This window comes from Acanthopagrus latus, chromosome 13, assembly GCF_904848185.1.
Source record: "Acanthopagrus latus isolate v.2019 chromosome 13, fAcaLat1.1, whole genome shotgun sequence".
NCBI lineage: Eukaryota > Metazoa > Chordata > Actinopteri > Spariformes > Sparidae > Acanthopagrus > Acanthopagrus latus.
Window position 1 is genome coordinate 23,575,686 of NC_051051.1, and position 279,009 is coordinate 23,854,694.

General features: G+C 41.4%; 5 protein-coding genes, 1 long non-coding RNA gene and 1 other non-coding gene across 11 annotated transcripts; 5 read left to right on the top strand and 2 right to left on the bottom strand.

Moving 5' to 3' along the window:
* Positions 1–10,323: 10,323 nt before the first annotated feature.
* On the top strand, positions 10,324–21,389 carry ube2b (ubiquitin-conjugating enzyme E2B (RAD6 homolog)). Its single transcript, XM_037119583.1, has 6 exons — positions 10,324–10,566; positions 14,760–14,840; positions 16,224–16,249; positions 18,167–18,256; positions 18,761–18,849; positions 19,352–21,389. The coding sequence occupies exons 1-6, from the start codon at positions 10,523–10,525 to the stop codon at positions 19,478–19,480; spliced, it is 459 nt and encodes a 152-aa protein (XP_036975478.1). The 5' UTR covers positions 10,324–10,522; the 3' UTR covers positions 19,481–21,389.
* A 697-nt stretch (positions 21,390–22,086) lies between these two features.
* Positions 22,087–24,322, bottom strand: cdkn2aipnl (CDKN2A interacting protein N-terminal like). Its single transcript, XM_037119585.1, has 3 exons — positions 24,038–24,322; positions 22,483–22,588; positions 22,087–22,383 (listed from the first exon to the last, which is right to left on the bottom strand). The coding sequence occupies exons 1-3, from the start codon at positions 24,247–24,249 to the stop codon at positions 22,375–22,377; spliced, it is 327 nt and encodes a 108-aa protein (XP_036975480.1). The 5' UTR covers positions 24,250–24,322; the 3' UTR covers positions 22,087–22,374.
* Positions 24,278–25,292, top strand: LOC119031247. Its single transcript, XR_005078555.1, has 2 exons — positions 24,278–24,420; positions 24,800–25,292. It is a non-coding gene; the product is annotated as an uncharacterized LOC119031247 (long non-coding RNA).
* A 10,515-nt stretch (positions 25,293–35,807) lies between these two features.
* jade2 (jade family PHD finger 2) lies at positions 35,808–222,940 on the top strand. Of its 3 annotated transcripts, XR_005078508.1 has the most exons (15): positions 35,808–36,970; positions 62,790–62,853; positions 68,114–68,199; positions 92,501–92,658; positions 132,641–132,789; positions 137,359–137,570; positions 138,889–139,056; positions 143,032–143,148; positions 149,484–149,984; positions 151,189–151,353; positions 186,725–186,842; positions 197,729–197,860; positions 212,056–212,201; positions 213,843–218,314; positions 218,391–222,940. XR_005078508.1 is itself a non-coding variant. In XM_037119163.1 (14 exons), the coding sequence occupies exons 2-14, from the start codon at positions 62,790–62,792 to the stop codon at positions 214,623–214,625; spliced, it is 2,799 nt and encodes a 932-aa protein (XP_036975058.1). In that variant the 5' UTR covers positions 35,808–36,970; the 3' UTR covers positions 214,626–222,940. The 3 variants fall into 3 exon arrangements, 2 of the variants coding, with proteins under 2 accessions (XP_036975058.1, XP_036975059.1); XM_037119163.1 differs by having other exon boundaries at positions 213,843–222,940; XM_037119164.1 differs by lacking the exon at positions 197,729–197,860 and having other exon boundaries at positions 213,843–222,940.
* Positions 222,941–234,732: 11,792 nt separating this feature from the next.
* Positions 234,733–234,814, top strand: trnas-gcu. The gene has a single exon. It is a non-coding gene; the product is annotated as a tRNA-Ser (tRNA).
* A 10,229-nt stretch (positions 234,815–245,043) lies between these two features.
* Positions 245,044–256,845, bottom strand: sar1b (secretion associated, Ras related GTPase 1B). Of its 2 annotated transcripts, none has more exons than XM_037118782.1 (7): positions 256,826–256,845; positions 253,263–253,338; positions 249,143–249,262; positions 248,835–248,900; positions 248,549–248,652; positions 247,954–248,085; positions 245,044–246,737 (listed from the first exon to the last, which is right to left on the bottom strand). In XM_037118782.1, the coding sequence occupies exons 2-7, from the start codon at positions 253,318–253,320 to the stop codon at positions 246,621–246,623; spliced, it is 597 nt and encodes a 198-aa protein (XP_036974677.1). In that variant the 5' UTR covers positions 253,321–253,338; positions 256,826–256,845; the 3' UTR covers positions 245,044–246,620. The 2 variants fall into 2 exon arrangements, with proteins under 2 accessions (XP_036974677.1, XP_036974676.1); XM_037118781.1 differs by lacking the exon at positions 256,826–256,845 and adding an exon at positions 256,268–256,448.
* Positions 256,846–256,963: 118 nt separating this feature from the next.
* sec24a (SEC24 homolog A, COPII coat complex component) lies at positions 256,964–277,038 on the top strand. Of its 2 annotated transcripts, XM_037118779.1 has the most exons (24): positions 256,964–257,319; positions 260,494–261,111; positions 263,678–263,842; positions 264,354–264,431; positions 265,282–265,344; positions 266,524–266,690; positions 267,173–267,360; positions 267,785–267,887; positions 268,518–268,644; positions 268,951–269,060; positions 269,219–269,331; positions 269,705–269,823; positions 269,986–270,041; positions 270,266–270,472; positions 270,805–270,928; positions 271,385–271,543; positions 271,944–272,117; positions 272,231–272,341; positions 273,765–273,940; positions 274,091–274,228; positions 274,512–274,616; positions 274,913–275,005; positions 275,206–275,309; positions 275,415–277,038. In XM_037118779.1, the coding sequence occupies exons 1-24, from the start codon at positions 257,259–257,261 to the stop codon at positions 275,527–275,529; spliced, it is 3,474 nt and encodes a 1,157-aa protein (XP_036974674.1). In that variant the 5' UTR covers positions 256,964–257,258; the 3' UTR covers positions 275,530–277,038. The 2 variants fall into 2 exon arrangements, with proteins under 2 accessions (XP_036974674.1, XP_036974675.1); XM_037118780.1 differs by lacking the exon at positions 264,354–264,431 and having other exon boundaries at positions 256,965–257,319.
* Positions 277,039–279,009: the final 1,971 nt, after the last annotated feature.

Consider the following 279,009-nt stretch of genomic DNA (forward strand, 5'->3'; position numbering starts at 1 on the left):
CAGAATACTGATCTCTTGCTGAAAAGTGCTCTTTTTTATCACTTGACACCATCACACATTGGGTCAAAAATGTAAAAATACCCTCAAAACAGTGTGATCACTTCAGCTACAGCCACAGCTTTCTTGCAGATTACAGTCATTCACTTTGTTGATCTGTTCAACATCATCAACTTTTGTTAAGCTTTAGAAGAAATCAAATCTATTTTCTTCCTGCGGCAATCGCAGAGCTCCACAGAGGATGTGTGTGTGCTGCGACGACACGTCCCTCAATACGTTCTTTATTAAAAAACAAATAATATGTGCCAGGCAGAAGCAGACGCTGCCGCACTGTGGTTATTTTCTGTTACACTGATTGAGCCTCTTCTGCAACAATAAGCCACGCAATCATCCACATATTCGAGAGTGCTCTGCTCGTAATTGAAAATCAATGTTCGCAGGTTCACAGTGAGAACAGCTTTGCTTTACATAGAACAGAAGCAAAGGCAGACTTGAATCTCAGATCAGGCATTTATTTATCTCTTTTCTATCTAAAAAAATCTATCCGTATCTTGATGCAGTTTTCCAAAACCGTCGGACTCATGATAAGCCTCCACTTCATCAGGTTTCAAGTGTCTAAAACAGTGACCCTGTAGCCTGTTTTAGATCATGACAAGCGACCTCTGGGTCGTTGTTTTCCACATTAACATTTCATCGATCAATGTGGAAGCGAGCTCATCCAGGCTCTGTGATTGTTGTGGCCCTGATGTCCCCAGTCAGCAGACCGGGCAGGCATCCAACCTGGCATCACCCCAGTGGCCCATTCATCCTCCTCATGTGACCGGCCTGCCTTTACCTTGTTTATTTGTGAGCTTTTTAGCTAAAATCTTATTGAAGGTTAACAATAAAGACAGGTGTCACATTTCTTGTGATGCACTACGTTTATCTGGTCTGTCTTGGATCTGATTTTAATTAGATGATGCACAGGGAGAACCTTTTAGATTCTTTTCTTTGGGATAAAAACGTCACACTGTGGCCATTTTCCTCCAAAGTCAGTGCGGGAATAACGTAACACTGCTGTGTTCCAGGTTTAAAGTTGCATTAATATTATTAATCTGACAAACTGTCTCCATTTCACAGCTTTAATTGATCACCAACTGAAAAGATAAAGGATAGTGAAAATCTGGAGGTACATTTGTCCATCTTTAAAGGTAAAACAACATATTTGATAACTTGTTAGCCGTTAGCATTTAATAACTTCCTAGCTAACATTACCGTTTGGTTACATGCTGTGTTTCTCATCCACGCCTCCTAAATTTGTGTGGATATTTCTGAATTAATTTACACCTTTCCTAATTATATCAAAACAGTAACTTTAGCTAGATTATGGTTGAACACTAACATTAGCTGTTGTCTAATTGAAGATAATCGGTTATCAGTCCTGTTGTTTTACCTTGATATATGATCTGATGTCCCTCCAGATTGGACTATCCATTTGCATTTATAGTTGCAAATCAATTAGGAAGCAGTGGAACGATAACCATTTGTCAGATTGCCTACATTTATACAACTTTCCTCCTAGAATGCAACAGTGCGACATCTGAACTCCCACCCCTGAGGAGGATGTCAGTGTGAATGTGGTGTATAGGGAACAGTTAAGTCCATTAATGCTAGAAAAAAAGACTACTTTTTATTTTCTTTCTTTGTATTCAAGCTAAACAGTGTCTTCCATACCTTTGCACAAAGTAAACAAAACTGAATCGTAGCTGGATCTAGGACAGCATGGATAAAATGCGTGTCCAAAGATTTATTTCTAGATATGGGAGTGATGACATGCCGACAACCACTTCATAAAGAGGTTGGAGACAATGGCAGGCAACACAATACAGCAGCTTAATCCAAAGTAACACAACTCTCAGCTGCACCGTGGCAGCACGGAGCCTCTGTGAGCTCCAACATGCCATTAAGGATCCACCAGGACACATGGCTCTTTTATCAGCACCAATTTATCACCGGGCCTCATTGTTGTTGCTGCTGCTATGCAGGTACCTCCTGCTGCTCCGGTTCAAAAATCTAAATTTAAAATCTCCGCGTGAGGGTTGGATAAAAGCCCTTTTAATGCCAGGCGAGCAGACGCGGACCGCATGTTTGATGGCGGTGCCAAGCTATCAGGATAAGATGGCTGAACCGTTCTGTAAACAGCGCTATCAGAGTGTTTGTCTGTGATGAGTTGTGTTGGATAGTTGGGATAGCTGAGGGGAGGAGGAGAGCAAAACCCTGACAGGAGTGAGACAGACTGACATTGTGCACCCCCTCCAAAAAAATAAAGTCAAACAGTGGTTGTGTAACAGTAGCTTATCAGGCGTAGATAACATTACATCATTACATTGTGATGTCACGTGAAGATTATCCTCTGCCTCACCTCGAGAAACTCCAAATAAAGGAAGACTGATACAGAGTAGATACACCGTGGTGGTTTGAGATACACATGAATGCATAATTGTCATACAGATAACATGAGTTTACATCACTTTTAAGAACTTATTGTATGTTGTTGCAGTCCTATGAATAACATAAATCAAGAGGGTAAAAAACATTATACACAATATATACTAGTAATTATGTTTTAATTCCTACCCTCATTATTTTCACTTTCATTGTTATTTTCTCCACATTATTCCTCCATTTTTCTCACCTTATTTGTCCTCTGGAGTTACTCAAACTGATGTTTTTACATGTCCGACTAAATATAGAGGTACAAATATAAATCCAGAAGGAAAAAAGGTAGAAAGAGAGGGAGCGACAACCTCTACCCCTCTCTCTCTCTCTATCTTCCTCTTTCCACCAATTAGCATCTAGTATTGTGTCTCCAGGATACGTGAAACCATGACAACAGCAGGTTACTGCTCCCAGCCCATCATATCTTGAGCTCCACCTGGTGTTGACAAAGAGGAAGTCCAGGCTGCTCTTCCTCAGTCACGCTGAGAACAAACCAAGGCACTTACAGCCCAAAACCCTGCAGTCTGAGTGGTTTGTTAAATGAAAGCTTAGCCACATTAGTAAGCGCTAATGAATCAAACACAAGGGCCTTTTTTTATGCAATACCTTATATGTATTTTTATGTACCTGAGTACAGCACCGGGCATCTCAGTCGTATCTGCGGCAACATAAGTCAGCTATTCTTAACAGGAAGTTTGGAAAATGTGATATTCTTTACAGGAAGTCTGTACATGTTTAGCCATGTTTGTGTGGCGACCAAAAAAGGTATTTTAAGCCAAGTTTTTTTGGTCCCTTAACCGAAACAGAGAATAAGCACAGCGTTGTCACAAGATAAAATTGAAAACTGAACCCATGTCAATCTTTTTCCTTAGCTGTGGTTTGCAGAAATATATACTGCCAACATTTATTCTGGTGATTGGGATCATTGCGACAAGATCTTGTCGAAAGCTCAAACTATTTTGTCAAATTAAGCCGAGAAGGAACTTTATAAATGAATGAACGATTCATCACATTAATGCAGATGGTCTGGGAGTTGGAGCTTTGGAAGCATCAAGTCAATACTGATGAGGAAAAGTAGAAATGTCTCCTGATCTGAACGCTCTCTCTCAGGCTCGATTCACATTAAATACATTTTAAATCATGGCTGCCTGAGCTCTGGTCCCCCTCTGCACATTTCAGTCACTTTCGTCCCTTCTGTATGTGAATGATGTGTATATGTGGTGATTTCAGAACATCTGAAGCTGTCGGCTGGGAAACATATTTTGTTTTGGAACAAAGGATCTCATTATGTCCTGTCCTATTTTTTTTTTTTGCCCTGCTCTTTTTATTTGTTTTTCAGTAAAGTGCCACCGTTTGCTCATTCTTTTTCCAGAGTGATTGAGAAGATGAAACCACCACATATCTTTGTGATGAGTCAGACAAACATTCCCATGTTCCTCGATGACAGTAATTACCCGACCGAGCCTTGAAGTGGAGAGCCCAGCATCTAGATTGAGGCCTGATAAAAAAAAAAGAAAGAAGAATAACAGGAGGCATGAAACTTTGTACCTGATTGTGTTTTATATTATTTTCATGTTATCATATGTTTCTCTCTGCCACCGAGGCAAATCCTTTATTTCAAATGCCTTACTAAAACACACTGTATGAACGTGTTGCTAAAAAGGCGCTGTTGTTGCATCAGTGATGAATAATGAGTTAAAAATCCTAATAAACGACAGTGCTACATTTGCATTTGTTTTTTTGTGCACAGTTACACATGTCCCTACATTGTAGAGATTATGAACAGCTCCTAACAGCAACACTATGAAATCTCTGAATGAAAATCTGTGAACTAGACGAGTCCATATTGTTTGTCTCTTCCTGTGGTCCTCCATGAGGCACAGTGTTTTGCACTGAGATTAAGACATTTTGCTCTACATTACCGAGAGATAAGCTCCATGATGATAAGACACTGAGTCTGCAGCCACAGCAGTGGCTTTTTCATGGGAGTTGTGCTATGAGGAAAAAATGCTAACACCAGCATGCTAACACGGTGATGGACAGGGTAACATGCTGATGTTAAGCAGGCATACTGTCACCATATTAGCCACGTGTTAAGTCAGCGATCATTAGTGGCACGCACGAAGCGCAGCTGAGGCTGATGGGAATGTCCACATAGCTGTTAATGGCAGTTAAAGGAAAAAAATGGGGGGCTCATCAAAGTTCTGTCTTGTTTTTGCTGTGAAATTTGCATTTCACAAGCACGACATTATGTCAGAGTTTGCTTGCATCTTTTGATCTACTCGACTCTTCCTACACAGGAATGAAATAAATGTGCAGAGTACTTTTCTGTTTATGCTCAGTCAATCACCCGGGAAAACGAAACACCAGCCTTCCCAAGCCAAAGCAATCCAATCAGCAGTTAGCTGAGCAGATCTGCAAAACCACAGATAAGTTCAAACGTATCTTTACATTTGTTGAGGTTGAATTTCCTATTTTTTCTCTTGTGACGGTGCTGCCCTTATGATCTTCTTGGGTTAACTCACAAAAACCACTTTGTTACGGGTTAGGAAAACATCATGGTTTGGCTTCAAACACAATGTTTCGGTCAAACTGGCTTTTCATGCCACAAAAACAGCCAAATAATTCCCTAGGTATCATGATCGGTATTTTGCTGCCACAAAAACAGATGCAAATCCCCAGGAGTTCTTACAAATATTCACTGGCCTGGCTTGAAATGTGGTTGGCTGTTTGGCAACCTTGGTGGTCCAAAGCCGACCCATGAAGGTTCATCTTCTTCTGTCCACCGTCTTTCAGTCTGAATCAAAATGTTAGACTATCGACCATCCACAGACCCATTCTGCAAGCACGAAAAATCCATTTCTTTAAACCAGAAATCAGCAGGAAAAAACACCCTTCTGTTGTGAACATTTTCACTCTCCCGCCATCCTATGATTCAATCTACATCTGTCCAGATCTGATAAAGGCATCATTTTAATCAATCTAAATTTTATCACCACCAGTGAAAGCCCCATTGCCCTTCACAGATCCTAAAATTTGACCGGGACACTCCAACCTGCCGCAGGCTTAACCGACTGCCCAAACACTCACCCAGTGTGTAATTTAATTACCACCCTCGCCCATGCAGATGTAACAAGACATCACAGGTCTAATGAGACAATTAGCCTGCACCATCTTAAAGCTTCGCTCCTCATTAGCGCTGATGGCTGTAGAACACGTTAATGGCTCCATCACGGACCCGCCCTAACACTCAGACTGGAGTCTTTCAGCCGTCTCCAGCAGGTTTCTGTGGAGACTAATGGATCGTTACGGTAAGACTGATGAGGGAGGTAAAAAGGCCTGAATGACCTCTACATCTACAGAACAAGAGGGAGAGAAAGGGAGGGAAGCATACATTCAGGCACAGTAAGGCTCAACAACTAACCTTGTGAATGCCAAAAAAGAAAACCACAATTTTTGACTGAAAAGTTACAGAGAAGATATGACGAAACAGTTCACTGAGTTAGTTGAAAACCAAGCCAACCTGTGCATGAAGAATACATATGATGAGTAAGGGAAAGCTCAACGTTTCTGTCATATGTCATCAAAATATTCAGTCTAAAAGTTTCTGATCTTTTACATTAGGCAAGTTTCTTTCCCACTTGTTGGATCATTTAGATCGTTTCATGAACGGTTTGCAGGTATATTATGAGAGGGAGAGATGAAGAGAAACAACACAGTCTCTCTCAGCGTGTTAGAGAGATAAAACAGTGCACCATTTCTCTGCCCTTTCTATTAAAAGCACCTGAGCTCAGCAGTGGTACTCTTTTCCTATTTTGGCTGGACACAGGCCTTTTGTTTAGCCTCTGACAGACAGACAGACAGACAGACAGACAGACAGACTGACAGACAGACAGACAGACAGACATGGGGTCACATTTTTCACCACAAAGCAGCCAGACTGAATATTCAGTCCGTTTCTTGGACCTCCCTGAATAAGCAGACTTTCACTGTTTCCCAGCTGATAAAATCAAGCTTCCTAATGGTGCCGAAACCCCATAAATAGACCTGTTCCCTCTGCTCCCAGAGCCGAGATAGTAACACATGATGTAAATGTGTTTTGCATTACATAAAGATCATGCTTTTCATTCCTGGCTCTTGGGGGAGCCAGAAAAGACTAACGCTGAGGCCGGGCCCTTTTGTCTATGTGTGACCTACATTCTCACAATAATGAAATGCCAACAGGGCGGTGTGTCTATTGTTAGACCACAGTCCGAACTGCAATGGGGGAAATGGTCAAGAGAACGATTAAGCTAGATTAAACAGAGAGATATGTTTGCTGGAGCTCTGAGTGGGATTTCACTGAAGCCCTGCAGTGGGACTGCTGCTCCAACTATCTCCATGTGTGAGTCAGAATACTGAGCTGCGTCATGTGATCCTGGTCTTGATCGATTTCTGCAACAATTTGTTACATTTAACAGTATAAGAAGACAATGAAGACACATAAAAGTCTCCTGTGACTTTACAAGATACTTGAGATGTTTGCAATGATGCGAGTCCTGCCAATGATCCTATAAAACACTGTGATCAAGCTGTATACATCATTTTATAAAGTTACATTCCCCTCTTTTTCTGCTCTTGGCATCGCATAAATTCAAATGCCAGATTTATGACAGAATATATTAAGGCAGTAACTCATGACTATTTAATGTTTAATCTGTAGATTATTTTGTTGAAGAGTAAAAACATCCATTACACAAATGTCATTACATTTTGTTCTGGGCCTTTATGATCAGGCCCCTGTACACACATTCTGACTCGCCTCTATCAATGCCAGCAAAATCTGAGAGCTCCACATGTTATCGCTGCTGTATGAACCAGAATTTAACCCACCAGGCAAGTCAATTAAAATACCCAGGAATTAATTAAAAAAGAACAAGAGACAGTAGGAGTTGTGGAGGGGAAATTAGATTAAATTAAACAAAAGTAAACAAAAGACAAGATGAGAAAGATAAACTGAGAAAGAAAAATAATTACAGAAAGAAGTGAGGAGGATGGTCGAGGGTAACTCTGAGGCTCGGATAATTCTAATACAACAAAAACAAGAGCATCACCAAGCAATTAAAAAACATGGCAAAAACATCCCACAGCACTGCCAGACAAATATTGTCTTTGTTTCTCCCTGACTGCCGGCTTAATCACTCTCACACAGTGTTGTGTTGACATGGGGCCTGTTGTATTTGCGGTATTGTCCTAATCATAGAGAAGTGTGTGAGCATGAAAGCAAGGACGGTTAAAGTTATCTCGTGTTATTCTGAATTTTCATGGACCACTGCTGTACAAACACACACAGACAAACACACACACACGTGCGCGCGCGCACACACACACACACACACACACACACACACACACACACACACACACACACACACACACACACACACAGGTTGTCTGTAATATCAACAACATATCATAACAACAAGTGTGACTAACAGGGGAAGCCACAAAAATATTTGACTCTCAGAACACCTCAAGAAGACGAGTTTTGTATTTGATGTTTGGGTTTATCATGATGTATTTTTCTCATAAATTCCATTAAGACTTCTGTTGTGCTCCTTTCTACTCTAATTGCTGGAAGCTTGTTCTAATTCAGTTCAAGGCACTATATTCTTTTTATTCACCACATTTATTTGATAACTTTAGATGCTTTACAGATTGCATGCTGCATTAGAAGTGAGGCATCAAATCCATATATCTTATCTGCAGTCAGATAAAAAAAGATTCTGATGATCATAAAAATGCTGAACATATCGGTCGACCGATGGAATGCGGTTTGCACACACATGTAAATATATGCATAATTTAGTGTCATGTGATAGAATGAATGCTGTCTCTGTCTTGGCCACTCCACCCCCCCATCCCTTGTTGTGTAACTCCAGTGAGAGGGTCGGATCACAGCATTACATACATGTTTACTTCAAGATAATATACAAGTTTTCAACAGACAACATTGATATGATATCATAAGAGTGTTCATAGATATGACCTACATGACATCTACCAATTGTTACAGACCTGGGATTTGTGTTTACAACAGTGGTGTTGCACTCAGAAACTGTTGGGGCTCCACATTGCCATATTTTTTTCCCCATTATGTTGCTTTAAGTACATTTATCACCAGGAAGCCTCAGGCTAAGAACTCGTTGAAGTAAACAGAGTAGTGCCACCAGTACTATGGTTGGGTAGATTATTCTAAACATATATAGTTGATACAGTTTTGATACAGTTACTAATTACTTCTTAAAAAATGTTGACAGCAATGTAATCCAACAAGCACCATATGAAAGTAATGTAACTTCCAATTTCTCTCTGTTACTTCTGGATTACTTCAATACCAAATGAAGACAATAGAGAATAAATATCAGTCAGAGGACTTTTATTCGGTCATAATAACAAGTGTGTATTCCGTAGAATACATACTTTTGTATTTGGTTTCGCTCAAGACCAGAGTGATGTTGTGTGTAACTAGTATATCAGTCTTTATTTTAAAAATTGTAATCCTGTTACTAATCCTCTTTTTTACTGAATGTATGTGCAATCTAATTACATCTTTCTTTTGTAACTTTGACAGAACACAGTTGTCTTTTTTTGTATCCTCATTACATAATCCCGTTACATGTATTAAGTTTCTCCCCAGGCCTGAATAAAACATTTGAGTATGTTACGCTTTGCTTCAAAGCACACACACACAGCTAACCCCAGGCTAGTAAAAGTGCAGTGTGAATTGTATAGTACTGGGGTTAGATTAATCCTGGGTGTGTGTGAAATATGTCCCAGGGTCAACTCTTAGTCTATAGAGTCTATAGTCTATAGAGCTAAAGATAGCCCTGTGTTTAGCCTTATTGTATGGGTGCATGGATGGGGGAACAAGGGGTGCTGAGGGAGCTGCGGCACCCCCTTATACGTGGCTATAACATAAGCTGAATGTACAGAAAGGCCCAAATAATTAAGAATTTGTCAGAAACAATGCTTTACAAAGTTTATAAAGTTTCCCCTAACTCAACGACTGACAAAATTGCGCAATATCATAAGGGAGTCCGGGGACCTTCTCTTCCTCTTCCTCTCCCTGCTGTTGTTGACTGTGGTTGATGTGGCAGCTTTGACCTACATTAGGTTGGTGTTCGAGTTTGCTGTCTGCAGTGGTGCAAAACCTTCTCACATTGTTGTAAATGTACCTGCTTGTGGTGGTTCATGTTATCCTGGACATTTAGATTTAATGCAAAAAAACAGGAATGTTGTGCACCATTTCCTATGACATGATTACATAGACTGACCCCTCCCTGGGCTCCTTTCACTTTTACAAAACTAATATATTAAAACACCACATCCTTTTTATTTTTGCTCAAGCATCACTTTGTACTTTATGTACTTTTTACAACACTGAGGGGATCTTTGAGTACAAGTTAGTTGTTCAGCTAGAGGAGACAGCTGGGGCCCTTTTTTTCTCAAAATGCATGGATAATAGCAGATGCAGATATTTACCATTGAACATAAGAGATATAGTAATGTCGTGCAGGGATATCATAGCCTGATAGACTTTAATAATTAAATGCCTCTAATAAGAGATGATGATGACAGGCTGCTGCATTTCTTTTGGCTCGCAGCACACGAATAGTGTTTAGTCAGATATTGTCCGGGCCGAAACAAAGTTAGACGTATCATCAACCTCACGCTGACAGAAATAGAGTTGGATCTGGTTAAAAAAAGGCGTTATAATTAACATTTTTACCACGACATCGCCTCTGACATAAAGGGGGCTGTACCTCCGTTTACCAGCGCTGTAAGCAACCGACGTCACCAGAGATAGCAGCTAGCTAGCCAGTTGTTTTGGAAGAAGAAGAAGAAGAAGAAGAAGAAGAAGAAGAAGAAGAAGAAGAAGAAGAAGAAGAAGGGAAAAAAAAGGGTTACAAGCGGAAGAAACCCCGGATTTGGTTTCGAATAGCCTTCGGTTTATGGTCCTGGTTTAGTTTTTTTTATTTTTTTATTTTTTAATACATTTCCAACAATGTCGACCCCGGCAAGGAGACGGCTTATGAGAGATTTTAAAAGGTACCGCAACGTTTTGGCAGTCATCTCCTCTGCTTGTGTGTATGTGTAGCTAGTAGCGTTAGCCGATGAAGCTGTCGGGCGCTAGCTTAGCTTAGCGTTAGCTGCTGGTGCAAAGAATACTGTAGTGAAGCCCGACTGGAGTTGTAGTGAATATAAGGTGTTCATTTATATGTTTTATATGTGCAATGATATCGATAGGATTGACAAGGGAATGTTTGTTTATTTTCAAATAAATTGGCGATGTTCGATGGGAGGACGTTGGTTTTATGCAGTGTTTTCTACCAAGGGAATAACGTTGGTATTTCCAGTTTTCCTGGGTAGTTTGTTTGTTTGGGTAGGTGCAACTTCGGCTAGCCGAGGTTAACTGAGCTGGAGGGTAAATAAAGCTTTTGTGCTGCCTTTGTCTTGCCTTCACTAGCCCTGACTAGAAAGCAAACGTGACAACATTTGTCCTAATTTCTCCTCACAGTCTGCAAGCTGTGGGTTTAAATGCTGCTTCTACAAGGGAGCTAAATGCACCCAACCGGCCAACATCATGGATTCAGATCCCCCCTGGTAGCAACGTGGCTCACAGGTGTTGCACAACTCCATGTGTGTGCTCTCAGGGGTGCTCCATGTCAATAATTAGGATGATTATATTAAAAAGAAAATCCCCATATCCTTCATGTGTAAGTGAATATTAACGTACTGTAGTTGTGAGAGCAAGAAGACTATGTCTGTGTCATCTGGGAGAAGCACACCTGGCATGGGGCTGCTGGTAATACCTGCTATCCCCAATCTGTTGCCATGCTCCATATGGCATCCTACAGTATGTGTGTGTGTCCGTTTGTGTGTCATTCACACACACCTGTCAGCGGAAAAAAAGATCCTAAGCTATTCAACTAAGAACAGCCGATGAAGCAGGGTAGATAAGGTGTCACCGTAACTCTACTCTGCTGTGCCAATCCCCCAGGTGGTAAACTGTAACACACCGAGGCGAGGAAAACACAATAGCACATTCCTGGATCAGCCTGTGTGTCCACGCCAAGGCTGACTGATTGAATTCAGCCTTGCGTGATATTGCCTAACCTCTCTGGTTTGATCTGTTAGTCAAATTATTTGTGCAATATGTGTCCTGAAACTGAGCTGCAACAGCAGGACCCCCTTTTGAAATATGCAATTTTGTTCATTTCATTTCAAATGAACCATCAGAATTGGTTGAGATCTTATTCAGTATCACAAGCGTCACTTTCGTTTCTTCTCTAAATGTATTTTTAGAAGTGATTGACATTGTGAAACCAGCAACCACCCATTTCACCACCTTCTGTTTCTGTTTTACAGCCCTGTTGCTCCTCCGTAATTTTTTTGTGAGGTTTTAGCTTTGATAAAGAGACAGTAGAGCTACATTCTCCAGAGCTTAAAACAGGCTTATCTCTGTTAACGTATTATCAGCATTCAGTGTTTATTTAGCATGTAGTATGTTTGTTATTCAGTAGCCCGTTATGTTTGATCCTACTAAACTAGATCATTTCTATAGGTGGGGTTTCCTCGACAACGCTGTCTTTGTTGTGTTATTAGTCAAAATTATTCCATTATCTATTAATCCGCCAATTGCTTTATTGATCAATGTATTGGTTGCTGTAAAATGTCTGTCTTTATTTTTTCCAAAAACCAAAGATACTGAGTTTATCAGGATAAAAAACGTAAAAACAGCAAATCCTCACGTTGGAGAAGAAAGTAAGAGAATTGTTGATAGTTTTCTTGAAATGATTAATCAAGTAATTGTTTGATTTTAACAAAAATGACCATCAGGCAATATCCCCCACAAGCCACATTATTCCACACAGATGGAGGGGGGAAAAATAAAATTGATTGCCATGTCTTTTATCCACTTCTTCTGCAGACTGTTCAGTCATCCCCACTTTCCAAGTACAATAAAATAAATGAACCATCAGTCTATCTAGAGGGGAAGTTGAGGGGAGCATCCTTCCACCAGCAGAGAGCTCAGGCAGATTACAGTAAATGAGGTTAATTGCAGTGGGTCTGTCTGCAGCTAGGGACACGGATCTACGCTCACACACAGACACGCAAATCAACCTACCTTGTTTTATAGCTGTAAGCTCTTGTTAAGTCAGCTTTTATACCAGTCATGGGATTGTAGGCCTAAAGTCTGTGGCGATTCTGGATTTCCGGATATCAGTGTGGGTGTAATCCTCTAGAAATGTGTTTTGTTGCCTACATATCAGTAGTTTCATAAACCAGGAAATGTGTGTCTCCGACGCTTAATTTGAAATGTTGACCTGCGACATTTCTGTCTTGTCATTTGTTTTTGTTGTGTGTTTGTTGCTAGGCAGTTGTTGTTGCCCTGCTGTTTGTGCCCTGCACTTCAGAGATCAGTTGTCAGTCAGATTCACTGGGCAGTTTTCTTTGTGGAGCTGAAGTTAATGATTGTTTTCATAAATTAAATATCAATGAGATCAAGTAACCTAATTTTTAAACATAGGTAGATTTATTGTGTAGTAGGTGAGGTATTCCTTATTGAAGCTTGTTTTACAAACGCAGGCAGTGAACAAACAAGATAGAAGTACTCATGCTCCAATAATCAGGACTGAAAAGAAATGGTGATAATGGAGAAAAACACTATTACTATTACTAATACTATTTTTCAGTTTCAGTGAGGCTCTTGGAAAAATATCCATGTCTTATGTCTGATCTGAAACTAGAGCATATTTAACTCCAACATAGAATATGAATATTATCCGTGTATGTATTTGATATTGAACTTTGTAAGTAGTCACCAAGGCCACTGGTTCCAGGTTCTCAGATGTCAGGATTTGCTGCTTTTCTGTTTTATACTGGTTATAAAAATTACTTCAGAAAGTAATTTGAAGACCTGCACCTCAGGCTCTGACCTTTTTTTCTTATTTTCTTAAATTACACTGAAGAAAATGTGAAAAATCATGATGTTGTGACATTTGTTGGGCTGTGTGCCAAACAAATTTATTACATCTGGAGGACAAGATTTCTAGGCCAGGACATCTCTGCAGCACTACAGCACTGCATTATAAAGCTATTTTCTTCAGCTTCTTGTGATTTGGTTATTGCACTTGGCCACATTGCAACTTTGACTGTACTTTGAATTATTGTGCAGCCATAAAAAAACACCAACTGATTAAGGGGGGAAAAAAAAAAGAAAATCAGCAGATCAATCAAAAATGACATGAATGATAGTCAGTTGCAGCCCTACTTGTTAGAATCATATCCACACATGAGTTTTTATGTTACATAAACAATTATTTTCTATTTCTTTGGATTTCCTATCATCGGGGTGTGACTTTCTCTCGGTGACATTTCTTCCTCTGTCCTGTGCTGCTGCTGCTGCTGCTGCCAACTACCCAGTTCTTCTTTTTTATTCCCAACACACCAGTGGTGCTGCTGCTGCTGCTGCAAATGTAAAACCCATCACCTCCTCTGCACCAGATTGTTTTTTTTTTTTTCTTGGAAAATAACTTCCACGAGAGCTTTCATGAACTGGGGTTCAGCTTGGTCATCAGTGTGATGGAGTGACAAAACAAACACGTATTAATGGATAAACATCAGGGTGTGTGGTTTAGTTCATCTTAACCATGACAACATTAGTCATAAGTCATTTCAGGTGAAGGTCGACGGAGGATAAGGCTCTTAGCCACTGCCAGGTCTTTGATGCTCTCCGGGGACACGGTCATGGTGCGGCAGTGCTTCAGATGAGTGTTAATTGTATAGCTTATGTTAACCGACATGTGACAGCAGGATGGGTAGTATGCAGTTGATCCTGCGAGCCTAGCTGTCGACTGAAGTCATGTTGATACAGCAGGTCGTGTTTTGACTGATAATTATCCTGCAGTCAAGGTGTTAATTAAAATCCTCACACTCTCGCCAATTCTTGCTTCTCCCTCCTCCTGTTTCTTTCTCCCCTGTCTGTTTTTGTTTCTGTTTCAATCCCCATTTAAGTCCCTCTTTCACCTTTTTAACGCCCCTTTGTTGATCTGTTTGCTTCTTCTTTTTCCTGCACATCTTTCCTTTTTGTTCTCATTTTTCTCTCTCCCCTTCTTCCTGCTTCCTATTCCTTTTGTGCACCTTCTGCATTCGTTTTGTCTCCTTCTTTCTGTCTGTCCTTCCACATCTCCCTCTGTTCTTCTCTTACATGTCTCTTTCTCTTTCTCTGTCTTATCCAGACTTCAAGAAGATCCTCCCACCGGTGTGAGTGGAGCACCGTCAGAGAACAACATCATGCTTTGGAACGCTGTTATTTTTGGGTGAGTCATGCTCTAAATTCAACTCCGCCCTGCTGTCTTTACTGTGCCACTGTGATTGTGTTGCACGGAGTCCCTCCAACCCACCCAGCCTCCCACCCCTTTGCAGTATTTAAATATTTCTGATTACAGCCCTGATTGTGGCACAGAACAGTCTGGAAAAGCAGCATGTAGAGACTCAGTGGGTGTTTGATGCTAGAACAGGCTGGGAGACGCTGTTGGGCGGAAGTTGGTGGGTCAAGTAAGGGCTGTAGTGACTGCTCTCAGAATCTCCTCAACTTTGTCCCTCAGTGCAGCCAGGATTCGTCTTCGCCACCGGAAGAACTAAGCAGATAACTTATGATGCTAGCAGTGGGATGATTCCTCTGTTTTTTTTTTTTATCACAGATTACAGAAGAATACACCCACCATAAATTGTATATCCTTACCTGAATGACTTGAACAATTCTGTCTAGCTCACTGTTGTACTGTCCTTCTCATTGATCCCCTGATTAATTTTGTGTTGCCTCAGGCTGTCTCCGTGGCTCTAGGCATCGTTTATACATTGTTTCCCCCACAAAAACAAGTTGTGTGTAAATACTACTGCTCCTAACTAGGAAAAAGAACACCAGGGAAATGAGGTTTTCCACCATTTATTTATCCTTTTCTGTGGAGGTGATTTAAGATTACTTATTTAAGAGAACAAATAGAGTTAAAATGGTGTGGTATGGTTTGGTGTAGTTTTATGTTTTATTTAAAGGTTTTAAGAGTAGTTTGAGCTGGTTAATATTGTGAATTGCACTTATACTGGACAGGATAATGGGGACATGAAGTTTCCATATGATCCCATGCCTACTTCAATCAATCAATGCCAGGATAAATGATAACATGGAAAATTTCACGAGGTCTTTTATCATCTTTTGAATTGTATAAACATGTTTGATGAATAAAAACAGTTTTTGCTATCCATTGGCATGCAATTTGAAATACAGTTGAAAGAAACATAGTCAGATAAGTCCAAGCACAACATATTAAAACATCAAGTATGCAAGCGTGACCAGAAGTAACAAGATCCAAACAAAAACAAACCAGAGCCTCACACTTTGGTTTAAAGTATACCAGACGTGGCATAGACTCACCAGTAGTTCCTCACCTAATTTGAAGTCAAAGGGGAAGCTGCCAAAAATGTAACGCGTCTCAGCAGCTGATTTAATTGGCCTCTTCACACAGACTGTATAAACTTGAAGGGCTGAGTAAATAAATGCAGTCTCTGGTGTCTGTGCAGAGCAGGTCCTTCATGGGTAGATGGTGATGGTTGTGTTTGTCCAGAAGCCAAGGCCTTATTGGTAGCAGTGGGGATGTTTAACATTTGGAAATAATTTTTTGCTCTCTCTCTGCCTTCTGCAGGCCTGTGGGAACACCATTTGAAGATGGTAAGTGCATTTTGATTTATCTGGTCCAAATAGTACAGCCTCAGTTGGAGCACGTTTCATTTGAGATCTGGATGTGATTGAACTTCCTCCTGCATTCTCATTATTGTAGAGTTGCATCATTCGGTCCACTTATAAGAGCCTTCTGGGCGGTGTGTGGTAGAAATATGACAAGGAGCCTGGTGACTTTCACATTCCCACACTTTTTATATAGATATTTTCAGAGAACTACTGTAGAGTTAAAATGGTTACAAATGGGATATCGCTTGGTGACTTGAGTTTGAAAAGGGTTTTGAATGATCTAGATTTAAGGCCTGGAGGTGTTTTTAATATAGTTGGGAGTTTTTATAATAATTTGACTTGTGCTCAACTTATGTGCACTTTGTAAGTATGTGGAATGAGTCATCTTTACAAGGTTATGGCCTCATGCACAAACACAATTTTAATGAAAGTGAGAATGAGTTTGAAGAGTTGCCATTCAGCTTTAAGGCTGTTCAAATTTATAATGGATGAACACTGGAAGAATCTTATTTTTTACCCAAAGCAATGTAATTTCTGTCATCATTACAACTGTTAACAAGGGTCTTACCAAAACATATTAATATGGCAGGTGTATTTAAGCACAAAATGATGTTCAAAGCAATATCCTCCAGTGTTATAGATTATGTTAGTGGGTGTTCAGACCATCATCATAACGGGCTGAGGTGGTGCAGGTGTGTTGCTTCAGGTATCAATAAGAAATGTAATGCAGTCCAGGAAGTAAACTGTGACTCAGAAACAAGTCTGGGAACTTGGAGTCTTTTTTAACACTTGAGGAAAAGCTTTGATACAGCATTTTAGAAAATGATCACAGTAGCAATTATCTTTCATTGTGTTGACGGTGTGATAAACAGTAGAAATACTGTATTCCTGTTACAGAGTAATCTACCAGGAATATGGGTTTGCATGTCCACAGTAGCCAGCAAACAGATCATGACACATCTAATGACGCTGTATATAAACACTGTATGTATAAAACTGTGAAAATTACTCTTCACAATTTCCCAGTTCCCGAAGTCATGACCTCTAATTGGGTTGTGGGCTCTTAGTTGTAAAAAAAGAAAAAAAGAAAAGAAAAGCGGCAAATCCTCACAACTACAAAGATGGAACTAGCAAATGTTTCACTTTTTTTGGACAGAAATTACCAGACAGTTATTCAAAATAGTTGGAAACTAATTTGCTGTTCATAAACAAAAAATAATGTATTTATTAATTGTTCTAATAAGCTCTAATAAAATAATTGACAATTCCTCCCTTCTTCACCTCATCTGCATCTGAACACCCTCAAAATTGCAGCTGCTCTTGAACCTCATAATCATTTCATCATTTCACACACAAAGACAGATTTCTTTATATTTGCTGATATTTAGATCAACTATGTACAAGTGAAAGTTATATGGACATGGCCAGCTGTATTCATTTAGTTTTCATTCAAAGCGCTTACAATGAATGAAAGTTTACTTACTGAGTAACTGAATAGCTGAACATTCACTCAGTTGTTTTCAGGTAGTATTAAACCTGCAGTTCTGCTGAATAATACATGCAGTATTAGAAGAAATGTGCACTTAAACACACCTTTTGTTCTCATATTCTGCCTTGGCTTGTGATTATGACTTAGGTCAGGCAAGAGAAGTGCTGACTCTGGGCTTATTGTTTTTTCTCTTGTTAGTCCTCTCCCTCCTTTACTCTCCTTTTAGCCTGCAGAGTCGACACCTCTGCCTCGGTGAAGGATTAGCTTCTTTTTCTAGTTGAGCCGGCTGTATTTTTAGTCACGTAATTGTTTCTCTCTTCTCTAACCCCCTCCACATCTGTATTCTCCTCACAACGTTACTTGTGCAAACCCCTCACGCACTCATTCCCTCTCCCTCTCTGTCTCTGCAGGAACATTTAAGCTTCTGATAGAGTTTTCAGAGGAGTACCCAAACAAGCCTCCCACAGTTCGGTTTGTCTCCAGAATGTTTCACCCTAATGGTAAGCGCTACAATAAACATCTGCCCTCACTTTGTTGATAACCGTCGTCTACCGTTTGCATCATTAAGTACAAAATGTTTGGGCTTTAGATGAAGTCCTTGTTGCACAGTTTGAGTTTCCATCATTTCAAAGCTTCAAGAACACATTTCCTCCTCAAACAGTTTCCACCTTAAATCAGTGGGGCTGGCTGTAAAGTCAAAATGAAGTGGATAATTTCCTCTGTGGGTTCGTTCAGCCAACTTGGTAGATTTACAACCAAAAAGTGTTCCATTTCAAGATGAGGACGGGAGCTAAAATAGGAGTGATATGGTCACATTTTTGAAGCCAGTTAAAAGCTGAGCTGCAGCATATTTGTATGAGTTGGAGGGACTGTTGGGAGAGACGTGTACAGGGAGTGGCAGTGAACAACAGTGTTTTTATTTTGGCAATATTGATGTAATAAGTGATGATTTTGATGACATAATGATGTCTGTAGACTGAATGTGTCCTCTCTCTGTTTCCCAGTTTACGCCGATGGCAGTATATGTTTAGACATCCTTCAGAACCGCTGGAGCCCCACATACGATGTGTCGTCCATACTCACCTCCATCCAGGTTGGTTAGATACAAGTACATAATACTTACTGTTTGGGCGTGAGGAGTATTACCTAGGGATCCCTAATATAGAGAATAATGTGCAAAACTGCCTTGTCTGTAATTTTAAGACGTAAAAATCCAACCACAAATTTCCCAAACAAGTCCTGTTATACTTTTGCCACAGAGCATCTGTTACTCGATATAAATTCGCTCAATTATTTACACTTGTCACGCATGCCATTTGCCATTTACATGGCACACATAAACATTTTTTCAATATTCCACCCCATTTGGAGAATCTGTCCATGTCCTTTAATGCCAATAATACGAGGCTTATATTCATGCAATAAATTACGGAAAGTGTGACCTGACTTCCATGAGCTGACATTTTTAGAGGATCTTGGGTATTCAGCAAATTGGCTTCACAGGCAGGGGGCAGCAAAAAAACCCCTAAAAGTGGTTTCAATCAACATTTTAATTATTGAAAACGCTGTTTTTTTTTCCATTTTTTTTCCCACAGTCGTTGCTGGACGAGCCAAACCCCAACAGCCCGGCCAACAGTCAGGCGGCACAGCTCTATCAGGAAAACAAGAGGGAGTACGAGAAGAGGGTGACAGCCATCGTGGAGCAGAGCTGGGTGGACGTCTGAGCTTCTTCTCGTCTCTATCTACTCCTTCCTCTCCATCGCCCTCTCTTCTTCATCATCCCAGTACTTCAGTCGCTCATTTTTACCTCATCAAGAAAAAAAAACAGCAACTATATCAGAAAAACTCAAGTGCCACCCTGAAAAAATGGAAGAATAAAACAACCAAACCAGAATGGACATTAACTTGCTTGCCAATACATTTTAAGGAAAACTGGGGAGGGGAAATCAATCTTATATTTGTGTTTCTTGTCCTTAATTTTACTTTTTTTTTATTGCATGATGTGAAATAAGTTATTGCTAACAGAATTTGTAATATATCTTTGTTGTTTGGCTGAATTGATGCTGTTAGTGTTTAGAGTTTTACAGATTTTCTTCCTTATTTTTTATTTTTTCTTTTCTTTCTTTTTTTTGGTAATGTATGCCGGTGTGCACACAACTTGGCTGTTTAGGAAAGGGCAGGTTAATGACCAAATCAGCAGATTTTCAATGTCATGGAAGAAGAGTCTGAACCGAGAAAGTGTCTTTCAGAGTTGATGAATTCTTCAAGTCAGCCACGGATTCAGCTCATAAAGAACAAAATCCCTGTTCTGTTCTGTTCCAGTATCCTCTGTTATTTTAAGAGACACTGTAGGTTTGAGCTCACAGACGTCACAGGCAGAAACAGCGCCAAGTCTCTCTCCCTTGCACTGATGAATCATGACTCCCTGGCTAGGCAGCTCCGGGCTTTTATTTTAATCATTTCTGCTGTGAGGTAGAAGATGAAGTTGGTGAGGGAGTGTTATGAGAAAGTAAATATTAACACTGGGATGGGAAAGGATGAACTCGACTGTGTGAATGAGGGAATCCTGGCTGAACCGAGGAGACGCTGCAGCCATATCAGTCTATCAGTCTGCATCTAATTTTCCTGCAGTCGGCTGAGAGAGACTCAGAGGTCCAGTAGTGTTTGTTTGCTTTGGAGGGTTCTTAACTTCGGGAAGTGAACAGGAAGCATCTAAGTAGCAGTCATGCTCGGATTCTCTAACTGCTAATGAAAGGTGCTCCAGCGCTTCCTCTCTTATCTCCCTTTTAGAATAGGGTACACTGGACCATCCCTTCTGAAAAGAAATGAGTTAAATCACCAGTCCTCCTTCTCATCTTTTTCACTGTTTATGCCTTAAGTGTATCAACAGTACTTGTAATACTTTATTATGGTTTACTCATGACGTATAAGGGACAGACGTGAAACTGAAGGTTGAAGACAGGATCAGTGCTGGTTTAAAAAAAAAAAAGATAGGTCATGTGAATATGTATGTATATATATATATATATATATATATATATATATATATATATATATATATATATATATATATATATATTACACCCCCCCCCCTTATAATACGCCTTCATCAGTTGTCACAGTTCACAATCTATGTTGCCTGTGATGTGCATGAGCGTCAGTGGTTTTGACCCTTCTCTTAAAATGACACAGTGGAAAAAAATGAGCAGAGGATAGAAGCTGGCGTGATGCATGTTCGTGTCTGACAGCAGCTGAAAGAGGATCGACAGAAAAACTGCAGCAGTTTGAACGGTGTGACGTCGGCTGTTTTTCCCAAAAGCTTAAGTTGTTTTCATGCCTGCGTTTGTCTCTTGTTTTATTTTGTATGTGACACCCAATTAAAAGACCACTTGAGTATAAAATCACGACTTTAACCCCGCCCATCTGAATAATCCACACACAAAAAAAGATGGTCATTATAAAATAAGAGTTCCTCTTTTCTGAGACAATAAAAGTCATATTGTGGCTAGTGACTTATTTCATCTTAATAAAGCAGAAGGGATATGTTATAAAATTTTGTGAATTAAACAAAAAAATGTATACTTATAACAATATGCTGTATAAACATAATAAAACACATTTTTCAGACTTTGAGACAGTATTTCTTGCTGTTGATTTGTTTCCTGCTACTGTTTTCCCAACATAATTTAGTATTTGTTATGCATAATATTAACATTTATTTTCTGTCATGGTGGGTGAAACTGTCAACAATTATTCAGAACAGCATGACATTTTTTCTAAGAATGAGCCAGTGATCTGTTTTAGTTTCCTTCTCTGGGGCTTTCCATCATCACATCACTGTTTCCAGTCCCCAAATAATTACAAGTGTCAGAAGTCAGAGAGGAAATAATTTATTGATGATTAATGCCTGGTCTGTGCCCGAAATTGGTGATAAAAGTTTGTTGTCCTTGAAAAGGAGACAATTCTGTCTGCAGGTGAAGTGTGAACTAAGATGCAAAACCAAACCCAAACTGGGGCAAAAAGAAAAATGTTTCACTTTTGTCACAGCCATTAATCAGACAGCTGGAAACTGTTGTGTGAGAGCTTTGAGATCCCACACGTCTACCTCTTTTGAAATCAATATCCCAGTTTTCACTACAATTACCATTTTCTTTAAACGTGTGGCGGTGACAAGAGAAAGGGTTTGCCCTTTATTGTTTGTTTACTGAGAAAATCTCTAAGAGCACAGAATCACAAGGATCTTAAGATCTTAATAAAAAGGCTAAACAAATTCCCATGAGAAGAAACTACACGTCCTTTATCGTGCTTCAGGCAGGAACGAGACACAGTGTCCTCTTTCATCTGGATTTATTAAAAAAAACTGTACGTAAAAGAAGGGGCACACTTTAAAAAATAACTCGAAACAACAACGTGGAGCTTCAACACTGACAAAAACATCTGTGCCGCCAAGAAACAGTCTTTCTCCTTTTGATAAAAGAAAAAGAAGATTTGACATCCATTACAAACAGTTCAGGACCAAAAGACGCGTTACAAGCACAGCCTGTATGTACATGACCGAGTCCCGCCTGTCTTACAACTTGATCCAACACAACCAGGACGGATGATACGACGGAGCCGGTCATCGACCCTGTGGTGGGGGGAGAGGAGAACAATTTTTGCTGTGAACGTATCTGTATGAGTCAAGTGTATGTAATGGAAACAAGGCTGTGTGCGTCCACAAGTGTACCTGTTGCTTCTTCATGATCTCATCTCTCGTCTTGAAAACCGGTGCGTCCACGACCTCGATGCCTTCTGCCATTTCCCTCACTTTCTCCAGGAGCTCCGTGCTATACCTGCCGCGAGCACAGAGAAATGTTTCATCAGTATAATCGACCCGCAGTTTCTAAAAGGGCACACTGAAAATCACAGGAGAATGTACTATTTTATAAAACTGATGATAGATTGCTGAACAGGTTATAGTCTTAGTAATCATTAAATTACTGTAGAGCTGAAGGGTTAACCCTAACCCTTTCTGATTGGTTGACAGAACCTGTCATGATGTCTGTAGCAGAAACACCAAATGTTCTCGATTTTCAGCTTCTCAGTTATTCAGATGTATTTTTGTTTCACATGATAATAAACTCAAGGACAAATGAAGCAATCTGAATCACCACCACGCTGTTACGAACTTTGAACTTTGAACAAGTACTGTTGAACTTTTATGAACATTTCCCACTAGTTCTCATATGTAATGGGGCAAATTGTTAATCAGTCAACAGATAAATTGATAATGTATTCACACCATAAAAAAGGAGGTACTTTTTAGGGTAATGATAAGGCAATGTACTAAACAATTTAGATTTAAGATTATGGTCTGGTTACCACTGACTAGATTTAATCATTCACGGACAACAATCTCATTCAAAATAATATACTTTGTGTAGATCTATCAGTGTTTCTGTATATGCTGGAAAACAAGTAGTAAGAAATGTCAGGACAGAACTGCAAAAACATGTTTCAGTGTTCATTCTTCCTAACCCATCCACCAGAGAGCAGTTCATTTTCAACCAGGAGACATTCTCATCTTTATATTGGTCTGAAATCTTTTAAAAAACATGAACTTACGGTGTAATTATCACTAATGTGTGTTGGTGGTATGCATTTAGGAAAATAACTGAAACTAGTTCCATAGATGTTCATTTGGGCGGGTAATAACACAACTATTCTGAAAATGTCTGTAGCTGCAACTTCTGTCAAACAGAGCCAATGTTATCAGAGTCTAAAACCCTCAAATGTCAGCACTGGTATGACAGATCATATATCAATCTGGCTCTGATTAAATAAACCTCAGCAGGCCACTGGTGTTCATGTTTTTTGGGGGGTGGAAACCAAAACAAACAGTTCAACTGGAGGCTTCAGGGACAACTGGTCTGTCGTGTAGCGGACACAGGGGGCAGCAGTGAGCCGGCGTGAGGGTGGAGAGGGACACGAAGAAGAGTCTACAGCCGAAAATATTCATGGACAAAAGCCCCCAAAAGAGGAGTTTTGAGCGTTATCAGAAGACAAATCAAACAATGTGTTCTGTGATTTCTTTAAATTAAAATTGAAACCGTTAACTTTAGCAGATATGTCTTCTTTTGGGGGTCCTGTAGTGAGCAGCTAGGCTAACAGGCTGTAAACATCCCGGTCAGAAGGAGTTTTAACGGCTGAGAGACATTTTTTGTCTCCACAAAAGCCTGTTCGATAAGTTCGTATTCGTGCTGGACCGTGACAACTGTGGAGAGGACGCTGTGTTTACGTACCGACAGCCGAGGAAGACGTTGTTCGCCCACACCATGGACAGGGCGAGCAGCTGGTCGAGCTGCGGCAGCTGGAAGTCGTTGATGTTCCGCAGGATGAACTCCCTCCGGGGCTCCCAGTGCTTCTCGCTCTCCCAGTAGCCTCGGTACGTCTCCACCTGGTCGGCCAGGGCTCGGTTTTGTTGGATAAAATCGTCCACGTCCAGGGTAGACATCTTGCTCCTCTCCGGCTGAAGTCAACAAAGGCAACTTCCTTTTTCTGCGAAGCGAGACTCGGAAGTCGTTTTTGAGGTTGGAGCGTTTTAAACAGCGCCACGCAGCGGTGGAACCGAGAACTACAGCTGACCGGAAATGCCCCCTGCACACCTTACTGGTTAATGCTGCGGGTAATACTTATTAAACACAGCTATGTCATCATATTAACACATTTCATTTAAAGATATATAACATAACATACTATTTGTGGAGAATTAATCGCCAAATGAAGCTGAAAAAATAGTCCCTCCCCTAAAAGAATACATTTTGACTTTTACTTATTTAGAAGTTTGGTACCTTTCATCTAAATTAGAGACTTTGGGTATACTATTCTTTTTAAGAGCACATGCAGTTCATTGAAAAATTATTCCAATAATATGACGGTCACTTCTTTACTTAAAGAAGTTATATGATGCAAATTTTTCAGGTTTTAAACAAAATTAGCGGGTTAAACACGGGTCGTTCTGCTCAAAATCATATATTGACCCCATTCCCTCCCATTTTCCCCAGGCAGCCCATCTGTGATTGTCACCTGAAGTGATTCAACAACAGACCCATTGTGGTCCACCGGATACTGACAACGTGCCATCACTTTGCACAGCAGAAATGAGCACGTTTACCAGTGTCTAACATTTAGATCAGAGCCAAGCAGAGCCGAGCAGAGCAGAGGTCTACTGCAGAGTCAAGTGAGCCGACTGTAAATGCCAAGTTTACATATTCCCATTGCACACAAAATCCTGATCTTAGTGGTTTTAAGTTGGATTTTTACCATTGGAAAATGGGTATTATTGGGGGGGGTTTAGTAAAATAGGCGTCTATACTTACTTATACTTACTCATATGGTGCATTGCCTGTGTCTTAAATGCACGCGCATTACTTAACAGTCTGGATCAATCAGAGGCAGATAGGGCGAGTCATGCCGAGCAGAAGTGTGATCCAAAATAACAACTGTTAGGTAATGATGCACGTGAGGCAGAAGTAAAGGCTCGATTCCAAACCAAGAGCAATGTTTTCTGTGTTCTTGATGTTATTTCAATTTTTAAATGTTATATGTAATTTTATAAAAATAAGTTTGGTGTATAGGGTCACATTCAGTTATTATGTATAAAGTTATGGGGAACTTCTGCAACAACATTTTGGTTAATTTAAGTGTGTATTGATCACGTATTATGAATAAAAGTAACTAATTTTAAATTCCACCTCCTGTAATTCATCACATGTAGTTATTTAATCTTTACACATCAGATTGGATTGGAAAATGTTTTATTGTCCACTAGGGGTAATTTGGTTTGCAACAGTGTCAACACAACCAGCACACATCATCGCAAAATAACACAATAAATGGAGGCGTGATACATTAACTTCTAGCATAAATAAATATTTAATGTCAATATTTAAAACATAATTATTTTGTGGGAGTGTGAGGTTGAAGCTAAATCTGGAGCTGAGCAACATCTCTCTGTCTCTGCACTTGACCAGCCTGCCGGGGATATGATCGGAGAAGAACGCTGGACTTTTAACCTCCAGTCTATGCAAAGAGGCTTATGAGCAGTCATTCAGGCTCACAGATATGCACAAACACACACGCAGACGTGGAGATGCACACAGCAGATTGGGGGATTTGGGTTTTTATTTTTTTCTTACATAAAGTCATTGATATGCAAAGGGCTTCCAGAGGAAAGGAAGCCAACATTAAGTGAGACACGCAGGCAGGCAGGCAGCAAGCAGGCAGGCAGGCAGGCAGGCAGCAAGCAGGCAGGCAGACAGGCAGGCAGGCAGCAAGCAGGCAGACAGGCAGCAAGCAGGCAGACAGGCAGCAAGCAGGCAGACAGGCAGGCAGGCAGCAAGCAGGCAGGCAGGCAGGCAGGCAGGCAGCAAGCAGGCAGGCAGGCAGGCAGGCAGACAGGCAGGCAGGCAGGCAGACAGGCAGGCAGGCAGCAAGCAGGCAGGCAGCAAGCAGGCAGGCAGGCAGACAGGCAGCAGGCAGGCAGGCAGTTCACAATTTGAACTGGAAATAAAGAAATCAAAAGTGTCAATACAAACTTGATTAAGATGTTTTTTTAAGGAAGTGAAAATGATTCATTTGTTTAGGCTGTGCGCTGATAAAAAGGTATGCAAACGGTGGAATGATAGACACACAATGGATTATGTTAACGCACTTGGTTTTAAATATAAAAAACAAACCTTAAGTCAGTTAATCGCTTCATAAAACCTCTCATGAAACACCTGAATTTTTATTTCACAGTGTTTGTAAAGTGACAGAGCTAAAGACTGACTGACTGACTGAGCAGGTTGGAACATGAGCCAAACATGCAGAGATGAAATAATGTCTGAGAAGATCCAGACAAGAGTTTTTTTTTTTCTTCTTTAACACGTAACCTGACACGTTCAGGGAAGTTTGAGAAAACTGACGAGGACTGATGAAAGGACTGTCTTACGCTCTGGAGCTTAAGAAGTGTAGTGAAGCCTGCAACTGGGTGCTAATTTAAGTTACTTAGTTTTTTCCATTGTGACTCAAAAAGAATCTGCGCGCTGGCTCGGTGAACCTGAACATGAACTAAAGGGGAAGCCGAAAGCAGAAGCCTTGTTGGAGACTGGAGCATCTTGATATGAAACATAACTCACTAATGAAATGACTTGTTTCTCACAGACGAGAGAATCCGTCTCAGCTTTTCAGACGTTTCTCGAGGTTAGCAACAAATTCCGATTTCAATTTGAAAAGGAAGGAAATAAAACCACTTTCTGTGCAATCAGTCAGACTGCAGCCTTGAGTGTTTCTGTTGGCTTTACTTTGAGATTGACTAAATTAAAAAATGGTGTTAGTTTACAATATCTCCCCCCCTGTCTTTTGAATGTTTCACACATGTTTCAACTCAGTCCTGTTTTCCATGGAGCTCTGAACGTTGTTATTCTATTTCCACGCAGTGTCAGTTTACTATAAGTGGTTTACAAAACTTCTTCCCAACAGGCTTTACTCCCCTGATTCCCTGGATCAAGTGTTTCACTAACACGCCGCAGAGACATGAACAAACTCAGTTAGGACGGGAACATGATGCCTTCTGAATCTTCTCCCTGCACACTGCACTTGATTCCACGCACACAACCACTGTGTACCGGACAACATAGTATTTTTCCATCCCAATATTCGAATACATGTTGGAAATTTAGGATTCTTTATATTTAATTTTGAGTTTTATGTCTTGACAGTACTGTGTGATTATGATGCGGTTAGGTTTCCGCTCAACAATCTTTTCGCTAAGGTTAGGTAAAGATTCTGTCACCACTAACATGGCTGGAAATTGTCCCCACGTCCCGTCAAAGATACCCAGTTTTAAAAATTTTTACCCATGTCTTACCAAAAATATGTTAAATGTTTATGCTGTGTCAAATGGTTTACCCTCGTTCAAAACATCCGGCGGTTTCATGCTCATGAATGTTGAAATGCCTTGAACGATGGTCCTTAGTTGAAACTATCCAGCGGTTTCATGCTTCAAACTGGTAAAACACTGTGTTGAACAGTGGTTCCTCATTTAAAACCAGTAAAACACTGTCGTGAGCACTGGCTTCTCATTAATAATATCCAGTGGTTTCATGCTTGAATGGCGTTCTCACACAGTGGCATCTCGTTGAAAATATGCTGTGGTCTTTTCTTTACAAATGTTAAAATTCCTTTTCCAACGGTGGGGTCTCCTGTGGTTTCACGCTTACTAGTGTTTAAACACAGTCCTGAACAGTGGTCTCTCCTTAAAAATATCCAGTGGTTTGATGCTAACGAACAGTGGTCGTTGGCATCCCGCTCGCTCTCACATGCTAAGGAAGCATTCTAACATTTCTAACATTTCTCTTGCTTTGCAGCCCTTCTCACCCAGCTGTCACACCTGGAAGTCAGCTCACACGCTCTTAATCCGAGCGTGATACGACACGTAATGTAGACTGAGCTGTTTTTTGTGAAAATGTTCTAACCAAGCTCCCTGTCATCTAAACCAGTTTCTAAAAGATGTGTGACCCTTAAAATGTTCTCTCCTCAGACTACTCTTGCCCTATGCATCAGTCCTTGAAAGACAAGAGACCACACAAGTAGGCGCACATAAAAACGCACTTTCACCTCCTCTCGTATTCCCATAAGAAAACTACCAGTGGCACTCCTGAGTATGTTATATTTTGGGCAGCTTCCAAGTCATACAAGTCACCGCTTTATTGAGTGAACTAACCCATTAAGTTTATGGCCTCGCTCTCCCCCCTCTCACTCAGCCTGAAATATACACTGATGCTGAAATAATACACTGCGCTCCAGCCAGCGCTGGCAGACAGCCGTTCTTGATGAGTCACCTAATGCATGCTTACTCAGGAGAAAACTATAATTGGGAAACACACAGACAACAGGTAGCCCTTTCAGCCAGAGTTCCTGGGGGAGTGCCAAAGCAAGAGGATTAACCCACTCTGTAAAGTGTCTGTGGATATCAAGGTTACTGCGAGGAGAATGGGACAGACATGAAAGAAGGTTGTTACAGATCATTATAAACCTGTTCAGGGGTGTAGGAGATAATGAGGTGTGTATATCAGGATATTGCAGGCTGTAAATCACTGAGTACACTGTCAGCCTTCAAATAGTTCCTTCAAAAGCTGACTCAGACTGTTCAATTTTATGCTTTAACACAGGGATGGTTACGTTTTTAGTTATTTTACCATTTTCCCCCAAAATGGGACAAACTCAGAGTCAATATTTGTTTATTTTTTCCTCCACACACATCTAAATGGTAGGTTGGATGATGTGCTTTGCTCAGAGAGACATCAGACAATTGACTTGATATTGACTGTATTGAATAAATATCCATTTGGACCCAAACTCTTGATGGGCCTCAAATTTGACAGACCAAATCTCAACTTTGCGTAGCTCATTGAGCTGATTGGTTGATCCGACATCCTGCTGGGACATTTTTTTAATTATTTTTTTTCTTATTGAGTTTGTTTGTACCTTTCAGCATAGCACAGCCACAAGTAATCTTCCTGCAGGACATATTAAATTGCTCTTGTAGCGCTGTAGCGTGGCTGACATAAAGTGCCTTTCTGAGGTGGAGGGTATGTCAGATTCTCAAATATTCAAAATGTTTGGCCCCCCCTTCGTAATAACTCTGCGGGCCCCCAAGGGGACGTGGACCCCCTCTTGAATACCCAGGTGTTACATCATACTTCCTGTTCCATACTCTCTGTTCTTCCTGTTTATGTTATTTCCTGATTGCAGCCACTGATGAAACACAAAACAACTCACGAGAGGGCTTTGTGTGCAAGAAAATCAGAAGAGACCTCTGTCTGAATGTGTTTAGGTGACTTTTATTTTGAACTCTAACTTTTAACCTTGCACCCCTTCGCTTTACACGGGACATCTCGACCACTTCAGCGAGACCAAGCATTGTGAAAATTGCTCAGAGGGAAATATAAAACTTCAGCTGCAAATTTCACAGCTTTATTTCCGCAGCTGTGACAGTGACATTTACGTAAATCCCATTGTTAAATAATGACTACACCCTACAGCTATTTCACTTGTGAGCTTGAGCATGTAGGAGGCAAAACTAACTCATTAGCCACCAAGGGACTGAGTATAACACAACAACTACTGTTAAAAACTGAATAAATTGAAAGGTCTGATATATATATATATATGTATATATATATATATATATTTATATGTAGAGAGAGAGAGGGTGAGCTCTGAAATGCATTGTAGTTTGGAGCAGGACTATCACCACTTGACATTGCATTGACTTTAGCTTCCCACAGAGGAGAGGTGCTTCAAAAGTTGAGGCTTGGGACCCGCGTGATAAATGTAGTCTGTCACCCTGGGACCCAGACTAATTAAAACTAGTGCTCTTGACATGTAGGGATGCCGGAGCAGCAGGGCCTGCCAGCTATTTCAGGTCCTGAATCCTGACCCACCGCTTTAAAAAAAAAATTAGGATATATACCGCTCTATTGGCCTAATTGCAGTTGACGTGGATATTGGGGCCATGATATGAAGCATGCATCTCCTCCAGCGCTCCCACTGCATGCTCGAGATGAATTCTATCATCTCCGTGTTCACATATTGATCTTATTTGTGGTGAAAATGCAACCTATGTCATGGAAAAATGGTGTAATGTTGGCTGATGCTGTGCGTGTGTGTGTGTGTGTGTGTGTGTGTGTGTGTGTGTGTGTGTGTGTGTGTGTGTGTGTGTGTGTGTGTGTGTGTGTCTTGTTGGTTGTGGGGATTGCGGTGGCGGGAGAGCAATCGTGATTGATATTACCAGTAAGTTACACTGACACATTTTGTAAAAGACTTTATGTCCCGTGAGTAACAAAAAGAAGAAGGAGAAGAAAGAGACAAAAAAATGTTTGAAGCTAATTATCTTGACTGGAATACTTCAGACCAAATAGACTCCAGAGTCCCAGGGTGGTGAAGGGAATTAAATGTGAAGGGAGGCACAAATTTCTTATTTGTCCTCTTTGTGCTTTTTTGACACGGTTCTGCCACTGCCACTGTCTTTAAATCAAATAAAAAAGGGCAGACACGCTTTGGAAAGCCATGTTACTGTGACATAGCATGCTACAAATAATGCACCACGGCACAGCCACTCAAGTAAACCTCATCCATATGCAGTGCAGTTTCTTGTTGTGGTATTGGTTTTTTTGTGAAAACTGGCACACAGCACACATGTACTGTCCCATATATGATCCTTAACTATCTGTACAACTGTAGACACAGTGACTGCATGACGGTCGACACACCCCTGAACCTTTTCCACAGAAGATGTTTCGACACAAAAAGAGTGGTGTAAATAATGAAATCAAAGATGGCTGAATTTCACTGAGCTGCTTTTGGTTTGTGCATGCCAGCTCGCTGCGATGGCAGAAGAAATATTGCAGCAATAGCAGAATGTACTGTAAATACTCCACTACAGCTAAAAGTCCTGCTGATGGTAGATAACCACCAATGTGTTGCAGAGGTATCGTAGGTAAATGTACATACATTTACATTTACATTTACATTTACATTTTGGGCTACTAAAATATTTGTAATCCATAGATACTAATTACTTTTCAGATTTTTAGTGTTGGCTACTTTCACTTAATAAATGATTTCATCACTTCTTCCACTACTGCCTAATAACTTCATACAGGTGACAAACTTTAGCAGTTAATTTAAGGCGAATGTTAAATATTATGTAGCTGTATTTATAACATCCTCTAACACAAATATAACCCCTGTCTCCCAGGATCTGATCTTAAATGAAGGGATGCTCTTCAGTGATGGCGGCCTCAGCACAGGAATAAACACAAATGGAGTGAGGGAGGTGTGAGACAACACTCAAAAATACTCCCGGAGAAATTACACGGCCAAGATTTTTGGATCTCTCTGGTATGTAAATTATATTTATGTTTACTTGCTTGTACGGAACAGAAAACAGTTATTAACCAGACGGTTTGCAGAGTGGATCATTCCTGCCTCGCAAAACAGAATCCATTTTTCTTTAAGTTTGGCAGAGATTATATTATTCAGAGACACTTTGTAAACATGCCGACCAAATCAGTTTAATTTAAGAAGGGACGGTACAAATGGATAACATGCATGGAAAGGAATTCATGAGAATGCCAGCGTAAGCCAAAAGGCTGTATTTGTTGTCCCCACCTGGCCGAGGTGTTGATAAGGCCTCCTGAAATACAAGAAAAGTAAAGAAGAGAACAAAACTAGAACAAAAAGCAGGGCACATGACAAGATTACACAGGGCATGCAGGTTGAAGACTGGAAAAAGACAGACGGATGATAAACTGGCTGATAGACAACGTGTTTGCTTTGACTTTGATTGCATAGCAATGCCTAATGATAATGTAAGACAAGAGAGAACTTTTTTAATCCCCGGTAATTCACACACCAGAGATTGTTCAAAAGACTTTACAGTACAACCAGTGACAACTGACGCCATCTAGTTTTCTTATAAACTTGACTTTCATGCTGTCTCGACTGCCACTGGGCTTAATTCTATGAGAATCATATTATATTGGTTATTAAAAGATACGTGTTAAGTTCCCTGCCCTCACCCAGAGACAGCTGGGATTGGCTCCAGCAAAAATCCCCACGACCCCAGAAAAGGGATAAAGTGGTTACAGACAATGGAATGGTGTTAAGTTCTCTAATCTTATTTATTTATTTTTTTCCCCAATTTGTTCATTCAGTTTCTGCAGACCTTACAAATACGTACAACAGTTTCACATTATGTCATTAATGTGTCTGCAGTGGAGTGAAAGAAAACCCCAACATGAATCCCACTGTCCCTCCCGACAGCCCATGTCAGATGTGGTCGTAAACAACTAAATAGTTACATAGCAACATATGCAACATAAGTGAATAAAAGTAAAGTAAGACAAAAAAGGAATGAATGAATGAATGAATAAGTAAATAAACAAATAAATAAATAAAATAAGAACAGAAGTTGGGGGGGGGGGGGGGTTCCTCTTTCTTTCCAACTTTTAAGGAGCCTCCTCAGCATCATCAGGACTATAAGCCAGCAGTGGGTCCCAAGTTTTATGGAATGCTGTCAAAGATCCCTACTGTGAAAAGCTTAACTTCTCTAACTGCAGACATTGTAAAATTTCGCATATCCAGCTGTCGTGAGTCGGGGGAGAAACATGTTTTCATTTGAGGAGAATAGTACGCCTGGCTGGTGAGCAGGGTGGTAAAGGCCATGACACGCTCTGTAGCATTGGGCGACTTTTTAGTCGGAGGGAGACCAAAATGAGCAGTCGGGGGGTTTAGTTCTAAATTTGTGCTGAGAGCCTCTTTGAGGGTTTGGAATATGTCGGACCAGAAGTTGGTCAGCCTCAGGCTCGTCCAGAACATGTGTGCATGATCGGCTGGGAACTGCTTTTGTGTGTTGCAGCCTCATTTGAAGGTACGCGAAAAAAGTGGCTATTGGGGAAGTTGTATTTCTCTGATAGAGATGCAAAGGACATGAAAACATCTTCATCATATAGATCATTAAGTGTTCTGAGGCCCTTATTTGACCATAAGCGAAAAGTAGGGTCAGAGCAGGGAGGGAGAAATGCTCTCTAATGTTAGTTTGATTTTCTGTTCCACCCTCTTGAACCTCTGACAGAGCAGGACAATAGGACCACACATTTTTCATAAAGATAAAACTGGAAACCTCTGTACAGAGCAATGTAGTCTAGTAAAAATAACCTTGTAATCTGAGTCTCACACTCAGATTGTTGTTGTTTACCCAAAGTTGTGGTAATTTTTTGACGCTATAGCTCGTGAGGGTGTTGCCTTGTGAACACAGTCCATTTCCTGTATCTGCTGGTAGCAGTGGAAGATTACTTATCAATACTAATGTTGTGGTTAATCATTTCACGATGTGTTACAAGTAGCACGCATGGGAAAGGCTCTGTAGCTGTAAACCCCACCCATCTGGTGCAGCCAGCAGATTAAACAAACTACAATTACAATTTGACCCAGATCTGGGTGGATCTGCTTCCTGAATAAACAATGTGTGCATCTCATCGGGCAGGAAATTGAATTACCTCACATTAAAAGCGACCATGGAGAGGGTCACAGGCTGTTTCCTCAGGGGGACACGCTGCCTACCTGTGTTGTGTGGAGGTGAGGGAGGGAGGGAGGGATGGAGGGGAGGACAAACTGAGGGATGCTGCTGTTGCATTTGAATGCGTGCCAGAGAAATCCCTCCTCTGTGTCCTTCACCGCCTCATTTCACTTTGTGCAAAACAGCATCACACCCTCTTTTCCTCCCTCTCTCTTCACTTTCTGACCGACACCTGATACAGCTGATATGAGCACTCGTGCACCTGACAGCCCTTGCCAGTGTCGAGTGGTTTTATGTGTGCATGCGCTTGCAGGTCTCTGCGTTTGATACGAGTAGAATCATCCCATTTGTTCAGCCGAGTGACCTTAATTTTTCTGCGCCTCCTGGCTCTGGTTCTGTGTGTATTGACCAGACGTTTCAGCTGCCAAAAAAAAAAAGAAAAAAAAAAAGCTGAGCGAAGCGGAATTAAAGCTGAGATGATCTGTTGTCTGTCACGCTGTAGATGCATGGGGGAAAAAAAAGGTGCACATACTCAATGAAATGTGGAGTTTTCCCGCGGAATGAAGACGGATTTGTTTGTGAAAACTGAAACGAGCTCACGCTGTGGAGAAAGCAGAAGAAAATGTAGTCGTGCTTGATAAAAGGCGGAGGACGGTGATTTAGAGACAGTGGATGGTAGTAGATTACGCATTGATCAAACACCCTCCACCCCTTTAAATATAGATTTTAGAGAAAATGTGAAGGAAGGTAATTTACTTGCCAGCCGTTCCCTTTGGATCGCTGCGAGCAAATCAATCACCGGTGGAGAGATATTATCACTTACAGTAAAGTGCAACTACAGGCCTTCACTTTGAACTGAGGCTCCAGCTGCCAATTATTTTGACAGCAGTTATCGGTGATGGTGAGAATTAAAGCGCTGCCTTTAGAACTAGACGGACGGATTGAGATTAAAATCGAAGTTCTATTAATTGGTAATTGTGGAGTCCAGTCACAGAAGACATAGAAAAGAAGGGAGGGTTGTTCCCCAGGGTTAGAGACCATCCAGGAGCTTTTGCTGCATCGGGTACAATTTGTCCATCATAAAAACTTTTGACCGATTCTTTAGACGTCTGTGGCTGAAGCTGAAAAGAATTCTAAAATTACAATGCAAAAATGAGATTTTGAACCCTGTAAGGATGCCACTTAATATGAATGTTAAAAAGATGTCAGAAGAGGTGAGAGGCTCTCCGCTGGAAGCCTTTTCAACGTCATCAAAAACACTGAACTGATGTCTTTTGGATATGTTTCTGCTCAGTGTTTACCCTTAAAAACAAGAGTCTTTAGACCAATAACTGCTCAAAAAACACTTTAATTGATAGTGTCAATTTAAGGGTAGGTTCACCCAAAAATGGAAATTCCCTCACTATTTACTCAAAGACATGTAATCATAATTATCAATGATTATAACAAAGTTCTGTTATTATTACTCCTGGTCCTAGTATGAAAGTTCTGTCTGTGGTTTGTCCAAGCGGTGTTGCCGTAGTACACTGCCTCTCTATTTCATTACTTTTAAACATATTAAAAAGTGGTGCTGGGTTAGGGCAGATTTACCACCCCGCCCCTGCTGACTCCATGGTTACGACCTTGCTCTCCATTTACTATCATACAGAGGTTTTTTTTTTCTTTTCCCCTGGAATAAGGTCACACCTGAAGGGGTTTAACTTCAGCTGAGTACATAATGACTGAATTAGGAATTTTTGGGTGAACTTATCCTTTAAGGTGACATATTTTTAGAAAACAGATTTTTCAAAATGTGTCCCGTTTATATGTTTTGTTTTTTTAATTTAACTGACTATTTTGGGGGCTAAAATATACATTCTTATAATATATAAAAGCTGCTGTTCTCTACATTACATGACAGGTTTCTCATTTCATTTCATTTTTTTGGAGGGGGGGATAATTTTTTTTTTAATATAAACATGATAATCACTTGGTCGAGATCAGTCGGCTTTTTAAATTGAATGTCCACTCTCAACATGTGAGAGCCTCCCTGGCAGAGAGCTGGCAGGTGAAGGTTCAATCCCAGTCCTCTCCTCTCCGAGGCGCAGTCATCTAGCGTTTCTCAGAGTAGGAAGTGCTGCCTGCGGTAACACTGAATTGAAAGTACGCCATAAATATGGCGCCAAAAGAGTTTTCAAGCTGGTGATAAGAGCTGATTTTTCTGTGTGTTGTCTGTTTCCTCTCCCTCTCTCGGCGGTGGTGGAGGGGGGAGAAGAGAAGAGGTTTGCCAGAGACGACCCGCCTGTGCGTTTTATGCAGAGCGGTGTGCACGTACACCGGGCAGAGGAGTGGAAGCGAGGCGAGGCGAGCAAGTGAAGACGAGGAGGACTCAGTGTTTTATTTTTGAAGGAGGGACGTTGCGAAACTGGATCGCAATCTTTTCTGACTCATCGTTTGGAAATAAAGCATCCTTTTCTCTCTCTCTCTTTTTCTTTCTTTCTTTTTTTTTTCTCTCTCTCTCCTCTCTTTCCTTCACCACCACCCCTCCTCCTCCTCCTCCTCCACCTCCTCCTCCTCCTCCACCTCCTCCGTCCCCTCCTCCTGTACCGCTGGCACCGGAGAGGAAAACACAGTCGGATTTTGACACCACGTTTGGGGGCTGCTTTTGCAAAATGCGACATGCTTTCCTGTGAGCGGTGTGTTGTGCGCACCTCGCAGCCTGCCACACCGTGAGCAGCAGCAGGACCAGCGGCGGCACCGCGGGGTTTGTTGTTGTTGACTTAGAAAGGCTGCAACTCCGTCTGGCTGCACACTTTTGGATTTTATTTCGGATTTGGACTCGGTGGCCGGTCTTTGCGGAGCTGACGCGCTGTCAACACGCACCGTGAGGGGAAAGGGAAGGGACGGGAAGGGAGGGGAAGGGACAGTCCTGTCACCCAACGTGGATCCACAGAGTCGGGGCTGTTTAGCAGCCGCTGCTAGGGGCACCGATTGGGCAAACTGAACTAGCGCTAAACCCTCCTGTGTGAAAACTACATGTGCCTGGCTCCCAATGATCTCCTAATCTCTGGGAATCGCCCGCCGTCCAGGACTGAGGACGTCTCTGCAACGGAAGCTGACTGCGATCAAGGTAAAAACAAAATATAAATATATACAAAAATACCGCTTATACGCAGATGGAAATGGTGAAATAAAAAAAATAAAAAAGTGGGAGTGTTGCAGGACATCTGAAGTTGCAAGTGCTACAGCAGAGCTAGGCTAGCCGCAGCTCCGGTCCGTACGCACTTTTTTGCAGCGGGCTTGTCAGTCACGGTCAGCCTGAGCGGTGCATGTGGGTCAAGGAGGGGGTACCGTGTTTCATGCGTCGCAGCGAGGACGAGGCAAGACAGATGACCCGGGTTCCCCGTGCACACGCAGAGAGGGTGACATAAACTTGTGCTGCGAACGTAAACGTGAACGCTCACACCCCCCCAACAAACCCCCCCATCATGGGAATCAAAGTGTGCGCGCCGAGCGGGCAGCTGGAGCGCGTCCAAGTGTGGTTCTGTCTGCGCGCAATTTGCATCCAATAGGGTCATTTTGCGTCGGTGTGGGGAGGGAGTGCGAGTTGCAACTTGCAGGGAGAGCTGGGACACACGCATGTATAGACACATAGAGGAAGATGAAGTTCAGGTTGTGTGTGTGTGTGTGTGTGAGATGCAGGTTGCTTCAGTAGAGAGAGGAAAGGGGAGGGGAGGGGAGGGGGGCGAGGGGAGCAGCGCTGGTTTTTAGGGAGGCTGAGCACGCAACCACACACATACACACATCAAGGAATTAGAGCAACTCCTCTCTGCCTCCTTCACCCTCCTCCTCCTCCTCCTCCTCCTCCTGCTGCTGCTCTCTGCTGTGCAGATCTAGCTGGCTTTAGATGAGGGGGGAGTGGCTGTTGTTTACCTCCTCAAAGTCAGAGCTGTTGTCTGTGTAGCTGGTGTGGATGAGTGTGGCTGGTGCATCCTCACCTGGAAAACAACAACACGCGAGGACTCGGACATGTGGATGCTGACACGGCGGGAGTTAACGGCGTGGAAGCGGGGCATTTATCTCCAGCACCTTTTCTTCATGATAGCTTGTAAAAGAATATGATGGTGATCATTAATGAATGGCGCAGTTCATCCAGATTGCTTTTTCTCTTTTAATTTTGTGATGGCACACGTGAAGCTGAACTGGCTCCAGCCTTGAATCAATTAAGCCGGGATCCTCTAGGGACTTGTTAAATGTTCCCAGTTGTGACAGCAACCCCCCCCCCCAACCAACACAAACACACACACACACACACACACACACACACACACACACACACACACACACACACACACACGGACATCAACATTGAAACACCAACAACTGTGTGTGCATATTCAAGCACAGATGCACGTACCATGCTTTTCGAACTCACTACAAATTCTTGCACACACACACACACACACACACACACACACACACACACACACACACACACACGCCTCCTCCTTCTGGAGATGAGTCATGGTGTGTGGGGGCATAACAACTCTCTCTCTATCCCTCTACCCCCCCTCTCTGTCTTTCACATCGTTCCTGATGCAGTGCTATCTTGTTTTCACTCATTCTCTCCCTCTCTCCCTCCCTCTCTCTCTCTCTCTCTCCCCCCTCCTCCTTCGAATCTCTCCTCTCTCGCCTAGAGACAGTGGTTGTTTACAAGGCAAGTGAACAGGGACAAGAGCTGTTTTCATTTTGCATCCGTCTCTCTGACAGCCCTCCAGCCAGTCGTCCATGTTTCATCCCTCATCCCTTCATCTCAGCCTTTCGGCTTTCCCTTCCCCTCTGTCCCATCCATCCACTGCTCTGTTTCTCCCCATCCATCCGTCCATCCATCCATCCATCCATCCATTCATCCATCACGCCATCACTCCCCTCATCACCCCCATCTTTCATGATTGTACTCTGTACTCTCTCTCATCATCTGACGTAGGCGCACGGCCAGGAGAGGATGTGTGTGTACATATCAACTCTGCCTGTACAGCCTGTCATGTGAAACTCGAGTACGCAGGCGCTTTTAAGCCTCACATGTGTACATACGCACACGTGTGTATGGGCGGGGGTGTAGCGTAGCGTGTGTGTATTTGTGTCTGCTGCGTTAAGCGCTGAGCCCTGATTGGCCAGGAAAGGGGGTAAGGACCCCCACGTGGTGCGCTGTATCGCATTAGCAGCTACGTAGTGAAGAGGAGGAGGAGGAGGAGGAGGAGGAGGGGTGTTGTTCATGAATGGACCGCTGACGTCACGCAAACTGTACCCTCAATTCCCCCTGCACATACGCACATGCGTGCCCCCCCCCACAGCACCAGTCCGGATATGCACATACATTTTTTACACACATCACTATGGAAAGGCTCCAGGGCAAATGTGTGTGTGTGTGTGAGTCAGAAATATGTGTCAGATAAGAAGGATGGGAACCAACTGAGCTGATGGATTTATATGTGTGTGTGTGTGTGTGTGTGTGTGTGTGTGTGTGTGTGTGTTGCTGCCTGCAGGCGGGTTGGCTAGCTGTCATGTCACCAGCTCTCTGCTGTGCTCTGCTCTGCTTACTAACTAACTAACCAGCATGTTGGTCACAGGGGAATTACTGGTAGCTGAGAAGGATTTGCGTGTGTGTGTGTGCATGCGCGTGTGTGTTCATGTTCTCACCGGTGTGTAGTTCCACGTGCTTCGATTCATCAGGCTGAGAATCGCCCAATTTTGGATTTCCAATATCATCAGAATTAAAAATTTCTGAACCAATTCATATTATGTTCTCCTCTCTTGAAAATATGGCAGAGTTAAGAAGAGGTAAAACACATATGAAACATTTTTAGGGTTAATGTCATTATGTAACATCTTATCTTTAGAATAACAGCTTTAGAGTCATTTGGATGGTCCAGTCTGTTGTAACAGGGTGAATGTCGTCTCTGTCTCAGCCACTCGGCCCTCATCACCTGTTTATGCACGATGTGACTACAGTGAGCGGGTGGGATGACAGCGTTAAATAACATCATTAGGATGTTTTGTGTTGTTACCTGGAATTTCTGTGGGAAAACTGCAGGGGGCGCCAGATCGCACAAAATGCTGATTTCCACATAATGTTGCTTTACTAGGTTACAGTATGTTCTGCTGTAATACATCACAAATTATTATATAAGATAAGATTTTTAATTACCTTTAAGCAATGTTGTAAAAAGCATCCAAGAGTGATACTTAAAGATGTAAAGTAAAGACATCGTAGGAGTAGTAAATGATAGTAAACGTACTTAAACCTGCCATAGTTCTCTGCCTCAACAAATCATTATGAAGTAAATGTTGTATCGTGCAGTGTGACAGATATAGAATAATGAAACCATCTGTGTTTACACTATCGCTGTCACTATACAGTTATGTCTGCCAGTTACCGTGCAGTCTCCCTTGGGGCAAAGGAAGGTTAGCTGGCGATGCCTTTATATTTTGGATTGATTGATTGAATAAACTCGCGTCAAGTCTTTTGTTGTCCTGTTGTTGTTCGTGACTCTCAGGAAAACAGATAGGATCCTGTTGTCTTTCTATCACTGATGTAAAGAAAATATAGTTGACAAAAAACCACAAATATATAAAATTACCTGCCAGAATGTTCAGGATCGATTCATGTCGACAGTTGTCAGTCTTTAAATCATCTGGTATTGGCTGATAAACATCAATAAAATCTTGTTTTTTGGCGTGTGTTAATTTGTTGTGGGATTGTTCTGGCTTCCTCACGTGCAGGCTGCGTCTTGTCTTACAAGGTTCGCAACAGTGTGTTGGATTAAAGGGCTGCAGGCATGTTTCTGTGCACTATCCTGTGTGTGTTTACTTTCAGTAGGTAACCCTGCTGTGGCCTAGAAGCTCATTAGTGAGTTCTTGAGCGTGTTTCTGTGCATGCTAACCTGCTGTTCAGTGGGCAGGAGATGACGTCAGGCTTCTGTTTTCATTCTTTCTCCCTTTTTTTCCCCTTTTTTTCCCTCTGCCACTGTGACTCAGCCTCATTAGTAATAAGGATAATTGCAAAGTCTGCACACCTGCACACATCACTGGTGAGGAGAGATGCGGTGCACATATTTCACAGAGGGATTTTGCAGGAGTAATTTGCAGCAGGAATGCGCTTCAGAAGTCTTCATCCCTGCAGAACCTCGCCGGCTGAATAAGAGCAGTGAACGTTCTGCTGCAGCAGATGGTTTTGTCAGATAAAATTAATGATCCGTTTTTAGTCACTGTGAAGTCTATGTTGTTACCACAAAGTTGACAGTGATATCATCACGGCATATCTCACCATTCGTTTGTTTCCTGATACCTTATTTATCTGTTTGTTTTCATTTCCCCTCAGTGAATGACACATTAACATCAGCAGTCATGTAAAGGTCTGTTATGTAAATGTATATTTTGTAGGAGTAGGAGGCATCCACAAATCACAAACCTGAAAAAAAAACTGGCTTCAGATTCTCCAATTTGGGGATTTTGGGTTTTCAACTGTTGGGAAGGAATTTGAAGATGTCACTTCTTCTGGTAAATTGGGGTGGCTGATTGTGACCATATTTTCTCTGTTCAAAGTTAGTTTTTGTATTGTAAATTTTGTTGCTAATGACATAAACAGCCACCATAGAGGGACTGTCTGTTGAAAATCTGTCTTCACTTTCCATCATTTTTAACACTTAATGTACCCGATCAGATTCCTCTTTAAGGACTGCGTTAGTTTGTCTCCCTGGCTCTTCTGTTAGCTTTAACGCACCTCTGCTGTATGTGTTGCTAATTTATTACCACCATTTTAAATGAATGCTCTCTGTTTTTACTGTCCCCTTTGCTACGGCCCCGGACTGCAGGATTCATTTCTGACAGTGTCTCAATTAGACATCACATTCATTTTTAACTTCCCTGATTGATGAGACAACTGCGCGTCGGATTCCACTTGGGTTTACTCGCCCCGGGCATACATTAACGTTGAGCCCTGATAGGTATGGAGAACCAGATGTCAGGTTGTCTAGTTAATGTCCACAGTGATGAACTGCATGGTAAGAAGTCACGACTGGCAGTGGCGTTTTCACTGGACACCTTCAACTGCCTCAGATATTTATCTGTGAATAATCTGCCTTTTTCAGCGCCGTCAGAAATGTTTATGTTTGTGTTCCAGCAGCATTTATCATTATTTGTTATCATCCAGTAGTTACTTTCTCCTTTTATTGTCCTAACCATCTGACTATGCTCTCTCTGTCTGCCAGCTACCTCCTACTCTTATTTAGAAAAAAAATAAATAAATAAAATAAAAAAGGCTGTAAGCACAGTGATTGACAGGCTGACAGATGCTGCCTGAGCTCCTGATGGGAAGAGTTTCAGGAGTTGGTGAGTGTATGTTTGGTGAGTAAACAACAGACAGAAACAGTATGTCAGACCTTCCTTCTTTCTGTTTGAACACCCGGTGATCCAAGATGGAAATAAGCTGTGTCATCCTCGAAAGATTTCATCCCTGCTTAATATATATTTAAAACCATCAAATATATCAAAATGAATAAAAGAAGCAGGGGAGCAGAGGTTCAGAGGGAACGCGGTTACATAATGTTACTTTTCATGCCTGGTAAATTGTGCTTTAGCTGAGTTTTGAGACCATAGAGACAAAGTTTGCAGATGGATAAGAAGTAGAGGATAATATGTGCGAAAGGTTAGAAAAGTGGATGAAAGATGGTGGGTGGGGGTGGTAGCTGAAGAGAGGGATAGAGGGTGACTGAGAAAGAAGACAAATGACAAGACAGGGGAAGGTGAAGCCAGCAGGGACAGAAGGTAGAGGAGAGGAGGAGATGTGCAGAGTGCAGGATGAAAGACGACAGGAGGAGAGGAGGGGTGGAGGTGGAGGGGTGGTGTAGGTAGATAAACAGGGAGGTGGTCGTCAGGGTCACTGGGAGTGAAGGGCAGAGTGTTCATCCTCCATCTCTGTCCTTTTCATCCCCGCTTCACTCCCTTCCAGGAGCTAATGAACTCCTGATGGCAGTGGAGCGATGGATCAATCCTCCATATCTCCCTGTGTTTCTTCCTCTCTCTTCCCCCTCCCTCCCTCCCTCCCTCCCACCTGTCCTCCCCTTTTGCACTCTCTCCTCCTGGCTTTTTGGCAGGGCCCCAGGCTCGCTGGCTCCGACCCACCTCCTTCATTGTTTGTCAGCAGATTTCAGGAGACGAAGAGGGAGGCTTAGTTAGAAAATTATTTGGACCTCAGCCTCTTCCTTCTTTTTTTTCTTCCATCTTTATTCATTTCTTCTCTCGCTCTCTCTCCCTCTTTTCTGTTTTCGCTCCCTCATTCCCGCTCCCATGATGCAGCGGCGGCAGCCGGAGCAGTGGCAGCATCAATAAATATTGTGTTAATGTTCTGGTGGCTGGAGCCAGCAAGGTGATAAAGGAAATCTATTTGATTTCTGTGGCTCGTTTGTTTGGCCCGACGCCTCCTCGGTTGGTGTGCACATGTGTGTGTCCATACTGTGTACCGATATACAGTGTATGTGTGTATATAGCTTAGTACACAGTTTCCTCCTTTAATTTCCTCTCCCTGACTCCACCTCACTCCCTTCTCTTTTCTTCACTTCTTCGCACCTTTTCATCCTCCTCAGTTTTTCCTTAAATTCCTGAAGTTGCTGATAGTTTTGTTGCTCACAATCCTTATTTTTTATGCTCAGCAATCAAAAGTACTCAACACATTGAGTGTCAGACGCTGTTAAATTATGGTCCTATTAATTTAGTTATTAAACAATGATAGCAAACACATTCATACTTGTTCGCTACACTTACTCTAGAGTTGTCAGCACGATAACCATGTCAGAAAATATTCCAGTTTACAGCTGCCCAAATATATTTTGTGACCCATTTTAGGATTTAGCCATTATCTTTTTTTATTAGGAGAACAACGCCATCTGCAATCAATTAACTAGTGGAAAATCTTCATCACTGTAAACCAGTTTCTCCAGCTGATCATTCATCTTTGAACAGCTTCCGTCTTTAAAGCAGTGCTGGTGTTACACCGTATTTGTTGTTTTCACTCTTGTCCATTTGTTTGTTGGTTAGTTTGTCGGCAGGATTTCACAAAAACTGCAGAGAAGATTTCCCATGAAATCTTGGCCCAGATAAGACCCCATTAACTTTTAGTGTGGATGTTGATAAAGGGACTAATTGTGAGAAAAAGTGTTTTTCAGCATCAATGCATCGATCCTGATGGAAAAGAAGCAGGCTAATTCAGGTGACTGGTATCTATAACTGAATACGATTTGATGCAGATCTCAGATCTGTTTATGATTGAGTAGTTATGGCTGTTTTTAGAGTGACACAGGGCTATTGAGTTTGATATTAGAAGGCTTGAATGAATTCTTGGGGTCTGTTGGGCCTTTTTGGATGTGTGCGCTCTACTGAGTGCCATTATAGTTGACAACTATAATTACATTGTACAGAATAAAGCTACTGTTGGGTGACAGAACTGATTTCCAGGTACTAATATCAGTCCAAAGATGAATGGTACCCAAGTTTATCACAACATTATTAGATCTCAGTACAAGCATGCTCATTGGTTCACTGACACTGATGAGATTTACTCCTTCTGTAGTTTGAAACTTGGTGCTGAAAGACATGTTTTTGGTGTTCTACTTTAATGCATTCCGATTGCTGCCGTGAAAATATCAAAGTTTGGTAACCAGCTCTAAAAGTACCTGTAGGGATGAATTTAAATGAACAAGATGTTTCATTTGGAAATAATCTTTGACATCTTTCAGTTTCCCTTAAGGACCGAGCTAGGTTCTTAGCGTCATTAGCATTCCTCATTTAGGCTTAAACCACGCTACAGCTAGCAGGGAGAATTTAATCTTTGTTTCTGTGTTATTTTACACTTCACTTAGGGTAGCTCTGGTCCCACTGAGAGTAATAGCACAAAACTAATTCACTTTACGGAGACAACAGTCTTCACTATTTGACATAAGGAACAAGCCTTCTTCCATCCAGCGACTCCCTGTGGAGTGTTCAGCGGGGGGGATCACAGGGGAGAGGGCTGATGGGAATGGTGATGGTGATATCGGCATCGGAGAGTGACTCATGACTGCTCTTAAGTGGCTCTGAGCCTTCCAGTCAGTCAGGAGATGTTGGTGTGTATGTGTGCTATCGAGTGAGGTCGTGAGCACAACATTAGAGCTGCAGCAAGAGAAGATAAGCACAGCTATATGCTGTGGTGTTAATCTGTGAGCTTCATCTTACTGGAGGTTTTGCACCTCAGGTTAGAAAATGTATCCAATCGAGGGTCCAGCAGTGATCAGCTTTTTTTTAGATATTGAATTCTTTTTTCTAAAACAATCTAATTTGGCCCACCCATTATTATCTTTAAAATTAATTAATCGAAGATAATTTTTTGATTGATTGATTGATTGTCTCTGAATTTGGGTCTGAAATGAACACCCGGCAGAGTGGGTAGTGTTTCTGTTTGGTGAGTAAATCTCAGAAAGCCAGCCACCACACTGGAGGTAACCAATCAGATAATGGTGTGGGCGGGACATTGAGCAAGACTGGAGAGTGATTTGCACAGATGAAAAGAAGCGGAACCATGAGAGCCAAGGTCACACATTTTTAAATTTGTTTAACCTTATGCTAACATGCCTGCAATGAGAATGCTCGCATACTGATGTTATCTAGGTATTGTGTTTACCATGTTCACCATGTTGATTTAGTGTGTTAGCATGCTAATGTTTGCTAATTAGCCCTAACTGCAAAGTACAGCTGAGGCTTATCATGTGCCAAGTACTGGAGAAGTTTAAACATTTAAAACCCGTTGATGGCACGAGATGAAAGGTCAGAGGATCCCCAGCAGTAGACGCCTGTACAAACTGTCATGGCAGTCTGCCAAATAGTTGCTGAAATATATCAGTCGGGAGCAGTGTGGTTGATCGACAGACCGCCAGACTTAAGTTGCCATCCATAGAGCCAACCCGCCAAGGGCTAAACAGAGAAAAGCATCAGCATGCAGTAGAGATAAATCCCAGACACGATCAATCAATCATCGAAATAGTTCACTATTCATTTGCTGTCCATAAACTGATCAGTCTAGTAGACACAGTAACAAATTTCAGGCTTAATGTTGCACCACAGCTGTGTGGAGGTAACAACACACCTCTACGATAGTCATAAACTACGCATGAAACAGAGGACAGTTTCCACTTGTCACCCGCTGTATGAAGATGCCATAGATAACTCCATGCTTGTCTAGATTATTAGCATTTTATTGTCAGACAAATCGCTGTTGGGAAATCATCTTGGCACACTGCAAGTGACACGTCTAAATAAGAGAACTGCATACAAAGCGTGTCCCCAAACAGCAGTGCTTCATCGAGACAACGCTCCGAAAAAAAAGTCTTCCTCTGAAAATGACAGGATGAAGGATGGATTTCTGCTCACTTTGTCGAGCTAGAGGAGTGTGTGCGTGTGTGTGTTTGTGTGTGTGTGTCTAGCTTTCATGTCTGACTGTGTGAGTAGGTTGCACTCTCTTCCTTTTTTTTCGGAACACCTGTTAGCATGGCCCTGATGAGGATGTTTGATGTGTGCGATGTGTGTCAAATGTGTTTTTTCCCCCTTTTCTTTTTTTTCTGAGACGCATCACGTGCATCTTTACGGTGTGTTCGTGCGTGCACGTCTGTGTTCATGTGTGCACGTGCGTTTGATGTTGAGGTAAATTCTGGATCCCCGACATCACACATTTTTACACACATGAATTCCAAGACACACACACACACACCCTGACATTTTCATTCTTTGAGCTCATTCATAATAGTTGCCCTATTTCCCCATCACTGTTCTCCCTCTCTTTCTCTCTGTCTCTGTCTCTGTCTCTCTCTCTCTCTCTCTCCCTTGCTCATCTATCTCTCTCTGTCTCTCTCTCTCTCTCTCCCTCACTCTCTCTGTTCTCTTTCTTGCTGTTTTCTCTCGCTAGTCTCTCAACCTTACTTTCTAAATCTTTGTGAGTCTTGTCTTTGGTGCTCTTTCTCTCTCTTTACCTGTCAAGCTCTGTCGGTGTGAACCTCTCTTTTTTTGCCTACCTTCTCTCCAGCGGCTCCGTCCAAAAATAGCTCTGCATATGTGTGTGTGTGTGTGTGGGAGATGGGTTAAGGAGGAGACTGAAGGAAAGAGAGTGAAAATAGACTTGGACTCGTTTGTGTGTGTGTCTGTCTATGTTGCAGTCTTCCCTGCATGCCTTCTAGCTGTTGCTGTCTTGGTCGTGCACAGCAAAGAAGTGCTCAACACACACACACACACACACACACACACACACACACACACACACACACACACACACACACACACACACACACACACACACACACGCTCTTCTGTCCATCCTTTTTCCAGCCTGCCTGTTATTTATTCCCCATGAAGAAGAGAACATATTAAGTGTCAGTGAGATGAGAACAAGCAGGGAGGGAAAGAGGAGGGAAGGGTGACAGGTGAGTACGGGAGTGAGGCAAAGGGTGATTGAGGGAGAGCTGTGGAAAAAAAATGACGGACGGATGACTGGAAGGTGTAGAGTAACATATCCCAAGAGTGTTAGTTCAAAACATGCAGGAGATGAAGTCACATTATCAACAGAGTGTGAAGCAACAACAGTGTTGATGTCTAGTTTAGTATAAGTTAGCATGCTAACCAGCTAGTCCGAGCCTGTCCTGTCTCTTAAAGACCACTTTATACCTCAAGCAGTGGTACTCTGACAGCCCCTGCAAACAAAATAAACTCAAGAAAGGAAATATTTTCACACCTATTTATGTCACTGAACAGTAAAATACAACCATACATCATCTGAATTCACATTCCCGGTGAGCTCAATTTCCTCATTAACTCATCTTAAACACACTTCATCCAAACTTTGAATTTACCCAAATTAAACTCACCAAAACAGTCTTGGTCTGTTTTTCGGAATAACCTCTCAGTCTCCTCAATTCACTGAGTACAATATGAAAATATTCCAGCACTGCACGCTGTTTTCACATGCTGCTGATGCCTGACTCTGTCTTGTTCCTCATTTCTTATCCTTTGACTCATAGTCTTGGTCGCAACGTCACCTCCGTACTGTACCCCACGTGTTCAGACTGGCCTCTGTTTGGCTCAGAGACTGGTTGACTCAGGCTGTTGCCTCATCATCTGAGGTCGAGACGCAGGCAAACTCCTATCAACTGATACGGCCACTAAATCTCCACAGCTAATTTAGCTGCTGGTTAACGGCAGCTACAGCCAAAGGTAGTTAGCAGGTCCAGTTTGGGAGCTACAATACATTTGAATTCTGGCCATTTCTCACAAATGTCACCTTTCAGATGCTGTGATAGAAAGAGATGATGAGGGAGGCAGTGCGAAGTTGAAGGTGATGGGAAAAGGGCAAGACAGAGAGAGGAAGAAGAGAAGAAAGTGCTGAAGGGCGAGCAGCTCTGCACATCCTGGTTTGGTTGTTGCCAAAGGCTTTTAAGACCTTTTTATTTTGTGGCTTTTTGTTCCCTTGGCAGGCTGGTTTTACTCAGTCCAATCAACACACACACACACACACACACACACACACACACACACACACACACACACACACACACACACAGGATCATAGTAGAAACACACACTGGTACACAAATGATTGCACACAGACACACGGATGCAGCGCTGCCTCTGAGAGATGCCTTGTTATGAAGCAATTTATATGCAAGGATTCTTTATCAAACTGACTGACCTCTGGCTCCTCAAGGAGCTCTGAGCAATGGCCAGTTGTGTGTGTCCGTATGTTTCTGTGTGTGTGTCACACACACGCTGCTTGGCGAAATGCTTCACTTCCACACATTGTTGTAGTTGATGCTTTTGACAGTTAGGTGTGTTTTAGTGTGCAAGCACGGCGCTGCTTCATCATCAGCACTGTTGATATCCAGTTTAAACGCTTGTTGTGCTTTTGTCATTAAAAACAAATATGTTATCTTCATCTGTGTGTGTGTGTGTGTGTGTGTCCAGATGTTCAAGCATTCACTTAATGTCCTGACAGCCAGACTGCTTACTCATCTCAAGAGAGTACTCTGTGTGTGTGTGTGTGCGCGTGTGTGTGTTGCCCGCTAGGCCTCTGCAGCTACAGTCTCTTAATAATAGATCACCATCATGGCAACTGTTGTAGTGTGCTGCTGACCTTAAGTGCTGCAAAGTGCTGAAAAAAGACACCAGACCACATCACCGTTTCTGCTGAGGTAACTGCACAGTCATCTGCACGGGGCTGACTGTGGCAGAGGAGAGACAGACAGAGAGACAGACAGCCAAGCAGAGGGGTGACATACTTGCAGACAGACAAACAGATGGCAGGCAAATGGGTAGATGGGCAGAAAGGCAAAGAGTCAAGCAGTCAGACAGACAGAAGGACAGATGGCAAGCTTACAGGCACACAGACGGATGGACAGAATGACAAATGGGACGCAGCCAGTCAGACGGATTTGGATGTTTGGAGACAGACAGAGAGACGGACAAAATGTCCAGCAAATTGTCTCTCACATTCAGAATAAAACAGTTTGTTATATTGGAGGATCTTTTTTATGTTTGGACAAACGTCTGTTTCATCACACTCTGCCGCTAATCGAGAAAACAGTCACGGTTTAATCTGCCGCTTAAACCGTCAGCTGATTAATAGATTGGTTAATCAGCAGGCACTTAATTGCTAACAATTTTGATAATAGGTAAAGTGGTTTACAAAGCTAAACGGCCAAACATTTGCTGCTTCCAGCTTCTTTAATATGAACATTTGCTACTTGCTTTATAATACCCTCGTCCGCACATCATCTTTTTGGCTTTGGACTGTTAGACGTTGTAAAGATCAAACAATGAATAGGTGAGTTGGAAAGATAATGTGTAAATAATCAACAAGAGAAACAATCATTTCTTCATCCTTCTGTTATCTGGTCGGGCTTTACTGGGAAGCGCTGTGTTATCATTAGTGACTTTCTCAGCAGCAGCAGCAGCAGCAGCAGCAGCAGCAGCAGCAGCAGCAGCAGCAGCAGCAGCAGGGTTGATTTAGAGCAAATATCAAAATAAATGGAATAACTAACAACAGAAGTGACACAATGGACTGATAATCTAAAGACATGAAAGGATTTCTGAGTCCCACTCTCCCAGAGTTTGATTGACAGATATGATCTGACTGTAGCGTTATACTTTTGAACACATTTATTCTTGCCATACGTAGACCGCATGCTGCTGTCAAGATGTTGGAAAATCAAACAAGGCTTTCTATGACACTTTCGTTTGCATTTTCATCTGCAGAGGCATCTGCTCACTTGGTGATGACGCTGGTGAAGTTTCAGTGGCTGCATAAACTCTTTCTTAGTGCTGTTTGTATCAACTTCCTCCAATACGACATGGTTTTGAAATCAAATTATTCAAAACTGGCATGAAACTAGCAGCCTCCAGTTCTGAAACTTCTACACGTCCAACCCTTCCTAGTGGTTAAGAGTGTGACGCCTGTGCTCGAATACAATGGGTGGAAGTGAAGGAAACAGCTCGACTGAAAAGGTCACCAGTCCATCACATCATTTTAGAAACTTGCACTGGATTACAGGCAGAACTGCACCCTGGAGGAGCCATGTCAAGGAAATGAACCCTGGACTTTCTTTTTAGATCTTAGATTTTTAGTAGCTCAAATGAAGGAAGGAATTGTTTTTTCTTTTGTTTAGTTTATTTAGATTCTCAGCGTCTAGTTATGTGCAATTTACGGATTCAAGGCAACACAAGTCAAGGGAAATCTTATTCAAGCTTATTCTGTCTGACTTTGAGATGGAGAAGAGCTCGGACATACTTTTAAACTGTTTTGGGATTAAACAGCGGATTTATCGCCACTCCTGTTTATCAGTGTGACTGCAGCAGTGATTGGTGGAGGTGACCTCCGTTGTCAGGTGTTGGTGTTCTGTAATGTTGACTGTCAACTGAGGTTAGAAGGGAAATCTACTTCATGCACTTTGCAAAGAGGAGAGGGGAAACAGAAGAGAGAGGATGTCAGTGTGAGTGCTGAGCTGAGTGAGAGTTTGACTTCAAACACACACCCTCTGTTTGTGCTGTTGCTCGCTGGCTTACTGCTAAATTATAGTACAAGTAATCCGGTATTGAGAGTTATGTGGTCCATCTTGCTTAGCTGGTACAGAACACCATTTGACAACCACCGCCGCTGTTGAAAATCTATCTGACATAGTCTCATTTTTCTGCTACCTTCTTCATCCTCTGATTCTGTCAAGGAAGTAAGCAACCAGCAGCCAAGTGAAATGCACTGTTACCTTGAGTGAATTAGCAGTAATGTGAGTGCAGTCCTCCACAAAAACATATAACAAAGGTCTAGTTGTTTTTAGATTTTTTTTTTTTAAATGCAGAATTCTTGAATATTATGTTTTTAGTCATAGTTGGCTGAGGGAGATTTTCAGGTGCAGATAACCGCAGCTTGACTAGCGTTATTCTCACCTGTTCAAACGAGCTAAACTAAAAGGTGGAAATGCTCCAGAGTGTGAATAAGCTGCTATAAACGTGCTGGGAGTGTGAGCACACCCTCGAACAGCCATGTATCAAGTATACACTATTAGTCTTTGAGCACTAACAGCTGTTCTCAGCCGACTTTTTCCTCCAACATTCAAACTGGGTTTCTGTGCTGAAGCGTACCCTACTTTAATAGCGCAGGTTGTGTTACAGATCTCGTGTGCTGCTAAAATAGCTGACACGTTATTTTCTTTCCCACCTGCAGTTTGGTGTCCAGATACGGCTGTTTTCCCAGGCCTGATCTGTTGCACGTTGCAGAGAATGGTCCCCTTTAAATGCTCAGTCAGACGTGGTGCTCTCGGCAGTGTCATAGTCAGCCAATTAATTAGCTCCCCAGGCGACTTGGCCTTCCCAGCATGCATTAGTCAACCTTCTCACTGTTTGTCTTATTGTAAATGTTTCGGGCTGACACTAAACTATGCACAGAAAATGTGGCTCACACCGGCTCATAGCAATAGAAATGAGAGCTGGAGGCGGCTGTCTAAGCCCAGTGAAACCTGTGCATTCTGGGCCACGTTTGAGATATTTGTGTTTTTATTGTTTGATATTTTGCAAGGATTTAGCTAATTTCTATTGCTGAAATGATGATGGTGGTATACTAAGAGAGAAATTTGTGTCTATTTAGGCTCTGGGCTCATGACGGATGGCCACTGTAGGTTATATAAATAAAGCACTGGTGGTTGTTTTTGTTTAGCTTCATTTCAACTATGTGATGCCAAATCTTTCTCTCTCGATCTAGATAAGTATTACATTGTGCTCACTGATAGCTGCTTACACAAGCTGGAGAAATATTCAACCAATCAGATTTTAGCAGTAGCTATAAAGAATGGTGATGCATCCTCTTACGTAGCTTGAATAATCATTGAATACTTGACTATGAAATAGCATTTTTGCTTAGAATACCCATCTCTAAAGTGTAGATGAGATTCTCTTGGTCTATTTTATAGTTCTTCAGTAGAACTCTCTCTTAGCATCCATCACTGTAGCTTCTGTGCAGATGTGCCACTCACCACTGATTGGTTATCACGATTGGCTGCCACGCCCCGTCAAGTAAAATGAAATCTCAATTCAGTGTGATTGTCAGGCTAGTCTCTGTGTTTCAGCATGACAGAAATGTCAGTCCTGATTGATACTGTTAATAATGCAAATTATAAAAAGCTATCCGGATTATATGTTTGTTGCCTGACTATGCCTCTTCTTTGGACTTTGTTCGTGTGTATAGATTATTCTTGATTGACATCAATCTTACCATGCTATTGGTTTTTCTCATTTGCCCTCATTAGGGCAGAACAGTTGACCCCATTATTATCCTTATTGCTACACAAAGTTTTGTGATGTGTCGTTCTCGGCACAGCTTTTAAGACCACTGGAAGTGTAATCAGCCAGAGTAATTGAAAACACCTGTGTAAGCATGTGAACCTTTAGAAGTAGACACTAATGAACTCTAGACTAGAGTAGGTTACATTTAACTAAGTAACCTTGATTAATCTGGACTAAATTAGGCCAGGCTGCTCTTTGAACACTGAGAGGAGAAGTGTTCTTGGCTGATTTTTTAGTATTTAACCTTCAGCAGAAGTAATAATTACCTTTGGACCAATCACACCAAATCCTGCTGATTCAGTTATTAGCCATGCTGTTGGCCATTTCCTCTGTTTTGTTTGTACATGTGAGTGTGTGTTTGTGTGTGTGTGTGTGTGTGTGTGTGTGTGTGAGTGCAGTGTCTGTCTGCCATTCATCTCCCCTTGGCTAATGTGAGCTATGCCTGAAAAGGAGGCCACAATCCAGTCACATAGCTCTTTAATGTATCGTAGCTTGGCCACAGGGCAGGCGAAAGCATGCCAACTACTGTCACATTGTGCACGGGTGTGTGTTTGTATGTGCTTTAATGTGTGCAGATGTTTGTAGTTTATACAACTTGTATTTGCTAAATGCTTCCGCCACCACAATCATGTAGACGATGTGTCCCAGGACGACAGGTTCCCCCATACTATTAGATGTGCTTATTAAGATTTAGTTTAAACTGTTTTTCCTGGTTTCTTTAAGACATGGAGTTCACATTCACAACATTGGCTTAGAATGTAAATGGATGTGTAAATTAGCAAAGCTAATTTTGTTTAATAAAGCATGGTGATTAGAGCAGGATGTAGGGAGCTTAATGTTTAAGGTGGTTCATATTAATAGTGTTACGTGCACATGTCTGCTTGTGTTCCAGTGTTCGGTGATTTATATAAACTGTGCGTTTGTGTTTTTTTTAATGTAATTTAGTTTATGTGGAACATTTCTGTTGGCCTCTTTAACTCTGTGTGCTCCCTGCTGTCTTTTTCCGGCTTGTTTGTCTGTCTTGGCATTATATTGTCTAACTGTCTGGATTTTTTTCCAGTCCACCTCTCATCTTTATGTCCTCATCCATCATTTCTCATATCACTCATTTTTCCTATTCCTTTTTTTCTCTCCTCACTCCCTTATTGATCTCTGAATCTCTGACTCTCCTCCTTCCTTGTCTCTGCTCCTTTCCAAACTTGATTTCTCCTCTCTTCTTTTAGCCAGGGGACCTATTTTTTTATTTGTCAGAAATGCTCAGCAAAACCAGAACCACATTATTTTCACAATATGGTTGTATTTTTTTTCTGTTTGATAGTGTTCTCTCCCTCGTACAACATGGTTTCATTGACTCTGACAGCTGGTTGCCTCCAGCTATTGTCGTGTTTCAACTCTGACAGAGAGCAGGTTTAGACACTGCTGGTACAGTATGGGATCAAATGCAACAAAAACCAATAGTATGATAAGGTGGTGTAATACATACACACTATACTGCAATGTTATACAGCAACACATTACAAGATATACAGTGTGATGCAAATAAAGATTGATGTCAGAGTTTCTCAATTCTTCAGCTTTCTTGTTTGGTCCAACTGACAGTCCATAACCCAACATATTAGATTTATTACATGGAAGACTGGCAGAAACAGCAAAACTCACACTGAAGAAGTTGGAAATAAAATTAATCATTGATTTTAAGGTGGTGTGTATGAGATCTCCAAAAATATCACAGTTTCATGATCACGGTGTAGAATATAACACAGTTACTCTTATTATCAGTTACAGTGGCCCTTAAAGGCAAATGTACACAGTATGATAATTATCAACTTTCATACCACCTTTAAAGAGGTATACAGCAGGAACCCTAATTGATTATCAAACATTTCGAGGAATGATTTTCTGTTGATCAATTTCCTGACACATTGAGGATTTTCCTGTTTGTTCCTTGTGTGTTTTTTCTGTTCCCCTTGGCTGGGGTGAACAAGTGTGACTGTAGAGTCTGACTGATGAATCAGTTGACCGATGTGATTGCCGTGTATGTCATCTGATATGCGGGGATATGAAAACTTTCTTTTTAGAAATTATAATGCACCTGAAAAGGTGCTTAGAATAATGACTAATGTTTCAATTCCCAGTTAGTTTATTGTCTCAGTGAAATGATCAAAAACAATCTATGTATAATATATTGATATCAAATTCGTATTTCTTGACATTGGCTTTGGCCCACAAAATGGAGCATTGGTTTGGCTCTGCAGGACTGCACTCTGAATCATGCACATGACAGTTAAAAGTGAATCACAAAGTTCCAAACTGTCATGCAACAAATCAGTCCACTCTTGCAGAATGATGTAGGAATCTTAACATCTTCACAATCCTGGCTTTCATGGTTTGTTGCATGAGTGGCTAATAACAAGTCAGACCCGTCCAATTATGTTTGACGTCAGTGCATCTCTTCCAACTCGCTCCTCAATGTACCAAACAAAAAACACATCACTGTTTAATGATGGAACAGAATTGAGTTTGTTACATTCTACCGTACGATTTCTGTTTATTTTTATGTTAGTACTGAATTTAGGATCTGGGAAAAGGACAACAGTTTGTGCAGAACACATCACTGTTTTATAACCAGACATTGTAAGCTGTGTAACGACAGTTTGTGATAACATGGGTGGGCTTGTTAAAGGAGATCAACAACACAAATATTTCATTTTGGATCCCCTGTTGAATGCATATATTAACCTGCCGTTTCTACACCAGTTACAGTGGCGCGATTGAAAGCTATTTCTGTAACAGTCATTGTTGTTGTTCTTTCGAATTAAACCAGCTGCTGCTGGGAGTGTAAGAGATATCACTTCCTGTTCTCTCAAGTGGAATCTTTCAGGAAGGAGCTACTTAACACCTGAGTGTTTTGAATAACAAATGTAGAAGATTTAATGAAGTCTTTTTAAGTCGAATTGCTCCTTCAGGCAGCAACAAAATCAAAGTCAGAAGTCAAATTAAAAATGGGTACCGTTTTTAAAAAAAAATGTGACTTGAAATATTTGAATTCTGGCTCTAGAGATAAAAGCACTCATTTCTTGTACCATCTGTTATAGCTGTTTGGCAAGACAGCAGGCTGACTGTTGCAGACTGTTTCTCTCTCTTTCTCTGTCTCTTCTTCTGTTTTTGTGTTCAGGAAGTAACCCAGTGCAGACCCAGAGTCTGGTTCACTGGACTGATTAAGATGAAGTCGTACATTGGAGAGTCTATCCCATCTCCCCCTCTCTCCTTCACCCACTCCATCCCTCCAGAGAACAAGTAATATCTCAATCTACTGTCTGGGCTCTGGTTCACTGGACTGATTGAGACAGGATTGTGTGTACTGCGTGAGAAAAAGGGAGACAGAGAGACATGCAGTAGACATGGAAACTAAAGATGAAAGAGTGGAAGGAAAAAGAGGGATATCAGGTGGAGACAGAGAAAGTGATGGAGAGATGGAGAAAATGGACTTGGAGACTGTTCTTGGCAGTTGCAGAGCTGTTAGGCTGCCTCGTGCTTTGGGTGATCCAGCTCCGACGTTGAAGGGAGAGGAATTTTAAGAAGATACAGTGACATTTCCAATTACCGCCAGTTCTTTCACTTTAACGGGTCAGCGGTTCCCTCCTCACATATGCATTCATAAATGCTGGGCTGCCACCAGAACAAGAGGTTAAAGAGACTTTCCTGTCAGCTTACAATCACAGGTTCAGCCCCCATGACAGCTACATGTGAACCCTTGATCCGATCATTAAAAATACTAGCAGCCAGTAAAGGCCTAAAATGCTACATAAAAAGTTAGCACAAGTCAAGTAAGAGTATTTTGCAAAAGTAATTCTGTAGCCCTTTTGGTGGACAAAATATGATACAGTGCCATCTAAGGTGCTCATATGGTAAATCAAACATGATAAAGGGCCATCTAGGGTCTATTTCCAGTGGATCAAAGGTTATGAAATGCCATCTAGGGTGCCCCAGTGGTAAATAAAACATGCTAAACTGCTCTCTTGTGTGCCCTTCTAGTTCCCTTTTTATGCATGTTGGTGCCCCACCACATACAGCTGGTGCCCTCTTTTCTTTTTCCGCCCCTGCCCCTCTAACAACCTGAGTCCACCACTGGTTGGTAGACTAAACAACATTCAGATGAAATTCGTCAGGGTGGCTGGTGATGGTTTCCTTCTCTGGTCAATACAGTGTGGAAAGTGGCTGCCCAATTTTCCCTTCAGAGTAGGCATAAAATCAAGTTTGGCCACTTCTTGAAAGTAGTGTTTTTATCATAACATCCGTACCAAAACCCAGTTTTCCAACTTAAACACTGAAAGTGGAACCAAAGTCAAAATTATTCTCCAACTGCTGCTGTAAGAAAAACACCAAATTATAGGGAGAATCACCGAAGGCTGTCCTCGCACAACAGGGAATACGTTTCTGGATGTTCGCACTTAGCCAAGCAACGGCTGGTTAGCATTGTCAGCAAACCAAATGAAAACCAAATGTCAGCAGCTAGCCACAAGCTCACTGATATGTCAGTGTGAAAACTTTTCCCCTCTCTTGTGAAGAGTCTGGTTGACTGGCTATAACTTTTTGTTCCAAGCTGAAGTGTCAACCATCTGTTAGATGCAAAACCTGTTGTGAAAGATTTTCAAGTGGCAGCAGCTAACTTGAGGCATTGCTGAGCAGAGAGGGGAGATGGTGAATAATCCACTTGAGGTAATTGTTTATGCCTAATGTGGTGAAAATAAACACTCAGTGTGCAAAAACCAAATGGATTTATCTTTTCATACTGCTTCGAAGAACTTGCACCTCATTTGTTAAGATTTTTAAAGCAAAAATGTAAGTAACTGATGGTCCGATCAGCCAATTTCAAATTCATGATATTTTAACTCTGTGTCTTTGAAGCCAAATGTACAGACATGATACATTTGTGTGTGGAGATTTAAAGGGATAGTTCAGGGTCAAAGACATACATGGGTAGACGCACACTTCCTTCTGGATGGTGACACAGTTGGTAGGTGTAGGTCATTAGAAATAAATAATAATGAAATAACAATCAGTAATAGTTTTTACATGAAACTGCTCACAACAAGTAAGTGGCCAACGGTTTCTGGAAATACATATTGCTGTTGAGTTTTCTAAATGTATTTTTTTTTGGCACTTGTGAGCACAACAAACTGACTGGCATCTATTTCCACTTTACTCAAGAGACGGCAGAAATCCTGCTGGCTGATATCCCCAAAATCCAACAACTCACTGATGATGACAGATGACAGGAACAGTATGCATTTTTGATTTTGTGGTTAACTCTACCTTTAAGGAATTCAGCTAACCTTTTGTTATATAGGTGGATTTTCTGCTGTGAAATGTCAAGACATCCTTGAAAATGGCCTTATGCACTTCCCTGTTGACTGTTGATGTATAAAATGTTCTGGGATCCTGAAACGCATTGTGCTTTTTTTTTGTCTTTGTTTTGATCTGGCACCTATTAAAGCTTTTTTGACATGCACAGTCTTCCATCTGTTTGCTTCCATTTTTTCCATGTAATTTGGGATTGCCCACTTTTTGTTGTAACTGCCTGTTCAGTATGATGTAATTTTGCTGTTTGTTATTAGCCAGGTGGGAGTAAGCAGCTTTACCTGGAATGATTTGGTGCTTTCTTGGAATACATTATGCTGCTAAATCTGTACTACGGACAGATGTGTGTTTTCCTCGATACACTTGGAGACAGCAGCTGCCTCTCCAACTGTCGGCAAGCAGTTCTATTAGGAAAGATTAATGGGTGTCTAGTTGTTAATTGAGCTAAGGTTGCTGCGTGGAAGTGTATAGCTTGATTTATGCCTTTGCGTTGAGTCTCCCTATGCTTGTATAGGCCCCGTGTAGCCTGACAGGCTCATCCTCAGATATGTAACTGCACGATGCAGCGTTGGAGACCACAAGGACTGTGAATCGTCCGCTTGGTGGTGTTGTATTTCTTCTCCACCGGTGCTTAGCAGTGGTGCTAATGGGGGACCATGACCTGTAGTTTCCCCACAAAACACACTGCTGCTCTTCTTATGTTATGCTTCTCATCATAGCTGCTTTTTGCTGTACGTCCAGGTGCAGCCTGCCCTGTGGACAACCAGCCCGTCCGCTCTCTTTAGCCTAGAGACACTTCATCAGCAAAGAGAGTCTATGATAAGGAGTAAAACTCAAGAGGAGCAGCGATGCGTTTACTGAGGAAACTACACTGCATTGCAAATTCTGCCTTGCAGTAACCAAGTCCTGTGTACAAGCTTGGTGTGTATCGAGGGGCAGTCCTCCCTGCGGACACTTGGTCGGTCAACTCTTCCTAGAGCAAACATGTCAGTGCACATATATAAATGCTCACATCTGCGTAGGTTTTACCATGGACCCTGTGTAGAGCCTTCATACTACCATAAATCGGCCTTAAGAGGGTACAAGACTAAAAGAGGGTAAAACTTTTACCCTTGAGCTTAAGTGGGACTGTTGCTAGCATGTCTTATCTCTCCAAACTATCAGTGTTTATAGCCTCTTACCTCATGAGAAATGCTTTTTTTATATATACATATATCTAAAGGTAACAAATCAAAGCCTTATGAGACACCTGAGTAAATATTTTCAGATGACCGGTTGGTTAAAAGTGTATTTATCCTTCGTGTTTGGTTAAGCCCATGCCACTTTTCCAAAAAATGCCCTGTCCTTGTAAATGCTTCAAGAAAACTTGTAAAGCGACTAAGACTAGTGTAATACACGCATCCTTGAAATTACTCAGTGTCACATATTTTCTGAGTGTTCACATTTTCCTCTGGGTGGTCAGAAAAAAATAATTAGCTGGCTGCTTTAAAAAAAAAAAAAAAAAAAAAGCTAGTACCCTGAGTGTGGTTTAAGTGGGTCGCCTGAGAGTTTAATAGGCGAGGGGAAACCCTGAGATGGATCCAAGCGTGCAGACTTGAAGTCAGACAGACGTAGCTGGAGGAAGTCAATGATGTACTTAACCACTCTCTTCAAAGGCAGGAAGACTAGGTTGTGCTAGACAGATGGGAAGAGGTGGAAAGATGGAGAGAGAGAAGCGTGAGGGGCTGTGGAAGTCAATAATGTACTTAACCTCACCCTGCAAGCTCCCTGTGTCCCTGCTGTTGTAAGGCAGGGGGTGATGGGGGAGGATAAAGAGGAAGATGGCAGGACTTGGAATGGAAATAGAGGCAAAGGAGGAGACGAAGAAGAAGCAGCGCTGTGTTTTTGTGTCAGCATAAATGTCAGAGTAGTTAAGTGTGTGCAGGGCAGGCGGGGAGGCTGGGGTACAGGAAGAGCCCCATATAAGAGGGAATAGCCCAGTTTTATGGCCACATAAATCTCCGCTCCCCACACTGAAGATTGTAACCCACCTCCTCCTCTTCTGGCGTTCCTGTCTCAGTCCAGCAGTATGCTAAAGCCTCCTTTTGACTTCTTGACTCTATCTGCCGCCGTCTTTTGCTTTACTTTTCTTTCGTTGAGACTCTCTTGACCCGTGCCCTCCTTTTTTCCTCTTAGGGGCACTCCTTATTTTCTTCCTTTTACCCGCAAGCAACAAGAGCAGGAGATGAAACATTTCTTCAGCCGGTCTTGATGATCTGTTTCTTCTCTTTGTCTCTTCACTTTAATCCTCGGCGGGGAGTTTTTTTAATCATAAATCTCAGACTTTGTTATAATAAGTTTGTTTAACCTTGAATCATAATGTCGCATCATATTAAAAAGATGACCATCAGATATCGTTTTCTTACCTGAGTCTTCTTCAGAGGCCCACCGTTACTTGACTTCACAAATTAACACGTGATGAAAGGAAAAGTGAGAAGGTGACAAATTGAAAGACACGTGAACAGAAAAGCTAGAACAGCTTCAGTGCTCCTCAGTACAATGTAGATCAACCAAGCCTGTGGCTCTGTACTGGTGGGAAGAACGCCCTCCGAACGCCTCCCGTAGGTGTTCAATTGGGTGGAGATCTGTTGACGGTAAAGGTCGTAGCTCGTGATTCACACCATTCAACGAGCCTTAAGCAGATATCTTTATCAGCATGTGTTTTGTTGTTGTCTGTATCTGTTCCGACAAAATCACAAGGTCAGGTTGAAGTAGTTACTCATGATGGTAAGTGCCATTATCTGTGCCTTCATCTGTCTCTGCTCCTAGCTTTCTCTTCAACTAAGAGAAGGGACTGAAGAAAATGTTAATTAATTTCAGTCAATATCGAATATTGCTGATAGTTTTGATGGTCTGTTGTTTGAAAGACGGACCAGGAGAGGCTGTCACGTGGTAATATTTCTTCATTCCCCTCCGTTGTGGACTGCCTGAGGGATCGTCTCTTGTGAAACTGACCTGATCTCTTTTATGAATAATGTCCTCACAGTCTGGTGTCTGTGCTCATTTTCTCGCTCCATGCTGTCTCTATCGCTGTGTCACATGTTGACGGTGCAGCTGATCAACACACCTGTTAAATGATTGGCTCGTAGCAAGCCCCGTCACTGAGAGATGTATTATGCTATTTACGAGGCTGGGGTGTATTCATTTTGTGGGTTAGGTTTCATAGCAGATTAAAGATTTAATGCATCTCAGTGAATCTATATTTTTTTTTTGCTATAGATGTCAAGTGTCTCATCGGTTGTAATCGTTTTACCGCCCACGCTGAAAGTCTTTCCCACTCTTTACAAACTAGCTTCTAACATCTAAGAACACCTTGTCCACACATCTGCTGGATAGTCAGATATTAATTCCCTTACTGATATTTTTTTTTCTCTTATGCTCTTCCTTTGCCATTGCTCCTCTTTCTCTGACAGTTTGTCATGTGTAACATCAGCCGTATTTACTCTAAACCTCTTTCTCTTGCCCCACTTTCTGAGCAGGAAAATGTGTTTAGACTTCCAGTGTCTGTCTGTGAAATACAGTGAATGTCCTGTAAGCATCCCCGCGTTGCGATCTCCGCTCTCTGCTTATATTTTCTTCTGTCCTCTCGAGATCTGAAGTGAGACTTATACTCTAAAGTAGTACCGTTGGAGTGTTTTGTGGCTGTTGAGAATTGAAGTGAAATTGCAAAAATATACAACACTTGTGGATTGGAAAACAATACACTTGTTGATCCTTGTGGAAAAATTGTGTAATTGTGGCTTCGTCTAAGTGTGTAGACTCAGCAGCAAGAGTTATGTGCTGTAAAGCAGTCATCTTACCACAGAAACACATACATCACTTGGGATGGAGACTCATTCATTCCAGATGAGAGGATCCATTTGGTGGATGCTTTGTGGCAGAAATACGGTGTAATGTTGTTGCAGTAGAGTTACATTGATGATTAATGTTATGTGATTAATTCTTGATCTTCATTTTTTTTACCTGCAAACTTTAAAGTTCAACAGGGTAACTTTTATGGGCTTTATCATGATATCTAATTCTAATAATGCTAAACCTCATTTGATAAACCATGCAGATAAAATTAAAGGTAATAAAAAGGGTGTCTTTGTTGCAGAAAATAACGTGTTAGCTCACTGTAGATCCCTGTGCATAAAACTTTGCTGATAGCTTCAATATTTTTTATTTGTTTATTCATTTTTTTACTGAGAAACACTGAAAAAAAGCCTCGTATGCTGCTTATGGCTTCAAAAACTGTCCTCACTTCAGTCGGATGAGAATATCTTGTGTTGTGTTTGGTGCCTCCAGCATTAAAGCAGATGCATGAAAGGGGACTTCCACAATAACTCTCAGTGAATACAGCAGTAATACAGGAGGAATTTACAGTCGAGACGCACAAGGACTCCCACTGTACGTGAAGAAACCGAACAACTGTGTCATTGTGAAGTTCCCGGCTAGTCCGCGGCGCTAATGTGTAACGGTGATCCAGTCAGTTTGTTCTGGCAGGCTGCCTGCTGGAGGCTCTGACAGATTGGTGCCATCAGCGCATTATTTCATTAACACTTGTGTTTTCGTGGTGAACATCTTCTCACTCGTCATTTTTCTCTCCCTCTTGCCCCCCTTTCCTCCCTCCCTCCCTCCCTCCCCCCCTGCCACCCCCCTGACAGATGGAGAGCGAAAAGAAGAGGAGAAAATACTCCACGAGCAGCAACGACTCAGACACCACCGACAGTAAGTTGAAGAGAGAGAGAGATTCAGGAGGAGAGGAGAGGGAGGGGGGAGTGTGTGTGTGTGTGTGTGTGTGTGTGTGTGTGTGTGTGTGTGTGTGTGTGTGTGTGTGTGTGTGTGTGTGTGTGTGTGTGTGTGTGTGTGTGAGAGAGAGGGTGTCAGGAAAGTGAGTTCCTGTGCTGCTGCTGCTCTACAGTGAGCGAGCTGCCTGGTTTTAGTCAACTCTCGCAGGGTATTTCTCATATTCACTCTCCATATAGATTATGTTCCTGTCTCACTGTCGTCCCTCCTCTACTCATTAAGACTCCCTCTTTTTGAACCACAGCCACAATACAGATAAGATTAGGTAGCACAAAAGACAGCAAGCATGATGGAATATGAGAGTACTGAAAGACTGTGCAGATGAGATTTACACTACATTAAACATCGTGGTGGGAAAAGGAGCACGAATAAACCTTAAATCTAGAATATTTGGTATTATATAAAACGTGCATCATAATTGCATTTGGCAGAAAGTTCCATCTGACTTCAGGAAACACCGTTGTTAGCCTGTTAGAGACGGTGTCATTGACATTAGCCTGTTGGAGAAGCTAAGACTGATTTTAGCCTGTTGGAGAAGCTCTCATCAGTGTTAGCCTGTTGCAGAGGCTAATCCTGATATTAGTCTGTTGGAGATTAGCCCGTCAGAGAAGCTAATGTTAACCTGATAGAGGAGCAAACACTGTTGTTAGCCTGATGGAAAAGCTAATACTGTTGTTAGCCTGTTGGAAAAGCTCATACTCAGATGGAGTTGCACAGGATAAAAAGAATGTTTTGAAAGATCACACTATGTCAAATTGTTTTGAGATCTCTTGATCTCAGACAAATCCCGCAGCTGACCTGCGCCTAGCTGAACTCTTGTTCACTTGCAGAGAGTGAATGGACCGTGCAGTTCATGAGCTGACTGCGTCACAGGCTGCTGCCTTAGTAAATCAGGAAGCTTATACAAACAGATGATGGCTCCAAATCTGTCCTGATGTGCTTTGGAAGCAATGCTTAGCACATGCAACATGTAGTTAATAGGCTCACTGATAAATGGATGCCTGATGTTGGGTGCATAGTTCGATAGATTGTCAGACACATTTCCCATGTCACAGGCTCAAACGGCCACTTAGACTAGATATAACCTCTGACTGTCTCATGGGCTGTATATATCTTTATATACAGTCTATGAGGCAGACGTCCATGAAGAGACGCGCTGTATGATGATAGGAACATCTGGCCAGTCTAACACATTACCTGCACTGGCAGCTGCTGCTGGAAAATCATTTCATAATAGTCTTTGGACACCAGCACAGTGTTACAAAAGCACGCTTGGCTCTCACAGCTGATTACTGACTACAAAATACACAGATGTAGTCACTGCTAGCGATTTTAATTTCATTTTAAATGTCATCCTTCATGGCTTTTGGCAGGTCGGCATGACTACTTTTTGGCATTTTGCAACAATAAGCAAATGCATTTGTTCGGCCGTTGCTCTGACACTGTGGGACAGATGATTAGATAAACAAACTGTTGGGAACCAGACAGGACCTGACTTTCGGTTTTGTGTCACTTCATCTCTTTCGAAGTGAAGAGGGTTGCAGATATTTTATTCATGCTAGGATAAAAATTGGACAAAAGCAGAGTGGCTTAATCAACTTTTAGAGTTTTGCATTTCTTTATTGAACAAACAAAAGTTACTCTCGAGGTTCCTGACCTAGACAGCCCAAAGTGAAACATCCCTCTCATAAAACATTTAACAAAACATTTTGATTTGGGATTTTGTTTAGTCTAAAATAGAAAGAACAGTGGTCATTTAGTGATTAAAAAAAAGAGAATGTTTTGGCACGGCTGTTGCATTTGTAAGTTAAAAAGAAATTCTCAAAATCATCTGCAGGATTTCATGGTGAGGAATTGGAGGTGAATTCTGGGTAATGCAGTGATTCAAACTTGAAAAAGCTCTTTTACTGCAGTGGGGCGGTGACCTTGTGCAGGTGGAACTGTGATGTGGTCACAGGTCTGCATGTCTTTAGTATTTTACAGCAGGTTTAACGGGCTGTTTTTCAGACCTGACTGAGCCACTTGCTGAAGGCCACACTGCCTGCTTTATAATTAGCTGTTAGCCGTTAGCTTCCCCTGGCCAGAGCCACACGGGCTCCAGCTGCATCTGTTGACATGAGGTTATCAGGTTTCTAATTGAAGGATGCCCATGATAATTTTGGCTGCCGTGTGCCAAGCGGGGCTTTTAATTAACACACGGCCATGATGGTAACCTCCAACTGCGCTGCAGCCCGCTTGGTTATCTGGCCACAGTGATGGAGTGGTGCAGCTGCCTCTTGTGGGGGGTGTGTGGATGTAACACACACACACACACACAAACACACACACAGCACACAGTCCCACTAAATATGTGTATGCAAACCGTACACACTTGCAAATAACACGGTACACCCAGAGTTTAGCCAGAGTATTTTATTTTTGACGGCCAATTTGGCTGTTAATATTACAGCCTATATGTGAACATCAATAAAACACAAAAATCACAGTTTGATCTGCTATGCGTACCTTCTGACTGTTCTGTCCACCTTTTCATACCTCAGTTGTGTGCGTGGTGCACCCGAGTTGTGACATTTTCAAGAGATGCGACTCTGCAACTTGTGCTGCAAACCTAGACAATATGTTAACTTTCATGTGTGGCCAAAATTCATCGCAAAAAGCCCCCATAACACAAGAGCAAGGCACACGGCAGGCTTAAAAACTTAAAATAATGAGCACAAATCAAACAGACATTTTATATCACATCTGTGCTGACAAGAGGTTTTTTTGTTGTTTGGACGTAGTTCTTGGACAAACTAGAAGTTCTCTGTCCCAGTCTGGCAGGTGGTATACTTTGACACCAGCACTCAGAGCAGCTGAGTGGAGGATTGATTTGAATGGCTGTCAGTTCACGCCATGTTTCCTGTCGTGCTGTGGAAATGACTGTATGTAATGATGAATCTATAAAAGTCTTTGAGAGATTGAGACACCGTGAGCACAGTGTGTGTGATGGTGGGCCAAAGTGTGGGTGTATGTGACTGTGAGGCTACATGTGTGGAAAATGCATGGGTGTCTTAGCAGCTGTATATGCAATGTATGTACGTGCGTGAGTTGTGTGTGTGTGTGTGTGTGTGTGTGTGTGTGTGTGTGTGTGTGTGTGTGTGTGTGTAGAGGGTGAGAGGGAGTCAGTAATTCTGAAGACAACCCTGACAGCAGTTCTGCCCTCGGCGCTGTTAGTTGTTCAGACGTCACGAGTAAAATTAGCACGGTGGCAGTACTTCAGTGGTGGCAAGGGAAATATGTTGAGTAGGAGGTAGCGCGCATGCACACACACACACACACACACACACACACACACACACACACACACACACACACACACACACACGTACTGTCACAGTCACAATGTGCTATATTACACAGTATCGGCGAATTTGTGTTTTCCATTATGTCAGTGTGATGTAATTTAATTGCCAACGTGATGCAATTTCTAATGACGGCGCAGAGATGCTATTCAGCTTGCGGCTACATAATATGGCACGGAGATCCTCGGAAACAAAAAGAAGAACAGCGAATATGAAATCACACGCGCACTCCTCTGTTCACATACGTGGGCAAACAGGCAAACACACACAGGGCTGCTGATTGAAGCGGTGGGTGGGATATTGGCTCCAGTGTCTGCTTAATTGCCATTAGGGCTGTGTATTAATGAGGTTGTAAAGGACCACAGTGGACTAAGTGCTTAACAAGATGCTATTTATACTGTCATTACTTATTAAACCTCTTAATAGATCATCATCACTCCGCTTCAATTAAAGGCCCGACTCGGTGTGGTAGTAGCGCGGCCACAGGCGTCGGAAAAGTCACCGTACATGTTTTTTTAGTTTGGCTCTTGTGTTTTTTAGTGATTTAGTGTTTAAATTGTCCCCATCAACAGTGTGAATTACAAAAGCCTTGAACTCCATCACATGCTCATTTTAAATCTCGCTAAGTAACTGATTCCCTGCTGGCCCGTAACGGCTCATGTTACAGCGTTTTTTTATTGTACTGGTATTGTAAACCGTCTCTACAGAACAAATGTCTCCGGTGGGACGAATGGAGTGGATTTAAAATGTATGCTGTGGACATGAAGTCTGACCTGCAATCAAACACCTTTTCCTTTTTTCCCCCGCTCCGTTGGAGATTAGCATTCACACTCCTGAATGCTCATTCTTGACAAATCAAACACAGATTAAGTCCGTAAGATGCTCTGCTGTCAGGATTTGATATCGAGGTGCACCGACTGCAATTTTCTTGGCCGATTAAAATGTTAAATTTTTTACAACTCTGACCTGCCGATTCTGTTATTGGTTTTAATGAAACACTGACCACTAAGATATATTATCAGTCATCTTGTCTCTTTTCGTCGGGATGTGTAAATCGGCGACTAAGACTTAAATTAACGTGAATAAACTTTCAAACATTACCTCGTCTGTGAACACGCCCGAGTCACATCAGATAAATACTCATCAGAAGTGGTGGTTGTTTAATGATTTGTATTATCCACATGTGAAGCAATCTTCTGTGTTTATTCAGGGTACTCTGGCAGTGTTTATCTCCCTGAAACAGATTACTTTATTATAAATTAGCTGTAAACTGACTTTAGCAAGCAACGGCACGCACCAGTTCAACCCTCACCAGAGGCACTCGCCCTCTCTACTTTTGCCCTCTCCTCTCTGTAACGTTACATTCATGAAGTAAGACATTTCCCCTCCAGCTCCAGTCAGCAGTCAGTTTTACAGTGTGTTAACACCCGGCAATGGAAGTCATCTCTGCGGATCGCTGCTGCAGGAGTGAAGATTAATCCGCTTTTTAATCCCACAAGTTAAAAAGTAATCTCTCCCCTCCTGTCGGTTAACACCTCCTGATCAGAGCACAATCTGATATGACTCTGGGTGTTTAATCTTCAGAGGGTCTCCATCCGACTCTCTACTGCACTGAACAACAACATATTGTATTGTGATTGTATTTAGGCTTTCTGAACAGGCCGTTGCTGGTCATGCTGAAAACTGCCCGGGTGGGATCCCTGGTCGTTCGATCGATGCATCTCTAATTTTATATAGTTTTAACTACAACTGTGTGACAAGGTTGAGATAAGACTGAAAAGTTTGTTGAATTGAATTACACTGGCCTTGTTTATTTTATTTATTTTTTTTATTTGCTGCAGGTCAGGTGACGTCGTGGTCCAGGTCATCCAAGAATACTGGCACCAGCAGCACATGGGTCCGCCACCAGCACAAGAAACCATCAGAGGTGAGTCAGTGTGGCAGTTTGGTTCAGTCAACCAGACATGTACAGTACACAGAAATGTGTTTAATGGAACACAGTCTCTGTTTGGCCATTACAAGCTTACAGTTTTGCTTCAGTTCACTGCGGTCTGGTATTTGTTGTGGCTTTGCTGAATTGTCATAAATGGTCAGATTCCAGCATTGTGTCTGGTTGTTGAGGGTTGCTGAACACTGGCATGATGTGCAGCTTTTATGATTCAGTGGCTAATCTAAACCAGATTAGCAACCGAAACGCAGGGCTGTGTATGGTTTTGGACAAGCTCAGATTGCAGAACTGCTACTGGGTCGTTTCCTGTACAGAGCAGATTGATGTTGTGCAACAGCCTACAAAACCCTGTGCACCACAACACATGGGGAAAAAAAAAGCAATATCATTGTTCTGTCAAAGCAAACTGTTACGGCTGTGTGTGTGTGAGAGTGTTGTGAGAATCCTCTACTGGGGACAATTAAAAGTGACAAGATGTAGGTATTCACCAGGGCAAATTAGATGAATAGAGAGCATTTGTGGCCTCACACAAGTGTCCTTCCTAGATTTAAGATCGTGAAAGCTCTGTTACAGTCACTGCAGCAATATATCCGCTCTTAACTGGAGCAAACACTTCGGTCCAAAGTAAATACAGCCATCTCCGTCACCACAGCTAAATCAACCAGGCGCATGGATGGCACACAGATTGGTTGGCTAAAATACCAGGTTGGAACATCCATATGGTCATGATGAACAACCCCAAGGGCTCTGAAATGACCACCCTGGGGAAGAAACTGGCATAAACCAGTTGGAAAATGGTGCACTATACCAGTTGTGGCGATGCTTTGCCCGCCACAATCACACATTCCTCCCACTCTGTCAGTGAAGTGGGTTCAAATCTGTTTAAGGAGAACTCTTCTCTTGCTGCTTGAAGAGTTTCGCTCCAAAAATAACCCAATGCCATTTGGAATGAATTACTTCTCATGTTCTTCTCATGGAAAATTGTGTTTTTCTTTTTTTTTTTAATAAAGAACGGGAGGTAACAGCCTCTGATGGCACTTGAAAAATTCTGAAAATGTTCAATGAAGCACTTGAATCAAAAAGTCTTTTGCAAAATGAATTAATACCATTTCAGAGGGTAATTTGTTCTCGCCTCTGTCATGATTCCTCCCTATCCTTCTTCTGAAAAGCCAGTCAAAAACCATCTGAAGTTTAAGAGCACAAATGTTTCTCTTTTTGGAACTTTGGAAAGGAGAATGAACAGAGCAAAATGGCATGCGTGCCCCCGAACCGCCCTGAAGTACAAGTCATCAGCAGAGCATCTGTCATGCCTGTGCATTTGAAGCTTCCTCCCCCTCAGCTCCAACCCGTTTAACCACAGGCTGTTGGAAGGTCCTGTCAGCAATCAGTCTCTCAGTAATTACTACTGTAGCTCTCTGCTCTGACCGGGGCTTCAGCTGAAGAGCCAAGGGCCACGTTCCCTTTCATAACGCTGCGTCCTCGCCTCGCCTTGCTCCGGGGCACCCTGCTCTTTTTGCAAAGGGGGATGTTTTTCAGTAATCTTTCTGCTTTTATCGATAGCAGTGAGCGACAGGAAAGGTTGAACAAGGAAAAAGTGTGGGTGATATCTGACAGGTTCAGTGCAGAGTTTTGTCAAGTGAGGAATGTTTCAAGTGCATCTGAACTGTCAGAAAGGCTGAAAAGGCATTTGTCTTATATATTGACAGATCTCCCTGTTTTTGGTTTGTAGTTTTTAGCTACTTGCTCTTTTCAGGGTTTGCTCACTTGTTGATTCTGTCGTCCATATTATTCAGTTTTTTGCCCTCCAGCCCCTGATGGGGGAATGACTTTTCATTTAAATGGTGTCTTTGTGTTTAGATGAATGATGATAAATTCAAACATTACTGCTTGAAGGGTTTGGATATTAGCTATTAGCTTTTTGAGAGTGCAAGCCGATGATGTAACTTTGTGTAGTCATTTCATTAGGGAAGTTCATCTCCACTTCATCAACATTATCTGTCTTGTAAATTAAGAGATTGGAGCTTTGCGACAGTTTCACTTTTTGTCATAGTCGGCTTAAGTTTGTGACGAACAAAGAGTGATGTTAGTTCAAATGTGCAGCAACATGAATGCCTTCGAGGACAGACTGTGCATGCTTTGCTATTTTCATACAAGACTTAACATTGAGACTACAAACACGTCCAAAAGACACAGAATTCTTGGGAAGAAGCAGTGAGATATTACAGGCTTAGATTCTAACAGGTGTTTTTTGCCTCTAGATATGCTGGGGAAAATGTTATGTGACCTGCGTCATTTAAACACCTCAGACAGCACGTGCAGTTTGTTTGTTGATTGGGTATTGTGACAAAGTAACTGTCCTTCAGCTTTTGATCAAAGGACTTCCTCAGAAACAACTGGTTGCACGTCAACACTTCAACCAGAAGTGTCTGTAATTGCTGCTGGTGTCCTGAGGCGACAGCAACAACCTGAAGTGGGATTTACAGGTCAGAGGTCATGGCCTTGTTTTAAGCTGGGGCACACATTTGAGGTCATGTTGCTCTCTCTCTCTTGTTAGGAAGTGCTGGAACTTTCCCTTTTTGTTGCTTGTGGCGGCCGCTGTAAACAGGCACAACCACCAACTGTAATAAAGGATCGTGATGTGACTATCATGCACATTTATTTTGGATGTGAGTGAAAAAAAAATAACATTTTTAATACTATTTTCATCAGATAAACATAGCTTTTTGCCGGATGCACTGTGATGGGGTAATGTGTCTGTTTGTGTCTATGCAAGGCTAATAACTGTAATATAAGCTGATGTTTTTAGCGGATGTAGCCTGCAGCTGACAGCTCTGGTTGCTTGATAATAGTAATTCTGTTGAGAAATCTGAAGTTATCAACTTTCCTTTACAATGTTATGATTTTGCAGAGAATCCAACTGGGTTGCAGCCATTTAGAATAGCTAAATAGCTGATGGTTTTACTTACTGATGTCATAAAAAGGCATCATTATTACATTGAGACAGTATGAAAACTCCCCTCAGCGCATTTAACTACTGTTCAGCTTTGCAGAGAGCATTGCCACACATACCTGCCAAGCATCTGAAATCTTTTGGTTTGTCCAACCAACTTAAAAAAATAAAAAATAAAAAATCTGTAAAGACAATGCGCAGAAGCCTTGTCACAAACAGAAAACAGTCTGGAAAGGGCTCACCACAGCAGCCGAGAGTGGAGTGGTGGAGTGAAGTCTCAGCTTTTTGGGAGGAGTGAGCTTGACGCAGACTGTTGTCCCTTTGACCTGACTCATTAAAAAGATGTAATGACTTTCTGTTTATCTAAGCTGTAGATACATCAGGATCATAAAGATGAGAGAAACAGCTACCAACACCAAATGTCACATTAACATATGGCATGTGGTGAGAATTTCTGTAAGCAGATGATGCTGATCAGCCCTATGACATAACTGCATCTGGTTTTTCATGTCGCTGATGGACTGGGTCGCCGTGTCTTCACCCACACACATTCACCTTTTTTTTTTTTTATTTGTGGTTTAACACAGACGTGTATTTGATTTGAAACGACATGAATGTTTGACAGCGATAGAAGCAGGACATCACCCAAACAAAGTGCTTTTTAAAATGATGAGGAAAAACAGAACGACAACACAAGGTCGAGAAAGGGTGATATTTTTAGGCAGTGAAGAATCCTCATCAGTGCATCCCTACTGGGAAGAAAATTGAACAGTGGCTACAAAATGCGGACACGTTTATGGAATGAGACTCACCCTTGGTTAAAGGGAGGTGTGGCGGATGGTAAACACTGTGGACTTGTAATGACAACGTAGCTCCTTTCTAAAAATGAGCCGGCTCTATTTGCGCCTTTCGTTCCAGCTTTGACTTTTCTTAGAAGTGGTTTCGAAAGCTTAAAAACGGTGGAAGGAGGACACAGTGAAACGCTTCCTTTTTTTGTCTTTCCATCTCAATTTAGATGAAGACACAGATTAAGGATTTTTAAAAATGTTGAAGGCAAACAGGAAGTCATTATGACATAAAGTAAACACGCAGGCGGCACAGTATTTGAGTTTGTGGTTAACGGTTTAGGGGACAGAAAACAGTAGCATGAATTTTTAAAGTGTGTGTTTGTGCTTTCATGCACATCTTACTGATTTTGAAAAAAAAGAAAAAACTTGTCTAAAGAAAATAAATGCAGTGTAATGTAAAGTAGCTGCAGTGTAACTGAGTCACTGGTCAGAGAGGACAAGCAGCTCTTGGCCTCGTCTCTTCTGACAAAAGCAGAGCTCCACTTCTTTAGAGAAATCCCCCCCGCGCTCCCCTAAGGGATTGTGTGACACTTGTCAAAACACAGCAGCATGGGCAGAGGACACACACACACACACACACACACACACACACATTAGAGGGTGCTTGACACAGTATATTGAGACCGAAACATGAATACAGAAACACTTTGCACTCTTGGGGGTTTCTACCAGGCTTGTGGTATTGAAATGTTGTTGGACAGGGGAATCTCTGTATTCAAATCCCTTGTTTCATTCAGTGTTTGTATGTAAGGGATACACACTTCTCTCTTTACAACCACACTTAATAATAGGTTGCTACATCTGATCAAAAGTATTTTTTAATGAGCTTTGAATTAAATATTAACGAGAGAAGTGTCAGAGATGATGCAATATGGGGCACGGCTGAGCCGAATGATCTTTGTGGTTTTACCAGATCTCACTGTTTCTGGGGAGTGCCTTCAAACTGGGTTAATATTGTAAGGACCTGCTGTAATCTTCTGACATATATTACAAGCTCAGCACAGTTTCTTTTAAAAGTTATTCAGCTCATAATTTACAGCTTGGAAATGTAGCTTATACTAAGAGTAGCAGTTTGTAAGGTGAACATGTACTGGAGCTCATAGTGAGAAAAGAAGAAGGCACAAAACCAGGAGCAGCACTCATTATTTCCTTTTAGTTTTCAGGCAGTTTTACATAACATTGTGAGTTCACTTTGCTTGTTGAAATCACTCTATGAAAGCATATTGGCTATTATTATTGTCCTTTCTGTGTTTTGGTGGAAGGACAATGACTTAATGAAGGTCTGATCGGGTTTCATAGTTTCCCAGCTTGCTTCCAAGTGAGTGAAGAGAGTTTTTCTGATAGGTAACAAGCAAAGCTGAACGTTATCTAACTGGTACAGTTTGAGGTTTTGCAGCCTAGAAATGGTTCTCGAACAACAAGTGAAATCAAGAGAGCAAGCTACTCCCCGTTCACTGTAGGAGGAAGGAAGTGGTATCGATGGAGGTTGCCAAAAACAAAATGACATAGCAGGTGTGAAACTCTCTCTTTGTAGCATCATTGTTTCATGGGCATAAATAAGGTTGTGCTAACTGCATGTGTGTGAAGGTGCAAGTCAAGTGCACATGCATTTATGTGATGCAACTGTATCCATAACAATCTTTGACTGTGCAGCAAAGGTGTTGGTGCTCAGTGGGATGCACGTTTATCTGTAATGCACATGTTGTGTTCATGCAGCTTCGCCTCAGGCAAAATGACAGTGAAACTTGATGATTACTAAATAGAACTAGATTTTATTAGCGATGTGTTCAGAGTCTAAGCGAGAACATATTAAACTAATTAGTCATTTACAAAATAACTGCATCACGTCGTGTTTTTTCTGTATCATAACTCCCTTTGAGGATATTATTGTCTTAACTTGGAGGCTACTTCACAAAAAACTGTTTCACTGTCTAGTAGTAGGACTCTGCAGTATATTGAGTTAATGTCCAGTGTTTCCCACACATAGACTTTATAAGGTCAGACCACCCTGTTATATTGATTGCCGCCTAAGTATATTTGGTAACCCATTTTAGCATATTGTACTTTCCCACTTGTCAAAAATCTCTTTGGGTCCATATTTGACAGTGACAATGGTCATTCCTGCAATATTTGTCAGTATTTGGTAAAAACTATTTTGACTTTTATTTGTTGCCCAGTACTAACATTTATGTGCTGTGTATCGCGATATAGCCTGAAACTATTGTGTTATTATTTTATCACTATAACGCCCAGCCATTTCCAATACGTAATCAGTTGTATGTTTGTTTCTGCAATAGTGTTACTCTTAAGAACTGACTTCATAATTTTTGCTGTGGTCATGGTGTCATAATGTTTAATGTTAGCATCTTCAATAACAGATTGTTGCTAGAATGGGAAGTTTCTCTGTGCAAATTTGTAATTCTTCTTACTAATAGTCAGAGTCATAGAACATTGTGTTGTGAGCAAGATGAAGAAGTTGAAAATGCTAAAAAAAAACAACCACCAATTTGACAAAATGAGAACAGATGAAAATCATTGTGAATGGGTTCAAAAGTGAAAAATGCCAGTGATCAAGTAAATAATCCATGAAAAAGAAAAGTGCGGTAGTTGTTACAGAAAGTAAGCCAAGGAAAAGTCACTGTGTTAAGAAACAGCAGCTGACTGATGGAAAACACAGCAAGCCTGTTGATGATCATCGTTTTCCTCCTTATTGGTTGCGCTCGCCGAGATAATATCGCAATCAAATTAGGGATATCGGAAAATTTCCTTGGGCTGTTGACGAGCTCTGCGAACCGTTCTCGTGTTTTTAAACAACTTGTATGTTAAACTTTTGAGTCCGAGGCAGCTGCGCCCAGATGTGCAGATGTTATAGCTGGATCACTGTCAAAGTTGCATTATCCCTTATTGTGTTAACTCATCAACTTGCCAACATCCTCGCAAGACATTACAATTTCCAGCCCTGTAGAATTCTGTTGGACAAGTATAAATGGTTAAGTGATCATGTGAACAGATAAAAGCGTGGGTATTTATATATGAGTGTGTGTGTGTGTGTGTGTGTGTGTGTGTGTGTGTGTGTGTGTGTGTGTGTGTGTGTGTGTTATCAGGCTAGCAGCTGCTGTAGCTCATTAGGTTCTGGTAGAAACAGCTGTGAAACTCCATGGCAACCAGATGCAAACAGCTGTAGGAATGCACAAAGTTGATGTTGATACACACGGACACACACGGACACACACACACGGACACACACACACACACTCAGTCTGTGTGCTAAGCCCTGTGAATGGACAGCCTAGTTCGATGGTGAAGAGCTTTGTATGTCGACACATACCAGCCAGGAGATGAGTGCAAATAAACACACACACACACACACACACACACACACACACACACACACACACACACACACACACACACACACACACACACACACACACACATGCACACACGCACACGCGGGCCAACACAGCCTCCAGCCATTATATTAAACTGTCAGTATTGCTCCTGTTGCTCGCCTCCCAGGTATTCGAGAAAAAAACCCAAAACACTATTTACTCTCACTGCTGAGAGGGTGAAGGAAATAAGGACTGATTAGGAAGTGTGGGTGCTGAAGAAGGTGCTGGCTTAGGCTGACAGAGTGAGATAGAAATGATTGGTGGGAATGATGGATGGAGAAGGAAGGTCAGGAGCAATAAAGTGGGGGATAGAGAGGTGGGTAGATGGATGGGGAATTAAAGAAATGAGTGGATGGACTGATGGGTGCGTTGATAAAAGGATGGGTGAAGGACAGAAAAAGTGCGTAGATGGAGGAATGGATGATGATTAAATGAATACAGATGATGGGTGGAGGAAATGATAAATCGATGGCAAATACCAGCTTTTATATCACAGTGTTCCTCAAAGATTGATTTTATTTTCATCTCAAAGACTGCTGACAGGGTGTTGTGATGCAAGATGCTGTTTGTGTGACAAGATCTCTTTCGACATGTATCAAACTTGTGAATGATTCAACCTAAACGAATAGTTTTTAATCAAAACACCCTGCAGTGTTTCATTCATCCTCCTTTTCCATGTTGGAACAGTGCTTTACTCTATTAATGCTTGTTGTCTGTAGAAATGAGATTCCCTAATGGTCAAACATTCTTTGGAGATATTTCAGTCGTCTCCTCTTAAGCATTTCAGTCACGGTTTGCAAAGAGTTAATTCAAGCGTAGCGAAAAGAAACCTTACGGAAGTTGTTGTGGGCTGAAAGAGAGCTATTTTGGAGTCGCAGACGTCATGCTTCCATCTCTGAGAGCAAATGTTTGCAGTCGACAGATAAACTTTTCTCCGGACAATATAAACAGTAATCAGATTGTGTATATTTTGTCTGGGGAGGGAAGTGAATATTTGTGCATCCGTGGGAATTTGTTTTGATTTTGCGTGTATCATTTGACTTCTTCATGTGTCTTGTTTGTTTCCATCAGCATCTGTCTCCCTCTCTCTCTCTGTTAGTCTTTCGTGGGTAAAGTTGCATATATTTCCACTGCCAGTCATGTGTGATGGCTTGATGGCAGCACATCAGAGGGCTAGGCTGCGATGCTGCGGGGCAAAAATAAATACACCAGAAGGAAGGTAATGGATAAAGTAAAAGGAAAAACTACAACAGTGAAAGAGAGCTCGACATAAAGGATTTAGTGTCGCCATCCGATAAAGATCCCATGAAAAATCTTGAAATTCAAAATTTAAGTATTACATCAAATACACCTGTCTTTATTGATTCAGAGTGCTCAGAAATATGTTACCATGTGTTGCATTTCAACATGTGAATGTGGTTGAAATTATCACTGAAACGTTTCAGTTGGTTTTTTTGCCGGTAGTTTGTATGAAAAAAAAAATAAATAAATGATTGGTCATAGCTTTGTATTGTTAAGTCAAATCCAACATTCGACTCACAAAAGTCGTAGTCACCATCAGAAGATGTGTCATTTTTTATGCAGTGAGTCAGAAATACTTAGAGAGCAAGTTCAACCACAGCCTTCCTTGATGTCTAACAGCAGTCTGTCATCATTTCAAACTAAAGATACAAACAAAAAAAAAAATCAGCAATACGATTATCAAAATATTCACAGGAAACTGATGTCTTTCCCTCAGGATCCCCACGCTTCACTGACATTCAACAATAACACTGGCAAAAGCATGGACTGTCCAACATGCAATCCGTCCACGAGATATGTCGTATCTCCTGCTTTTCTCAACAAGAAGAAAATCTCTCACGTATTCAATGTAAAACGTCCATGTGCAATTTGTAGGTGTAATGAAAAATCTTTCTTGTGATTGTATTGAGGAAAAAAAAAGATGAAGCGCCACAGTTGAAAGTAAGAGAGCTCCTTGAACGCGCTGAGCATCATAGATTGACGACATTTTTCTGCGAGAGCGTCTGACTGGATTTTTTTTTTCATTTCAGAAAATGGAAAAGATCTTTTGATGAGAGGTTGTTACTTAAAATGACTCACAACCTCTTAGCGTTAACAGTGGGCGTTCCTACTGTATGAGGCCAGCTGAGAAGAAGTGTGTTGTTATAAGACCAGTTCCTATTTACGAGTCTTAACGTTTATTTTGGCCTGCACACGGGTGGGCATAGTTGCACCCATCTGTCACTCTCTATAAGGTAAATCAAGCTACTGGTCTGTTAAATGGTGCGTAAATGGTGCCTATTCTTCATGCTTCACCTTTAGGTAAACCTGCTGAGCTTCAGAGCGGACAGCTACGTTGACTTCTGTTTAATCGTTATTCCCTATTAGCAAATTCTGCTGCTGTGAAGCGTGTCAGCCGACTGAAGTTGCAGGAGACGCAGACATGCAAAGCAGCATTAATCATGTAGTTGTTTTGGTTGTTTTTTTAGCCCACTTCGCCAAAAACTAGGTCACACCCCCCCCCCCATGCCTCTGCTTGCCATTTTACCAGATCGTCTGCCTGAGCCCGCCATACGAAGGGATGATATTTGCATCGGACTCTGTGGGGGGAAATTGGCTTATTGCTCCTGCCTCTTAAGTCTCCTTCACTCTTTCTTGTCAGTGACCCAGTTTTTTAACCTTTATTTATTGAGGGAACGTTTTTCTGAGCATGTTTGCTTCCCTCCCTCATCTTTTCCTCTCTCCGAAACATCTTGCTTCATATTCATGATTTTACACACATTCACACCTGGGAGCTGCAGAGTACAAGCACAGACTCTACATAGCAGATCCACTCGAGCGGTTTGGAGGCCACATGTCTTGTGGAAGCTAGTTATTGTGTAGAAAGCTTGAATTTGATATGAAATTAGATGTTCAGCTGTCATGCCTTTCACAAGTTCTTATAATCAAAGAAATGATATACTCTCAATCTGTAATTTTTGTTTAGTATTCCTGCCACATTATTTAACACGTGCAAGCTGCCCAGCACATTTACCTTCTTTGACATATGGCCGTTTAATAGCTTTAGTTAAGCATTTTGGAGGTTAAATGCCTTGCCCAAGGACATTTGAAAAGAAGAGCTTTTCCCTGCAGACTCCAGCTCAGAAAGCCTCTGGCTCAAAGTCCTGCATACTTAACCTGTAAATGGACTACAGTCCTGAATATTGATATTTACATTTACATTTGTGGACAAGCTGAGCGGACGATCACGGGCAATTTCTGCCTTTTTCTTCAGAATATCCTTCTATCTCGCACTAATTTCCTTGAATACATGATCGTGAACATGAACAGAGGGCAGAGTTTCTCGCTTGCTAGAGGCCAAAAATCACATCTGTTCAAACGGAGGAGCACAGTCAGTCAGTCAAATCCTTATTGAAGCGGGAACAAAGCTTAATTGCATGACCTTTGAGTGAAGCCTTGGCAATCAGCCTGCCCTTGGCGTGGAGGGGAGCGCCGCCGCTCCACGCATCATTCAGGCCAGGGGCTTGTGATGAGGAGCTGGCGTTCAGAGAAATCTCAAAAGGACTTGTTCACTGTCTCGTCTCACGCTAATGAGGGGCATAAATTGTAGGCTGAGTGCCTTTTCAGGGCTCAGCAGTACGAAGTTGGCTAATAGCTGCGGATGTGACATTTCGTATCTAAGACGGGAGAGGGGACTATAGAAAGAGCAAGAGGAAATCCTTTTCACGTCCCTATCAAATCCTTTATGTGTTCTTTGAAAAGTGTCAAGTCAGTAAAGGCTGTTGATGTGAGCGATTCGGTTTAGCAAGAGATAATGTTTCTGCATAATAACGGCGACTCCCTTCACTGTTGCTCTTACGCCTCTTTCCCTCTCATCCGTCCTGAGCTGCAGCAGAGTGAATCGAGCCGTTGAATGGTTTCTGGAGGCCCGTGCTCTCTTTACGCCGCATGGGGCCTGTTCTACAACATTCATGATAAAGCAAGCCGCCATCTGAGCTATGTCTGAAACCATAGATGGTGAAAAAAGATTACAACATATTTTTGCATCTTTAGGCTGATCTGTAAAATCCATCACAGGTGGATTGTCAAGGAAGTTGCATAAATGTAACCAACTGTCATTAAAAAAGGTTTTGCTTCAAAAAGTTTTTTTTTTTTGGATAGTGTCTGTTTAATTTGATTTGGAATTGTGTATTGTATAATGTGTACAAGCTGAAGAGTTTGTACTTGTCATTACCACCATTTGTTGACAAGAGCTTTGCTGAAACTGCAGTGGTCATGAGAACTCTGTGTCACTTCAGTGTTTTCTGGTCCTTTTCTTTAGAACGAGCGTCAAACAATCATTGCTAGTTTGCCGATGTTTTGATAGCTAACTAGTTAGCTAACATTACATTGATATTGCCAATTTCTTAGTGTTGCACTGATGGTATATGATGCCAAAAATGTAGCTGAAGTCCATCAGAGAAGTTTCTGCAGATGCTACCGCTCCTCTAATATTAGTAATTTGCTAATGTTAGACTTTGAAGCGCTGCTAGTTGCCAGGAAGTGAAGCAGTGTTCTTATTGATGACTTGATTGATTGTGTGAAGTCGTGAATCAGTTGTGAGCATCTTTGCTTGTCTGTCTCCATCAGATAAATGGTAAATATGACTGTGATAATGGCAGGATTAGCATAGTCACGCAAGAGAAGTCACCACAGCTGCAGACGGTGTAATGGAAATGGCCAGTTGTCAAAATTTATGACACCTGATGACGTGTGAGTGTTGAAAGATATGTGAGATTGAAACCACTACCCCCTCCGTTCCGATGGGCACTTGAAAAAGAGGAGCAGGGGAAAAAAATTGATAGCGAATGGTGGGTGCTGCTGTCTGAAATGTGAGGTGTTTGTCCTGGAAAAGAAACTCCAGCAGGTGTTTTGAACAGCAAATCGTAGATGATTTAATGAACTGGTTAAAATTTGAACCTTGGTTGCAGTGGATCAGGATTGAGAGTAGCACGTTATGAAAAATGTCATGGATATTTATTGTAAGAACACCTGGGCTCTGCACTAATCCAGCCTTGATTATATTCCCAGGCACTTTCTTGGCTGATACGGGACAGTTTCTCAGTGCATACTGGTCTTCCAGATAGCCTATCTTACTCTATGAAAAATATTTTTGGTCCTGCTGGAGTGCTTTATCTTTTCTCACCTTTTTTTTCATCCATTGTTTGAAATCCGGGTAAAATCATGAGGAAAAGATACCACCCAGTTGAATTTTCACTTCCATTTATTTCCTGTCTTTCTACTTTCCCTTCTTTCATTACATTGCTGTACCTTTCCTCCTCTTTTTCTCATCCTTCTCCTCTGGAGACCCGTTTCACCAGCCAGATGTTTTCTCTCCTCCTCATGTTTTCATCCACTGTCATCCTGTCTGTCTGTTAAACATATATCTTTGCCTTTTCTTGCACTAAGCTCTCCTCCCTGTCTCCTCCTCCCTGTCCAACTCGGTCAGAGGAGAAATACATGGGAGAGAAGGTGTCCTTTTTTCAGAAGCCTGTTGATGTGGAAAATCCAGGCAAAACATTGCTTCTGCTGTCGACAAAAAATATGAAGGAGATGGTCCAGTACAGCGAGGAGATTCAGAAATATGTGTGTGTTACTGTGCAACAATAGAAATACCCCCTTTTCCCCATTTGGGAATTTTAAAGGTTTTTACGTGTCTTTAAAAAGGCATTTTTTGTTGCGGATACTTACTGTGATAGCCTGCAAGAACACGTAGTTCCTGCTGAAAGTTATTGAAGTACCTATTATATTTTATTTCATTCAACCTTTTGCTAGAGAGCAGCTGTCTGGGTTACTTTTAGGTCCACTATTGCAAAACGTGCAGCCACACATGCATTTGTCGTGTATCATCCGTCAGTCAAATGAATTTGACTCTGTTGGTATCGAGGTACCAGATTGCTGTCTTTGTGCATGTTAGAGAGAGTGTGTTTAAATGTCTGCATGTGTTTGTGCCTGCTGAAATCACTGAGTCACTGTACTAATGCACCCACACACACACACACACACACACACACACACACACACACACACACACACACACACACACACACACACACACACACAAGATCTCTTCTCCTCTGTCTCATTCTGTCACTCTCTCATCAACCCCCTTTCTCTCCTTTCTGTCTTTCTCTCACTCTTAATCACCCACTCAACACTCAACACACAAACACACACACACACAAACACACATGCACACGCACACGCACACACACACACACACACACACACACACACACACACACACACACACACACACACACACACACACTTATCCCTGAGTCCTGTGGACCTTCCAAGCAGCCAATCACCAGAGCCCGTCCCTGTGCTGTGATGTGGCTGCTAAAATTAGACTTCTCTCTCTGTGAGTCGACATCCGCCATGACGCACTGTGGAGAGCCAGGTAGCCATGATGCCCAGAGAATAAACTCTGCTCCTTATTCTTTCCTTTCCTTTCCTTTCCTTTCCTTTCCTTTCCTTTCCTTTCCTTTCCTTTCCTTTCCTCTCGCTTCTTCTTAATAATGGCTCTTAACCCCTCCCTCAGTTTGAAAGTGTCTTCCGTTTTGTCTTCAGCAGGTTTGTGTGGATGTGCACTCACGCCTCAGTTTGAGTCTGTAAAGTTAAATCTTTGGACCTGTTGGAGGCTCAGGTGTTGGGTCTTTTTCACCATACACTGCTGCTGGCTCTGTGTCTGTTACACATTCTGACACAACAGAGTGACTATTAAAAAACCTTGTTCAGTAGGAATCTGTCACAGTGGATGTACAGAGGATGTACTTGGTGTTGAACTGTAGGAATTCCAACCCCTTACTGTGTCATTTAACTCATGTTATCCACTTTTGAATGTGGTCATTTATAGCAGCAGTTCCCAAATTGGCGCCCCTTTTTTTCAATTTAACATAAACTTTGAGTAGAGTGAAGCCTTGTATTTGGATGATTCAAGGGTACCAGCACATGATTTAGGTGCACCCAATAACTCCTCTATCACAATGTGTATTATGAAAAACATTCATTAATATGAAGGTTCACAATGATGTAGAAAATATGTTGCTAGGCAAATATTTGCTCATAGGCAGCTGTCATGGTTCTTGTTGGTCTTGACCTGCTAAATTTCAGGTGCACTGGTGCGAACAATTCAAATGTTTAGTCACACTCGACAGATTTTTGGCTGCTTGTGCGACCAAAACAGTCGCACCCTGGAGCCCTGTTGAATGCATCACTGCTCAGAAGTAAAACAGGCCTTAAGTTTAGATATTTGAGGAGAGCAAACATGCAAACATCACATGCATTGATTCTGGTTGTTTTATTTAGCCTTTGAAGCATTCAGCAGCCTTGCTGTGTGGGATGGTATGTCTCGTGCTGATGCTTCTAGACTCTACCTGTGTTCAGTGCCTCATCTAACAATTTTCCTCTGCAGATGAGGCATTATGGTTGGGAACAGCGAGTTGCTTTTAACTTTTCAGCTTGGTTTCAGTTCCTTATGCCGACTCAGTCCAAGCTGAAGGCTGAGATGTATTAGAAGTGACAGATCTTTCCTGCGCTGTTCTGTCAGTCCTGGAAATCTCAGAGCATGCAGCGTTACAACCAGCAACTGTGAGCTGTCACGTCATTAACCGAAAATGTATGTTCGCACATCTTGACATATATGGTGAACTTGGTCAAGAACGAGGGAATGGTCTTTTTATCAGCGTACATTCAGAACGCTGAGCTGGACATGTGCTGCCCCTTTGGCTCCTTTGCATCTTATCAGATGCCGATAACTGTTGCAAAAGTATCACATCTCATGATCACAGTAAAGAAGGTTCAGCAGTGTGATAACAAAAGCGAGGCGAGTCTCTCTCCTTCCCTCTCCATCAGCACTTGTTGTTTTCTCTAGTTAACTGGCGAGTCCACTGATACTGTGTGATGTCAGCTGACCTTCAAAAGCACATGTACTTGGATGCAAATGTCTGTGTTCATGTGTGTGTTTTGTCCTGTATTTAGCTGTTTCCTTCTTCGTCTTCATCTACGTCTTCCCTCCATATTTACATGTATTTGCTTCTGTGTTTATGTCAGTGTGTGTTGCTGCTTTGGTGTCAGCGTGAACACGTCGCTGTGTATCTCTATCTGCCTGAGTGAGAGTGTGTTTCCTGATTTGAAATGTCAGCTTTCAACAGTCATCCTCTGTGGTTTCTGTTCTGTTCGGCTGAGGGGGAAGCAGACAGTGCTAATCTATCACCGCTCCGCAGATGGAGATACGAGTCAGTCCCAGTCAGTCAGTGCTGCATGAGGCAAGCAGCCTCATCCAGCACACGACAGAGCTGGCATTGGCTCACAGTTTACAGAGCAAGGTGAGGGTAGTTTGTTGAAAAGTCTGCTTATACAAGTGGTAGGAGTGGAGGTCATGGAAATGCCAGTTGCAGCAATACAGTGTTTATGCTCTTACTGACGATGGCATCAGCACCAACAGTGGCAGTAAGCAGTGGTAGAGTATTGGCAGTTGCTAATGTAACAAGCTGATATAAATCTTTTCTTTTGACTTGTGTGTGTAGGCGAGATGAGGCGTCGGTTCAGTCTTGTACGTCTCGTTAGATTCAGGAATGTTTCGTTTTTTTTGTTTAAAGTTGGAACACATGAGCCAAATAAAGGCAGCAGAATCACGACTGCAGAGTTAAGATGGCACGGCTTGCAAGACTTTCAAAGAACATGCCACAACAGGAAGAGCAGTGGAGGTAGCAGCAGTGGTGGGGAGAGTAAAAATAATGTTAAAGTCTCATGAAGTATATTTCACACACATAAATGGCATTTTAGGTCGCTGAAAACTGAGCTTTTGGAAGACTTTGGCCAGGATCAAAATATTTTATCCAGTTAGCTTCTATTAGAAGCAGTTTCCTCCATTGTACATTTTCTGTAACCAAATAACAGATAACCAAGTAACAATATACAGTCTGCTTCCTGTTTACAACAGCACGTGAATACCTGGTGTATGTGAATGGGCATGTGATATATGTCTATTAAAAACCTGTTTATAAAAATGCCTGTGTATGTTTGGACTTGGCCTGAGTGTTTGACTGTAAAGCACCGTGTAACTTAGAGAAGTTACACGGTGCAAGAAAACTCTTATTGTTACACTTCTACAGTGACTTTGTACTGGCAGATTGAAGCACTGATGAAAAACACTGCACGTGCGTCGTTGTCTCTATGACAACAACATATTGACACCCACCTCTGTGTGACCGATGTTTGTTTTTTACCTGCCGCTGGGACATCAGAGCAGGGAGGATGTGGGTGCGTGACATGATCCATGGTTGACAAAAATGTGGTGAATGTTATCGGCTCGGTACATCACCAGCAACTTTCTGAAAAGTTGAGAGAGTTTCAATTCGGAAAAAGGATGCTGGCGCTGGGGAAAAAAAAAAAGAAAGAAAAAAAGCTCTGTGGACACGAGCCATTAGAAGTAGCAATAGATATCATGATAATGGTCGTGCGGAGCCTGAGTCGGCAACACTGTTGGGAGGAGTATTAGTAATAGTTATCATAGGTACCACAGCATTAGCAGTGTAGTTTTATGTTTCCTATTCTATAGACACAGTAATAAAAGTATAAGAAGAGGTAATAGTATTGTTGGTAGTGACAGTATTGGCAGTAGTTGTAGTACTTCTAAGTGTTGATAGTAGTGATAGCGCCTTGACCAGTTTGCAGACAGAAATTCTTTGACACAGTGCTCTTTGTGCCTGTGTATTTCAGTGTGATTATGAATGCTTGTCAGGCACTCAGCCCCCCTACTGGTACACACACACACACACACACACACACACACACACACACACACACACACACACACACACACACACACACACACACACACGCTCCACAGCCCCTGGTCATGTCATCGGTCCAGATCTAGATTGGACTTAATGAGAGCCCTGCATGCATACAGCCCATAACTCAGCATAGCATACTGACCTACTGACTCACTGACTGGCCACAGTTACGTGTGTAAATGTGTGTGTGTGTGTGTGTGCGCGCGTGTGTGTGTGTGTGTGTGTGTGTGTGTGTGTGTGTGTGTGGGTGTTTGTGTAAAGCTGTGTGTGACTGTGTGACAGGGACTAGTTGTGTTTGTTTGACCACTGTCTGCTCTGTGAGAGTGTGTGTGTGTGTGCGTATGCAACAGTTTCTGTGTGTATGTGTGTGTTTTGGAGTCCTCTGAGGAGTCTTATCTGAGCGGCTGAATCTCATCTATTTCATTTCAGCGAGAGGTCATCGATCACTCGGTGCTGCGTGATTGGATGGCTTGTGATGCAAAGCAAACCGATGACGGAACAAAAAAAAATAAACTTGAGTTATTGAAATGCAAATGAGTGCGACGTTTGCATCAGGACAGCCTGTCACATTTGGGGAAATGAGGCAAGGCGGGCTCTCTGCACACAGAGACAAAATAATTTGATTGTTGCTGAATCTTGGTTTGAGAGGAAGTTATTAGTAGACTGTTCATGTCTCATTTTGTTTTGTTTCTGTGTTTCTGGTTTGTGTGTGTGTGATAGAAAATGCTCCATATTAATATCTCAAGCTAAAACCGAACAATTCAAACCAATAAAAAAAACTGCCAGATGTAAACGATATAACCTGATTATCTTCCATCTGCGTTCTTTATGTTCATGCCCACCGCCTGGACACAAGTGCATGGTGTCGTACACTTGCCAAAAGTAGCAGGTATGTGGAGAAGCGAACTGCAGAATATGTGTTTTTAATACAAACTCTTGGAAAACTTAACATAGACCATGATAGGCATCCATCTTCAGGACGGGGTACAGCATAATACATGAGCTCACACCACTTTTGTGTTTGTCACCCAGCTGTTCTGATTGAATACGTTGTGGCATGAAAACACCAAACTTTAATAATCCCTACCCATTTAAACAACAGACCCGAAATCTTCAATCAGAATGAGGAAATGTTATTTGTGTAAACCTAGCTGCTATTTACGAAGACACCAGGTAGAGCGCAGGCGGTCAGCAGAGGCAGGCGGCTGCAGCGTGTGACCTTCTGGGGACAGGAGTACCATCAGAAGGGGACGTTTTCCAACACATTAATGTGAGTCAGGTTGAAAGTGACAGTAGAAGTGGTGAAGTTATGACTCTGTGGGCTGGTGAGGGGGAGTCACAGCTCCGGTGAAACTGGACAGTGACTGGAAACGGCGGATGATTATACTACTGCTTTGTTCTTGGTTTCAGAATTGTCACAGGCCTTCTCTCTGGTGTTTAGAGTAAATTGAGCCGTTTCCTTTCAGCTAATCTCACCACTGATTTACTGTGTTCACTTTGTTGCGGCAGAAAAATATTTAAATCAAACTTGATAAGTGACGTCTGTGAGCAGCTGAACACAGAGGGTGATTGTAATGACATGAATAAAATGCATGCTGAAGGGGATTTTCTGTCTATGTTTTGGAAAATGTACTGTTATCATTTGCTTCTCTGTTGGAGTCGTGCACGCACTCAATGTTTTCATTTGCAAATTATGATTTATTATCAAATTTGGAAAGCAGAGTGGAAATGGCAAAATTCAATCACATGTCCTCAGAAAAGTTATTAAAGTTAATCGATGTGGAAAATCTTTCCAGCAATGAATAAATCATGTGATAAATGGAAAAAAAAGAAACGCACTCTTTGAGTGATTACTGACAGAGTTTCCATGGCTGCCCCGGGCTCATTGCACAACAGTCCCTGTCCAGCAAAACCAGCCATAAATGATATTTGTTCTGTCACTGTAGAACATAACTCTTCATTAGTTGCTCTGTTATAGTACAGCCAAATGCATTTCTTTCGTGTTTGCATGAAGCACAGCTGACGTCCACTGACTCTGGACAAGACAAACAGTTACTCAGATCTAATCGGCTCTTGGAGGACTCTGTTTTTGCCCCATTTTTTCCTAGCTGATGTGTTTTTTAACCCTGAAAGCTGAGGGAATGGCAGCTCATTTGCATTTTATATTTTGCGTAAAATTTGCTTGACAGTTTGGCAACAGCGTCTGCTCATCTGCCCTCTACCTGTCGGCCTTTCTGCCCGTCTACCTTTTTTTTCTTTCTTTTTTAATATATTTTTTTACTACCTGCCCATCATCCGTCACTGAAGCTGGGTGACTCCCAACTGTCTGTCACAGACAGAGGAAAGAGACGAAGAGGCTGGGCGGTGGATGAGAGGAAGAGCAGGGTGGAGATGGGCTGACGAGAGAGAGAGAAACAAGGCAGAACATAAAACTGCAGGAGCTTGTAATAGTGTTTCCTAGACATTAATTAGCTGCAGTCATTCCTGTACAAACACTCAGTAATAAAACTGATATACTGAGCTCCTCTCCTCCTTTTCTCCTTTTCCATCTGCTCTTCTCAGCCCTGCATGTCTTGCTTTTTTCCCTCTTCTTTTCTCTTCCACTTTTGTCTCATTTTTTCTCCATTCCTTCGCTCTTCATCTCTTTGTTTTACTTCTCTTCTCATATCCCCGACCATCTCCATCCCTTTTTGTCTCCTCCTTTTTCTCTGGACTTCTCCTTCTCTTCAGTTTTTACTTCTCCTTCAGTCAGTTTCCCCCTCTTTTATAATTTTGAGACTTTTATTTATTTTTGCTTTCCCTTTTCCTCCCTTTCTCCTCTCCTCTGCTGTCCTCTCCTCTTCTCTCCTCTCTTCCATTAGTCATTTTCCTCTCATTTCCTCCCCTTTTCCTCTCCTTTTTCTCTTCTCTTCTCATTTTCCCCTCCTCCTTCTCTTCCTCTTTTCCCTTTTCCTTATGTCCTCCACTGATTTTCCCTGACCCTTTCTGCTTTTCCTCCTTTTCCTCCAGTATCCTCTCCTCCTTCCCCCTCTGACCTTTGTCTGTCCTCTCCTCACTTCCTTTCTCCTCTCCTCTCCTCTCCTCTCCTCTCCTCTCCTCTCCTCTCCTCTCCTCTCCTCTTTTCTTTTTCTATCTTCTCTTTTGTCAACCTATTTATCTCCTTTCCTTATCTCTCTACCTCATATCTCCACTGTTCTTCATCTCATCTCTTTTCCTTTTCCCTCTCTTCGTCTCTTCTCTCCACTGATGAGGAGCGGGAAGAAAAAAACGAGAGAATGTCAGTGAAAGGGGAGAAAAAGATGGACAGAGATAAAAGAGAGAAAGATTAAGGAGGAGTAGATCTCCCTCAGTCTCTGTCTGTCCTCCTCTCTTATTGCTGAAGGAGAAGGCAATATTCATCATGGCCTTGGCTCGCACACACACACATACACGCAGATACGCACGCTCGCACACATGCACATACACACACACACACACACAAACCCACACACACACGCACACACACACATATAAACATGCACTTGCAAACCCACACACAGACGAAACTTGAACACACACACGATCATTCACACTGAGTCGAGTTGTACGTGAAGGAAACACTCAACATACTCTTGGAGTTGCACACACACACACACACACACACACACACACACACACACACACACACACACACACACACACACACACACACACACACAGACTTGCTCCATTGCATTATTTATTTGTGCTGGCAGACAGTTGAGGCAGCTGAGCAGCAGAAGGAGGATAGTGCGTTTTACATATGGCCTTTTCATATACTGTTCTGTGACACACACACACACACACACACACACACACACACACACACACCACCCTCGTCTGTCCTTGTCTTTCATCTCTCCTTCCATTTACATTAATATCACCCTCTTTTCTCTCTTTCTCTCTCCCTCTCACCCGCTCTTTCACATTCCTCTCATACTCGGTGATTTGTCTTCTCCTTCTCCGTCCTCTCGATCTTGACCTCCAATCCTCTCTTTTCACTTAGCTAAACATCGGTCTCCTCTTCCTCATCGCTACTCCGTCCTCCTACATCACTATCACTCTCCTCCCCTCTCCTCCCCTCCCCTCAACAGTTATTTCTTTCCAGCAGTCCAGTCTGAAACATCAGCTCCTCTGAGAGTCAACTAAAATATACAGCATGTTTCTGCCTCCTCCCTGTTAACACATTTCTTTACCTTCCTCTGTGAGTATCTTTTTGCTCCTCTCTTATGCAAACTTCTGAAGTGTCACAAATACATCTTGAGCTCAATATTGAACTTTTTGAATACCAACCAAAATCATCTGGTTTTTAAACAAAAAAAAAACAACAAAAAACTTGGCCTGATCAGATTCTGCCACAGTAGCGGTGTTGCTTTTGGGATGGCAGTGTTTCCTCTATAGCCAGCATGAGGTTGACTTTTTGGTTTTGAGTGCAGCTCCTTGACAGAACACCAGTTCACCCTCAGGATGAATTATAATAACTTTTCCATTCATGCAATCATGAAGTTGATTTAGCACATTGGGACAATGGTCGGTCTCAGGACTTTTGTTATAGCCAGCAGATGTCTGGATAACGGATATCCAGAGCGAGACTTTCTATTCTGCGCAGATTTAATTGTCAAAAGTCCAATTAGCAACTCGAGACGCAAGAAAGGAGTAGGAGTTTAGAGAAAACCCTGGTATGAACTGTTTACATGCACGCAAACGAAGCCCACTCAGATGTGATTGGTCAATGCTGCTGGGAGATGACTCCCATCAAACTCAGTCGTACATTGCATATGGCACTAATTAGCAAATGCTAGCACGCTAAAGTAAGACCCAATGGAAAAGTGAGTCTCCGTCAGCCCCTCTCCTGCTTTGTGTTTCATGGATTTCTCCTCATAATATTTAATTTGCTTCTTTCCTTTCACAGCTCGTTTTGTCGCACTCTCTCCATCCCTCCGTGTTACCGTGTTGTTTCTTCTCACCGGTCTCTGTCTGGCTGGTTTTTCTGTTTTGTGTCTCTCCCGTCAAAATAAGCGAAGGTAAATAAATCCATATTAGGGGACTGAGCGAGAGAAGGAGGAGGGATAGAGGGAGGGGAAATGGAGAGGTTAATGGAGAGACGCAGGGGGAGCGAGGGAGTAGGATGGAGGAGAAGAGCTAATAAAGCAGGGATAAGGAGGCTTAGAAAGTAATGATAAAATGTAGAATGACGCCTTACGGTTGATTTTGCACTGCCGTGTGTGTATGTGTGTGTGCTGCTTGTTTCCCTGCGTGTATTTGTGTGTGTGTGTGTGTGTGTGTGTGTGTTCTCGCCTGATGTCCTTGACTATATGACTGATTATATCATTGCTTCGGGTCCCGGTTAGAGCAGACAGACAGAGACAGACTGTACGTGTGTGTGTGTGTGTGTCAGCGTAGGTGTGTGTCGTTATGTGTGAGAATGATTGTGTCTGCTTGAATACACCCACTCCCACAGGTCTGCAAAACACTGCGTCACAAACAAGGCCACCTTGCTTGTTTTTATAGAAGCCTCCTCCAAACAGTACATGGTGTAGCTGGCGTTAACCTGTAAAGGTCTCCAGGTTGATGCCAACAATGTGGTTACTGCAACACCTCCTCCCTCCTCTCTCTTCTTACCCCTGCGCTTCCCCAGTAGGTGCTTCTCACATATCTAAAATGAATTGTTTCTATCCCAGCCCCTCCTATGTAATAGATGAGGAGAAGATGTAACGAAAAGATGTAAGTGAGGGAAATGAAGAGACAGATGAGAACCACCTGCTGGGAGATGTGAAGAAAAGATGTAAGGAGAGCGGAAACACGTTTGTAATGACATGAAAAATCCTTCCCTTTTAGCAAGATCTAAAGCATCGCCAGTTTACTGATGATGGTGTCACCTGTGGTGTTTGTATCTGTACAGTTTAAACTGTCAGCGCCAGTATGACAAAACAAAGGAATGATAGAAGAACATATTGTATGTTAAGGAGAAGGTGTTCACATATCTTTTCCAGAGCTTCACAGCAAAAAAGCCTTGGATCATTGATCATGATCTCGGCTTCCGGAGACTCTGATTACACCGGACAGTCTGTATTATATGTTTTTTTTGTTTAGTTTTCATTTTTTTTGTTCCCATCTGTTTGAATTGTTTAGGAAAATGCTGCAACAAGTTATTACTGTGAAGTGACTGAAATGTTTTTCTGGACAACTAAACCTCATCCGACTTTGCATCAGCACAGGGATGAGAGGAGAATGACAGTCACACTCTTGCCTCTGACCTTTGACAGTCAAAAGTAACTCCACAAACTCACCAAAAGAAAACTTCCAAGGGTAGCTTACAGAGACTTTGACTCATCACCTAAATGAGCTGAAGATATGCATGTAGTCAACACTGCAAAGTGAGGGGTCAGTGCTTTCATTGACAAAAACTACTTGATGTCTTCCCGCATCTGTTCTTCATGTTCTGCAACCTGCTCTTGTGACACTAATACAGGTTTATGCTCGAGCTGAACCATGGAATCATACTTGAGCCTGAAGGTTTGTTTTTATCAGTAATGACTAAATCATGAGCAGCCTGAGCTGGCAGACCGTGAAAATCCTTTAGAATCTGTCGGGGCTGAAGGAAGGTCTGACATGCTAAAGGTCTGACATGAAAAACACAGTCTGCCTGCAGAACCTGACAGAGCCTCCCTGTTTTAGAGCCACAGGTTACATCGGACTGCAGATGAGATGTGTGTTAGTGGTAGCTTTTCTATGACTTTTATAACACACTTTATCCATTACAGCTGTGTCCTCTCACCTTTAGCTCATGATGATATTAATGGACAGCCTGCACAAAGACGAAATGGATTTTAATACCTACTTTTTAGTTTTATCTAGCATATGATTGAATTCCTGAAAAGAGCAACGCTCATGACCCAAACGCCTTTCTGAAAAACTCAGGGATTTTCAACTAAGCGATCGAAGCAGCCTCGCCACAAAGGAGAAGCACACCTTGTCTGTTGACTGAACAGTTGCAAAAACACATTTATATGCAGCCGATATGCAGATTTAGATGGATCCTAAAAAGAAAAGTGTTCATGAATGATGAGCTGCCAACAGTGAAAGTTGTATATGGTTCCGTGTTTATCACTCCAACAGAATAGCATGTGTCACCTTCCTCCCTCAGAAGCTTGAATGTGCCCTGTGAACGCATCAGCACCAGTGTATACCTGACATATAAACCACGCTGGTGCCTCCCTCTCTGTGCAGGTATTTCGTACCGACTTCATCACGGCCATGAAGCTGCCGGACTCGGCTCAGCTCGGCCCGGACGACTTCTACGTGCTCTCGGACCCGTGGAGACAAGAGTGGGAGAAGGGGGTGCAGGTCCCTGCCAGCCTGGAGGCCATACCAGAGCCTGTGGTCAGGTAGGACACACACCGAAACACACACCACACACATACATGAACAGCCAATAACTCATGCATTGAGACTGATGTCATGTAAATGAGACCAGCACATAAAGTATTTGTATTTGTGAGTGGATATTAATTTCCTGAACTAATTTGAAAAAAACGTGACAAAGTGAGTTGAGATACCAAAAGGAATAGTTGTTGAATTACACAGCTGGCATATTCATGAATATTCATAAACACATTTGGGAATGAAGTACATCATTACACACACCATGTTCCTGCAACCTTAGTTTTACACCTCATGTAAGATACACATGGACATGGCAGAAAAAAAAATGCACAACAACACCGACTGAGACCATCAACTCTCTGCTCCTTCACTCATTCTTACAATAACACACTACGTGCAGCAGGTTTGGATGCACATGTTGGCAATGTCACACACACGAGCAGGCTGGTAGGCAGATGTGTGCAGGCATGCTCTTCGACCCACTTATCTTCACTCTCACAGTGTAGGTTAGCCTGGGCTTGCTGCCTCTCTCTCCCTCTCCCTCTGTTGCCCTGGCAGGTTGTTGTGGCTCACCAGTACTACTGCAGCTGCTTCACATACCCATGTGGTTATGTTGGCATTCTAGGAACTAATGAAAATGCTCAGACTGCAGAGTAATGCCCATTAGACGGATATGTCACACTGGGAGGCCACACACAAACACAGGCATACATTCTCTCTGGATGACAGACAGATGATCCACCGTGTGAGATTCAGTCAGACATTCTCTATCCAACAGTTTTTTTTTTTTTTTTTGGCCGTCATCTGCTAAGGTATCTCATTTTCACAGACAGGTTTTCGCACATGATACTTTGAAAACTGCGGTGAGTCGTTTTCACCTCTTTGATCGGTCAAGGTTTAAGTGTGTCTTCATGTTTTCACACTCGAGCGGCCCGAGTTCTGCTGCATTTTGTGCTGTTTGGCTTCTTTTATCTCACTCAGTTCAACAACAAGATTGGAAAAGAGGTGCTGTGTCAAAGACTTAAGTTAGTTCAGTTTCCACCAAATACATTCAGTCGTAACGGTTCAAACAAGATTTATTTTTGATGGCTGTAACTGCAGAAAAAACGAGGTGGTTTTTGATTATTGTCACAAAAACTGAAAACTGTTCTGCAGGGCTTTAACAGCAGCACTAAGTGAGCATTTGAAAACATGGCAGTCAGCTCCAATGACATGAATAAACACTTAAAATTAAACAAGCAGAACGTAATTCATATCTCAGTGTTGCCAAATGAAATAGCATACCTAATGTGGAAACCAGAGAAACTGAAATGAATCTTTGACCAGCAAGTGGAAAAGGCTTGCATTAGCAGTTTTATTTGAGAAGAGAAATCGACTTCTCGTACTAAAAAAAACCAAGAAATGATACATTTAAACGTGCAGTTTGACTACAAAGACTGTTTAACATCCTTTGGAGTCTGAACGAGGGCAGAAGACAATGTAGATGAAAATGTTTTTTATGGTGCCTAATCTTCATCATTGTAAGATGTGAGAGGATAAATGTTTCACCCTCACTGTTTACACCGTCTAATAGGTTAATGTCTCAGTAGACAAACACATATGTCACACACACAGACACACATAGACACAAACAGTATGGAGCCGACAGATTGAAAAGAGCCTGAAGGCAGAGAGATAGATGAGCAGATTGGGAGAGAAAGAGCAATGGCGAAGACAGATAAGGATAGATGGATGAATGGGGGCTTATATATTATCTGATGTGTGATAAAATGATGCAGTGACATACAGTGGTGCTGAAATGGAGGGATGATGGATAGATGGGGAGATAAAGGAGAAGAGGGGTGAGTGTAAGTGTGACTGAGCTGATGATCTCCGTCAAAGTCCCCGACAGAGGTATGTTCATCTTAATTTTGTCGTCAGTCATCTCGAAACCACTGCGCTTTGCTCCCTCTGCCTCTCTCTTTTCCATTCCTCGCTCTGTCCCTTTGAGCTGAGATCACCGGCGATGCTTGAGACTTCCCATTCAAGCCCCTGTGGTCGGGGCAGAATTAGCGGTAGGAAACCTTTTTCCCACACAGAAGTGATGTCTTTTCAGTACAGGGTAAAAAACAAGGACTTTTTTCAGTTAATATTTGAGCATAAACCAGAACTTCAATAAAACTATCACAAAGCCGCCAATCTATATCTGTGACAAGGTTTCAGGTAACGTCACAGATTTTGCATTTAAAAAGTCACCAGGAAGTTCCAATGCATTAGACACATTGCATTACAATACATTGGTTCCAATTCAGTGGAACTTTCTGGTAGTTCCAGTGAAAGTTCCTATACAGCAGTGAGGGTCCCGCAGAGTAACGTATACTAATATATCAGTCTGTGACTGTGCTCGTAATATCCATTAAAGTACACAAAGTCCTGAATTGGCTCGTTGGAAGCCTTGGAAGACTCTGAGTAGATTTTATTCCACTGCGTTATAACAGGATGTTCAGATATCCGCTGTGAGAGTATACATCGTCTGGCAGACAACAAAAGAATTTCAAGCAACTGAGTTTTAGGAGAAAAAGAGAATCTCTGTGAAATTGGGGCGAGACTAACAATGCAGTGTTCTGGCATAAAATCAGACTGGTGCACAGTGGGCGCTGACGGGCTTCTGCCGTAAATCATGTATAAGAGGTCCTGGTGCTTAGCTGGGAGGCCAAAGTAACTACTACTACTACTACTACTACTACTACTACTACTACTACTACTTCCTAATATCGATTACTATAACTGAAGTCTGTGTGTTCTGGCCGAAATTAGTACTGCTCACTTACCGTTTCTGCACGCTGCTGGGAAGTAGCTAGGTCTCATTTCTCATAAATAACTTGTGGTATGGGATGGGTGTATAGACTGATTGTGTAACCATCGATACTGATTCTAGCATTTTAGGCAGGATCAGAGGCATTTCCAATACTGGTATCTGAGCTACCGTCCTTGTAGGGAGTTAAAACAAAAAATCTATAAGGCTGATGTGATTGATTCCACTCATATTTCTGTTCATTTAAGGCTACAGCCAGCAGCTGGTTAGCTTAGCTTAGCACAAAGACTGGAATCAGGTGGTAACAGTTAGCCTGGCTCTGTCAAATGTCAGCAAAATCTACACAGCAGCGCCTACAAGGCTCCCTAATCAATAGTTATTATTCCTTCAAGGTTACATGATGTATCTTTAATTCTAGGCTTTGTTCGTGTTGAAGAGATTTTGTCAACCTAAAACTGAGAGTAAATTGAGGAATGATTTGGAATTGAGTTAATTCCTCCCTCTTCATTTATTTGATGTTTCCTTTTCTTTTCTTTTAGTTATTTTTGTCCTGATCCAACCCTCCTGTTTCCTTTTTTATATCTGTCTATGTCTTCATCTTTCATTGGCTTCCCACCTTCCCCTCTTACTTTTGCTCTAGTAGAGCCGGAGGCGCAGACACATTTTTCTTTTTCTATTTTTTTTATGAATAATGACATCATCTCCAAAAATTGTTGGAGAGGAAAAGGGCTGCGGGCCCCGTCTGGCTTTGACAACACTCATCTTCCACATGTCTCTCTCTCTCTCTGGACCAGATTTGGCTGCTGCAACATGATTTTTGGTGAAGCTGTTGTGCTGTTTGGTGTAGAGGTCATTAGGGTGTGATGTTGCCGCTTTTTTTTCCCTCTGCTTAACAAAACACTACTGGAGAGGCACAGAGAGAGGAGGAAGATGATGATTCCTCAGCTCTCTATCCCTCTCTGCCTCTCTGTCCTTCACCTTCTGTCTCCCCAGTCTCTCTCTCCCACCCTCTGCCTCTTCCTCTTCCTCTTCCTCTTCCTCGTCCCCCTGTCTGGCCGTCTGTCCTCCCCTCCGTCTATTTGTTTTATCAGCCTCTTCCCCCTCTTTTTCCCCCTTCTCTCTCTCCCTCTCTTTCTCATTCTCTCTCCCTCTCCACAGTTTTGTTGGGGCCGAGTGGAAGTAATTAGCCGTTGCATAACACTGGCTATGTGCAGACAGTGAATGGGGCTTTGGCAGAGACTCGACAGCCTCGGTCCCTGGTGACAACGCCGAGCCGGAGAGGAAAATAATTACACATACACATGAGAAGATCTGCCCCTTTTCACAAAATGAAAGAAACGAGATAGCGGTTATTTTATTTATTGCTTCATTTTTTTCCCCCCGCGGACTGGTGGCCGCGTCGGTGAATGTGAACCCGTTGTTTGTGGTTTGGCTGAACACGCTGGCTTTCAGTACAGCGTGTAAAGCTGCGGGCAGTCACTGGAAGCATTACATGGAGAGACTTCTTACCAACATGCTTTATGTGCTGCTGGACAAAAAGATCGATTGTGCAGATGGTACCTTCAATTGCTCAACTGCTTGGTTGGCTTTCAGATTGTTTTTACAGTTCTACAGAGCTGTGATATTTGAAGTTATTGATTAATTAGGTGACAAGAATCAAGAATTCACGGCGCTCATGAGATGTAAAACTAAGGCTGCAGGACACTGGTGAATATCATGTGGTTCCCAGTAGTGGAATATCTGAAGGTCAGGTTTCCAGCATCTGTGATTATATGCAAAACTTGGGTCAGGCAGGCATGGAAGTCATGTAAAACCTTTGGTCCACATGCGTTAATCCCAGCCTGGAGGGGAGGGGAGGTGTGGACAGACACCGAGAGTGGATATAGATACTGTCTCTGGATAATGCAGCAGTGCCTTTAGTGTGTTGATCAAGTTTGGTTTGGCTTTATTCTGTCTCTGACATCCTGCACTTACTATAACCCACGCATCAAAATATTAACAAAAAAGAACACTGTAAAAACAATGGTTTAATTCCTTAACCCGGTCATTCAGTTGTACTCACATCCCTTAGTTAAGCTTCAGCTACACAATTGAACTTGTCAACATGTCAGCATGAAAAAGTCAACTTAGTTACTTTATTCCAGTACTGAAACTATTCCCAGTTAAGTGTAAAGTGTGATGCTGTAATGAGTGAATTCAATACTAACTTTAATCATGGATATCAATGTTTTCATTATTGTGAGAACAAACAACCAGAGCTTATCTTCAGATATATTACAGACATATCGCAAATGTGCATCTCTTGTTTTCTACAAATATTGAAAAAGACGGATCTCAGGAGAGTTTTAAAGTCCAAGTCCACTAATATATTCACATAATTCACCATTTCAAGTCAAAAGACTTGAAATGATGAATTATGCTGCCTCATATTTTAAGTGCTTCAGTGGTCTAAATTGACTTGAAATTAATAAAAACATTAATTCAGTCCAACACACAGTCTTGTCATGAAGAGATAACCTGGCAAATTCACCACTGGATAAAAAAAAAAAAAAGGAGATGCAATGCTTTTCATCCATTTAACATTTGAGCAATTTAGACAAATATTATTGAAAAAGCCATGTTTAGTTTTTGGTACAAGTCCTTCAAGCATACATGCGTAGAAAATACATCAACTTAAACACAACAGAAAGATGGGGGCAGACTCAAAAGTCAATTCCGACAATTAGCCTGCCCGTATTATGACAATCTGACAACCGCCAAATACTGAACACATTATAACATTACAGAGATGTCAGTTCACACTGAGCACGTCTGAAAAAACATTCAGTGATTTGTGAGGGCTTTTTTTGCACTTTGTGGACTTGTAAGAGCTACAGACTTGGCAGATTCGGACTGAGTCAACTTATAATTGCCCTGGACCTATCCCAGTAAAACTGATTGAGTTGGGATGGGGGCTTTCAGGGGAAGTGTATATGTCCATAAGCTTTGCATTCAGGTTGCAGGTACGGAGAGGAAATGCCAGCCGACATCATTTGAATAGATGTTTTCCTATGGAACATAACACAGTATGCAAAATAACTGGCTGTTACTCATTAAACAGGCAGCTTCTGTTCATACTTTATATAAACAAATATATCTGATCACACACACACACACACACACGCACACACACACACACACACACACACACACACACACACACACACACAGATCCTTTCACTGGGTAAGTAAGACAGGGTAGCAGCGGGTCAAAAGGCTAATCGGCAACTAATGACTCAGTGACTGTCTCTCTCACACACACACACACACACACACACACACACACACACACACACAGATAATGGATTGAAGCAAGCCTGACAGCAGTAAGATAGATAAGAGAGATGGTGAGAAGGACAAGTGGCTGGATAGTAAAGAACGAAGACAGTCTAAATGTCATGTTATATTCAGTTGTATTTAAAGCTTTAATATTTGACATTTTCAGCCACTGCTGGTTATTTCCCCCACCCATGCTCTTGTTATATTGTTGACCTTAATTTAGTTTTTATCTTACGTGTTGTAGCTAAATCGTTTTTTTCAAACTGTTACGACATGTCATTGAAGTTTTGGGACACAGCATACCACAAGTTAGCCCAGAATCATAGCTCATGTTCATTATCTGTTCTGGTGGTTCATCTAGATAAAGTGCTGTCCTGTGGCAGGCGTTTCTTCACCTTATGTACCACTTCTTGAGTGGGAATGCATGTAAAAAGTCTGAGTCCAGTGTTATTTCTCTCATCATGCTGGTGTCATTCTTAACATTGCGGGAACACCTGAGAAACTCAGGAGGATCTTAAATAAAAATCATATTTCTGTTCACTTCAAACATAGCAACACACTGAGGCAGAAACTTGTCCATCATGAGGACACAACACCCAGGCATAAACAGAGTAATGTAATATGCTGTTCAATGCAGCCAGGAATGCATACGTTTGTACATTGGGGAGACAAAACCACCTCTCTATAAACGAATGGCACAACACTGGAGCGCCAGCTCCTCGGGTAAAAACCATGCTGTCCACGTCCATCTGAAGGAGAAAAATCATTCCTTTCAGGATAACAATGTAAACATCTCAGCCAGAAATGACTGATGGTTGACAGAGGAGTAAAATAATCCATCTATGTCAAACTGGAATGACCAACTTTAAACAGAAAAGGTGGCATTTAATATTACTTATCACCCACAACAATGCTGTACTGAGTTCCCTCCCCAGACAGCTTAACAACCATTCACACCCAGGCTCACCTAGCCCTAGCAACCCACACGGAGGACGGTTTGACCAGCGACCCGCAAGTGGCCCCAACGACTCTGAAGAGCAAAACTCAAATATGTCCTTAACTGTAAGGACACTCCCACACAGCCTGCAACTCCTCTCCACTTAGTTAGAAGTGATGAAGCCTCTTTGATGAGAGGCGAAACGTCTTCAAGAAAGTGAAACAAATCCATTTGCCTACGATACAGCACTTAAGACTGAGAACGCTCATCTACACAATTTTGAATATTGTGTCTCAGCTAACAGAAGTCTGCTTTGCAATACTTGTAGAGCTAGAGGAACACAAAACAGCTCTGTGTCAAATATTATAAGGTGTAGGAACTTTTAAAACACATAAAAGACATGATATTCCTTCATATCCTTGGAGAAATTCTGTAACTTTTCCCATCTGAAAGTAAGAGAGTCAGAAGGGACATGTAAATAAAATGTGTTATTCCTCCTCAATGTATCTGAAGAAGAAAAAATGCCTGTACTAGTACATCAGTGACAAAATAAAAACACAAGGAAAACAGCGAGGGAAGCAGGGAAAGAACAGTGTTAGATGACTGAAAAAGCCCCTCTGGGATTTTTAACCGCTTGGCCCAGCTGCAGCCTGGTCCACCAGCGCATTAGTAAGTCGCTCTGTGTGTGAATGTGCGTGTGTGTGTTCACTTTTCACTTTTATGAGTGTGTTTTGTATGTACACACTTTTCTCCGACGCGTGTTTGATGTATCAGAACGTCCACAACAGCATCTGGAAATTCCCCCAAGATATCCTCTGCTCTCTCCAAAGCAGCTCCTCATCAGATAATAAGATGACTCAGAGCAGCATCACCAGCCCCATGATGTACTGTACAGGGTCACTGGGTGCACATGGACTGATTGCTTCCACACACTACTCAAGTTTTTTTTTTTTTTTTGGTCATATGTTGTATTGTGGCTCTCTGTAAATGTCGGACTGCCAGAAAATTGAATGGATGAATGAAGGACTGACAGGCTGGTTTGCATCTACGTGTTGAACCTGTTGCTCTGGGAGTCACTGACTACATGGATGACATACAGACTGAGTAGATATGTAAAGTGGGAGATGGATTTGATTAATGGTAGACTTTATAGACTGTTTGAATTAATGATTTACTGTCTGGCTGAAGGAACTAGACCTACAAAAGTCATCACAACTTGCACCCCTCATTCAGATGTCTTAGTCCTGCTGCTCTGTATCAGCTGCAAAGATTATTGTTTTATACAGATTTTGAGAAGCTGTTTCATGCAAAAGGACCTTCAGACTTGAACAGTATACTATGTTCGTGGAGTATTCGGTGTTCTGTAGAAGAAATTTAGAAACCTTTGGTGTGTCTTATGCCTAATTTCTTTGTGGAATACATTTAGATATTCTTTACTGTATGTTAAATCATCAAACTTACCTTTTTCTGTGACAATTTTTGATGCAACTGGAACATTCAAGATATTCAAGTTTTACATGGTTCATTTGTGTATCATTCAACATTACCAGGGTTTCAAAACAAAATTGAGTGAGTCCTTTTCAGTACGATCGCAACGAATGAGACGAAAGACCATTAAGAAACTATTTTATGTTGCTGCTGCTAAAACCACTAGTTTTGGGTGGTCTGTGTCCCATTAGGTACATTCGTGAATCCTACTTTGTTTTCCCGTGCTGTTCTCAGTTTTATAATTGCTCCCAGTAAAAAATGGTTAACTCTCATCTTCAACCTTAATTGGTAATGTTAAAAAACCTATCCCAGCATTACTGTGCACCTACGCACATAGCAAGGGCAGGAAAATATCGACTGCAAATATTTCCCATGAAGAACACTCAACGCTCTGATAACACTCAAATAAAATGTCAAAGTAAATATATTGCACTTTGCGCTAAATAGAGAGTGATTACAGACAAGGAGTGAAGAGGGGATAAGATCTAGCTGAGTTGTTGACTAGATGTGTTGTGAAATTGCCGACTGATTGATGGGATACTTACTGACTTGATGACTTGTGTACAGATTTGATTCCTTGATGAAATGAATGGCAGCCAGAGATGAATCAGTGGCTTATTGACCAGAGCAGTCAATTGGATGGATCACTTACTGACCTGTTGATGGGCAGTCAGGGCTACAACAAAATCCAAATTCACCCACATTAACTCATCACCGCATTGCTAAGAGGGGTCAGCGGGTGTATTCCTGACCGCAGGCTGATTTGGTTGCTTTTGGCTACATGGGCTAGTGAATACGAGAACTATTTTTCTTAAAGTATGGGCTAAGAAGCCAAATTGGACCCTTGAGCCTGTATCTGGTGGGTCCCCACATGACAAAACTAATAACAAGTTATGGTGAGAAATAGCTTTTGATGTCTTTCCTGGGGGAGAGGGGCTTAACAAACTTCCCACTGAGGCTGGAGGGGGAACTGTAATGGCAAATAAAGCAAAAATAATGATACATTCTCATTTCTGGACGAGTGCTCAGAGTCGCCGGGTACATCTTTCACCACATTTAATGGAGACAACTTCTGTGGTTGAGCATGCCTGGTTGATTGAGTCATTGACTGGCAGAATGACTGACCAGCTAACTGGGTGACAGGTTTATTGACTGATTGGGTAAATAGCTGACTGATTAGCTGCCCCATTGATAGAGGTGCTTGCCACTTGGCTGTCAGACTTTTCTCTTGACTTAATGAAACACAATACAGAGGTGAAATCCATGCCATTATTCAAGAACACATTTTCTGCCTCTTCGCCACTTGACTGGGTCAGCGGGGCTGTCGCTTACCACATTTTGGGCTTGCTGCCTGACTGGATGACCGACCACAGCGACCGCTTGCCTGGGTGGCTTTCTTGTCGACCGCCTGGCAGAACAGACATTCCCCTTGACAGAGTGAACGGATGAGTAAAGGGTCAATGAGCGGTTGAATGAAAATAAGAAGAAAACATTTCCCTCTCATCACCTCAGAATGTGGCAGGGTCACCAGGAGCATTATTAATCAAATAAAAGACAAGCTGCCTTGTTTACAGACTGATTGCAATGACTGACATCTGGCAGGCTGAGTGAACTTTCTACTTGTACCCATGGCCATTATCCAGCCAAACAGCAGAATGACTGTTTGTGTGGTCCAATCTTTGACCGCATTTTTGGCCAGCTGCCTGACTGTATTGACTGACCTGTTGGCTTTCTGACTGGCTGGCCGACCTCACTGAAAAGTCAGTGCTGGCAGGCTGACTGAATGACTAGTTGCCTGCCCGGCTGGCAGGCTGACTCTCTGACCACAGTGACTGAGCGCTGGCCAGAACCGAATCGTCTTTTTTTTTTCTTCCTTTTTTTTTTTTGGTTCCAGCGAGTGAGTCAGACTCCAGCTAAACCCGTTCACCTCTGGAGACTTGTGGGCAAAGTTTGGGGACTGTAACCTGGGACGTTTAAACAGTTCACCTCCAAACAATCGTTTTGAACCTGCTGAGCTGTGTGTGTTTGAGCTGGCAATGCAGCCTGCCAGAACCTAAATGTTTTTGCATGTGCCTGCTTCACATTCCCCACCCAGACATTGACTTGTTTTGTGATTTATTTCACCCTTATTCACCCAGGGTGCTGTTTTTAAGTGTCAGTGACAGAAAAAAAAATCATTTGGAAACTTTATCGTAAAGGCAGTAAATAGTTGATAAATGGATGCAGCTTTTCCTTAAAACGGCTCTGACTGTGTGTGTGTTTTTTTGTGTTAAGGCAATTCCCCAGTTCACAGCTCAGCATGTGTGGCTTGTGGTGTTTACTGCAGGCTACCCCCGGGCTCAGTGTGGGTTGAATTTGTGTGTATGTGTGTTTGTATGCATGCCTCTTTGTTGTTCCCCACATGGATGTCATGTGTCATATGAGTAAACCCAAGAGCTATGTGTGGGAGTCTGGGCCACGTGTGTTAAGCATTAGTGGATGTGCAGTTAATGTATGTGCGTATTTGTGAGTTATACCCCTGGTATTTTGTCGCATGGGAATATCATCCTCCTCTGTTCTCGCTCCACTACACCAACACACTCTCCCTCTTGTTTAGAAGCACACATATTCACTTCACTTCACTCTCTTTAAAGGACCAGTCAGCATCCTCTCCTCTCCTACAGGAGTTCCTCTGTGGTGTGGCAGATCAAAGCCCTTTGCCTTCTGCACTGTGGGTTCAGCAACATCTGGACCACGGCGTCCGTCTTTTACCAGCCTACCATCTGCCAACTGGTGTGTGTGTGTGTGTGTGTGTGTGAGTGAAGGAGAGACGAAGAGAGAGAGAGAGTGAGACACAAGAAAAGATGGAGGGTAGGTAGTGGAGTTCCCCTTCTCTCTCATCCACTTATCCCATGCCACACTTAAAATGACAGGTTGCAACTGACACTTCCTTTCCTACCTCCTCTTCCTTATCTCCCTCGCTGGGCGTCAGTGCCTTGCTCAGAGTCACTTCAGTAAGGGTTTATGCAGGTTTTTGTGCATTTCTCATTTAACCCAACCTCCTTGTTCTCCGTCCTCCCACGAACACTCTCAGCTTGGTTTCTAAGGCGAGGTCATTGACTTTTAACGGTCACATAAGGGAGGCTGGAGCACCCTGCATGGCTAGTTAAACCCAACCGCCTCCAGGAGAGTAAACACTGTTTACTGCTACTTTGTCTCCCAGCGGAGGCCTGAGGCCCAGACCTTACATAAAATCCCCCCCATGGATTTCAATGGATGGATGGATGGATAGGAAAAAGGTTGCTATCCCACAAGATGGACAGATAGAGATTGATGGACATGGTTTTGAGCGGCGAGACAAAATTGAATCCGATTATATGACCGCCTTGCCATTTCCAAAGACTTCAGGAGAGCAAGTCACATGTTCAGAAAATCCACGAAACAGCAATCTCATTTTGATTTGGACAGTGGACATGCAACATAAAGGAAGGTCAGATAAGTAGATGTTGTTCACATGCAGCAAGGGTTTTCTATTAGCCCAAAAAATAAAAAAGACAAACCTCAACAATTAATTTCAAACTTTAATCATCATCTAATCTCTTAAATTTGGCAGAATGCAGCAAAACAACAGCAGCAGCAGGGGCCCCACAACCAGAACTTTGGTCCAGAAAAATCTGGAGCATATGTCTCCATGTCTCAACTTATAGTTTAAAAGCATAAATGTAGTTAGTCAGTGTGCAAATTGTTAGGTCCACCACAGTCTTTACCGTGTGATGCAGCTCTCGCTAATCCATTTTGTGAGGGTTCCAACTATGCACTTGTGAGTAACCACACAGGTGATAACCAGTCAGCGTCCTTTGGGGAGCCATCGGCAGCCCCGGGTGTGGTTTGGGTGTGACGACCAGCATGAGAAGGGACTGTTCGTTTGAAAAAAGCAGTGGTAGCTCCTCAAGACGTTAGTGAAGCTGCTGTAGCATCAGTTATATCACAACTGGATGGTTTATTCCCTGAAAGAAGAGCAAAAAAAATAAAAAATGGAAATGGAGTGGAAAAGATGTTTCCGGTCTTCTCCGGACTGGCTTTGGTATGAGTTTAATTTCCCAACGGGCTCCAGTGATGGCTTCACTCTCCACTCTCTGTTGTCTGCTAGTAATACATGGTGATAGACAGATGGTTCATCCAGTCACCTGCCAAGTATGTTTTGAAAGTGCCTGCCCTTTTCCAAACAGTTTCTAACGGTGCGGTCTAAGATGGTTTGGTGTAACAAGCCATTTGGCAGCGTCAGGGTAGCTCAGTGTGTGATTTGTAAAGGATTGATGGGGGAGATTGGGAAAGGGGAACCTGAAGGCACCTGTGGCCTCGTAATGAGTTTCAACACACATAGCTAAGACAGAACAGGACCATACAATTGTCAGCATGGCTCATAGATAATCATACAGGGTTTTACAGCAGTTGGGCAGAGTATAGTATGTCATGTATTGGTTTTCCTTTTTATAATTTAATTTTAAAGGATGGATTTCAATCAGCATTAAAAGTTGTTTAGAGGTCAATGCAATGGTATTTGCTGCCCAGTGTTGAAGATGTTCTTCTCTCACTGTCTTACTCCCTTTTCACTGGACTAAAGATAAACGAAAAAAAGGGGGGAAATGGAAGGATGAAGAAGAGGGCGAAATGGAGGGATTTAGACAGAAAGTGTGGATTGAGTGAATTGTCCAGAGAATGAGGGATGGAAACACTGTGAGGAGGAGGAGGAGGGATGTTGATGGGTGAGGAACTGAGGGAATAAGTAAACAAACAGGTAGATGAGGCGGTTGAGTGGAGCGGTACAATGACTGTCGATCTGCTGGGAATGACAGAGAGAAAGCGAAAGCGAGAGATGGACACACAACAGAGCTTTGCCATTGCTTTATCAAATAACAGTAGTACCCTCGTTCGCCTCTCTTCTCCCTCTCCCTTGTGTTGCCTATCCGCCGTTTTCTGTGTATGTGGGTTTAATCGAAGCTTTCAGGCACAGAATTAAAGCTAGTGGGAGCGTACCTCTGAGGAGAAGACTTGAAGCAGCGTGCCCTAACGCAGAGAAGAAAGTGAAACAAAGCTCATCAAAACGGCCCAGCAGCAGGCGAAGAGGATTTTTTAGGCTCCAACATCAACAAAGAACATTTAGAGTTTTCCACTGCGAGAAGAAAATCCTTTATTTCCTGACAAAAAGGGAAAAATTAAGTAGTAAGTTAACTTATTCTGTCTTTTCAACTCCCGTTGTTGTTTACGCCTCTGTGCCAGTGATAGCTGTGAGCCGAGGCACTGTGTCTTTGGGTTGTCCATCCGTTGGTCCGTCTAAATCTTCCAAACATGATATCTCGACGGTGAACTAATGATATTCTGGTGGTCAAAGGTCCAGGGCATTGTGACCCCATGTCATCCCACTCTCGTGAACAAACCTTTAGGGAATTTCTTCAAATTTGTCAGAAATATCCACTCGGAGACAGTCCTCAAATTAAGGCTGCAACTTGTGATTATTTTAAATGTTGCTTAAACTGCTGATAATTTTCACAATTGATTGACAAGCTATTATATCTAACAAATGTCCAAGAAGTGGAAAAATGCTGGTAACAATTTCCCAGAGCCCAAAGTTGTGTCTTCAGATGGCTTCGTCTGTCCAGCCAACAGTCTCAAACACAAAGACTCTTCGTTTACTATCACAAATGACAAAGAAAGCAGCAAATCCTGACATTCATGAAGCCAGAGGCAGCAAACCAGTGAAATTCCTACTTGAAAAATGAAACAATTAGTCAACTGTAAGAATTGTTGGCAATTTCCTTTTGATTGAATATTGAGTAATTGCTGCAGCTCTATTTCAGATTACTTGGTTTGTACGACAAGATCCAAAACTCCAAGATGTTTATTTTATTTTCACAGAAAACAAAAAAGGCTAATCAATTTTATGTTGATCAAATAATTATTTCAGCTCAAATTTTTACATTATAGTGCTGAAAGGAATCAACAGAAAATCCACCTGGCTCATGAGCAACTTTTACGTACTTTGGCAGGTGCCATAGTGGTTGGTAGAATTGAGAGGCAAAAAATGGGCATCGTTGCAATCACATCATCACGGCGGATCAATTTAGTGTGGATCGATTTATCGTTTCAGCTGTAATGTTCAGATTGTAGAGCAGAAAAGAAGCAACAGTAAATCCAGTTCAGCAACTGCGAGCAACTTGATTTTTTCAACTAATTCAGAGGACGATTCAGAGTACAGAAGCAGCACACCCAGCCAGGGGTTTGGACACACCTGCTGCTTGTTTTTCTCATAGTTTCCAAGAAGAGGTCGGTGTTTGTGTCTTTGTGTGCGACAGAGCTGTGCATGTTTTTAGCAGGCGCTGTTGTCTGGAGGGCTGGTGTTGGTGGTGGTGGTGGTGGGCTGTTTTTGAAGTGCTGGTGGGCTTACTGGAAGTGTGTCAGACAGGAGAGGAATGCAGGAAGAGGGTGTAAGCCTGTGTGTGTGAGAAAGATGTATGGAGACAGGGCTGGGGTAGCCCCTCACTCTTGAGGTGTACATATGTGTAGTATGTGTGCGTGCATGCGTGCCCATGGCTTCATCGCTCAGGCTCGTTATTCCACCCCCCTTGTTTCAGTTTCAAAGCCCACAGGGGTTTCCTACAGTGTCTCTGGTAATAAAGTTGACACTGGGCGAGGTTTTAATGCCTAAATGGAGCACCATTTTTGAAAATATACAAGATTCATGTTGTAAACACAGCTAGGAATTTTGTAATAAATAGGAGAAAAAAAGTTTTCCCTTGACAACCATGATTAAATTCAGAAAAAAAACATCCAAGGTCATTTTTACTGTCCATCCAGAGGAAATTATTTTCACAGTCCCATGAGGAAAAGAACGACAGAAAAAAAACAAACGCACCACAACTACTGATATCATCCCCATTTAAGATGTGGTATGTAAACATCCTGGGCTCCCCTGAGCAGAGAACAATAAGAGAAAAATAATGAGTGATGTGATAAAAATTCATACAACTAAAAAGCTGCTATGTTACAGCGATCAGCCAGAGCCCCCTGCGGTTCAGATTTGGATCAGCTTCCTTGAAATTTGAAGCATCACAGGAGAAGAATCATAACATTGGAGCGCATCAAAAGACTCGAAAGCTTCTGCAGATTATCAACACATCGTTCCTCAGCTTTTTTTTTCAGTCTGGTCGGGTTGACGCTTTTTATTCTCTTGGGAGCATTGAGTTTTTCCTCAGAATCCAAGCCAATTATTGGACTGCTCGACAAAGCAGTATATTAGAAATTACTTTTCCTTTTAGCTGTTACATTCCCTCCCCAAACCCTCACAGCAGATTGAAAGAGTGAAGTGTTTTGTACCAAACCCGCTGAATTCATCACTGTCACTGAAAGAACCACTTTACTAGAAAAAAAACAAACAAAAAAACTTACTTCAGAAAACTTTCACTGAAGTTGCAGTAAAATTCAGACTCAAAAACATCTTAGACAAATAGGCTATAACTTACCATAAGAAAGGATATTTGAGTTACTGTTCAACCTCAGATACATAAAGCCAGCACAAGAGGTTCAGTGTAATAAATCAAATCACAATGTTTGCAGTTAAAAGTTTGTACCTGTAACAGGCTGTGTGTTAAATGATGTCCTTGTTACATGTTTATTAACTGACTTTTACATGGGGAGGTAGAGGAGGCGGTGGCAGAGTTACAAACGGGCGACCGCAGTTTGAGGTTTTTGGTTTTGCAGAAACTTTCTTAGCTAACATTTATTCTGGCAATTCAGTCAAATAAATCAGCCAAAAGATACATAAAAAAAGAAATATTTTCATGAATCTAGCCATTAGCCTTTACTCTTCAAGTACGTGTGTGCCTCTTACTTGAAAACCTTTTACTGCCTACATTGTGTCTACGACTGTCTAAATATATGTATCTATTACCAAACCATCATTTCTGCTACTTCTGTTAATGAACCTTCTACATTTTTCTATTATACCAACCCGCTTTATCTTAAAGAGCTCAAACTGTCATGAGATTACTGCAGTAAACTCTACAGGAACATGTAAAATGATCAGAGAAACTTTTTTTTTTGGTTTAATACATGAAGCAACTAACACTGCTAAAGAATTACACAACAAGGCAGTTTTCAACCTTCATGTCACCAAGAAGTTGGCTGTGTGCCAGTCGAGGAACAGAAACCCTGTCATATTTCACAGTCTCGGTGATTCTTCCTGGATCAGAAGGAACTGGGATCAATACATCAATAATAACAAGTCTGGCTCTGTTGAAGTCTGGACAGCTGTGAAAACTCCATGACAGCTACAAGTTGTTGTGGAACGAAGCTGAATGTCCTTCCAGTCACAAACATCTATTTCAGGAAGAAAAGTATCCAGCTGAGATTCGCTAAGTGTTTCTGTCTGCTGTAGTTTTCCCTTCAGCCAGCCTCCAAACTTCAGCCATACGCATCCCACGTTTTCATCAAGCCCCTTCTTATCCTTTAACCACAGGCCAGGTGTGTGTATGTCTGAGTGTCTGTGTTTAGTGAGTGTGAATTGCCAGCTGCAGGGAAAGAGGTGAGGTACAAAACAAGTAAGCCTTTTACACATCTGGCTGCAACTCCACTGTGGTCTCTCTTTTTTTAATTAACAAGGGAAGAAGGTTAATGAGGAGCTGACATTAAAATAAAAGACATAAAATTAAAGGACTAACAGTCTGGCTACATAGAACAAGTTACGTATGCGGACTGTTTAAGGAGAGGCTGCTGCAACACTGTGCTTCCACTGTAATCAAGGAAACCATCAACACCAGGTGAGAAAGCAGCCCGAAGGAGGCGCGTACAACAGTCTTCTCCTTGTATTTTTTATCTGAGGTGCGGTCCTTTTTCACAGAAACGCCTCATAAAGCGTCAGTATTTAGTTAAATTAAACTCCCTGTACGGAGGAAATGATTTGAGCTGGATACCGCTGTGGGGTCTTGATCGTCCTGTCTGCATTTCATGAACAGCTGGTGTTGCTTTGTTACTGTAGTCTGCACATCTTAACTTAAACATGTGACACAAACTCAGTGAAGAGCTGGAGTTTCACAGCACTGTGCTGCGTCCAAAAGCTGAAGACGCAATCCTGGAAACAATGTTGTCACGCCAGAAAAAAAACAAAACATTATTCTGCACATCAAGCCCGCGTAAGTCACGTGTTCACTGTAGCTGGAGGGTAAAACTTATTTCGCGACTCATTAAAGAAAAATCTGGGTACTCAGTGTTATTAGTGTAACCTGAGTATTTGTTTTATCCACCTGCGTTCAGTACATTTGTAATTACTAAAGTGACGACTCAGTGGTTAACAATTCCCATTAATCGAGCAAATGTTGATTCAAGTCAGATGGAATGGTGCAAAGCTGTGTCAGTCTCATCCAGGCTTTGTCACCATTTTAATGTTCCGATCTTCAGTGAGTAGGATGATGATCCCGCCCATTTTCACTCTGCGCTACATCAACAGTTGAGCAAGCCTAGTAGCTGGATGAACCTCGGTCAACTTTCCTGTTTCCTGGTAACCGGACATGTGCTATGAGCTCACTTCAGCTATATTGAAAAGAAGATCAAGTTAACAAGATGGTGTGGAGGGCTGACGTCACCATCAGCTGAAGATCCACATCACTGAAGTCACATCTCAGGTTAGCCAGCTAGCTAACATATAACAATCAGCACCACGGTTTGCACTCTGGAATGAAAAGTGTACTTGATTCCAAGAAGGGGGGACAGTGGACATACCTGGCGGTGCAGAAGCAACCTTGACTGACGGTCTCATCATCCGCGATCTCTGCGCAAAGAATGTGTCGCTTCTGTTGTTCTCACTCAGACTGAAATGACTTGGCCTCAATTTGTGGCATCAACATCATGAATATATCCTTCAGTCACATACTGTCATCTTTGCTGCCAGCTTCTTGAAACTGCCTGATGCTCAGGAAATCTAAAAAAACCACTTCTGCAGAGATGAGCCAGTTACTGTAATTATCTAATTGATAACAGAACTAATGGATTACAGTGCAATTCTGATATTTCAGCACCTGTACCCATCTAAAAAGACTTCCTATTCCTTTAACATTTGCCTCAGTTAACCACAATGTAAGGGTGTGTAGAGGCAACCATATATTTTGGCAAAGACCTTGTTTGTTTATGATAATGAGACTAATCTCCTCCAAATGAATAAGCTAATGATGAACTGATGTTAAAAACACTACACTTAACACCTTGAATATACCAAATTGCAGGTTTGTGCTGTATTTGCCTGAAAAATGTTGATTTAGCAAAATATTTTTTTTAAAAAGCCGGGGGGGGGGGGGAACCCTCGCGTTGGCAAAAATACAAATTGCCGGCAGGGTAGCTGGAGGCTCCGCAGTGAAGCAGCTCTCAGTATCTGGCTGCTGGAGGAGCAGAGAGTTGGCCTATTAACCCTCGTCTGAGGGAGACGCAGAAGAGCAGACGTGCAGAGATGTTGGAGTAAGTGTTCACCTCCCTCCCTGCTTGGGGTTTTGTTTTTTGTGGGATTAAGACTGGTTCAGGCCAGGTTCACGATGCGCTCAAGTCAGACTGTCGGAATTCGAACTTGGCAGGACTTTGTCGCCGTCCTTGCGGTGGAGCACTACAACCACGACCTGAGCGAGGCCTCGCCGTATCAAATATGCTTCATACTGCCAAGTGTGTCACAGGGTTCATTCCTGCGCCCGAAGGTTTTATCAGTTCTGTTTTTAATTTTGTGTGCACTGACAACAAAATAAGGGCCGATAAAAAGTTTCTCTTCAGGTTTTCCCTCTCCTCCACTGTCTGTCTTGCACACTTTGTCTGTCAGGAAAATTCCCATCCCTAGTTTGACCCAGTGTGCTTCTTTCACAGCCTCCTCTCTCCTGGGTAGACTTTCTTTCTTTAAAGTGGCTGCAGAGATTTGCTCCCATTCAGCCACAAGAGCCTTGGAGAGACTACCCACTGATGACGGCGACGATGCCTTGCTCACAGTATTTCAATTAATCCCACAGGATTTACTGTGAGGTTGAGGTCAGGACTCTGTTTGCAGGCTAGTCAAGTTCTTCACATCAAACTGAGAGAGAAAAGCATCTTTGTGGACGGGCTTTATGCTCAGGTGCAGTGTGCTAAATCTGGGCCTTCACCATGTAACTGTTCAGTTAATTTGATGCAAACTTTTTAAATGTCACTAAACAAAAGAAAAAAAAATATGCCCATGAGTTGATATACGCTCACTTACGTATGAAAATAGGTACAGTCATTTCAAACGACACAACTCTCACTGCCCACATACTTCCATGCATCCTTTGCCTCTGTGCCCGGGTGAAGTAACATCATACAGATGATCAAAACGCTGTAAAACGAAATGAACGCCATGTGCATATTTAACGCTGAGCATAAATGAGCCTTTTCCTTCAACTGGTTTTGAGCAAATTAAAGTAGGCTTTGCAAATCATAGCAGAAATCAGAAAAGGTGTTTTCATCTCATTTGAAGTCCATTAACCCTCCACAAAATCCATCTCAAGTGGGTGTTAAAGCTTTTTTGTAAAAGTGAGGAGTTTTTTTTCTAATCTTGACATTTTGCATCAGCCTTTTTCTGTGATATTTAGAATGAATACACACACTGATATATCTGTCAGCCATTGTATCGTATATGAAACGTGCATGTACGGATATTGGTTGATACATAAATATCGACATTTCATTGCTCCCTAATATCGGTATCAGCCTGAAAACCTCAGGATGGAGTGGGCTTTTAATTAAAATAAGTTCATGGAAACACAACAAGTGTGTGTGTGTAGGTGTGTGTGTATCTATGTGCACTTTTGTGTCAGTTTGTGAGTTTGTGTATGGAAAGTCAAGCCTCGAGGTTATTTATCTGCCTATTAGCAACGATGGGCGTGTGTGTGTTAAAATGCAGAGCTCATGACTCTGTTTCAGTCTCTTCAGTGTTTTTTTCCCCCCACTTGTTAAAAGGCTGTTGACAATGAACCAGTTCAGGACAGTTTATTGCAGCTAATTGGTTGTATACTCTTTCCCAGAAACTCTCTCTCTCTCTCTCTCTCTCTCACACACACACACACACACACACACACACACACACACACACACACACACACACACACACTCTTGCTTCTTCCTTGACAACATGACAGCAAAACCACATTTCTCTCTCTCTCCCTCTCTCTCTCTCTGTCTCTCTCCCTCAGCCACCAACTGGTTTGTGTTAATATTCATGACCTGTATATGTTTCACAGAACTGAAAACACTTGACTGTCTGCTCCCATCATTTTCTCTTGCTGTGCGTGTGTGTGTGTTGTGGCATTTAGGGCACTGGGGAAGAGGTTCTTCATTCTGTATTTATACGCGTTTCTGTCTATCTTTTTTGTTGTTGTTTTTTTTCTCCCTACCCGTTTTTCTGGATTCAGGGCAGCACACTGTGCTTTGACAGGGAGAAGGAGGGAGTTAGGAGAGTCTTCTGGCTGTTATTCTGAAATAGTAGATATTGGTTTCATAAATAAATCCCAGTCTAGATTAGATTTAGATATGATTAGATTAAGTTTGATTAAATCATCCCTGTGGGGAAATTGGGTCATTTCTGGAGCAGATAGCAGCCTGCAGCGACAAAAATGAAAGTGTCCAGATAAAAGAAGTGCAAACGGAGGATTGTGACCATAAGACAACCTGCGTCATTGCATCATGGGATTGGACTCTGGCAGCTATTTGGGATTTGGATCTTTGGTATTAACTAAACTTCAAGGCTATCAAATGTATTTTTTGAATATTCTGATGAATGATTTATTTGTTCTACTACAACTCCTCCTCGCTTTTGTTTGATTTATTCGAAACGTAGAGAGTGAGAAGGAAACAGCAAAGGTCCCGGCCAGTATTAAATCATGGGCGTAGAAGCCACACATCGTGTTGTAATCCACCAGACCACCAGCATGCTTCAGGCATCTGATTTTTAGCCAGCACTGACCGCTGCTTTTGCCAGTTAAATGGAAATAAGAAATGCAGCCGCCAGCAGATTGTATCAGCTTTGGATAATTAATGTTAAATCCCTTAGTGTGTTGCCAGAAGGCTAAAATAAACTTTTTGCCGTGTTGTCTGGCTAATGTGCTTTTATACAAGCTGATGTCTGTACTTGGCCCAAGGTTGTTTGTTGGAGAATGAAGAATCACTCTGCAACAAAACTTTCCTGTGACAAGGGGGTTGTTTTTGCACTTTATCAAGACCACTGACTGGTGACACTTTATCAGTCTTGCAATATTTGAAGTAGGTTCACCCAAGAAGTTTGTGTTACGAGTGTTTCAGGGTGTTATGACAGAGAACGATTATATCATTTGCCCAATTCGCCCACTGTTGTTTTGCTTTTTTTTGAAGTATTAGTAGCATGAGCAACATTTCCCTTGTCAAGTGAAGCATGTTAGGAGAGTTGACCGACAAGATGATGTGGGAGGTTTTATTGTGAACAATATTTTGGATTTAAGCCCAATGCAAATATAGAACCTGGTAACTTTATTGAAGGAGAAGTTGTTGGTGTGCAGCCTGTCACCTTTAGTTCTTCATCCCCCGGCAGATTTCAAACTGATCCGATGTCAAAAGACTGCCGAAAATAAGTGACACGCACTAACAAACTTTGCATTTCCAATGGCTGTTTCATAAAAAATTCAATTTGTGTTTCACCAGTTAAATGCCTTCCATCTGAAGCTGCAGCTGTAGGAAATGTTTATTTGATACATTGCTAGACACAGTGAGCATCATGGATACAAATCTTTTCTTGTAAAATATGAGATGTAATCAGTCACACGGATGTCGCCACAAGTTTATCAGTTGGTCAGCATCATAGTTCAGAATCAGGACTTCCAGTATTTGGAGCAGAGAACTCGTGAAAATGAGTTGTGGAGTCCAAAAATAGACAACATCTGTTTCTTTAATCTGTCAATAATTCATATCTTCTGCTTCTTGTCTCACTTCCAGCGTAGTGTAGGCCGCAATCAAATGTGTAGCAGATCTGAAGTCAATCCTCGTATCTTTAACTTCAAATATTGTAATCATGTTCAAAGCTGAACCCAAGTGGATTCAGATTTGATTTGTGGATTCAGTGCTGTCTCCAGATTCGATCAAATATCATGAAACCGCAACCCTGTCACATACTGAGGTGGTCACAGGTGTGAAAGTGTGGAAGTGATGGATGTTGATGGAAAGAGGGGGGTGAAAGCACGGCTGCCTGCGTGTGTCTCTATCTGTGCTGACGCCTCGTATAGAAATGTAATCCTGGCTATCAACTGTTGGAAGGGCTTTCTTTGTATTGTGTGCATATGCACGCTATAGTAGAACGTATTTGTTCCCTTAGCAAAGCGACTCATCCTTATCCCACAGCAGGTGAAAAGCAATTTACACACACACACACACACACACACACACACACACACACACACACACACACACACACACACACACAAAACATGTATAGAATGTAACTTTCATGACATCATCCAAAGCAGGACGCCATGTGAGGGGTGAAATTTCCTCCTCGTCTCTCTGTGACCTCTCTTTTTCATTTCTTCCCTTTTACTGTCTCTACCTCATCTCACTGCCTTTTATATTCCTTTATTTTTCTCACTCTCTATCGCTCTCTGTAGTCCCCTATCTCTTTTCCCTTTCTCTCTGGTCTCTTATCTTTCAAGGGAGCTTTTTAAAACAACTCCCACACGCTTACTCTGATCTGTCTTACAAAAGCGCAGAAACAAAACACACTCACACACACACACACACACACACACACACATACACAAATAAGGTTGCACAATTTGCGATTTGCCTCATGCATGTAATGAGGGCCCAAGCCCTCCAAAACAAAATAAAGCTTATTTTTACACACACACACACGCACCAAAAAACCCACACTGCGGATGCATTTGGTTTTCAGAGAAACTTGCACGAGCACTGACACCATTTCATATTCATAAACACGGCGATAATAAACACACTGAAGAACAGAGGCCAGGCAGTGCTATCAGACTGAAAGCCTGTCAACATGTTTTTCCACAAGACCTTTTATTTGCTCCGCAGTATATTTTTCTGCAGAGTTTTATTGGATCTGAATGGGGAGTCACATTTTAAAATCCCGGCCGTAATCTCAGAGAGAAGCAAAGGGCAGCTAAAGCTGTCAAAATTTGGCACAGCAGTCTTCTTGTTTTCATCATCCTCACATTGATGTTGGGATTTTAACGCAGCCTCAGATACCATGTGACTGTCCAACATGTGGTTTTTTGTTTTTTTTTTCAAACGTGGCGTCCAGCTGCAAAGTATCTATTAATATGTTACAGACCTGTAGCTTCTGATGTGGGGAGTGACGGCAGGCTCCATAAAGCAAATGTCTTTTCTGAACTCAAACATGAAATCACTTCGATAATAAATCAACTTCTACAAACTGTTTTTTGCCTAAAATCTTTTTGAAGCCTAATGAGGGTGGATATACGCGGTATGATGCAGGGCTTGTTAATACATTCAAAAATACTTTGTTATTGTGATTATAAATCCTTATATTGCGATAGGGCATAAGTATTGTCATTTCTTGGTTTTGAAGGCCCCTCAAAATTTACATCACTAAAGAGGAGAGTGTGGCAGAAACTGGAGTGAAATTTGGTTGCGTGTTTCCAGTTGATGTTTAAAATCAGACTGCATGTCTGCAGAACAGAGAGCTGAATATGAGAAGAAATCTGCACAATGAAGGCGTCTCCCATCCGTGTGTGTATGTGTGTCCCATTCATTGTGTCTGTGTGTGTGTGTGTGTGTGTGTACACACTGTTGCTTTCTGTTTGTGTTTACTTGTGTCTGTATGTGTGTGTGTGTGTGTGTGTCCACGTCTATCTGTGTTTTTGTGCCTGGTTGTTTTTGTTTGTTTTTCTGTCTTTTATGTGTGAAAGAGTGTGTATGTTTATCTGTGTGTGTTTCAGCCAGCCCCTCCTCCCCTTTCTAACACACACACACACACACACACACACACACACACACACACACACACACACACACACACACACACACACACACACACACACACACATTCTCTCTCTCACTCGTACACACACATGCACACATACAGACATGGCGCCCCTCCTTGTGCACTGGCCAAGCGTTGTGTAATCATTTATATAAAGAGGTATTAGTGTTTCCTCCTAAAAGGAACATAGGAAACATTGTGGCTCAGTTGGGTGACATTCCTCTCCTGCCTCGAGGACAGACTGACTGTGGAAAGCTTGTTAAGCTGTTGGTTCTCAAAACTTGTTCACATCAAGGCCCTGAAATATAAACTCCTTAAACAATGAAGTGCCAATTCTTTGACGTTCTTTTTTTTTTATTTTGCAATGCTCCGGGCCATTAGAGCGGGCACTTAGTAGAAGTTAATATTCTGATTATGATAGCTTGACATAATGGCATTGGCACAGTGAAGTAATGTGTTCCTTATTTTGCTGGAAGCGTCTGCATGATCCAAGTCGATTGAAATTCATATGGCCGCCATACACGGGGACTGTTGCAATGCATGTCGGTCTCTCTCTGATTTTCTTTCAAACTATTGATGTGAATGGGATCTGGTTCCAACAAAGGCATGAAGTGATAATCTAATTTCTCTTGAACAGCTTGCACAGTAACCGAGCGCTTGGCAGTCACTCTTTTCTGCCAATGAGCAGGCTGACAGAGTTACTGTTTCCTCGTCCAGGAGATTTTAAATTTTACTGCACTGCACTCTGAAAAAAAAAAAAAGAATGATTATTGTCCCTTTTAAACAGCCACATCACTTACTGCAGTGGCGTCGGAAATAACTTGTGTGTTTGGAAGTTATACAAAGCTTCCCTCGCCTGTTTTTTTAGAGTGAGTCCAGATTTTGTTGGTGTCACACCCTCAAGGTTGTCCATGCGGGCCTGAGAACACACACTAATGTGACACAATGCAACACCGCTTTACGTCATTCTGCCGATCAACAGATTGTTGTGTGAATGTACCAACAGAAGACGAGAGGACTGCCAACAAAACAAACATCAATCTAAATAAAGTAGAGTTGCAAACGTCCAGCCTGCAAGTATGCACAGATGCAAGGATGACGCAGAGCCACTAAACAGCATGAGATGAAAGCCAGTTCTGTATTGTTCCACACTGATAGGAGTCCTTGTGTTGAATAAAGGATCTTCCTGTCCCCGGCGTTAACAGATCTAACCTTCTCTCTTTTCACATATTTAAGAAAACGTAACAACCGTGTGGCAGGCTTATATCTGTTGTAGATGATTAACATACCGACATGTTAGGTTGTCCAAAGCATCAATATTTTAATACTTGGTAAAAACTGCAGGTTCAACAAGATACATCTGAATTTGACAGTATCGAAAGTATAGAAGCTGTGAAAGAAAAATCAGCATTGCATGCAGGTTGTCGGTGAAAGAAAAATGAAAAAAACATTCCTATTTAATGTGGCTCTGACTTTTTTTTTCTCTTTTTATAGTAGTATTTAAAATGTGATTACTGAAATAGTTACTAATAAAAGTGTGCAGTATTTTAGTAACGGTTAAAAGTTTACTAACACGAGTAACTAAATAGTTAGTTGGTTTGTCAGAGGAGGAAACTTCACATTGTCATGCCACTGTGTGATCATGTGTGGACTGAGTTTAACGAGACCAACAGAGGGTTGACTCTGGTTCTGGTTCTGGTTGGAATCTCCCAGTTAATTTTTTATTACATCTCTGATGAATACTTGAAACTTACCAGTCTAACACTTCTGAATATGGACCTCCAGCGAAAGTAGCTCTGTAGACTTCACCTTTTATTCTAATGTGTCATATATATATTTACTTTCTTCTGCTGCTCATCTAATTTGCAGGTTGTAGCTACAGGTTGTGAACATTTAAGCACCATTGAAACTGTAGTGTTCAAAATGTTGAAAGCTGAACCCAGATGGATTTGGATTCAGGAGGATTAAGATGAATTAAACTGTTAAGATAACTGGCTTCAGGGTTCATAACGTGCACTCTAACCCCTGGATGGCTACAGGTGGATGTAGGGTGAGGAGGGTAAAGAACAGAGAGCTGGGAGAGCTGAAGTGAAAGTGTGCCACAATACATTTTGGTCTCCTGTCTGCTCTGGCTTCCACTTTTTATCCTCTCTTGCTGAGTCTCTGGCCCCTCTCACTGTCTCTGTCTCCCTGCCTCTCTGGCTCCCGACTAACTGGGTGGAAAATATGAATGAAAACATTCCCCCGCCTCGCTTGCCCAAACCCTGCTCCAGGCACAAACACTCTCTCTCTCTCTCTCTCTCTCTCTCTCTCTCTCTCTCTCTCTCTCTCTCTCTCTCTCTCTCTCTCTCTCTCTCTCCCTCCCTCCCTCCCTCTCCTCTGCTTCGTCTCTTTTGTTTAACGTTGTTTGCACATTTCTGAGGACAGGACAGAGAGAAAGGGGCTGGGGGTGGGAGGGGGGATGAGTTTCGGTGTTTCTTTTTTTTTTATTTAACTGTTTGTGGAGGAACAGTGGGAGTTTGCAGAGGGGAGAGGGAAAGCAAACAGCGTCACACACCAAGAGTCGAGCGTGCGCGTACCCTGTATGTTTGCACTGTGCACTCTTGAGAACTTCTGATTGTGTGTTTGCATGCCAATCTGTGTGTGCACTCAGCGGTATCTGTGTGTAGCTCCACTGTGTGCATGCGTGTGATTGTGTGTGCGATAGCCTGCAGTGCTTTAGTGGTGTTAATAAGTCTGAGTCATATCCATGACAACGGGCAGACTGTACTAGCATCTGAACCACAGAACAAAATGGCAGCCCACTGTAACACACACAGTGACAGTAGCTTCCTGAAAAACCCCACGAGTTCAGGGGATGAGACAGTAATCCCCTTAATCTCTGACCCCGCAGTTTGATAGCCTCAGAAATATCATGAAGTTCACATATTCTGTTTACACAGCTACACATCTTTTCGACTCGCTCACAAACATGATTTTTTTTCATGCAGATTGTTTTTTTTCATAGTCTCTCTAGAAGTGACATCCAACTTCAAGCTTTCAAACTATCCAAGATTTTAAAAATGAAATTAGCAGCGGTGTAGTTTCTTTGTAAATCCTGCCATGACCTGTCATTTTAAAGGCACAGTATATAAAGAATTAGCCACATGTCAAATTCATACTAAAAAGAGATGGGGGGGGGGGCAGCAGATCACTTGAATCACTGCTATTCACTGCCAGATGTAGCTGTGGAGCTGTGTCAGGACAGGCTAGCTGGTTAGCATACTAACTTCCGTACATCTCCACACTACACATCCTCGCTTTAGCAGAATCAAATGCCTGAAGTTGTCTGTGTGTGTTTATTGACAGTGCTGAATGTGAACAACTATTGTTTCTGTAAATGACCCTTAGAGTTTTAAATTGTTGAAAAGATGGACTCTGATTGTCAAAATATTTTGTCAATAACTGAAAGTAGTTCATCGATAATACACCTGATACCTGTGACTGTAACTCCTTAATCTATAAAAGATTAATTTATATTTTATTATTTTCTAAGACAAGATTTTAACCTGGAGTTTCCATGTAGCTCCTAACCAAATAGTACAGCATTGTGTTGTGTTAGGTGTGTGTCTGTCTGCAGGGTTTAAGAGTGTTTTTTCTGCCTTATAGCAGCAACAAAACACATAGAATAGATATAAATACTGTTTTTAAAAGTTTTTAAATCAATAGTCCTGGAAAGGTTGTAGGTATTCAGAACTTTCATTCAAAGGTTCAAAAGTGGAGCTGGCAACATTTGAACACGCCCATCTTCAACCACAGCGGAGTCTTTGTGTACTGTATCTACTATATCTTTGAGATCAATTGTGCAGTCCTGACACAGACATCGGCTGATGTATCTGGTTGTGATGGACAGATATTTTAAAGCGCGTACAAAAACAGAACGAGTAGGAGGTGGAGAGTGCAGGAGTGAGTGGCACTGACACAGAGGGAGAGAAAGGCGGAAAGAGAGGAGAGACTATAATGAAGCCACATTCTTCATTCATGAGCTCCTACTTAAAATGGAAATTCTCTGGATTCCCATTTTTAAAAATGTTATCTCCATCTTTGGTGCTCAGCACTCATTACTGCGGTGGATCTACGCTGCACCTCCCAGAGATCAACTGTCAGTCAAACAGTGTGGGCAGCTCAGTAACATCCTGTCCTTGGTGTTTCTGTTGAATAAAGTTGGGAGAGTTCTTCACATTAACGATTCTGTTTTAATCCCCCAAGCAAACTTCTTGTACTGCTGCAAGAAAACTTAGTTCTAGTATATTTTAATATTCTGATGTTAATATTCACAACTTATTCTGTCTTCTACCGCCTGACAATACTTAGTGCGAAGATGATTTTACTCTCCAACCAGGATAATTAATATTGCATTTAACGTGATCATCTGATCTGATTTGGTGACAGTTTTATTGAGCATCTGTCGAGTTAAAGAGGGAAAGATGAAAAATGGTCACGCTCTGAAGGAAAAGGGGATTATTTTGTAAAGACTGCTTTACATGATCGTTGACTGTGTGTGTGTGTGTGTGTGTGTGTGTGTGTGTGTGTGTGTGTGTGTGTGTGTGTGTGTGTGTGTGTGTGTGGCTCTCTAGGTGATTGCTATAAAAGCGACACAGGGGTGAGTCATCTCTGAAAGGTCACTGTGCAAATGATATTTGTGTGTTTCGGGCAATGATTGATTTTATTGACATGAATATGGCATGAGGATGACTCACCGCTCACACAGACACTGTATAACAGTATCTCTGCGTGTTTTGGAAAGAGTTACATCATTTATCGCACATGAATATAACAGATGGACTATCCATGCAGAGGGGATTTCTTTGTGTTCTTCCACATAAATATGGCATGAAGATGACTCACTTCACCAAAGAAGCACTGCAGCAATCCAGAAATATATGTGTGTGTTCACGTTTCAACAATTTATCAACATCTGCCTGGTTCTGTCAGTCCAATTCCTCCCCTCTCTGCTACCTGCGTCTTCATACACGCTTATGTGTCAGTGTGTTTCAGGATATGCAGACAATGTAGGGTCGAAGGCATTCGTAAAAAAAAGGCTTCTATTTCTGCACCAGCATTTAATGTCTTTTATTTGTTATAAAATGAAAGAAAGATTTGATATTTCCACATTCACTCAGGCCACACCACAGGCTGTACAATGTTTTTCAGCTCATTGCATTAGTTTTCTGGCCAACTTTACTTTACTGTTTTGTATTTAATTAGAGGGCGTCAAAGTGTCTTTGAGCAAGATACTGAACCCCACCTTGCTCATCAGTGAGGGCCCTGCGATGAGCTGGCTACTTGTCCAGGGAGTACCCTGCCCTATTTTTAATTAGATACAAGTCATTTGTGATATAAAAAAAATCTTAAATACATCATATGCAGATATAAATTGAGTTGAGTCAGGTGTTGAAAACAGACAAACAGGAGCTCTGCATTGTTTTGTGTTTTTTAGTTTAACATTCATGTAACTTGGTGGTTACTTTGTCTGTTCATCTAACTCTTAATGTAGCCTGATTCCACATAGAACAAGACAGTGGTTTAAACAGATTTCTAATGGAAAAATATCAATGTATTTTATATATTAATGATCAACTAATGATAGATTGTTATAGCAGTCCTTTGCCAATAACAAAAATTGCTTAAATTGTACCCCTAGTACACCAGCACTGAACAAGTCAACACAGCAGTGAATAATTAGTGAACATAGTGCAGCCATAGAGTTGGTGGAGACCCAAAATGGAGCTCAAAGGAGAGTGCATATTAAACTTAAGTCATTAGTTTGCCATAACGTGTGAGTAGGCAAGAAGTTAGTTCACCCTGTCAGCTCATTAGTTGACAATATGTCAGTGTTGTGTTGTGATTTGCTTCTGCAGTCACCACGTCGCCAATAAAAAGAATCATTTGAAGTGTAATGTGCTCAGTTTGACTCTACCAGTGCAGAGAAAAAGAGAGAGCACAACACATTCATCAGCTGTCAGATTAGCATATAATAAGGTTTAAGTATGTCTTTGCATATGCAGACAATAATACAGACAGTGTTTTTCTTCTTTATTTTTTTGTCATATTGCCCAGTCCTATAAAAAAATGATTCACAGGCAGATAAGAAAGTATGCAGAAAGATGTAGCACACACACACACACACACACACACACACACACACACACACACACACACACACACACATGGTTTCCCCTGGAAAAAAAACCCTGTGTCCTATTGGATATTTGCCCGATGCTCCAGTCTGCATGCAGATATGGGAGTATGTTTTAGAGAAGGGGGGTATTTGTATGGGTCGCCCAAGGATAAGGGGCTCTTGGCACAGGACACACGCACACACATGCGTGCACACACACATGCGCGCGCACACACACACACACACACACACACACAGTCTGGTGTGAAAACTAGGGGAAGAAAAAGAGGGATTACAGGGAAGAAAAGGGACTAGCCGGTTTTCTCAGCCGTACTGTGACAGTGAGGTATTTCAAGAATGAGAGATTATTTCAGAGACACACACACACACACACACACACACACACACACACACACACACACACACACACACACACACACACACTCAATGCAAACGCACAGGGAAGTGATTGTTTGCATCTGACAAGAATGGTATGTCTGAACAAGTGGTTTAATCTCACATTCAGAGTAACACCCTTATCGTCAAGTTTTTTGGAGCGTACCAACCAGAGCGTTTTGTCTGCAGACTTTGCAGAGAGTAAAAGAAACGTATTCTTCTGTCACATCTGCTGTCTGTGACATTGTGACTGCACAGATAATATACAGTGCAGCTTTGTTAGCAGCTTTTACATTCACTCAACATGTTGTCAGTGGATATCATGTCAGGAAAAGAGAGGAGCTTGTTGAAAACTGCTTTTGAATTTAAAGTTAAATTGCTGAAACACTGAACGAAGAGCATCCTTCAGTCGTATTTCAACTACTAGCTTTTTTGTCTTCCTAACTTTTTTCTCTCTTCCTCTGCTTTTCAAAACTTATTTCCATCCCCTCTTAGCTCTCTTCATCTTTTTTCCATTTTTCTTTTTTTCTTCTTGTAGTCCACCCTTTCGTTTGACTTCACTGCTTTTTCCTGTGTTGAAATTGTGATTTCAAAGAGTGCAGCTTTAACCAAGACATATTTTGCTAATGTTCAGGTTCTTGTACTGTCCGGTGCAGCAGCACTGTCCCCACCTGAAATGCTCTGATTTAGCTTTGTCTCTTCAAGGCCCTCTTCCTGAATACCCTAGTCTGCTGTGATTGGTCAGCTCACACATGCCTGAGTCAGCTCTGCTCACCTTGTCTGTGGTCGGCTCTGGTGTGTCTTCAGATTCCAGTTGACTAATAAGAACTTTAAAATAACTTGATAAATAACTCTCTTGCATAAAACATGTCTAATTGACGATCATCAGCCTGGTGTATCTGACCTTTAGCAGTGAGGTTTTTCTTCTCAGACTTCCCGACGTGATGGTAACTGATTCAGCTGTTTGCCTCCACTTCAGATGTGGACAGACTGTGGAGCAAGCGCTGTCACTTCTAGATTATACTAACATTCTATTGGCTTTGCTGTGTGCAACCTTGAGACTATTAATAATAATAATATTAGACATTAAAACTGACACTATTGATTAAAGCTGATATTCATAAAGAAGCTGTCTTCGCACATCTTGAAGAAGTGAACGTTTTTCTGAAAATAAGAGGATTTCTCTGAGGTAGTTTAAAAACTCAGGTAGCAGAGCAGTTGGTGAGGGATGTTTGGCAGATGTGAACAGTAGTTGGAATCTCTCAAAGGCTGAAGCTCATAATATTAATGATGTCTTTCTTTCATCATATCATCCCTAAATTCCTTCCATCCTCCATTTTTTTCTCTCCTCTCCCTTTAATCCCCATTTTTTCCGAGCTCATTTGTCTTTCTCCCTCATCTGTTTCTTACTTTCTGCCGTTCGTGACCCTCTGCCTCCCCCTTTTTTTCCGTTTAGCCTCATATACATTTCCAGCCTGGTTTAGAAGGACTTCCTGCTCTTCATGAGTGATCTGTCAGGAGTTGATGTCTGTTTAAACTAGACATGTCCTGTGTGGGCAGGGAGTCAGACCGAGAGCTGAGCTCAGCCGCTGTCGCTCTGCCCACACTGGAAATGTCTTATGTAAACACCATCCACTTCATCGCTCCTTGAGAGGAGATTATTATTGACGTTTTATGAAAAGGAGGAAAGTGAGATTTACACAGTGGTGAGGAACATATGGAAGTGAGGACAAGGAGCAAAGGCTAGGTTGACTGTCAGCCTTTTAATATCAAGTTCTAAAGCTGTCATTTGTCATGTCACAGCCTTTCATTCACAATTTCTTTTATCTAGCTTACGTAATGCGGTCTGATACAACAATACCGAGGTAACGTGTAATGTGTAATGTTCAGTTTTAATGGTGCCGATTCAACTCTAAGGTCATTACGGAGGCCGTAGTTTGTGGTGCTGTTGAATCATATTGTGTCATACTGAGAGATAAGAAATCATCTCTCAGTATAACACAATTTGATTCAACAGCACCTCTCCAACCCAGATAATATATGACAATGTCAGTGTCAGAAAATGTACAAATATTTGAGTTTAAGTCAAGCTGAAATGAAACTTTCAACCATGTTTGATCACATCCACAGTCACATTGTGCACCTATTTAACAAAAAATGACTTAAAATCAGTTTATTTGTACCCTTACATAAGATTAATCCAACAAATGTCAGCCCATAATATCCATGCATTAATCAATCTTGAACTTTAAGAGTTGCTGGAGCGGCACAGAACTGAGATTCTGTGTCCAAAAGACGCCACTGGTGACACTGGAGTATTTCACTCATTACTGAACAAAAAATACAATTTTATAAATTCACTCGCTGATTTGGATGAAACTGAATCATTTTTTTATGGAGACAACACTTTCTAGTTTTTCCCTCTAATGTCCCTCAGTCGCTCTTTCTGAACCCTCTGTGATTTACAGTTTCCTGATGAACACATGACTTCACTTGTGGCCAGAGTTACAGCTAACGGCGGCTAACTGTGCAGAGCTCCGAGTGAACACAGCCGGTGTCGGGTCCAAACTGTGTGACCAATTTGAAAACATGGAATCCAGTGCCGAGGTGGTTTACAGAGCTCAGCTGCTGTTAGCGAGTTACCGCTTGCTCATTTAGTCATGCAGCAAACTCTGCAAGAAAAGTGCCTTGGCTCTGTATCCCCTGTCATCAAACTGAACGCTGTCAGTCTTAGACGCTGCGTTAGGTCCCGCTCAAGGCGTGGCTGGCCAGCCTCTATCATCACTTATCCGGTCAGACAGACTCGGCTGCTTGTACCTGAATGGCGAGGGGCATAATTCACATTCAGCTATTTGCTACAATAACAAGCCCCTCACTACCTGACTGTTTTTACAGGAAACACGCAAATATGCAGAAGCAAATACTCAGTCCTCTGTTTAATGTGGACTTTAATATTTATTAGTGTGCTAGTTAACTTACGTACTGAGAGAAAATGAGAACTTAAATCTTACAAACCTTATTTTCCTGCCATATAATATAGATATATATATTTATATAGAAAGAGAGAGAGATTAGTGTGTTTATTTACATATTTTTGCAGTTTATGAATGAAGCTGAGTGATGTAAAATAGGAATTTGTTTACATATGAAGCCTGTTGTTTCTGTTTACTCTGGAAGTTAAAGCTGTGAAAATACATTGATTTTTCTGCCATGGTAAAACTAAAATAGCCATATCATACTTCGAAGTGATATTAATTTTAGGTATCTTACTTTCCTGGCACTATATCAAATATATTTTAGTACTATATGTACTACTTGAAGTTCACTTTTTTAAGAGACATCATCCTGAGTTTGGAGCTGACTCCACTGATCTGCCTGAGGATTTATTTAAAGTCGGTCAAATGCAGAAAACGTATTCGCATCAGTTATTTGACCCAGGTCTCTCTCGCTCGCGCTATCTCCTTGTTTCTCTTTCACGCACTCACTCAAACATATAAATCACCTGTCCTCCCTGCCCGTGCTCATATAACAACCTATTCAGCAGTGTTACGCCACAAGATATACTTTACAGTTCCCACTCTGCTGCTCCCCAGACACGCATCCTGTGTCGTAAACCAAAAACACTTCTCCTCAGGGCCTCAGAGCCGCAAGAGGGATGGAGGGGCGCGTTGGGGTGCGTTGTTTTAAGAATCAGAGCCCCACGGTGTGTAGTTCCTCCTGATAAATATTTCATGGGACGCACCATTAAGATCAAAGCAAAACTCAGCCGTCGTATTGTTGTGATTCCAAGGAGGGAACGTCTTAATATTCCCCCTCCGCTGCTCTCCTCATTAAGACTGCTAAATGTAAACAGAAGTGATTTAGAAAGCTTCTTTAAGATTGTTATTGTTCTCTAGAAATATTCTAACTATACCTTGATGATTGGTTCAAAGGGGGCTTGGGGGCGGGGGCTTACATATTTGATGTACAAGAGTCAAGTTGGTGATTAAAATGCTGTATTAGCTGTACAACCTCTACTGAACTGTGTGAGGTTGTCAGAAGTATTGTTTTTTTTGTTTGTTTTTTAAATACTCAATTAATACTTTGTGTTTAAAATGATACCATATCTGCATACGATACTGTCAAAAAGAAATTCATACAAATGTGTCTGTATGTGTTTGGAGTTTTTTTCTGTATCTGTATTTTCTGTATTCGGAAGAGAAATCGGTTATACTGTGTTTCTGGTGTCGGTGCAATCTTTTAGTAGAAGTAACTTATTGCCTGTGACAAAAAAATGACTACTTGTAATGTAATTTTATAGTTTTTACTTAATGTTTTCCAATATTTCTCACCACAGATATAGAAATGAAATAAAAGGTAATGTATGGTGAAAACATCATAAGTCCATTATAATAATGCTTACTTACACAAATACATCACAACATAGTTCATAAACCAAACTACTACTGAGAAACACTTGGGAATAATATTTGAGCTGACTCACAGTTATTATCTTTGATATTACTTGAATCTAAATCAAAAACATCTAAATTGAGTCCATATTTTTAAAGCTCTTTAGATGCATATACATTTCTCAAGACTGGTCTTAACCCCATAAAAAAACAAAAAACAGAAAATCTATTTACAGTCTGACAAAGAGCTGTAATTGTCTTCAGTGTTGACTGATGACTCTGCACTTTACCTCCGTCTTTGTAGTCATGATAAAGCCTGGACGGTCTGGAGACCTTTTGCACATGGTTTTGTTTACCTACATTATGTAAGATCTGTGTGTGTGTGTGCGTGTGTGTGTGTGTGTGTGTGTGTGTGTGTGCGTGTGTGTGTAGGATACATGATACTCACCAGTGGAAGAACACATTGTGCTCTGACCCCTATTGACTCACACCCTGTTAGATGGGATGGCTTGACATTATTATGAGGCGATGTTTTCCTTTCATGTCTCACTTCATGTTTTGGCTCCTGTACCTCCGACATCCGAACCAGGAGCTCTCCTTAAATGTCACCACGCCAGTGATAGAGAGATAATATACTGGACAGGCGGGTTAGAAATACGCAGTAAATTTACCTAACATGAGCTTATGTCACTTTTTAAATCTCTCTCACTTTCAGTTTTTTTCAATTTGCTCCATGTATCATCATCTCCAAATGTCTTATTTTCATGTTGTTCTTCTCATCCTCATTTCTTTTCTCCTTTTCCGTCTTTTACTCTTTCAGTTTCATCCCAGTGTTGCTGAAGCAAAACACTGCCAGTCACAGCTAGAGGCCAAACAAACGGCAATAGACTCATAAAACTAAATTTAATAAAGCCCATATTAGAATAAACAAAGCCAAGAATATCATAAACCCCAACAGAACTCTGCTGATAACATCTCAGTGTATTACACCACTGGCTGGTTATCACATTGATGACCTGGCAGTCAGTGTTTGCCTGGTTAGACTCAATCAACCAAGTATTTTCCGTAGATCCAAAGATTTAATGTCTTTTTCTTGCCGTCCTAAATGCTAATCAGGGAAGCAAGTGTGTGTCTTAATCTGCAGTGATTTAACCTTATTTCTTTTTAACAAGTGAGAATCACCGACACACTGTTGGTTTTGGTCTTTTCATTTGGTTTGTTGACAGTAACAGGAACTATAGAACAACACCGGGCCTAGCCTTTGATAATGCAATAACACCGCCCACCAGTGTAATAAGACGCTGAAGTTGCTTTTAACGTTACATAACAGAAACAACCGGCCCAGTGTCTCCAGTATGAAACCTATTCTTCCTGTGAATGTGTGTGTGTGTGTCTCCTGTGTGTCTTTGTCTCTGTCCTTTCTCCCCTGCCAGTTGACCGGCCTGGCCTGTTTGCCCGGTATCAGATATCAGCCTGATACCGGGCCAAAACAGGGTTCAGTTTTCTGCCATTTTGTCCTCACACGAAGATAGTAGATTTCTGGATTCAATAAAGATTATACCTTTTTCTCCATTGATTGTGAACTGATGATCTAAAATGGTAATTAACCGACAGACATGGATCAGATCTATATTTTTTATGACATTAATGGCTGCAGCATCAGCAGTGGAAAACACTGGGATGTTGATGAGGGCCTGATCCAGATATTCCCCTTACCCCTGTCAGATAGCTCAAAACCTCTGTGTTGTTGGCACCCTTGTGAATTTGACCAGTCGTACAGCAGCAGAGATGGAAGCAGAAGCAGTAGGCCAATAAGCAAATTCTGCAAAATATTTATGGCGCCTGAAATTGAACTAAAGTAGGGAAGCAAAGGTGCTGGTCTTGATACTACAACTGTAATATCAGTGCAGACTGGCAGGATGGGAGCATGAACGACAACTGATGATGCATGAGGGTCTTGAAGGGTTGTCCTGTTTCAAAGGGGGAAATTTCAACCACTACCTCTTGTTGCTGTCCTGAGGAACAAGAATGCACTAGAGAACGAGGAATAGCTGTAAAAAATTGGAAATGCACTTGAGCCCGGTTGATATGGTGATACAAGGATCCATCTGCACATACACAAAATAAGCCACGGGGAGCATCGTCCACACTATTGAATGCTTGAATGGATGGAGGACAGGAAGAGATGAGGGACCAGATCATGAAGACAGAAAGAGATAACTGGAGGAGTTGGAAGGAGTTAAAAATTAAACATTTTCTGTGGACATAATTAGATGTTTTATTGTTTGATATGCTATAATTATACCTATTTACATATTTTCTGGTGTATTTGAATAACTCCCACACTGATTCAGCTCTTATTTCGATGATGGTGGTGCAACAGTAAAATCACATCAGTGCAAACTCAATACATGACAATATTTTATTTCTCCTTAGCTGTTTCTATCTATTATCATGAAAAGCATGTATGTATTTGTTTCTGTAACTCTCCATGTCCCACTGCAACCAGCAACTCATGTGAAATATCACTCTATCGAAAGCTTACTGAATTAAATAGTGGCAGCTGTTGTTACGATAACGGGGAGGATAACGATAATGATGAGGATGATGATGATCACAGTGCTGCTCGATGTGAGGGCGACGGCAGTGACGGAGGATGATGATAATAGATGAGCGGTGTGATAATGAGGTGTTGAAGACGGAGGGGGGGACAGCGAGTCAAAGGTTGTTTTGTTTTGTTGTTGTGATCACTGAAGCACTTCACCTTTTCACACAAAGGTCACGACTGCACCAGGCGGGCGTTTGAAGCATCGGCCGTTTGTGATTTGTGTGTTTCTACGCAAAACACAGAGCTGTTGTGGAGAAACAGTGTGTGAGTGTGTGTGATGTATGCAGTGTGTCAGCGCTCCTCTTCTTACTCGGCTGGTGTCTCCCCCCCGTCTGGTGGCTTGTGTGTGTTTAGTGCGCATCTGCCTTATTTTACTATTTTACTTTTATGTATCTATTAGTCCTCAGAGTGTCCAGATGTTTTATGTGAGCCTGCATGTGTGTGCGCACGAACTTGTGCATGAGCGTGTTTGAGTCTTTATTGGTTCCCAGTGGGTCAAGCAGAGTTCCTGACCCCATTTCCTGCCGTTGTTGACAGGGAGACATTCAGGCCCGAGGCTCCAGAGAACCAGACACTGCCTGGAGGAGCTTCCTGTCACTGCTGCGTACAACCACTTGATTTGTCATTGTTTTGATGGCTCTGTGTGCGTGTGTGGCTTTTTTGGCATTTGTCAAACTCTGATTCCGTCTTTCTGGACCACGAGGTCAGGACTTGACTGTAAGGGAGAGACCGAGACATGAGAAGGGCCGCCCAGTCGTTGCTGTTGTCATGAGGAGTGCAGGACTTTGTTGTTAGTCAGAGAGCATTCACGGACGGCATTTGAAAATATGTTGGGTTTCATGCAGATTCTGTGTAAGACCTGCCAATATATAAACTTTATATCATTCATTTGCTTTCCAAAATTCTTGTACAGCTGACAGATGCTGCTAGTTGCCTAAAATTGAATGTGACGACAATATTTTATGAGTGTTTGTTGTAATTTAAATTTTTTATTTTTTAATATTTTGTCTATGAAAAATAATCAAGACATTCATGCTGTTAGAATATGTGCTACATTAGAAATTATGAGGATGGGACAACATTGCTTCAGACCTTGTACTTGAACTTTTTACTTGAATTTTTTCCTACTTTATCAAATGCTGTTGTCCAGTGGCTGTTTTCTTTCATATATCTGAATATGTTTATTTCAGTAGAGGTAGTCTAAGGTGTTGAGCTAGCTGTCAAGCTAGCTCCAAGGTGAGAGAAACTCTGCTGTCTCTCTTTGATTGATGACACCTAAATGTGGATCTTGGGATCTTAGGTGCCTTGACCTTTGATGCCTGGATTGAACTGTATGAATGTGACACAAACCTACAGTGAGAGTTGATTCAGTCTTTGTTTAATAAGTACAATTTCAAGGAATACAGTTTTATATGTGATGCAGAAAAAAAAATCTCCAGTCCAGATGGTGTATCAGAATCCATTAGAGGACGGACTATAAAAATAAAATGCATTTACAGCTAAAATAAAACTGTTATGATCCAACGTTTTCACTTTTATGTGTGATGCAGCTGCAAATGTTGTATATGAGGCATTTAGCAATAACATACTTGAGGTTGTGTCGTATTGGGACAAGGGTTAACATTGTGCTGATACAGCAACCACAGCACTCCATGTTCTCTGTTATTACTTAATACATTTGTCAGTCAAGAGCTGGATATTACCCATTAACAAGTCCAATAATTAGTTTTATTTGTTTTCAGTTATTTGTAATACAAGTGGTGGCTCCATGTTTGGATCCAAACTTGAAGCAAGTTTTTTAAGATGTTGGGACAAGGTTTTTTTCCCCTGTATTTCCAGACCACATGATAAACTCTCTCTGAATATCTCTGTGCATGTTCCAGGTTGCTGCCGCAGTTGACAGGTGGTCTGTCCAACGACAGCCAGGAGAGCAACAGCCAGCCTCCTCCCACCCAGCGCTACAGCTGCTATGACCTGGACGACCTGGACGTCGCCTGGCTGGAGCTGGTCAACTACGAGTTCAGACAGATGGGTGAGTGCTCACTGACTCACAGGCTCATTTTGATAAATTATTTGATAAATTATATTTTTCAAAAAAAGCTCTGACGATGAAAACATTCCCATTGCTAACATGCCAGCCTGACAGCGATGAGTTCTGAAAAAGGTGACCTTAATTTCTTACTTTTGTCAAGATGATGTTCAGTATTTTCTTACATGTGCATGGGACATGAGGTAGTTGGACACAGTTAGCAATGACAATAATGTACACACACACACGCAGCTCACAGCTCGTGAGTTAAAGAACGAGCTGCTGTAGCAACAGACGGTCGTTCAGCAGCTAATCCGGTTAGCACAAAGCACAACACACCCCACCGACAGTGAGAGCGGGAAGCATTTTGTGCTATTTCACTTTGATTATCTGATTTTGACATTTAATATGACTGTTATTTGATGTAACTTGTAGTGAACTAGCTGCTCCCAGCTGGCCAACAAGTGTCGGTGTGATCAGGAAGTATGTGTTCATGTGTTTGAAGGCTGCTTTCAAAATTGTGATAAATTACATCACAGATTAATATTCTGGCCGTTGATTTATTGTTTAATTACTCAGTTGTTTCGGAGGTGTTTTGCTGGGGTAGCATAAACTGGTATTAACAGACACATGGATGATTAAAGCTGCCGATTTTTGCAGATTGACAGAACAATCGCGTCATCCGAGGTTCCCAGAAAGATTAGACAGGCAGAGGGGTGGTTTTTGGTTTTGAGCTAAATTTGATTTTGATATTATTTCACAGAGTTATCTTTTTCTTTCTCTTGTTATTTTAACGTCTGAACTTCCTTTAGACCCCTCGTTCACCCTGCAGGTCACATTTTAAAAAGACTGAAAGGTCTTTATAACCACCTACTCTCCACATCTTCTCTTTTCCTCTTCTTTTACATTTACTGTCCCTCATTCCCTCCTCTGCTTTGCTCCAGCCTCCATTTTGCCATGGTGACAACTGCTGACCCCGAGCATCTCTCCCATCTCCACCATTTTATTTGATATCTGATCGCCTCCTTTCAGATAAAGCATAGTAATTGTGTTTATAAATCCCCGCTGGGGTTTCAGACCTTATTTCTGGGACGCAATGTCCCTTAATCACACACACACACACACACACACACACACACACACACACACACACACACACACACACACACACAGGCTCCTCCAGGAGCAGAAGTGGGTTGTTTCTCATAACCTTCAATGCTAGACCAAACAAACAGGTTGATTGGTTCTGCTGGATGAGATCGTATGTCTCTTGACTCATCGTGGGATGATTCAGCATTTCCTATCTCAGCCCTAATACTAACAGTATACGTGTGTCAAAGTGTGTGTACTGGGAGACAGAGTGTTGATACTGGGCATGCTGTAATTTTGTGGGTTTTTTTAAACACTTTCTTCAGTTGGGTCCAGAGATGGGTTAATTAGATTTTAAGATTATCCAGCGAAGCAACTGTCTTGGTCCTACTTAAACGATCCATGGTGCAGGTGCATTCAAGGGTGTGTCCGACTTCCTTTTGCTTGGTAAACAGCATAACCTTGGTGTGAAAGTGAAGTGCAGGTGAAAAAAGGGGTTGTTTTAAGACTTTTAGTTGATCATAGGTGTGTTTTGGGAGCAGCATAAATCAAACCAATCAGAGTGTCATCTGCAATCCCCTGTAAGAGCCGATTTTACCAGGAGCAGGTATTTGTTGGTCAATGGGGCAATACAGTTTCTGCTGCCTCAAGATAGCCATCAATGTGCCTTACTACACCTTATTTTAAGACACCTATTGGCACAAAGGTGGGCACAAGTACAACTGCTTTTTACACAACATGAAAACTTGTAACTTACTTAGGATTGGAAAGTAAGTAAGTTACACAAAGTAAGTCAGTTACAGGCCTGCTGAAGTCGTGACGTCTGTGTGAAAAGGTGCTTCAGACGCTCATTTATTATCATCATCCTCCGTCACTGCTGTCGCCCTCACATCGAGCAGCTCAGTGATCATCATCATCCTCATCATTATTATTATCCTCTCCGTTATCATCACCACGACTGCTGCCATCATTATAACAGCTGCCGGATAAAATTGTATTTGTTTTCTTGAGATCACAAGTAGTTTATGTCATTATCACGGGATAACAAATGGTGTTTGAATAAGTTAAGGAGGTAATAGTGCCGAGATCTCCAGACAACAAGCGTTGTTTTCACGACACTGTTAATTCAGGATCACAGCAGAGCAATGACGTTTGACGGCTTGAACGCTTGTGTAGGCAGAAAAGCTTTTTTCTGCATTTGTTTTGGGCTTTTTATGCTTTTCACTAAATGAGTTTTTGAGTGAATACAAATCTGACTGAAGCAATTTCGGCTTGTGTCAGGTCTTGATTGAAGAAATTGACTGAACGATTGATATGCCTTGTTCATCTGACATTGCTACACTTATTGCAGTGGGTTCCTGCAGTGAATGGAGTCTTACAGTATATAGCTTTGGCTACCGGATCTCATTATCTCGCAAAAAAACAACAGTGTGCTAACAGTGTTAGCGTGTGACGATGACACAATTAACTTGTGATCTCTGGGAAACAACAGTTGTTATCCCGTGATAATGATATAAATAACCCGCATGCTCAACAAAACAAATATAATTTAACTCATTATAACTGGAAAAGAGAGGAAGCAATGAGTTTTTAGGGCGTCTGCAGGAAATAGCAATGACACTTTGACGATTGTATCCCAGCAGTAAGAGACAAAACACCTGGTACCTCAGATCAGGACTCATAGCGTTTTGATATTACTAATAAAGTAGAAATGTCAGGTTATGTGTCTGTCTTGTGTGCACGTGCATGTTGGCTGCTGTCTTACTTTCAGGCAGATAGGTGCAGTCATCAGCACACACACACAATGACAAATGTGCATCTGCATGAAAACACTGCTGTTACATGTACAAACACGGAAAACCGACAGAAGAAAAAAGTAAAAACACAGAAGTACTACAGACGACTACGAGTTTGTGACGTAAATGTCACAGCCGGTTAATTTTTAACTCTACTTCCTTCCACTTCCTACAGCTTCTATATCTACGAAAACAGAACAATTGCACAGTTTCTTCCTTTCAGTCCTTCATTACATAATGACATGCATATGATTCACACATTGACCTGTTTTCAAGAGTTCACTTAAAAACTTAACTTGATGTTACATCCTCAAAATAATGTGGAATGACAATGTTTCCGTCGAAACTTGTTTGCACATTAACCGCGTTCGCAATGAGATGCCCAAGAATGGGTAAATAAAGTTTTGATTTCATTTATTATTGGATGGGAAGGGATTGAGTGACATAAATAATAGAGGCACAGGATGCTCAGCTCCACAAAAAGAAAAAAAACTCCCAAAGGAGTGCTGAATCCTTCAAATAAATCAATAAATAATCCTCAACTACAGAAGCCCGGACAGCAGAAGTTTCTTTCTTGCTGCTGGGAGCATTCAGGCGAGGCAGCAAGAGACAATGTGACAGAACAATGTAAATACTGAATGTAAAAACGATCCTCTTAATGTCTTCTATTACTTGAAAATACGATTGAGTTGCAATGACCTTGTGCCATAATTGAGTCTCCCAGTAACATAATCTAAAATGTTTGTTTTTTTAAATCATCTTTATTTCAGAAAATCTTGATTTCATGCCCCACTGTTACCATAATCACTGTCATGATGTTGCATGTAATGAGATAATGGTATGCCTCATCGCAGCGTCCTAAAAACCAGACTGTTTACTTTCCTTTTACCTCACATGCTTAATTTTTTCATGAGGAAGAAAGCCTGCAATAGCCAGTTCAATCAGTTTTCATAAACTATTAACCAGCCTTGGAGCAATGCATTACTTTGAGATGCAAACGGGGCAGAGACACTAATGCTAATGTCTACACTGGCATGGTGAACTGAGCTGTCGGCAAGACGGGCTCACTGGCAAATTAAATCGTTTTCTGGCTTTGATAGTAAAATGTTCTCATAGTGACAGAGCACATGTAGCCTTTCGCTGCTTTTCTTGGGTTAACACGGAGTCAGCTGCAGCTCCACATACTCCCACATCCTGCAGCTAATTCTCAGCACATTTTAATCCAAAAAGTAAACAGACAGTGACCTGTGTGAGGTGCACTTGCGAAAACGAAAGCTGTGTGCCTTTCCAATTAAAGTGTGAGACAGTGCTCTGGCCAAAAATAGCTGGAATTTGGTAATTTGGCTCACTCATTTTGAGATTCCTGCGTGCAGCTTCTTAGTACTGTTGTCCTTGTTGATAACGTGAACTAAAAGAAAACTGTTGGAAGTGTTGACCCTGCTGCCGCACACCCGGTTTGAATTGGTCTGTACTTCACTGAATGTTTTCTTAAATATTCATCATGACAACCAGCAGTCACGTCTCAACCTCTGCTCTCAACACTTTTGAATTCCGGAAAAGAGCGACCAGCAAACATTCAGCCTTTCCTGCCTAACCACAGTTGCAGATGAATATTCTCGGTCCTCTAGTCGAGAATGAGAGGATAAACTAAAACTAATCATTTTTCTTTTTGTCTTACCGCCGCCAGCGTTGCCAGAGCTGGACGAGCTGACGATGGAGTGCGTGCTGGTCGAGCTGGAGAGTGTGTGCGAGGAGAAGATGCGGCAAGCCATCGAGACGGAGGAAGGCCTGGGCATCGAGTACGACGAAGACGTGGTGTGCGACGTCTGCCGCTCGCCAGAGGGAGAGGACGGCAACGAGATGGTCTTCTGCGACAAGTGCAACGTCTGCGTCCATCAGGTAAAGATTTAAGAGTTCATCCCTCTGTGCAGACGCGTGTGTGCTCCTGTGTGCTTGTGTGTCTTTTAAAAATCCGTTTGGCTTTTCAGAATAAGCAAGTCACTCTTGGGGGGGAAACCGTTTAAAATGCTGAAAGCGTGAATGTAAAATACAAAATCAAGGTTGTTCAAAGGGAAAGGTTTTTGCTATTTTCCTCGGAGCGGCTCTAGGTGTGATACTCGTATTTTCTTCCCTCTGAATTCATTTATCAGCGGCATGAAAGTTCACAAACAGTAGCAGCTTCACGAACGGTGACAACCTGAGGCTTCGGCGGCTCTGCTGTGTTTGTTACACACTGACACAGTGTTAATTGTTGCAGCAGCCCCGTTGGCACTAACACACCGTCAGTGTCATCAGGCTGCAGCTACTTAACCTCCACTTAAGCTGCCTCCAACTGCAGAACCATCTCGTGTTCGGAGGAATGTGCCAAACTGCTGTTTTTATTTTTTCTTTATTCGCACCAGCCTCATATGCTGAAACGTGTTGCCGGCATCAAATTCAGATTAAGCATATATTTACAATCATAATTCAACTTTGTGTTTTTGAACATTACTGTGTTCAGTAGAACAGATACCAAGAAGGATTAGCAAATAATCATATTCTGTTTTATTCATGTTTTACACACTGTGTTTCTCTCCATTGTTGGAAACCGGGTTGTATTTATTAAATTATTTATAAAGAATTACTTGTTAAATTTATATTAATCTCTGCTGTATATGAAATAAAAATGGGATTATTACGAGAAAATGTGATCTTTCCAGTCCCTCCTGCGCATTGCGTACCTCTTTAATCCAACAATCACTGACATCTAAAGGTCACTAGAACTTATGACACCAGACACAGGTACAAAGGACACTACATTTTTACATTTTGAAGGAGACCTTTTATGTTTTTTTTTGTTTGTTTGTTTTTCTTGAGTAGAAACTTTCGAAGTGCGCAGAAAACACTGCTCCTTAAGTGCCTGAAACACCTTTGATTTATTCTCAGTTGCGCCTCGTGTACAGAAGCTGCGTCCTCACTGTCATATCTGTAAGCTGATGCCAAGAGAGGTTAAGAAAATGTTCTGCAGTTGCGACATATCTATCCACATAATAAGAAGTTACAGCTAGCAGCCAGTTGGCTTTGCATTGAAGCAGGGGGAAAGAATTATCCTGGCTCTATCTGAGGATGACAGAATCTTTTCTGCTACAAAGTAGCGTGTTATATTGCGTTTTCTGATCTGAATAGGTTCGTGTTAAGTGTCTCGCCTGACTTTTCCTTCTCTCTCTCCCTGTCTCAGGCGTGTTATGGCATCCTGAAGGTACCACAGGGGAACTGGCTGTGTCGGACCTGCGCTCTGGGCGTCCAGCCCAAATGTCTGCTCTGCCCCAAGAGAGGTGGGGCCCTCAAGCCCACCCGCAGTGGAACCAAGTGGGTCCACGTCAGCTGTGCCTTATGGATCCCTGAGGTGAGACCTAAGGAGAGACACAGCCAGTGTGGTGTAGATTACTGCTCCACTTTCCTTTTTTTGTCATGCAAGTCCTCAGTTGGCCTCTGTGTGTTCCTCTTGTTTTCTTTCATTTTATTTTTTACATTTCTTGTCATTGGTCTTGGACGTGATTCCTCCACCGATAGGCCTGTAGACACATCACTGGCTTCAAACTGTCATCATTTAGTGGGTACACTTGGCTGTTTCTGTTTATGATCCCAGTCACACAGCGCATTCAGGAATCTAGCCATCTTGTGGCTGCACTTAATGCCACTTCGAATGGAGAAATTGGCATCCCCCCGTTTCCACTTTTACCTGTGACTTGAATATTGGTCCAAAGTGGCTCTGGAGAGTGAGTCGTTGTTGCTTGAGTGCATGCAGCTGCAGTCATTGTCAAAATGAGTGTAAAAATCCATCTATCCTGCGTTAGCTCAGTTGAGTGAGCAGCTTCATGAACGTGAGGATGTTTGGTGCGCTACTGTTTGTGTGTGTGGTGCTACAAGTATGTAAACAAGGTGCTGTTGGACAAGGTGTCTGCACCAGCGGAACAGAAAACCACCTGAAAGACCGTGTTGTGTGTGACATGTTTTGATGAAGACCCGCACACAGATTATTTAGACTTCTACGCTTGTGTTTTGACTGAACTTCATTTTGGCTCTCCTGATCTTCGCCCCGAACAACAACACATCCGTCTCCGAAAAGCGTAGCCGCACCGCGCTCTCTCCCAGGTACAGTGGGTTTTTCTTTCCCACCATTTGTATCGACGGGAACACGCTGTAACCCATCTTTCATGCTTCAGAGTGGAAGAAAATCCCTTCCAGTGAGCAGGGATAGTGCAGATGGAAATGGATGATGTGACATTGCCATCCACAAAAAACATCTTTTTCCAAGGCACTTACTGAATGTGGCAAACAGCACAAACACGACTGCTGCACTCAGAGTTGGATAGCAGAGTTGATAGCCCCTCTGCTTGGGTACTTGGGTGATTAGCAGACATTAGCTTCACATGAAAACGACTAATGCAGTTAGTAATTGTTGCGAGGCAGATTTTACCCACAACACACAGCTTCTCTAGTTCATGATTCCAACCAATTTCTTACCATCTGAAATGTGTCCAAATGTCTGCGTTTTCCCACCTGCTGCTGATCTCTACTTTCTCCTCGCCATACCTCCTGACAGAAATGACATTGGTCCATATTTCGATGCAAGAGAGCAACGGTGCAACATGACTTTGAACTTTTTTTGTCCAGCCGAGGCCAGAAAATGAACAACCAGCTCAGGTCGCAAACTCCCGATTACGCTCCGTCTCTGCGATCGATGCAGAATCTCCCAGGTCTTCATCATAATTCATCTTAGAATCGATTCAACCTCCACACCACTACCCCGCAACACACTGAGTACCTGAAAGTAACTCTCCACAGAAACACCAAGAGCAAAAATGTTCTCAGTTCTCAGAAAAAATTCTCAGTTGATTTTGTTAACTCGTACACCTGGCATGTGAGTGTACTTGAAAAAAACAAACAAAACAGAAGGGTTCACTGGAAGCGTGCCCTAGATTTTTTAGAAATATTCGCACCTGTGTGTTTTTTCTCCTCCTTGTTAACGCTAAATGCTTAAAATACTTAATCCAGCTTCCTCAAGCAAAACCTCACTCTTTTTCAGAGATAATTGTAAACTGATTCACCAGGAACCTCTTTGTCAAGCGCGTAGCCGAGCAGCCGCTAATTTCAGCGTGATGTGTCTTGATGATACCTTTTTGGAAACGTCTCTCATATGAAAGCTCCAAATGGACAGAAAGCAGCCGCTCATTTCAGGGGCCGGATGTTGCTTCACGCCTTGCACACACCTTTTAAACTGTTGAGAGAGTCAGTCATGTGTCTTGAGCCTATTCACCAACACACTCCACCAGCAGATTTCTCAGTAATAGAGTAGCTTTTGGCAGCTCAAACCTTTTACTTCTAATTGCCTTCTGTCACCCTTGATTGGGCTAATTGTTTTCGTTGCTCCGTGCGCTTTTGTTTTCTCTTCCTACCGTGGAGGGGAAGAAAAGATAATTTGCATGTCTGCACTGTATGTGCGTTTTTTTGTGTGTGTTTGTGTGCGTGTCCTTGCAAAGACTCAGTCATGTGTGATTTCATGAGCTAAAGAGCCGTTAATAGCAGACAGATTCACAAATAAACAGACGCACACATCACAACACTGGCTAGCGAATTTCTGCTCAATATGATAGTAGTGGAAATTTCCAGAAAAGAGGCTCCGTGTGTGAGCGTGTCATTCATAGAGACGCTTGTTTGGTGAACGTGTGTGTGTGTTTATGTGTGCGTGAAACACACCACCCAGCCTTCAAACGATACAGCCCCCCCGCAGTGCTGTGTGTGTAGCTGCCCTCTGCCTTCAACCCCCAGAGAGAGGTCTCACACACACACACACACACACATAAACAGACACAGAAACGCTGAAAGACATGGAGCCCCTCTTCTAAAATGCCTTTTCATTTAAAGCTGTGATTTCTCCCCCTTTTCCACTGAAGTGATTTCAACTGTTGTCAGTTTTCCATCTACCAGCTTTGAAATGTGAAGTAATTGGGGCTGGGATATGCTCATCGGGGAAAACTAGAAAAGCTTAGGGCTACATGTGCCCACACACACACACACACACACACACACACAAACACGCACACAAACAGACATACACACACACACACGCACACACACACACACACACATACAAAGATGGCGACCACTCTGACTTTTCAGTCTTTGGAGTATTGACAAACCAAGAGATGTGAGCATGGTGTGAAGTGCAGCCTCATGTGAGTGTGTTGTGGTTGTGTGTGTGTGTGTGTGTGGGCATCATAGTCGAGAACAACCCAATCAATTAACCACAGCGTTCAAAACTGGAAATCCTTCTGCCATTGATCCATTCGTACATCAACTGTATACAAGGAGCGATCATTGGCGGCAACAGCTGTGGCATCGTTGTCTGAATCGCGCTTTCCATTGACATCCTCAATGGAGCGAAAATTGACCCCTACTCCAATCGAGTGTGCTGCACAAAAGACATCAATAATAAAAGAAAGAAACAAGGCCGTCAGCTCGTCCTGTGGTTGAGCAGATGAGAGGAGGAGAGGGAAATCAGATAGAGGGATGAGTGGGTGACGAGAGAGAGAGGAGGGAGGCGTGACCCACGGAAACCAGCCGTCAGCTTGTTAATGCAAGCGTGAAGGACAAAGAAGGAGGGCCATCCCGCAAATAGGAGAATGACTTAATGTGAAAGAGGTGGAATGGTTTTTGGAAAGAAATAAGAAGCAGAGGAAGGAAGGAAGGAAGGAACAGCTCTTTGGTGATGAGTGCTCTCCACTCTGCACTCTATTCTGCATGGCTGGTTGGCACAGGTCAATGACATTTTGGTTGTATTTGGTGAAGCAGGTTTTAAGGGCCAAAGCACTTCTGAATAGACTGCACAGAGAGAGTGAGTCACACTGGGCTTAACAGTACCGCTTTTTTCCAAGGAGAACAGGTGTTCCCGTCCCTGCTCCAAGGACAGACTCTCTAATACAAGAACATTTAGGAAATTGTGATCACTTTTTCAAATTGGAACCACCAAATGTAATCCAGAGATTTTGTGCTACATCAAAAGAAGCATGAGCCACAGATGAAATACTAACTTACTTTATCATACTTTATTGATGGTCGTCAGATTTTTGAAGGGATATCACGCAATCAGCTGACCCCGGGTGCACAACAATGCGGACGTGGCACCAAAAAAAAAGAACAGAACTCTCACTTCAGCATGTTCACTAATAAAGTTAAAAACAAGTAAGGTGAAAGGTATTAAAAATAGCAGCCTACATGTGCACTTACGTGTTATCAGGGATCCCACTGACCTGTTTTAGCCCAAGAAAGTGCTTTGTATCTGACATATGTATTTCTACCTGTCATGTGTCCCCTGCAGGTGAGTATAGGCTGTCCAGAGAAGATGGAGCCCATTACCAAGGTGTCCCACATCCCCGCCAGCCGCTGGGCTCTGTCCTGCAGCCTGTGTCGAGAACACACAGGAACCTGCATACAGGTACGTCAGATAAACTTTGATCAACGCATCAGCTGTGATATATTAAATGAAGCGACCTCTGTGTGATTAAATTGAAAGGTTCTGTTATTGTCTTCAGGTTTTTTTCAGGACTTATTAACACATTCAGCTGCCCACTCTTAACTATTGCCACTTTAACTTCAGGCTGTTAGGTTATTATTTGAACTGATTAAAAATTATTGTCCAAAAGCTTCAACTGTCTTCTGTGTAGGAGGGATGTAATAATCACATTACATGGCTCTGATCAGATGCACCTCCTCGTCTTCCTTTCTTCTTGTTGTTCCTCTTCTCCGTCTTCTTACTAATCTAATCCTTGTGCCATCTGTGTGCATCCTGTACATCTGGAGGTGTAGTTGGAATGCAAACAAGGGTGACGAAAACCTGGGCAAAGTTTAAATTGTATATGAAATTCAATATTATGGTTTAATTTTTGGAGCGGCATCAAAGTTCAAGCCCACTCACCGTTGTACGCTCTGAAATAAAGCCTTACAGGCGCACCCACACACAAACTAGAAAACCTACATACACGCACGTATGCAAAGCAAAGTTCTCGCAGTGTTGTTGTATAATATAAACTCGGCACACACTCTCACTCAAAATGTCTCTCAACATCACAGATCATCGTAGTTCTTAGCCTCCCGCTGGGCGCGGTTGGATCCGTTTGAACCCGAGCTGCTGAGTACGTAAACAAAACCCCCGCTGACACTCGAACACTAACCCACTTTACAGCTATTAGCCTGCGGACCGCTCAGCGTTAAAAGTGCCCTAGAGTCAAACTGGATTTCTCAATCCTGAGCTCCACCTTTGCCCGTCTGTTTGGTGTATATGAACTCGTGCTCGCTGGAGTGTGTTCAGATGCTTGTTTGTGCAGTGTGGAGGGTGTTTGCTGTCACAGTATTGATGCTGTAGATTAACAGCGAGTCCTTGAGCCAGAATCCCTCTCAGGCAGAGTTTCTCTCCCGTGTTTCCCATGCTGGAGGCAGGCGGTTGTGCAAACTCTCTTCCTGATCTGCTGCAAGAGTCCTGTGTAGGCTTTAATGTATAAAAGTATGAAATACAGTTACAAATCAGTTTTCTGTGCGGAAAGATTTAGTCACAGGAGTGTCTGAGAGAGAATACAACAGAATATTGTCAGTTTTGGTTTTCAAACTTCGACGCCTCTGTTCTGGCGATAGCTGTGGCTAGAGGCATTGTGTTTTTCGGGCTGTCCCTCCGACCGTCTGTCCAGTTCTTTAGAATGCAAAGTCTCAAGAATGTCTTGAGTGAATTTCTTCGAACTTGCCACAAATGTTCATTTTGACTCCCAGCTGAAATGATGAGATGTTGGTGGTAGCTCTTACAAACAAAATGAGAAAGAAATGGCATTTCATATCCAAAAGGTCAAAGGTCAATTTTACTGTGGCATCATAATATTCTGTCTAATGTTCTGATCATTATTCAGCACCACAGCTCAGGAACAGCAACAGGTGTGCTGAGGCAACAGCCGCAAAGTGATAATTCTCTTTTTTATACTAGATGGAAATTTTAACTGGTGATGAAACAGTTTTGTATGATCTCCTCAAGCAAATAAGAATGTTTTTTGTTTTCTTTTCTTTTGTTTTTTTCTTTCATGTCCGAGCCTTGAGGATGAATTGTTTCACAGCCTGAAGAAAAAGGCTGATCTGCCGTCTGGTGGTACGGCAGCAGATACGTCTGTATCGTCATATGGCAGCAAAAAAAAAAAAAAAAAGAGAGAGAGACTTATAATGTAGAATTTATGTTGGCCTTGTTCCTGAGATTTATCTTGCTGTTAGCTTCTTATCATGAAGATATAACTTTCCTAAGCAATGTTGATAATTTGTCACATGTCAGCCATATCAAGATCAAGACCGGAATCAACAACAACAACAAAAAAAAGCTCGTTGTGCTGGTACACGTCGTGCACTGTCATTTAGGCCTGCCATCAGTTTTTAGCAAATTATAGTTGAGCATTTTAAATACAATCTCAATAAATCAAATATACGCAAAGTGCATTATCTTATTCAGTCTCTCCCCAGTCGGTCAGAAAGCTTGGAGCAGAGTATTGGCCATCTTGCTCTAAGATCTTCTGCTTCAAGTCTTTGGTCATTTCAGCCTTGATGATAACAAGCTTTTGTTCATCTAAAAAGAAACCTCGCTGTGTTCATTTCGTGCTGTAGCTGTCCCTCCCATAATGACAGTCGGAGTGTTCGGATCTAAATATTTGTATTTAACGACCTGCTGTATTAATTGGCTTGCTCTCCAAGTGTAATGAGCCTCTTAATTAGTGCGTTATTAAAGGAAGGTGCACGGGAAAGGTCAACTAGTCACGCCTGTGCAGTGGAGAGTCCGTGTGTGAACGACAGTCTTCAATAATAGGACGACACAGTCAGCTAATTAGGAAAGCACCCTCGCTTCACGGTTAGTTTGTCTTCTTCACAGATTTTAGAGAACCACGACAGCCCTTCTGATTTAAAAGCCTACAGCCAGGCTTTAAAAACTCACACTGTGCAGCCAAACGTTTTGCAAACGCAAGGGACTTATTGTGGGAATACAACATTTTTAAAAATACTAATGTATAAAATGAAACAAAAACATGAATTTTCATTTTATGAAATGCTGCGGCCATCCTCAGAGCTCAATATTTGAATTGCAGACTGATGCTCTCCTGTATGGAGAGGTTTTAGCTGAGCATAATGTTGTTAGGCCAGCGCCATGTGGGACGCCACATGAACGGCTACATTTCAGACAGCTCCATGTCTGAGGGGTGAAGGAAGAAAACGTGAAAATAGAGATACCCCATGTCAGCCTAGATTCCAACTGGGCATTGGAAATCCTTGAATGTTTTCAGATTTGAGCGAAAGCTAAGGTTTTGAAAACGAATGAATAAAATATAGCAGCACAAATCATCAATATTCCTCAGGTGTCGGGCTCTCTCTGCAGCCAAGGATCAACACTTCACATCTTCAGGAAAACTGTGTGATGGATGTAGGCACTGCTGTATACTGTAGGTGTGCTGTCAAGTCTTAAAATTCTGGATTTCATCAGGATTTCCTCACTTGACAAGGACAGAAATGAAAAGGGAGGCCTGAATTTTTAGGACAAATGTCTCAACGTGAAGCCTGTCAGGTGGAGCTCTTAAATTCTGTTACACAATTTTAGAGCAGTTAGAAAAATCCTTGAAAATCCTTGCTGCTCGGTTTCCAGTTACCACCTCTTAATTATTTAGAATGGCTGAGCAGATGTGTGTGTGGGAAGTATCGATGTTGTGTTTGTTTAGACACTAATTAGAACTGTTTGGACCGAGATTGTTGTATTTGTTTGAAATGGCTTAAACAGAAAAACAGACTGGATCGGTCACATTATGGCGTTAACAAGATAACTGCACAGTCCTACAAACATGCTGTTGTCCGCAAACGCCTAAAAAGTACTGAGAGGAAAGACTCAGCGTGTGTAATGAAAACATTATTAATGAACCTCCTCCAGAACTGAGCAGGTGCAGTCCAAAAGGCCAGATGAGTATTACTGCGATGACTCGGCTCGTATCAAAACAACACGTCCAGGCGGCTCCATGCTGTGCTCAACCTTTTGCCTTTTGACACCAAATAAGTGATAGCAGCTGCAGCGGGCTTAACCTGACATTTGGGGAGGTTAGCAATGAAACGGGTCAACAGTGTACACCTTTGACTGTAACTCCAGTATTTTAACAAGATGCTGTATCTACAGCAGTGTTTCATACATGCTGTATTTGTGATTATTGAATTGTTTATTCTGTGATTTAGTGGGTTGAGGACAGGTTTGTCTCATCGTAATATGTTTAAAAGTCTAAAGTTGACAACATCGGAAGACTAAACATCGAAGTTGATGTCACTTGTAAAAGCAAAGTGACACTGAGACTAAACAGTCAGAAGTCTTTAGCTTCAGTAATTTGATGTATTTCCAAATTAGAGATAATAAGTGGTTGGAGTTTCGTTCAGTTATATCCCTGCCATATGACTGGATGGTGAGAAAATGGGCGTGTGCAGAGATCTGCAGGGACTGTTTGCTTCTACAAATGGCCTCCTTCATCCGTATGCATGAAATGACTAAATGATACTCCAACTATCATCTAAAATGACATCAGTGAACCCAAACTTACTGAACTTGAACGGGAACTTGCGTGATAATCATCCAGGCGAGGTGACTCTGGTTGTTCCGACTGACCAATCAGCGGTCTTCCTCGTTTATAATTCCACCTTTTATTATCGGGTCACTGTGGTACCTCAGCAGAAGGCTTGCAGCAAATGCCTCGATACTGAGTGAAAAGGAAGAAACAAAACTAAACTGCTCTGCATTTTATTGTGGTTCCTTACCAAATAAAGAAAAGTAGACAGGTGAACTTCTTAGGTTGTGTCCTCACACAGATTTCATGTTGACCTGAAGACCGACAGGTTAGGATGATGAACTGGTTCACCTTGCATACCTGCTTTAGATCCAAATCGGTGTATTGTTGTTGGGGGTGTGACAGGGAGCAGTGAGGATAATTGCAGCAGACTTAGCCTGAGTTCAAGGTAATTGCTGCAAAAACAGGATATAATAGCCTTTTAAAGCCTTTTTTTGCCACATCTTAGAAACCACATTAGGACATTTTCTGAGGCTCGGCACCAATTAAATACTTTTTATAGGGACTGTTTCTTGAGATGGAAGTAGATTTTCATTGCAAGAATATGTGTGATGATTCACATATTGGAAAAGTGCATCCAACTTTCATTGTTTGCTATGCTGAATCACCTAAACATTCACATTTCCACTCACAGGTTTGCCTCTTTGTGTAATAGTACAGCAGGTTTTTCTGTTATCTGAGGGCTGCTGTGTACTTTGCTTTTCAAATGAATCTTTTTCAAGTTTCTGTGAGCAGTTAAGCAATTAAGGGATTAAAGGAGTGTGAGAGGGAAAAGTTGTTTGGTGAAAAGTGTTGTTTCCCAGATGGTGGAGTCAGTGGGATCAGTCAGGTTTTTGTCACCACTCTCATAAACAACACAGAGAAGAGAGTCACCATCCTGCCTAACGCTGAACTCTCTCTGACAAATACAAGCAGCGACCTGCACTCGCACACGCACAAATGTACACGCTGTGACAACAACACATAGCCACAAGGGCTCACACACACACCGAATCACACCATGCCTGGAGGGACTCAGCAGGAGGCGGCCTCTTAGTATGACCTGTAATGGATAGCACTGACACACACACACACACACACACACGCACGCAAGTTACCGAAATGTCAGCAGAAATGGAGGAACCGTGTTTGTTGTGACTTGGCTTGTTTTTTCTGCTTTGCTGCACTTCTGTTGGAACCTTGATAACACAAATGGACTGAGAATGACACTTAAAAACAAATAGCTGTGACAGAAGTGCCTGAGAAACTGAGTGTGTGTGTGTGTGTGTGCACGCGTTTCAAAGAGAGTGTTAAGTCGCTCCAAGATAAAAACAGTTTGTTCCTTTTCCAATCTGCTTGTCTGCTTTTAATCAACCTAGACAGAATTAACACTGAAAAGGAATTTCCCAGTCACTGTTTCAACTTCCATTCTGACTTTTTTTCTCTCCTCTCACAATCTCTGTGCATTCATTCATATGGTTCTTTCAAAATATAGTCTAAAAAAATACATAAACATAGCTGATAATAAGTGATCGACCCACTGTCTGTGTTTAGGCTGTATGTGCATGACCAGAGATATAAAAGACATGATCATGTATGTTTAATTTGATATCTATGTGCGTGCAACAATCTCAAACTCAGTGCTTCAGCTGACTTTACAGGGGCAATGTAAGAATTAAAGCCTTGTACATGTATTATTCACGTGACTTTATTTACTGTTATTTATACAAGCCTGTGGACAATTTCTTTAAGTTGTTTAATACTGTTGGACTGTGTATTTCTTTATGAAGGACTACGGTCAGATTTCACACAGTCCACAGGATGTGACTAATGCACATTCTCGAGTGCCTCGTCTCAGTGCCTCTCTTCACTCAGCTAACAGATAGCAGCAGTCGCTAATGTTGGTTAAGAAATGAGGTTCACTAACCAGCAAAACACAGAAGGTTCATGAAACACATTTAATTTTGTCTGTCTTATTTCTCACAATGCTCAACAATTCCTTTGAAATATAGCGTACACTGAAGGATTTATGTCTGACAAGACTATTATTTTGCTAGGCTGAATGAAGTATGTCATGTTTTGGCTCAGTTACCACCCGCTCTACTTTCCTCGTTCCTTTTTTGCCCTCTTATTCCATCTCTGACTTTAACTGTATTTCCTCTCATCCTTCCACTCCCAGTGCTCCATGCCCTCCTGTATCGTGGCCTTCCATGTGACGTGCGCCTTCGACCACGGCCTGGAGATGAGGACCATCCTGGCAGAGAACGACGAAGTGCGCTTCAAGTCCTTCTGCCTGGAGCACAGCTGCACCGCCAGCAACAGCGGTGCAACCATCAACAGCACCTCCAGTTTGGCCAGTGTGAGCAACGGCAACCACGCCACCGCCACTTCCACCACCAACGGAGCACACGGCGCAGCCAGACCTGACTGGGCCACCACCGGTGTCGGTTCTGAGCACCGGTCCGACCAGCAGCACCAACCAAACAGCAGCAGTGACCTGGAGCAGAGGTCGGTATTGTACCCGGTGTCGGTGTCGGCATCAGAGCGAGCTGAGCGGGAACAGCTGGAGAGAGAGAAGGTGAGCCAGAGGAAACAGAAGCTTCAGGAGCTGGAGGATGAGTTTTACCAGCTGGTGGACCCCAGGGAGGTGGCCGAGAACCTGGCGCTGCCCGTCCCCCAGGTACGTGAAGCTAAGGAACTGAAACACTAGCATTTGTCATATAAAATGGTAATAAATAACACTCACAGTAATAGCTACACCTCCATGTTTACCAAAATAAGTCTCCAGACAGTGAGTCAGGTATTAATGAAGTTTAAGCATAAAGCTTGACAGGGCAACACTGGCAAAACAGCTCACTGATCAGATAGGTCAGAAGAGCAACACGTTCCTGCAAACAGGCAACAAGCACGCAGATAATGTGACAGCGATGTCGTCTCACTGTCTCACACAGTTCGTTGAACCGTGAAGTTACATTTCTGTCTGCAAAGAAGAAGAAGCCAAAGCTGCTTGTGACTGGGGACACTTGTTAGGAAGTTAAACTTTGATGTGTTCATGTGCGTCATGGCGAAATGGAAGCAGCATAGACGGTTAAAAAGAAGCTGTTCAGCATGTCGTCGCTCAGAGTGCTTTAACATAACATGGACAGCTGTTTCCAGTGATTTAGTGACAAAGACAGACAGCACACGAACGCACAGAAAGACAGGAGTACACTTCCTGATCCGACATATACAACACAATATCTCTGTGTGAGGGTTTTAAAAACTTTTGCCCATGTTGACTTACAATGTTTTATGTTAATAATGAATAATGAATATGTTAATAAATATTATAATAATGACTAAAACCTTGATGAGGTCACTTTATTTGCCTGCGAGACATCATTCTGATCTTTACACAGTGTTTTGCATGCACATTCAATATTATATTATTCACGATTAACTTTGGCTTCCAGAGTTAATTAAATTTAATCAGATGTGATATTGATGAGTTGCATTTAGAGTGCCGGTTCTAGTGCGTCAAATAAAGTGCTCCCTATTCACAGGTAAACTGCCTGATAAATTACAGGCGTTTGTTGAGAATGTGCTGTAATTATCTGGTCTGTGCTTTCCAAACATGGTCGTTGCTGCAGGCTAGAGCTTTTGTTTGTTTTTTTTGCTGTAAAGGAAGGCTACACCTATAAGCAGGGACAGAAACCGTGAAGCATGTTTTAATGGAATAATGGTTCGCACTGATTACATTTGAAAAAGTGTAATAGAATCATTTTGTTTCAGATGCATGAGATCGATGTAAATGATCACCTTCAATGACCTTGAGATAAATCAGTTTGGATGTGTTGAATGAGAGGAAACCAGACAACTGCAGCGTGTTTTGTCTCCTCTTCAAGGTGGATTTCTTATACCAGTTCTGGAAGTTGAAGAGGAAGGCCAACTTTAATCGACCTCTGGTGACCTTAAAGAGGGATGAGGTGGACAACCTGGCACAGCAGGAGCAGGACGTGCTCTACAGGCGCCTCAAACTCTTCACACACCTCCGACAAGACCTGGAGAGGGTGAGTTGGATATGTGTGTGGTGTGTGTTTGTGTGTGTTTGGTATGCAGCGTGAAACTTGTTGCTTTTGTGTCAGTGCATTTGCACATGTGGGTATGTGCATGCCCAGAGCTTGATCCAGCCAGTGTTATTGATATTTAAAGGGTAATTTACATTTTTGCGAGGTAATTAAAAAGATCAGTGACAGTATCATATGAAGTTGGTTTTGGCTTTCATGAATATTAATGTTACATGAATGAATAGCCTGAAGGATGAAGGCATAATGAAATGGTTGAATGCTATAATGAGTGATTGAGTGATAGCCCAGTGTCGAAAATTAAAGTGAAAATCCACCCACCACACAGAATTGGTGTGGATTTTCCTGTGAACTGTGTTCACTCTGATAGTTTATTTACTGCATGTGAAAGCCAGTCAGCACAGAGCACTCGAGGACTTTTCGGGAGTGTTTTGGTGCTTGTGGCTCTGGGTTTGTGATAGACAGACTTCAAATTCAGTCTGAGACAACCCAGAGCACGGATTTAGCATATGGATGTCTCTTGGGATGTGAAAAATACCTCCCTAGTAGCACAGTGTGGGAGGTGCAGTGGTACCAACTAGAGATAGTTGGGACTGAATCCTCTCTTTTTATCTGAGAGACTCAAGAGAAAAAGAAGATATGGTAATGTTTGTGCAACTGCATGTAATGGAGAGGAAGCCTTTGATTTGGAGTCTGTCAGAGGGCACAAGAGGATGCTGACAAGGGACGCCATGTTTCAGCTGAGGGAGCTCAACACTGAGGTCCTCAGAATTAACAGCCTGCTCGATCTAACACCAAGTAAAAAGGTGGCTGAGCATCGAGTTTCTGTGCCAGTCATGTACTGTGCATGATGACCACCATGTTCAAGCATGGTGTATATTTCAGTATAACCTATTACACGTCATACATCCAGAACACCTAAGGCCAGAGGGCAATGACATCATGTCATCATATGTCATCATGTTATGTAGATATGTCCATCCTCTATCTATATGTACATCCTCTAGGCTTGCTGCTGTAGTGGTTGTTACCAATGTTAGATGGTGGTCTGGCATACACCAAGTACATCACTGGCCTACAGCCTCTGCGGATGTTTTCTTTTCTTTTTTATCAATACTGAGTCAGACGACGGACATGTCAGTGATAAAGTGAAGGTGTCTTCACTGTAAAGCAGTGCCTGTAGCAGAGTCACAGAAGGAGTCACATCTCACTTGCGCCATGTCAGGAGTAAGTATAATTGACTGACAAAGCGAAAAGCAAAACCACCTAACTGGAAATGTTTCAGATTTTAACCCAATGCTAAGTGGAGACCTGACAACATTCATGAGGGAAACGGAGCTGGTTGCCTCACTGAGAGGTCGGAGGTGTGCAGCCTGACACCTGCAGCTCGTCATCAGTGTTCACTGTCAACAGGTGCTGAAATCAACGGTTGTTGACACAGTTTTGATGAATGAAAGCCACAAGTGCCGAACTCAATGAAACCATTGCATTTCCTCTGATTAACCCACTTCTTAATGAAAGTTAACTTGTGTTCCATCAATTAAATGCTTTTAATGTGAAGGTACAGTAGGAAATGTTTGGTTTGCATTAGCAGTAAATTAACACGACGCTCTCCAGATGCCAAGCCTCTTTTCTTTGTCGTCAAGAGCTTATTAGTTGGTGGTAAAATTTCATCACCGTTGCAACCCTAGTCACCACCTGTTTACTTCAGGAGTTGCCACAGTCTGCGAGGTTGCAATTCCAGAAGAATTTGTTCCCTGGAAAGTTGGAGACAATAAGTCGAAGGGGTTTAGGTTTAAAGCCCACTTGTGGAGCAGCTGCTTGGGAGTTCTGGTCACCTTTGCCTATCGTGGCTTCAGATTGTGAGCAAATGTTGTGTCTGTTTTTTGCCTGTGGGCAACATAAACTTTCAAGTGAAAGAAGGAGGCCTGTTCTTCAATAAATCAATGGAAGACAGACAGGCAATGGAAGGCAAGAGAGACAATGAAGAGAAGGGTCAGGGTGGACATGAAGAAAGAGACCTCTGTGGACAAGTCTCTGTCAAGGGTGGGTAAGTTTGCTCCAAGATGTTCTGGATTTTGTTCGGCTGTCTCGGCTGATTCTTCAGTGCTGCTTGATGTCTCAGTCTTAATGCCAGACTGCAACCGTAACTTGCATGCACTACATTCTTTTTGGCTTTATGGTTTCACGGTTCCTTACTGCATGGTTACCCACCATAGCTTTTGACAGGGAAAAGTCTTGTCATCTCGGTTTTATGTATTTTATCTGCCTTGTCTGCCAACAAAAATTAGTGTTTATTAATGAACAACGTAAAGCTTTAATGCAACTCATGGCCTCTGTGTATCTAATAAATGCTTACTGCTCTCTCAGTACCTCAGCTTAAACTGTAGTAGCATAGTTTGAGGTCAGAATGCTGAAGTGTTTCCCCACTGCATTCAGTATCATAGCTCACACTTGGCAGCTGAATGCTAACCACTATGTAAATTTCCTTGCTCAGTTTTTGGGATTGGTTGCACGCATGCCTATAACCTCACTGCAGGCTCATGTTCGCAGTGCTCTGATAGTTGATTGGCATTCACTGCAGTTGGTGCTCTCAAAACCTCTTTCTGACCCTGCAATCTACCCTACAGAATCTGAATGGCAGCGGGCAGCCCACAGCCAAACACCGACTGCAACCTGAGTTTAGGGGGTTTACGGTTAATTCTGGTTTGCCAAGGACTGGCGGCTAGACGGCTGTGCTGCCTCTTATGTTTGGACAAATGCTTCATATCATCACCACAATCTAACATACATCATGTGGCATTTACTTACTTTCTGATACTAAATCTCCCAAATGTTGAAAATGTTTCCCCCACAAACCCCCCTAAAAACCAATGTGAATGTCTTTTTCTTTCAGCAGACTGTAAGATAAAACCAAATAATCTGGTGTCCTAAATACTTTTTTCCTTCAGTTCTTTGGCGTGTGATTTGATACGGTGCGGTTGGTTTTGCCTCACTATGGTTCAGCTTGGTCGATTTAATTTGGCTCACAGTAGGAGAAGGTTTTGGCAATTAGATAGCTGCATATCAACCAAATGACCCACTGCACTGCAACAAACGAAAAAGAATAACATACAACAACCCCAGAAATAATTGGACAACATATTTTAATTGCTCATTGGTTTACCTATTTAGCCCCAGCTGGTAATACCACTGGAGTGGACTTAAGGAGTTCTGATTAGGCTGACGGATCAGCGCACTTCGCCCAGCATCCCAAAGGGTTAATTTGGCTTTTAGATAACAATTTATCACCTCTTAACTCGAAAAGTGGCGTGAAAAATGATTTCCCACAAAGCATATAGTCACAAAAGTGGGTTTGAGCAGTTTACAAGTGGCTGAAAGTTCAGTACGCAACTGGGAACAAAATAATGAAACCACCCACCTTTTTACTCTGGGTGCACATGAGGTAGTGAGTCTGCATCTGATTACTTGCAATACATTTTAGTTTCTGTGATTTAAACAATGCTCCAGAGAGGCGTTTGTTTCGTATACACTTATGTAACTGTACACATACCACAGTGGTCTCCAGTGGTCAGGGTTTATTGATTGCTTCAGGCCTTGCGAACCTCCTGACCACTCAGTGTATCTGTGCACTCCATAACTCTTCTCCCTCCAGACCACCCATTATTGATGTGTGTGTTGTAGAAGTCGACCTTACCACTTCAAGTCTCTAAGGTTAACTCTGTTTATCTCATCAATAAACGGTAAAACATTTGAAGACGGTCGATAGAAAGTTAAACGTTGATCTGACTGTATGTAAAGCGCCACAGAAACAACTGTCTGTGCACCTGGTTGTTCACTGATGACAGAGATGATGAAAGTATTGCATATGTCACAATGTCAACCAATCAGATGCGATATAAAATCATGTCTTATGTATTATACTGTTAGGCTTTAATGGCTTATTTCTGCCCCTTTTATGTACAGATATAGATCCATCCAGCAAATATTAAGTGTAGGCAGTGGAACAAACCCTGTGTGGCCAACATCTCCAGTACGCTCTCCTTATTTGATTTGAAAGATCTTCTATCACTTTGGTCTTTTTTCTGTTTGTTGCAGAGCGTCCAGCTCTCTCTTCCATTATACACATGGTATCTCAAGCACTTCAGGCTGGAGTTTGTCAGGACTCACGTCTCTGTTGTGGCGCTTATTAGCCCGAAATTGACGCTACAGTTGCAGATCAAAACACGGTGACATGTGTTAATGATTGTTCCACGGGGAGACTTTGTCATCAGTGGGTGCCGACTTGAACTGAGGAAGTGACAACAAGCCGTTGCTGCTGCTTCGAATTGAGCGGCGTTCCTCTTTAACACTGCTCGAAGGTCTGACAGAGACGAGGATTGATTGTGTTTGCTGCTGGCAGGTTTCCCATGAGGACGATTGATCATGAATTGGTCAAGTATCGGTTGAGGGAGTGTTGACAGCTCACCGGTGCCAATGCTAGTAGCTGTCGATATACAAGCCATCTTTCTCTTCTTCTGTCTCCTTCACTTTCCTTCACCACTTTCATCTTCTCCTTTTTTCACTCCTGGAATCTGCAACTGTTTCTCACATTAAATGTTTATTGCTGACCCATATTTTTAACCCATATTTGCCTCTTTTTAGCATCGTGAGCCTCTTTTTTATTGTTGTTTATTTTATTCCTCGCTGGGTTCAAATGTGAGGTCTTTTCCATGGAGGTGGGTGTCTGAATTGTGTGTGTGTGTGTGCGCGCACGTCAAGTCGAGTGTGTGTATCTGTGCGCGAGAGAGTATTCCAATCATCTCTGATTTGCTGGCAAATTGAAAAATCCCCTCCATCCTTCCATCCCGTCATCCCTAGACCCCAACCCAATCAGACCCCACGACCAAACCCTCCAGCCTGCTGCTTTTGTGAATAAATGTGTGTGTGCATGTTGGTGGTGGTGATGGTGGAAGAATCCGGGGGCTAATGTTGGGGTGGATTATCCCCCTCCTCTTCCTCTTTGAAGTGCTGCCAATGGAACGAATTGCATCGTGCTGTCCCTAATGCACTGGTGAGCTTTCTCCATTTCTGTACTCCTCTCCTCTCCTGAGTGTCCCCCTCCTCCTCCTCCTCCTCCTTCTCCTCCTCCCCTTTCACCCACATCACCCATCCAATCAGCGTGCAACATGTCGAAGCAATGTGTGGCACAGTGATTGGGTAGTGTAAGTTAACTGCTAAATGTTGCTCCTTCTCCGTCTTTTTTTTTTTTTTTTCTCATTAGGCTTGTGTGGTGTTTTATAATCAGGCCAAAGATGCAGTGGAGGTGTGTGTGTGTGTGTGTGTGCGCGCGCGTGCGTGCGTGCGTGTGTGTGTGTGTGTGTGTGTGTGTGTGTGTGTGTGTGTGTGTGCTTACAGATACACAGTGATGATGCTTGACTGAGGCTGCAGAGGCTACTTATTGTGCGAAGGTTGTCACGGCAAATCCCTGCACCATTTGCCAAGATCTACCGCAGGATTGTCCCTTAATAAACGACTACATAGTTCACACAGTGGTGGATTCCCTTTATATTGGTATAAAGTAATTAATACGCCATTGAAATAGTTATTTACTCTCTCAAACTCAAGTTCCAAAATTTATTGTGAAAACTTGAAATTAAGAAGCACATAGTATCAGAAATTGTGGAGTTAAACAGAAAAATTGTGTTTATGTTCCTCGGTGTCAGGTGAGGTATTAGTCTTGAGTTTGTGTTTGCACAGGTAGCGACAAATTGATGCAGGAATGAGTCCAAAAATCTTGAAGTCACTTGGTTGCATGGTTGCACTTCTGGTTTCCTCCAGAAAAAGTAAATGGGAGGTTTGAATGTGTATGTTTGTTAAATGCCTGAAATTAAGTCTGTGGTTGAACCAAGCTTATGATTTTGTCATGTTTTGTATCCCACCTTTTGAATTAAAAAGCATCCACGTCATGCTTGATGCATGATGTAGTTTAGTTTGCTGAAGGCAAATGCATTTACACCAAAACACATTAAGATTATCTTGCTGAAAAAACGTATCACAAACTTCAAGTTCAGCTTTAAAGGGAGCGAGCGGGATGCTAACTTCAGAGTTTGCCAACAAAAGTAACACATCTCCGTAGCGCTCTATAGCTATGTCTATTCTGCATGTCCTCCCTACCGGCTGGCCTAACAATCACTGGCCGGATTTTGGAGGAGGTTGAGGTCTGAAGCATGGGGTCATGATTTTAGCTGGATAAGTGTGCAAAGGTTTAGGCAAGCAGAGAGCGAGCTGGAGCTAGGTGATAATGGGTTACTCTCAGAGACGAGGAAGAGTGCAGGGTGGAGGCTCAGGCTCTGGAGGCACAGAGGGGAAGGAGCAGGACTGGACTTTACAGTTTAAGTAAAGGGCTAAACACTGTAGGAGAGGTGCTGAAGCCTGGAGAGAAGGGTGGATGAATCAGACGGGGGAAATGCCAGGTCTCGGGCCGGGACAGGAGACAGGGGAGAGCTGGGGCTGTCGGAGGGAAAGCAGGTGTGAAAGAATCCCTTTTTCTTAGTCATTTCCTCTTGTATGTTTTCACATCTATAACCACTTGAGTCGAACAATTGCAGTTAGTCTTTTCCCTCCCGTCAGTACATCGGTGCTCCAGCCAAGGCTGGCAAAGTGTCCGATGGCACGGTGCCGTTCTGAGCCCTGCCCTCTGCTCTCTTTCACTCTCTCACGGTAAAGACTTGGCAGCACACTCGGCCCAGCAGGTCAGCAGCAGTCCCACACCCAGGAGGCCCTCAGAGCAGAGCAGAACAGTACACTTATGAAACAGTCCACTTAAGAAGAGGGAGGGCAAGGGAAACTTTTGATTGTGAGTCGCTAACATATGTTTTATATATCTTCTTTCACAACAGAGAGTGTAGAAGTAGGGTAAGGGAAGTGAAATGGTATGTGATTAGAATGAGGGGTATTAATGGGAAAGTGTAAGAAAGGAAAACTTGAGGCCTGAGAGTGAAAAAGTAGGGATTTTGAGGGGGAGAAATGTGGCTTGTAGAGAGCCAAACCTCAACAGAAGGCACCAGTGGCAGCACGTTGAACCCCTAGCTGCAGGTTTGGAAGCATCAGGGTTGTTTAGGAGTGATATCTGTCAGGTAGACGCTGTTGGTACACTCCGTGCCGAGGTGAGGGGGAGGGAAGCCCGTCAGCTAGTTTTCCTTGGCTACAGGTTACAGTTTCACAGTTTGTTTTCTTTCCACAGCCTCCCCCCTAGTGCTCCATTCTGTTTGAAAAGAGTGAAGAGGAAGTTTTGAAGCAAAGTGAAGAATGAGGGGAAATATATGAATATACACAAGCTTGAGACCAGAAGTTGCATTCACAGTTGCAATGAAAATCCAGGCAGGGAAAAGTTAAGAAGAAGAATTTTCCACATCTGAAGAACAAAAAAAAGTTACTTGGCAGATGAGGCTCACTTGTGTGTCTATTATCTCAAGTCTGCCAGCATCTATGGATATCCTACAATTTTTGAGGCCTGTGTTGACTCACATCCACAACTCGTAAATGCCAAGATCCACATAACCCACGAACGAAGTCGTCCAACGTCTCCAATTTCTTGTGTTTTATTAGTTTTATAGCAGAAGTTTGTAGTTGGAAGAACCACAAAAAAAAAATCTTGGACTCTTGTCCTGAATTTTATTTCTTTACTTAACTCATGTCTTTTCTGTACGATCATCCAAGGAACGCATTATTGGATGAGTCATTTTCGTTTTTTTAGGACGCTGACCTTTTTTATTTGACTAATTCTTTATTTGTAATGAATCCTTTGCAATCCCAGCCCTTTCTTGTGATTTAGAAATAAGTCTCACTCTTTACAACTAGTACAAACAGTGTGAAGGCTTTTAGTACATTTATTATGCTGCAGACAATTGATGAGGGAAACTTTGATTTGTGCTGGGACACAAATGACATGCAGAAACGATAAAGAGACAAATCACTGATGTTTTTATAAATGCTTTCTTGATCTCATAATCTACAACCTAATGCCTCAACATCATCTCCTGATCTCCTCAATCAAAATACTTTAAACTTTTCTTTCGTCTTAAAAGCATCAGACTCACTTAAAGTTACTTATTCCAGGTACAGTAGAGGCAGTAATATCCTGATTTAAAGCTTGAAAGTTGCTCCAAAGACACTGGATCCTATGCAACATATTTTCCCCGTCAGGTAAATGTCACATCCCTCTGAACTCTGCACTTCCAGTTCGTTACCTAGGCCTTCTGGTATGTCCAAGATATTTTGAAAAATTCCTCCAGAGCCACAGAAGACATTATAAAGCTATTTTTGCTGGCTTTATAGCTCTTATAAACTGAATTTGACGTGTAAAATTGGTGGTACGCCTCAAATTTGAGGCAAACTTGCAAAAATGACCTCAAACGTTACAGTGTTAACCTGATTGCGACTGACTCTGGAAAAGAGCCTCATCTTCTGGAATTACAACTACAGCTGGAATTGTGTGCATGTTTAGAATTTGTTGTGTTGCAAATCATACTCTTTGTGGCAATACTTTTCAAATGCGCAATGCACGGCGGGGATGCAGGCAGCAAATTCTGATGAAGGCAACACAAACAAACATGGAGTACAGGGAGGGTGGCACAATACAAGAGAATGAAAACGCAGTTATTGACATTGCAACAATATTGTGGTGAGGACTGCTGGTACTTGCAGAAAATACATAATTAGATTTTTGAGAAATAATCATCAGTAATGTGGTTATAATGAACAAACCGGTAAAGGCAAGTATTAGAACAAGCAGAAAAGTCTGTTAAGTTCATAAAATGACTTCACTTTACTGTAATGCAGCTTGTAAAACCAGAAAAAGAGCACAGTTATGCCATATCATGATATAACGATATTGACCAGCCCTAGTTGCCGTATTCTCATTAAACTCTCGTAAAGGAGTGTGTGCATTTAGTTTGTCAAATATGTATTTCAAAATGTGTTGTGTTGTGATGTATATTAATACCTGGATATGAAAGGACTGACATCAGGATATGAGGTTGTGGGCATATTGCACAGCACCATGTGTACTGTACATCTTTTCTCTTCCGCCTGCAGCCTCTCCCGAACTTTATTGCTCTTTTCATAACCAGCACGTTCAGTTCAGCTAAAGAAAAGAGAGCAGACAACAAAGAGAGAAGGTTGCAGGTGGTGAGAGATATGTCATTTGATTGTCTTAGACGTAACCTCCCGCACCGTCCCGACCCCTCGTTCGGCACCCTCACCCGTGTGCATCGTACACCCACCCAGCCGCTCATCTGGCATAAAACCATCTCTCGTGTTATGCAACGTCAGGTAGGGTCAGGGAGAGGACAGAGACATGGAAAGAGCGGCACCGACTCTGGTGCTGTGCCCGTTATAAGATCCCTTTTTCTTTCTCTCTTTCAAACACACATGCACACACACATACACAGTGAATTTCAACTTACATGCTTCACTACCACTTACATGTACACACAAGGCCACGCACGCACACACAGAATAATTCATCACCCACATGCGTACCGACAGAGGCATGCATGGCTTGCACACACACACTCCTACTCCTACACCCTTACACACACATAACTGCCAGCGGAGGGGGGGGGGGGGTTCTAGCTGCGGGCCAGACGGGCCGAGTCATGCAGCAGACAGACCCACCCTGTTGGATCAACGTCAACCTGGCTCTGCACACACAACTCTGCTCCAAACCTAATAATGGCTTGCTACACACAACCCCTTCTTATTCCTCCTCCTCTTCATCTTCTTCTTCTTTTTCTTCTTCTTCTTCTTCTTCTTCTTCTTCTTCTTCTTCTTCTTCTTCTTCGTCTTCTTCTTCTTCTTCTTCTTCTTCTTCTTCTTCTTCTTCTTCTTCTTCTTCTTCTTCTTCTTCTTCTTCTTCTTAGGCAGCTGTCCTTTTGAAGATGCTTCAAGGTACTGAGAGAGATCCAAGACAAGGGCCCTCTCTGTCCACCAGCAACCATTCCTGTTCAATCTCAACATCGACAGCCACTTTAAGTGTTTTACCAGCCAACCAGGTCTCATTTGTAGATTTAGGAAGGGAGCTGGAAATCGCGGCTGGCTCGCTCCCAAAGTGACCGGTGGAGTAACGTAGACTCCTGAGGGAAGCAGTCTGGTTCTCGCTGTAGTTTATGAGCTCTGTGCTGCAGGATTTTTTTGGCCTGTGTTCTTGCTTGCTGATGGGTTCTCCAGAGAGGCTTCCCATACATCAAAAAACTTTTAAAACGACTTGGATTTGGACACATAGTTTTTTGAGTATTGATCTAACACGACACGTCACTTAATGTGTCTGAGCTCATTCACATGGGACCAAATGCATCCTAAGTGTACTAATCCAGGGGGATTTATCAGCACATTTGATATCGTGAGGTGTGTTTTAAATCAAACAAATTTGGGTAAAAGAAACAAACAAAAAGAAAAACATGAAGACTGCTTTCTCTTTCTCAAATATGTCCATACAGGTGGGAAATTATTTTTATAACTGTAGCTTTTCTTAGTAACATCTCATCTGGTGGAAGCTTCCCCAACCACCAAGCTCAGGAGATACTGTTGTAATATTATCATGTTTAGTTATTAATCTTCATGGCTATAGATAATAGCGTAGCGTAATAGCGTAGATTGAGCCACTTGTCTTTGCAACAGTGGCAGCAACAAGAGTACCACTTGAAAACACAAGGGGGGAAAAGTTGTCTTACGCAACTTTTAGTTTAAACATTTTGTTGAATTTTGAGCAGCTTTGTCTAAATCAGTTTTTTGCAGTACCATAAATTTATCACAGTTTTTACCATCACTCTTGGCAAAGCCATATTTGTGTTTTAAAGCACATAAGATGCTGAACAAAGCATGTATTCATAATATATATAACCAGACACTGTAGGGACTATGAAAAAGCCAAATTGATTTACATTTATTCTTTAATGCTAAAGACTGACCAGAAAGAGTAAAACACTTCAATAATTCATTAATTATGATAAAAAGAAAATTAAAAACAGCAAACACACATTCCCCTTGATTCTTGAGTTTGGCATTTTTGTCTAAGGTGTAAAAGCTCACTAACTACTAAGTAGTCTCAACAGATAAATAAACCAGAATCTTCAAATAAATTTTAAAACAATATAAATGTGATAGCACTTCTTTCCTCTGGAATCTGACTGCATCACTCTGTGTGAGCTGAGGGCAAGAACAGGCTTCACACCTTCAGGTCGCCTCGAGCTCCATTCACTCTGCTAGAAACCGCCTGTTGAGATCCTCTGCTGTTTAAAATGCTGCATGCTAAGCCTGACTTTGTTACACAGCCCTCAGGCTTCAAAGCTTACAGAGAGCTACTCCTTTGGCCCTCGTCTTTGATAAGACTCTGCCACAAGGTCACGAAGCTGCCTCCCGGGGTACGAGGAGAGATCAGAAACACTTAATTACGCAGACTTCAATGAAAGTACATGTATTTTGGTTATACTGGTGGAGGAAGAGATATTCAACTGAGAGTTTCACATGGCATTCTACCATGTGAGGTGCAAGACATGGTACATCATGAAATTTCAAACACATTGAGATTCAACCAGGTTTGTTCTGCTAAAACCAGAACTCTTCATGAAAGAACTTACTTGAGGGATACAAGTGAATCAATATTGAATCGACTCTTCTAGTTGACAGACTGCTCTAAGCCCTTTAAGTCAGACGTCACATTCTCCCATTCATACACATGTTCGTATTAGGCTTGGGCCAGTATGAGATATTATCAAATATTTTCGATATTTGAGGTCATTTACAATATGTTTCACAATATAAAATATCTAACAGCTGTTGCAGCATCTTTGGGTTTTTATTTTGAAAAGGACACAATGAACGTTGATGACTGACGAGGTGGGAGTGAGACTGGGCTGGCGCAGGTTATTACAGGTTCATTTGCCTGACGTAGCGGCAACATACAGACTTGTTCCTAAGAAGACAGCAGCTCAGCAGTTTGGCAGTATGTAAGTGAGAGAATATGACGAGCCAAGGGATTTGAATGAGTCTTTGCTGAAAGACAATAATATTGTTTTTGAAGATATTTTGGTGTGATAATACCCTTCAGCCATACAGTGATGCGGCAGAGACTCTTTTGCAAGTTGCCGACCTGCTCGTCAGATGCAATTTAGCGCTTCCTTTTCAAAGTGCCCCAGGATATTTCCATGCTCAACCATTCACACAAACACACTGAAGGAATGGCCATCAGGAGCAATTACGGTTGGGTTTCTTGCCCAAGTATAATTTGATGGGCAGCAGAGGGAACCGGGGATCAAACCACTGACCTTCTGGTTACTGGATGACCTGCTCTAGTTCTTATAGTTGCGATTTTGACTGCCTATAGCAATTAAGTCTTCATCTTTTGCAGTGTGTGTTTCTTGCCATAATTAGATGAGCAGCCACATAGATCCACTGTTGGAGGCATCCACGTATTGCTGGAATATACATTATATCATCAACCCTTGATGAACAAAGCAACTTCTGTGCTTCCGTGTCCTTTTTTTACTTTTATTTGTAGAGTCAGAGTGATTTTTCCGCGACATTTCCCGCCGGGCTGCTCCAACCCTTTGGTCAATCATTTCCAGTCAGAGCGACAAGCCAGGCCATGCAGCCTTTTATCCCAGTTAAGTGGTGTAGTAGTCTAGATTCAATTGTGCACCTCGACGGCTGCTGTTTAGACTGCTGGATAGTGGCGATAATGACTCTCTTGAGTGACTTCAACTCACTACTCACTTTCTATCACTCTGCCTCTAACCGCTTTTTATCTTCTGTACTTTCTTCTTTGTTGGTGTCTTTGTCCTGACCCTTTTCTATGTTTGCTGCATTCAGGTTTTTCATACATCCATCACATTTATCGCAGATATTTTCTTCCTTTCCTTCCGTCCCTTCACACTTTTGATCAGGGATAGACTAATTCAAGGCCGTTATTCAGCATCTTTCTGATTATCTGTAACAGTGTATTTTGTGTCTGTTTGCTGACAAAGTAAGTTCATTTAAATATGTTCGCATTTAAATCGAAAACATTTTAAAATTAAACAAAATGAACAACAGAATGTGAAGAAATCCAAATTTTAACATTATGATGATCTATATGATATGATGTGTTGATCTATGTGATGCAGAGATATCTGTAGAATTTAGCTCCTGTGCCAGTGGTGTAAACACCAGCACTCATCTGGTGCTCTGATCTCCCAGTATGGACCACTAGATGCATGGCTAAACGAGCTAAATAGCTAATGGCAGCTACAGTTAGCAGCAGTTAGCTGTTACTCTGGTGGTATGCTTACCCCTGTTTGCTTTCAATAACTGAATTCAACAGGCGGCCAAGGCTTACAATGTGCTACTTCAGTTCTGGAGTTAACTCAAATAGTGCTTTGTAGAACTTCAATTAAATCTCACATATGTTAATATTTAAGGCTACCACAATTGGTGTGACAATTGGTTCCTGTGGTGGTCTAAGCTTTTTGGGAAATAAGACTTGTTATTCTCAAGCTTTAGTTTCTCCTCTGACTGAAGCATGTGAGCAGTGTGGATGATTTGCAGGTGGCCAAGTTTTTTTTTTCATTCCTACTTAGAATGCAGCTTCGTCTCTCCGTGTGTCGTCACCTCTCTGTCGTCTCACTCACTGACCCGCCCACAACACTATCTGACTGTTTACATGTCACAAGCAATAGCCTATCTCCACTGAATGATACATGTATGAATCTGTAAAGTAACTACTAACTAAATTCATCAAATAAATGTAAAAGAGAGGAAATACTCAAGTAAATTATCTAAAACTTTTCCTCAAGTATCGTTCACCGTGCAGTAAACTGACAAGAGATTTGTCTTTTTACTGCAGATGTCTGTTATTGGTCTCATGATTACAAAGAATTGGTGCTGGCCCAGAATAAATCATCTCGGTCAATCCCTACTTTTTATTCTTATCTCACTCGTGGCCTCATTTTCTTCAATTTCATCATCCTCTCTCTTTCCATCTGCATCTTTATTTTCATTAGTAAAAAGAATTTACTCCTCCTCTTCCTCCTCCTCTCTTTTTCTTTCTCCTTCACCTCCATCTATCTATTTCTCCCTCACTCTATCACCCCTCCTCCCCTCTCCCTCTTTCTCTCTCTGGATTTCCTCACCATCCCGCTGCCCCTCTGATATGAGCTCTGTTGGATGAAATAAATATGAGGAGGAAGAGGGATAAATATTTATAGCTGCTCCGGCTGTATAATTTTGCGTGTCAGTGTGTTGTTGCACTGTGTGTGTGCGTACGTACATGTAAGGTGTGTGTGTGTGTGTGTGTGTGTGACTGGTGTATGCTTTCAGACCCTTGGCCAGTGCAGGTGCCAGAGCTGCTACAGGGATAAATAATTCACTGAAAGTTAAACCTTAAATTCACATCACTTTGATAAGACAATAAGAACACACACACACACACACACGCACACACACACACACACACACACACCACCTGGCACTGAGCATATGTTCGCTAACACATGTCGGGATAAATGCATGAAAGGGCACAACCCTGCGCACATCATGTTGTACAGTAATCATGCATGAAAACACACACTTGCGTAAACATGTATGCATGAAATTGAATGCAGACATTGGCACATACTGATAAGCTTACATGCAACCATAACACACAACAGCAGTCATAAATGCACATGCACACAGGCCTAGCTTAATGTCCATATACTGAACCTAGACACTGATGCACACACTTCAATGCTGCACCGATTATGTATATCACTACTATATGTGACTTACATTATGTGTGCCTCCATGTTTTCAGGTTACCATTCAAGTCTATTTCTGACCGTGTGAATGCATGAAGGTGAGTGTGCGTTTGTACACTGGCGAGTCAACCATCTCCATGCTCACAACAAACTCACACTCCTACAGGCTCACTAGCCGAGCTACACACAGATAGGGGCGCGTCAATAAGTAATGAGAGCGATATGAGGGCCCCCCCCCGTTGACCCAAGCCTTTAATATTTTACATTAGGGGCTCTCAGACAGCACCAGCCGACACGCTGTTGCAACTCAACCGTAAAATCTCACTTCGTAGGACTCGACCACGGCAAGCGCCGCCCTCTGAGGGCCAATTTAATAACATCCTCTGAGAGGCTGTCAATGGAGTCAACTCAAATAGCGCTAACTTTTTTTAAATCCTACATATGTAAGATTAAAAGCTACCATGCATGGTAGAAGTCTTAAGCCTTTTGGGATATAGGACTTGTTATTCTCAAGCTTTAGGTTTTTATTTTACTTAAGCATGTGAGCGGTATGGATGCTTTGTGGAGTATGTTAGCATTTCGTTTTATGCATATTGACCTCTTGTGATGTCGGCTAGTAAAAAATTGGTGATCTGTCTGCTTGGACTGCTTGGTGTTTTCTTTTTTTATTTAATCAGATTTTTTTGATGGGTTACATGCATCCACACATGAAAGTTGATCAGTATAAACACATTGTTGGATTTTCAATGTCACCTTCATGCCGGTTGGATGAAGCTACTTTGACCACGAAACATTTCTGGATTTCTGGAGCATTCTTGTAAACAACTGATGAACAACTGTAGCTGGGGACGTGTTTTTAAAGTGTAAAACAGCGGAATTAAAAACATGAAATGGCTCCATACAGCTCGTCCAGCATTATCCGAGTCACCAGAAGCCCCAAGATACCAAGTTGATGTGGAAATACATTATTTACACCCTTTTTAAGCTGAAATGACCAATCCATCCAAAATGTTTTTGATTAATTACTGACTTCTAATTTTTAGGTCAACTGATCCTTTAAGCATCTTGCTAAAGAGTACTTCAGTAATGAGGGAGGGGCAAGTGCTGCTGTTTCACTTCTGCTATGAATTATTCAGTTCAGAGACAGTTAGCCAGCTAGTTACACTCAGGAGGAGAGAAAATGTATAACAAAGGTACGGTTAAAAAGAAACGACCCACAGAAAAAAAAAACAGCTGAAGGATGAATATGTATTGTTTGCTTGCTTGCACACAGTCCATCTCTCTGCTAAAAATTCACACTCTCTGACTTCCACCACAGCGATTAATAAGTGCAATATAATTTCTGAATAACAAGAGAATGTTTTGAAGTGTCTAACCACTCGTCTTCAAATCCGAAAGTGTTTTTTAACTTCACGGACGACAGAGAAGCTGAGAAAATTTAGCAGAAAGTTTTGGTGCTTCTGCTTAGTATGGATCAACTCAGCAGGAGGCCAATCAGGTTTGGTTTGGATTGTATTGACTTACATTCAGAGAAAGTTAGATTTCCACTGGAGCAGAGGAACCCAAAAGCTTTTGTCTCTTAAATGTACCTGCCAGACATATTGATTTATTTATCGAAGTCTTGCTGCTATTTTACACTTGATGTGTGTGTATTTTTGTCTTCTACCTGGCACACAGATACCACTGCCCACACACAGCTGGTAGTGAAAGTAACATTTCCGATAAGGACAGGAGAAGAACAAAATGTATCAGACTTGGACATTGAGTCTGTTTCCACTTGGCCTTTTCTGCTGTATATTTCTTGATAAAACTTCTAATAATAGTCTAATATTTTATTTGTTTCAGGCATGGAATCAACCACACATAACCACGTTAGATCTTATAGCCAGAGGCAGACTTATTTTTCCTACACATCAAAACCGAGATGCTATAAACAAACTTATCTTAATAACCAGCACATATTTTCTGTATACCACTTCTGTGTCCAGTTTAAATATTAAAAACCTAAATTACATTGGCAGCATGCTTCAGTGATGTTATCATGGCAGCTTCAGGCACATTTTAGTGGTTTTGTGGACAGTTTTATGACCTGCAATGTAAACAGTCTCCTGAACCAGGCATTTATTGGAGACAGGTGTTTATTTGCTGGGACATGAAGTTCTTTAAAGCTGCAAGAGCGCGATTTTATAAGACAGTTTATGGTATTTACATAAAGAGTGTTTTTCTCAGGGTGTCATCGTAGTTGGCTGAGGATGACGGATTAGAATCACACAGTGTGCAACAGATCAGAACAGATTTTTAGTTTCAGTCGAAATGGAGGCACAAAATAAGACGTTTGTTTCCATTGACCTAGTTCTGCATGTTTGCGTTGTTTCTAGTGCAACCGTGTCCTCATTTATGTGTTTAAAAGAAGATGAAAGAGAGCGATAAGACCGCTCCACCTCCCCGAAGGTCTGAAAGTGTCCTCCAGTGACTCAGCAATGAACTGAAACCAAGGACTAGGGAAAAAAACTCATCTCAAACAAACTGAAGTGTGGTTGTCGCTGCTTTGCGCGAAGTGAATCTGCTTCTATGGTTAACACCAACAGACCCAGACAGGTGCTGCCCTGGTGTCACTCAGTCAGCAAACCTGTTGCAAACTGCCAGCCTTGCTCGACGTTTTGTTTGGTTCTGTTCTCAGATTTATTAAGTGTGACTGCAGAGGTGTGTGTTTGAGGTCATTTACAATGAGCTGGGGTCGAGCGTCTGGGCTCGGTAACACAGTCAGAAGATGCGTATTTAAGGAGGCAGTTAAGGAGGTTGTTGAAGATACTTTTATTACAGTTAGAGGAAACTTGAAACTTTCCTATGAGTTGTTGCGGGGGCATGTGGCACTACCACATAACGTCATCACATCAGTAATTAAAATATATATTGTCATCACAGTTTTAAGGTTAGGAAAGTTATGGTAACAGCTGTTTGGCAACTCAGTTATTGAGTCAGTTCATGCTTTTCGCATCACATCCTGAAACTAAAGATAACGACACAGTCATCACCCACTGCCCACCATGACATCTCTATGCCTGGTGGACACGAAAACCACTCTGATCACACAGAGTACTTCACAACCAAAGGCAGATGTTCCATTTCACTGTTGGGAGGACAGTAAAGAGAGAGATTTCTGAACAGGATAACTGAAAGGTTGTTAACTTTAGGGTTGTATCTGCATGTTAAAGGCGTGTCTGCTAAGAACAAATACTGTGGCCGTGACGCACAGGATTCAACTTTGAGGCAATGGACACACAAGACAGTTTGCTTATGAGTGTAAATGTTTTTTTTATACTTATGAATGGCAAAGATAAATAAAAATGTCAGTCACGTTTTGTTTTGTTAACTTTTGCAAAGTATCTCTTTACCAGCGGTCAGCCACCAACAGCCACACTTGTACCTATGCTAATGTTTGTTCAGCTGCAGGTTTGTATAGTGGACTGAACCACTTGTGAGGTACACGAAGGTAAAAAAAACCTAAAAACACTTTGTTTGGCATCTATAATGAGTACAATGGTTTTCAATGCATATTATTATATTATTGCAAGAATTGGCCAGCCATCAAATTCATCAGAATCAAAACTGAGAATTGAGAATTTTATGTCACAGCTATAATTGTAGTTTGAACATGCTCAAATTGACAGAGAGCACGAGGAGGATTTTAGATCTAGTCTTAAAATACATAATACATAGCCACACTTTGGTTTTATTATCAGCTATCACCTGCTTAACTTGCTGTTGTGGTCAGGGCAGACCGAGTGTACAGTATCCACCCTGCTCTCTTTCAGCAGGGCAGCCTGTCCTCAGCCTGTAAATCCAGTACAATAAATTGAAACTAATTGGGAGGTTTCAAAGATTACAGTCAGCTGGGCCCACCCTGTTAGCTCCCAAAATCCATCACTTTCCTAACTGAGTTTCACTTTAAAGCTCAGAGCGCAATTTCGCTGACCTTCTCACATGCTGTAATTTTGTCCCAGGCAGCCTCTCAAACCATTATGGAATAAAGCTTCCCTGCTGAGCACCCTGTAGCATCTGCAAACACATTCCTCAGACCTCCACTTACCCCTGGCTAGCTGGCCAATAAAACATAGCCAATTAGGCTTTACTCCTTGCTGTGAAGCCCTTCTCCTGCTGCTGAGTATGATTTGAGTCTGAATTACTTCCTCCCTGACTTCCCCTCCTCTGAGGAGGTGAATGGAGAGGAACCTCTCTGCCTTACCTGCCAAATAGTGTGAAACTAATCCAGTGGTGGCACCACCTCATAACCCTAAACCATTTAGTACATACAATACTAGTTTTGAAGTGTCTGTTGTTCATTTATTTACAGTACAAGAGACTGGCTGTCTTTCTGTCCTTCCTGCATCTGGATTAATTGTAATGGTTTCCTGGAATTCCTGTGTTTATTTACAAGCGTTCGCTCAAGACAGGGTTCCAGTTGTCCAGCTAGATTTCAGGGTCCTGGAGAAACGGGAGAAACTTTGGGCAAATATTAACAGTGTTTATGGAGCTTTGAAACAATTAACTAAGACTGCTGTCGCTAAGGCTGCACAGTGCACATCGTTTCAGCATCCACTTCGCAATGTCAAGTTAAATAAATGATCTCAAACACGTTCAGTCAATTTTCCATGAATAATCTATTAGACAGGCCCATCATATATGAAATCATTTTGTCCAGTTTGGTTCTTGGATGCATGGGAGATTGTTGCTTCTGACTGACGTGCACGATCTGTAAACATTCATTGATTATTCTTGATTGATTTACAAACAAAGCAGAACCTGCTGTGCTTGTTTCATGAAATGCAATCCACTAGAAGATCATCTCAATCATTCCAGATCTGCAAATCATTTCCAAATAGTGCTCTTCAAGTCATCTGGTAAAAATTCCTCAGTTGTTTCATACTGCAGTTCATACTGAGGAAAACCAAAAGATCACGGTATGTCAGTTCTTTCCAGTGCTATGCAGCTTATTCCGAGCATCACCAACTCAAGGCGTCAGTATTTGACAAACCAGGGAATGAGACTCAGCAATCAAAAATAGTTGGAAAAGAGTAGAAATGTAGTTGATTGTTCTGTCCTATTTTGTCGCTGACTCGGTCTGATCCACCAACCCAAAGCTTACTACCTGGAAACGAGACTCGACATCACTTATCTTTCTGCAGAATTGCTTGCCCAACACGAAATACATTATAGATTGTGCTTAGAGGGAATTATTTTCACATTATGACCAGAGAGATTTAAATCTGTGGGACAAAAAGGTAATTACTGGATAACAGAAACCCTAGCTAGCTTTTGAAAGATTATTTTTTTTGGGGGGGGGGCTTTTAGCTGTTATGAGATAAATAATTCAATATTTCCTGTCACTAAGCGTGTGACAGGAAATGAGGGAGAGGGAGGGGATGACAAGCATTAACAGACCATGGATTGGAATGGAACCAGTGCTGCTGCTGCTACCGAGGACTCAGCCTCCATATTTGGGTCGTACACTCTACCAGGTGAGCTTCTGGTGCGACCCAGAACCATGACTGAAGAAGATTTGAATCATTTGAATCGTGTTCCTTTCTTGTGATCCATCGCTTTCAAGAAGTAAATCATCTCGAAATTTCCTCATCAAGGAATCAAAATGTCATATTCGATGTATCTTGATAAGATGATAATCTGTCAAATGCACATTCTTAGTCAGCTAACGTGGGGTAGAAACAGAGTCACAGAAACCAAAGAACCATTGTGTGACGTTGTCATCAACATCACTCAGTCTTAAAGTAAGACAAGAGACGAGTTTGTGTGGGACATGAAGCACATAAATATTTCTTACAGGCAGTTTTCAGCAGAATTCGTAGCAACAAAAACACACAGTAATTGTGAGCAGTGCTGCTGGCCACCAGTAGAAGCCTGCATTTATGTTGTGCAGTAGGGATTCCTTAAAGAACTGTGGCAAGGAGGACTAGAAATTTCCAAAAGCTCAGATCAGTCTCTTCTTTAATCCTGTCAGGGCTTATGCATGCTGCATGCAAGACAGGCGATCCATGCTGTCTGGATACATTGTCAAGTGAGATTTTGGAGACAATTTAATCCCTTTCCCAAATCCTGTTTTGTTTGCTGACATGAAACAGTTTGTCCAATAAAGCCCCAATCCAATGGAGACGAGGGCTTTAGAGTAATAAGGTTTTCATAACCGGGATTTGATCTTTACATATTTGCTATTAGACATAGTGTGTACACGCTGTCCTCTCATTTTTAATTAAACTTTGTGTGCTCCTGTTTGTTGCTCTCTCACTTGAGGAACCTGGAGAGGCGGAGGGGGTAATAGACAGGAGAAAAGGTAGAGCTGAAGACAGGATGGAACAGACGGGTAGGCAGCTTGTTGAAGGAGTGCAAGCAAGGGGGGAGGAAAAGGAGACAGGAGAGCAAAGAGAAGGATGCATGTGGACTGGGGAAATGGAGAAAGGGAGCTGAATGGTGCATATGGACAAAGAAAAAAAAAGAGTGTGTGATTGCAGAGGAATGAAAGGAGAAGGAGGAGGAGCAGAGTGTTGGTGTCACACGGTTTATTTAGACTTTATTGCTTTGGCAGAACTCCAAACTCCCTCCTCATACTCCTCCAGCACGCATGTCTGTGTGTGTGTGTGTGTGTGTGTGTGTGTGTGTGTGTGTGTGTGTGTGTGTGTGTGTGTGTGTGTGTGTGTGTGCGTGTGTGTGTGTGTATACATACAGACACAAATCTTTAAATGTAAAAGATGCACCAAGAGAAAACTGGAAAGTGAGAGAAAGTTTTTACATGTACATATAAAAAAGAAAGTTATGAGATAAACAAAGTCAAAAGCTTAATTTTATTTAGATGCATGTTGGGAATACACACACACACACACACACATAAAAAAGCCAAAACCTCTGATTGGCGAATGATGTTGCCATGGATCCCAGATGGGCGTGGCTAGACTGTCACTGTGACTGACTAGCAGGAGCTAATAAATCATGTAGTTTGTATGTGTGTGTGGAAGGGATAGACTTTGGCACGTGTGCTTGATTGCAGTGTGTGCGTGTGTGTGTGTGTGTTTGTCTGACGGCTGTGTGTGTGCTGCACATCAGGGAGGGTTTCTCAGAGCTTCAGTCTGCCGTATCCAGCTGCAGCAGCCTCCACTGTCTGCCTGTCTGACCCACTTTCTCCTCTTTCCTTCCCTCTCTCCTTCCTTTGTTAGCTCCTTCAGTCATATCTTCCTTCCTCGTAGTCTGTAGTACTTCCTTCCCTCGTCTTCGCATCTTTCTGTCCCTCCTCCATCTGTCTCTTTCGTGTGCCCTTAATCTCTTTCTTGCCTCACTCCTATGTGACTTGGAATTTTGACAAGCTGAAGATCTCAAAGCTCGTCGCTTGTGATTGTGCATTTTCTTTACCTTTGTCTCAATTTATTTATTCAAAATTTTGAGCCGTTTCCCGCAACGCATGACGACTACCTCAGTTTTGGAATGAACTGAAAACTTGATCCTTCTAAACATTTTATCCCCTGCAGGTATATTCCAGTGTGCATTGATAATAAGAACCGATTAAAATCAGTTTTTAAACATTTTCATGTGAACGTTTCGGACAAAATCAGTGCTGTGAAAAGGCTTTGAGTCCGTGAAACATCGCAAATGATGAAAAACAATAAATCGATTATAAAAACAGTTGACAGGAACAGCACATATAGGAATTGTCACATCTCGTTAAAAGCAACCAATATGATGCCTACAGGACTTCTAGCTGTGCTTGATGGCATGGCACAAAATGGACATAAAATCCAACAATGAATGGTGCGGTCCGTAGTCGCAGATTGAGTGGTTTTAGCACCTCTGTCACCTACTCAAAGTGCCGCCAAACCTCAGAGTGATAGGCTACAAGTGTTGTCATTATACTGGAATTTCTAACTTCAAAACAACAAATCCCTTTATTGTTGCAGTGCTTTTATTTTGGTGGGCTGGATTAAGTGGATGAGCAGCATCACAGGAGCAGAACATGTTACTACAGTTCTCAAATTTCTGCTCTGGATGTGTGTGCGTGTGAAAGGATTGATTTTAAAATACTATTACTTCTTTATGAAGCACAAACTGGTTTAGAGCCAAGTACATCTCTGAGCTGCTGCTGTGTTACAGACCCCTCCGGACCTCTCAGGTCCTGTGGGACTGGACTGGTTACTGGCCTGAGGGTTAAAACAACATGTTGAGGCAGCCTTTAGCTTCATGCGTCACATATCTGGATCTAACTGAAGTGAGGTCTCGTCTAGCTGGTAACTCTTTTAAATCAAGGCCGAAGACCTTTGCTGTCTACTGCAGCTTTTTAAAGCTGACGCACTTGATCACTGTAAAGTGTGATAATTTCTTCCCCTTTTAATTCTTTTTCTTCCTGCTTTCAGTGTCGTCTCACGCCATATGTAAAGCTCTTTGAAACGTCTTTGTCTTTAAAAGGTGCTATACAAATACGCTTGCTTTGCCTCGCCAAATCCTCCACAAGTCCCTGCAACATAAACAGACTGTATAAAATACTGTGGGCTGAAATAATAGCTGCCATAAAAGCAGATCCTGGCAGCAGGAACACAAATATCCGTGTTGTGAATTGTAAAGACCTTCAGATAATATCAGCTACCTGGAGGATAAAGGAGCTCGGTGTGAATTTGTTACCTTCCTCTTTGTAGTGCCCTTCAGAGGACCCTAAAACAGTTGGTGCCTCGATTTAACCCACTGAAGCTGTCAGATCACAGAGCAATAACACTGTTCACTGTGGGGATCGCCGGCCAATGTGTGTTATCTTGGTGCTTTAACTACTGGTCACGACCCAAAATAGATGATGTAAGGCGAGAGAGTGGGTGCCCACAAGATAATAGCAGTAATATCTGGAGTCAATAAGCCTGGATGTAAGGGTGATATTAAATTCCTATCTTGTACACAGATGGACTTCCTTTATTTCTTCTTTTTTTTGTGCTTCTGTGTCTTTTGTGTTTTTGCTCAACATTGTCTAGCTAGGAAGGTTGTTATTACCTGCTTGCTCTTGATGTGTTTCCAATCCTGCTGCAGGAAATATAAAACACATCAGTTCTTATGTGCCTGAAGATGTGAGCCAGGGTAGAAGAATATGATATTCGTTTTGAATAGTGGTTTAGTATAACACCACAACACACAACAAAATTTCCTGAATAGATACAAATTGATCGGTGACAGCCTGAAGTTAAAGTTTACCTTTTACTGTAGAATGCAGCTGATATCCAGTTTTGACACAATATATTCTGTGAAATCTGCAGTGTCTCTTTTTCCAAGGGGGGAGTTTTATACAGGGTGTCTTCTAGATTCAGAGAAAATGTGTATGGTATCTGTACAGTTTTGAAACAGGATTTAAAATGCCTCAACTGTTACCTAGCATAAACAAAAATAGGGAAGCTCAGATGCAATTTTGAAGAAATAGCTGCACTCACAGGCGATGCACTCCTGTTAAATGCCACTGAGAATCTAGACATGGGACCATATAGAAAAATTCATGTTACGATTAACCTGCTCTTATGTACGGCACCTGAATACACTGGAAGCTCTTTTCCTTACGTAGCTTAGCTGAAATTATCTCAAGTGTTTTTATCCTGATTCACTGCAACTTGTCATTTGATAAGAAACAAAAAACAAACCAATATTAGATGTATCACATTTAAAAGTGAATTTTAGCAACACATTCTCACTCTCAACTCACACAATAACTATGACGCTCTACCTGACCCCTCAAAAAACGACTTGGTAATCTTGAAGTAAGGATCATACTTTGGCTTAGAATAACCACGCATAGCAATTGGCAAAAAAATTATGTAAGAGAGGTCTGTGGGGGGTAAAGTCCTGTGTATGTCCTGTCCACCCACTCTTCATATTACTGCACCAGAGGGCGTTTCAAGAACTGATGCTAGAGGACTTAAGTGCAGCGTCAAACTTGGAAGCGTATGGCCACTGAACAGGCTGCTGTTACTTGATACATTGGGAGTGAGAACAGACTTGCTTTAGATTTTGTTGCCTTCAGATAGAGCCAAGCTTGTTAGTTTTTATGCTAAGCCAAGCTAACTGGCTGCTGGTTTACCGTACAGAAAACAAAACTTTTTTTTTTTTTTATCATAAAGGTCCCTTTTTCTGCTAGAAGTTGTTCTTATTGTGGAAAACACGTGATCAGTCAATGTGTAAACGCCAGTTTAATGCTCTGACTGGAAACTACCATCCCCATCATCCAGTCAGCTCCTTGTTGGTGTGTTTCATCACTAATTGGTTCGCACTCTGTATCCTGTTATCAAAAGCAAACAGCTGAGGCAGATCAATACTCCCGATAAGCAATTTGCCGCTTCTTCACCACAGGTCTGTATCATGCAACATTAATGCAAGAGCTGTACATGTCTGTGGTGTTTGTTTGTCCACCCACCATGATTAAAGCATCACTCATGTAGTGTGTTTCTACTGTATGTGTCAGCGTCACGATAGTCAGCAACCATAAACTAAACTTTCTTTTCAGTCTCTGAGGTAGCAGCACTACATTCACCAAATTTACGTCCCTCAGACAGGTTTTTATTTGCACTCAATAAATTTGTAATGTTGTGACAGATGAGGATGCTATGTGTGGGAGTTATCTAACTGTCCCTGTTGGATCATGAAAAGGATTTATGACGTGTTGCACAGGCCTTTTGCTTTGATGGTGCAGGTCACTGGAGTGTTATATTTTTGAGGATCAGACTGTGAAGGAGAACCTTTAAAGGCAAGTTTTACAAGACGGAGTAGCTTTTGGGGTTTTTTTTGTTTTTTTTTAATGTTCTTTTCAGTTTTTCACAGGTATCAGGCAAAGTCTTGGGGACAAATAATTTCCACTAGTACTACTAGTAGTACACTACCACAAGTGTTAGTACTGTTTTTGGGGCCACTTTGAACAGGGGAAACAATGTGTTTTGTTTTGTTTGTTTTTTTTTTTGCTCAATTATTGAACTGGTGCTTTCCTTTTTTCTTCTATATCTGCATTCAACCCTTAAGTATACAAAAAGTCATTTTATATGTTCCAAACATGAGCATATTGTTTAGTATAGCAGCTTAAATCTTTACCTTCAACTTTTTAAACCACATTTCACCAGGTTTAAAGAGTTTACCTCCAGCTGTCTTATCAAACTCAGGTCACCAAATTCATGTTCATTAAAGCTGTATTAAAGAAAAAAAAAATCCCCATCATTTTGTTTGAATCATCTAAATTCCATCATTAAAAATCCTGAGATCGCATTTTCACCTCTTCTGACTCAACATGTACATCTGCTCTAAATGCTATTTGTAGGCAGTAGTCACAGTCACATAAGCTGTGACCTGAATAGTTTCATCTATGTGGACCCGCCAGCAGTTTTAGAAATCACACATATGAGAGAGAGAGACTGTTAACGGTTCCTGCGCACTCATCTGAGCTCTTGGTTTGTTTTGAGGAGATATTATCTCTGGTTATGAGGTCGACCAGCTCTCTGCAGACTAACCAGAAGTCGACAGAGACAGTGCAGATTAATTAGTCAGCAGACTTTCTGCTCCGTCTGGGCTCAAAGTGAGGATAAAAGTGAATGCGCTGTTCTTAGTTGAAGCGCCTGGTACTGAGACTCCACTTTTGTCAGATTTACTTTGTAAAATATGAATAATGGTGGTGCCATTCAAAGTGGTGCAGAAAATGTTTACTGTACACACAATATTCATCTTCAAATCTGCACAAATGGACAAAAGGACTGTCAAAAAGATATATAAACCTCATTTTCACTTCCAAAAAGTCAGTCGTTGGACGCCTGATATAATTGTGTTATATTAAGTGTTTCCAGTGTTAATGATTTATTTTTTTAGGGCCAGCAATGCCTAATTAGTTGAAGGCCAATTTATTACATAAAACTTGTGCTCTTTTTCAACAAAATAAAAACACTGAGTTATGCTGGACACAAAATATTTTGCTAAAAGTTTGTGAGTGCGAGCCTTTTCCAATAGATGAATGAGGTTTACATTGTATCAACTGTATCAACAGCATCAGCATCCATTTCCATTGCTTGAATGATTTAAACCTTTTTATAGCCATCTTTATGATTATTGATTAAGATGTGAACAGCAACACACTTTGGTGTTAATGAGCACAGTAATCCCAGCGGTGTGACTAATAGGTGAAACATACTCGAGCAACATGTGACAGATTGACGAAATGTTTAAACTTGTAATCACAGCAGAGATCCTTCTATAACAAGCTGTTTGCATTTAAGTGCGCACTCCACTTTAATTATTCCAGTTGGGATTGTCTAGTTAGTAATTGACTCAGGTTCTCCATATTAGGTTTGGGGTGGTATCGGGCCAATTAAAGATCAATAATCCTGATTCTTAGCTGGCTGCTTCTTCACAGTTGTGTCTCTGTATTTCAGCTCCAACAAACAGTCGATGGTGCTCATTAGTAAGCAGCACAGGTTTGGAGTCAATATGTTGGGAGCTGAGAGGGTCAGGTCAGTATGGATCTGAGCTCGAAGTTAGTTGGAGGAGTAAAGAAAGAAAGCAACTGTTCTCTTCTTTCGTTTTTTGTTTTTTTTAGCTTATTTCTACTCTTTCTTCTCCGACTGAGTGATACAGCTCGTCGGTAAAATGAAAATAGCAGCGTCCTTACATCAGGTTCTTTTGTATTTCTTCCTCCCTCGCTCCCTCTCCTAGTATGTCGTCACGGTAATTTGCCACATGTGCGTCACATATCACTTAAGTCAATACCGTGAAATCCATTTTTAGTCACAGGCACTAAGACACACAATATACACAACAGGCATGCATTCCCTCTCTGGTCCCAACGGGTTCATCTCTATCTCAGAGATCAGTTTGGGAATTTGTTTTGACGCAGCTCCTGCCTCTCTGCCTGGGGGCAGCACACACATGGACACACATGCTAATACTGCAGTTGACTGACATGACACGCATACACAAATTCATCTTCACATCATTAAAAACTGTTACCACCCACCTAAGTAAACGTAATAAAAGTAAAAAGTTTCAGTGGTTGCTGGAGGTGGAGACGGTGGAGGAGAACATTCAATAAATGCTATTGGAAATGATTATTCTTGTTTGTTTATCATTATTGTAAACTAAATATTGACATATTGTCACTATGGGGCAAACAAAAACTTCAAGTGGTAGACATGGACAGGAAATAAATTAATCAAAGTAGCACAAATTTCATATCTGATGTGGAGCAGCAAAAAATGCTTTCACATAGAAAGCATTTTCATTATAGATCCTGATTAGTATATAGGCAGAATTAGTAGTTATCAGCCAATAGTGTTTTATCACAGATTAGTATTATAGGTCTTATAGGATGTTGTTGATGTGCATCTGACCTTCATGGTTCTGGTATTGTTCATGTTGGCTACCTTCATCTTTTAACTTTTTGTTTTGTACATATGAATACATTGCCTGGCCCTAGCGTCACCCCTTCTGATTTGAGTATTAACACTTCACCATAATGTGGTTTCAGTATCATTATAATTAATTGTACTGCTCTGTTTAATAAAAACTAATCTCTAATAAAGTTTGTTGTACAGCTGGAGTCTCAAACCTCAGAACATATTCATAAATACTCAAATAGATTTTCATTTTTTTTTTTTTTTTTTTATTTTAAGTACAAAGCCAAATATCAGCTGAATAATTTTTGTTTCTGTCGGCCAAAAAATCCATCATCAGTTGGATGTAAGCAGATAATTCCTGTTGCTCAAGGTACCCAAATTGTCTCTCTCTGCACACTGTTTCACACACACACACACACACACACACACACACACACACACACACACACACACACACACACACACACACACACACACACACACACACAAAGGGCATGGTGCCCTGCTGCCAGACACCTGTTGATGTAATTACTGGTTGATGACAGCCAGTGCTCTGCTGACCGCTCTGTGTGTGTGTGTGTGTGTGTGTGTGTGTGTGTGTGTGTATGTGTGACTTAGAGAGGGAAACAGTCAGCAGGTAATCGTGTGTATGTACAGTTAGTGTATGATCCCATATGTGTGTGTGTGCATTAATTGTCAGGACAGGAGGGACATGATGACTGCAGATAAAGAGAGAGAGGATGAGGGGGGAGAGGACTCCGTGGTGTGAGAGGCGTTGGGCCTTGCTCAGCACACTTAATACACTTGTAATGCTGATTATCTCCAGCCTATCATGTCATGGATGGATGAGATAGAAAGGAGGTGGGTTCGGTCGGGGAGGGATTAAGGCAGGAGGAGACGTGGAGACGTGGATGGATGGTCAGCAGCAGAGGAGGAGGAAGGCGTCTCGCAGCTGTTTGCTGGTTTCAAGCAATTTTTCAACAGTTCTGTTTTGTTGGTTATTTATTTGTTATTTTAAATGCACACTACATTGATGAATTGATCAAGCAGATTTCATTGCATTACTTCTATAGTAACCCGTGTTTTAAATCACCGGCCACAAATAAAATTACCTGTCACATCTGATTTACACTGGCCAAATGAATTAATACTGGACTGGTCATCAACCAGACGGCCGTGAACAAGAAAGCATCTCATTTTAGTAGTCAATAACAAAATGACATTTAAAAAGGAATAAAGGGTATATGATATATTTTAAATTCATACTCACTATAAACTGTTCCTCTCTTGACAACAGCATGGCTGATTTTTGCTGATTTCATTAAGGAAATTGTCTGAGCAGTCATTTCCTGCCATTATTAAAGACTAGTGAAAATACAAGTAATTCACTTGACACATTTATAAACTGCAACCACAATAAAATCTCTCTTTATCGGAAGGAAAACAATGAATTCTCATCCGCTCTTCCATCCTGACAAACAAGTGCTGTTTTGCTTTGGTTTCATTGGCTCCCTGTCAGAGAGACGTGTGAAACTGAGGTTTTCAAATGTTTTTTTGGTAAGAAAGTGTGAGACTCTGTGATCTCTAACGTTTCCCACCTTCCACACACAGGGAGAAGGACTTCATGGTACGTTCACATTTCACCAGAGCATTTTTTGACAGTTCGATGCTAAAATCATAACACTGTCACATCCATTGCTCCATAGTGAGATTTTAACCACAACTCTCTGAAACGATTGAATATCTCAATGTAAACATTAATATGTTTAATAATGAACCGGGTTCAAGGATTCAGATCTTGTGAATCAGAATGAAATTGATTCAGGAAATCAGTGGGGCTACCCGAGTCTACTCAAGAGAATAGACAATAGTGGAATCTTCTATTAACCCGAACACATGTTCTCAGATTTGTGTCTGTGGGTTAATATATGCAAGTGGGACAGAGAAAATGGAGAAGCGCTGCGTTTGCTGATTTAGAGATGGATGAATGAACAGACCCAAACAGATCGAGATAGGATGGGACAAAGACAGATGGAACGAAAGAGGAATAGAAAAAAGCCTGACAGAAGTACAGATAAATTGTTGGGAAAATTCTGTACAGATGGGAGGATTGAAGATTAAATTGCAAAGGAGGAAAGAATGACAAAGGAGACAGTTGATCCAGACAGAGGAGAAAAGGTCAGAGGCTGTTTGTGTCAAAGGAGCAAGAAAATTCAATTCAGCTCATTTCAACTCTGCTGTCCTTTGCTAGAAGACCTGAAAATCTCAGTTGAATATGGAACAAATCAGCACAAGATACAAATTAATCACCACTCCGACCTTTAGCAGAATTTCCAGCATAACAGAAAAAATATGAGGCAAAGTCAGCTGAGGATATTTACCAGATCTCATGCCTTCAAGACTTGTTTTTTGCAGGACAGCGAGTGTATTTAATTTCATTTGAGGCTTTTGTCTTAAATTTTATTTCGCTGACCTATTAGGCTGTTTAAAGATATTGATCCTTTCCTTGAGTGTTTTTTAAAGGTTCCTGAACATGTAAAAGACACTGAAAGTTAAAAAAGGCCAAAGTCCACACCAACAGAAGCCCCTCTTACCCACAAAAAACATTGCTTTTTAAACACCTCATCAGTAGCCCACCTGTAATTCCGTGACTTCAGGACATCTAACTACATCGTGTCACACATTTGTATAATTTATGCTTCATGGCTAGTTATGTACATAAGCATTGATTTAGCACAGCTGCTCTGTTGTTGTTAGCGGTGCTGGGTCAGGCGTGTGTGAGCTGACCAATCAGAGCAGACTGGGTATTCAGGAGGAGGGGCCTTAAAGAGACAGACACACAAAAAAAAATCAGAGGGGAATACTGAGATACTGCACTGGACAATATGAGAAAACTGGAGTGTGTTTTTTTTTAACCTATTGTACTGTTAGCCATGATAATATTATGAACTTCAGCGTCAGTATATTGTGTCTCTTTTATAGGGTTAGGGTTAGTGGATATCCAGTATTTTTAGGCTGTGTTTAAAAAAGTAAAGTGTGGAAACTGGTGAATCTTTTAGGATTTTTTTAACACATCTACCAAAAGACTGTAGTTCCATGTAGTTTTGAAAAAGTTCAACATTCTTGTTGCACCGAAATGTTTTATTTGTCCATCAGCTCGTACATTCAGTGAAATATAAAAGTACATTTCAACAAGCTGTACTTTTTTAACATTAAATATTTATGTTTGACCCCCCTGATCCAACGAGACTTGTTATTTGTAAAATTATTCTGGTTTGGTTCACTTGCGGTTTGTTGAAATAATGAAAAGGAAAAAAAGGCTGCATTACTGCTATCAGCTTCAGAAAACTGGCCTTGATATCCAGGGTTTGGAGGAAAAATAGAGAGGTAGTCAGTAAAAATGTGGGAGTAAAGGGTGAGAGAGAGGGAAAAGGAGAAAGAAAACAAAAGCACAAAGGTTCCACAGAGGTATTTTATTCAGACTCCTCTTCTGTTTCTTGCTCTTCCTCCTCTTTTACCTCCCATCCTGCCCTCCACTCCCTCTGTCATGGGTCCAGGCAGAGGTAGTTGTTTTTGAAAACGCACACACACATGCACACACACACACACACACACACACACACACACACACACACACACAGACACCCACACACGCACACACACACACACACACACACACACACACACACACACTTACAGAGTGTCCTAATCAAAGCCAGGCTCTGCACATTGTGTCCCAGTTGAGCAGCTATTTTTATCTGCAGCGCTCTAACAGGGATGGAATGGGTCAGATAGGCCAGGCTGACGAATCCATCAAGACCAACAGATAAACAGTCAGCCTGCTGAACTGCTAGTGCGCGCACACACACACACACACACACACACACACACACACACACACACACACACACACACACAGGGTAATTTACACACATACATACTGTAAACAAATAAATCAGCTTTGTTACTTTATCTGCCACACAGTAGTCAGCAGTGTTCATGCAAAGTCGCACAGCCATTACTGTACACACATACATGCACACACACACATTCAAATACAAACACACCCATGCACAGGTAGTTCCAGTCTATCATGTTGTTTCCAGTTATGTTCCCACCAGACTAATATCCTCCTGGGAGATGTATTTATATCTCTATTCCCTTCTATGTTCTCTGTCTTGAATACCTGAATCTATGCTGTCATAGACTCACGCACACACACACACACGCAAACACACACACACATGCTGTGTGACTGTGCGCGCGCACAGTCTATCCTGTCCTATTAGCTCCATGGCAGATCTTCAGCCTTACGCATGCATGATGCTGCCACACTTACTCGCACAAGTGGTTAGAGACACATGATTACCGATTTACCGTCGTAAGAGAAATCCAGTTGGCGGAGATCCAGATTTTCAGCTTGTTAGTTTGGGATTCAAGAGCTCTGGCTTGGACCCAATTAGTTTCTCTCCCTGCCTCCCTCTCTTTCTCTGTTTCTCTCGTTCTCACCGTCTCCCCCATCTTCCCTCACTTTGTTGTCATGTTGGATATTACGTGCAGTGTATCCACAGCTGGAAAGCAACAACAAGTTTTACACATTGAAACAAAACTGAGATGATCAGCCATTTGTGTCGTACATAAATATGAATGTCTGTTGCTTTGAACCCGACATACAACGGCGCCTACGAGGACATTCAACAGCTATAAAGCTTTACTGTGTTGTAGGTGGCGTTGAATAAACATTCACAGATCAGAGTTGTACAGTAAGTGTCTGCCGGCTCACTAACCGACAGGAAGGGATTCGCGAACCCATTTCACATGTACAAGCTGATCTCCCAATGCATATTTATCACCTTACATTTATTTTTGTGGTGACACTGTTTACATTTGTATAAAACTATAGCATAAGTATATGAAAGTTAAATCTATGTTTACAGAGTAGGTTGTGTTCTTTTTATGAGGAAAAAAATTACATAAAAGTTTGGAATAAAACCTTTGGATGTGGCAAAATCCAATAACTGTTCACCAAACACTTTTTAAGTTATTATTATATTTTTATTCTTGAAGTTTTTCCCTCTGAGCTAAATTTGATTGATTTTACTGTTCTTTGCATGTATCATCTACTCCGCACCGGTTGCGTACTGGGTTGAGATTCGTTCTGAAAATCCAAGCGACCCTCAGGATGATTTGCAACATGTATTGATGTCAACAGTTGTTGCAGAATGTTTACAGTAATCAAGTGAATACAAATAAATCACTTTCTACTCAAGCGAAAAATAATTTCATTCTCAAAAATGTACATCTCTACTAGTTTTCACTTTCTTGGGTCTAAATTTTGATTCTGTGTAGTATTAACATAGTTCTACCTCATCTTAAAATTATTTGGTCCTGCAGTGCCACAGTACCTTAGAGTTGAAAAACCTACTTTTTCACTATGAAATAAGATAAGATAGAACATTAACATGCAGTAGAAAATCAGTAACAACCACTGGGTTGTTATTACCCTGAAACAAAGATGTTACAGTACTTCAGCATTTTATCATTTCTAGATTGTTAGTTTTTCATACTTTTCACTAATATTACGATCAGTAATTTTAATCCATGGGTGCATATTTGTACTGTGTTCACTTCAAGGTTTTCTGTCTTATTCTGATATGATATTTGACATATTTTCTGATAATGGCCTGGCTTTTGCATACTAGATTATATCTTTTGGGAAACATTCTGAGTTGGCATGAAATGACACGTGCACGTTTACAAACCTTGTGGTAGACTTTACACTAAACAAAAGAACTTCAGATACATGTTTGTAGAGAGGGGAATATTTGCAAAATCACAGTACACAAATTTTAGATCATCTCTTGTTAAAATCTGATTAAATGAAAACTTCCATTATGATCCATCCTGGACATTGGGGACGCTGATCATTTTGCGTGTTAAACTTCATTCAGATTTAACTTTGCACCAGGTGAAGAAGGTGGGGTTCGTTCATGACCAAACGAGAATAAGTCTGTCTGAGTACAATCTTTTAGAATCTTTTCTTCCCATTGTCTCACAAGCTAAAAAAAAAGCTTGCAAGAAACCTTGAGCTTTCTGTCCATATTTTAAGGCGCGGGCTTCTCCTGTCTGTAATTACTGTCTTATCTGTAGATAGTTCTGTAAAATTATTCTGTTTGCATTCAGCATCCACAGCTGCCAGGGGGCCACGCTTCAGCTCGCTATATCTATATCTTTCAATCTTGTTTACTCAGCCTTTTGCACCTGTCGGTCTCTCTCCCTACCTGTCTCTCCATTAGTCTCATCCTCTGCCTCCTTACCTGCTTCTTTCTTCTCCGTCTTATTTTCCTCTCACACAAACATTTGCAACCACCAGCTTTTTCTTTTAAACATCCGTGTGTTTAACGTTAACAAACACCCTCGCACGTTCATCTGCCAGCTCTCCATCCACTCGCATACACACTTGTATGCAGCTTATAGGGCCATATGATAGTAATTTGACCACATGGAGGAGCAGGAGGGCTCAGCTGGAGTTTGAGTCTGAGCGTAAGAGGAGTCTGGAATCCAATTTACTGGAAGGAAACAGGAAGTTGTCTCCTGACTTAATTACTGGATGCAATGTAAACCTCTGATGTTATATACTGTACCTTAAGACTTGTTTTAAGCCTCGCTTTGATCACTGGTGATGTGATATTTGTCACTGGTAACTAGCAGAACTAGCACACATCTGTAACATATTTCTTTTTCCATTATGGAGGGGTTTTTTTTTTACTTTTTTAAAGCAGACAGTTGCCTTTTTATAACTTTAGCAGATACAGAGCAACATTATCAATCATTTATCTGATGAAGTCTAAAATACACACTCTCTCTCTCCTGTTTAGCCGTGGTTTGATCCCAGATAGAAATGCCTTCAGCTCCTCAATGTTCCACTTTCTTCACCAGCTACTTGCTAACTTTGTGTGTCTGTTGTTTACCACTTGCCTGATCAGGCAGGTGAGTTGATAGATTTACCAGCCGGATGTGGCTAGTCCCATTTTAATTGTCCTGGGCAATCTTTATATTTGAGCCCTCATGTCTTCTGGTCATAATTTTTATGAGTCTTTTACCCTTATTCTTGGGTTTATTTGCATTAAATCATGATGAGATGAGACATGCTGCCGATGTCACACCCCTGTCTTGTGATTCTTTTGACAGCGTTGTCTTGTGTTTCAGGTGCGTAACCTGTGCTACATGGTGACACGGAGGGAGAAAATGAAACACACCCTGTGCGACCTCCAGGAGAAGATCTTCCACCTACAGATACAGCTACTGGAAGAGGACATCGCTGGAGGTAAGACAGAGAGAGAGAGAGAGAGAGAGAGAGAGAGAGAGAACACATGGGTGTGTGTCTGTGGTGATGTTTCCAATTCCAGTCATCTGAACACAGCAGTGTAAAAACCTTTTACTTTCACCCACTTTAGCACTGCAGCCAAGGCCGCCAACACATACTCTGTCCACCGAAGAAAAAAAAAAAAAACACAGTTTGGAAAGCACAAGCGCGTAACAGTTACATCCAAACCCTTGAGTGTAGTGGGTGGACAGTTTTTTAGAAATGGCCTGTCATCATTTTTGCACAGCAGGCCACACTTGACACCTGCACAGCAAAGAACACTGGAATAATAGTTCAGCTAGATATTGTTGCGCACACCATCCACATAAATGGAGCTCGATTTTTGATCCACTCTGCACAGATGACTGACCTCGACACATTTCATGCAGCTGCTCGGTCATGAAGGACAGAAGGGATGAAGCTGGCTGCTTGGTTTGTTAGATATCTGCTGAAAATTACATTTATAATCGTAGTGGGATAACCAGGTTAAGTTTAATACACTTTCAGAATTTACTCTGTTAAAGAATATGTGTATCACTTCTTATAGTGGGCCTTAGACTGTTTGCATTATCATCATATCACTTGGAAACAACACTAACCTAAAGGAGCTAGCTTTAAATGTGACCATAGTGAAATCATCAATAAAACAATAATGAATAAAACTTTACACGTGTAAATGTACATGTACATGTATTTACACGTGTGTTATCTTTCTAGCAGTGTAGCAAAGTGCCACGCAAATGATAGATATCTAGACTGGTTCAAACAACTAAACACAACAGAGACAAAACTGAGTCAAAAGGACAGTTAATGTTATTTAAAACAATATGTTCACAGTAAAGTGGTCTAGGAACAGCAGAGTAATTATGGTGCCTTTTCATAAAGATTTTGAAATCAAGTTACTTCGCTAAACCTTAGCCAGACTCCCCCCAGAGCCTGTGGACTCATCACCTTTTGACGCCAATCTGGATTTAAGTACGTCTGGTAAGATTGCATCTGAGCATCTGGCACGATGCTCTGCTGCACATGGGGATGCAGGGTAAGTTTCACTAAAAGTTAGCAGTAAAATCTTGAAATCTATTTTAAACCTTGACTGAGAGTCGGTGCAGAGCAAAATCCAGAGCGGTATTGTCGTATTATTTTGTTGTTGAGAATGTTTTATTTGAGTCACAGCTGCGATTTGTAGCAGCTGGAGTCGATGAAGTGAGCTGTGGCTGAGACAGGGGACAGGAAGTTACAAGAATCTATTTATGTTTGACATCTCAGTCCTAAGACCGCTGGTAAAACTGATGAAGACGAGCAGCTCTATACAGTGAGCTTTCCTGATAGACTGGAAAAGGTGTTACTGAGTTCTTTCATTAGTTCAACATTATGAATATATTAGATTAGATCGAGGTTTGTTGTTTTAAACACCAACTGAGTCTATCATTCATTGTTTTCCCCATGATCCATGAACAGCGGAGGGTGGCAGTCCTTCTGAGGACAGTTCAACTTCAGTCCACCCCTCTGTGCCAGTTTTTTGTTTAGAAGTTGTTGATGGATAAAAGATAAAAACATATTTCACACTTAAGTCTAAATGTTAGCTCTTATTGTTTAGTCTCTTGTGTTTTTTGAGGGAGTTCAAAACTTCCTTCAGATCAAAAGAAGATATCAGTCAAATAAACCAAGAGTAAACAATAAATGATGTCATTGTTATCCAAATAATAGTTAACAATTCCCATATGCTTTCAATATTAGCTGAAACGAATGAACCTGTCCTGAGGCAGTAAGGTTTATTCCCCTTTTTTTCTGACATGGGAACCTTGTGTTCAACCAGCTGATGGAAACACACATGACTGTACTCGTTGCAACGTTTCTATCAATCATCATATTTGGTTTCCATCTGTATGTTACACCAAATACACAGCAAATCTTCAAAAGACAATGCAAAGTAATGTCCCCCTCCATCCCAACTGGAAGTTAAATGCCTTGAGTTGGCGGTGTTAACTCTCCGACCGGGTGCCATTTAAGTACAGCAGAATAAAGGGGCAACAATGAGTCACTAAATGTCATCACTGTGTGAGGCTGCCAGTCAAACCTCAAACAGTGGAAAACAACACAGAAATCGTGATGGAAATATCACATTTATTCAACAAGGTTTTTATGAACATATGTTATATTATTGTAACTCAGAATTTCTATCTACTTTTTCATTTGTGTTGTTTAACCGATGCTGTCACGAGTACCACTTTTGTGGCTTTGACTTAATCGTTCCTCAGACTCGCAGTCATTGATAATATGTGCCACCTCGTAGGCTAATCGAGAACATTATGAAATGCAATAAATAACTGTGACAGGCCTTGTGAAGCTCCTTTGCAACAACAATATCTCAAGAAGGATAACATCCATATTTATTTTCTGTCTGTCATCGTTATGGCGATGGCTGTGAGACCTGGTTATGGAGACGAGACGAGACTTAACGGTTTAGGTGTTATAAAACGATAGTGACCTGTATTTGTCTGCGATAATGGGAAAGAACCCTGTTAGCTGTAGTAGTTCTTCATGACCTGCAGCTGTATAATGGCAACGATAGTGAACTCATGTAAGCCTGTGTGTGTGTGTGTGTGTGTGTGTGTGTATGTGTGTGTGTGTACGTGTTTGTGTGTGGTTAGAGTCCTCAATTTGCAGTGCTCATCATTCCCGAGGAAGGCTACACACATCTATGCACTCCACTAAATCTTACAAGCACTTTCACTCTCTAACTCCCTCTGTGTCTCACTAACACGCACACACACTCCCAAAGGCACACACCACACACACACACGCACGCACACACTCACGCAGTGCAAAGCTCCTGACTCAGCACATTGCTGCCATCAGGTACCGGGAGCTGTGCTGCTGGCACTAAACAGCCATATCTATTCACACTGTAGATTAGAGAGGATAGTTGGGGTGTGTGTGTGTGTGTGTGTGTGTGTGTGTGTGTGTGTGTGTGCGTGTGTGTGTGTGTGTGTGCGTGCACCAGAGAGTGAAGGATGAGGTTGTCTGCTATAATGATTTGTCGTGTCCCTCACCTTGTATCTACCTCTTCTCACTGCCTCTTTTATCTTTCTCTCTTATTTTCCACTCTCCATCCTCGTCTTTAATCTGTTTTCTCCTCCATCTGTTTCTTTCCTTCTCTTTCTCTCATTTGCGGTGTCCTCCGAGGCTTATATTTTCTACAGTTTTCTCCTTCCTCCATCACATTTTGGCTGTCTGATCCAACACCGTGTTTCAGACAGTCCATCAGTCATCTCAGTTTGTTCTGCTTTTGTCCTTCTGGCCACACAAACTGCCAGACGTTTAGTTTTTGTCAGACAATTCTACAGACAAGTTGTGTTGAGACGGTTATATTGATGAAGTTAGAAAAACAACATGTTACAACATGTAAATTAAAATTAAGTAAAATTAGATCAAGACAGCCACTCGTGTGTGAACTGCATGTTTATGTTCTATAAATGCAGAACGGACCTCAAACAACTAGCTGAACATGTAGGACATCATGTCTCTGTACCCTGAATGTGCTCACACTGCTGACTTGGTTTCAAAATGATATTTTAGGTCTTAAATAAGGTTGTTTTGGTCAGTGATGAGTGTTTTTGGCTGGTAAAATGAGTCTTGACATCCAATCTGAGGCAACACTGGCAGGTTTTACAGCTGTAGAATCAGATTTTCAGATTCTAGCTCACCATGCACCAGCACCACCATCCTCCCTCCGGGCCTGTCTCCATGTGGGAAACACACACGTCGCTCCTCTAACCCAGCTGAAACAGAACCACAAACCTCAGTCCGCCTGTCTGTCTCTCCTGGTACTTAATATGTCATGTTCCACGTTCTGTGTGCCGGTCTGCCTGTCTGTCTGTCATGTTTATCTGCCTGTCTGTCATGTTGAGGGCTGCTCTCGTCATGCTTTGTGAACGCTAGCATGTTAGTGGCGGGCGGCTGATATCCCTGTAGTCCCACATGGAGACGGAGAGTCGTTGTGCTGAAACTACAAGGAAGTCTACATGATGATGCAGCCTGTGGTATCATTCTGTATGAAGTAACACACATATGATAATATAAGTAAAACCTCAGCATGGTGATTCATAACCACAACGACACGATGAGTCTTCAGGTCTAAATGTCACAATTTGCTTGCTCTAAATGTATTTTCTGAAAGCAGCCACCAGAATCAGCAAACGATGAATGTTACTCGTAGTAACTTTAAGGACCAGGGAACAGAAATCGATCCTCTAAGAATATTTTTTTAATGTCCACGATGTCCAGGCTTTTTCTCAGCAGGAATAAAATTCTTGTGTAAGACCAAGATGACCTGTTATTTAATTTACTGGTAAAACCATGATTCATGTATAGAAAGAGTCACTTTGACTCGAAAGTAACTCTTATCACACTTCTGTTTACAGCATAAAGCTTCACTTTGGAACTGAAGATAACAGGATTTCCTCTGTGTTGGTTCTCAGTTGAAACCTGATGGTGAAACTGGGTTTTGTTGGTAGTTAATGCTCTCTTTTTGATTTGAATGCAGCACTACAATCTTACTTAAACACACATGTACAGTATAGACCTGTATTCTGTAGATAAGCCCTTTTTTGTTTTTTGGTGAAAACATATTGATGCACATAAAATGAACAGGTTTAGCTATAGTGCTTTAGTGTAGGTAGGACATGTACACACACACACACACACACACACACAGTATTATTGTTATGCAGGAAGTGCACTACATTTACATTCTGGCTCAAACCGAACTGTGACAAGCTGACAGTAGTTAGTATTGGCCTCTCTGATCTGCTCTCAGCAAGTGTGTGTGTGTGTGTGTGTGTGTGTGTGTATGTGTGTATGTGTGTAAGAGTGTGAGGAAGACAGAGAAAATAAGGATGGAGGGAGAGGAGGATGGGAAGGGACAAGAAGGTAATAGGATGAAAGGCAGAGTGGAGGAAGAGAAACAGTGGATGGGAAGCAGGGAGAGCGAGGAGGAGGGCAGCGTGAAAGGACAGTAAAAAAAAAAAAACTTTTTCACATTGCACTAATGAGCTCAGGTAAAAAATGGGACACAGTGGCTACACACACACAGACTCACGCTGCAGTTCAGTGCACCTAGAAAGAGGGGAAATTAATCACACACTTCAAAAAGATGAATCCCCTGCTGCTGTTGCACCTTCTAAACAAGGGAGGGAAGAGGGTTTGGAGGGAGAGATGGGGAGAAAAGCAACAGCAGAATTTAAAGACAAAAGAGGCGGGGACGGTGGGGAGGGAGCACAGATCTGACAAAAAAGTGTTTAAAAAGGTTTCCACTGCTGATAGTTGGATTTGTGCTGAGATTACAAACTGCAGGGGGAAAGCTTCCACATGTTCAAGCAGAGCCTGCAGGCGTCCTTGAAAACCTAAAAGACTAGTTTTCCAAGCTGTAGAACGTATAAAAGAGAAAGATCAGATTAGACACCAGAAAAAAATGGGAGAAAATGTTGAAAAATGGTCCCTAGGAGATCAGAGGATAAGAAGGGCCCTCCTGTCAAAACGGTGGGGGGGGGGGAACAAAATTAAAATTTTTGGAGCTGTGTGAAGAAGCGTTCCCTCTGGGAGCTCCTTTAAAGTTCCCCCGGCGTTAATGGCCTCTGCAATTTCAGCAACAGCCATAAAATAAATTGGAAGAAGGGGGAGAGACGTCAGGTAGCTGCACTCTTATACAAATGCTTGTTTTATACAGTAGTAGTCATACAGTGCTTCTGCCACCTTCACACAACAACACGTCATCTTGAGGTTCTTATCGATTTACTGCTGCATCACTGACGTTTGAAAGATCGGTGAAAGCAGCCACTGAAGTTGATTTAGACCCTGTTTCCTCTGGTTGAAATGCAAAAACAAAACTGGAAAAAAAAAAAAAAATTGGTTTCTGACCATCTCAAGTGCCAACATCGTCCTGTAAACTTATCCGCTGTAAAGATCTGATGTAAAGCGTCCCCATCATCAGCACCATCTCACTGGAAAAAAGCATCTGCATGTGATCCCGGATGCAAATGAAAAATCTGTGTTTTAAAATTCATGACAAGCAGTTCATTTTATTGTCGCAACTCTCATGACTTCTGGTACAGTTAGACAATATATTTAGAAGTTTTTCTCAAGGCCCGAGTAAACAAAGCATTTGTAAATAAAGTGTTTCAATAAGCCTTTTTTCTTTTAATGTTTCACTGCAAACAAAGACAGGAGCTCTTAAAATATGACTAGTGACAATAAGCAGCTATAAAAATGAAAAAACAAATTCATCTTTAACAAAGCTTATCACTAAAAAGTGTATCAAATAAAAATATGTAACTCTGATACCAAACAAACTTTAAATGTCTCACTTGAAGCAACCTTGCTGTTCTTCCAGCTTCAGCATCAAATCATTTGTGGCCATATTTCTGTTTGGTGCATGTTTTTTCACACTCATTACTTTTAATTCACTGCGCATGAATTTGAACAGGAAGACATTTTGTAGCCCTTTGAAAACATAAATATCCCCGAGCAAAAAAATAGAAACTTTCAGGCCCACAAAAATGTTCTTTTCTCTTTTTTTTTCTCTTTCCAAACATTAAGTATTGTACTCCTAGTGAACTATACTGTCACACTCGCCTCTCTGAGAGAGGGAGAAACACGCAGGGTTGTCTCAGTGTGAAATCTCTCTCTGGTCTCTCTCAGCTCCATTCATGCATGTCCTGCTCCTCCATGCTAAAGCAAGCATGAGGACAGCCCACTGCTGGCTATGACAGCCACACACGCAGTGTAGGCATGTATTGTACTGACCAACACACACACACACACACACACACACACACACACACACACACACACACACACACAGTTTCAAAGTGCTTCAGAACAGCATGAATATGATACCAAAGCTTTTCTCTAAAGCTAAAAGCTCCACATTTCAGCCATTCTAGCGGCACGGCTGTATGTCTGGGAATGTTGATCTGTCAGTTGGCCCACCACTTTGGTCTAGACTGAAATATTTCAACAACTAATGGCGGGATACAGATAAAAATTGTGCAGACACTGCACACTGCAATTTCACTGTCCTCAAAAAGGATGAATCTTATTGTCTTTGGGGAAACCCTGAAATTTTCCATAGCATTGCCATGAGTCTGAAATGTATCATTTCATTTCATATGTTTGGATTCCCATTGCATTTTAATACAATTTCCCAAAAGGGACCCTACAACACACACAGAGGCAGCTAGGTTGAAAAGGTTGCGAGCAATGAAGTAGCAGGCGACAAAAATCCCGGCAGCAAAAAAGCAGGCAAAGGAAAAGACGGAAGTAATGAGATGCAGGAGACACAGATAAACCAATGTAGATTAAAGGAAAAAACAGATTTAAATACACGAGGTCAAGTGAACAAATGAAATAAAGGTGAGAAAACAGACAAAGACTGGATGTGGAAAGTGAAACACATGAGGATATAATCTACCAAATAAACCAGCATATAACTAACCAAAAACCCACATCTTGACACAAAGGATTAGCTGTTACTGTACTAACTGTGATTTTTCATATAGAGGCAGGTCAAATTTATAATGTGTCCTGTACTTTTGGGTATCACCAAATACCGCTACCTGAAACAACAACAGCCTCCGACAACAGCTAGCGACCTATACACTGAAACTGGCAGGTTACTCAAATGGTAACCTGGTCGCTAACGGCATAAACGCATACAAGCTAGCAGCTAGCAGTGGTTACCTTCTCTTTTGAGGGGATTTAGCCATTTTAAAACCAGGGCACGACAACATTTTTCACACTAGAAAGAGAATCGGTGCAGCCAGACCTTTCTCCAGAGCTGACACAGCGCTGTGGAGATAGGCAGGCGACATTCCTACACATTGTTCCATTTGCCGATGTGAATGGGCTTGTCTGGTGGTTGTCAGGCAGCTGCTTCTGCTCAGAGAAGGTAAAGAGGTGAAAGACAATCATGTGCAAAAGAGCTGATTGTTATACAGCACAAAGTCAAGAACATTTCAAACAAATCTTATGTTATATTCCAGTGTTCCCTTTAGTTTGCCAGATTAACCACACACATATTTTTGGCAAAATTCTGTCAGTAATGAGCCCTACATACACCGCTTCTAACTTACTGATACTTGCTGATACACTTGCTGTCAGTGTCAGATCATCCATGTCGACTATTTCACCCTACGGTGACTGCTGAGCCACACACACACACACACAAATAAAATCAGCTTATCTAAACCTCAGTATAGCTGTAATAAACCGGCAGGTGCCACCTGCTGTCCTGATGCATGCGCGCGCACTCACACACACACACACACACAGTATATAAACACGATACACAGCAGCAGGAGAGTTAGTGAGCCATGCAGTCAGGACTCTGTGTTTGTGTAGACAGCAGGAGTCTGTAACAACAAGACATCCCAACAATAAGGCCTCCCATGTCATAGAATGAGAGACGGAGAGAGATCATCACTGTGCTCTATATGTGAGAGTCAGGGGAGTGTGACTGCATCGTTTCCTTACATGCTGTGTGTCTGTATGTGCAGACGTGTGTGTGTGTGTGTTCAGTGTGTATGTGTATGAACATTAATCATTATTCTTCTTTCAGTGGAACCACATCATAAATGATAGTGGTTTTGAATGTAGACCGGTCGACCAATCAATTGGAAAGAAACTTTACCTGCAGCTTTTTTTGATAAATGATTAACATTTAGGTTTTTATGTTTTTTTGTCTGACTCCAGCTTGGAGCAGAGAGAAAACTTCACTTTGGGCTCTGGGAACGTGTGACAGGCATTTTTTAAAGAATTTTCATTCTTTCAATAGTCTAAATGATTATTTGATTAATTGTGGGAAAAGAAACGTATTATTTGATAATAATAATTGAATCATTGTAAACTAGTGTCGTGAAACAATTATACCAGATAATTTAATTATCTGTTATAATGTCGAGTGTTGATGGATCGTTAATGCTGTTAGCAAAAGCATTTGTAGTGATTAAATTAAAATCAGAAATCAATGTTGTTTCAGCAACTTAAGGGTAAAATCTGGGCTGTTACGATGCTCATCTGTGTGGAGAAAAACAGGTGGATTCAAATATCAGCAGGTCAGACTTCTGTATTAGACTGTCGGATGTTGTTGTTTTTCTTCTTGTCAAAAAGCCTGCAAGGTGGATTAGACTTTTATACTTAAATCCCTTCACAGTAGACAAAAAAAGCCCATTAACAGTCGCTAAGATCTGTCTTTTGTCAATGTGTACAATCAACATTCACTCCCACGTCAGTTGACTCAATATCCACCTGTATTTATCACCTCCTTTGTCTGCCGACTGCGATGAGCACACAGCAAAGAACAAAATGAGACACCTCACTCCTTAGCCACGTCTCTCATCAGCTCCAGATTGAATTTACAATTGTACTAATTAAGATTATTTTTTTTAATCAAGTTTAACATCTTCAGTATGTACGCTGATATGATCCCTTGCTGCTCTGTGTTTTTCTGCCGCATTTGTGATGACAGACGTGACACACGATGGGGGAAATAAAAGAAAGGCAAACGCACCTTCTGGCAATGCTAAAAAGTCAAACGCCTATTTTTAGAGGGTAAAAAGAATCCTGCTTAAACACACAAATCTTGGTGTAATAGTGTATAGAGGCACAAGCACATTCAACACAGTGTATCCACACACACAAACAGTAATAGACTAAATGGATAAGTAAGTGCATTTATGTGAATGTTAAATGTACAATTTCCTTTTTCTGCTACTTTATTCTTCTGTTCCACTACAATTTGGAGACTCTATTGCCATTTTACTAACTACATTAATTCGATAATTTAAGTGTCTTTACAGATTGCATGTGGCATCAGAGCCAAGGCCATGAATAAGTTGATTTATTTTAGATAACAAAACAAAGAAAAGATTCCATTAACCTGTCTGATAATCAGTTGACCCATACTATACAGGAAGTAGATAGTGTATAGTGTGGGTCAACTGATACATACATATAAATTTATGCATTATTTACTTTGACTTTGACTTTGAATACTTACAGTGCATTTAATGTCAGATAATTAAAGACTTGCAGTCAAGTACTATTTGAATGTATGACTTATTATTTTAACACGACGTCTTTACTGACACACAGGTTTGACTTTTGGCACCTTTTTTTACAACCCTGCACTGTGTTGACAGTGAGGCCCGATGACTAGTCTCTATTTTCTTGTTCTAACTTTGAAGGTGAGGTTTCTTCAAGGCCACATCAGTCTTTATTCTGACAGCTTTAACTTAAGCTAGAATACTAAACAATCTTCAGAAGGAAAATTAACATGTTGGTTTCATCTGAGTAAAGCATTATGTGTAAATGTGCCACTGAAGATAAACTGGTTCTGTCACATTGAGCCAGTGACACCTTCCCTTTGCAGCTTGATGATGACCTGTAAAAGTTTGTTGTGCACTTTGAAAACATGAAGAGTAAGTGCTGTGGCGCTATCGCAATTCAACACAATCAGGGATCTTTGATATATGGAGGCCTCTAAAAGCCCTAAATTCAAGTTAACCTGAGTCTTTTCTCTACTGTTTTTCTATTTTCCCTTTTTTATTTCTCCCTCTGGCTACGTGTAGAAACCATCCCAAAGTTGAACGCATTTTTACTGTTTTAGAAATCTGAAGTTAGTTTTCGATGTGTTTCATCAGCCAAGTTGTAGCAACAAGAATAAACTCTCAATAAGCCAGTATGATCTTTTCTTCCCACTATATTTCATAAACTTTACTGTCCTTTTAATGCCTAAATCAAGCTAAAATTGAATAAATCAACTAAATCCATTCTATGTCTCCCTGCAGAGAAAACCCAGAAGGGAGAAAAGAGGAAGCAGAATGGAGTGAAGGAGAAAGGGAAGGAGAGGAGGAAGAGTAGTCCTGAGAAGAAAAAGGAGAGATTGAAGGCAGAGAACGGCTCCCTGCTAAAAGAGCTAGGTACATTGTGTGTGTGCGTGTGTGTGTGTGCGTGTGTGTGTGTGTGCGTGCATGTGTGTGTATGTGTGCGTGCATGCGTGGGCGGGTGTGCGCCCTGCAGTGTTTGTAAACTGATCAAATGCACCTCTTTGGCTGAACGTATGCCACATACGTGTGTGTTTGTGTGTCCATGTGAAAGATCCTGCTGACTAAAAGCCTGCAGCACATTCAGAGCCCTCATGCATCAATTATTTATTTGAGGCAGAGTTTTGGGCAGAATGCAATAATAAAACAAGCAAGACATTATAAAAGTTTGAAATTTCAGGATACTATTGCTTCATTTGACCTGATAAAGACTTTCCAGTACAAACTTTGTCATAGATAAATTACTGATGCATAAAGCTGTTTAATTCTGCTGTGGTCAGCATCTGTTCCATGCTGGCCTTTTCTTTTTTATTACAGGCTTCATGCCTCCATCATCAGTGCTGTCATACATTTGCTGCGTGTTGCTTGGTGTAGATCAGGTGTCAGGTGCAACGGTCTTTAATAGGAGTTGACTGCAGCTCAGCCCTGAAGGTGTGATCCGATGCAATCTGTTGGCAGCATAGCGTCACTCACAGAGAGAGAAAAATTGGATATTCTAAAATCACTCAGACCTCCTCTCAGCTTTCATATAAGAAATAAATCACCTTGTTTGAGCCTGCAGAACTTCCTTCTGGGAAGCACAACATGAGTTACAATCATACTGGGAAGTATGGAAACTGAGCTTCAGTCCTCTGGGTGACTGACTGAGCATCAGATTCCACTAGACAATGCTGGTGTTTCCACTGGCAGTGCCACGCAACGTTTCAGCAGCGTCCCAGAAGCAGCTCTAGATTCAGACATTACGCACCAAGTCTACTTTTAATCTAAGCTAACGATCAATATCGATCTACACAGAGCAGATCGAACCAGACAGGAGGTCAGACAGCGAACAGCACAGAACATTCAGTCAATTGTCAAAATGAAACACCTGAAAATGGGAAATATCAACAATGAACACCCTTAAAATAGACAAATGACGAAAGCATTTAACTACATAGCCTACTGAAAACAATCACAAAAATCAAGGAAAAAAATATGAAATAGATAAATAGCAATCTGAGCAAGTCACCAATATGAACACTCGCAGTGAGAGGTTAAGCCGCTGCGAGGCTGCACAGACCGGGTCACAGAGACAAGCCTGGTGGAAGCAAGAGGTTAACTCCAAACCATCTGACAGCAGTACTCTGACGTTGGCTTTACCCACAATCACAGCGACCAAAGATGACACACGGATGAACAAACATGAAATTAATCAACAGAAAATTACATTTACAATTAAAAAGGATTGTTTTCATTGATTGCATCACTTGTCAAGTCAAGAATGCCAAACGTAAGGAGATTTCCACTCCTCCAAGAACAACAGTACAGACATATGTAATCTCCTCTTTGAGCATTGTTTGTGTTTTTGGCCCTCCAACAATGTAAAATGACTGATGGGTAATCTTGCTCATCAGCTGATGAGCCGTTGTTCAATTCTCCTCTACACAGGTCCCAGTTCAGTTTGGATTAAGCATTTGTTGCTGCCTATGGATTGATAGTCCTGCATGGCTCTATTTACTCATTGTTTCTACATTTGATCCATGGTGTTTTTATGGTTTTAATCATCCATTATTATATGTTTTATTCCTCCTCCTGAAGCTTGTATGTTTAAATGTTTCCGTGGATTTTATTGTTGTGTTCTTTGTTCATTGAAAAGCAATCCTGAAAAAAACTGCCACTTACATTACCCACAAAGCCACTGGAGGTTATTTATCAAATTAGAGGCATCTTCCTCTTGAGCCACAAAATGCTGTTAAAAACTTTGTTTTTGTCAAATATGCTGTAGTACTCTACCAGTAAACACACTTGACCTATAATTAAACTTTTCCGTTATTTTAAAAGGCGTGAAAGTTGGGTATAAGAGTTGGAGAGAACAGGCATAGACATGATGGTAAAAGCTATGTCGGTGTTAATCTTTGTCACTGATGAGCGACAGGGAGAGGGACACTGTTAGAATAAGGGAGAGGGGCCTGTCGCTGCCAATCCTCATCATTAGTCAGATGAGGATGGATGATAATAGTTGTCTGTCGTGCTAGAAGGTGATCATTCTTCACTACCCATCATTACAGCTACATGTGATGCTCAGGAGACAGATATAAAATGGAGAGTGAGCACACAGATTATGTTTATGTAGATATTTGTCTGTAGCATTGACAATTTACAGGCATTTAGCTGACACTCATATCGAACGAGGGGGATAAAGGCTGGAGGACACGAGCTCGACTGCTGATGGACACACGCTGGCATCTGTGGTGATTAAAACTGTTGTTGACAAGAGACAAGCCACCTGCCTGACTATTGGGGTGCAAATTAACATTTCAAAGCACAGACATCCTCAAAAGAGAAAGATATTGTTCTCTAAAGCAGTTTGTCCATCACTAAGCAGATTTTTGTTGTATTTTTAACTGAGCAGGAGTGACATGTTTGGCCTTGAGAAGTCTGTGAGTCGCTGATTTTTGTGGCTGAGATCTTGAGTTTCTCAGGAAATAATGCTGGTTTATGTTAACGAGACCAGAAATGTGTTGACTGCCGTGTTAAATCGGGTGCAGATACCAAAAACACGAGTTTCGAGTTCTGAAACTGAACAGTTGTCCTTCTGCCTCTCCATCTGCATTCAGTGAGGTAGACAGGTTTGTTTTTGAAAGTTGCCAGTCTCAAATGTGTCTGCGGCTCCAGTTATGTCGTATTTCCTGACATCCTGAAAAACGTCCTCAGTTTATTTTTTCAGATGCAGCTGCTTCATGGGGCAGTAGAGCTGTGACAGTTTGACGAGAGCTGGTGCTGTCGGCCGTGGCAGAACCAGAGCGCGCTGTCAGGATCAAACACAGTGTTTCTTCTCCTACAGGCTCTTATTTTGGAAATGTTTCCCTCCAAAATTACATAACCATTACAAGACATTCAAAAAGGTAAGAACCTGCTCAAATCAAAGCAGTTCAAAGCACTTTAGAGGATAAGATGCAACAAAGATAAAAACATTTTTAACAATTTTAAAGTGCAGAAGTGCAGACAAGTACTACAAGAGACAAGATTTAAGATGAAAGAAGTACAAGACAAAAAATAAAGGGATCAATTTTAAAATATCAGATAAATGTCTTAGTTATCGTCAGGACACTGGCAGCAGGTAACGAACACGATGGAGTTGCTGAAGACCTTTTTTGAGAACCTTGTGAACAGAACGTCACAATAATCCAAGATACTGGAAAAAAAGACGTGGGTGAGTTTTTCGAGGTCTTGTTTGGACATTTCATCTCAGATTCTTTCTTTGTTCTTTAAACTGATGTTCAATGGATGAGGTAACAGATTTGATGTGACAACCGACAGCTGCAAGATTTTTTGACTTGAGCCTTTGATAGGGATGAAATGATACCTAAAACTCACAGTACGATATCATCATGATAAAATAGTCCACGACAAGATAAGAATGGGAAAGAGGCCATATGTTGGTAGCCGTCGTCACAGTCTCACGATGGTATCGCAAGATATTTTATCCCGACATCCCAAAATGCGGTACAACGTTACATCCACAGTCTCTGATGTGAGAGACAGCGAGGTAAGGTCAGGTTGTAGGTAATCGCATGTTTGACATAACATAGACTGAATCCATTATGTTGAAAATATTGAATAGCGAGCTTCAGCCAATTAATATTAAAGTAATAATAATACTAAAGTATTTTAGTGTTGCAGGTAAAACTCCTAAGTTTAAGATCAAGATGTGATTAAAGTTTTGTTATGAAAATAAACAATTAACATGCAAACGGTGACTAGAGAGACACGCTCAAATTGTGATACACGGCATGTTTGTGTGGGCGAATATAATGAAAAACAAAGTCCTCCGTATCTTCAGGCTTCCTCTAAAAACAAGCTCCTCCGCTGTGAATAGCTTTGTATATGTAGGACATTAAGTGGGTGGATTTGTAGCCTTACATAATCCTTGTTTATATGAACCCAGATCTAATAAGTTATGAATATTCCTGCGCTGACATTCTGTAAAAAGCTGTGGGCTGCACAGACAATTACTGTACATGATTAATATCTGAGAAGCCTAAATGAAAACGAAATCTGATGACTCGCTGTGCTCTGTAATATCGTTTAATCTCCTTTTAATGCGCATGAGTAAAAGCAGTTCACCTACATGGTGGATAATGACAGTGTTGTATACGTTTGTGGAGCCTGCAGGGTAAATTCTCTTCTCACTTATCCCTTCATCCAAAGACAGGTCAGAGGTCAGGTCATCGGGGTCCTGCAGCTAATGAGAGTGTAAACAGAAGACAAACAACACATGAGACACATGAAAAGGCGCAAACAGGACATACTGGCACACCGGCAGCGGCACTAAGATGACATGCAAGCAGCTCTGTTTCTTCTTGTGATCTCAGGAAAACGAACATGACAGAACGTTGCTCAAAGCTACAAAAACCCACCCAACAAAGACGTCATGCTGTCATCAAAGGATGAAACCTGGAGCTGCTCTGTTGATAACGAAGTGGGCCTCTGCCTTAGTGGGATTAAAGCATTTTGGTAGGAATTATATACAGCTAAGCTTAACTTCGCTCTATTGTTAACACTTCTGTAACATAAAATCCGTCCATACGTCCGGAAAGGATTCAGTTTCCACTTGTAGGAGTTTGAAGTTTTGACTCTGTGCGTCAGCTGCAGGGTTTTGAGAAACAGGTCAGGAAGTGGTGGAGTTTGTCAGCTTGGATATTGTGCATGGATTTGAAGGAGTGTTGGATGCAGGAGTTGGACTTGTGTATTGTCAGATTTTATTCAGCAGCTTCAGAAAACTTCAGATGTGTCCTGCCACCTACAGTAACTTTGATCAAAAGGCAGTTTCACTTTGGAGCAACGCTGGCTTTATTTTTTGTACTTTTTGCCACCATTCAGCTTGGCCAGTGCAGGGAGGGAATCTTTCAAATCCTCACAACTGGTTTGATTTTACTTTTTGGTGTCACGATTCCATACAGAACCGGGGCAGTATTTTCAGACTCCAGTGCAGTGTTAACCAAACATTTCTTTTTACAGTATTATAAAAGAAAAAGCCTTGAAGAAGGTCTCAGATGGAAAGTTTGCACACTGTTAAACATATTTTTTAACAGATTGAGTGTGCAGATGCTTTTTTTCTCTCCTAGTTTGATGTTTTATAGCTCCAGGAACTCAGCTAAGTCTGATACTAGGTAATCTTTGTTTTTGAAACTATTACACAATAACATTTGTTTAGTTGGTCCTCTGATATACATTATGTTACTTAACTAGCAGTTTAACTATCATGCCTTGGTGAAGCTCACAGTCAGACTAAGCTGAAAAGTTGAGAAAATGTGGAAGAGCATGACATTTTTTTCTTAGCTTTCATAAATATCAACAGCTATACAATTGAAAGCATGTAAGAATAATTAAATGAAAGTAATTTGCCGTCCAACATTCCTGTGTAAATTTAATTCTCAGTCTGCCTCTGAGCTCTCCCTGTTGTGTGTACAGGAGCAGATTGTTTTAATCCATTTTTTTGTGTGTGTGCTTCCTGATCAGTGTCGGCTGGATGTTTTGATGTGATTTAGGCTGTATTGGTTGGCCAGCTTATTTTCTATTGCATCTCTGGAAGATCATATTCATACAAATCATGTACAAAATACTTCACACTAGGGTGTTAAGCTAGTAAATCCTTTTGCTCAGATGATTGCTTTTATTCAAGGTGAACTTCAGATAACTCGTGTGTGTGCATGCTGCACTGTGCCCTCAACACACAGCTTTTCAATTCAACAAAAAATCATGATTCTTATTGCTGTCATCTGGAGGTGCAGCTGCAGTCTGGTAGCGTGTGCAACAGGAGCAAAACACTGTAAACACATTTTTCCACTATTCCTCTTGGTGGCTTTAACGTCTGTTGTCCAGTAAATGTTGTGACGTTTGTAACTTCTGGTTAAAATCTGTTTTGTAGAAGTGGATGTGTCTGGTGCACTTTCATTTTCCCTTCCAAAACAGATAAACTTTCCATTTGGTTTGTATTAAAACTGGTCTTAAGTTTCATATGTAACCTACACATCTTAAAATGTGTTGCTATTACATCTTATTCAGCTGATGTTTATCTTGGACATCTTGTGATCTGATAATCACCAACTAACTGTTCACTGTGGTGTCTCTTGTCTACAAACTCTCTAGATGATCATGCTTCCCTAAATGTATCTTGTCGGTGTGATCGTAGCAAAACATGAAATGTTCCTACTGCAAACAGGAATAACAGTCAAAACGCAAAAAATAATAAACCCCAACATTCAAATCTGCTCTGAATAAAATGTTATAATGTGTTTAATATAAACAATGAAATACTGAATTATTTCCTAGTTTGTATGTTTTTAGTATTTAGCAGTTATTTAGACAATCATTTAACATCTGACCAGGTTAAACTCCAGCATTCATTTACAATATGCAGTCCATATAGGATGTCCATCATCATATGTGCATTTGTGTCTTGCAGCATCAAGATGCAATCTGGCAGAGCTGTTTTGAGCTTTTCACCCACTCACACAGAGACTGTCAGTGATGGCGCAGGACTTTCTCTCATTTCCTTATTTAACCAGAGCAGTGACTCGCCAAGCCAACAGTATTTTCCTGTTGTGAAGAATTTGATCAATAAGAGATGATAACACAGGACAGGAGAGGAGTTTGGCTCTGCCTCACTTGCTTCCTGTTCTGATATTATCTTCCTGTCCATTTCTACTTATCTCCTTTGGTTTTCCTCTGTCTCTTTTTTTTTTCTTTCTTTCTCTGTGGCTCTGTGTTGTAACACTCTCTGTTTATCTTCCATCTTTGCTCCTCGCTTTCTCCGTGTCAGTGTCTCTAACTGGCTGAAGAGGGATAAGGACTGCGACTTGATGTTGAATAGATGCAGGGAAATCATCCCTCACATTGTGTTTCCATGACAAACAAGCCCTTCTGTGTGTGTGTTGTACTTCTTGTACATTGTGTGCAGCCATATCACTTGTCTGCATTTGTATGTGTTTGTGTGTGTGTGTGTGTGTGCGCATTTGTACATATATATGTATATATATATATATATATATATATATATATATATATATATATATATATATATATATATATATATCGTTCCTTTCTCAGTGTGTCATCTGTGTGTTTGTTTTTGCATGCCGTATGTGTTCATATCTCACCGTCTCAGTGTGTGTGTTTGTGTGTCAAGCCATCTGTTCTCTGTCGGGTCTGGTCCTGACTCCCAGGGCTTTGTATTCCTCTTAGTGTTCTGGGATCAAGAAGACAGATATGTACCAGAACTCTTTTTCAGATGTACTGTCCCCAATCCCCACTGTTTATTAGCAGCGCCCATATGCCAGCGGTGATTTAGAAAAGGGAGACTGTTTTGAAATCTGCCCAAGATTCACCCTCACAGGCACTGAGGAGTTTCATCCTTAAAAGTGAGATCCATAAAGAAGAATTCAGTTAGAAATGTTTCCCAAACTAATCTGCATGTTTTAGTGTTGTGAGATGAATTAACATTGACTGGAAAACATCCGCAAAAGATTTAATTGGCGAGCTGTGACGAGTTTTTTTAGATGATGAGTCACTGTCTCCCCAGCTCTGAAACAGGAGCATAACTTAGACCATAACTTAGACCTGGTCTAAGTTCCCAATGGCCCATGTTCCCCAGGTCTAATTTTCCAAGGTCCTGTGTTCCTTTGTTTAGTATTCTGTTCGCATATATTAACCCTTTCATGGTGTCCGGGTCAGAACTGTAACCCTAACTCTGGGAACTGAGGTCTACATGTGAACTGGGTAACGTAGGACCCTCGGAACCCAGAGAACAACTCCTAAAACCTACATTACCTGTTGGAAACAAGCCATTGCATAAATTGAAGTGCTGCCTGCATAGAGTTTATTCAGTACAGTAACTAATTTCAGTGGATCATCAAACAGAATGACATTTTCTGAGTAGCCACTTTGAGAATGACAAAGAGTACTCAAGGACATTCAAGCAAGTTTGTATTTCAGCAAATACATTCATGGTTGAAGTAATACCTGTGAGGGAAGTGAACAAATCACCTGCAAAATAAATCTGGTCTGTGTCTACTGAGGACACCTCTGACCAAAGCAAATGCCCTTTGAGTTCAATACAGTGAGAGAGGTCAAAGTCAGGTGCCACTTTGTGAAAGGTACTGCAGACTCAGTTTAATTAGAAAATATATCTAAAGAGGCACTGTCCAGCTCAGTGGGTAGAGCAGACATCCCATACAGAGGCTTTGTCCTGCAGCGTCCTCGGGTTCGAGTCCCGGCCTGGGTGTCACCTGCTGTGTGTCACACACACACCCCCCCCCAACCTGTTTCCTGTCACATCTTCAGCTGTTCTATCAATAAAAAGCCAAAAGGCTAAAAAAAAGGGGAAAAAAAGAAAACATATATAAAAAGCAATTTTAAAAAAAATCCCAGTTCCCATTGCGAAGTAATCTACTGTGAATCAGTGATTGCACATACTTGGGTGTTGTGCTGTTTTTGTGATTCCCTCTCTTCAACATTTGTGCCAGATGGTGACAGTAAAATAAAAAAGAGCTTTGAGCTGTTGCCACTGTTACCAATTGAGAAAACTGCCTTTCACTCTAAGCATTACAAATCATGGCTACGGTGCACTCTGGTGTTTTCAGGCTTTTGTTAGTAAGGGAATATGTGTCTTTGAGTCATGTGTGGTGGCTCCCGAAAAAAAATTTAAACAAACAGGCTAAAAAAACCCTGTTTTTGTCACCATCAAGCATCACAACATAATAGAGTAAAGAAAATCTGAAAATCTGACATTTCACTCAGGTGGTCAAAAAAATAATGAAGCCAAATAGATAAGATAAGAATAGTATGTAATCATTCTGACACCAGTATCTTAAGAGACAAGAAAAGTAAAGTGTCTCTTTTGTTGTAGAGAACAACTCTGACAGGTTCATTCCTGTTGATTCATGCTGAGCATTTTATTCTGGTTGCCATTATCGTCCGCTATTCTGTGATTTTGCGTCTTTATTGAGGCATTCAGTTTGTTCTTTTTCCACCTGCTGCACTCGTGCCTCTCCTTCATCGCTCTGATGGGTCTTTTGATTGCTCTCTTGCTCCTCGTGCACCTTGACTCTGTTACAGTCTCTCTGTTTCTATATCCGTCTTTCTGCTGGAGTTTCCAGGCAGACGTTTGGCACCGGAGAACAATCATCAGACTGTAGTGAGGGCTTTAGACTTACTAACACACACATACATGCTTTCACTCGTTTACAGGCCTGGTCTTGGCGCTGTGATGCTGCTGGTGCATTCCTTACCCCGCACTGACTTAGTAGTGCTAGCTAGCGAATCATTGTTTGCCATCCTGGGGTTTTTTATTGCTGTGAGACTAGTGCGCACTGGTACTGAGGTCGACTGTTCCCTACACTGTTGTTGTAACGTAACACAGCCTTGAACAGGTGCTTTAGACGGCACCAGCAACTATTGATACATAGCACTAGACTACATCTTCACATTAGTTGAACATGTTTAGCTGCTGCTGAAGAAGAAGAAGGAGTCAATGTCGTTATCTGGTTTAAGAGATACAGCTCCATAATCAGTAGGTTTCCACTGGAATTAATATTTTATGGTTCCTCTTGCATATTTAAGATTTTAAAGACTAGTGCTATATTGCTTCTGCATTATATTTACATTTAAGATACATAAAGTAGTTCCACAAAGAAAAACATTTACACTGCGTTCATTTTCTCCCCATCCCAGAACACTGGAGACTGAACATAACTGACATTTTAAATCTAACTCGGTGTTTAGGATCCTTTTTCTGATTTTGACTACTACTGTCCCACATATGAACATAAACAAGCATGAAAAAGAATAGAAATAATCACAACTCATAATGTCTTATAAGTAAATCCCAGAACTACTGATTAGAGTAAATGCACAGAAAGATTGCAGCATTACATTTAATTCATCAATACAGTTACACTGGATAGAAGATAAAGAAAAGACTATATTTGATTTTGATTTCTCCCAGTTATTTGAAACAGAACAGCTGTAAAACTCTATGTGCTGTTCTCTAAACTGATTTTGAGTGAAAGTGATAATGTTCTGCAGTTTTTACCATGTTAGATCTTGGGAAAAAAATGTCAATGTCAGCTAAACACTCAATAAATTAGTCAAAAAAACCACTTGTTATGCTGCAATGAATGTAAAGTCAGTATCTCGGTGATGTTGTCAGCCTGCAGCGATATAATCTTTGGCTGCGAGTCAACCTCTGACATGGCAGCAGGGCGATGACTTTTAATGACCTATTACCTCAGATTGCTCTAGCAGAGGCGTGAGTGAACAGTTTATCTGTATTCAAATTAGCTTAAAGAGTATCATATATAACCGATCAAATATTTTCTTAGCTGTTAACGTCACTAATCTTAAGTACAAGGTGCCACGGCAGACATGATAACCAGAGGAAGCATCCTACTGACTTTGATGATCTGGCTTCTTTTCCTGCAGTACCACCATCAGGATTACTGTTTTGATTTTAAGTAAAATGACTTGAAACTCGTGCATGGGTTATCATGATATTTGGTACACGCAGTCATGTCCCTTTCAAGATGAATTGGTGAATTTATTGATAAGTAGATCATCAGCCTCATGTACTCTTTGTACAGTATTTAGTGCTAATAAGCAGTTATTCTCATGCTAACAAGCTAAACTAAGATAGTGAATATGGTGAAAATTATGTAAACCTTATCAAGGTGAGGATGTTAGCATACTGATGTTAGCATGTAGCTGAGATCACTGCTGTGACTCAGTACAGTCTCACAGAGCTGCTAGCATGGCTGCAGACTCTGGTCTTTTTCTATATTCTCCCAGCTGCAGTATAGTAAAAAATTGATAAATAAATAATAATGTCAGGATATACAGTATGTGATATGATTTGAACAAAGCTGCAGACTACAGTGGCATGTTTCAGGTTTCCCTCCCTGGCTTTGTCTCTCTGAACTACTCTCTCCTCTATCATCCCCTCCTGTCTTCCTCACACTTCTTCACTGCCTCTTTTTTCTTCCCTCTGTCACCTATTCCCTCCCTCAGAGCTCTCTCGACTCCTGCAGAGACATGCTGCGTCATGGAAACGACCGGCTCGGTCTGTGTGTGTGTGTGTGTGTGTGTGTGTGTGTGTGTGTGTGTGGAGGATAGCTGGTGTTAAAGCCACCCTAACAGCACCTCCTGCTGTCCTGCTTGGCAGATCATTATAGGCACTGAAGATTTACAGTGGAGCTGGAAAAAACTGAGAAACTAAGAGAGAGAACGAGGAAAATCTGTATGCACTTATCCGTATTTTTCTTAATGTGTTTGTTTTGTAAGCATTAATTTATGCTGATATTTACATGGTGCTATGGGTTGTTAAGAGGCAGTTGCTCTCCAGAGTGGATAATACAGACTCCCAGTGCTCTTGTGCAGAGGTTAATGGTTGTTTCTGGCTAATTAAGAACACTAAATGTCATTATGTTTCCATTCGCTAGATGATACACCCTCCAGAGTCTAAGATAATTTTGATTTTGCTGCACATGATTAAGGATTTTGCTTTAGCACAAAAAACATATTTTTCACCAGAGGAAATAGCCTTGATTGATTCTCATGCACAAGCTCAATGTGCTGATTGCATTTTTTTAGACTTTGGACAGGGTTTTCTGTGGTTATTTCTATGTTACAGTTATTCATAAAAAAAATAAGAGAGTGGGCTGGTTATAGCCTAAGTCCAAAATTGCCATCATGTGTGTGGGTGAGGTCGTTATCATCCGACTCTCTGTGAACATCCACTTCATGAGAAACTAAAAGCACAGATTGTTGATAAATCAGGGTTCATGACTCACGTGCATCTGTCTGTTTGAAGGAAGGTTACACTTTCACACCGACCTCGATGCCACACAAGTTTCATGAAGACATCTTGATTGGCGCCCAATTTTGGACATGATTTTACAATTGTTGCTGTCTCCCTCGTGGAGAACTGTGGATTTCTGTTTTCCTCCTGTTTTTTCTCATATGTACTGTTCTGATTATCACGTTGTCTTCAGATGTTTACTACACAGGGCAGTTTGGATGATTCCCCACACCTGCCATCCGAGAGCTTGCCAGCCTATTGGTGTGCATGATGTGCAAATATGAGCGTGTTTTTTCAAACAGTTCAGCCGAATGAAGTTCCAAGCTTGACCTTCTTTTCATCTGTCTGGTGTTCCAACGCAAGATAATTTTGGGTAGTTTTGTCATCTGTGAAGAACGTAAGGATACAGACATCCAACAGAAGTCAAAGTAGGTTTTGTAGATGTTTACAAAGTCAGTGGAAAGATACGATTGGACAGTACACTTAAAATGTTTAAAGTTTTGAGTGAACTGAGTGGTATGTTTCATTTGGAATTTTGCTCCAAATACGTAAAAATATCTTTTATTCTCCTTCATCAGCAATAAACAATCTGCAAAACACTGTGGTAGTAAATTAACTACATATCAAACATGTATTCCATCTAATATAACTTGATTTTTAGTTCTCATTTACTAAGGGAATTATAACTTTTGTGACTTTGTCACACTAAATACATTTGACAAAGTGTTGGGGATGTAAAGATGTGAAGCATCCTCTTCTGTGGGAACAGCAGAGAAAAGTGCATGAGCGGGAGAATGGGGCCCCCCCATTCTCTGTTCGCATCACTGCATTGTGTGCGTGTGTGTGCGTACGTGTGTGTGTAAGAGAGTAACAAAGACTAAAATGCCACAGACAGACATGCATTGCTTTGGCAGCACTTTCACAGCCCACAATGATAGAAAAGGAGCCATGAAAATCTCCTAATTATACACACACACACACACACACATCACAGTGTTGGGACTGGGACAGGAAACAGGATTTCTGCTGTAAAATGGGTTTATATGTTCATTATTTATGAGGCAACAGAAATGTGTTTAGATAGATTTAGGTGTTTATTCTGTAAATGTCACTGTGTCGCTTTCTTTTCTCTCTCTCTCTTTATTTCCTGTATTTATAACATTTACAGGTGCTATGTTAGAGATTAACATCAATTTGGAGATGTTGCATTACGTTTGATTACATTCATTTTGACATGTCGGTATAATTAACACAAATATCACTGATGGAGGCTCCACTTACCTATAAAGGCTTATTTGCACCAGATTATATTTAGATTGTGGAAGATGCTGGGATTTAAAACATCTCTGTTCCTTACACACATTAGCTGACATGTCATCATGTGCATCCCTTGTTTTGCAAGAAGACTTAACCTTTTTTGTCTATCAGTTAACTTTGCATGTTCTTGTGTTAGATCTGTGCTTTGACTGTGTACCTCCAAGTTAGAGCGGTTTGTCTTTGACATCAACAATGAATCTGTTCTTGTGGAAATCAGAAACAAAGCCCCGTCATCTTTTTTGAATTGAAGTGTCACTTTTGAGTGAACTGACTAAGCTAACCCTTTTATTTACATACAATATGCAATCATTTCAGCTGAAAACAACAGAATGTGATTGACAGGTCTGATGTTTTGGCATCTATTTATTGTGTTGCAAAGATATAAACTGAAGTGAGCATGCTAGCCGGCACCAGTCCAAATCTAAAACTCCATGTCAGCATCAACACACCCCAGCTCTCTGAGCTCCCACTGCTAGCTTCACAGCTAACTGTGCTAACTACCTACGGCAGCTGGCGGCAGTAAGCGGTTACCCAGATTTGTTTTCAGTTCAACAGGCAGTCGATTCTTACATGTTGCATCGTGATTTAAATGTAGGATTTAAGGCTTGGCATAAATGTCTTGCACTGTAGCACTGAAAGAGCCTCAGTGCTCGCGCTCTGTCTATGCTTTTTAATTTATTCGATTTCATTCGAGGATCAGTTCCCTTCATCTCCTCTGACACTTATACTACAACTGTTTCTGTATTTTTATTATTATATTTTTTAATGAATAATAACACTTCTCACTTTTTTCTTCTTCTTTGTCTCCCTCTTTCTTTCATCCTTTACCATTTTTTCACTCTCACTCTTTCTTCACCTTCTCTCCGTCTGCCTCTGTCTTGCTACTATCGATCGCCTCCCCCCCTTCCTCTTCTTCCAGGTTTGTCAAAGTCCTTCCCATTGGACAACTCTTTGTTCGACAGCTGGCTCGCACAGTCGGTTCAGATCACGGCTGATGACATGCTGAGCCAGTGGGCTCTGGGCGCCCAACATCGAGACAAGAGCGGCAGCCTGCTCTCTGATCAGGTAAGGCTTCAGCAGCAGGAGGTTATGATAACTAATATATCCAGTAGATGCCACAATAGATTGACGTCCATTGGGAATGTTTTACTCATTCAATACTTCTAAAATAAAAAAAAATTCAGTGTCAGTATGCGCAGACAGCACACAGATCAGAGAGTTAAAGAAGGAGGAGGATTATATTAGACAGAGCTGTAGTTTTCGCTCTTGGTGGTGAACAGCGACACAAATTGCAAAATTCAAAAGGCTGAAATCAGCAGCAGCGTCAAACTATCCATCACCTCTTGAACTGAATTATAGTCCACTTCACTGGTGGACAAAGCCAGTTGCAGGAGGCAAACAAGAAACTCTCCTGCCCACAGGCAAGACGGACAAAGTTACATGAAGTTCCTTGTCAGAAAACTTGACAAAGGGGCAAAAGGGCTAAAATCCAGGCTAAAGTGTTGTCCACAAAACCTGAAAAATGTGTGTAGGCTGAGTCTTTATAAGAAGTTAACTGTTTCATACAAAGGTAGTCACTGTTAAAAGCAGCTCATACAGCATGTTTGTAATTTTTTTTTTTCATTTTGGTACATTTTTAAGTTTCCCAAACTGAATAAAAAAACATCCACATGGGTCAGATGTCACAAACCCACAGAGGAGTTAAGCCTCCACACTTGAAACCACATCCACCTTTTATTTAGACTGACGTAGACTCTGGATCTGGACCTGTAGACTGAATCTTCATACGAGTGGAGTTGTGAGGGTTTTTGTCCTCTGGGGGTCGAGCAGTTCGATGAGAGAGCTGATGGTCGGAGCAGAGCTGCACTGTGGCTGACCCGCTGTTCTCCTCAGGAATGTGCTCTGTTTGTGTATTGATTGGCAGGGGGCTCAAACCAGAATGCATGATATAACTCCATTGTTAGAGGATGTGTTCAGGAACATTTTTCAGTCAAACCAAACGAGACCTTAATATGAAAACCTGATAGCCTTCCTACATATAGGAAGGTCAACAGAAAGATTCCATGAAGGGATTCAGCAGAACAGTTTGTGTTTAGATGTTTTCGCTGACAACAAAATGTCTTGTGACATCACTGCTCACATCTTCCACTGTGAGCTGTTGGAAATGTGGGTAGGTGGTGGTGGTGATGGTGATGGTGTTGGTGGGTGGGGAGTTTTTTGGTTCCAAAATATTGCCAGCAACAATGTGAAAACCAGAGAGCAAAATATCTGCAGGTCCTTGAAAAGGCTTAAAGTCAATTTCATAAATATTAGGCCTTTGAATTCATTTGATAGCCTTAAATGTGACTCAGTGTCTAGTCTAATTAAGTCTCTTTTTTTTTCAAAATGAGTCAAGGTCTTCTGCTTTAAAGTCCAGATTTCCACATATCTTAAGACGTTACCTGTTGGCTTAATGTAAAACAACAACACTGACTTAATAACCACATTCCTACACTTGCCTCTGCGCTGGACACATCCTGTATATGTTACTTGCCTGCAATGCTTGAATAATTTTAGTTTAAAAATGTTCTTTAAAGGGCCATAAAAAGCATGTAGGTATCCTTAAAACATGAACCGATTCAGCTCTTTTCTTCTCTTTCAATTCTCTTTCAATTCTCATCCTCTCATCTCCTCTTTCCTTTCCTTTCCTCCCGTCCTCTCATTCAGCTCCTGCAGGGCGAGGAGAGTCTGCTGAACCTGATGATGGAGAACTCCATGCAGTCCACCTGGAAAACACCTCAGCTGGGCCGCAAACCGCGGGGGAGCAACAAGCCCCGTTCCCGTGGACACTCGCAGCCGACCACCCCCACCCAGCCTCAGACGCTCCTGTCTGCTGCAGCTGCCTCCGCCGCCTGCAGCGCCTCCACTGCAAAGAGCCTCTGGGCGAGTGTGGCGGAGGAAAAGTCCAGCCATGTGGGTCGGAAGGGGGAACGGTCCCGGGGCTCCTCCAGGACTCTGCACCACCACCTTCATCACCACCAGACCAGGAGCTCTGATCTGCACAGGGACCCTCCGCCGCAGCCACCCATCTCCAAAATGGATTCCTGTCACATCTCGGAGGACGCCAGCCATTGGGACAGCATCCACACAGGGAATGGTGTTGCATCCGGGGCGGGATCATCTCCACCACCGGCCTCCAGCCCTGGGGTCACAGTGCCCGACACAGGGGTGATCCTTCGTGGCGGGGCGCCGCGGCTCCGCCTGTCCCGCCAGGGAAAATCTAGAGGGAGGAGCTTCAGTGGAGGTGGAGGCATATCAGGGCTGGAGTCTGTGGACCTACCACTCACAGGGAAGGAAACATCCCTGCTGGACGCTGCTGAGACTGATGGGTACTTCTCTGATGGCGAGCAGAGCGATACGGACACACGCTCTGGCGGACGCAAACTCCGCTTGCCGCAGTTGCATTCTGGGAACGAGGACCTGCTGAGAAGGAGCGTGCTGGCGTCCTAAAGCACTGAGACTCCAACTAACACTCACACACACACACACCCACACACACACATACAGTTATCCAAGCAGAGTCCCGTTGGCTAATTGTTTCTCCATCTGTGCCCAGTATACTAAACATGGCTGTATGGCTTTGTTCAACCAAATCCCAGTCTCCTTTACCAGTGGAAAATCTCTTCAGCTCTTACCTGCTTTGTTTTTGGGGTGAATTTTGAATGTAGCTGTTTGCCTGTCTTACAGTAAAGCTTCTCCACCGGACCCTCGTTAGAATACCACAAGACCGTCAACAAATAGGAAAACAAACATTACCTTTAGTCTTTCTTTTTTTGTTTTGTTTTTGTTCCGTATTTCAGAGTCATGTTGTTTCTGGGCGTTGAAGTACCCATTTCTGGGCTCATGTCTGTGGTGTCTGCCACACATGGGAACAAACACTTCGGGGCATTATTATTATTATAATTCAAGCTGGTTTCAGGGTCTGCTTCGCTCTCGGTCTTTTATGGCCTGAGATGCATCCAATGAGTCCTTGTTTTCTTGAATATGTTCAGTGGAAAGACAATTTCACACCAGAGCTGGTCTGAATATGTACAGATGGTGACATGGGACAACATGTATTCAGCCTTGAAAAAGCACAACTAGCTAGTCATAAGAGCTGTAATGTCAGCACTCGTGTGTATAATAATGCTCAATCAGGGTTGAGGTCAGTTCTCATGTTAATTTGGTTGAAAAATTTCGACTGAAGCCAACAAATTTATCATCAGACTCAAAAAACCCAACAGATTTCCGACTACTCTCTTTTTTTAAATTCCTAATTCCTAAGCTGACCCCAACCCTGGTGTTCATTCAGATTGTCACACAGAGACACCAACACACAGACATACTGACACACATAACTACTATAAGCAAATCCCTTTTCTCACATCACAGCCGTTGAAATCTTCGATCTGACTTTCGTCAGCTGCTTTCAAATTCTTCCTAATTCTGAGTTCTGTTTTAATGTTTTAGCCTGAATCTTTGGAGAAAAATTCATCGTAGAAACTCTGTGCCTTCTGTCGCTTGCCCTGTGCCCCTACCTCCCCTCAAATCCCCCCGACCTTATCACTCAACCAAACAATCAGTAGATTAATCAGTCGTTTCTCAATCCGATTTGTAACAATCAAACCAAAAGGAAATCCCTTCGGATTGGTTACAGAGCGTAGCCAGCATTGGGCTCCTTGTCACCTTAACAATTGTCTAGTGCCTAAAACAAGGATGTAAATGCAGCATTTGCCATTAATCAACAAAGTATCTGCAACAAATAGCAAAGCAGAGCCACTCCGTACTATCAGTGCAAAGAGCTGCCTACTGTTCTGTGCCCCCCCCCCAGACCGCTGCAGTCCAGAGCCGTAGATAAGCCGAGTTTGGCCAGGTTACACTGTGACCACCATGTCGCTGCAACAATAGATACACATGGAGAAGCCTGCTAGCTGACCGTTTGGGTTTTTTTGTTTTTTTTAGATTGGTGTCAAAACAGTTTTCAATTTTTGTGTTTTTGAGGAGTCAGTTTCCTCAGTCAGCAGCCATGTCAGTGGTATCGATCGATGCTTCATTAATCATGTTTCACACGTACAAATGTGCCTAAATTATGTGCAAGTTCTCACAAGAGCCTGCCTGTCACTGCAAACTGTCCTCATTTGGCTTTTGATGAATTGATGAGAAGAAACCAGACAAAGCGAGACAAGATAATCTCGACTCGAAGTGTCATCATTTCATTCCCAAATCGAAAAAATCGATTTGAAATGAGCTTTTAGTTTCCCCAATCAAAATAAATTTTTTTCTTTCTCTTTCAACCTCTGCCAACTTTCACACATCCAAAAAAAAAACACTCCAGAAACCCTGAACTGCGAAAAACAACCAAGATAAATTTAAGCTGTTGTGAAATTGTCCTACCTTTTTAAAGAAGAACTTTAAAATTTGAATGATAGTTGTTCACAAATCCAGATACAATAGTCTATCAATAGCATAGCTGTATTCCAGTGCTGTTAAAACTGTATTCAAATTGAATTACAATTTCAACAGTTGTCACACCCCCAGTCTACTTACTGGCTTTTGTAGCTTTCCACCACAACTCCCTCAGTCTTGGCTGGCTCAGATGTCATCACAAGGCCTGACATTACAATCACAGAGCTGTAAAGATGCGAGTTAGTCATACTTTATGTCACCCATGTGTATCTATGCAATTTATGATATCGGCATCGTGAGAAGCCCTACACTGTTTTCTTCAGCTAAGCGTTTGAGCAGACTTACAGCACCAACATGGCTGCCACGTAGGTTTGACGTGGGCAAACTCTGGTAACTGACGGCTCTGCTGCGCCTGTTCTCCTGTTAGATGAATGATGACGATGTAATAATCAGCTTCAGAGGCCTGCGCTCTTGAGTTCTTGAATTGAGTTGTTTGTAAATTTGTTTTTCAAAAGAAGACTTTTTGTTGTCCTCTCAGAGAGTTGTATTTTGTACTTAAAGCAGTCCATGGTATTCTCAGGGGTTAAAAGAAAAATCTTTAAAAAAGAATAAAAGGTTAGAAAAATTTATGGAAAAAGCGACGTAAGACATAGATACATATATACATACATATTTTATATCGTATACAGTATATATATAAAAAGTGATGTGTGTATGTCTAGAAACTTCCTTATTTGGCAAGCTTCACTGTTTGAACTCCTACACGACTACTACTGAGCATGTTCCTTCTCTCAGTATGACCATATGACCATCAGCCCTGGGTTCAGTAGTCTCACCCAATAATTAATGCTCATTTTGTCATGTTTGAGCCACCAGATGAATGGGACAGCGATGGTCAGCTACAAGAAAGGACTTCATTTTTATTCTCAGCTTTCTTGCAGCTACGACCCCACCTGTCTGGTCCCAAATCAGCAAATCATCACATGAGATTTTTCTTTTTTGTTTAATGGGCTGCTTGACCCAGGCCTGATGAACAGACACTTAAATAGAGGTGCAGGTCCAAACTACTTCCTCTGTTTTTTTTTTTTCTGTATGGACAGCTTCTAATCTGTCTGAAGTGACCACGCCAAAGAACAGATCTGTGTATCAAGGCAGCGTATGTACATCTAATCCACACACACACACGTGCTCTGTCTCTGGTTTTCAAGATGAGGAATGTTAGATAAGGAGGTCATATGACTCAAATCTCAACCTGGTGTCAGTCAAATGTTCTGTGGTGTTATGTGACCTCCTATACTGCAGGGGGCACTGTTCAAATCTACAACTATTAAACCCAACCTGGATTCTCCCAGATCTGCTTCTCAAAGGAAAAAAAGTTGCCTGTTGCCACTTTAATGTGCAGGCGATGGTCATTAAACACAGTCTCACACATGTTAAACCCCCATTCAGAAAAAGCCAAATGCTGCTGAACTGAACACACACCACAAAGCTCACACACACATACACACACATACACCCTCTAACACACACCAGAGCTGGTATAACAGGGTTATAATGTACAAGATGACTAGTTTTTTATGTATATGTGGTCCTGACTGCATCAGGAAGTACGAGCTTACTCAGAGTGAAACGCCCCCTAACAGCAGGAGAGTGTTATTACAGGTGACAGCGCAGTGACTCTGTCTCCTTTGAGCTTCAGGTGTAGCCATCGTAGAAGATTCAAATCCAAACTCTCTTTCGAAAGGCAGGGTTTTGTTTTAAATTATTCACTAATACTGTGGCTGAATTCGTAACAAAAAAAAAAAAAAAAAAAAAAAAAAACAGCTGCAGGACAGGTGGACAGAATTTGGACTTCTACGTTTGCTACAGTTATTACAACCCCCATTACGACACATACAACAACAATAACTGCAACAAAGCTTGTGTTTTGAATCGAGGATGTGGGGAAGTGTTGGTGCGTTCCATTTTACCTCGGAAGTTGGAGCTGGGAGTGACGTCATACCAGAGCGTTATGTCGGATTCTCAGCATACGAACACGATGCATGTTCACAGTTAGAAATTGGACAAAGAGGTTGTGTGGAAGACTGATCTAACGAGACACGATGCCAGAGGTGAAGCTTTCTTGTCTGCCATCTTGGATTTTGAGGTCAGGGTTGGCGATGTGTTAAAATTCCCGGCTGAAATTGCAGACTGGGATCTCCAAAAAGTCTTGACTTCCCAGTTCAAATGGAACGCACCACATCACTACTTTGCCCCAGAGTCCTCCACCTGGTGATCGTTACCATTCATGTGTTGGTGAGACAGAAACATGTACTCTCGGTTTCAATATTCAATGTTCAGAGTAGCCTGACTTTGTAGACAGTGGTTTTAGACAAGGCCTCACATTTACGGCCTTAACATGTAGTAGCAAATGCCGAGGCTGCACAGCGCTGGAAGGCTGATTTTCCTCTCCAGAAAGTTGTGGAGGTAGTTAGGTGAGTCTCTAAAGATTCAAATTTTCATCCCAGAAAAACTCCATAGTTCCTTGTCAGGCAAATTGCATTTTTTATGTTTTTTTCTTCCTTGATCCTGTGCAGCCTTGGCATACACAAACTGGTTATTATTCTATATTTACAGTGTGGCTTCAATGCCCTCTCCTTCCGCTTCTTAGATGCTGTAGACTGGAGTCTCTTGCAGGTTCTTTTTATCAATATCCACTAGAATACTTCAAAAGCATCACCGTCCTCTGTGTGGTACGCTGGTGTGGGTGTTGGCTCGCAGCCCGAAATGTGCTCTGATGATCTTTTGAATTTTGCAGCTCTGGTCAGGTCGGATATCCAGATGATATGAGATCCTGATTAGATGATGCGTCTCTCCTCTGGGTTTAATTTGTCATATCTTTGATGGCGTTTACAATTTTTTGCATCACTGTCAGTATCAGTAGAATCAGCTCTGGTGGAATGTTGCCGGTTATGTTCCTCTGTGCACGCTCACCATTAAGAGTGCACGGTTAAGACATAATGCATAATCGGTTTTGTGGTGAGCCGGTTGGCATGAATGCTACACCACAGAAATAAAGCTGGTGGGCATCGTGCACGTAATGGCAGGTCGGAAACACACCTACACACAGTGGTGCATTCCACCTAGATTTGTGCTGAAAAGATGGTTAAAGGCCAGCACTGATTGCTGCAGGCGATTGGAACCTTTCCTGTAATTCACACAGCTGCCGTCTACTGTACTGACATTGTTGTAAAACCCCTTGGAAAGACATCACTGCACCAGCAGGGCTGGGCTCCTCAGAACCTCCTCAGCTGAGCAAAGATCATATTTAAAGCTTTTTTATTTGCAGCGAGGCGTGTTGGGAGCTGCCAAGTCTTTGCAACAGAACCATCTGTTTGATTTGAAAATGGAAAAACTCAAGGTGTTGCATATGCTGGATGAAAAAGTTTAATTTCCGCAACTCTGAAAATAAAAACTGATGTGCGCTGAGGTGGTTTTGAGAAAGTAGAAGGGCATCAGGGTGTCCAGGTACACACGATGTCTCTCTTCCTCTGTGGTTGCTCCTTCATCCAATAAGAAAAGTGGTTTGAGGCTGTGCTGAGGTCGGTAATGCCAGGATCTGTAGTGATGTTAGATTTAATTTCATGCCTCAGCTTCTCCCCCACGGAGCATTTTGTTTTAAGAAGTCGGAGGACAGAAAATGCCTGCTGGGCTCAAGTGAGAGCCGATGTTACCTCTGTCACAAAGGTGAGCGGGATCACCGACAACGCAGCGGTTCACATTTTGATTTTTAAATCCTGAAAAGCATCCTTGACCAAAGTTGAATTAATTGTCAAATTGACCAGAGACTGTCACTGTTTAATCATTTGGAAATGCGGACTAACTACTTTGTGCTTCCTGTTCGTAATCCTCGCTTTACTGCCCGACGCCAGCCCTTCAAACCGACCCACACACCTACCTACGTACCGCTGGAGTTTATACAACAATGTACAATACTGTTCAAATACTACTACTAGAAACATTTTCATTTTCCGTGTTTTGAAAAAGCCTTTGGAAGCTGTTTTTTGTTTTTTGTTTTTTTTTCTTTTGTAATGCTTTAGCTGGCCGCCGTGGCTCGTATCAAACTAGAAAGCCGACTCATTATCTGCTTCCTCTGTTTTTACTGGCGCTTTGCTCTCCTCTCCGTTACAGCAAAGTTATGGCTTCAAGGTCTCAATATCCACAACCCAGACACGCTGCACAGATCGGAGGTTTAGTCAGACAAACTGAGCGGCTGTGGAGGCAGAAACAAGCTCGATTGACGAATAAAGTGGAGCCCGACGTGGTGGAGTCAGAGAAGCACAGGGATGTGATCAGAGGGCGATCTTGGTAACTAATTGGTAGACCAAGATCAATCCTGGCAAGCACAGTTAGTTAGAGGAACAAGATGAAATGGGCATTATCATACCTTAGAAAATGCTATGCCTGGACCACATATCTTGTTTTGACAAATAGACTGCAGATCACTAGAGCTCAAACGATCTTCCAATTAATCATTTTGTCAAACATCAGAAAACTGTTCTGCAGCTACTTTGATATCAGTTGTTAGAGCTGCATGGCAAATATTCCCTGGTTCCAGCTTCTCACATGTGAGGATCAGAGTCTGCAAGTCAGTGAAGAAGAAAAATAATCTTGAGATTTGCACGATTGGTCGGATATGTGCTGTGAGAAACATTAATGAGTATATTTCTCTAATGTTTTCGGATATTTTAAGAAAACAACTGTCAGATTAATTGACAACGAAAACAATCATCAGCCGTGGGTGTACAGATTACACATCTCAGTTAAATTTCACCACTTAAGTAGCTTTGAAGACAACAATTTTAATTTAAATTTCTTTTTCGTCATGATCCATACATTATTCCCTGAGAAATCAACGAAATGTGTTGAATCTCGCCCCATCTGATAGTGTTAAATTTCATCTGATCAGCGGGCTGTTCTGGGTCTAGACCCATCCTCCATCCAATTTTCGTGGAATTTATTTGTTCTTTTTTGTGTATTCCTGCTGACAAACCAACCAACGAAAGTACACAAGGGGAGGTCATTCATTTATTTGTAGATATGTATTTTTTTAATTCCTTGGTCCGTGAAAAGAGACGTCTCAACAACACATGTCCAACCAACAGTCCGGCATCCAAAAATATTCACTTTGGAACTAAAGAAAAACACAAAACGGCAGCAACTTTCCACATGTGAGAAACCCAAACTGGAGATTATTTTCCATTTATCTTGCATCAACTGTAACAATAAATCAGTTATCAAGAAAACAGCAGAGCACAGGTGTACTCCCATGTCACAGTAAACCTAAAGAGAAGCTCCCCACACCTGATGTTTCTCAGTCCAACGTCCCTCAGTCAGAAACTCTTTGGCTCCGCCCACTAAGGTTCACGCAAACATCTGCCTCGAGAGACGCTCCGAATAATGTCTTTAAAACTAAAGCTCCCATCTGTACAATCTCCGCACCTTACTCTGCCTCCACCACCCAACATCTTCCTCCCCCGTGCTCATGTCTCCCCTCCCACCACCAGCAGAAAACCCCTCTTCTCCTCCATCCTGAATCCCTATAAAACACCTCCTGTTGTGTCCCTCCTGCCCACAAGTCCTCCTTTCTCCTCCTCTCCTGTCCGGTGATCAGCCTCCTTGGTTGGCATGTGGCTCTATTTGAAATTGTGTTTCAAGCATAGAATGATTTAAAGAAGATAAAAGGATGTCTGTAGCTTTAAAGGGTAATTCCAGCGTTTTGAAACCTGGGACTTTTTTTTTCCAACCCATTTTCCAGTCTAAAAGGACTAAATGGCTGCATTTCCGCCCCTAAATTAGGTTTTGACACTGGAAATGCGGCCAATTAAATCTATCCAGGTCTTTTTCGATGCCATGTTATACCCACATGGGTCCTGATGATGCAGGATGACAATCACCAAAACAGCCCAATCCACAAGTTACCTATCAGTAACTTCATGTTTACTCCTCTTGCTTCATTTGTTAAAAGTCAGTGTGAACAGGACACCAGAACTCAAATGCAAAAAACAATTGTGTATATTTTTTCTCTTTGGTACGGAGAGAATGAACCAAACGACAGATGTGAAAGCGCCCAAACCAAAGTCACGCAAACAAACTAACCCAGCGGTAGACATGCGACTTCAATGTTCTGCAAGGTTAAATTGCTGTTTTTTGTTTTCAATAGAGTCTGGTGGCTTTGAACGGAGCGATGCAGCGTCTGTTCCTGGATCTCTCGCTTTAACGGAAAAGGTCTGTCTCTGCTGGGATCGCTCCCATAACGTTGTCAAACACTTACAATAACAATCTGACAATCTATTTTGCAAATTCCAAAAAAAAAAAAAAAAAAAACTTTTGTACGTAGTCGTCATTCAGACCCCACGTTTTGTCTAATTTGGGTCCAGGTTTAAAAAAAATACTGAAGTTACCCTTTAAGGACAAATATGACAGTGTGGAAGAACACAATGTCGTGGAAGAACATGTGAGGAGGGGAAAATGTTGCACTCTGCTTTGCTCTGGCCTGGAGAGAGGGAGTGAGGGAAGAGGAAAGAAACGAGACGGCTAGAAAGAGTAGAAAGATAGAGAGATAGGGAGAGAGAGAGAGAAGGGGGAGAGGTTTGCTGAACCGGAGCCGGAGAAGCAGACAGAAAGAGAACAACTTGTTCTTTCCTCTGTGTTCTGTTTGCAGCCTGTCCGCACAGTCAAGTTAACAAGCAGCTAATATAAACAACACCAGGCCCTCCCCTTCTCCTCGCCCCCCTCCTCTATCTCCTCTTTTCTGTGCTTTCTCTCTCTCTCTCTCTGTTTCTCTCTCTCCTTACAGCCGGGCCTCCATCTCAGTATTTCCTTTACAGACTTGTCAAAATTTAATCAGGAAGGCAGAACGGAAACTGGTAAAAGATTTGCATTGAATGGCACGACCAGCGCGGAAGACAATCCGTTTTTATGGCCGAGTATTTTATCATTGACCGCGTCCTTCAACACAGATCACTCTCTGCGGTTACATGTGGTTCACTGATGCCTTCGCTGCGGATAATGAATGAGGCTTACCGGCAACGTTTTTTTCTCGCTGTCAATAAAGCCCGTGAAAAAGACCAAAACATTATGATCTCGCTCACCCATCTGGCACAAAAAGTCCTGAAAGATCAAATGATTCAGCCATGTTTTGGTCTCTGGACCGGACATTTTGAAGGAAAGAAAATAGATGCAAAATCGTCTCCAGCGTTGAGACAAATTGAGAAAAATCTAGACCAACACAAACTATTTTCTTTAAATGTCACAATCATCCAGCCAAACTACTAATATTTTTTTTTGTAACTCATCTGCTCCCAATCAGAACAATCACAATCCAGTGTTCACATCAAATTCATTTTAAGATCATATTTTGCAATCGAACTTGAGACCTGGATGGAAACATGGCTCCCTCGCAATCTGAGCGATTTATCCTTCCTCCCTTTACATCTGGTTTCACCATCACACTCCTGGGCGGTTCGGGTTAGACGTATATATCACTGCGGACAAATTGAGGTGTAAATGCAACCGAGTCACACTGACGAAGCCAACGTCTCCCGCTGACGGTCGATTTGGTAGCGTAAATTTGAGTTCAGCTGAGAGATCCTACATTAAGTGTAAATCTAACAGGACGCTGGTGGGTCTGTTTTATGAAGAGGTATTTCAGTGGAAACACTTCCAGGTGTAAAAGTAATCTGGATAAATCACGTCTAGACACAATCTGAATTTAAAATGCAGGTTACGGCCGTTTGTTAAGAGGCCCTCTGCACTGTAACTCTGTCTCTGCTCTCTCTCCCACTCATCATTTCACCGCATTATCTGTCGCCGCTTTATTTCTCTCTCCTGGTTTCTGTTATTTCATCTTCGTCCTCACTGCTCTTCTTCACTTTCTCTTTCACACACACACACAAAATGTTTTATCTCCTTCCTCTGAGGCAGATAGGTATTTATTTGCCTCCACTGTCCTATCTTTCAAACATGCAGGGAAGGAAAATATATTTTGATGACATGTATGGGGGAACGTACAGTCCCTCTGTAATACAGCCTGTGTGTGTGTGTGTGTGTGTGTGTGTGTGTGTGTGTGTGTGTGTGTGTGTGTGTGTGTGTGTGTGTGTGTGTGCAGACAGGTGTGTATGTTGTGTGGTTGCAGAAAGCATAGGATTATAGTTTGAGTGTGTGTCCTCCTCCTACTCTTCTTCATCTGCAGTGAACGAGAACAGTCTGTCTTTCTAGTAGGTTTTGTCCACGCTGAGCTGGCTAAAAGACATAAAGTCACACACTTAAATACCTGAACAAGAGCGAGGAAACAGCTAAATCACTTCTTCTGTGTCCTGGTTCAGTCAGCAAATAACAAAACTGCTTCACAGTCTCGTTTCTCTGCTGGTTAAACACTTGTTACGTGGCCTCGTTCTCTTCCATGACCACCGACTGGAAGTTTTAAATTCTCATCTTACATTTGTTCTCGTTGAACATGTAAAAAAGAAACCTAATGAATCTCAAATCTGAAACACAAATGCTGTTATATTCTGTTTGCTTACATGCATTCAAGGGAAAACCAACCTACAGCTGCCCATTAGAGGAATTTGGTTTTCTCATTTACATTTCCGCTGCTGCAGGAAGACAGTTTCTGGGCCAAACTGATGCAGAATCCACCAACTTCAAAAGGGGGAAAATGAGAATGAGAATGCTCATAGCAATGCATCCTCCTGTTTGAAATAATTATGATTATCTGTTTCAACAAGCTGAACAGTCGTACAGTTCAGACATATTTGTACTGAGCTGGAAGTCCACTCACTATGTTGTAGGTCTGCAAAGAGGCACAAATGAACAACTCCTCAGCAGAGATCGAAGGAACAACAGTGTTGAGGTCAAAGACATCAATGTAGTGTGAAGCAGAGAAGTTAGCATGCTAACCAGCTAGCCCCGGCCCCTTCTGCCTCATAATACCACCTTATACCACAGTGGTGAGTCTGCTAATCAGTCTATAAAAGTAACCTAAATAATATCACAGTGTGTCAAGAAAGGAGATATTTTCACGCCTCAATTCATGTTTCTCTTTTTTACCAAACCAAAATCAGCATGAATACGGCTTGTTTACTGTGTCTAACATCTCAAACATGAGGGTTTCAAAAAGCTTCACTTAGGAGACTTATTTATATTGTGAACGCTGAACCAACACAGATTCCTACTGACGTCCTCCTCAGCTTCTCCCTCTCTCTCCCTCTTATTCATGGTCGTTGTCTCTCTGACTTTGTGTTGTTTTTGCAGCTCTCTGTCACACTCTCAGCTCCACGACATCTCTCTCTACTCTGACTCACTTTTCCTCCGTCCCCTTCCTCCGTGTCTGCTCTGTGCACAGCAGGCAGCTTTCTGACTCATTAATAACATCTGATCTCGCTCTCTTCTCCTGACCCGCGCTCCGCAAAGTTTTCTCCCTCAGGTTAAAAAAATAAATAAATAAAACTTCATGAAACTAAGAATTCAGTCAAGTTTTGGTTTTGGTCTCAGTATTTTTTTCCCATCAGCACTTATGAATATCCAATTTTTATGTGAATCTGGTATTTTAAGCACTTGTTATGTCCCCCCTGTGCTGAATGAGGTTAATTGATTAAGCTGCTTCTTGGCTTGTTTTTCTCCCTTCTCTCCGCTCTCTCTCGTTTTTAAACACGTTCGCTATCGTTCTGCATCATGAGATCATTTCGCATCACACTGGTCGTATTTTTGGCACAATTTGAACACCAATCAGCATCATCCAATCAAAAGCAGAGCTGGACAAGGCTTTCTTTCCTCCTCCTCCTCCTCCTGTCTTATTTGTCCTTATAAAAGGTGTTCAAATCTCTGCTGTCGTGTCCAGTTTCTCCTCCACTCTGCATCGGTTCTTCAATACAATAATATGAATGTTGCAGGAGTTTATCCTTCTGTATTCTTTGTTTCAAAGAATGTTGTGCCATTTGTTAATAGCAAAGAGAACTATTGAACATATATGAAAAAGAAGAGCTATTTTAAATTATTTTTTGGCTTTTTTTGCTATATTTATTTTCTTGTATTAGAATCTTCTTTGTAGGAGGGAAAAAAAAATCAAAAAATGTATTTTTCATTAGTGCGAAAAACCTATTTTCTTCCTTTTTGTACAATTTCGATGTTTTAAGCGAGACTTTGAAAAGCAATATGATGATGATGATGACGATGTTTCCTGTGACTGTATCTGCATGCTGTTTGTGTTGCCTTAATGATGGCTGCATCCCACTCTGATCCCTCCCACCCCAAACCCCAACCTGTCTGGCCCCTCCCTCTCCCCGCGACTCTGACCCCACCCCCCCTTCATCTCCCACCTTCATCTGATGGAGTCCCAGTCCCACCTGATCCAGTCCAGACCAATCCAGTCCAGTCCAGTGCAGTCAATAAAGCAGTGCTTTCTGTGTACACAAAACTCTCTGCCTCTCTGTTCATCACACACCATGAGATCTCGCTGCTCCCTGGTTTTCTGACTTAGGTTGTCAAAATGCTCCTTTTTGTCCTCAATTATCAATTGCTGCACATTCATAAATAGATTTAGAATTATATTAAAGCAACCCCCTTTATTTGAATTTAAGAAAATCTGTTAAATGTTTTGGATCAGCAGAGAAATATAGAAGCTTTCAAGGAGCAAAACTTGGTAAGATTTTACTTGGATTTAACATTTTCTGTAGTCTGACACGTTTATGATGCACTTCAGATGAAAGTTGGACATTTTGAATGTCATTGTTGAGACATTCCGCTAAAAAATTACATTCACATCTCTTAATCTACAGATGTAACGTCAGTGTAGAAAAGAAAGGTATGTGGATGATTCATCTGAAACTCCCCTGGTCTCTGCTGTTTTTGAGGTGGAGGCAGAAATCTAAAATGGCACCTGAGTTGAGTGACTTCAGTTGAAGCTACTTTAAAACGTTGCACAAGGAAAGGATGCAGTTCCGGATGTTGTCATTGATGTTAAACAACCACCACTGATGATAAATATCTATCAGATGTAACTGAATGTTCATGGACATGGTAAAATTCATTCATTCATTAGTTTTTCTTCCTCACTCTGAGTCCTGGAAGTTACAGCGACAGGCCACCAAGTTACACCATGACCTTCAGCCAAATGCCAGATTTCTGTGTGCTTGAACATTGTTGGAAACATCCTGGATAACACGAGTACACAGTTCCACTAAATATATAACTGAAGATTAGTCATTTATAGACATTTTAATGCAGAAATGTTTCATGTTCTACCTTTTATCAGCAGAATATTTCTTGATTAATGTAATTATCATTTCAGTCGTAACATGAGCAGGTGAGACAAGACCAAGGTGACGTCACAGAGAGCGAAGAAAGCCATCACAAAGTATTTACCGGCTGTTTAGACTCTACACTGAAATCACTGTAAAAGGAACTTTTTCTGTGACTCAGTTCGAGGGGGAGAGAATGGCACTTTAGAAAAGGTTTGGGAGTCAACAGCAGGTCACACCATTTAGAGACAGAACTACACAAATGTAATAATCAGGACTCCTCCTACAGCTGGTTTTTGAACAAACGGAGCAACCTGCCAAGAAAGATGTTGATCAGGAAGGCGGTCAAGAACCTCAACACCGCTCCGAAAAAAGAAAAAAAAAAACCTAGTGTTCTTCAATCATGAAAAAATAACTTGCCACGACAGAAACTGTCAGCAAGGGCCTTCATATAAAGTCACCGCATGGCAGCAGCCTGGAACCTGTCAGACGACGTGTGAAAGACCGAGAGCGTGACGCAAAGAGATTCTGACGTCTGATGAAATGAGATCCAAAAAGATTCAGCTGATGCAAAGTGTTGTGTCTGCTGGAACTGAGCAGAGCTTATCAACCGTCTAACACCATCCATACCTCAAAGCGCCATCGTGGTGCAGCTTCACACTTGGCCAAAGAGGACAGGGAGCGTTTGCCAGCGGTCCAAAGGAACAATGAAGGGATCCAAACACAAGCGAATCTCGAGGAGAGCAGATTTTCTGAGTGCCAAAGGCCTGAGAGTGGGGGCCAACGCATTTCTCCTCCAACAGGACTCAAACGTGCTGCCAAGTCAACGTTGGAGTGGCCTCACAAAAAGAATGTGAAAGTCCTTGAGCAGCAGCTCAAACACCAGATTCGATTCCCAGAGAAAATCTGTGGAATGACTTGAAGATTGAGCCGTATCTGCGAAGTCCAAAGGTGCTGAGCTGATGCAGATGTTTCCAAAGAGAGCTGCAGAAGAGCTGTGACAAAGCCTCGTCGTCATGATCATTATTCTTTTAACAGTGGATCAGGTTACCATGTGTGCTGTGAAATGGATGCCTCGTGGTGACAAGTTATCACCCCTGCTGTGTCAAGTGTTTTAGCATCTTTCAGCTCTTTTTTTTATTTTTTTATTTATTTTTTGGGGGGTTTTGCACAGATCCAAGTGTTTTGGTTTACCTCCCTTCCAAACCAATCACAGGAATACAAATTAGCAACGTTTCCACGAAACCACAGGTAATTGAAATTGTTTTTATGTTGCAATGTTTCTTTAGGTTGAATTGTCTATTTCTCCCTCCTCACAGCGCTGTGCCTTTACTCTGGTTAGGTTTAGGCACAAAAACACTTGGTATCAGGTAGGAAAACATCACAGTCTGGCTTAAAACATTGTTTTGGATGCCGCAAACAAAGCTTGAAATGTCCTGAAGGTCTCAATAAAAACACCTGGTTTTGTCTCCACAAACAGGATGTAAATGTCCCAAGGGTTAGGGTTAGGGTTAGGGTATTTTTTCCTTAAAAATATCCGGTGGTGTCACACATACAAATGTTGAAACTCCTTGGTGACATTCAGAAGGTTAGATAACTCAGAGCATGTATTTAAGAAAATGTAGTTTCAATTTCTTGTTTCTTTTGATGTGATTTAAATGAATTATAAATATTTCATTGCACCTTTATTTAAAGATTTACGATCACTAGTATTATTGGCTGCACCTGCGTTATGTGCTGGTGCGACCCCATGAAAAAGTGCAACAAGTGTGAGAAAGTCAGTCTGGAGCCCTGCTAGCTTAGTAGACAGCTGTTTTTAAAAGTCTGTGCTCATATAACTGTATGCCCACCATCATATGACAGAGAGACCGAGTTTGTGACCGGCTGGTGAATATTGCGAGGCATTTAGCAGCTTTGAAAGAGAGACAGATATTTCACAGAGGAATCCAAAAGGAGAGTGACTACTGGATTTACAGCCAAATCGCTTCAATCTGCGTGCAAATAACTTTCATTTTGACTTTCAAATTGCGGGCAGCACTTGCGCCAAAGTGCACAAATTCATCCTGTTAAGTCATTTGTAAAAGATATGTTCAAATACCATCCATTTAACATCAGGTGAGGTGGTCTGAAGAGCGTAAAAGCCCCAGTAGTGCTCTCAAGAAGTATCAAGAAGTTGATGGGAAGGATTGACTCATCACCTGCACACAAGGTTGGAGATCAGGAATATGTATTCAAAAGTTATATAAAGGTTATGTTATTTGTGCTTTGTCTGTATGTTTGTGATTCATTCAACAAAAACATTTTTAAGTTGGAGGATATTTAAGTAAGCAGATACATTCTGCATGATTTTTCAATTCAGGCAGTAGCACTATAAAATGCATCGAAAAAGACTGTCAATACTTTATGAAGGCCCGGCAAATATGGACTTGTGGGTTTATTTCAGGGCTTCAGAGCGAGAAACAAGGGGTGATAAATTAACTGCAATTCATTTTCCATAGCGTTTTCATATACTGCAGCTGTTCTCCATCGAAATCTGACCATATCCTCCTCCTGTTTTCCACCTCACTTCTGCCTTCTGCCTTACAGCCTGAAACCTTCCCTTTGATGCAGACAGACCTCAACTCTCTCATCTATCTGATTCACACAAACACACCCTGGAAGCGAGCCAAACAAACAGACATATTCATAATAATGGAAATCAATTTAGCAGCACAAAGAAAAAGCACCTGGAGAGACTTCATGCAACTGGCTCTCCTCACAAAGCTCTTATTTTAATTCTCTCCCCACGGGGACCTTTTGGAAATCATTCTGTTTTTCAATCTAAATGTTATTTTTCCAGTCTATTGTGAAGGTTTAACTGGCTCAATCTGCTGTGAAGTTATACTGCTAACCTTCCATCACACTGCACCCTCTGGGACCCCGAAAAGCGGTGCTGGATACCATATTTTTTTTTATTTCCTGTCTGCCATCCAGGTCCACATCCTCAGATGGTGTTTGGGAAACAGCAGGATAAAGTTTCAGAGCGCAGTGTGCCACGGGGGACTCGGGCAAACTTTTTCATGCACCTGCCACAGCGCCTGGTGTTTTTACAAGCAGCAGTTATTTAAGCTGCGGTAGGCAAGATTTTCATGTAAAAACACACCTGCGTTATCTGCCTAAACCTTGAGGTACGACTGCAGTGCAGAAAAACATCACACCCTCCCCGCTAATTGTGATGCTACACATTCTCTCTGGTGTCTGGTATGAACATTTTTACCCACACAGGAAATGAAGAAGTTCTCAGAAAATAGCTGTGATCAAGATTTAAGAGCACAAAAAAAAGAAAAAAACAATCACCTGAATAAATGTTGGCAATGTACGATTCTGCAAACCAACACGTGTTGAAATAATTATTTATGCTGCATCTTTATGTTTTTCTTTGGGCTCAATTTTCACAATGCTGTGATTAGGATCTGGTTTAGTTCCGGCACAAAAGGCACTTGGTAAGTGTTTGAAAAAGATTAAGTTTTGTCCTCAAATGCCTGTGTTGGCTGCCACAAACTGTACCGACTTCCCATCAAACCAGTCTGCTAATAACGGAGGTGCTGTTGATTTGTTTAAAGTGTCATTTTCAATGCTGTGATAGCAACAAGTAAATTTTCCATTCACTCCATCATAATCAGGGTGGAGGCAAATTCTTAGACAGATGCGAGACGATCTGAGGACGTTTTTGTTTTCTTGTTTTTTTTCTGACACGGATGGATCACCTTCAGGAAAACCTAATCACAAGGAAGGATCTTGATTTAGCTGCGTTTGTTTTCAGTTCAGTTCCCATAAACCGGGATGCTCTGCTCTTATTTGAAGTGAAGAAATGTGACATTTCGATGCAGTTTTTTGCAGCTTCATTCATGCACTCGAGGGCAGCTCTCACCCTGTCTGTCAACTGATCCTTTACCCCCACGGTGCAGAAATTTAAGCCTGACTGACTGAAACGGCGCAAACGCGAGAGAAATCTAGTGGGCTGATAACTGAGGACTGTCTGAGGGGGTTAAAGAAGCTTTAAAGATGAAAGATACTTGGATTTAATTTGAGCTTTAAGTTGCAGCTAATTTTGTTTTCCTCTCCATGAATTTGTCATATCATGTGTGATCCTTACTGATGCATCACATATCGTTACTGCTCCTAAAGAAGTTTAACTAATATCCTTTAAATATATTATTCTTACAGCTAACTGTCCTCCCATGTGTCAGTGAGGCATGCAAAGTATTGTGGGTCATCAGCTAGCTCATTAGCTTCCCAGCAAACACACGTGCTCAATGAGGAATGCTGATAAGCTTTTGTCCTCGCCCGAAACGACACGGGGCAGAAAGTAGTTCCCCCCACCATGGGGAAAGTGGCTGGCAAAAGAAAAAATGGCGGACGAAAGAACACAAAATGTCAAGGCGTCCGTTTAACAGCGTTTTGTGCCGGCAGCCAGTTAATCTGACACATTGTTGGGAAATCAATAGAGAGCAGAAAACTGTTAGGATAAACTGTTGGCAGCTGACATCCACCACTGTGAAACCGTGAAATCCACATTGGTTTCAGGACGTCCAGCAACCGACAGAGGAAGGAGGTGGGCGGCTCTGCTCGGGGGGGTTTGAACAATTCTATCTGTTACAATCTGATATACTGTCCTGCACACACACACACTCACACACGGTGACAACATATACACACCATCCTTCCCTGCTCCCAGGCAATCCTTATCCACTACACTAACACATCCAGCCCAGACCAGTATTTTCATATGCTGGGTGTTGAAGCCATCCAGTACAACAGCAGGCTGAAATGTCAAGAGGCCACTGGGGTTTAGTGTGTTCCTGATGAATTATAAGTCATCAAGTTCCTCTTAGAGCAACAAACAATGGAGTCAGCGGAGGGCTTGGCTCAGAAAGAAGAAAGAAAGACACCAGACCCTGTGGACATGAAAGACAGTTTGTTTTTGTTGCTCTTGGTCCGAGTCCAGGAGACTCGCTCTGCAGTAAGTGACGAAGCGCTTCCCGTATGGGACCATTTATAAATACTTAGTGGAGTCGAAGGAGGGTGGAGGTGGGGTGGAAGTACAGAGGGACTGTGAAAAAATAACAGATGGAGAGAAGGCACAGAGCAGTCGATGGCAAGTTTCAGCTCCTCAACTGTGAGTGAAGACTGGATTCATGGTATTTGAGAGTTTAATCATAGAAATCTGACGACAATTAGAGGCGGGTGACGTGGCCAACATTTTCCATCATGGTATATGAAATTTTATACTATGGTAACAGTATCACTACACAGTAAACAGTCTGTAAATTCAATTTAAAAATGGCTTAAAATAGCCACACTGAACCGTCACCACATCTGATTATTGTCCTCTTTTGTTTGGAGTTTACAAACAAGTATAACAAGTTAAAATAATGTGTTGTTGTTGGTGTTATTTCAAACAACGCTTAAAGAAGACAGAAGAGACAGAAATGAGAATCTGATACACATCGCACATCTGTCCTCTCAGTAAAGGCTAAATTCAGCACAGCAGCCGGTTAGCTTAGCTTACCACAAAAACTGGAAGGCAACCATCTCTGTCCAGGACGGAGCCAGGGTTTTAGAAACACTGAGGTCCTGCCGCCCGTGTCCACTGTAGTATGTACTGTAGTATAAATCTGTGCACATCTCTGCACTTCGACAGGACCAGTAATCGCTTAGGAGATGATGTCAAGGATGAAAAATTGGAATCAAATTCCAACAGAAGAAGAAAAAGGTCAGTGATGAATATGTACAAATATTTTGATTTGAATGTTTCAGACTAATTTAAACGTATTTATATGCTATAGTTCAGTCATTTTACATAATATGCTTCACAAAACATTTATTAAGTATTTGTAAATGTGAAAAAAACAAACATCAGTTTAAACTCATCCAAATAATATTTCTAATGAACAACACAGTATTTATTATAATGAACATCAGTAGCAATGCCCAATAAACAGTTGCTAATAAGTCGTTTATAAAGCATTCAATTGCTTGTTAACAGTGAATTAACGGTTAAATAAAGCATAATTAACTTAAAATTTGCAGTTTTTAATTATATGTAATTGTTTATTTTAATAATTAATCATGTATGATTATTTTAATAATATGATAGATATGATTTTATTTGAGTTTTATCATAGATAGATAGATAGACAGACAGACAGACGGTAGATAGATGGATGGATAGATGTTTTAAGATATCAAACACCCAGAAATAAACAGAGAGTACATGACCTCAGCCACACCTCAGCTGCTGAGCCTCAGTCTCTCTGTCCTCTACTAGGGGTGTTAATTCAGTCGGCCAGGAGGTGGCACATTGGCCTTGCACTAAAGAGTGTGCACACAGAGTGTTGGAAACCATGTAATACAACTAATATACAGTAAGAACGCCGATACAACGATGAACTCTGTGATAGATGAAGATGAAAATTAAGATGAAAAACAGTTTGTTTCCCATGTCTTGAAAATTGTAAAAAAAAAAAAAAAAAAAAAAAACTAATTATTTTTTTTGAAGGAGAGAGAGAGTTGTTGCTTTAGTTTTTTTTTCTTTTTTCTTTTTTTTTTTATTCTTCTGCAAAGCACTAATAACAGCAAATGAGTTGATTGTCAGCATGTTGTTCATCACACATCTAAGAGTTTTTCACTCATTAACTTTACAACAAATGAGGAAGACTTTAGGAACCTGAAGTTTCCTGGAGAGTGCGGGTATCGATCCCACGACCTCTCGCATGATAAGCGAGCGCTCTACCATGTGATCCAATTCCCTTGCAGCCGCGTGCAAAGTACTGCGATCAGACCGGGCCAACTGTCTTGGCTTTTTAATGATCACACACCACGTGCTGACACGACCACGTACTACGCTCCGTGACGAGGTGGCCGAGTGGTTAAGGCGATGGACTGCTAATCCATTGTGCTCTGCACGCGTGGGTTCGAATCCCATCCTCGTCGCACCTGAATCCTTTTTAACCTGCCGCCTTCACATGTCAGCAACCAACCACACTTTACCTTTTTTCAAAGTAATTGTGCTTCTGACAGCCAATTATCATCAGCACACAGACATGCCTCCAATCCCAGGAAAGAATATCCTCAAAGGAGTTCACACAGCAGTTACTGATGCGCATACAGAAGTCTGCAGAGTTGTTAACAACAAGCTTTACATGCACAGAGGCCATGGCAAAAGAAGAGAGAAACAGCTCATTGTGTATCTTGACACTTAAATCAGTATAAAACAATGGGAAGATGGAAAAATGCCCACAATACTTTCCATGTTCCTGATTTGTGCAGAAAAAGAAGCAGCAGTGGCCGAACTGCAGGACACTGAGATCTGACTGTTAGTGATATTAAACACTTTGCTCCTGGAGGACAATCAGAGCTGCCATTAACATTCATTATTAGGACAGTGTTAAGTCCATCAGTTCAAACCTGTCATCAGCATGTTTTTACAACTGTGTCCCAAGCGACCACTTCATATATAACATTTGCTGAATTTACGAGAAGGCCCAAATAGTTAAGAATTTATTATAGACAAAGTTTCACAAAGTTCATAGAATTTCTATACACTCAACAACTCACAGGAGTGAGATATTTTTGTTAAGGGAGTCTGATGTCTTGTTCCACAGGTGACACAGAAGTTACCTATAGTGTTTACTGTTTACTGTTGTGTACTGTTCACTGGATCTGTAAAATTTGGCATCCTGTCAACAGTTTTAAAGATGTCTCTTTTTTATAGTGGCTTTTGAATTTCTTGCTGCAATTCCACAAGCGGCCACCATGCCAGACGGCCTGGGTCTGAGGGATCTGATCAAGATCTCATGCGTCCTCTATGCGGATTGGAGCATTCACACCTGTACTTGGAGCTGTCTACTTATGATCGGATCTCTCAGGGTGGTTGGTAATACCTGGTCAGAACAGGGTCTAATTCATTATTATGTGATCCGCTGATTTAAACTAGCATTGGGTGCTTGGACCTTATTTGCTTGCAGGTCCACCTTCTTCTGTCTGTACAATCAGTGAAAAAAAGAGTTCCCTACAGTGCTGGTTCTTATCTTTATAAAAGCAATCACCTTAAGCACCTTACGAACATTCTCCACTGTGATTATGGGTACTCAGATTCACATTGCAGGTATTTCTTCGCCACTTTGGACATAATCACAGCACAAAATGCCTTCTCAGGTCCTCTATTCCTCACGGTTGTTTCCTTTGCTATGTATCTTCCTCTCAGACAAGTAATTGCCTTTTATGAATACAGACAATGGGGTGTTCTGCTCAGATAGTGAAATGAAAAGTATAGAGCTGCCTACAGTGCATTGTCACACCTGGGGAAGACAAGGACACGAGAATAAGCACCTGAACCTCATCTGTAATCACACAGATAACTGTTTGTTTCCCTCTGGCAAATAATTCACCAGAAATCTAGTTCTAAAGACGTGCATGTACATAAAATAGCTCTTTCCCTGCAGGCGTAAACACTGGATGAAGAATTTAAATTAAAAGTAAGACAAAACCTGCCTCCACAGACCTGTGCAGCGAGCACAATAAAGAAACTGGTAATGGTAACGTTTAATGCGTAAGTTTGTCAGAGGGTGTATATTTGTTGGTGGCGTGCGTGGACGTTGTTCCTGGTGCTGCCGTGTGAGCCAGACACAGCCCAGCTTGAAACACAACAGACCCAATGTCCTTATGTTAATGATTATATGATACAGCTCGCCAGGACAGGCAGAACACATGGCTGAATCTGAAATGTAGGCAGTCTGTTTGCTTAAAGGCCACAACTGTCACAAACACAGCTCTGATAACTGACGGCTGATATTGTTATCTCTGCTCTGTGGCTCTTATTAGTTCATTCTATCGACACAACGTACAGAGCGGTGTACAGAGGGAGATAACATTAAACTATAACAAATCTAAACTGTTGATACAATAATGAATCATTGACTAAACTTGGCCATGAAGAGCACAAGCAAAGATGTTAGCTGGTTAGCTTTGTGCTTAGCAGTAGCTGTTTCAAGCAGTTGGTCTAGACTGGCAAGCCTTAAAATAATATCGTATTATTTTTTATTCCATACTAAATACTTGATCTATAATCTTGATATTTTGAAGTCTCCTCAATAGCACTTCCATCGCTCAGAGGTGCAGCTAAACATTTTCGTATGGTTGAGTCTGCCTTTGCTCTATAGTGCATAGTTTAAACAGTTTAACGTTTTATATAAATGAATGGTTCATGTATTTATTGGAGTTTCTTAAGCTCTGTAAACATCAAACACGTGTGACAACTGAGGATAGTAATAGGAATGCACAATATGGATTTTATTAGCTGATACAATAACTGACTGTCATGGCTGATACCAATGATGGATAATATGCCAACATTTTAATGCTCTTTCATGCACACCTGAGTTAAAGAAAGGCTAAGATGTAGTGGGCAAATATGGTTTATTTGATATTCCATAGCTGAGATAAGACTCTGTGGTTAAACGTGAAGACTCTTTCCCTTCTCTGTGTAAACATTTACGTTGTATCTTCGTGTCAAAAATGTCCACACCAGTGACGACATGTTTGGCTCATGTCTACACTGCCTTGCTCTATACAGGTGCAGCAGTTTGGCACTATGAGCGCAACAACAGTGTGTTTTTTGTTCCTTCTTCTCTGTGTTTTTTGGCTGCTCGCTAGACAAGTTTAAAGGCGCAAACCGCATCCTGCTGTGTGTGGATGCTGCACTTGTTGACTATTCAGCTTTGTATTACCAGCTGGAATTATCAGCTATAATATCTTTATCTGCAGATGACTGATAATGTACATTTTCTGTTATTAGGGCAATAATGTATATGTCTGCCTTATGTTTCACGTATCCCTAGTTAGTAAATTTAGAGGTGAGTTTAAAGTTAACAGTGTATTGACAAACTTGACTCAGAGAAGCAGGTCCTAACACTGTTTACAGTTTCAAATTGATAAAGTGAAATTACTGGAGCTTACCAGAAAACCTGAGGAAAATGACCCTAATCATTGTTATTATACGAGTAACTACTGTTATCACCTACATCCTGTAAATGAAGTAAATGAATCTGCTACAGGAATGGATGCCTCAGACTAATGCTTCATCACTCGCAGCCAAAAGGGACTGCTTCAGAAGGACTACAAAGATGGGCAACAATGTCAGAGACCCTCAGCTGCCTTCCTGTACTGCCCTCTGGTGGCCGAACATGATTTGATTGCCTGGTGAAAATACTCTTTCGCCACAGATCCCTCAGCTAACACTGCAACACCTAATGCCAAAAACACAGAGCCATTCATCTTAATATAGCATTGCTGCGGAGACAAACAGCTCACATGGATTTGTTCTACATGCTTAAAATGGAAATACAAAAGCATGCCACAGCATTAATACAATGATCAGTGCGTTCTGTAACCCCTGTACAAGAAGCTATATTCCCCATCTTCATTTTGTCTATGATGCTGCAAAAAATATAATGAGGTATAATGATCCACAACTAACTTTAATTTGTCCGTGCGCACCTGAACACAACTTATTTAAATGTCTGTCCGGTGAAATGTTACAAGCTAAAACGATAAAGGCAATAATTAGATTGTGAATCATTGCTATGCAAATGCTTAACACAATATCTTCATCAGTATCATAGAGACAAATATTCATAGCTCAACAATATGCTTTATTTTACAGGTCCCATAATTTACCATCATTTTTGTTTCCCGCAAAATGCCATGCAAGTTGGTATCATGGGAAATTTCTTCAGAATATGAAGTTGAACATTAGCTCTTAGTAGAACAGTATGATACCCACAAAAATTACAATTTGACCTGTATTTAGCACATATTTGACCAATCTGCTGCACAAAACTTCCAAACCTTGTTGCACAGGGTCAAGATTTTTCAAAAAATTGTACTTTGAGATCATCGTATGTGAAATGAACACCTACAACAATAATATCACTTGTGCAATGATCCTCCATTCCTGTGTCAGTAGGTTATCACCATGGAGAGTAAACTTCCAGGGACATGGACAAACAATCTTCTGAAAACTTGACTCTGCCTTCCAAACCTCTCTTTCTCTTATTCATGCTTCAGTTTTTTTATTTCCTTTTTTTTCGATCTTTCTCAGCCGGTAGAAAAACAGAGCTGGAAGACTTTTATTTTCTCTGTGTGTGCATAAAAAGTTGTCTTGCCTTTCAAGTGTGTTGTGTGCACGTGTGCAAGTCTACATGTGTACCTTTACTTGATGTATGCTGCCGTACTGTACTGTGTGGTCTGTACTGTACATCACACGACACTAACCGAGGTCCCTGCATGTCTATGTTGAGCTCGGGCGTATGTGTGCGTGTGTTTGCGTGTTCTGTTTGTGAGTCTGGCAGGCAGCATTGTTCACAGCGGTGGTGAAGGACACATCTCCATGGCCTGTGTACCTTTCCCCTCCGCCTGCCACTATAAATAGCTTCAAGTGTTTTTGCAGCGCGTGTGTTTATGTGTGCCTGTGTGTGGCATGCGTGTGTGTGTGCGTGTGTTACCCTTGCTTTCAGAGATGAGGGATGTTTACCACACTGTTGATTAAGGGAAGGTGAAAGAGACACACAAAGAAAGAAGGAAAATACAGGAGAGAACATTAGAGCCCAACAGCAGCTCTGTTTAAGTGGCAGCCTGTGGACCACATCCAGCCCAGAACAAACCTCCAAGTGGCCCAACGTGCACAATACTCTTATATGATTGTGGAAACTAACTGTGCAGTGCATGTGTCCATCTACAGTGCAGTCAAAAGTCTCAGACCACATTGAAAATCTCTAATGTTGTCATGTAAACCTTGAGATAATGAGTAAATCGGAGGATTCGGAGAGTAGGCGAAAGTGTCACCACAGATTTATAATTTGCTATATAGAAAAACTCCTATTAGCAGACACACTGTCAGAGGATGGACGTCTTGTAGTCGTCTTAGAGGACAAGTAGCAGTTTCTAAAACCACTTCTAAGGAGGGGAAATAAGGCCAAACGCTTGAGGTTGGCTAAGAAATACCAGAATTTTACAGTGGATGACTGAAACAAGTTATATTTACTTATGAATCCAAGTTGGCATCCGACTGGTTGGCATCTTTGTAGAGAGAATTCATACTGCAGCTGGACAATGACCCCAAACATAGCTCAAAGCGTTGCAAGCACTATTTGAAGTAGAGTAGGTAAAATATTCCAATACCAATATAGCGGCTGATATATACGCATTTTTTGCAATGATCCCTCACCCGTGGTATCAAACACTTGTGACAAAAATGTAATGGAGGGGGGTGATTTTACAATTTAACAAACATCTTTGTCTAAAGTGACATCAGTGAACAGAAACAGTGAATTAAAATCCCTCCAAGCATTGTTTTTTTTTTTTTTTTTATCCAAAGAGTTTCTGCAGCCAATAACGACAACATATACACTGATACCAATAAATATTTATCTGTGCACAAATATAAAGACCAAAACTGAAGGGAGTCCTGACTGCCATGGACTCTCCTCCACAGTCATCTGACCTCAACCCCCATTAATGTTTATGGGGCTGCTTGTAGACTAAGCCGAGCATTGTTTGACACTGTCTAATCAAGCTGGGATGACTTGTGGAGTCCATGCAAGCTCAAGTGCATGATGTCATTAAAGCAAAAGTCTAGTGAAAAATCTAAATATTCTGTTTGTTTTTTCATCGTTTTGGGCTGATTTTCAAAACCCCTCTGGCAGGAGATTCAGATCACCTGTGCTGAGGGCTGGGAGACTGACTCCTGATTGAGGAGTGAAAGCAGCATACGGCATTCCCCTCCAAGCCAGTCATGGTGTGACAATGCCCTTTTTGTGAAGGCTTAAAAGAGGTGGGGAATGGCACCCAGGTGGCCCTCTCACTCTTTCTGAATCTGTCACTGAATCAATGAGAACCTCATTCTCTTAGATTGCCAGCCAGTAACTCTCGTCTGTTAAGGTCCTGTTGTGTTTACTGTGTTCATTCTTGAAACCCAAGACCCCGTACACCTTCAGTTTTGACATCTTATTTCACTGGGGCTTGTACGAGCACCTTTCAGTTTGATTATTCCCTGAAGAAGCCTTGGTTTATTGGTTTATAGTCCAAGTAAGTGACATGGGGCATCCCGTCTAGATTTAAATGTTGTTTCTGTATATTTTTATGTAGGTTGGGCTGGCCGTAAGCATTGTACTGCCAGAACCGCCACAGGTCAAATATGATTTCAAATCTATAACTTTAAGGGGAGACAGGAGGACAATCTTTCAAGCCAGTTCAGGGCAGGACAACGTACAGTACTGTTATAATGGGTAATTGGTTAACTGACAATAATAGCTAGTTTTTAAAATAGCTGCATTTCCAGAAGGCCACATGGGATCTGTGGGCGGAACAGTCTGTTCCTCGCTGTATGTTTATACATATTCATTAAGACACATTATACTAGGATATGCAGTGTAGCTGCGGTTTTAATCATTTAATTGCCTCACTTTTCATGTACGGTAATGTTTCCATCGTTTGATACGTGATGATGCACGATGGCTGTAAACCAGCCAGTAAAAAAGAAGTCCCACGCTTCCTCACCCTGTTCATCTGAGGCAAGAGTTTGTTTTGAGAGGGTGACAAACAATAAAAGTGTTTCTATTATCTCTGTCTCTGTGTCGCTGTTTTCTAGGTCAATTTGTTTTCTTTCTTTGTGTGTCTTAATGAATCCCTGTCACCCTCTGTCACAGCCATGACTCAAGGCTACTAACAGAAAGGGAGGAAGTACATGAAATGAAACCAAAAGTGAGTTTATTTGTGAAACTGTAAGAGAAAGGAAATAAAAGAAACAAACTACTAACTTCTCCGGATGATGTTTCTGATGTTTTCTGTTTGGTTGCCAGTCTAGTAAGACTGCATGCAGAGGGCCCGAGGGCCTCATATGTTAAAATGTCCTGTAACTGAATTTTCTACTTCATCTCGGCATCATTTTATCAAACTGTACATTCACCTGATTTATAAGAATGGCTTCAGATGAATATAGCTGCACTCGCAACATTCAATCCATAAATTGAAAGTGCCTCAGGAGTGTGGGGGCTTCAGCTCCCAGGGCGAAATTCTTTATGTCCCATTCAAGCACTATAAATAAAGCTATTGATGTAGATTTCCACTTACTCACATTTCTAGGGATGATCTCTAACCATAGTAGTAATGGTCTGCAGGGATGGGAGCGTTGGTCTCGGTCTGTCTGACGGTCCACCATGTCCAGACTGAAATATCCCAACGACTGACGGATGAAAATCTGTACAGGTATTCATTTAAACATCCTCTATCCAGGGACACTATCAGATCATCCAGCAGGCCAGGATAGGTGCTCAAGGTTCCACGTTCCTCTCAGACCCATCAGCCTCTTCAACAGCTACATTTCCCTCGTTCACACAGACAATATGAAGTCTATCCAGACTGTGCTTCAGCCAGAACAGCAACAGGGATCGCAAACTAGTTCCAGCACCCACTGCCAAAGTCTTGACCTCACACTGAACCCGAAGCCCCAGGACACAGGGAGAAAGATGCAGGAGCAGCTCAGAGAAAGAAACATCACTGTGGGGGTGTTTGGGCATCTGCTGCTGGCCGCTGGCCTGGCTGTCTTCTCCCTGCTGGTAGATGTTGGAGTCTGTGTGACAGATATCCGTACTGGAGAAGGCTGTAATGTGCACGGGAAAGACGTGGATGGCTTTATATTCAAACGGAAGAGATTTTCAAAGTGGCATGCAGACCTCCCCCGGGGGGCGCCAAACAGTTTCAGGAGAAGTTCAGTTGAATGGAAATTGAGAAATCAAACAAAATGCCAATTTCTACATCATGTGGCTTTTTAGAAGATGCAGTAGTTTGGGAGAATTTAACAGTTTTTCTGCCATGTAAAAGGCAAAAACTAATGAATGCAGTAAAAGAGTCCCTGATGTATTTGGTGCAGTCTCAAGTTGTGTCAAACAGCAATACGGAGTTATCTTGGCTCAATTGTTGAGTGTCTAAGTGATCAAATAACATAATAGCATCCATGTCACCTCCAGGGCTCCGTAAACAAGTGAGCGAAACTAAGCAGGTTTTTCTTTTTCTTTTTTTTTTTTTCGAGCGCACAGTCTCATAAACCGCCTGCTGATTGGATAACCTGGTGAGGTCTAGTATTACTGCATGTGACCTAATGCTAATTTTAATATAATGTTGCTTTAAGTTTGTAAGTAAGATAAGTTTCATGCAACAATATTTACAATCCAATGTTGTACATGGAATAGTAGTAATATATATAACTGGGGTATTTTTAGTTTTAATATTTCTGGATGTTTCTGTCTAGTATTATTGCATGTGAACAATAAAGTTTTGCCTTTTACTATTTCTGAGATATAGTAATAACATACATATTACTGATAAAGATGGACACTGGAAAAAAGAAATCTAAAGAGAAAAACAGTGACACCAACTGACACATCAGCTGTATTACTGTGTTTGTTGCATTATTGAATGGAATGGCTGCCTGGAACTTAATCTAAAATGAACACGAACGAGGCGTTTAAGATTCTCATCTAATTGAGATAAAAACCAACATGCTATGATCCTTTTCAGTTTGTGGTGCACCTGTGACAGATTTGATCTTCACAGCAATTTATGCAGCACGTCTAAAAATACACTTCTCCATGTCATGTGCACCACCCAGTGGCCTGATAGTACAGAGATTGTATTGAGGCTAAATTATATGGTGCTAATATGGTTTTTACATAACCTCCAGTTAACTGTCTGCACATGCTGCTGTGTCATCCTGCCCCATTCAATTCATTTCTAGCAGTCAGATTTGGATAAACAAACAGTCATCTCACTCAGTTTACATACATTTACTGAAGGATCATACTTGTGTAGACTTTAAGGGTACTAATACTTCAGGATATTCATGTAAAATTATACACGAACACGATTCATACAAAATTCAACACATCACTGTAGATTAACCCATTGCTTTCCAACATTTTTGGCTTGTGACCTCTTACAGAAAAAGCTGTGTATGAATCGTGTCACTTTTCAGAAGTTACTGAATTGTTATTTGTAGGATTTCCTGTCCCAGTTAGTCAAACGGTTTAACTTAAGTTATAAGTTACTCCATTATTCCAACAACAACCAAGATTAATAAAGAACTCAAACGTCAGTACATAGTTGCGTTGCAGAACCTTTTTTTTTCCTCTTCCCACCCTATTTATCATCTTATAACTATAACCTAATCACAAAATGCCAATTTCAACATAATGTTTCTTTAGGTTTGTATTAATCTTGATATACCAAAGGAAAAAAGAAGCTTAATGGGGGTTAAACAATGACATAATATGTAAGTCATTTAAACTGTTATAAGTGTTTATAATACGATTATTAACAATTATAAGCAACTCATAAGGCTTGAATTAACTTATTTAAGCATATATAAACTGTTAACTTTCTTGCTTATAAATGTCTTATAATCCAACAATAATCATTTAAGCTCCATCTTGAACTACTACAACAGTTAGAAGAGCTTGATGCAACAATATTAACAATCCAATGTTGTACATGGAATAGTAATAATATATATCACAGGGGTATTTTCAGTTTTAATATTTCTGGCTGAAATTAGTTACAGTGTATTATTTTTATATTGTTGTAGTGGAACCTTTACTTAAAGTGGGGGACAGTAAACCTTTATATTAAGGTAAATTTAATAAGTCTAAGTTAATAGGTAATAAGATGCTTAAAGGTCCTTATAAAATGCTTAGTTGCATAATAAAGGATTTATTTATCTTGATAAGGCATTGTTCTTGCTTTGGCAACAAAAAGTGTAGTTAACTACTATTTAATGCATAATGAAGTGCATTTTAATCTTAATAAAGCAACAAAAAAGATTATTGAATGTTTTACTGACACAATAGGCAAGTCAGTTTTAACTCAAAAGTGTCTGTAAAAGTATTTCAAACAATTTTAAGAAATGTGTCTTATCATCTAACAATAACTGTTCATGATTCCATTAACAATTACATAACATATTAATGTTAACAATCATCTTAATATTATTATTATTGCCTATTAAGGACCTTCATATGTATACTTACCAAAGGAACTGAATATTTACTATGTATATCAACAAAGAAAATTGACCAAAGAGAAAAATCAGTCTGCATTGTGGATCAATGTTAAAGCCTGTTATTCATTGAAAACATTTATTACATTTTTTTAAGATGCAAACAACAGCGAGAGTCCCACCCGTTGTTGGAACAGCTCATCACGTAGTCATGAGGGAATGAAAGAGACACAAAAGGACGGGGACAGAAAAAAAAAAATGTGTATTAAGCGCAATTCCATTGTTTCCGTTAAAAAACAAAACAAAATGACAATCAGCTCTCATTGTAAATTTTGGCATCTTTTCCCCTCCTGTTGTACTCTCTGGAATATCTGGATTAAAAATCAAAAGAACAAGGCATGCATAATAGGTTCTGGTAATGCACATAGCTCAAAGGATACCACTTATAAATACAAAATCCATGTACGATGTTCATGTACATTTCATATATATGGTCCCTTTCTTAGAGGCGTCTGAGGCCAATCTACCTGTTCCCACTGAGGGACTGTGTCTTCCGCTATCTACGCTTGGTCACTATATTCACCCCGTAAAAAAGGTCTGCGCTGGAAAATACATTGATAGGATGGACTTCGAAAAATTGACAATTACTAGATGTTACAACCATCTGTTCATTCCTCCCTTCATCTCTTACTGCATGTTTTTATCCCATTTATCTCAAAGTTTCATTCACTTAAATAGTATCATTTGCACCCCCTGACCATTGTGCTATCTACATGATTTTGTGAAAACTCGCCTGGGTTACAGCCAGTATTATTTTCTATTAAAAATCTTCTCCCATCTGCTATACTACCACCCCATGCTAGTCTTTAAAAAAAGGGGGGGAAACCGGCAGACTACTTGGATCCATTCAATGCTACTGTGCCCACGAGATGGAAGTCTGGAACAGAGGGATTTTAACTTCCAAGTAACCTGAAGAAAACAATTTAATTTCTGATACGCTAAGTTAATGCACTGGTCCATTTTAATAAATGGGTGAGACAGCCATGCGTCTATAGTGAAGGCTGTATACGTGGCCACACATTTTATTTAAAGAAATGTAAAGAAAAAACCAAGACAAACCAAAATGCATTGATTAAATACAATGTGGAATGAATGTCTTTACTGTTAAAAAAGTGTACTGCAATGTATACAACTATGTCACTCTCTCTCATTGCTCAAAATGATTTGAAGAGGGGTAAGAGGCCTCAGGGATTGTTGATATACCAATGGAATCATATACAGATTTACAGTTATGCATCTATCATCACACTCAACAGATGGCAGGAAGGGAGGGGGAGCAAACGACAGACACAATATAGAAAAGATCATCCGTTTGAATGTGAAACACCCTTTGCTGTGGTACCAATGCTATGTTACTCTCTTAGAAAAAGACAGATGGAAACGAGTGTGTGTGCGTGTGTGTCTCTGTGTTTACAGGTATGAATTCTGTAAGTGCAGAACCAAATGTTCGACCAATAAAAGTCTATTGGGATCAAGTTGTACTGGTTTCTCTGAAGGTGGAGGCAGACTTGTTTAACCAAACATGGGGCTGAGTATGATGGTACTGGTGGCAACGGTGGGCGTCTTGAGTGGTTGGGTTTAGCGCCCCCCTCCTGATGGTGGTGGTGTTGGTGTTGGGGCTCGGCAGCTTTAGTCGATGTACTGGGAGAGCCAGCGAAAGCCCTCTCCGTAACCCTGCCTCTTCAACACACTGCACATGAACACTTCCAGTGGTCTTGTGTTCAGCTCCTTCATGGGAATGTTGCCCTGAGAGAAAAGCAGGCAAAGTCATACTAAATCCACTTTCTTTTTTTCCCTGAGAAAATTAATAGAGAAAGCAATAACCTTTTCTGCCTTAATCAGGGACTTTGCAGATTTTCCACCAGCTTTGCATAACTACAATTTTGGTAGTACATGCAACTCAACAATGGTAAATCTCATCATTCTACCAGCGGCCAAAGCTCTGCATTTTTTGTTGTGACATCTGTATATTAGTATGCCCCCATCCACAGACACAAACAGTGTAGCGTAATATCTCCCTCTCAGGGAGGCGTGTCTCAAAAATTGATAAGCAGTGTTGATAAACTATAAACCATGATTCTGTAACTACAATGCCTATTTTTGCCTAAAATGCTTTAAAAAAACATACTTTAGCATCCTGCTTCATTAGAGAATGTTTGTCAAATGAAAGAAGCATCATATTGTTCCTGTAGCACCAATGCTGACATTTTGTACAACTTTAATAGGCAGACAGCCCAGTTTATACAAGAGCCATGTTTCCAGCAATTCAGTAACTCTTTCACTACTATCCAGTGTCAGATTGACTCTTGTTATCAAAACACATAAAACATATCAGCTCTTGTTGCGTGACTTAGTATTGCAATTTATAAGGATTTCAAGAGTGAGCTTGAGTGCGCTGTTTTGTTTTTGTTTGGTTTTTTTTCTATACTGGGCCAAAAAGTATTGGCATGATGTGTAACAAGTGTCAGCATTAGATGTGACATTTTACATACCTAAAATGCATTTAAAACACTTTTCTATAAAATGACATAACATGGCAATAACAATCATTTACAATCCCTGTTATATGCCCTTTGATCTTGTCCTCTGCTCTGAGATTAAGTTGCTCTCAGACATCACCGTCTTCCCAATTTGCAGACATTTAAACTTGCTATTCTTCTTCGAGGTAGCTTTGAGGTAGATTTGTTTCTGTTTTTAACTCTGCTGATGGCTGATAGGCAGAACAATAATGGTTCCCCATTCTGTCTTCATACCTTTTATATGTAACAAGGAGGAGCATCATTCCCACCTTGAACAGGCTGTGTACAAGGGGCTGTATTCTTTCTCCAGTCTGGGCAACAGTTACAGGTAATATTTATTTCCTTTTTTTTGCTTTACATACTTGAACTATAATCTTTACGATCAGATACCCAACAAGTGGTAAAACATATTGTCCCGACAGATACGCTATACATCCACTCACCTTGCCTATTGTCTGCCCATACAATCCAAACAATTCCCTCAGCTTCTCCTCACTGATGGCCTCTGGTCTGTCGATCTTGTTGCCCAGGATCAGGATAGGCACGTTTCCAATTGTCTCATCTGTCATTAATGCCTGGGAAAGTAGACAAAATATCACTAGGCAAGACTCTTAGTCACCACTATATTATAATTCCTCAAAATGTTAATGATAACTGGTGCCATTTTGCGAGGACTGTATGTTACTTCTGCAATATCTCTAAGATCATAAAGAATAGACTGAGTTCTATATGTAAGAAGTAAAGAGCAAGATATTTTTATTAAGGATAGAGGCTAACAGTGAGGCTACATTTCTGAAGAACTTGGTTTAAATCTCTTGCCCGAATACAAAATTTCTTGCACCACCTGCATTGCGTACATGATATATCCACCCCCCAAAATTTCAGATGGTTCTTTTATCTCTTCATTTGCTTTCGTGCAACATTAAACAGCTAAAAAAAACTAAACTAAACTTGAGAAAAATGTAGTTTTTAAGGAGAGTTCTGAATGCTGTCAAAAACACTACTCTACCATCTCGCAGTGATCTAGCAGGTACTCACATCAAGTTCTGCTTTTGATTCCATCAATCTGGTCAGGTCTGCACAATCCACAAGGAAGACGATGCCATTGATGGCAGGGAGGTAGTTTTTCCACACTCTGCGGGCTGTTTAAATCAACACACCAACAAACAAGAACAAACATTAAGGTCAGTCCTGTATGATTTCAGTGTCACCTCTGTGAAGTATCATATTATCAGTCATTTTATTTCCAGATCATAGAAGCAGAGAAAAAAGCATTAATTGGAGCTTCACTGACACAGACTATGACCAGTAAACACAAACATACCTTGTGCGTGGCCTCCAAGGTCGAAGGTGGTGAAAGTCATGCCAGCAATCGTCAGCTCTTCCGAGGCTAGAGAATCAAAGGAAAAATTATCAGGAACAAATCTGAAAAGTCAGACAGCTCAAAAATCACTAACCCACAATAACTGAGTGAATATATCAAATCAAATCTTTCTATTACTTAATCAGACTACAGTTGTTTGTCTAAAAATGGCAAGATGATTATCTGAGAGGAATCTGCCTGGTTGTTTTTCAGCACATGAGTGAGCATGTGTGAATGTGCATGTGTATCAGAGAAAACCACCAACTCACTTGGATGTAAAGTTGGCACATGCTGTCCCAATCTGTCATCTTTGAGCATGTGCAGTAGCGTCGTTTTGCCAGCATTGTCCAGGCCAAGGAATACTAACTTGCCGGATTTCTTGTACAGTCCTGAAACAAAGCCAGAAGTATTTCAGACTACAAGTCTGGACACTATAATTGTTTGTTTTAAATTCAGACTGACATTAGCAACATTACACACTGCTTTATCTTTGAAAATTTCACACAAGAGAAAACGTCACCACGTGTGAACTCTGGTGAAGTCTGTTAAATCAGCGATGGTGGTGTGATGCCTAACCTGCCCCTTGCCCCCATAAAGCCAATCATCGGCTTCATGATAGCCAAACTGGAAAACGTATCGGCCAATCATGCTGCTGCACTGACAGTTTAATGCAGTTGCAGCCAGACTCCTAATAAGCACTGAAGAGGAGGATATTACACTAATGTAAAGAGTTTCTAGGCTGAAAGGTGAAGTTATTCATATATTAGACATTAAGCTTGCATTTGTTCAAATATGTGAGTGGGATGAGCTGATGAGCCCATTGAGGGACTCTGTATTGAGCCAGAACATGTTGGTGTTGTGAAACCTCGCACATGAGTTATGGAAACAAAACCTGAGTTTATTTTGGGGCAAATTCACAAAACTCTTCCACAAAATTTTATAAGATGTGACTGGTGATTCTATACATGTGTTTTTTATGTCACAGTGACCACTGAAAGTGAAGCTATTGCTCTCTCCCCATTCCTTAAGATGGGGCTTGGTCTTCTTAGTCCAAAATACCAGCCTAAGGATGCTGCCAGGATAGTTGCCTAGTGGAAAGACTTGCCTAAAAAGGACTTGGATGAAGGTCTGTCATGGCTTAATAACTGGGGTTTGAAAAATAAAAATAAAAAACTATCTTTAAAGCATGAAGATTTAAATCGACAAAAGAATTGCCAAGTTCAGACTTGTTCTCAGTCATGCAATAGATAATTAAGTCACACATATAAACAGCTTCTTTGATGCATGATGAAAACATGCGCAGGTGGCTGTCTCTGCTCGACATTATCAGTGTTGAATGAAACAAAAAGTGGAACTATTCTGGCCCAAGTTAAGCCACACTCTTGCATCTTCTATTGTGTGAAGCTGTAAAAATATAAATCTTCACAATTAAACTACCTTTGAAATTAAAATGCACAAAAGTCTTTTCTGCTTCAAAAACTAAAAACCTATATTGTTTTACTCTTATTGTTCTTTGTCTTAGATAGGTTCTAAATGAATACAGGAGAAAGGGTGCAACTCCTTTACTTTCCTGACAAGAATACAAGGCTTTGTGTTCAGCCACTGAGTCAGTGTAGTGATACCCAGCGGATTTGTGAAATTTCTCACTGTGTCAGCTCTACCAGACGTCACCATTACTCACAGCAGCACTGATACCTGTCTGACAGGAAGAACAGGAGAGACTGATTCACAGGAGCATTGCTAGCCTAGAAACTATAACAGTACATGTTGGGTAGAAGAGCAGCTGGTACACAAGACAAGAATCTTCAGCAGATTTTTTGTATGTATCATTTAAAAAGCTGAGGTGAAAAGTCACAGAACGTTTCTGAAAGACATTTGTTGTGTTCCCTTCATGTTCACATAACATTATGGTTGGGCAATTTTTCTGCAGTCAAGCTGATCGCCTCAGGTTGAGATGGTATTTATGAGCTGTGAAAAAATGTTAAACTACTTTCGACGTCTGACAACAGAAACTGAAAACTGTGCATGTGAAAAACTATGCTGTGAATTGACTTCATCAAAACACAATACGTGTGTGATCTCTTTCAAACATGAGTGTGAATATGTGTTAAAGTGGAACTCTCGCCAAAAAGCTTTTGTGTAAATGCATAATTACAATGAAAGAGGCAAGCTCATTTTCAATGGAGCGTATCGTTGTATCACCAGGGTCTCTACACATGAACACGAGCATTGAGAACATGGTTTGTGTACACACTAATAAGAAGGTTTTTGAATGACTCACATTAGCAGCTGCATCTCCAGCGCGCTGCCGTCATGACAGACAAAAAGTGTCAATCCCCGGGTGCAACCTAACAAGAAGGAGAAAAATGGTGGACCTCCTACCGGTTAGGTCACACTCGGGGATCGTCACTTTTTGTCTGCCATGGTGACGGTGCAAAGTTTCATGTTGTGTCGGGCCTTATTGTTTTAAAAATAGTGATTTTGATGCTAGCGTAAGAGTGCCCCATGCACTCGAAAACGAAACTACGGTAAATCTTTAAAGTGCTTATTTCGTTGTAATTATGCATTTACACGAAGGTTTGACTCATATACATTCACAAATAAAGCCTAGGCTGCTTTTTGGCGAGAGTTTCACTTCAAGACAAAGTCAACTGTCATGCATGCTTTCACAAACAAAGTTCACACTTGAGCTGGTGCTGCAATAAATAGACATGTGGTAAAAGGATGAAATGAGAAGAGGTGTTTCTGGGTTTGACTGTAAGACTCTCTCTCCTGACAGAAACATGACTGGACATCAAAACAGCTCTATTAATGGGCATGTTACTAGCAAATAAAAATATTCTCATACACTTGAAGACACCAACTCAACCATGGTTTAGAAAATGGTCGAATGAAATTAGAAAGCAAAAGGGGATCGCTAACAGGCTGTTTTAAGTTAAGGAGCAGAGTCACTTATACTGATCAACGTTGATCACACAGACATGCCACTCCACCACAAACAACCACTGTAAATACACAGTAGGAGTCAGACTTTAGATTTTATCTTCTACAACAATTTAGTTCATTATTATGGGCAGGAAGACAAACTATCTAAGAACAAGTGTTTCTTCAGTTGTCAACAGTCAATCAGGTCACCAACCAGCACAAGACAACATTACAAACCATTTGGTAGATGCTTTTAGCCAAACCACCTTACAGGAAACATAAACAGCATGTGTGGCCCCACTGGGAGTCAGGCTCATAAGCAAGCTTGTGTTGGTGCTCCAGCCATGGAGCCATCAAGGCTGTTTAATGCCAACAGTGATGATAGAGATTCATTTCATTCCAACATGATTAGAAACTTGTCAGTGTGAAATGGCCTTGTAATGTCTCCAATTATTATAAATAAGCAAATGTGTTTTGCCCAACAAGGGGGATATTCTAGGATGCCCATTAACATCAGGATGAGCGACTGCCAATGAACACTAGACGTTCAGCTAACTTGCGTGCATTTACATTTGTTTGACTGTTCATTAATGTACACTGTCGCAAAAATAAAGAATTAAAGCTCAGGAGGAATATTTGCTGAAAATCAAAGGGATAGTTTGAGTCTTTTGATGTGGGGCTGTTTTAGGTACTTATCCCTAGTCTGTGTTATCACCTGCAGTAGGTGACTGTCTGCTCTCTGCAACATTCTCTCAACTGTACAAGGTCCATATTCCTATGCACAAGTGGAGTGCAGTGGCAAAAGAGGCTGTTTGACGGCAATGTAAAGTACTAAACATATTTTAAAAAATAGCATATACTTAAACAGCTATATATTCTTGAGGTGGGACTTATTTTAGGTAGTTAAAATATGTCTTGTCTTATGGTTCGAGCAGTACACTGCCACGCTTCCTGCTGCAGTCCTTGAACTCTCACAGAGGCAGCGAGATGGCAGTCATCTACTGCAGGCAATAGTACTGATTGTACTGAGAGGGATAAATATCTCATACAATGCCACATCAGAAGACCCAAACTTTGCTTCTTTCATGAACTTCTAACAGAACAGGGATGGATTTCTGCAATGAAAGCTGACTATTGTGCAGAAGACCGTTAACCCCACTTTAACTGAACATTTTAGGACTGACGTGCTGAAGTTATTCTTGTGATCACTGAAGACATTAATCAATCAATCAAATTACACTCCGACTAAATCCTCCCTCAAATTACCAACCGCATCACCATGTTATCTAACACTTTTAAAAATAGCTTTGTGTTTCACACTGCAGCCACACAATTTTGATTCATAAACTTAACTTAAAATACTAAAGCATTAAAAAAAAACTGTTCACAATAATCTGCTGAAGCTTTAAAAACTTAATATGTATGTGTTGGGGAGGGGGTGTGCATGTGATCAGCAGCACTTACCTAAGAACTGTAATGCACTACTGAAACTGCTATAAATCCAATCAAATATGAATGACATATCCGGAGCTGTTGAATCCTGAAAAACAACAAAGACAAAAATCAGCTGTAAGAATACGTGATTGGCCATAGAAGGAGAAATAAAAGATCTGGGAAGAATAAAAGTAACATTTTGGCTTTGGCATCCATAATTATCACGTGGCACATGAGCAAAGCTGAAGCAAGACCACATGACAAAATCTCCTTAAACAAGTCTTCTATCACATTTGGGCCTTTACCCATTACTTTCCCACTGAATATTCATCAACAAATTCAGTTTACGGAGCCTCTGTTCCTGCCTATAGACAGAGTTTTTATCTACGCTTTGGAAAGAAACAAATGTCACCATTAACATTTCTGCAGAAAGAGACTTTGTAGGGGATATGGAAGGCTGCGTTAAGACAGTATCCTTCATCTCCAGCATGAACAGAATCGTTAAGTACAAAACAGTTTCCACAACATCCAACAGGGAACACTCGTAAAACCTCTGAAACTCCAAGTTGTTTACGTTTTCATGATGCTCTACAGATCACATGCTTGAAACACTGGGCAGTAAGGAAATCTGGATGTTTAAACTTATGTATTGTCTATTTCTGAGATTCAAAATCTTGATCAGAGCATAAATATAGACATAAACTGGGAAATTCCAGAACAAATTTGGTTACCTTTTCATCTATGGATGATGATACTGTCTTAATACTACAGTTATAACTGTCACTGTTATTTACGCAAAAAAAACAAAAAACAAAAAAAACATCCAGATTTATTTACTATTCATTCCTAAAACCTCCAGGGGGAAAATACCAACAAAATACCAAGAGACAAAACAGACCCAGTTAAAAGTATCAGGAGACAGACAGTATGATCAATAGGAACCAATCAGGAGCCCTCACCACAAACCCAAAGCACTCCGTCTCTACATATGCACAGCTTCCACCTATCAAACAGATACTGGCAACTAGTGATAAGAACAATGATTGGCTTTCTACAGCCAATGATAAGCTTGTTCCAGTAGGAGTCTTTGGACAGCAGGACTGGAGATTCGGAGCACTGATCACATACCATCTGACAGCTCCTCAACAATACCAATCAGCAAGGGACTTGGAAATGAAGCCTAATCTTAACCTTTCATGAAAAGCTAATCAGATTGTATTTCAATCAAAACAAAATGGATCTGAGATAAGACCTGCTGTAACGGTGTGAAATCAACAGTTCTGAGTTGCTACAAGCAACAGCTTGCTGTTTCTGGGTAAAATAAACTCTAGTGTTGTTCATTTGTTATTGTAGTTCACACAGGCTTCTAATTTTCTTCTTTTAAGTGACATGTGATCAAAAGTTTCATTAACAGTTATGAAAATCTAAGAAAAGGAGAAAGCTTATCCATTTGAACCCACATTGGCTTGCAACATTAGACCTACGCACACACTGTGACTATTATGGAGGCATCAGCATAAGGTAAGCTGATGTTGACCTCTAGCCCTGATTACGTAACATGCAAACAACTCAAGGGCTAAAGTATACGGCAGCCAAAGTTCAAGACCATGCAAATACAGCTGAACTACACGTCAGCTGCTGTGACACTCCAGTCCCATATGTTCCGACGCCTGCACCTATTGGCTACAATGACGGTGTGGGCTGGCATTACAGAATCCCAACGCTCCCACGTGTGGCGTGATGCAGCTGTGAATGGGACGTAGTCTGACAATATCTGACAACTACCACGGGAAAATACAAGTTCATACAGATCCAATTTATACACGTGAGCAAACAAAACTGTGCATCAACAAGCACAACCAGCAACATTTGAATGACAGCAATGTAATGTGTGACCCAAACTGTTTACCAAGTGAAAATCATGAGGGGAATTTTGCTAGAAATGCTCTAAGATACAGCCTAATCAGTGAGACATATGTTATGATTTAAATCTCTCCCATGGGTTAATGAACATTATTTCAAATGAAGTCTTTCAGCACATGATTATCTATGGCTGAAGAGGAGTATGCTTTCTCAAAAATCACCAAGCTGCATGTTTTGACATTTTTTTCCCCTTACCCATCCTCTAAACTAATTCTTCAATGTTTTGCAACAACTTCAAATAGTTCCCAGATCCCCTCAAATAAGGAGGACCTGAAAATAGGTTAACTATACACACATGTAAGTGATATTTCAGATGTGTGGCTCAGTTTTCAAATGAACATGCTCAGTAATAATCGGACACATTTTTCCTTTAAGTTTCCTTTATGGTCTCCTTCGTAATATAATACTTAAGGTGGTTGTTGTTAACCCTCATAGATTAAATGGGAAAATTGTGAATCCATTATCAAGTGAAAGGCGCCGGATGCGGCTTGACACGGCTGTCAAAAAAACAGTCCACTGTCAACGTAGCAGCAAAGTTAGCTAACATTTACCTTCGCGGCTAACGTTACATGGATGGTCAGTCTCCGACAGGTTCCGCGCAAGCGAACAAACACCCTAAATGGTCTAAATATTAACATAATAAGAATTCAAATCAAAGCCATGAATATAAGTCAGGGGTAACCCTAACCCAAAAAAAAAAAAGCTTGGGTGAGGCCGGCTAGTTAGTAACGCTAGGTTGGCTAGCAGGAAGCCAGTAGCTACGTGTCATATTCTCCTGAAGGCGACGTTGCATCGAGGGGTTACAGGCTACGTTAGCTAACCAGCAGTTAGCTTAGTAAATACTTCACTAATAACAGCAGGTACTCGTAATAGTTAATGTTTTCCTTCCAGAAAAAAATTAATAAAAAAATGTTAAGAAAATACACAACAGCGGGTCAACTTCAGCTTTTATTCAAGTCCAGGTTTTTAGATAATAAGAAGTTAGCCAACTTGGTGTTAGCAATGCTAACGTAGCATCGTTCGGAGCCGGGACAATTTGCTAGCCGAGATGCCGAACGTTCACACAAGACTCTTTTCACACCATATTTGAGAAAATGATTCAAAAATCTTACCCGTTATTTACGTGTAGAGTAATTTACCGAATGTGTTCGCTCTTACAGTCATGTAAATTGGTCTCCCGGTCGAAAAATAGAGAGCCTGCGAAATGCCAGGTCTTCCTCTCCTTTTTCGTGTTTTGTTACTCAGCCACGACACTGCAATGGCTGTCCAACAACTCCCCTAAACTCTGCCCAGCCGCTTCCTGTTTATGTTTCACAGTCATCTTTCCGGCAGGTGAACTGAACTAAATCGATGGTCGAGTTTGTTCTTATTTTACAATTTCCACACATATCTTTTTTTAATGCAATATTTTATTAAGGTAGCTGCAAATATTTTATATAAACTATGAATTACTAACAAAATGATGGCTCACATTCTGTCAGATTATAGTGTGTGCTGTCAAGCCAGTAAAGTTATATAAAAAATAATAAATCGTGTTAAATGTCACTTTTTGAGGACGGCAATTACTCTGGCGATCGATCCAAATATAAGTGGCATTATTGGCAGGTATTTCACCAATCCCGCAACATCCAACTAAATAAGTAAACCCTTTTAAAAGGCATTAACTGTACCTCAGAGATTTCACTCCCAGCTCTTGTTTCCAGTAGACTGAAATATCAAGAGCACCAGAGGAAATGCCACGTGTACACACTGCGCATGCCCGACGATTTTTACGTTGATCCTGCTGGGTGATCCCAACTTCCGGTGAAAGAGGAGAAGTGTCTTACACGATTACTCTGACAAGGCCTATCGTCACTCACCCGTAGCTAGTTTAGCGGGGTCTCGGTAATAGCCATGGCCCTGTGATCGCCAGCAAGTCAGCTAATTAACTTTTTAAGGAATAAAGAGACGTCACCGTAGACGCCGCTTTGACTAAACGCCACATCGTCAGAGCCACAGGTTTAAACGTTACCCCGCGACTGCCAGCTAGGTAGCTAGCTAAAGACGCAGCTAGCTTTTCGCCAACCAAGCACCACTAAATTAGATCCTGGTGTCTATTTCAAAATGTCAACTGCGGGGTTCAACTCTCAGAATGGGACAGGGACAGGACAGACATACGCGAATGGTGAGTAACATTCAAAATATGACTAAAGAAAGTGATGAAAAAAATGAAGCTGACATTAGCAAACTAACAAGCTAACACTAGCAGCAGTTCTTGGATCTTGCCCCAGTGGCTATTTGCTAGCGGTTAGCTAAGTGGCTTGCTAAGTAACGCTATGTTAAGGGTAGCAGAGGAAGTGCCCGCAGGTATAGTTACGCTGGGATAACTGAAGTTAATCTTGACCTGTATTACCTTACTGACTTAAGACGGCAGAAAATAGTGCCTATCGCTACGACAGGCAAACCTAACCCCCGCTAACTAAATTCAGCTAATGCTTTCCACCTTAGAGTTATCCAGGTGGAAAACCAACAGGTTGACAAATAGTCAACAGGTATCGTTACGTCTAAGCCAGGTGTTGGGATGTGCCATCTTCTCCCTGTAAACAAAACGGCGATGATGAGATGAGATCACATCACAAGCTAGCACGTATTCCTCTCCTGTCAAACTGCTCCGATAGCCAGAACTTTCCCTGCCATATAAACGTCTAACGAGCTTTGACTTGCCTTTTCCCATCTGTCTGATTGGGTTTTTTTCCCACTGTAGTTTCATTGCCAGTGAGTAATGCACTTTGCTGGTTAAGTTGTCATCTCATTATTGTGCAATGCCTATTTTTTGAGCTGGCTAAATAGCTCAGGGTTGATTGCCTTCTGCTTTTCACTGTACATGTGGCATATTGGGGATGATCCAGATATGTCACTGCACCGCTTTCTCTGGGCTCAACCAGTTTGATTTTACTCACACATCCCTATAGGGTTCCTATGAACGCTGAGAAAATAAACAACAATCCACATGTACTCAGTGGCAGCTGACAAAAGTTTGATTGTACGCAGCCTTCAGTGGCCTTTCTTATTGCTGTGTGTGAGGGAGCAGTGCAGATGAAGCAACTGCAGCTCCAGTTTATAATGCCTCCGTGGTTACTTAATCTATAGACATGTCTATCCAAAGTTATTATTGTTCATTACTTTCCTCTTGAATCAGATAGGTCACTCAAAGGTGTTAATCCAACTCTGTTCATTGATCAATCTGCGAACAATGTGAAGGCATGTCACTCCTTAAGACTGAGTCTGTAATTTAATTCTTATCGCAGATTATCTGTAATGTGAATGTACAACCCAACAGGATTAAGGGCTGTTGTAATCAATCAATCATGAAGAAAAGGGATTAGTGTTTATATATTCCCACACCAGACTGTTTAAGTGTGTTGCATGTTGTTGTCACAAGTAATGAGCAAACAGTGATGACATAGTTAAAGTTTCACATGTAAAGAATAGGTCTGCATGATAAATGACGAAATGGCTACTGGCCAAGTGCAATGTCCAGATCACAAGAAGCTGCTTTTTTTGTTGATAAAGATAAGTGTAATGCAGAGATGTCCTGGCCTACAAGTTTGGTTCTCCAGATGTAAGAAAACATGTTAGTTTGGTGCAGGCCCCAACAAATGTCACATGATTGTGACACTCTATGACACTCATTATTTTTCTCACTAATCGGAATCATATCACATATATACAGTATGCAGCCTTCATACAGACTGAAAGGAACTAAATTGAACCTACCTTCTGTAAACAAGCTCAGACCAGAGGATGTCATCTGTTGGCTGATTCCCATTCTGCTCTTATCATACAGCCTCTTGATCTCAATGAGGCCACTAGTTGTAGTGCGCTATACTTGTGCCAAAGATTAAAGTACCAAAGGTTTACTTGGTTGCTTTACTATACTGAGCAGAGTAACACATTTTTCAGGCAGTACAGGCTTAAAATTATGATGAAACAGGGTTAAATGATCCCCCTCCCCCTTTGAAAGCTCTCTTATTTGAACAGGATCAGTTTTTGGGGTGGAGTTAATTTATCAGGTGTTATTTAAAGACATACATTAATCAAGTGCTCACCATTCCAAACTTTTCTCACAACAAGTGTCCTTTTACATGACCGTAGCAATGAAATGGTCTCTATAGGTCCTTTTTTCTCTTTAGCTTGTTATATACATATTTACTGCCTCAACTCTGGATTTGCAGTTATCTTAATTTGCTAATTTTAAACCAACTTCCTGTATGTTTTCCCTTTTCAATGAGGTGATTTGTGATTGGCTGATAAGTGTTATTCCAAATCCTGCTCTTTCTAATTGGACAAGAGCTGTTACTGACTGGGGGCTTTAGTTCTTAAAATTTCCCTGCTTTCAGGAAGGACAAAGATTTGACGAGGATTATGGACCTTCATCTATCTTTGCACATTAAGAAGAGTTGCTTTTCTAATCCCTCCTCACTCTGCTAATTTAGCTCTGTCCACTTATGTAGTGCTGCACTGAGTGGATCACAGTGAATTGCATTATGTAATCATTTAGTCTACAAACAGCGATATGTTGATGCAGCAGTTTAAGTTATGTGGCCTGTTTACCACTGGATTTGTATTTAGGTAACATTTATTGTTATGAATTGCCACTCTGACCCCATCTCTCATTTGTCTTACAAAGACTTAGAAAACTACTTGTTTGTTGCCATTGGCAAGTTCTCACATTGTCTGCTAGTTAAAAAAAGAGTAAATCCTACTTTGATATTTGGTATGACATCGTGCATCTGGTTATTGATATATGGCATTCATATGGAGTTTTAGAATCAAATGCAACATTTCAGTCGTGGTTCTGCCATCAAAGCATTCTTTATTGTGCAAAACTGTTCAGTCAAGTAAGGTGGCTCAGAGCCCCACACTCACTGTCACTGAAGGCAGATCATGGGAAATTAAATCCAGGTAAAAGGATTAGACCCCAGGCTGCCAGTTCATTGGTCGTTTGGTGGATTGGAGTGATTGTCAGTCCTAGTGCTGTGCCATCTGTTTTTCATTTTAACTTATTGAATTGAACAGATTTAAACCCAAGGATTTTCTTTAATTAAAAGACACTTGAATCACATGCAGAAGCGCCTTTCAGACATACAATCACATTGCAGGCATCATCTGTCTGGGATGCTAATGCTTTTGAGCTTTTGAATGTAAAGCTACCTTACAGAACTTTGGCATAATGGGTTTGGTCAAGCAGGACATGACTGAATCTGTGTGGTTTTGGGTACATGAAATATGTAATGACTAAATAAACCTGTTGTATAAATCTCTTTAACATGTCTGCATTTCTTCTTGTCATCTTCAGGTCCGTCACAGAATCCAGTAGCCCTGCAGCAGCTGCCAGGGGTCAACTATGGTATGACACACCAACCACCCTACAATCCAATGCAGACCAAAGCTCCCATACCCCCCGGCCCTGGACTCTACCCCTCTGGGCCTTACCAGCCTGCTCCCCCAGTCAGCGCCTACCAGCCTGGCCCACCACCCACGTCCTACCCAGCTCCCCCAGGCCAGACACTTTTAACCAGGCCTCCAATGGGAGGCCTTCCATCACACACCCCTCCACAGTCAGCCAGCCCCAGCCCTGGTCCTCGGGTGCCCCCTGCACAGGCCACACCACCACCTCCACCTGTGTCCTCTAGTGGCTACTACCAGAACCCACAGCAGCCTCAGCCCATGGCCCCAGCTTGGCAGTATAACACAGCTCCCCCAATGATGGGGCCACCCACATCCATGAATGCACCTCCCCGTGGCCCTGTGGCTAATCATGTGAACCCAGCTCCAAGCTCGACAGCACCACTGCCACCACCACTGTCATCAGCAGCTTACAGCTCAGCACCACCAGCCCATGTGGGCCACGGTGCCCTTCAGCCACCGGGCCCAAGCATGCCCCCGACCTCTGCACACGGATACACCCAGCAAGGTAGGAATTCAGGATGTTCCTAATGAATAATATCCCTAAGTAAAATATCCTGCCTCCATCTTTTTGGATAACCACATTTGAGGGATCACCGCAAAAAATGTGTGTGTGATTAATATTAATTACATTAATATATAGAATTCTTACTCAATGTCTGTATTCCCTTCCTTAGACATTTAAATTATTAGATGTTGACAAATCTAAAAGATGGAAAACACTCAGAAGGCAGACAAAATTGAACATGATTTAATCACTAAGGTCAATCAAAAATGTCCAAAAGAAGAATATGTTACAGTAGCTGGTGGCTGCATAACATCACACATCACACATTCTGTACATTAGTACTGGAATAAAAAAAGGGGACATTTTCAGTGCAATTTAAAAGTGTGCATTCCTAAAAGAAACATTAAAAAAAACAAAAAAAACAATTAGTATTACTGGTGCCACTTTAATTGACTAGCCTACTTATTGCACATATCCTGAGTAGGAATACAAAGGCTCTGCTGGAGTCCAAACTACAGTCCAATGCATTGTATGCATTTATTTTCCAACAAACGATCAAATGATTGCAGAGAAGACTGGATAATTCTTGCTGTGGCAAATGAGAAACTAATGATGCACCCACTCCTTGGGTCAGATCAATAAAAAGATGACTCAGGTTCAATAAAATCAGGCCAGTGAACTTTGTCCAATTAATTAATGGGTCCTCATCATATAATCACTGTAATTTTGTAAGACATGGTTTTTAAAAAAATATCCATCACTATGCCCTTCCAGTAACTCTTGACTCCTGTGTCTTGTGCCTTTTCGCTGTCATTGTCGTCTGTTACTGACATGTTCTGCAGATATGCAAATCTAGAACGCTGACATGTTGGAGCTGGACATTGCCCTCTGCTCCGGTACTGAACATATCAACTCACTGCTGCCTCTGGCTCCCTTCCAGGCACAGAGACTCGTTTACTCTGAATTGGTACAAAGTTCGAATTAGAATTTTATTGTTTCCAGTGCGAATCTTAAGTAGCAGTGTGACGTGGCTTTTAAGACAAATCCAAATTGTAATTTCAGTTTATGATGCAGTTTGTGTTGCTAAAATCAAACCTTTCTACTGGTGATATTTGCAGAATGCACACACGTTCTGTCTTTATAGCATTTTTAGAGATTCTGGTATTCGTTTAATTTCTTGCTCTGGGAGTTTAGAGTTCGTTTCCACACAAGTGTTCAGATCAGTGTCAGAAACAAAAGACTTCTTTCAGTCAAATCTCAGTAACCTCTTACTCAAAGTTGTCATTTCTCTGGAGGAAGTGGTTTTGTTAAGTGATATAAGCATTATAGAAGTTGGTTGTGTAATCTGTGGTCACAGTGTCTGGATGATTTGTCATGGCCTTTTGTAAATTAACCTAGATTTTTTTTGTCCTCAGTGCAGTGCGTCTGCATTGAATCAGAGGTCACATGATCCACTCAATATGTCTGTTATCAGCATGTCTCTTAATCTTACGGTCAGTTTGGCTTGAAAATTGCTGTTCACAATGCTGTTCACAAGTCTGCTTGATATTTTTATTTTTTTTGACCTTTCCCCCAGCAGCACCATCAGGGCGTATCTTCCCAGTACAAGGGTGACAGTGAAAGTAGCAGCTAACTGGAGAAATTATCAGGTCATCGTGGAAATGTGTACTCCGTCGACTGCTTTGTTGTTTTAAAATGGAACGTGTCACAAGCAGTTCTAAAATCTCACATCATTTGACCACCAGCCAAAATAATCATGAGCTGCTGTTTCATAGTGTGGTTTAATATAGTTTAATCCCTATTATCAAAAGTCTAATGTAAAGGGTATGGGTGGTCTTCAGAGGGCATACAATATGAAGTGGAATATGATATCCATAATTATGTTTTCATTAGTGCATGATCACCTTGTTTTCGTTATCTTGGAATGAGCACAATTCTATCTACAGACGGAGCGGGTCTCCTTTCATGGACTCAGCTGTCCATTTGGCACTTACCATGTTCTGTCAATGATAGAAGAATAATCAAACTTAAACAATGTTCCACATTTATGTACAAATAAATTCTTTAATAGAATATCTTAAGAGTTCAGTCACATCTGATGTGGAGATAAACGCATCACTGTCACTGTTCTGACATTAACTGGCTGTGGGTCAGTCAGGCAACCAGCTGTTGTCACCTCTAGTCAGAGCTGATAATGTTACACATCAGTGATGCCTCGTATATCTACATGATATGCGGCATCTACACAGGGTGCTCTTGTTTGACATGACACAGTAATGTTGACATTATTTTACATGTCATATCTCTACCTAAACAAAAATGACTGCTGAAGCGAGAAGTTGATTGAAAGAATATGATTCAATAAAAACTTTGATTTTTAATTAATTGTCATTTATCAAACAGCATTTTGAAAAAATGTTTTCAGCTTTTGAAATTTGAGGATTTATTGCTTTTTCTTTGTGGGAATTGTTTAATAAAAGAAATGGGACAATATTTTAGCAATTTTCTTCACAAGTATTTGATAAGCAAGACAGAAAAGAAGAATTAATGTTGTTGATGTCACCAGGCACTGTCCCTCCACCAATGAATCCCATGGCCCCCCACACATACCAACCAAGCAGAGCTCCCTATGGCCCTCCACCTACAGGTCCACCCCCAACCATGAAACCGACACCTCCTCCCACCGGACCCCCAATGGCCAGTGCCACACCTCCACCCCCCAAGGCAGATGGTAAGATTTTGTTGGGTTTCTTTTAATCTTGGCACGTTTGATATTTGTGCTTTCTCCTCAGGCATGGCAACCTAGTGGCAATTATTGCCACACCCAAATGTCTTGATACTCGCTCTTGTACGTTCTATATTTATTTACAGTTTAGATTGTTTGATTTATTTTGGCTGGTTGATACTTAAAGGTGCCACTGGTGGCCCAGGTATGAGCTTAGCATAAATATCATGACCAGTCACCCAAGAAGAGTTGGCATTTCAGAGCAATGGCACTAGGTTTTAACTGGGTTAATAAGTATGGGTAACATTGGTAGTCACAAATTAGGCATGTCTACCAATGTGTAGTGTAGTGTAGTGTAGTGTAGTACTGATGCACAAACATATATGTTGTGGGTCTGTGCTGATTGTAAAATCAGAACACTGTCAGTGATGATCATGAATCACTTTAACTGTATGTCCTGTTTATAAGATGGCCATTTTTGTTCTGATAACCTTCCATTGTTTCCTCCACATGCCAGCTCAGTGTGGGGGGGTTGTTAACCACACTCTGCCCCCCACTGAGCCCGACTGCCAGGAGGGAGATATTGAATGTCCAGGTGTGGCCAAATCTGTCAGTAGTTATTAGATGTCGTATCAGTGCTGTAGTGCCCATCCTGTCCTCTCCGTGCTGTTGTTCATTGTGTCCAAGGATGCACTCATTGGTCTTTCTTTCCTTAAACTTATTCCAAATATGAAAGGCTGCAGAATCCTCAGATACAGGGCTCCAAGATGTTAGTTATAGAGACCTATACGAAAAAAAAGAAAAGATATCCGAGATATCAGCCAAGGTTTTTTGCTCTCTGTAACTGTCTTTTACAGCTGCTTTAGCTCAGTATCTTGTTTAGAATCAGTGCTGGGGCTGTTTGTTCAAAGCTTCATTTGTAATTCTGACCTGGATCCACATTTGATTGTTGTGCATTTTTTTGTCTCTGTTTAATCCAGTTAAAGCAGTGCAATAAGATGGTAAGACCTTCATACCATAGGAATTACCAGTTAGGTTCACTCATATGCATTAAGAAAAGTCAATTTAATAAGAAAAAAATAATCTAATGAGATGAAACGCAGCTTTAGATGCAAAAGACATGATCTTTGTTAGAGCCCTCATCAGTGCATCCCTGGTAGCACATTTCCTGTTGGTATTTTGTCTGCATCACTGTCATCCATTCTCTCCAAGTCAACCATATGACCTTAATATTTCTTTAAAACACCATACATCACTTCTTGTCATCATCATCGTCATCATCTTCATCGGCGTTGTGCTTCTGGTCTCCCTTGTTCCAGTCTTTATCTTTTTCTGTAGGTCAGATCATTCCATGTCCATCGCCTGTGGTTAGCAACGCTGTGACAGAAATGGTGAAAAATATCCCTAAAATTATTCACGTCACATCTGTATTTGCTTTGAAACAGGATCCGTGGCTGGCAATGGCCCACAAGCACCAAACAGCTATAATCATGTTGACAACAAAATGGGTAAGGCCTTTTCCTGCCACATATTAGATTCTGTTCACGCTGACCACGTTTATAGTCTGACTTTCCCAAGCAGGGTTCATCGCAGCTAGACTCTGTTGGTAATAGTACAAACGGTCCTCTTTGACTTCAGATCAGTTTTTGGAAAAGGAAAGGGCAAAGCATTTTTAAAAAAGTGTTTGGCTGATATTTTAATTTAATATTTATACCTTTTAATATTTAATCTCTTTTTGTAGTTTAACATTTACAAATTAAGACCTGTTGCATTTGGGGTTTTTTTTTGGTCCGAAAATTCACCCAAGCTCTCACAAAGCCCATCAGTGACTGGCACGCTGTAAATAGAAGAGATCTTTTATAATATATGACCCAAACTAGAAAACTTTTTCTGGTTTTTGCATATGAACCCGACTCGAGCAAGTTCATGTAAGCTGCATCGTGAGTTTGTGTTATCCTGTTTCGCATGTCCCACATGGCCCTGAAAGTAACACTCGTCTCGTTTAAAAATGTTGTTACATTAATAACAAAGCTCTACATTTAACAGGACAGAGATCTATCACTTATTATCTGTCATCACTTAGTATCACTTATCACTTCATTTAGAAATGTATCTTCACATTATTTTCTTTTACTAAAGAACTTGAACATACTATTTAAATTCAGTACCATGTTATTTGATGGGACCAACCCGACCCTAACCTGGACATCTTTTCCACATTTTTTTCTGTACCCAGTCTGGCCAGTCAGATCGGGTATCCATGCCCTGATCTCCCCTCACTATTAAAGACACAGTCATGAGCCACACCATTATATTGGGTGACAGGTTCCTTCATTTCCATTAAACCCTGCCACTATTCTTGATTTAACCCTTCAAAAACTATGCTGCTGCTGTAATACAGTTTACAGCATGTCATCAGCCACCAAATGTGTACTTATCTGCAGCTAAAAATAGTCTCCTCCTAATTCAACATTTACTCCTGTCTGCGTTACATTTTCTTAAAATTACAGTGCTCCGTTGTAAGAGATTACAAAGTCTTTTGAAAAAGTTAAACTCTTTATTTAGGAGTAATCAAATAAACCAGCGCTTGGTTTGGTGTTTTTGTTAATTGCAAGAAAAAATATAGAAGTTGCTTTTGCAGTAACTTAATTCAAACTGAACTAATTTCTGCCCCTTTTCTTCCACAGCTGGCCAGCCTCAGCCTGGACCACCGGGTCGGCATTTGGGTCACTACCCCTCCCTACCACCCGGGTACCAGAACACCTCAGCCCCTCACAACGCCACCTCTCCGATGCACCCTGCGATGCAGGCCGCCACGCAGCCTTACACTCAAGCACCTCAGCCATACCAGCAGGTGAGAGGAGAGTCAGTCCGGCGCTAACTCAGCAACTCAGAGCTTTTTGCATACACTGTTTGTTGGCTTGTCATGGTGTAAAGATGTGGTCTAGCATTTCTGTCATGCACTTGCTTTTCACCTTGTGCACATGCAAAACCCCTCTGTCTGTCCAAGCTCTATGGAAATATTAAGTTGCCACTGAGGTATAACTTCTGAGCATTTGAAGAGGCAAATCTGACAAAACTAAGAACAATAAAGAACTAATAACAACACTACAATACACATTTTTCACACAGTTTATGCCAGAAGATGATTACATAGTAATTAGATTGACCAATTGGTATAAAAATAATGATTCAGGTAGGAATATAAAACATTTTTGGCTACCTGGCAGATATCAATCCCAGTCGATCAAAGCATGAGTGACCATCTGTACTGAATGGGCATCATTTTTTTAGTAAATAGAGACCCTAAATAGCTTGTTGTTCCCCTTTGCTTAGCCACCCGGTGGCCCAGGGCCGGCCCAGCTCAGTCCTTCCCTTGCGGCCATGAGCCTCCAGTCCAGCACCCCAGAAGCCCTGAGAGTGGTCAACCTGCTGCAGGAGAGGAACCTGCTGCCACCAAGCCCGATCCCTGCCCCGACACCCTGCCTCCCGCAGGACTTGCAGAAGATCAACTGCCACCCAGAGTAAGCCATAGAGACCTACTATTTGCAACAGTTGTCTATATTCATTCTCTCCCATTTGATCAACATTTAAACTGATGTTACTGTCAGTGTTTCAAACTTGTTTAAAGAAGATTATGAAGTGCACTTGTATTTGCATGACTTCTTAAAATGAGGAACAGCTTGTTAGCTTTTAGCGCAACTGTACACATTTTACAGTAGATCAGTGTTTAGCGTTTTTCTGTCCATATGTTGCCCTGCATGTTGCACGGCTATATTGTTCCTAAACAAAAATATTTAAAGCTTGGCAAAAAGGGGAACATCACCACTGACCTAACCAAGTTGCCAACATACTCTGCTAGTATCTGTTAAAATACTGGGGAAAACATGAACTCCACATGAAATTCAGGTATCAACTATAAACATCTGTTTTTGTGTGTCTCTCCAGGGTTTTTCGGAGTACACTAACCAGCATCCCCCAGACTCAGTCTCTGCTCAATAAAGCCAAGATGCCCCTGGGGCTGCTGCTCCACCCCTTCAAAGACCTCTCGGTAATGCCCCAGTTAAATATTTGATGTGCGCACACTGAAGTCTTTACATTTAGATCAACTTAAACTGTCAGCTAACGTTTAACCTAACCTTTACTAAATTGTAGCAAGGGATTAAGAAGAACTCTGTAAACACAAATACATTTCTCTCTGGGGAAACTTCATTTTCTGGCCATGTTTGTGCTAAAGCAGGCTCCCTAGTGGTTTAAACAAGGGAACAAGAAAGACTTGAGACAGGGAAAGTGTCTCTGAGGCAGCTATGTGAAAGGATGAAAGGGAACATCATAGCACATGGCTGTCCTGAAGTTTAAAAATCATCTACTGCCTCATCCTAAATTAGTTTCTTAGATTGAGATAAAATACCACAGCTACTGATTACTGATTAAACTTTGAGAATCCACCCAACATTTTCAGAATAGATTGTGACTAAATCAGCCCCCTTGGCAAAATCTGTCAGGTTGAATTTGTGTTTGTTGCCGTGTTAATCGAGGTCACCACTGACAGAGTTATTGCACAACTTGAACAGCGGCAAGCAAGTCTTTATTGAAGTGCCAGTCACAGCTAGATGCAAACAAGAAAATGAGTTTTCCCTGTGGCACTTTTCACACAACGGTTGTTTTTGTTCTGCCACAGCAACTACCTGTGGTGACATCCAGCACCATTGTCAGGTGTCGGTCCTGCAGAACCTACATCAACCCATTCGTCTCATTCCTGGACCAGAGGAGGTGGAAGTGTAACCTGTGCTACCGGGTCAATGATGGTAGGAAAGGGAGGACGAATGATGAATGAAATAAGATCATGGTGAAAGAGATGCCATTAGTGAGAACACCGCAGGGGATCAGTAACAAATGTACAGTGTTTTCTTTAATTGACAGACAAAGAAAATGACAAGGCAAAAATTTCTTTCATTTTCACATTGATTTTATAACAGTCACATGTTTTCTAAAAGGTGCTTACTAACAAGTGTATAAATGATCCTTACGATTAAATATTGAATTATGTACAAAGTATAGAGCGCACGGTTAAATACTGTAGTCTCAATAGATGTTATGTTTTTTGTGTGTAGTTCCAGAGGAGTTTATGTACAACCCAGTCAGCAGATCGTACGGAGAGCCACACAAAAGACCCGAGGTCCAGAACGCCACCATTGAATTCATCGCTCCTTCGGAATACATGGTAGGTTTCAACCGCTGACCTGACATTGAAATGTATTCTGAGCAAACTCAATAAGACAGTTATTTAATAAAATACATTTGTGTGATTGTAATATGTGTGCAATTTGTACACAAATCTTATTGACCTTGACATGTTTTTTCCCCCCTGTTTAAACCCAGCTGAGGCCCCCGCAGCCTGCTGTTTACCTCTTCATTCTTGATGTATCCCACAACGCAGTGGAGACGGGCTACCTGAATGTGTTCTGCCAGTCGCTGCTGGAAAACATCAATTCGTATGTAAAACTTTATATTTTCAATGACTAGAGACACTGAGAAAACGGAAGACCTTTCATGTATTGGCCCTGTTGTGCTTTTAAAGTGCTCAGAGGGCCAATACACAAATTCAGTTTAAATGTCGACATTTCATGTGTAGATGAATTGATTACTTCAGTCTGTAATTTAAGATTGTTTTTTGTTCATGGTTTTTCATTATTTAACACACACGTTCTCAAAAGGAAGTGGCGAAATCAAGAAGAACTGTTAGATTATTATGATAATTTGAAGTTAAATGAAAATATAGAATAGAATAGAAATATAGATGTAAGAAGAATATTTTCTTGTAAGCTGAGTGCTATCTTTTTTTAATTGTGTGTGTCTGTGTCCTAGGCTTCCTGGAGACTCGCGGACGAAGGTAGGCTTCATCACCTTTGACAGCACCATCCACTTCTACAACCTCCAGGAGGGACTTTCCCAGCCTCAGATGCTCATTGTGTCTGACATCGAAGGTGAGATGCAGCTGACAGCAAAGGTCAAACGCTCAATTCTACAGCAGCTCGACACCAGCTGTGTGCCAGCTTACAGCAGAAATGTAGATGTAAAAAATATGTTGGGTATCAAGAGATCAGAGCCTCTTATTTGTTGAAATAACATCTTTTTGTGCTCCACAGATATCTTTTTACCAACACCAGACAGCCTTCTAGTAAACCTCAATGAATGCAAAGAGGTAGGAACTTTGATTCGAGCAGCGTGAACCAGAATATTTTTTTCTTTCTTTTTTAATCTATAGAGACATAAACATTAATAACTATTGTGTATTTAGACCATATGGCACTATTGTAAATAAAGAAAAAAACTCACTCTGACCTCCTTACAGAGGGAAGATGGAATGAGAAACAAACATTTTCCCTCAGTGATCAATAACTGGTCATATATTTTTTTTTTTTTCAGCTTGTGCAGGATCTGCTGAAGAGCCTTCCAAGTTTATTTGAAAAGACCATGGAGACCCAGTCGGCGTTGGGTTCAGCTTTGCAAGCGGCCTTCAAGCTGCTGTCGCCCACTGGAGGGCGCATGACTGTCTTTCAGACCCAGCTGCCTAACCTTGGTGTGGGGGCACTCCAGTCCAGAGAGGACCCCAACCAGCGGGCATCTGCCAAGGTGAGAGCTGTGATGGCAAGCTGTTGTGGTAGACGTCATACATCAGGATTAGAAAGCTGTTTGCTCAATATTTAGGATTTAGAGTATTATAAATCAGTCAAAGGTCAAATATATTAAACATTATTTTGACTGCTTGTTCTGACATTTTCACTGAAACTGAAGGCAGACTTTCTTTTCTTTAACTGCCCAAAATAACATCACCAACAGGCAGAATTATTTTAGTCATAACAGTGCTGTGACTTAGTTGTTGGAAGTCATGTAAAAGTTATTGATTCAGGAGAGATTTTTTCTTTCCTGAGATTCATGGTCCCACCTGGTGTGTTTCCCTTCAGGACATCCAGCACTTATCCCCAGCGACAGACTTCTACAAGAAGCTGGCTCTGGACTGCTCGGGCCAGCAGGTGGCGGTTGACCTGTTCCTGCTCAGCACTCAGTACTGCGACCTGGCATCACTTGGTATGTCCCGGGCAGAACAAAGGGGCAGGATTTATTGGACAGATTTGCTTATTTTCATGTCTTGTACTCAATCAAGAATACACAGACCTGATATTGTGGGTTTAGGTTTAGCCATGAGAGTCACATTTCTAGTTAGTTTAGGGTGTTTTAGTCATACTAACAGTGAAAATGATAATGCATTTAAAGTGCCTTAGTTTCCTATTAAATCAACCTGTAGGGAAAGAACAGCTTTGGGAATCTTGTGTTGGACCATCCGAATTTTTAAAACTCTAAGTGCAGTCATTTCATTTTTAAAATAAGTGAAAAACACAACACAGATACTGTGTCTGTCATTGGTAATGCATAACACCAGATGCGGGCACAGGAGGAGAGAGTGGTGGATGGTCTATGAATCTATTTTTGTTCTGTCAAAAATGAGACAATCAGTGTCGCATCGTTGCCTCTTCTCTCTCCCAGGTTGCATATCCAGATACTCGGCAGGGAGCATTTACTACTACCCCTCCTACCACCACCAACACAACCCCGCTCAGGTGGAGTGCTTCCAGAAGGATCTGAAGAGATACTTAACCAGGAAGATCGGCTTTGAGGCCGTCATGAGGATACGCTGCACCAAAGGTCCGTCTGAAAACACATTCTCAGATATGACTGTGAAAATTAAACATCTGGAATTCTCATTTCTTTCTGATTAATGTATTTCAGTTTGTGCTTTTTTTTCATTCATCATGATTTCTGCAGACTTTTAATCAGGTTATCTGTTGTCTTCCTGGAGATAATGGTGCCCGCTGCTGTAAAACTATTTGTTGTTAAAAGTTGGAAGTTTTATTTAAATTTTTTGCACAAAGAAATATTTCAATAATTTTGATGCTGTCCTCACAGACAGTTAAGCCTCTACAACCCCGAAATTCCTTTAAATATTTCTGTGATTGTAATATTTATGTGACCTTAAAGTTTGAGCTAAATGTGTTTTATTGGTTTCGGTTCAGTTTTATTGAGTTTTGTGTCTCCATCTCTGCAGGTCTGTCCATCCACACGTTCCACGGAAACTTCTTTGTGCGTTCAACCGATCTGTTGTCCCTCCCTAACGTGAACCCAGATGCTGGCTTTGCGGTTCAGATGTCCATCGAGGACAACCTGGACGACATGCAAGTCGTCTCTTTCCAGGCCGCGCTGCTTTATACGTCCAGCAAAGGTACTAACACAGAGTCACAGTTGTTTTTTCTTTTTTTTTCTTTCCAATAGCCATTATGAAATGAAAAAAGTAATCAAACTTTCTCCTGTTTAATAACATCTTTTCTCCTACAGGAGAGAGGAGGATCCGTGTCCACACATTGTGTCTCCCTGTGGTCAATTCTCTGTCAGACATCTTTGCCGGAGCTGATGTTCAAGCCATCACTGGACTGCTGGCTTGTATGGGTACGTACCATGCTATCTTACACCTTTTGGAACGTCCCACCAGACATGTCTTAAGACATATAAAAATACTCAGCAAAAGAAGTCAGATTAGGCAGTTAAAGTCAACACGATGCTTAGCTGCTTAAGAAAGTTTTCAATTTGTCACCTCTGCCTCTGTCCGTTTGTTGGTTGTTTGGTTTGACAGCCAAATCAAACAAAAAATACTTCCAGGAAACTTGGATGGTCAGTGAGTCTCAGTCCAGAATAGACCTGTTAAACTTTTGGTGTGGATCCAGATAGAGGGGTCAATCTAGGATTTTTTTTTTCTCACATTTGAAATTGCGAGATGGGGCTTTTTTCTTTTCTTTTCTTTTCTTTTTTTTTTTTTACATTTTCTAATATTTCTCTGGGAATACCGCATGGATATGTATGGGAAGAATCTTGCATATTTAGGTGGCTGTTATCTATCAGTACAAGCTGATGTAGCTCAAAACCAAAGCCTTGATCTGGTAGATTTAAATATAGTCGTAGCTGAGAAGTGAGAGATCCTGGTTTTGTGCATAATAACTGAATGTCATGTCAGATTATTTGCTTTTATTAACATTGTCAATATCTGCAGTAGTTTTTCCAATTTGAGAACTGAAAAGGCAGTTTGGCATTGTAAGATGTTTGCCCATGTATCAGAGCTCTTTCATTTATTTTGTCAATCTATGAAGCCTTATTAACAATTTTCTGGATATTTAATTACATCACCGGAAGAATGTTTTCTACTGAAATATTTTCCCTAAAAGAGAGGCGTCAGTTTGGTGTACGTGCATGTGTAATATGGATGAAGCTGGATTTCTATTTAGCATCACTCTGAAATTATTCCTCATTGTTTCAGTTAATGGTCTTTTGATTGACTTGATACTCAATCATTACAGGGTTTTCATGCACTGCACTGTTATTAGCACTGACAGACGGAGATGAGTGGTGACAGCTGTGGTTGCCGAGCAACCATCACATACTGAGCAGTCAGATCTGTCCTGGCTCATCACACATCTTACAGAACAGACGCTGATCTTTTGCTTTCTTCATAATATGGCACAGAATGGCTCTGACTAATAACCCACAGCTGTTCAAGATTGCCCATTAATGCACACAATACTACAAGTCTTACAGTTGAGTTGAATTAAATGTCAAACTCTTTAACATTTTCTTTGATCATAAATGCATAAATCACATGTTGTCAAGCTCACAGTTCAAGAAAGTCAAAAGCCTCCCATTTTGATACAACAGCAAACTTCTTGTACTTGTTGATGGTTTTTCTTTCCAGAAAAATGAGACGAATACTTGTGAAGATTGGCGAGATATGTGCCAAACTCCTCCACATCGGTGATAAAGAATAACATTCCAACTCCTCCTCCTGACACCTGCAGATGTGTGTGTCTCTCTTTCTCTCCAGCTGTGGACCGCTCGGTGACAGCCAGTCTGAGTGATGCAAGAGATGCGATGACCAACGCTGCCATTGACTCGCTGGCGTCGTACCGTCAGTCCGTGTTGACCATCCAGCAGCCTGGCCTGCTATCTCCAGCCTGCCTCAGACTCTTCCCCCTCTTCATCCTTGCCCTGCTGAAACAGGTTAACACCTTAACTTCATTACTTCACTCATGAAATGAACTCAAAAAACAATCAAAAGACTATTCAACAGTTTTCAGTCTCAGGATCTTGTGTTGTAAACCACTGTCTCCATTCCTTATTGATCCTGTTTTGTGCGTTTGTGGCCTGCAGAAAGCCTTCAGGACAGGCACCAGCACCAGGCTGGATGACAGGGTGTTTGCCATGTGTCAACTGAAGTACCAGCCGCTGGCCTACTCCATGCTGATGATCCACCCTGCCCTGTACCGAATCGATGATCTGACTGATGAGGTAAGAAGGAGGAAATTTACCCTCAGTGCCTTCACATATTAGATCCCTGAAAGTAATAAGCCTGGATGTAGTTTCAGAAACATTTTTTTGTTGTTGTTGTTTTATTGTTCATAAAGATAATGTGATCAGATTAAAAAAGAAAAAATAGGTTTAAGTGGCTTAAACTCTAAATTCTAGGTGTTTTAATTTTAATATTGGGCTGAACCAGAACAGTCTGTATTTTGCAACATTATTCTAAGTGTCTCGCTGTTAATGAGTAATCTTCTCTTTGCTGCATCCTCAGGGAGCTTTGAACATCAATGAGCGGACCATCCCTCAGCCCAGACTGCTGCAGCTGTCTGTGGAGAAGCTCAGCAGGGAGGCCGCCTTCCTCATGGATGCTGGAACGGTACGGTGCCTTTAGCTCTCATAACAAGCCAACAGAAGTACAAAGCTTATTTCCCAAACCTGGCTGAAACCTGAGGAAAAGTGTCATTTAATGAGTCGCCACATTTTTCTGAATTTCTTTCTTCCAACACTTAAAATAATTTGAATATAGCTGTGGGTTACAGTATTCAATTAGAGTGGGAATGATGGCAGAACAGAAAATGATGTTTTAATATTTGAAGCACCCAGTAAGGAGGGTAGTGTAGTAGTGGGTACTGTGGTAGTGTTTTTAATATATGCCTTATTCTGGTCCAACAGGTGATGTATCTGTGGATCGGACGTAACTGCAACCCCAACTTCCTCACACAAGTTCTGGGAGTTCCCAACTACGCTGCCGTGCCTGATAATCTGGTATGAAACCTGTTGCAGGAGTCACACTTATTTAACATTGTTACCACCTGCTGCTTTTTAACTCATCCACTCCATCCTCAAACATAAATCTGTGTGCCACTTTTTTCCAATAAATTGTCTTGTGAATGACATAACAGTCATAGCACAGTTTCTGTCCTCCCTGGTGATGGAAACGTGATTCTCGCTCTCTCCTCTCACAGTATCTGCTGCCAGAGCTGGACACTGCCGAGTCACAGAGAACCAGAGCTTTCATTGGTTGGCTGAGGGATCAGAGGCCGTTCTTCCCCTCCCTGCAAGTCATCAGGTGGGCAACAGACGATATCCTGCTTAAAAGAGTTAAGAATCAAGTAGCAAGAGAGCACGGGAAAAACTAATTTAATCAAAACCCTTAATCATTTGTCTCTCTCAGGGACGAGAGCCAGCGGAAAATCAGCTTCATGCAGAACATGATTGAGGACCGGACAGAGTCAGCCCTGTCGTACTATGAGTTCCTTCTTCACGTCCAGCAGCAAATCTCCAAATAATCTTCAGTGGGACTGCTGGGTTGAGGGAGCACTGAAGTGAGGACGTGCATTGGTGTGTGGGTGTGTGTGTGTGTATGCGTGTGTCTGTATGTATGTGTATATGTATGTGTGAAAGCAGTGGGAGGCGGACTGAAGGAATCTCCAGCTGTGATGCACCATCTCTCTCTGAGGAAAAAACCCTGAGCTGAACTGATGTAAAGCGTCACTCAAATCAAACTACGTGACGGACAGTGCGAGGACGGACAGTGACTTAGAATCGATTCTGATCCTTATTTGGCACTTTTTACCCAGCTGAAGCAACGCTTTGAAAGAAAAAAAAAAAGGCAAGAAATCCACAATGATGATGATGTATGTCAGTGATTAAATGAATCAGTGTTTATTCTCATAGAACAATGCTATCTTACAGAGGTATCTTTCAGATACAGTCCAGGAAAGCGGATGTTTGAAGTGTTTTTGTTTCAAAAGCACAGTCGTCTTTACTAAAAACAAGTATGTGTGTATGTATGTTTAAGACTAGAGTAATGAGGATGTTTAGTATGTTTGCGCTCAAAGACTGTTATTGGGTGTCACCAGGAGTGTTTATACACAGAACACCTGAGGTGTAACAACACTCTTAATATTGAACCCGAAGGACAGAACGTGTGCTTTTTATTTCTCAGTCATTATAATTGTCTGTCGAACAAATCCATAGTCTGTCGTAAAACGGCAGAAATGTTAAAGGTGTATGAGGGCGGATCGACCTCGCCGTCACCGCTGCCTTGAATGTGTGGACTCGGCAGTGGAAAGTCATTTTCGTTTGGTCTGATCTGTCCTTCAGAAACTCTGTCATCTTTTCTGTCTCTGGACATTCAGAACACCTCTGACGACATCGCTGTTCTGTTTGTTTCTTCTTTTTTTCTGATAATCTAATAATTTATGAGACTCCCAGTCTGATTAAATTCTATAATTGCCTTGTATGGGAACTCACTTTTTATTATTAAAACCTCTGTTCAAATACAGACTCTATATATATGATATTTTAATATAATAGGATATGGGAAATTCTTTAACACAGACATAACAAAGCCATTGTGATCTTTTAATCATGCTTATTGATACTTGTATATTGAAAAGACTGCATTATATAAAGGTGAAGAAATGCTGATGATTTTAGTATAAACATTAAGGTGAAATGACGCTAAGAGAATAAAATGTTTGGGACTTTTTAAATGTAGTTTTGTGTTTGGTGGCTGAAAAGTGTTTATTCAGTGGAAATGAAGACAGCAAAACGTAAAATGGACCAACACAGTCAATTTTTCTCTTGACTGAGCACGGATGGAAGGTTTTTTTGATTTGATCTGATTTCATACAGTTTGTAATTTATGTATTATAATGAGCAAAAATGTATTTAGGAACAGATAAATATGTTTTGGTCTTCATGCACAAAATTGTCTTTCATAAAAAAAAAATCTGATGAAAATAAAAATAGCCTGTGTTTGTACGGAGTACAGAGCAGAGGCGTGGAGTCGAGACTTGAGTTAAGATCTACAACTCAACCTAGACTTTAAAGGTGCTATATTATCCTCTTTTTTCAGGTTTATACTATTACTTTCAGTGTCTTCTAGAAAATATGACACTTTACTTTTGTCATGCTGTCCATTGCTGCAACACCTTTATTCCCCCTCTGTCTAAGTGCCTCTTTCATTAAGCCCCTCACTACCAAAAAACCCAGTCTTCTCTGATTGGTCAGCTCTCACAGGCCTGAGCAGACACTGGAAGCTGTGTCTCTGCAACAGCCCTGCTGCTGCTTTTGCAACCACAACTCATGGAGGTCCTGACAGCTTGTTTAAGGGCACGGTTTCTTAATACGGGTCTGTGGATTGAGCGCTTTGATACTTTCTATATATTTATAGAACCTAGATCTGCTTTATGATAATAAAAACAAAGACAGGAGATCTTCATTTCTACAATATGGGACCTTTAACACCAATGACCTATGACCTCAGATGTCCACAAGGGAGGGAAAAAGAAAAGAAATATCATGACCTCACCTCGTGTGGGCTTTTTTGTAGAATAACTTAAATATCCTCTGCAAACCCTACGATTAAATATGATGTTATTATTAAGCTTGCAAGTAATCAACTCATGATTCACTTTATTATCCCTGTAACTTCACTAAATGTTGTTCAGTTAGCCCTCTCAAACACGGTGAAGGTGCACATCATAATAACTTGTTTAGGACCTGAAACACAAAGTTCACAACGTCAGCTTAACTGGAGACTTACCACAATTTGCAAAAAAAAAAGGGTTTCACTCTACCTCTGGTAAATTGTCATCGCCCATCAGCTCCAGGTAACGAATGTCCAAAAGCTGATGCAACAATACAGTTCTTGATGTTTATAATCAATATTTTCCTCACTCTTTTTCTGTAAATATAATGGGTGTATATTTTTAAATCTTAGAACATGCAAAACAGATGAAGTAAAAAAAAAAGATGTATTTTATTTTCTGAAAAAGAGTCGCTGTTTGTAACAGTAATAGACATTTTTTTTATTTTGAATTCTGCTGTTATATTAGAAGGACAGGAGTTTATCAGGTTATGTCCTGTAGGGAAGAAAATTGTAATATCAAGTCAACTTCAGTGTCTTGATGTAACTCATGACTAACAGTATATATTTTTCTTCGAGGTGAGATGAATCCAAAAGAGTAGAGCAGTTTATTTATTTTTTAATTTATTCTCATTTACTTTCTGTAAAGCTGAAAACTCAACACAAGACAAACTTCTTATGAATCTGTTCCCGTCCCTGCAGCTCTGCCAAGTGGTCACAGAGCAGTAACATCAGATAGTTACCAGCCTTATCAGTACACTGTTTGATTATAAAGTTCATTGCTCTTTCAACTTTAATTTGATATATTTGTAGTTCTCCTTCTTGTTTCTCTGTCTGTAGTTCAGATATAAGCAGTTTAATGAGTAAGCCTCTGTATTTTTTAAATTCAGATCAGGATTGGTCCACCCCAGTGTAAAAATTCTACTTAATCTCCTGCACAAATTTGCAACTACAGATCGTGTGATAATTTTGATAACAATGCCAAAGTGCTTATGGAAATGTCTCAAAGCGAGCCACCAACCTGAGGGGTTACTGGGTTGCAGTAAATACTGAGGCAGGTTAAAAAATGAAATCAAACCTGTTTCACAATATTAAGTTTGTTTTTCAGACTTTTCTCCATTCTTTGATATTTTCTTCTAAAATAAAAAGTCTAGAGTTTTATCACATTATGCATTATCAAAGAGTATCCAATTGTAGGAAAAAGTCAGTATTGTCAATTCAAATCTGAGCAAATTGGTTGGACTATTAAAGCTCCACTACCTCAAAGGACGGAGTTGAAAATAGACAATGATTAGCATTTGGCACATTTTCCAGGTTAGCATTAGGATTCAATGTTGTTCATGACAAGCTCAGCAGATGCAAAAATCATTATGCACATTCAAGTACTTAATAG

Excerpts from the sequence above, each read along its gene's own strand:
- ube2b (XM_037119583.1), top strand. The coding sequence starts at position 10,523 with ATGTCGACCCCGGCAAGGAGACGGCTTATGAGAGATTTTAAAAG. Across the intron at positions 14,841-16,223 it reads TGGAACGCTGTTATTTTTGG|GCCTGTGGGAACACCATTTG; the intron begins GTGAGTCATGCT and ends TGCCTTCTGCAG. Across the intron at positions 18,850-19,351 it reads CCATACTCACCTCCATCCAG|TCGTTGCTGGACGAGCCAAA; the intron begins GTTGGTTAGATA and ends TTTTTCCCACAG.
- jade2 (XM_037119163.1), top strand. The coding sequence starts at position 62,790 with ATGGAGAGCGAAAAGAAGAGGAGAAAATACTCCACGAGCAGCAACGAC. Across the intron at positions 132,790-137,358 it reads CTACGAGTTCAGACAGATGG|CGTTGCCAGAGCTGGACGAG; the intron begins GTGAGTGCTCAC and ends TACCGCCGCCAG. Across the intron at positions 186,843-197,728 it reads GGAAGAGGACATCGCTGGAG|AGAAAACCCAGAAGGGAGAA; the intron begins GTAAGACAGAGA and ends GTCTCCCTGCAG.
- sec24a (XM_037118779.1), top strand. The coding sequence starts at position 257,259 with ATGTCAACTGCGGGGTTCAACTCTCAGAATGGGACAGGGACAGGACAG. Across the intron at positions 266,691-267,172 it reads CACCTCAGCCATACCAGCAG|CCACCCGGTGGCCCAGGGCC; the intron begins GTGAGAGGAGAG and ends CCCTTTGCTTAG. Across the intron at positions 269,332-269,704 it reads CTGCTGGAAAACATCAATTC|GCTTCCTGGAGACTCGCGGA; the intron begins GTATGTAAAACT and ends TCTGTGTCCTAG.
- cdkn2aipnl (XM_037119585.1), bottom strand. The coding sequence starts at position 24,249 with ATGTCTACCCTGGACGTGGACGATTTTATCCAACAAAACCGAGCCCTG. Across the intron at positions 22,589-24,037 it reads AACGTCTTCCTCGGCTGTCG|GTATAGCACGGAGCTCCTGG; the intron begins GTACGTAAACAC and ends TGCTCGCGGCAG.
- sar1b (XM_037118782.1), bottom strand. The coding sequence starts at position 253,320 with ATGTCATTCATATTTGATTGGATTTATAGCAGTTTCAGTAGTGCATTA. Across the intron at positions 249,263-253,262 it reads TAGTGCATTACAGTTCTTAG|GACTGTACAAGAAATCCGGC; the intron begins GTAAGTGCTGCT and ends GCTTTGTTTCAG. Across the intron at positions 246,738-247,953 it reads ATGGGCAGACAATAGGCAAG|GGCAACATTCCCATGAAGGA; the intron begins GTGAGTGGATGT and ends CTTTTCTCTCAG.